The sequence below is a fragment of the Magallana gigas genome, chromosome 9 (genome assembly GCF_963853765.1).
Source record: "Magallana gigas chromosome 9, xbMagGiga1.1, whole genome shotgun sequence".
NCBI classification, from domain to species: domain Eukaryota; kingdom Metazoa; phylum Mollusca; class Bivalvia; order Ostreida; family Ostreidae; genus Magallana; species Magallana gigas.
Window position 1 is genome coordinate 6,051,841 of NC_088861.1, and position 265,838 is coordinate 6,317,678.

Sequence of the window (265,838 nt, forward strand, 5' to 3'; positions counted from 1 at the left end):
TCTAATCTATTCAAAAATCGGACGGAAGACCCACTCGTTGCTCGCAACGAGATCGAATCTAGTTATTATTCTTTTTTTTTCTTACCGATTTTGTGCAGACGATTTCTCAGAGATGGCCCAACCGATTTCATTCAAATTTTCAAGATTAACGCGATTTTATCTGAAGTTTATCGTTTTTTATCCATTTTTGAAAATACACTTCCGGTCGGAAGTTATCGTCCGTTTACGATTTTAAAAAGTCAATTTTGTCGGTCGTGTTTTTCAAAAACGAGTAAGGATAGAGAACTGAAATTTTTAGAGATGATAGAACTACCGTTTTTCTGGTGCACCTCGGTATAGAGAATGTCCGCCGTCACTTCCGGTCGTCACCGGGAGGAAATTTGAAAAATTGAATTTTTCGACTTTTTAATTTTTTAATATTTTTCTTTGAAATCTTTACACCTGATAGTGACCCTTTCACTGATTAAGAATATGTAATTAGTTTTAAAATCGATCAAGGCATTCTCGAGATATTAAGCGTCAAAGTTCTGAAGCGGAGTCCGAGTAGCTCAGTCGTTATAGTCGTGGACATGGCCCAGGCGACCCGGGTTCAAGCCTCGAGTGCCGCAATTTTTTTTTCTCTTTTTTTCGCTTAGATCTATGATTTTATCTTTGAATTAATAAGTTTAATCTAATCTATTCAAAAATTGGACGGAAGACCCACTCGTTGCTCGCAACGAGATCGAATCTAGTTATTATTATTATTCTTTTTTTTTCTTACCGATTTTGTGCAGACGATTTCTCGGAGATGGCTGGGTCGATTTCGCTCAAATTTTCAATATAAACGTGTTTTTATCTAAACCTGATATATAATTTTTATTTTTTGAAAAAACACTTCCGGTCGGAAGTTATCGTCCCTTTACGATTTTAAAAAGTCGATTTTGTCTGTCGGGTTTCTCAAAAACGAATAAAAATAAAAGGCTGAAATTTTCAGAAATGATAGATCTACCGTTTTTCTAATGTACCTCGGTATAGAGAATGCCCGCCGTTACTTCCGGTCGTCACCGGAAGGAAATTTGAAAAATTGAATTTTTCGACTTTTTTATTTTTCAATATTTTTCTTTGAAATTTTTACACCTTATAGTGACCCTTTTACTGATTAAGAATATGTAATTAGTTTTAAAATCGATCAAGGCATTCTCGAGAAATTAAGCGTCAAAGTTCTGAAGCGGAGTCCGAGTAGCTCAGTCGTTATAGTCGTGGACATGGCCCAGGCGACCCGGGTTCAAGCCTCGAGTGCCGCAAAATTTTTTTCTCTTTTTTTCGCTTAGATCTACGATTTTATCTTTGAATTGATAAGTTTAATCTTATCTTTTCAAAAATTGGACGGAAGACCCACTCGTTGCTCGCAACGAGATCGAATCTAGTTATTATTATTATTATTCTTTTTTTTTCTTACCGATTTTGTGCAGACGATTTCTCAGAGATGGCTCAACTGATTTCATTCAAATTTTCAAGATTAGCGCGACTTTATCTGAAGTTTATTGTTTTTTATCCATTTTTGAAAATACACTTCCGGTCGGAAGTTATCGTCCGTTTACGGTTTTAAAAAGTCAATTTTGTCTGTCGGGTTTCTCAAAAACGAGCAAAGATATTGAGCTGAAATTTTCAGAGATTATAGATCTACCGTTTTTCTAATGTACCTCGGTCAAGAGAAGGTCCGCCGTCACTTCCGGTCGTCACCGGAAGGAAATTTGAAAAATTGAATTTTTCGACTTTTTTATTTTTTATTATTTTTCTTTGAAATTTTTACACCTTATAGTGACCCTTTTACTGATTAGGAATATGTAATTAGTTTTAAAATCGATCAAGGCATTCTCGAGAAATTAAGCGTCAAAGTTCTGAAGCGGAGTCCGAGTAGCTCAGTCGTTATAGTCGTGGACATGGCCCAGGCGACCCGGGTTCAAGCCTCGAGTGCCGCAAATTTTTTTTCTCTTTTTTTCGCTTAGATCTATGATTTTATCTTTGAATTGATAAGTTTAATCTTATCTATTCAAAAATTGGACGGAAGACCCACTCGTTGCTCGCAACGAGATCGAATCTAGTTATTATTATTAGGGTCTTCCGTCTTCAGCGGAAGACCCTTCTATTATTGTAATGTTTCTTTTTCACTTTTCTTATTATTATTCTTTTTTTGTCTTACAAATTTTGTGCAGGCGATTTCTCGGAGATGACTCGTCCGATTTTCTTCAAATTTTCAGGACTGATGCCCAGTGATATGAATTTTATACCGCCGGAACAATTTTCATAAATTCACTTCCGGTCGGAAGTTATCGTCGTTTTACGATTTTTAAAAGTCAATTTTGTCGGCGATGTTTCTCAAAAACGAGTAAAGATAGAGAACTGAAATTTTCAGAGATGATAGATCTAGCAATATCCTCGTGTACCTCGGTCAAGAGAATGTTGGCCGTCACTTCCAGTCGTCACTGGAAGGAAATTTCAAAAATGAAAATTTTCAACTTTTTATTTTTATATATTTTTTCCAATTAGATGATAGTGACCCTTTCACTGATTCAGAATATGTAATTTGTTTTAAAATCGGTCAAGGCGTTCTCTAGAAATTAAGCGTCAAAGTTCTGAAGCGAGAGTCTGAGTAGCTCAGTCGATAGAGTCGTGGACATGGCCCAGGCGACCCGGGTTCAAGCACCGAGTGCCGCAAAAAATTTTTTCTCTATTTTTCGCTTAGATCTACGATTTTATCTTCAAATTGATAAGTTTATTCTAATCTATTCAAAAATTGGACGGAAGACCCACTCGTTGCTCGCAACGAGATCGAATCTAGTTATTCTTTTTTTTTCTTACCGATTTTGTGCAGACGATTTCTCGGAGATGGCTTGGTCGATTTCGCTCAAATTTTCAATATAAACGTGTTTTCATCTAAAGCTGATATATAATTTTTATTTTTTGGAAAAACACTTCCGGTCAGAAGTTATCGTCCGTTTACGATTTTTAAAAGTCAATTTTGTCTGTCGGGTTTCTCAAAAACGAGTGAAGATAAAAGGCTGAAATTTTCAGAGATGATAGATCTAGCGTTTTTCTGGTGAACCTCGGTCAAGAAAATGTCCGCGGTCACTTCCGGTCGTCACCGGAAGGAAATTTGAAAAATTGAATTTTTCGACTTTTTATTTTTTGATATTTTTCTTTGAGATTTTTACACCTTATAGTGACCCTCTTACTGATTCAGAATATGTAATTTGTTTAAAAATCGATCAACGCGTTCTCGAGATATTAGGCATCAAAGTCCTGAAGCGAGAGTCCGAGTAGCTCAGTCGTTAGAGTCGTGGTCAAGTGCCTAGGCGACCCGGGTTCGAGCCCCGAGTTCCGAATTTCTTTCCCCCTCTTTTTGTGCTTAGATCTGATTTGTTTATCTTTAAAATGATGGGTTCTGTTCTATTCTGTTTTGATTTAGTAAAAGAAGTTACAATAATATCGCTTTTCCTCGTATTTGAGTATTGAGATCCATAGCTATGTATTCATACTGAAATAAAGTTAACATGTTGAAAAACATCAAAAGTTACATCTTTAAAACAACGCCTATAAATTGTTCTAACATATGTATTTTGTTTAAAAATTGTGTAATATGTGATATTTAGAATTTAATATTCTCCGTTTAATATAGAAGTCACTGACCGACCCCCCCCCCCCCCATTCATAAAATCATTTAGTTTTTCTGACCCGATTTTACTTGATCTTTAATCTTGGACCTTTAATATCAACTTAGTACCATTTTAGATTACTGTACTAATTACCAGACCAATTCGTTCATTATTAACAGAGTTATGAACTTTTTGGCATTTGAGTTTCAATCGTCGTGTTTGACACGTACTGTACAAAAAAATTCTAACTCCCGAGCCCTTCACTCAATTCTAATGAAAATTCGTGAAAATAAACCTCGGACCCCATTCTTATTGTCTGTCAAATATGCAGCGGATTGAACAATTAAGAATAATCAAACGGCGTTTATAGCCTATACGCGGAAATAAAATTTACACACTACACGCACCGACCCCGACCCCCCCCCCCCCCCCCATTCACAAAATCATTAAGTTTTTCTGGACAGATTTGACTGAATCTTTCATCTTGAACCTTTATTTTCAACCTAGTACCATTCTAGATTACTGTACTAATTACCAGACCAATTCGTTCACTTTTAAGAGAGTTATGAATTTTTGGACATTTGAGTTTCGATTGGCGTGCTTGACATGTACTGTAGAAAAAAATTCTAACTCCCGAGCCCTTCACTCAATCCTAATGAAATTTTGTGTAAATGTAACTCGGACCCCATTCTTATTGTCTGCCAAATATGCAGCGGATTGAACAATTCAGAAGAAATTCCTGAGATCAAGCGGCGTTTATAGTCTGTACGGGGACTTCAAATTTACACAGTACAAGGGATGTAAGCAGCCGCGTAATATTTCTGTTGCATGTATATTTCTTGCTTTCCGTTTAGTCTGTATATACGATAGCGTGTGAACTACTTATGAATGTTAAAACTGTGGAAATTACTGTCATCAAATTTTTACCGAATAAATTTACGTGTTACTGATTTCGTTATTTCTACATTTATAATGATTTGATCAATCCTGTTGAAATAAAACAGTCAAACACAATAGTAAACGACACGAAAAAAAATCTCAACACTGAAATACATGTGTAAAATGCAATCCGAGATCCACACCTCAAAATTCTACTTTCGATTTATTTACGACGAAAATCAAGCTCGGGTCTTTTCACCCCCCTCCAGACAAAAACACGCATCAATATTTCAAATGACATCGCACTGTTACCAAACCTGTGTAGTCAGACATCTCACACATCGTTCCTCATCTCATACAAAAATTCAGCTCCTCTCCCGGGCGGAAACGCCCCAAATTCAAAGAGAAATTTGGGAATTATTTCGCGTCAGCCATGTTTTGACGTGAACCTTTGCTGAAATACTGTTATGACACCTGCAAAGGCCTCGCCGGAGCTAATATTTCTTCTTTCTCTCTATTTCTTTCTCTCCATTTTTTTTTTTTTTTTTGATTTTCTAACTAAAATATTCAACATAAAGGGGCTGTTGGACTGTAGTACAAGTTGAAAAACACTCTTCCTTTAAGATTTAGACAAAACAGCCTTTTATTATTAGGGTCTTCCGTCTTCAGCGGAAGACCCTTCTATTATTCTATTGTTTCTTTTTCACTTTTCTTATTAAGGTCTTCCGTTGGAAACGGAAGACCTTATTGTTATTGCTTTGTTTCTTTTTCCCTATTCTTATTATTATTATTTTTTTTCTTCCTATTTTTGTGCACGCGATTTCTCAGAAACGGCTCAGCCGATCTCAATGAAAGTTTTAGATATGATATATATTGGTCTGAACCTGATTAAAAAAAATTTGTGTTGATGACGTCACATCCGTTTTTGAGATATTGAGATTTTTCTAATTTTTATATGGGTATTTTGTCTTCTGTTGTTCTCCTAAACTATAAGAGATATTTAGCTCAAATTTCTACGGTAGGTAAAGGAAAGATTGAAGTTTTGCATGATTGTTGTTTTGTATGTTTAGCACTACTGGCGCCAAAGCTCGCTACGGCTCGAAAATTGACATTAAAAAAGCGTCGTGAATTTTTGTGCTTTTTCCTCTTTATCTCTTTTCTGAAAAATATTTTGTTAAAACATGTAATGTAAAAAAAGTTTATATTTACAAGACCTTTCAGCTGATATCAAGAAAATGGGGCTGGCCCCTCCAATAAGGGACCTAGAGGGCTCTAAAGTCTTTAAACCATAATTCTTTACCGAGGGATATTTTGTAATAACTTATAGAAGCAAATATGTTTATTATACAGTTATGAAGCCAAGCAGTATAAGGATTTTCTCATATGTTACGTAATTAGGGGTTTTTAGGGGCCAAAAGTCCAAAATTTCGATCACCCATGTCTCACAAAGGAAAAATATTTTGTAATGCAGTACAGAAGAAAAGTTGTTCAAAATTATGTTCCTAACAAAATGCAACCGTCAAAATTTCGTTAAACGGCCCCTAAAAGGAGAAAAGGGACCGGCCCCTAAAACCTTCTTTCTCATATATCTCCAAAACGGTAAGGAAATTCTAAACACTTGTTGAACAAAATTTGTGTAGAATTAAATGACCTTTTAATTGAAATCAAGAAAAAGGGGCTGGTCCCTCAAATTAGGGGACCAAAGGGCTCTAAAATCTTTAATCTGTAGCCCTTTACTGAGAGATATTTTGTGAAATATTATAGAAGCAAATGTATTTATCTTATAGTTCTGTATTCAAGCAATGTAATTATTTATCATGTGTTACGTAATTAAGGGTTTTTAGGGGCCAAAAGTCAAAAAATTTGATCACCCTTATCTCAGAAAGGAAAAATATTTTGTAATGCAGTATAAAAGAAAAGTTGTTCAAAATGATGTTCTCAACAAATTGCAACCGTCAAAATTTCGTTGAACGGCCCGAAAAGGAGATAAGGGACCGGCCCCTAAAACCTTCTTTCTCATCTATCTCCAAAACGGTAACGAATTACTAAACATGTGTTGAACAAAATTTGTTTAGAATTTAATGACCTTTCATTCCATGTCAAGAAAAAGGGGCTGGCCCCTAATAAAAGGGGACCAAAGGGCTCTAAAGTCTTTAATCTGTAGCCCTTTACTGAGAAATATTTTGTGAAATGTTATAGAAGCAAATGTGTTTATCTTATAGTTATATATTCAAGCAATGTAATGATTTTATCATGTGTTACGTAATTAAGGGTTTTTAGGGGCCAAAAATTTTCTAAACACTTGCTGACAAAATGTGTTCAGAATTAAATGTCCTTTCATTTGAATCCAAGAAAAAGGGACTTGCCCCTTAAATTAGGGGATCAAAGAGCTCTAAAATCTTTTATCTATAGCCCTATAATGAGAGCCTTTTTGTGAAAGGTTATTAAAGCTAGATTTGGTTAAAAAAGCAAGAGAACTTATACAAAAACAATACAATAAAGCATTAGTTCTTCACTCCTTTTCCATAACATGTTTGCTGTCGAAAATCAAACTCGATGTTGTCATATTTCATTCTAAAAATCGAACGGAAGACCTCCTCGTTGCTCGCAACGAGATCGTGTCTAGTTATTATTATTATTTTTTTCCCCTTTTTCTCTCGTGAATTTCTCAGAGATGTCTTGATGGATTTTTATAAAATTTTCAGGAATGACAGAAAATAAAAAGATCTAGAGGATTTTATTTAAAAATGTTCTAAATTGACTTCCGGTCGTCCGTTTCCTGTCCCGCGACAAAAAGCTTGTCACCTCGAGATCTAAGAAACGGTAAAGACTTAAACATTCAAACTTTGTGGGATGATAGACCTATAGCTGTAGATGTGTTTAAACACTTTTGTTTTGTTCGTCATAACTTCCGGTCGTCACCGGAAGCACTTAAAAAATATTTTTTTTACGCATCAATTTTTTTGTCAATAGAATAAATATATAAGAATAAATCTATTCATAGGAAATCTCTGCGATGTAATATCAACAAAAAATTTCTACTTCCGGTGAGATATCTCAATTATCTCAGGTAGCTTTTTTAAAACACATTTTGTACCCGCGAGATATTAGAAACTATAAGCGATCAAGACACGAAACTTTCATAGATGATAGACATTTGATTGAAGATGTGTTTAACCGGTTTCATTTTGTCTTCCGTCACTTCCGGTCCATACCGGAAGAGTTAAAAAAAAGAGAGCTGTCTATCAGTTTAACTGTTTTCCTTTGATATATTTTAGTTAGATAAATGAAAAATAATGTACAAAAGGCAAGTATACAAGAAATATTGAATACAATTTACATTGAACACTTCCGTTTGCCCGTTTCCTGTCCAGAGACCAAAAACCTGATTTCGACGAGATCTCAAAAACAGAAACGACTTAAACAACCAAACTTTGTGGGATGATAGACCTATGTATGTACATGTGTTAACACTATTTTGTTTTATCCGGCGTAACTTCCGGTCGTCACAGGAAGTACACCCAATTTTGATATTTTTATCATTCACAATAATTTTCGTATCCATTTTTTATTTATGTGAGAGAAGCAATGTCTTACAGTTAAATTGATACTTCTATATCAAAACGGAAGACCTTTTTGTTGCTTTTGCAACAAGAGTCTAGTTATTATTATTATTATTTTTTTTTTCCCCCCTTTTTCTCTCGTGAATTTCTCAGAGATGTCTTGATGGATTTTTATAAAATTTTCAGGAATGACAGAAAATAAAAAGATCTAGAGGATTTTAATTAAAAATGTTCTAAATTCACTTCCGGTCGTCCGTTTCCTGTCCCGCGACAAAAAGCTTGTCACCTCGAGATCTAAGAAACGGTAAAGACTTAAACATTCAAACTTTGTGGGATGATAGACCTATAGCTGTAGATGTGTTTAAACATTTTTGTTTTGTTCGGCGTAACTTCCGGTCGTCACCAGAAGCACTTCAAAAATTTTCGTTTTTACATATTTAATTTATCTCCCATAAAATAAAGATATTAGTATAGATCCTTTCATATGTCATCTATACAATGTTAAATAAACAAAAAAAATCTACTTCCGGTGAGATATCTCGATTATCTCAGGAAGCTTTTTTAAAACATATTTTGTACCCGCAAGTTCTCAGGTACTGTACGTGAATAAGACACAAAACTTTCACTAATTATAGACATTTGATTGAAGATGTGTTTAAACAGTTTCATTTTGTCTTCCGTCACTTCCGGTCCACAGCGGAAGAGTTCAAACAAATCAAACTGTTTATCCATAAAACTGTTTTTATTTGATAGTTTAAGCTACTTCGATGAATAATAATGTAAAATAGGAAAGTAACAAGCTATAAAAAATTTAAATTTCATTAAGCACTTCCGTTTGTCCGTTTCCTGTCCCGAGACAAAAAACCTTATATCGACGAGATCTCAAAAACGGTAACGACCTCAACAACCAAACTTTGTAGGATTATAGACCTGTGTATGGACACGTGTTAACACTATTTTGTTTCATCCGGCGTAACTTCCGGTCGTCACAGAAAGTACACCAAATTCTGATTTTTTAAAAATATGTTGGTTATTTGGCATGGAAGTAACCTTTTAGTTATAAAAATACAGGAGGTCATCCACAGATGGTGAAAAAAAAACAAAAAAGTTCTACTTCCGTTGAGACATCTCAAATATCTCAGGTAGCCTTCTTTTAAAAAAACAAACTACCCCCAAGATCTCAGAAACTTTGAGAGATCAAGACACAAAACTTTTATGGATAATGACATTTGAACGAACATGTGTTTAACGGGTTCCATTTGGTCGTACGTCACTTCCGGTTTTCACTCGAAGTGATAAAATAAAAGCAATAAAAGGTTGTTTTTTTTTAAATTAAATTTTTTTTTAGCATATTACTCAATGTGATGAACAATACACTTATCATAGGTAAATGTACTAAAATACGTATTTTCAATTTCTTAATCACTTCCGTTCGTTCCTTTCCGGTCCCGAGACAAAAACCATTTCTCAACGAGATATTATAACTAACAAAAACTTGAACATCCAAAATTTGAGGAAATACAAGGCAATGTATGAAGATATGTTTACTATGTTTTGTATGATCCGGCATAACTTCCGGTCGTCACAGAAAGTACTCAAAAATGAAGTTTTGTCTTTTTGTTTGTTTATTTCTTGGGAATTCCTTTTTAGTATAAATAATATCCATTTTCTGTTTACAAGAGAAATGGATCTTTTGTACAGATTTATACATGAGGAACGGAAGACCTTTTTGTTGCTATAGCAACAAGAGTCTAGTTATTATTATTTTTTTTTTCCTTTTTTTTGTCCACAAGATTTCTCAGAGATGGCTGGACAGATTTTTGTGAAATTTAGTGGAATGAAAGATAATGACAATATCTCTAGGCGTTTTTTTCATTTTGTCAAAAATCATTTCCTGTCTTCCGTTTCCTGTACCGCGTTGAAAAAGCTTGTAACCTCGAGATCTCAGAGTCGATAAAGACTTGAGCATTTAAACTTTGTGGGATGATAGACCTATAGCTGTAGATGTGTTTAAACTATTTTTTTTTGTTCGTCATAACTTCCGGTCGTCACCGGAAGCACTTCAAAAATAACAACTTTAACGCATTTAATTCCTTTTCCATAGAATAAATATATAAGTATAAATCTATACATTAGTTGTATATGCGATGTTATATTAACAAAAAAATTCTACTTCCGGTGAGATATCTCAAATATCTCAGGTAGCTTTTTGGAAACACATTTTGTACCCACGAGATCTCGGAAACTATTAATGATCAAGCCCAAAAACTTTCATGGATGGTAGACATTTGATTGAAGATGTGTTTTACCGGTTTCATTTTTTCTTTTGTCACTTCCGGTCCACACAGGAAGAGTTCAAACAAATCGAGCTCTTTATCAGTTTATCTGTTTGCCTTTGATATTTGTAGTGAAGTTGATGAATAAATAAGTAGAAAGGGCAAGTAAAAAAAAAATATTAAATACAATTTACATTGAGCACTTCCGTTTGTCTGTTTCCTGTCCCGAGACAAAAAACCTTGATTCCCAGAGATCTCAGAAATGGTGACGACTGGAACAATCAAACTTTGTGGGATGATAGACCTATGTATGTACATGTGTTTACGCTATTTTGTTTTGTTCGGCGTAACTTCCGGTCGTCACCGGAAGCACTTCAAAAATTTGTTTTTTTCATATTTTATTCATTTTACATAAAATGAAAATATCAGTATACAATCTTACATATGTCATCTATATAATGTTAAATTAGCAAAAAAAGTTTACTTCCGGTGAGATATCTCAAATGTCTCTATGTAGCTTTCCTTTTTACAAATTTGATATCCGCGAGATTTTTATCACTGTAAGCGAATTAGACACGAAACTTTCATGATTGATAGAAATTTGATTGGGGATGTGTTTAACGGGTTTAATTTTGTCAACTGTCACTTCCGGTTCTTACCAGAAGGTTTCAAACAAATCATGTTTTTAACAAGTTTAACTGACTTTCTTGGGTGTTTTATCTAGCCTGATAAACAGTGATGTACGCTTAGCAAATGTACGAGAAATACCAGCTTTTGTTTTTATTAATTACTTCCGTTCGTCCGTTTCCGGTCCCGAGACAAAAAATATTGTTTAAAAGAGATCTTAGATTTGGCAGAGACGTAAACAACCAAACTTTGAGGAAAGATTAACTTATGATTGTACAAATGGTTGACATTTCTGTTTTGTTCGGCGTTACTTCCGGTCTTCACAGAAAGTACTTCAAAAATTGATTTCTTTTTCATTCTCGTTGTTTTACATGTAAGTAACGTCCGTATATATCATTCACAATAATTATCATATCCACTTTTTTCTGTGTTAGAGAAGCAATGTCTTACAATTAAATTGAAACATGTATATCAAAACGGAAGACCTTTTTGTTGCTTTTGCAACAAGAGTCTAGTTATTAAGGTCTTCCGTTTCCAACGGAAGACCTTATAGTGATTGTAAGGTTTTTTATTATTATTATTTTTTTCCCAGTTTTTGTCCACAAGATTTCTCAGAGATGACTGGATAGATTTATGTGAAATTTTCTGGAATGGAATAAAATGACAATATCTCGAGGCGTTTTTTTCATTTTATCAAAAATCGTTTCCGGTCGTCCGTTTCCTGTCCCGCGTTGAAAAAGCTTGTACCAACGAGATCTCAGAAACGATAAAGACTTTAACATCCAAACTTTGTGGGATGATAGACCTATAGTTGTAGATGTGTTTAAACATTTTTGTTTTGTTCGGCGTAACTTCCGGTCGTCACCGGAAGCACTTCAAAAAATTTTGTTTTTACATATCTAATTTATTTCCCATAGAATAAAGATATTAGTATAGATCCTTACATATGTCATCTATACAATGTTAAATAAACAAAAAAAATCTACTTCCGGTGAGATATCTCGATTATCTCAGGAAGCTTTTTTAAAACATAATTTGTACCCGCAAGTTCTCAGGTACTGTACGTGATTAAGACACGAAACTTTCACTAATCATAGACATTTGATTGAAAATGTGTTTAATTAGTTTCATTTTGTCTTCCGTCACTTCCGGTCCACAGCGGAAGAGTTCAAACAAATCAAACTGTTTATCCATAAAACTGTTTTTATTTGATAGTTTTAGCTACTTCGATGAATAATAATGTAAAATAGGAAAGTAACAAAGTATAAAAAAATTAAATTTCATTAAGCACTTCCGTTTGTCCGTTTCCTGTCCCGAGACAAAAAACCTTATATCGACGAGATCTCAAAAACGGTAACGACTTCAACAACCAAACTTTGTAGGATAATAGACCTGTGTATGGACACGTGTTAACACTATTTTGTTTCATCCGGCGTAACTTCCGGTCGTCACAGGAAGTACACCAAGTTCGGATTTTTTAAAAATATGTTGGTTATTTAGCATGGAAGTAACTTTTTAGTTATAAAAATACAGGAAGTCATCCACAGATCGTAAAAAAAACCCAAAAAAGTTCTACTTCCGTTGAGACATCTCAAATATCTCAGGTAGCCTTCTTTTTAAAAACAAACTACCCCCTAGATCTCAGAAACTTTGAGAGATCAAGACACAAAACTTGTATGGATAATTGACATTTGAATGAACATGTGTTTAACGGGTTCCATTTGGTCGTACGTCACTTCCGGTTTTCACTCGAAGTGTTCAAGCAATAAAAGGTTGTTGTTTTTTTTTAATTAGAATTTTTTTTAGCATTTTGTCAATGTGACGAACAATAACTTATCATAGGTAAATGTACTAAAATACGTATTTTCAATTTCTTAATCACTTCCGTTCGTTCCTTTCCGGTCCCGAGACAAAAACCATTTCTCAACGAGATATTATAACTAACAAAAACTTGAACATCCAAAATTTGAGGAAATACAAGGCAATGTATGAAGATATGTTTACTATGTTTTGTATGATCCGGCGTAACTTCCGGTCGTCACAGAAAGTACTCAAAAATGACGTTTTGTCTTTTTGTTTTGTTCATTTCTTGGGAATTCCTTTTTAGTATAAATAATATCCATTTTCTGTTTACAAGAGAAATAGATCTTTTGTACAGATTTATACATGAGGAACGGAAGACCTTTTTGTTGCTATAGCAACAAGAGTCTAGTTATTATTATTATTATTATTTTTTTCCCCTTTTTCTCTCGTGAATTTCTCAGAGATGTCTTGATGGATTTTTATAAAATTTTCAGGAATGACACGAAATAAAAAGATCTAGAGGATTTTAATTAAAAATGTTCTAAATTCACTTCCGGTCGTCCGTTTCCTGTCCCGCGACAAAAAGCTTGTCACCTCGAGATCTAAGAAACGGTAAAGACTTAAACATTCATACTTTGTGGGATGATAGACCTATAGCTGTAGATGTGTTTAAACACTTTTGTTTTGTTCGTCATAACTTCCGGTCGTCACCGGAAGCACTTAAAAAATATTTTTTTTTACGCATCAATTTTTTTGTCAATAGAATAAATATATCAGAATAAATCTATTCATAGGAAATCTCTGCGATGTAATATCAACAAAAAATTTCTACTTCCGGTGAGATATCTCAATTATCTCAGGTAGCTTTTTTAAAACACATTTTGTACCCGCGAGATATCAGAAACTATAAGCGATCAAGACACGAAACTTTCATAGATGATAGACATTTGATTGAAGATGTGTTTAACCGGTTTCATTTTGTCTTCCGTCACTTCCGGTCCATACCGGAAGAGTTAAAAAAAAGAGCTGTCTATCAGTTTAACTGTTTTCCTTTGATATATTTTAGTTAGATAAATGAAAAATAATGTATAAAAGGCAAGTATACAAGAAATATTGAATACAATTTAAATTTAACACTTCTGTTTGCCCGTTTCCTGTCCAGAGACCAAAAACCTGATTTCGACGAAATCTCAAAAACAGTAACGTCTTGAACAACCAAACTTTGTGGGATGATAGACCTATGTATGTACATGTGTTAACACTATTTTGTTTTATCCGGCGTAACTTCCGGTCGTCACAGGAAGTACACCCAATTTTGATATTTTTATCATTCACAATAATTTTCGTATCCATTTTTTATTTATGTTAGAGAAGCAATGTCTTACAGTTAAATTGATACTTCTATATCAAAACGGAAGACCTTTTTGTTGCTTTTGCAACAAGAGTCTAGTTATTATTAAGGTCTTCCGTTTCCAACGGAAGACCTTATAGTGATTGTTAGGTTTTTTATTATTATTATTTTTTTCCCCTTTTTTTGTCCACAAGATTTCTCAGATATGGCTGGATAGATTTTCTTGAAATTTTCAGGACTAATAGAGAGTGTTAATATCTCGAGGCGTTTTTTTCATTTTCTCAAAAATCATTTCCGGTTGTCCGTTTCCTGTCCCGCGTTGAAAAAGCTTGTACATTCGAGATCTCAAAAACGGTAGAGACTTAAACATCCAAACTTTGTGGGATAATAGACCTATAGTTGTAGATGTGTTTAAACTATTTTGTTTTGTTCGTCGTAACTTCCGGTCGTCACCGGAAGTACTTCAAAATTAACAACTTTTACGCATTAAATTCCTTTTCAATAGAATAATTATTTAAGCATAAATCTACACAAAAGTAATCTTTGCGATGTTATATCAACAACAAAATTATACTTCCGGTGAGAGATCTCAAATATCTCAGGTACCTTTTTTGAAACACATTTTGTACAAACGAGATATCAGTGACTATAAGAGATCAAAACACAAGACTTTTATGGATGATAGACATTTGATTGAGCATGTGTTTAACCGGTTTCATTTTGTCTTCCGTCACTTCCGGTCCACACAGGAAGAGTTCAAACAATTCGAGCTGTTTATCAGTTTAACTTTTCGTCTTTGATATCTGTAGTGTGCTCGATAAACAATAAAATGCAAAGGGAAAGTATACAAAAAATAACTAAAAAAATTTACATTAAGCACTTCCGTTTGTCCGTTTCCTGTCCCGAGACAATAAACCTTATTTCGATGAGATCTCAAAAACGGTGACAACTTGAACAATAAAACTTTGTGGGATGATAGACCTATGTATGTTCATGTGTTTACACTATTCTGTTTTGTTCGGCGTAACTTCCGGTCGTGACCGGAAGCTCTTCAAAAATAACTATTTTTACGCATTAAATTCTTTTGCCATAGAATAGATATAGAAGTATAAATCTATACATACGTTATCAATGCAATTATATATCAACAAAAAATTCTACTTCCGGTGAGATATCTCAAATATCTCAGGTAGCTTTTTTGAAACACATTTTGTACAAACGAGATTTCAGAAACTATAAGTGATCAAAGCACAATACTTTTATGGATGATAGACATTTTATTGAAGATATGTTTAACCGGTTTCATTTTGTCTTCCGTCACTTCCGGTCCACACAAGAGGAGTTCAAACAAATCGAACGTTTTATCAGTTGAACTGTTTTTCTTTGATATTTGTAGTGAGCTCGATGAACAATAATGTACAAAAGACAAGTATACAAGAAATATTTAATACAATTTACATTGAACACTTCCGTTTGTCCGTTTCCTGTCCCGAGACAAAAAAACCTTATTTCGACGTGATCTCATAAACGATGTCGACTTGAACAATCAAACTTTGTGGGATGATAGACCTTTATATGTACATTTTTTAAAACTATTTTATTTTGTTCGGCGTAACTTCCGGTTGTCACCGGAAGCACTACAAATAATATGTTTTTTCTTTATTTATTTCTTTTACATGAAATGAATATATTAGTATACAATCTGAGATGTGTCATCTTTATTATGTTAAATTTTCAAATAACTGTTCCTTCCGGTGAGATATCTCAAATATCTCTATGTAGCCTTTCTTTTTACAAATTTGATGCCCGCAAGATTTTTGTCACTGTAAGTGAATGAGACTCAAAGCTTTCATGAATGATAGACATTTGATTGATGATATGTTTAGTGGGTTTTATTTTGTCAACTGCCACTTCCAATTTTCACCGGAAGGATTCAAATAAATCATATTATTAACAATCAAACTTTGTAACCTGTTTTGTTTGATTCGGCATTACTTCCGGTCGTCACAGAGAGTACTTCAAAAATTGATTTCTTTTTCAATCTCGTTGTTTTACATGGAAGTAACGTCTGGATATATCATTTACAATACTTATCATATTAACTATTTTCTCTGTGTAAGAGAAGCAATGTCTACGGTTAAATTGATTCATGTATATCAAAACGGAAGACCTTTTTGTTGCTTTTGCAACAAGAGTCTAGTTATTAGGGTCTTCCGTCTTCAGCGGAAGACCCTTCTATTATTCTATTGTTTCTTTTTCACTTTTCTTATTCTTATTATTATTAGGGTCTTCCGTCTTCAGCGGAAGACCCTTCTATTATTCTATTGTTTCTTTTTCAATTTTCGTATTATTATTATTATTCTTTTTTTCCTTACACATTTTGTGCAGGCGATTTCTCGAAAATGGCTGATTTGATTTCCTTCAAATTTTCACTGATGATGCCTCGCCATCTGAAGTTTGTACCCCCGTGATATTTTTTCAAAATTCACTTCCGGTCGGAAGTTATCGTCAATAAACGATTTTTTAAAGTCAATTTTGTCTGTCAGGTTTCTCAAAAACGAGTAAAGATATAGGGCTGAAATTTTCAGAGATGATAGAACTACCGTTTTTCTGGTGTACCTCGGTCAAGAGAATGTCTGCTGTTACTTCCGGTCGTCACCGGAAGGAAATTTCAAAAATTGAATTTTTCGACTTTTTTATTTTTGAATATTTTTTTTTGAAATTTTTACACCTTATAGTGACCCTCCTACTGATTTAGAATATGTAATTTGTTTTAAAATCGATCAAGGCATTCTGGAGAAATTAAGCGTCAAAGTCCTGAAGCGAAAGTCCGAGTAGCTCAGTCGATATAGTCGTGGACATGGCCCAGGCGACCCGGGTTCAAGCCTCGAGTGCCGCAATTTTTTTTTTTACTATTTTTTGCTTAGATCTACGTTTTTATCTTTGAATTGATAAGTTTAATCTTATCTATTCAAAAATTGGTCGGAAGACCCACTCGTTGCTCGCAACGAGATCGAATCTAGTTAGGGTCTTCCGTCTTCAGCGGAAGACCCTTCTATTATTCTATTGTTTCTTTTTCACTTTTCTTATTCTTATTAGGGTCTTCCGTCTTCAGCGGAAGACCCTTCTATTATTCTATTGTTTCTTTTTCACTTTTCTTATTGTTATTATTATTATTAGGGTCTTCCGTCTTCAGCGGAAGACCCTTCTATTATTCTATTGTTTCTTTTTCACTTTTCTTATTGTTATTATTATTATTATTATTATTATTCTTTTTTTTTCTTACCGATTTTGTGCAGACGATTTCTCGGAGATGGCAGGGTCGATTTCGCTCAAATTTTCAATATAAACGTGTTTTTATCTAAACCTGATATATAATTTTTATTTTTTGAAAAAACACTTCCGGTCGGAAGTTATCGTCCGTTTACGATTTTAAAAAGTCAATTTTGTCTGTCGGGTTTCTCAAAAACGAGCAAAGATATAGAGCTGAAATTTTCAGAGATGATAGATCTACCGTTTTTCTAATGTACTTCGGTCAAGAGAATGTCCGCCGTCACTTCCGGTCGTCACCGGAAGGAAATTTGAAAAATTGAATTTTTCGACTTTTTTATTTTTTAATATTTTTCTTTGAAATTTTTACACCTTATAGTGACCCTTTCACTGAGTAAGAATATGTAATTAGTTTTAAAATCGATCAAGGCATTCTCGAGAAATTAAGCGTCAAAGTTCTGAAGCGGAGTCCGAGTAGCTCAGTCGTTATAGTCGTGGACATGGCCCAGGCGACCCGGGTTCAAGCCTCGAGTGCCGCAAAATTTTTTTCTCTTTTTTTCGCTTAGATCTACGATTTTATCTTTGAATTGATAAGTTTAATCTTATTTATTCAAAAATCGGACGGAAGACCCACTCGTTGCTCGCAACGAGATCGAATCTAGTTAGGGTCTTCCGTCTTCAGCGGAAGACCCTTCTATTATTCTATTGTTTCTTTTTCACTTTTCTTATTGTTATTATTATTATTATTCTTTTTTTTTCTTACCGATTTTGTGCAGACGATTTCTCAGAGATGGCCCAACCGATTTCATTCAAATTTTCAAGATTAACGCGATTTTATCTGAAGTTTATCGTTTTTTATCCATTTTTGAAAATACACTTCCGGTCGGAAGTTATCGTCCGTTTACGATTTTAAAAAGTCAATTTTGTCGGTCGTGTTTTTCAAAAACGAGTAAGGATAGAGAACTGAAATTTTCAGAGATGATAGAACTACCGTTTTTCTGGTGCACCTCGGTATAGAGAATGTCCGCCGTCACTTCCGGTCGTCACCGGGAGGAAATTTGAAAAATTGAATTTTTCGACTTTTTAATTTTTTAATATTTTTCTTTGAAATCTTTACACCTGATAGTGACCCTTTCACTGATTAAGAATATGTAATTAGTTTTAAAATCGATCAAGGCATTCTCGAGATATTAAGCGTCAAAGTTCTGAAGCGGAGTCCGAGTAGCTCAGTCGTTATAGTCGTGGACATGGCCCAGGCGACCCGGGTTCAAGCCTCGAGTGCCGCAATTTTTTTTTCTCTTTTTTTCGCTTAGATCTATGATTTTATCTTTGAATTAATAAGTTTAATCTAATCTATTCAAAAATTGGACGGAAGACCCACTCGTTGCTCGCAACGAGATCGAATCTAGTTATTATTATTATTCTTTTTTTTTCTTACCGATTTTGTGCAGACGATTTCTCGGAGATGGCTGGGTCGATTTCGCTCAAATTTTCAATATAAACGTGTTTTTATCTAAACCTGATATATAATTTTTATTTTTTGAAAAAACACTTCCGGTCAGAAGTTATCGTCCCTTTACGATTTTAAAAAGTCGATTTTGTCTGTCGGGTTTCTCAAAAACGAATAAAAATAAAAGGCTGAAATTTTCAGAAATGATAGATCTACCGTTTTTCTAATGTACCTCGGTATAGAGAATGCCCGCCGTTACTTCCGGTCGTCACCGGAAGGAAATTTGAAAAATTGAATTTTTCGACTTTTTTATTTTTCAATATTTTTCTTTGAAATTTTTACACCTTATAGTGACCCTTTTACTGATTAAGAATATGTAATTAGTTTTAAAATCGATCAAGGCATTCTCGAGAAATTAAGCGTCAAAGTTCTGAAGCGGAGTCCGAGTAGCTCAGTCGTTATAGTCGTGGACATGGCCCAGGCGACCCGGGTTCAAGCCTCGAGTGCCGCAAAATTTTTTTCTCTTTTTTTCGCTTAGATCTACGATTTTATCTTTGAATTGATAAGTTTAATCTTATCTTTTCAAAAATTGGACGGAAGACCCACTCGTTGCTCGCAACGAGATCGAATCTAGTTATTAGGGTCTTCCGTCTTCAGCGGAAGACCCTTCTATTATTGTAATGTTTCTTTTTCACTTTTCTTATTATTATTCTTTTTTTGTCTTACAAATTTTGTGCAGGCGATTTCTCGGAGATGACTCGTCCGATTTCCTTCAAATTTTCAGGGCTGATGCCTAGTGATATGAATTTTATACCGCCGGAACAATTTTCAAAAATTCACTTCCGGTCGGAAGTTATCGTCGTTTTACGATTTTTAAAAGTCAATTTTGTCGGCGATGTTTCTCAAAAACGAGTAAAGATAGAGAACTGAAATTTTCAGAGATGATAGATCTAGCAATATCCTCGTGTACCTTGGTCAAGAGAATGTCCGCCGTCACTTCCGGTCGTCACCGGAAGCAAATTTAAAAAATGAAAAATTTCAACTTTTTTTTTTTATATATTTTTTCCAATAAGATGATAGTGACCCTTTTACTGATTCAGAATATGTAATTTGTTTTAAAATCGATCAAGGCGTTCTCGAGAAATTAAGCGTCAAAGTCCTGAAGCGAGAGTCCGAGTAGCTCAGTCGATAGAGTCGTGGACATGGCCCAGGCGACCCGGGTTCAAGCCTCGAGTGCCGCAAATTTTTTTTCTCTTTTTTTCGCCTAGATCTACGATTTTATCTTTGAATTGATAAGTTTAATCTTATCTATTCAAAAATTCGACGGAAGACCCACTCGTTGCTCGCAACGAGATCGAATCTAGTTATTATTATTATTCTTTTTTTTTCTTACCGATTTTGTGCAGACGATTTCTCGGAGATGGCAGGGTCGATTTCGCTCAAATTTTCAATATAAACGTGTTTTTATCTAAACCTGATATATAATTTTTATTTTTTGAAAATACACTTCCGGTCGGAAGTTATCGTCCGTTTACGATTTTAAAAAGTCAATTTTGTCTGTCGGGTTTCTCAAAAACGAGCAAAGATATAGAGCTGAAATTTTCAGAGATGATAGATCTACCGTTTTTCTAATGTACCTCGGTATAGAGAATGTCCGCCGTCACTTCCGGTCGTTACCGGAAGGAAATTTCAAAAATTGAATTTTTCGACTTTTTTATTTTTTGATATTTTTTTTTCAAAATTTTTACACCTTATAGTGACCCTTTTACTGATTAAGAATATGTAATTAGTTTTAAAATCGATCAAGGCATTCTCGAGAAATTAAGCGTCAAAGTTCTGAAGCGAGAGTCCGAGTAGCTCAGTCGTTATAGTCGTGGACATGGCCCAGGCGACCCGGGTTCAAGCCTCGAGTGCCGCAAAATTTTTTTTCTCTTTATTTCGCTTAAATCTATGATTTTATCTTTGAAATGATAAGTTTGATCTTATCTATTCAAAAATCGGACGGGAGACCCACTCGTTGCTCGCAACGAGATCGAATCTAGTTATTATTATTATTCTTTTTTTTTCTTACCGATTTTGTGCAGACGATTTCTCAGAGATGGCTCAACTGATTTCATTCAAATTTTCAAGATTAGCGCGACTTTATCTGAAGTTTATTGTTTTTTATCCATTTTTGAAAATACACTTCCGGTCGGAAGTTATCGTCCGTTTACGGTTTTAAAAAGTCAATTTTGTCTGTCGGGTTTCTCAAAAACGAGCAAAGATATTGAGCTGAAATTTTCAGAGATTATAGATCTACCGTTTTTCTAATGTACCTCGGTCAAGAGAAGGTCCGCCGTCACTTCCGGTCGTCACCGGAAGGAAATTTGAAAAATTGAATTTTTCGACTTTTTTATTTTTTATTATTTTTCTTTGAAATTTTTACACCTTATAGTGACCCTTTTACTGATTAGGAATATGTAATTAGTTTTAAAATCGATCAAGGCATTCTCGAGAAATTAAGCGTCAAAGTTCTGAAGCGGAGTCCGAGTAGCTCAGTCGTTATAGTCGTGGACATGGCCCAGGCGACCCGGGTTCAAGCCTCGAGTGCCGCAAATTTTTTTTCTCTTTTTTTCGCTTAGATCTATGATTTTATCTTTGAATTGATAAGTTTAATCTTATCTATTCAAAAATTGGACGGAAAACCCACTCGTTGCTCGCAACGAGATCGAATCTAGTTATTATTATTATTCTTTTTTTTTCTTACCGATTTTGTGCAGACGATTTCTCGGAGATGGCTTGGTCGATTTCGCTCAAATTTTCAATATAAACGTGTTTTCATCTAAAGCTGATATATAATTTTTATTTTTTGGAAAAACACTTCCGGTCAGAAGTTATCGTCCGTTTACGATTTTTAAAAGTCAATTTTGTCTGTCGGGTTTCTCAAAAACGAGTGAAGATAAAAGGCTGAAATTTTCAGAGATGATAGATCTAGCGTTTTTCTGGTGAACCTCGGTCAAGAAAATGTCCGCGGTCACTTCCGGTCGTCACCGGAAGGAAATTTGAAAAATTGAATTTTTCGACTTTTTATTTTTTGATATTTTTCTTTGAGATTTTTACACCTTATAGTGACCCTCTTACTGATTCAGAATATGTAATTTGTTTAAAAATCGATCAACGCGTTCTCGAGATATTAGGCATCAAAGTCCTGAAGCGAGAGTCCGAGTAGCTCAGTCGTTAGAGTCGTGGTCAAGTGCCTAGGCGACCCGGGTTCGAGCCCCGAGTTCCGAATTTCTTTCCCCCTCTTTTTGTGCTTAGATCTGATTTGTTTATCTTTAAAATGATGGGTTCTGTTCTATTCTGTTTTGATTTAGTAAAAGAAGTTACAATAATATCGCTTTTCCTCGTATTTGAGTATTGAGATCCATAGCTATGTATTCATACTGAAATAAAGTTAACATGTTGAAAAACATCAAAAGTTACATCTTTAAAACAACGCCTATAAATTGTTCTAACATATGTATTTTGTTTAAAAATTGTGTAATATGTGATATTTAGAATTTAATATTCTCCGTTTAATATAGAAGTCACTGACCGACCCCCCCCCCCCCCCATTCATAAAATCATTTAGTTTTTCTGACCCGATTTTACTTGATCTTTAATCTTGGACCTTTAATATCAACTTAGTACCATTTTAGATTACTGTACTAATTACCAGACCAATTCGTTCATTATTAACAGAGTTATGAACTTTTTGGCATTTGAGTTTCAATCGTCGTGTTTGACACGTACTGTACAAAAAAATTCTAACTCCCGAGCCCTTCACTCAATTCTAATGAAAATTCGTGAAAATAAACCTCGGACCCCATTCTTATTGTCTGTCAAATATGCAGCGGATTGAACAATTAAGAATAATCAAACGGCGTTTATAGCCTATACGCGGAAATAAAATTTACACACTACACGCACCGACCCCGACCCCCCCCCCCCCCATTCACAAAATCATTAAGTTTTTCTGGACAGATTTGACTGAATCTTTCATCTTGAACCTTTATTTTCAACCTAGTACCATTCTAGATTACTGTACTAATTACCAGACCAATTCGTTCACTTTTAAGAGAGTTATGAATTTTTGGACATTTGAGTTTCGATTGGCGTGCTTGACATGTACTGTAGAAAAAAATTCTAACTCCCGAGCCCTTCACTCAATCCTAATGAAATTTTGTGTAAATGTAACTCGGACCCCATTCTTATTGTCTGCCAAATATGCAGCGGATTGAACAATTCAGAAGAAATTCCTGAGATCAAGCGGCGTTTATAGTCTGTACGGGGACTTCAAATTTACACAGTACAAGGGATGTAAGCAGCCGCGTAATATTTCTGTTGCATGTATATTTCTTGCTTTCCGTTTAGTCTGTATATACGATAGCGTGTGAACTACTTATGAATGTTAAAACTGTGGAAATTACTGTCATCAAATTTTTACCGAATAAATTTACGTGTTACTGATTTCGTTATTTCTACATTTATAATGATTTGATCAATCCTGTTGAAATAAAACAGTCAAACACAATAGTAAACGACACGAAAAAAAATCTCAACACTGAAATACATGTGTAAAATGCAATCCGAGATCCACACCTCAAAATTCTACTTTCGATTTATTTACGACGAAAATCAAGCTCGGGTCTTTTCACCCCCCTCCAGACAAAAACACGCATCAATATTTCAAATGACATCGCACTGTTACCAAACCTGTGTAGTCAGACATCTCACACATCGTTCCTCATCTCATACAAAAATTCAGCTCCTCTCCCGGGCGGAAACGCCCCAAATTCAAAGAGAAATTTGGGAATTATTTCGCGTCAGCCATGTTTTGACGTGAACCTTTGCTGAAATACTGTTATGACACCTGCAAAGGCCTCGCCGGAGCTAATATTTCTTCTTTCTCTCTATTTCTTTCTCTCCATTTTTTTTTTTTTTTTTGATTTTCTAACTAAAATATTCAACATAAAGGGGCTGTTGGACTGTAGTACAAGTTGAAAAACACTCTTCCTTTAAGATTTAGACAAAACAGCCTTTTATTATTAGGGTCTTCCGTCTTCAGCGGAAGACCCTTCTATTATTCTATTGTTTCTTTTTCACTTTTCTTATTAAGGTCTTCCGTTGGAAACGGAAGACCTTATTGTTATTGCTTTGTTTCTTTTTCCCTATTCTTATTATTATTATTTTTTTTCTTCCTATTTTTGTGCACGCGATTTCTCAGAAACGGCTCAGCCGATCTCAATGAAAGTTTTAGATATGATATATATTGGTCTGAACCTGATTAAAAAAAATTTGTGTTGATGACGTCACATCCGTTTTTGAGATATTGAGATTTTTCTAATTTTTATATGGGTATTTTGTCTTCTGTTGTTCTCCTAAACTATAAGAGATATTTAGCTCAAATTTCTACGGTAGGTAAAGGAAAGATTGAAGTTTTGCATGATTGTTGTTTTGTATGTTTAGCACTACTGGCGCCAAAGCTCGCTACGGCTCGAAAATTGACATTAAAAAAGCGTCGTGAATTTTTGTGCTTTTTCCTCTTTATCTCTTTTCTGAAAAATATTTTGTTAAAACATGTAATGTAAAAAAAGTTTATATTTACAAGACCTTTCAGCTGATATCAAGAAAATGGGGCTGGCCCCTCCAATAAGGGACCTAGAGGGCTCTAAAGTCTTTAAACCATAATTCTTTACCGAGGGATATTTTGTAATAACTTATAGAAGCAAATATGTTTATTATACAGTTATGAAGCCAAGCAGTATAAGGATTTTCTCATATGTTACGTAATTAGGGGTTTTTAGGGGCCAAAAGTCCAAAATTTCGATCACCCATGTCTCACAAAGGAAAAATATTTTGTAATGCAGTACAGAAGAAAAGTTGTTCAAAATTATGTTCCTAACAAAATGCAACCGTCAAAATTTCGTTAAACGGCCCCTAAAAGGAGAAAAGGGACCGGCCCCTAAAACCTTCTTTCTCATATATCTCCAAAACGGTAAGGAAATTCTAAACACTTGTTGAACAAAATTTGTGTAGAATTAAATGACCTTTTAATTGAAATCAAGAAAAAGGGGCTGGTCCCTCAAATTAGGGGACCAAAGGGCTCTAAAATCTTTAATCTGTAGCCCTTTACTGAGAGATATTTTGTGAAATATTATAGAAGCAAATGTATTTATCTTATAGTTCTGTATTCAAGCAATGTAATTATTTATCATGTGTTACGTAATTAAGGGTTTTTAGGGGCCAAAAGTCAAAAAATTTGATCACCCTTATCTCAGAAAGGAAAAATATTTTGTAATGCAGTATAAAAGAAAAGTTGTTCAAAATGATGTTCTCAACAAATTGCAACCGTCAAAATTTCGTTGAACGGCCCGAAAAGGAGATAAGGGACCGGCCCCTAAAACCTTCTTTCTCATCTATCTCCAAAACGGTAACGAATTACTAAACATGTGTTGAACAAAATTTGTTTAGAATTTAATGACCTTTCATTCCATGTCAAGAAAAAGGGGCTGGCCCCTAATAAAAGGGGACCAAAGGGCTCTAAAGTCTTTAATCTGTAGCCCTTTACTGAGAAATATTTTGTGAAATGTTATAGAAGCAAATGTGTTTATCTTATAGTTATATATTCAAGCAATGTAATGATTTTATCATGTGTTACGTAATTAAGGGTTTTTAGGGGCCAAAAATTTTCTAAACACTTGCTGACAAAATGTGTTCAGAATTAAATGTCCTTTCATTTGAATCCAAGAAAAAGGGACTTGCCCCTTAAATTAGGGGATCAAAGAGCTCTAAAATCTTTTATCTATAGCCCTATAATGAGAGCCTTTTTGTGAAAGGTTATTAAAGCTAGATTTGGTTAAAAAAGCAAGAGAACTTATACAAAAACAATACAATAAAGCATTAGTTCTTCACTCCTTTTCCATAACATGTTTGCTGTCGAAAATCAAACTCGATGTTGTCATATTTCATTCTAAAAATCGAACGGAAGACCTCCTCGTTGCTCGCAACGAGATCGTGTCTAGTTATTATTATTATTTTTTTCCCCTTTTTCTCTCGTGAATTTCTCAGAGATGTCTTGATGGATTTTTATAAAATTTTCAGGAATGACAGAAAATAAAAAGATCTAGAGGATTTTATTTAAAAATGTTCTAAATTGACTTCCGGTCGTCCGTTTCCTGTCCCGCGACAAAAAGCTTGTCACCTCGAGATCTAAGAAACGGTAAAGACTTAAACATTCAAACTTTGTGGGATGATAGACCTATAGCTGTAGATGTGTTTAAACACTTTTGTTTTGTTCGTCATAACTTCCGGTCGTCACCGGAAGCACTTAAAAAATATTTTTTTTACGCATCAATTTTTTTGTCAATAGAATAAATATATAAGAATAAATCTATTCATAGGAAATCTCTGCGATGTAATATCAACAAAAAATTTCTACTTCCGGTGAGATATCTCAATTATCTCAGGTAGCTTTTTTAAAACACATTTTGTACCCGCGAGATATTAGAAACTATAAGCGATCAAGACACGAAACTTTCATAGATGATAGACATTTGATTGAAGATGTGTTTAACCGGTTTCATTTTGTCTTCCGTCACTTCCGGTCCATACCGGAAGAGTTAAAAAAAAGAGAGCTGTCTATCAGTTTAACTGTTTTCCTTTGATATATTTTAGTTAGATAAATGAAAAATAATGTACAAAAGGCAAGTATACAAGAAATATTGAATACAATTTACATTGAACACTTCCGTTTGCCCGTTTCCTGTCCAGAGACCAAAAACCTGATTTCGACGAGATCTCAAAAACAGAAACGACTTAAACAACCAAACTTTGTGGGATGATAGACCTATGTATGTACATGTGTTAACACTATTTTGTTTTATCCGGCGTAACTTCCGGTCGTCACAGGAAGTACACCCAATTTTGATATTTTTATCATTCACAATAATTTTCGTATCCATTTTTTATTTATGTGAGAGAAGCAATGTCTTACAGTTAAATTGATACTTCTATATCAAAACGGAAGACCTTTTTGTTGCTTTTGCAACAAGAGTCTAGTTATTATTATTATTATTATTTTTTTCCCCCCTTTTTCTCTCGTGAATTTCTCAGAGATGTCTTGATGGATTTTTATAAAATTTTCAGGAATGACAGAAAATAAAAAGATCTAGAGGATTTTAATTAAAAATGTTCTAAATTCACTTCCGGTCGTCCGTTTCCTGTCCCGCGACAAAAAGCTTGTCACCTCGAGATCTAAGAAACGGTAAAGACTTAAACATTCAAACTTTGTGGGATGATAGACCTATAGCTGTAGATGTGTTTAAACACTTTTGTTTTGTTCGTCATAACTTCCGGTCGTCACCGGAAGCACTTAAAAATATTTTTTTTTACGCATCAATTTTTTTGTCAATAGAATAAATATATAAGAATAAATCTATTCATAGGAAATCTCTGCGATGTAATATCAACAAAAAATTTCTACTTCCGGTGAGATATCTCAATTATCTCAGGTAGCTTTTTTAAAACACATTTTGTACCCGCGAGATATCAGAAACTATAAGCGATCAAGACACGAAACTTTCATAGATGATAGACATTTGATTGAAGATGTGTTTAACCGGTTTCATTTTGTCTTCCGTCACTTCCGGTCCATACCGGAAGAGTTAAAAAAAAAGAGCTGTCTATCAGTTTAACTGTTTTCCTTTGATATATATTAGTTAGATAAATGAAAAATAATGTACAAAAGGCAAGTATACAAGAAATATTGAATACAATTTACATTGAACACTTCCGTTTGCCCGTTTCCTGTCCAGAGACCAAAAACCTGATTTCGACGAGATCTCAAAAACAGTAACGACTTGAACAACCAAACTTTGTGGGATGATAGACCTATGTATGTACATGTGTTAACACTATTTTGTTTTATCCGGCGTAACTTCCGGTCGTCACAGGAAGTAAACCCAATTTTGATATTTTTATAATTCACAATAATTTTCGTATCCATTTTTTATTTATGTGAGAGAAGCAATGTCTTACAGTTAAATTGATACTTCTATATCAAAACGGAAGACCTTTTTGTTGCTTTTGCAACAAGAGTCTAGTTTTTTTAATGTTTACTTAAGCTTGTATGAACAAATAATCTAAATAACTTTATTTTAACAATTTCAAATTGAGAAAATTATTATTCGAAAATGCATAACCATACAGGTAATTGCATTTTATAAAATTTACATTTATATGAAAAAAAAAGAATGTATGTTCTTCTCTGAGTAGAGCAATTTAATTGTAGCTTTAAAAATTAAGTAATTTTCGGCAGTTGTTTTTCTTAGAAACTGCTTAATATGAAAACAATTGCCAATGTGCTTATATGAAATACATTTATCTTCCCAATAGGTCTGCCCTCGGTTACACAGACCTGAAGAAAACCATGAAAAAAGCTGTCACCTTACTGATTAAATGAATGGTGCAACTGGCAACCAATTAAAGATTGATGACGTAATTTGTTTAAGATTATGGAGAGGAACATAATTATACACAACAGTGCTGAATTCCAATGTGGATATTGTTGTGATATTCTGATAGGTGTTTTTTTTAATGTTATGTGTGAAATCAGAATCCCCACGAGACTGTCAAAAAGGACATTTGGAATGCCTAGGACGAATGCCTCGATCAATCGTAATATAGCAAGTGGTCGTGCAGGACTTGTGAACTATATGGTTTGAGCTTTGCTTACGGTGAACAGTGAACTTTTGTCCATATCTGTCCGTGCGCGTTGTGTCAATCAAACTGCAATACATTTTTATCTGCAGCAACAAATCGTCACTGATCGGCTGAGTACTTTTAGTCAAGTTTCATCGTGATGTGTTCATCATATTTGTTTTTATTGTATTTATAAAATATAAAATGTGTTAAATTTAAAGATTATTAATTTTAACTGGTGTCCTTTAAAAGCATGTTGAAATTCCAGTTTCAGATCTCTAATATTAAACATTATGTTTTTAATTCAATACTTATTTTGTGCATATTATATTGAATAAAATAAAAAATTTTATACTTCTTTAATATTGTGTAATAACAAACTGTCTTTTTAATTTTTGAAAAGTCCAAATTTAATGCAAAATGTTTGTTTTGTTGTAACCTTTTTGCATCTGTTGAAAAAAATGTTTAATTTTATGATTGCAAATCATCATTTCTGTATATCGGTGTCTGTCTGTCCATCCATTTATCTGTCTGAAGTCTGTTTTATTTTATAACCCTGATGGGGTTACTGATGTAGATCAAGTTGAGATCATCATAATTTTTTTTTATTTATTTCACATTACAAATCAGTCCATTAACAACTATCTCGGGCAAAGATAGTTAGTCATAGAGTAATATTACATGTATTATAACAATTACAGCATATCTGCAAATTTCACAATATTAATTCTAAACATTTGTATTTTTGACATATTTACAAGTACATCGATATTGTATCTGATATTGATTTTCAAATATAAAACTAATTCATTATATGTCTCTGTTTTCTTTTGAGATCTACAACACATTTTATATTTAAATATCTTGCATGCTATGAATGACACAATAGTAATAAAATAGCGTATTTTTGTATTTCTATCAAAATAAAAACCCAAAATAACATGTTTCCACTGTATATCAAATCCTATAGCTAAGCTTAAAGTTGACCATATCATCTTAACATGTTCACACTCAAAAATCAAATGTTTAACATTTTCAGTTTCGCTACACATATTACAAGAAGCAGAAGACCTATATTTGCATTTTAAAAGAAAGCTGTTACAACATACTGTATTGTTCAGTATTTTGTAGTTAAATTCACATATTCGTTTGTCATTATATATATATGTATATATCTTTTACTTTGATTTTGTATATGCCATTCCAATATTCTTTTCCCACTGAAAACAGTCTTTTAAACATTGCCTGGTGACAGGGAGGCTTGAATTTTTTGAACAACAAATTTTCGTAAAAGAATTTACATTTTTTGTCTTCAATACAATGTAAACCATTAATAAAAAGAAAATCACAATTGGATACTTTTAGTATATATTGACAACATTTCATATCAAATATTAGTGATTTTTTTTATATGTTGCATTTCTAACTATTCTTTATTCACACATCCAGTTAGCTTTTTGTATTAGAGTAGATGACAATTCTTGAAGCGTTTTGAATTGGCCATCAGCATTAAAAAGATCCTTTACATACAGTATGCCGCTTTGAATCCAACTTTTATGACAGATTGTTTTATTATCAAATTGAAATAAAATATTGTTCCAAATTGGTTGTTTAGCAACTAGGTAGAATGAAGAGCTTGGGCTCTTGATCATAGACATTTGTTTAGACCACAGGTCTATGACACCTAATTGAGAAGTTGAGACAGTGCTCGGTTTCATCCATAGCCTGGTCAAAGGAGACCAAGATCATGTACATACTATGTGTTAATCTGTTTTGTTTTCCGAGGTCTGATTCAACGCAAGCTCTTATCCCGTAGTAACGTCAGACAGATAGTATACACCCCTGCACGTTACACTTTGACGCGAGGGGCTATGTCAAAAATAATTCTGACTGTATGTATTTGATAACACATCACCCGTTTGATAAAGCAATGACTTACCACATGGGTAGTACATGGATTCACCACTCGCATAAGATAAAAGATAAAATAAATTGCATATGTCTGGTATTGCATCATATAAATGTCATAACATAGATCATAAATTGCTATTTCCATATGATATGATAAAAGTGGTCCAAATACTGAAGATTCCTAATTCTACCGAAGTAAATGCCTTTATTTAACCGATTTGCATCAAATCACGAGAATATAAAATCGGCGATACTGTGGTTTCAATAATATTCAAGGGTATCAATTTTCGTGGATAAAGTGAAAATCACAGTTTCAAGGATACATAAAATCGTGGCCAATAACCATATCAATGCAAAGTGTGAATAGAAATTGCACTTCAATGAACATTTAATTTCGTGGATCAACTGAACAACGTACGAAATCCACGAAAATTTGTATTCAACGAATATTGATGAAACTACAGTATGAGCTACTCCTAATTAATTGTAGATATTAATTCCTCGAGTTTAATTAGGAATCTACAGTATATATCTCGTCTTGGTTACATATTGTATTTTTTACCTATGATTATATCTACAAAATAAAAAGATAGGACCGACGATTTTTCACATTAAAATAATCATTCAGAATTAATTTCCCTTTGAATAATAAAGAGTGTTAACAATTAAAGTATTTTAACTAGTGAAGTTTGAATCCAGAGAACGTTGTAATGTGACCCCTACTGAAGATACCGTTACCGGAATACCGTTTGACCCACACTCTGTCACCGGTTTGAAGGTGGAAAATAGCCAGGTTTGTTCCGGTCTGGTAAATAGCAACGTTGATCCCACCATTGTTATAAGCGGCGATCCTAACTTTACGATCTCCATTCAATACTACGTCTAAATCAATAGACGTGTGACTACCAGACAGAAAAGCGGCATAGAATACAAATGTCCCTGTGGTCGGTGCTGTAAAGATACCAGTACTGGGGTTGTAGCCTGTTCCTTCACTGTAGATTACATCAGGGAACACTAGAATGTCTCCAGCCCAATCAGTGCTTTCTAATGATAAACTTACTGTAAACGCATGGTTGCTATTGTTACCTACAACAATTTTACAAATCACAACATTAATTACAAGTGTGGTTATTATAACTCCTAAATAATTATACTTAATACAGTAAGACACGTTTTTCTTACCATAAGGTTCTTAAAAGGGTATTTAAAGCTATTCATCAGCCCATGTATGCATGATTGTAAGTAGAAATACAGTACTTAAGAAATGAGACGGAATTTCACTAAGATATATTGGCGTATCTTTTTGTTTTGATTTATATGTGATTTAGATATTCGTACTAGATTTCTTCTATCATTTATTTATATTGAAGACATACTATCTAAACCAAGCATTGGCTAAGAATTCTTAATGTAAACAAATAAAAAGATTAAAGTATATCTACTGACAAGTTTGTATTTATTCATCAATTCTTATATTCTTCAGTACATCCAATACGTTCTAATATTTATAAGGGATGATAAAGCATCAACTTTTTTTTCCCATATGAATTGTAAAAACTTGTCCTATGCTTCTAATTATTTTCGTGGGAGCGAATTAAAAAAATCTTATACTGACTGGTGTTAATAATTTAGAGTTATTACAACTCAGTGTTATCGATGGGTTTTTAGGCCCAAGCAGCAATATTTGTCCTGTTTGTAATTTATATGTCCATGTATCATGAAATAAACTCTGAAGACATTTATTCTAGAGTTAATTTAAAAAAAAAATAGACTGATAAATAGATGTCGCTACCTATTAAATATTTGTCAAAAAAGTCATAACAAACACATTAGTTTATGCACCAAACATTAGATCTATTTAGTTAATGTTTGAAAAATCCTTCCCATTGATGAAAATTCATTTTCGCTCCTTATTAAACTACATATTATTCATCACGGCGCACGGTAATGCCCAAACCAAAACGTCAAGTTTACGCATTGCACAGTTTAATAAATACCCTTTATATATACATTTATAAAGCTTAGTTTCGAGAATCGTTAAAGTTAAGTCTTCGAAGTTTTTATTTTGCCACTTTTTTTTTATACCATGCATGAATATTTTCGTTCGCTGTAGGAAAAAATCTCAAACTTCAGCTGATGTTACTTATTCTTTCGAAGAAATAATTATTTCGATTCTTTTTCTTTTGGGCTGTTTTATGTCCAATACACAGTTTTCACTCCTTTTCTTCAAAACGCAAATAGGGAAATAACATTTGACATATCATCTATTAATGATTGCATCAGAGTGCATTTTCAGTTTGCTTCCTTGTTTTCCTCAACCGAATCTATACCCTCATCACTTCTCTTTGCTCCGTGCCGTAGTCCTTTATTTTAGTTTCTTCAAGTGAGGACTATCTGTACATGTCTTTGAACTTTGTTTAACAAAACAAAATTATTATATCCACTTATTTAAACAATAAAATGCATTCTTTTTTGGTGATTCATGCGGGATATGAAGGTGGCGACATAACAGAAACATGACAAGAAATCTGGTTAGCGTGTTACGTACATTTTTTCTGCAATGATCGCTACCTTCATAACCCGCATGAAACATCAAAGAAAGCATTTTATTGTTTATATTTGCATCTTTTTTTTAATAAATTGATTGTAAAAAGTAATTAAAATTTACTAATTTACTGTTACCGTATATTAGTACGTTAGCTTAAAGAAACAGCCAAATCGTCTGTCACGATTATTCGTGCAGTTCGTGATTTTTCATAGGTCGGTGTAGGTTTCGACCAATCGAAAAACGAGACGTGCATATTTCAGTCCTGTCAGACTCTGTCAGTTTCATTCGCTGTAGGTTTCGACCAATCGATAAACGGGGCGGGTAGATTCAGTCCTATCTGTTTTTATAGAGCAATTAACTTTCAGTTTACCGGGAATCATACTCGGTAGATGTAAATATACTTTGCTACATAGATATCATGACTCGGGATGTCAATTTCACTCAGAGAGACCAGTTGATTTATCAAGGGCTTTGGATGAGCGATGCTCTTGTACTCGTTGATTTATTTAAAATCGTGCGTTGTTTAGATACATGTAGATAGTCGAGTACTCGGTGATTTATTCAAAATTGCTGGTCTGTTTAAATGAAATTTACCACTGTCGCATTAACAGTATCCTTAACTAAATTGTTTTATAGATTTATCATTATATATAATTGTAAAATATATTAAAACTGTTTTAACTAAATATACGTACGCAAATATCCAGGTTTTTTTTCCTATTTCAATTCTTAATTTACAGCAACACATGATCAGCTAAATAATTCGTTTGCGTTATCTTTCATCACTCCTCTACAGACCGTCCGATGCGTCGGACGTGGTTTTATTTCTCGGGCGTTTTATTCGTAAAACAAGAGGTAGTTGCCACGGTTAAACCCAGTGTATTTATCATATGTAGATTTAAGTAAAGTGCTAGCTAGTTATGTAAATGTTATTTCCTCCCTATTTTGTTTATTTTAAATTTTGTCCCAAAGAAGACGCGGGTCGTCATCGAAAAACAAATTTTTTTCTTGCTTAAAATATCAGGTGGGTAGCGCATTGGCCTCGCACTGCTAGGAGGTTGGGTTCCAGAGATTGTTTTCATATAAAAAAAAAAATTTAAAATTCTTCAATTTTTATTTTAATTAATATGTAATATAAAAAGAAACGTTAAATTGGTCTTTTCAATTACATGTATACCTAATTATATGTTTCAATTTCATCTACAAAAAAAGAAATTGTTGACACTAATATACTACCCGCGTTAAAAAAACGATGAAATAGAATGTATCATAAGGCCACATAATGCCGAGAAGAAATCTGTTATTCTGATTCCTAACCCAAAGACTGTAGTATTAAAGGGACATGGTCACGATTTTTGTCATTATTAACATTATTATGCCGATTTTAATATTTACAATGCTTCAGAAAGGCATTTTAAACTAGAGACGACCTCGTTGCAAAGCAACGAAGAGGTCTTCCGTTGCAGCTTCCTGTCGGAAAAGGATTGTCAATCAGTCTGATTACAAGCACCCTCTTCTCCTTACAGGGTCTGACAGGTATTGATAGGGAGTCATCTTCACCCGACCTAAAATTCTGACCAATCAGGGCTTTAGAAAATGTATTGGAATTTGTTTAAATGGAGACAGGCAAATTATTTTAATCCTGCTTTCTATGTAACCCCCAGACTGAGTATTGAAGAGTTGCACCTCTCATTAACAAATAAAGTCATGAATTGGTAAATGAGATATATATTTAGGTTGTGTGCAAATATAGAGGTCATGTGAAGATGAATTGTTATCGATACCTATCAGACCCTGATGAGTGTAAGCAGAAGGGTGGTAATTTTAATCAGACAGGATTGTCAATATGATAAAGTAAGTTCAGAAAATCAAAAATAAACGATGACAGCTTCTCCAATCTGAGGGCTGTACGAGAAGTGCTCAGTGGGAGGGACAACTCTCTGTATAACGTTTTGCCATGCAAGCACTCAGGATCGTTTTTGCTTCGGGGAACAAATTTATCCGAAATGTATTAACAAGCCAATAAAAGAAAAAATAATCTTCAAAATCTAATCCGTGGTAGTGGTGGGGGAGGAGGGGGTGGGGGGAGGAGTTGTGAGGCAGCTATAACTTATTTTGTTGAATAAAATTTGTTTTCAATTTGCCATAAAAATTTATATTGCCTTCTACTAAAATGTGTGTTGGGGGAGGGGGGAACAATGCCCCAAATTAAAATTCAATTTCCTTTATTAACTTAATTTAAGGTGAATTTTGGTTGCCAGAATGAGAGAAAGTGCTCTCAGTGGACTAACTGGTGGTTCTGTGAGCAACCTCACAAATAATTCCTCCCCTCCCCACTAAGAAAAACAAAATCAAAACTAAAGTATTTATCTATTAGAAAGTAATGGATGCTTCTTTTCTTATAATGACACTGAACTTGCACAGATGATCAAAGTTCAAGTCGGGACATATTTAAGTACATGTCAGATGCAATCTCTGTGTCAAATTTTAGCTTCTAATCATTTCCATGTATATTACATGTAGATATGCCAGACAAGAAAGAAACATTTATTTTTCAAACGACCTTGAATTTGCACAACTGACCCTGGGTCAAGTTCATGACACATCCTTAAGTCATCAGCAATCTTTAAATGAAAAAGCAATATCCAATCCAATGTTTTTCCTTAAAAACAGTATAAACCAGACAAAACTAATGAAATTTCTTCCAATATCCTTGAACTTCACAAAATAGCCTTGAAACAAAATCAAAACACACACTTAGGTCATAGGCAATCTTTGTGTAAAGAAAGATCTTTCAATGTTTGGAGGGCGCCTCGTTTAGAACGCTACATTACAGAAATAACTTGTTCACTTAAGGTCTACTCCGCGCCCTGCCGCCGAAAATCGGTGTCACTAGTGCTTAATTTGGCGCCGGAATCCTCAAGGGATTACCCGTCCCCCGAGGAATCCGGGCTCACCTAATAAGCACAAGTCAACACTTAGGTCTTAAGCAATCTTTGTGTGAAGTACGAACTTTCAATGTTAGGAGAGCGTCTTGTTTAGAACGCTACATTACAGAAATAATTTGTTCACTTAAGGTCTACTCCGCGCCCTGGCGCCGGAAATCGTTGTCACTAGTGCCTAATTTGGCACCGAAATCCTCAAAGGATTGCCCGTCTCCCAAGGAATCCGGGTTCATCTAATGAGCACGTCCTAATTTGGGCGCAGGGCGCCTTGTTCAGAACGCTACATTACAGAAATAATTTGTTCACTTAAGGTCTACTCCGCGCCCTGGCGCCGGAAATCGGTGTCACTAGTGCCTAATTTGGCACAGGAATACTCAAGGGATTACCCGTCCCCCGAGAAATCCGGGCTCATCTAATGAGCTTAAGTCCTAGTTTGGGCGCAGGGCGCCTTGTTTAGAACGCTATATTACAGAAATAATTTGTTCACTTAAGGTGTACTCCGCGCCCTGGCGCCGGAAATAGTTGTCACTTGTGCCTAATTTGGCGCCAGAATCCTCGAGGGTACACCCGTCCCCGAGGAATCCGGGCTCACCTTATGAGCACAAGTCCTAGTTTGGGTGCAAGGTCAGTTGGTTAACATCGGGATCGGAAAACGCTTGAAAAATAGTCGATAATTTTAACAAAATTTTTGTTAGTGCGTTGGAGTTAGTGCTGGCTAGCTTGACTTTGGTAGTGAACTATCATGGTACATGTATTTCAAAACAAGAAATCTGTTGTCACTTGCAGTACTTTGATGATTTCTATGGCGACCGACTGCGTTGCATAATGTAGTCGTATTTCATAACTTCTTAATCCGAGAACAATTGTCCTTTGACCTAAAACTTTTAAGTATAATATATTATTCCGTTCATATCTGTAGAAGTTTAGCGTTAATCTCAGTGAGATTCGTCGAGACTGAAAATTTTTTGACGGACGTCTCTTCCGAATCTCAGACCAGTGCCACATAAAGTGATTCGGGAAAATTTGCCCCAACTTCGGCCGGTTGTTATGTTAGAAATACGCTGAATTAAATCTTCTACTCGCTTCAACTTTTTATTTTGAACATCCCTTTAACTCCCTATCAACATAAAATGTTTGGTTCCTACCGTTAAAAGATTTATATCCCACAAAATATGAACTTGTTTATTTTTCAATTCATTTCCACACTCATTCACATCTCCAATGCTGAAGAGTTCCAGTCCAGGTCATAAATAGACTGTTTCAAAATATGTCGTATTCGTAGTTTTACATAGAAAACTATAATGGGCAAACAGAAACTTTATAAATGCATTTAGATGTCAAGTTTTTTGCCAAAAAAATAAAATATGGAATTTGTAATAAATTAAAAGGAAATATCCGGTATTTATAACTAACCCTTTTAATTTTATAATGTAATATTCATAAAATGATAAGGTTGAAACCTTTGAGTACGACATATTCTGAAACAGGCTATTTGTGACCTTGACTGGAACTCTTCAGCATTGGAGATGTGAATGAGTGTGGAAATGAATTGAAAAATAAACAAGTTCATATTTTGTGGGATATAAATCTTTTAACGGTAGGAACCTAACATTTTATGTTGATAGGGAGTTAAAGAGATGTTCAAAGTAAAAAGCTGAAGCGAGCAGATGATTTAATTCAGCGTATTTCTAACATAACAACCGGCCGAAGTTGGGGCAAATTTTCCCGAATCACTTTGTGTGGCACTGGTCTGAGATTCGGAAGAGACGTCCGTCAAAAATTTTTCAGTCTCGACGAATCTCGCTGAGATTAGTTTAGCGTGTTCAACAGGTTGATTTATTAGCAACATTATCCGATTACGATTTCGCACCTACATGTATAATGTGAAGATGATTGACTTCGAATAATAGCCTTATTGTTTAACAATTGACCATTGTAGTGAAAGCACACTTGGATACTCAATAATATTCGATAACCTTCGATACATTGTTACTCAATTACATAACAATTGATGATCTGCAGCCATAAACATAACCCGGCTGGGGCTATAGATGTTCTCAGCTGTGTGCGCTGAAGCGACACAAGATTTTCGGTCGCACGCTGCGATTGAATTAACACAGACTGACCGAATAAACAAACGGGTGGGAAAGTGAAAATGTTACACATAAGAAGAAGTCGCCAAAAATGAGTTTCGTCAAATCTGATTATCTTTTTGCCAATAAAAAAAAATCCGAATGCCTCAATTCAGAACGTCCTTTTATCGTGCCAGCACCTACCGCAAACATGAAACAGGGAACTTTGATTATAATAAACTACCTTCTGCGCAACCGTAATAATCATTGCTAAATCAACTGTACATGTAAAATAAATTTATCTTTTCATCTTAAACCAATATCATAATAAAAGAAAATGGCTGTGTACGTACAAAAGTCTGAAACATGCACGCGTGATAAGGTACATTTAGAAGAACACAAACCTGTCCACTCGCGCGGGATCTCCTCGGCCATGTGCGAGGGATGATCATCATTTAAAAGTTTTAATATTTGTGGGTTGTTTGATAATTTAAAACAATATTTGTACAGATTTAAAAACATTTTAGACCTACAAACCAACCATTAATTTAGGTCTGACGGAGTTTCCGATTTGTAGTAATATCGCCTTTATAAATTTTCAGAACGTCTTCTTAATTTACACTCTAATGTTTAATTAAATAAAAACAAGATGGACAAACTCTTATAACATTATGAAATTAAAACAAATCTTGTTTTTAATTTACGGATATATAAACTAAAACAATTCTTGAGTTGGCGGCTAAATAAACTCATATATGAGAAACGCAACTCTCGTGTATTAGATAACCGCTGACCGCTAGTTAACCCCGTCGCGACCATGGTGACCGATTTTCTAGGCCGCGGGTGAGGGATAGCTTACGTAACGGTACACACACGGCTCTGATTTAAGGTAGATTTTATGAAAACTCAAATGTAATACATAGATTTATTTTAAATCTGTACTTTGTGTTTTACTACAAAGGAAGAAGAATGTTTTGTTTTCCAATTCTCGTTTTAGGGATTGTGCACTATAAGAACTTAACAAAACTGACATAAACTCCTAAAAAAATCTATTCTCAAAAAAAAAAATTCCTGTGTAAACCAGCATACCTTCTGTGGTAACTTTATGCCAGTTGCACACACATATACTTTTGTTAACTTGCCAAATTAAACGAGGTACATATTAACATGTACAGCTTTTTACACTCATACAACACAAATCACTAACAAAATAACATTGTAACGACCTTTATGAGATCCCAACAAACAACTTATCCAGCAACAGCCATATCGAAATCCTAACCGTTTTTGAGTTATTAAGCAAAAACGTTCAAGCACTATTGGCCCTTAATTTTAGGGGCCAGCCCTTTTTTATTGATGTCAAATGAAAGCCCTTACCATTCTGCACAACTTTTATTCTGCATGTCTTAACAAAATATTTTTTGTTTAAAAGCTACAAAGAAAAATATGTCTTAAAATTCGCACTTTTTTAAATCCTATTTTTTGACCCCCTACCTTTTTCTAAATAAAAAACGTAATCCAAAAACAAAAATCGATGTGCACAACTTCAAAGTCTCTGTTATTCAAATTCGATGGATTCCCATTCCCTGCTATCATATTCTCGGAGCCTTTGTCTGGAAACCAAAGGTCCTAAAAAAATTAAAAGGGGAATAACTCGTCAACGGAAAAGGAATTATGAAGTTTATGAAACGTTATAGTTAGTGTTTTGTAATGTCTATAAGCCCTGAAAATATGAGCAAAAACCGTTTAAAAATGAGCAAGATATAAAGCCTCAAAAGTTCGTGTCTAGGAAGAAATAAAATAATAAGAACTAGAGCAAAGCTCGTTGCAAAGCAACGAGTGGGTCTTCCGTTTGTGTCGAAAGTAAAGCTAGAAGTTCCTGAAAAAAGCTGAGTTCTGAAACCAACTTCAAGAGAAAATTAAAAAAATATATTTTTTCTTTAAAAACGAATAATTCTTGGTACGACTTAACAGTATCTGAATGAATTAACAGAAACCTTTACAATTACTAGAACGACTTGATAAAAAAAATCCCGAATGTGTTTAAGTACGAATTAACAATTTCCGATTGTTTTAGGTACGAGTTCATTTAACCTCGAACATAACACTATTTTCGGAACCAAAAAACGTGGAATCAAAATTTTCGGAAAACTCAATTTTTAATTCCCAATATCTCAACGGATTTCAGTTTTAAATAAAGCTTAATAAAAGCTCCTTTGTTGCTTTTTAATGAATATCAAATTATTGGTCAGAAAAGAGTCATCATAAAAAGACTTAGTAGCCCTTGTGGCCCCTAATTTGAGCGGCCAGCCCAATTTTCGAGATATCTGTATAAATGTATTTTAGGGGCCGACCCTTTAACCCCTTACCGGGGCCACTAACAACAAAATTGTTGGTATCATATCAATAAGAACATAATTTTGAACAACTTTTGAACTTCTGGCCCCTTGAAACCCCTAATCACGTTAATTATGACTTAAGTATGGTACTATAAAGATAAAAAGCTGTACAGTGAACATTTTTGCTTCTATAACTAATAACAAATTATTGTTCAGTAAAGAGTTATTGTGAGAAGACTTTAGAGCCCTCTTGGCCCCCGAATTTAACCGTTCTCGAGATATCTGTACAAATGTGTTTTAGGGGCTTGATATCAAATTAAAAGTCTTGCAAAATTAAACATATTTTACATTACATGTTTTAACAAAATATTTACACATCAAAAGGTTATACAGAAAATGTGCAAAAATTTTGTTGAAAAATTTGGTGCTAATTTTCAGGTTCAGGCGAGCTTCGCGGCCTTCAGCAATTTTCGCAATTAGAAGCATTTAGGGAAATCTACAGACATTCATCTACAATCCCTGCAAATTTCAAGCTTCTATCATGATTAGTTTCAGAGGAGATGCGTGAACAAAATGACCCTTAAAAATTTACAAAATCGTCCATATCTGAAACCGGAAGTGACGTAATCATTTGAAATTTTAATAATTTGTAGCAAAATTGATGCTTTATAATTCCTAAAACTTTGGTGAAAATCAGCTGAACAGTTTCTGAGAAATAACACTCCAAAAAAGTCAGAAAAAGGAAAAAAAAACTATAACTAGAGCAAAGCTCGTTGCAAAGCAACGAGTAAGTCTTCCTTTAATGTCGAGAGTAAAGCTAAAAGTACCCGTACGAAGCTGAGTTCTTAAACCAATAACAAGAGTAACTAAAACAATAAGAAAAAATTCAAATAATTCTTGGTACGACTTAACAAAATCCGATCGATTTTAAGTACGACTTAAAAAAAAAGCCTTACCGATTTTAAGAACGTCCTAACAAAAAAAATCCGAATGTGTTCAATAACAACTTAACAATAATTGTTGGTACGAGTTAATTTTACAGTTTACTTTACGCTATTTTTCAAACCAAGAACGCAGAATCAAAAATTTCCGGAAAATCAAATTTTAAACAAACCCCAATTTATCTGTAGTGCATCGTCCGATTTCAAAACAAATTTCACCGTAAGATTAAGCTTAAAAAGTTCTTTGGTTTTTTCTGAATGATTAATATCAAATTACCGCTTTGAAAAGAGTTTTTATAAAAAGACCTAGTAGCCCTTTTAGCCCCTAATTTGAGGGACCAGCATTTTTTTCTTTATATCAAATAAAAGGTCTCGCAAATATAAACATATTTTGTTCAACATTTATTCACTAATTGTTAAACGTTCTAAAGATATCTGAACAACTGTGTTTCAGGGCCGACCCTTTAACTCCTTATCGGGGCCACAAACAACAATTTTTTAGTTGTTTAGTTAGCCTATTGTTAAGTACATTCTTTTAAACATTTTTTGTTCTACATTGCTCTTCAAATTATTTCTTTTATTTCAGATGGTAATGATCAAAGTTTTGAACTTCTGTCCCCTTGAAACCCCTAATCACGTTAATTATGACTTAAGTATGGTACTATAAAGATAAACAACTGTACAGTGAACATTTTTGCTTCTATAACTAATAACAAATTATTGTTCAGTAAAGAGTTATTGTAAGAAGACTTTAGAGCCCTCTTGGCCCCTAATTTGAGGGGCCAGCCCCTTTTTCTCTGGATCAAATTAAAGGTCTTGCAAATATTAACATATTTTTTTCAACAAGTGTTCATCAAGTGTTAACCGTTCTCGAGATATCTGAACAAATGTGTTTTAGGGGCTGACCCTTAAACTCCTTAATGTGGCCATCAACATAAAATATAAGGTGGCATGTTGTACCGAACATTATTCTGAGCAACTTTTGTTCTACGTTACTTTTTGAAAATATTTCTCCTTTTTCAGTTATAAATGATCAAACTTTTAAATTTCTGGCCCCTTAAAACCCCTAATTACGTAAAATAAGACTTAGATATGGTACTGTATAGATAAACAGTTGTACAGTGAACATTTTTGCTCCTATAATTAATAACAAATTATTATTCAATAAAAATCTATTGTAAAAAGTTATTAGAGTCTTCTTAGCCCCTAATTTTAGGGGCCAGCCCCTTTTTCTTGATAGCAAATGAAAGCTCGTGGAAATTAAAACAACTCTTGCATTACATGTTTTAACAAAATATTTATACAGGTGAATCTCTATAACTCGAACTTCAGGGGACCATGATTAAACTTCGAGAGATCAAGAGTTCGAGAGATCGAAAGTTAAAAAAAATCCGGAAATTTTTGTTCCGGTCATTTTGGTTCTAAAATTATAGTAGCCGGAAATTTATATTTATAACATGGAAGGATAGTCTGACATGATTTCAATCGTATTTTCTGCTACATTACTTCCATTTAAACAATACAGAACTTACTTCTGTGGTTATAAAGTGTATTTTTACACGTTAAAAAACTTTTAAGCATATTATGTTTTCTTAATCATTACGTTTATTTTAAATAAAGAACATTTACCGTTTATTTTAAATAAAGAGCATTTACCGTAACATTCACAAGTTGTTAAAATTAATAGATCACTTACAAATTACCTATCTACCCTTTGAAAGAAGCAAGGGGTAGTGTCACTTACGTAATCAACCAATTAACGCTACCACGCTAGCCCCCATCCAGGTAAGGTCCACGCGGAGCTATAATTATACGCTTGATCGGCCGCGTGTGTACACAGCAACAACTTTGAGTTATCAAGAGTGAAAAACAATAAAATATGTAAAACGGGACCAATGTTTTAATTCGAGAGATCAAGAACTTCGAGAGATCGGAGTTCGAGAGATCAAGAGTAAATTTGCTTAGTTATATAGAGAAAAAAAATTGGGACCGTGAGTTCACTTCGAGAGATCGAGAACTTCGAGAGATCGAAGTTCGAGCCATCGAGTGTCACCTGTACATCAAAAGGTATAACAGAAAATGTGCAGAAATTTCGTGAACACATTTGATGCTAATTGTCAGGTTCAGGCGAGCTTTAAAGCCTTGAGCAATTTTCATAATTGAAAGCATGGGGGTACATCTACAGACATTTATCTACAATCCCTGAAAATTTCAAGCTTCTATCTTGATTAATTTCGGAGGAGATGCGTGGACAAAATGACCCTTAAACATTTATAAATTCGTCAATATCTGAAACCAGAAGTTTAACTAAAAACATTTATCCCCTCTGATGTCCTATAAGTCCGGAAAATTTCGTGCAAATCGGGCGAATAGTTTTCGAGAAATAAAGCTTTAAAGAAGGCAGAAAAAGAATATTAAGAATAATAATAGGAAGAAACAGTAGAAAAACTAGATCAAAGCTCGTTGCAAAGCAACGAGTGGGTCTTTCGTTAGTGTCGAGAGTAACGCTAGAAGTTCCTGTAAGAACCGGAGTTCTAAAACAAAGTACAGGAATAAATAAAAGAAAAGGATTAAACATATCGAATAATTCTTGGTACGACTTAACAAAATCCCGATGAATTCAAGAACGAATTAACAAAAACCTTTACAATTTCAAGAACGACTTAATTTATAAAAAATCCCGAATGTGTTCAAGTACGAATTAAAAATTTCCAAAATAGTTTAGGTACAAGTTAATTAAACTTTGAACATAACACTTTTCTCTTAACCAAGAACGCAGAATCAAAATTTCCGGAAAACTCAATTTTTAAATCCCAATATCTCTGTAATGCATCGTCTGATTTAAAAAAAGAATTCCAGTTTTAAATTAAGCTTTATAAAAACTCTTTTCGTTTGCTTTTATGAATAACATAAAGTTATTGCTCGGAAAAGAGTTATTATAAAAAGACTTAGTAGCCCTTCTGGTCCCTAATTTTAGGGACCAGTCCCTTATTCTTGATATCAAATAAAACGTCTTGCAAATATAAACATATTTTGTTCTACAAGTGTTCACGAATTAATATCCGTGCTCGAGATATCTTAACAGCTTTGTTTTAGGGGCCGACCCCGAAACTCCTCCCCAGGGCCACAGACAATAAAGTTTTAGGTATTATATTGTTAAGAACATTATTCTAAACATATTTTGTTTTATATTGCTTTTCAAAATATTTCTTCTTTTTTTAGATATTAATGATCAAAATTTTGAACTTCTGGCCCCTTGAAACCCATAATTACGTAATATATGACTTAGGTATTGTACTGTATAGATAAACAGCTGAACAATGAACATTTTTGCTTCTATAATTAATAACAAATAAGTGTTCAGTAAAGAGTTATTGTAAAAAAACATTAGAGCCCCTTTGGCCCCTAACTTGAGGGGCCAGCCCCTTATTCTGGATATCAAATTAAAGATCTTGCAAATATAAACCAACTTTGTTCTAAAAGTGTGCACGAATTGTTAACCGTTCTCGAGATATCTGTACAAATGTGTTTTAGGGGCTGACCCTTTAACTCCTTAATGGGGTCATTAATAAAAGCACTTAAGGTAGCATATTGTACAGAACATTATTTTGAGCAACTTTTGTTCTACATTGCTTTTCAAAATATATCTCCTTTTTGAGATATTCAAGATCAAAGTTTCTAACTTCTGGCCCCTTAAAACCCCCTACAATAAACACTTTTGCTTCTATAATTGATAACAAATTATTGTTCAGTAAAGAGTTATTGTAAAAAGACTTTAGAGCCGTCTTTGCCCCAAACTTGAGGGGCCAGCCCCTATTCTTTAATATAAGATGAAAGTTCAAGTAAATCTTAACAACTTTTACATTACATGTTTATACAAATTATTAACTGGTTAAAAGATATTTTACAAAACGTGTTAAAATTATGCCAAAAATTTTGTGCTAATATTAAAATTTGATAAGTTTAAAACATATTCTGATGGGAAAATAATTGTAGATTATTTCATTTAAAAAAAATTTAAAACACAATTTTCCAAAAATGCTGTTTGAGCGGCAAATTGTAGATTAGCGATTTTCAGAGGGTCGGCTTGTCCAGGGATCTCCTCCTAAACGGTAAAAGATATTGAGTTTAAAATTTCAGGGATTGTAAATTGTAGATGTGCTGTTTGGCATTCATGTTTGTCATGCTCAAACGGCGTTAAAGCTCGCCTGGTCCCGAAAATTGAGTCTATAAAAAGGTGGTAATTTTTCATGGTTTTCTTATTTTATCTCTTTTCTGAAAAATATTTTGTTAACACATGTAATGCCAAAAAAGTTTATATTTACAAGACCTTTCATTTGATATCAAGAAAACGGTGCTGGCCCTTTAATTTAGGGGACCAAAGGGCTCTAAAGTCTTTCATCTGTAGCCCTTTACTGAGGGATATTTTGTGAACAGTTATAGAAGCAAATATGTTTATCTTACAGTTATGTATCCAAGCAATGTAACGATTTGAAATGATTTTATCATTTGTTATGTAATTAGGGGTTTTTAGAGGGCAACAGTCCAGAATTTTGATCACAAATATCTCAGAAGGAAAAAATATTTTGAAATGCAGTATAGAAGAAAAGATTCTCGAATGATGTATTAAATAATATGCAATATTCAAAATTTCGTTAAACGGCCCCTATAAGGAGTTAAGGGATCGGCCCCTAAAATGTTCTTTCCCATATATTTCAAGAACGGTAACGAATTTCTAAACACTTGTTGAACAAAATGGGTTAAGATTTAAATTACCTTTTATTTGATATCAAGAAAAAGGGGCTGGCCCTTAAAATTAGGGGACCAAAGGGCTCTAAAGACTTTTATCTGTAGCCCTTTACTGAGGGATGTTTTGTGAACGGTTATAGAAGCAAAAATATTTATCTTACAGTTATGTATCTAAGCAATTTCATGATTTTATCATGTGTTACATAATAAGGGGTTTTTAGGGGCAAAAATAATAGAATTTTGATCACCAATATCTCAGAAAGGAAAAATATTTTGAAATGCAGGAAAGAAGAAAAGATACTCAGAATGATGTACTTAATAATATGCAATTTTCAAAATTTCGTTAAACGGTCCCTATAAGGAGTTAAGGGATCAGCCCCTTAAACGTTCTTTCCCATATATCTCAAGAACAGTAACGAATTTCTAAACAGTTGTTGAACAAAATGTGTTGAGATTTACATGTAAATGACCTTTTATATGATATAAAAAAAAGGGGGCTGGCCCCTTAAATTAGGGAACTAAAGGGCTTTAAAATTTTTCATCTGTAGCTCTTTACTGAGGGAAATTTAATGAAAGGTTATAGAAGCAAATATGTTTATCTTACAGTTGTGTATCCAAGTAATGTAATGATTTATTCAAGTGTTATGGAATAAGGATTTTTTAGGGGCCAAGAGTCCATAAACTATGACCAGCTATATCTCAAAAAGAAAAATATTTTGAAATGCAGTGTAGAAGAAAAGATGCTCAAAATGATGTACTTTACAAATTGCAACCTTCAAAATTTGGTTCAGCGGCTCCAATAAGGAGGTAAGGGACTGGCCCCTAAAACTTTTTTTTCTCAGATATCTCAAGAACGGTGACGAATTTCTAAACACTTGTTGAACAAAGAAAGCTCTTATCCCTGAAACAAAATAGTACCGGCCCTTAGAATGTAGACCCCCTTTTTTTATTCTAAATCATGTTTAGCTGTTAAATAGTAAAATCAAGATCGAACATATATCTCAAATTCTAAAATCAGACGGAAGGCCTCCTCGTGGCTCGCAACGAAATCGTGTCTAGTTTATTTTTTTTTTCTTACAAATTTTGTCCGCGCGAGTTCTCGAAAATAGCTCAGCCGATTTTCGTGAAACTTTCAGATCTGATAGATATTGATCTGAACCTTATAGGAAATTTTTTATATTGATGACGTCATTTTCGTTTCCGATATTTTAACGTAAAAGCGATTTTTGAAGGCTTAGTTTGTCCATGCAACTACTCCTAAACTATAATAGATATTGAATTCAAATTTTCAGGGATTGTAGACAAAAGATTGTAGATGTGTATGATGTCAATCAAATTTGTCTGATTAAAAAGGCGCCGGAGCTCGCCTAGACCTGCAAATTGAGTTTAAAAAAACATCGTAATTTTTCTAGGTTTTCTGTTTTTATCTCTTTTCTGAAAAATATCTTAATTCTTTAATCTGTATCCCTTTACTAAGGGATATTTCGTGAAATGTTATAGAAGCAAATATGTTTATCTCACAGTTATGTATCTAAGCAATGCAATGATTTTATCATGTGTTACGTAATTAAGGGTTTTTAGGGGCCAAAAGTCCAGAATTTTGATCACCTATATTCAGAAAGGAAAATATTTTGAAATGCAGTACAGAAGAAAAGTTGTTCGAAATGATGTTCTCAACAATATGCAACCTTCAAAATTTCGTTAAACTGCCCCTTGAAAGAGATAAGAGATCGGCCCCTAAAACCTTCTTTCTCATATATCTCAAAAATGGTAACGAATTTCTAAATACTTGTTGAACAAAATGTGTTTAAAATTAAATGACCTTTTATTTGATTTCAAGAAAAAGGGGCTGGCCCCTCAAATTAGGGGACCAAAGGGCTCTAAAGTCTTTTATCTCTAGCTCTTTACTGAGGGATATTTTGTGATACGTTATAGAAGCAAATATGTTAATCTTAAAGTTATGTATCAAAGAAATGTAATGAGTTTATCATGTGTTATGTAATTAGGGGGTTTTAGGGGCCAAAGGTCCAAAATTCTGATCACCCATATCTCCGAAAGGAAAAATATTTTAAAATGCAGTACATAAGAAAAGTTGTTCGAAATAATGTTCTCAACAATATGCAATCTTCAAAATTTCCTAAACAGCCCCTATGAAGAGATTCGGGATCGGCCCCTAAAATCTTCTTTATCATATATCTCAAAAACGGTAACTAATTTCCAAAAACTTGTTGAACAAAATGTGTTCAAAATTAAATGACCTTTTATTTGATATAAAAAAAAGGGGCTGGCCCCTCAAATGAGGGGACCAAAGGGCTCTTAAGTCTTTTATCTCTAGCCCTTTACTGATGGATATTTTGTGATACGTTTTAGAAGCAAATATGTAAATCTTAAAGTTATGTATCAAAGAAATGTAATGAGTTTATCATGTGTCATGTAATTAGGGATCGGCCCCTAAAACCTTCTTTTTCATATATCTCAAAACCGCCAAAAGTCCAAAATCCTGATCACCCATATCTCAGAAAGGAAAAATGAAATGAAATACTGAAGAAAAGTTATTCAAAATGATGTTTTCAACAATATGCAACCCTTAATATTTCTTAAACGGCCCCTATAAGGAGATTAGGGATCGGCCCCTAAAACGTTTTTCCTTTATATCTCAAAAACACTTGTTGGCAAAATTTGTTCAGAATTAAATGACTTCTGATTTGTTTTCAAGAAAAAGGGGCTGGGCCGTTATATAAGGGGATATAAGGACTTAAAGGTCTTTTATCTATAGCCGTTTACTGAGTGCTATTTTGTCAAAGGTTATTAAACCTGAATTAGGCATAATATGTTTTTATATCCTGTCAATGTAATAATTTTCTCTTGCGTTACCTTATTAGGGTGTTTTAGGGGCCAGAGGTAACTAAGTTTAATATTTTCTATCTTGTTTTTCATATTACATGTATGTTTTATTGTCAAAAATCAAAGTCGATGATGTCATATTTCTTATAAAAATCGGACGGAAGACCTCCTATTTGCTCGCAACGAGATCGTGTCTAGTTACTATTAGCATTGGAGGAGTTACGTGGACAAAATAGCCCTTAAAAATTCACAAAATCTTTAAAATCTCAAAACAGAAGTGACGTCATTAGCTGAACATTTTATAATAGCAAGCACATTTAATGCTCTATCAGCCCTGTAAATTTCGTTAAAATCGACTAAATAGTTTTTGAATTATAGCGCTCGAAAAATGACAGAGGAAAAATAATATAAAATAACTAGACACGATCTCGTTGCGAGCAACCAGGAGGTCTTCCGTTCGATTTTAGAAGGTGATAAGACGTCATTGACTTTGATTTTCGACAACAAAAATGACTTTGAAAACGGAGTAGAGTAATAATCCTTTTAAAATCGTTTTTATATGTTCTCTTACGTTTTTTTTTAATACTTGTATTTATTCCAATTAAGATAGAAAAGGTTAAACTTTTTTGCCTTAGGCCCCTATAGTTTACAAATTCTTTATTGTTCTTGGTATATCTGAGGAAGAAAGTTTTAGGAACCGACCCCTTATCTCCTTTTTGTTCTCGTTTAATTAACAAAACCGAAATTTGAAAGGTTTAATATTGTTTAGTAAATCATTTTGAGCATTTCTCTTCTATACTGCTTACAAATAAAAGACTTTAGACCCATCTGGGTCCCTAATTTCAGGGGCCAGCCCCTTTTTCTTTTGTTCAACAAGTGTTTACAAATTTGTTATCGTTCTTGAGATATCTGAGAAAGAAAGTTTTAGGGCCGATCCCTTATCTCTTTATCGGGACCGTTTAACGAAATTTTGAGAGTTGAATATTGTTGAGTGCGTCATTCTAAACATCTTTTCTTCTATACTGCTTATCAAAATATTTTTCATTAAGGAGATATTGATGATCAAAGTTTTGAACTTCTGACCCCTAAAAATCCCTAATTACGTAACATATGAGAAAGTCATTATATTGTATGGGTACATCGCAGTAAGATAAACATTTTTGCTTCTATGATTTATAACAAAATAACTCTCAGTAAAGAGCTACAAATCGAAGACTTTAGACCCATTTGGGTCCCTAATTTTAGGGGCCAGCCCCTTTTTCTTGGTATTAAACGAAAGCTCCTATAAATATAAACTTTTTTTGCGGTACAAGTTTTAACAAAATAGTTTTAAGAAAAGAGATAAGCAATGAAAACCACAAAAAATCATGACTTTTTTTAAATCCCTATTTTCGGGTCCAGGCGAGCTTTTAGGCTCTTTGAGCTAGACAATTTTGATTGCCTTTAGACATATCTTCAATCATTCGTCTATCATCCCTGAAAATTTGAACTCAATATCTTTTTCCGTTAAGATGGAGTTCAATGGACAAGCAGACCCTAAAAAATCACTAAATCATCATATCTCAGAAACGGATATGACGTCATCAAAATAAAACATTTCCAATAAGGCTCAGATCAACTTCTATCAGATCTGAAAGTTTCATAAAAATCGACCGAGCCGTTTCCGAGAACTCGCGTGCACAAAATTTGTAAGAAAAAAAAGAATAGTGAAAAAAGAAACCGAAGAAACGGAAGACCCTAATAATAAAGAAAAAGAAACCGAAGAAAAACAAAAGGGTCTTCCGTTGAAAACGGAATAATAACGGAAAAATAAATCTCAGTTTTAAACCTTAAACGAATGTGTTAAACTTCAGGAACTGTTTATCTATGCTTGAAATAAATAAAAAGATAGACAAATAAACTGGAAAAAGATTTTTATTACTAATATATTAAATCTAAGTAAACAAAACAGGACACGAGCCTTTTTTACACGACAAAGAATTGTGAGCCCTGTATCTTGCTAATAACTCTACGAGTGACTCAAATATTTTTTGATCAGTAGAAATGTATTTCTAAGGCAATGTAAATAATTAAAATATATATATATATATATATATATATATATATATATATATATATATATATATATATATATATATATATATATATAGCATTGAATAGAATCAACAACCCTAGGCATCTTTAAAGTGTCGGATCTAATATATAGATACTAAGCCAGTAAACTGAATATATAAAGCACTAAAAATGGCTAACGACACGAACAATAGAAATTGTCAAATTTTCGGGACAACCAGTCCCTTCTTCAGGACCAAAAAAAAAATTACATGAGTAAAAAAACAAAAACAAAACAAAATCTAAAGCTACTACTACTGTCTGTTAGCTGAAGCCAACAGACAACTGACAGACGATCGTTTCTACAAGAAACTGGACTCTGATCCCACTGATCCTACTATCGCTTTTTAAAGCTGACATGAATTCATGAATACGCATTATTTCCCTTTTATCTCCGACAACCGCCATATTAGTTGTCGTTTTTATTGTTCTGCTCATCGCCACACACCCCCTGCTTCATCGCATTTAGGTATTTCATTCACCCGAACACGTTACATGGGACGAAATTTGTAAAAACGCGTATTGAACAAAAATAATATGACAACCACTGCACTGGTAAGGAATATCCAATGAACGCCGAAACAAGACAGACTAAAATCCTGGCACACATATTTCATAAATCCTCGATAATTGTAATCAGAACGTTTTCCTGTGTATGTAATAACATCGCACTTGCGCAATTCCACTGTGGCAGATCGAGCAATGTCAATGACCGCATGGATTTTAGAAAGGAGTGTTTTTGTAGAAACCGATGGAAACAATGTTACGTTTTTACTTTCTTGGATTTATTATCGACATATATCTTATGTGTTGGATGAAGTGCCACCGGGTCTTTAGAAAAAATGCAGACGTTATGCTCTCTGAATGAACGACACACGTGTTCGATGTGCATGCGAAGTAAAGCAGTTATATCAGTACAAAAGACACGGATTCCATGGAAATTCTTTAGAAGAATAAATATATTTTGTGTTCTATTGAATGTATCTCCTTTCTTTTTTACAAACATTTTACTACAATTTGTAGTTTATACATTTAGAAGTCCGCGCATCCTGAATGCCTCGACCGGAAAGCAACCAACCGTTACTTTCTCAACCGGTTTATATACCACAGTGGCAGTATAGGACCGATCGAAACTGATATGGCGATCAAATGCTTTTATGAATTCATGTCACCTTTAATAAAAAATTCGAGTCTATATCATTAGTGCCGTACGAGTTAACAACGGGGGTTCTAACTTTCATTTATAAACTCGGACGTCAATTTTCATTAGCTAATTAACTTAATCAGGCGTGAAGTTGGCAGTCGATTGATTACTTTAGAGCGATCGGCGACAGTATCAACACCCTCTTTAAGAATGTGAACAAATAAAGTTTATAATGTAGCTGTTCTTTTTTATAGTTTCTTAAGTAGTTTAGTAGTAGCTTTAGATTTTGTTTTCTTTGTTTTTTTACTCATGTAATTTATTTTTTGAAGAAGGGACCGGTTGTCCCGAAAAGACAATTTCTATTGTTTGTATCGTTAGCCGTTTTTAGTGTGCTATCTCTCTCTCTCTCTCTCTCTCTCTCTCTCTCTCTCTCTCTCTCTCTCTCTCTATATATATATGCTTTTGGTTTCATGTTACAAATGGGCATGTCAGATTACTTTTAGTAACAGCTTTTTATATTTACTGTATTAAATTAAATATGCTGGAAAACATACTTGCGATTTGGTCATGGAAATCCCGTATTACATTTATCAACGATCCGTTCAGCTGCTGTATTGTTAATCCGTCTTTTTCTGATTTCTGTGTTATGTGTTCCAACTCCAAGCTGTGGTTAAGAAGTTGTTGTAATGTTGATCTTTCTTTTAGTTTAAGGTCATTCAACGCTGCAATGGCATCATCTAACCGCTGTGTTAAGTTACTCACAACCATCTCGTTTGCAACCCAAGTCTGTGTTAAATGTTTCATACCACTTATATACGTGGAAAAATCGTGGGAGGAGGGTAGTGTGGATAGTTCATTTAGTCCCGCTTCTAGAATGAAGACCCTGTTCTGTAACGTTTGTATGGTGGAACGGTCATTTTTAGACTGTTGGTTCAGATTTTCAATCTTTGCAGTCTGTTGTTTCAAATATTCTATCTCTACAGTCTGGTTTAAGAGCATTTGTGTCATGATCTGCATCGTTTGCATCATGTCAGCAGGGTCGACATTGTGTCCAGGGAAACCGTGAATGGCATCGGTAAAGTTTACAGCAATCCCTTTAGTAAAGGTAACCAGAATTGGCAAAATGATACCATAAAGTGTATATCGAAGAGTCATAGTGAAAAAAAGACCTTAAACACTCAAGCGCGATCTCGGGGCTTCACTTTTTACTATCTTCGTATAAACCAGGGTTTTTTGGTTTATATACTTGTTAGTTAATGTCATGGTACTCTCAATGACACATTATGTACACTAGAAAATGATAGATTAGTTTGATAATGAATTAAGTGCCACTAGAGGTATTGAAACAGACGATTATAAACTGAACCTTAAACCCATTTAAGTTCGTTGCATAGAAACATAAAAATTCCGTTTCTTTGTAAATTTTGTCTAACGACGATGTACATTAAACACTACAACCAATCCTCTATTTACATTTATTTCGAGCTGTGTAACTGAGGAATTGAGTAAAGAAACATTATAACTGCATGTATTAAAAATAATGTTTATTAAATATATTTCTTAAAACAAAATAATATTGTTAAATGCCTTAAAGTTTTTTTGCACAGTCAGTTAAAGGATTACAACTCTTCCATTTTTAAATATAAAGCAGGATCATTCATAGCCATCGCATTATCAGCCCAATTCCTAAAATTTCTGAAAATACACAATAATAATACTGCAAATCGTTCCTAGTCGAAAAAATCTTTCTCTTTTTACATGGAAGCCGATAGTAGGAATTAATTTATTTTTTAAATAATATACTTGTACCTGTACATGCCATAGCTTAACGACATACAAATCCCTAAATCACCCTACGTTATAGTATACGTAGGTCCTGGGGCCTTAAAAACTCATATTATTGCCAATTTTTTTCTTTGACCTTGTTTGTTGCTGTTTATATCTAATAAAACATTGAAGCGATAGATTCCTTTTTAACTTCATTATCTATTTTCATGGACATACAATATCTAAACGCAAGATTCAAAAGTATTTTAAGATTAAGAGTCGTAAAGGGGTCTGCACTAATTGAAAATCAGTTACTGATATTTTTTCACATTTCATCAAACAAGAACAGGGTTTATTGACTGTCCCAATAGTAGTTTTGACACAATAACGATACCAAATATATAACTCTTGATACTTTGTCAAAGCAGCACCTATAACAAATCAAAGAATTGAGAGGCATTAATTCTGTATTTTTTTAAGAATGCAACCTTTACAACATAAATTCACCTTTTGGTTTTTATTTCATAATAAAGTGATTGTTTTTATACATATGTAATGTGTAATCGAAGTAAGTTCGAAAAGGCCACCACGGAGATCCGAGTCTGTTCCCAGGAATCTACAGGCAGCCTTACACCGTCATGTTTCAGTTGGCTTCTATTCGGAAATACGATAAAAGAGCTGACAAATATTCTTCTAGTAGGCAAAACCACTCACGGTCTCTGCGTAGGTCTGCGAGGACCGACAAGCGCAAAAATGTAGGTTGCAAAAGCTCTGATATCTCCTCTTTTGGATATAAACCGCTGGGGAAGGACTGTGATAGTGGTTAGTGCGCGCTCATAAACACTGTAGATTGATGATCGACGTAGATATACCTATAAGGACTGCGAATTGTAAATTGAATATAGTTAAAACATGCTTCTTTTTGTGTTATTTTTTCCCCTCACCTGAGCTGAAAACTCAAGTGAGCTATTCTGATCACATTTTGTCTGTCGTCCGTCTGTCTGTAAACTTTTCACATTTTCAACATCTTCTCAATTACAACCCAACTTGGCACAAAGCATCCTTTGCCTAAAGGGATTCAAAGTTGTGTATATTAAGGACCACACCTTTTTGCAAAGGGAGATAATTAGGAATTTATGAAAAATTTCGAGATATTTTCAAAAATCTTCTTCTCAAAGATTTACTCTATATATTCCTATATTAAACTTCGACCCCCCCCCCATTGTGGCCTCATTCTACCCCCGGGGGTCATGATTTTCACAAATTTGAATCTACACTACCTGAGGATACTCCCACACAAGTGTCAGCTTTCCTGGCTGATTAGTTTCTGAGAAGATTTTTAAAGATTTACTCTACATATTCCTATGTAAAGTTTCGACCCCCCTCGACCCTTCCCTACCCCCGGGGATCATGATTTTCACGAATTTGAATCTACACTACCTGAGGATAATCCCACACAAGTTTCTGCTTTCCTTGCTGATTAGTTTCTGAGAAGAGGATTTTTAAAGATTTACTCTACATATTCCTATGTAAAGTTTCGACCTCCTCCCCATTGTGGCCCCACCCTACCCCCGGGGGTCATGAATTTCACAAAAGACCCTTTTAATAATATATGCAGACATGCGCAGAAGAACGTTCGAGTGGATAAAACACGAGTTGTTTTGTGAAGCGTCAAAGTTTTATATTTTTGCTTAATATGCTTAAAATAATCGAAAATATGCAAGTTTTACCCAACTTAATTAATAATAAAAATAAACTGAATAAAATCATTTTATGATACACTATGACAAGCATTTCCTGTTTACCGTAACCTTGTTTACATTAGCAACAAGTATGGCGACCCGCGAAAACTTGAAGAAAACAAACATAAGTGTATTACGTAACATAGCATCTGATCTGGGTATAAATTCAAAGAAAAAGGAGAAAGATGATTTAATTTGCGACATATTATCCAGTCAATCACCAGAAGTATCATTAACTCCAGTCGTTCAGTTGTTATCTGCCGTTGATGGTGCTGGAGCCGGAGCTGGAGTGCAGTTCAAGGAAAACATGCCCCCTTATAATGATGTTCATTATGAACCGATATCAAACAATATTCAACTTCCGAAGGTATCGTTCACTTCCGTCTATGAATTCATGATCACAAGAAAAAGACAAGGGGATTAAAGTATCCAAAATTTCAAGGGCCTAGATAAGTCCGTGAAACATTTTGACGCTGGCGATGTCCAGGATATGTTTAGCCCAAGTCAGTTTATATTTTCATACATCAAAAACAATCTCCCAAGCCCCAAAACTTCCATAAACTATATATACACGTATTCACCACATTGATTTGGCAAGCAACAAACATATTTTTTTAATATCAGACCAAGGTGGTAAAGAATTGCAAATATATATTTTACATATAAATATATAGTGATTACAGGTAAGTTTTAAAATGCCATCAAAATATAATCCAGTCTTCCGTCATTTTCTCCTCACCCACCCCCCCCCCCCAAAAAAAAATTGTATTTTTTATTTTTTACACTGACAGTTTTATCTGATTATTCTTAACATTTCAGATTGATGGTTCAACAGTGTACATAAGAGCATAGTGTTTGGCCTTCATGAAAAAATAGCGTTATCAAGTTGTTTGTGCATTACTCATGCTGATGGCAAAACAGAGTAGACTTCGCCTATTGCCAATGCCCCATAGGGTAATTTTTGTCCCCCGCCGCAACGTGGAGCGGGGACATAGATAGAAATGCCTGGCGCCCGTCCGTGTGTCCGTGAGTCCGTGTCTACGTGCGACAATGTTTCCGTCCGTCAAACTTTTTTGTAAGCGCTCTCATGCCTACAAATTTTGACGGATTTTCATTAAATTCATACCAAATGTTTATACCACTATTACCTTGGTCATGTTTGAAAATCAGCATTGGTCAATACCTTTTGTTGGAGTTATGGGACTTTGACCACAATAATGACTCCGTTTTATCCAAAAATTGACCTTGTAAGCGCTCTCATGCCTACAAATTTTGACGGATTTTCATTAAATTTATACCAAATGTTTATACCACTAATACTTTGGTCAGGTTCGAAAATCAGCATTGGTCAATACTTTTTGTTGGAGTTATGGGACTTTGACCACAATAATGACTCCGTTTTATCCAAAAATTGACCTTGTAAGCGCTGTCACGCCTACAAATTTTGACGGATTTACATGAAATTTATACCAAATGTTTATACCACTAATACCTTGGTCAATTGCCTAAATCAGCTTTGGTCGATACTAGTATACTGCTTGATACCGGCGGGAGACCCAGGAATTCTATTCTTTTTTTTAGTTTATATCTTAAAAATAGCTAACATTGTGAAACTTGATACTTCATACATACTTAAGGATTTACTATTTTTGTGAAGTGAATTTTGTTCTCTATATGCTGTTTAAAAAACATAGTTATTGTGGTTGAATGCATGTTAGATAATTAGCATATTTTATTTTAATAGCTATATAGCTCATCAAAATTGCTTGTCTCTGGCACTACACTTTAAGCCTGTTTTACTTTCTACTGATTAGCTCAAGCATGCAGTCATCCAGACATTTTCTTCCTCAACTACTTACTAGTTATTGGTATTTTTTAAATATAATACTTATATTGTATTTTATCCAAAAAAATTTCTACATGTATATATGTGAAGAAGAAAATTGCACCTCAATGCGCTCAATTTCTCAAATTAAAAATATTCAACAATTTAATTTGTCTTCTCCATTATAATTAAATGACTGTTGTTTACCTCGCGTAAACTTGTGACTTTTATAAATTTACTCACACTTGATTGATGAATACACTGGAGTGAAAAATGTTGTCACGTGACATGTTAAAGAGCTATAAAAATCAATGTTACCGTATTGACAGGCACATCACTCTAATTTACTATGGTCCACCCATTATTTTCATTTTTATTTAAAAATAACAAATGGCTACAAACCAGGATAATTTTCCGCTGTAATATTTTCTTGGAAATAGCGATAATTCTTTTATCCCCGCAACAGAAATGTGTCAGAACTATGGAAACTGTTTTAACGATGTCGTTTTCATTTACTCACATTTCACATTATTCATTGTATAAAGAGGGGGCCCCAGAGAGTAGTTATATACAGCATATCATTCTTTTATGTTTTGTGTACAAGTATTTAACATACTCTAATTCATATAGATTCTAATGATCAACCAAAATTTCAGCGTCAATCGTAGAATTAAGCAAGATACAGAGCTCAAAATTTTGCTAGGTTTGAGTCATATTTTGTTCACATAAGTTTCTTACATTCAGCTTAAGATTTTTAATTTGGTATTTCCTATTCGGCATTTAAAATGGAAAAAAAATGAATGCCCTCAGATCTGTGTACAAACATAGAATTGTGAGCAAATCTCTGTATCTTGCTTATAATTCGAAGCTTAACACTCAAATATGGTAAGTAAATAGAAACTGTAAACAATTAAACACAAGAAACATGCACTATAACAAATAAAGAACACAATTTATTTTTCAAAATGAATCATATACATGTATATACCTACATATTTCCGTCAGCGATATTAAACTGTATTTAAACTGAATAAACTCGAGAAAATGCCGAGCATCTCAACAAAACATATTGCATTATTCTACCATTACGCAAAAGATGATACCGAATTACCGATAGCCTGATTGAATTGCATTTTGGTTCTTTCTTGATACTTCAGATGTTGCTTAATTTGCGCAGGTAAACAGTAAACTGTTTGATTTACCGAAGTCTCTGTTTGATTTGATACGTTCAAATCAGAAAATACAAGCGACAGTTCCCAGGTTAACGCAAAGCAAAAATGAAAACGAAACGAAAATCACAACAAGCTAACACCACCGTCATATGGGAAAACTGTCAACGCATTGAAATATTTAGCCTCAATTTACTTCACAATATCGGCACCAATGTATTTTGCATGTTTCAAAGATTCCCTTTGTACACGAACTGTTGCACAACAAACAAATTCATCATTGTCAGATCGACCCGTTTATCATATAGTGTCATTGCTGCTTTAAACAAATAACCTCGTTTTAGAATTATGGAATACGAGTCTTGGTAAAATGGGTAAGCAAACCCGGGCCGGGGCAAAATAAAAGCCGGGGCAGATCGGCAATCGTCAATTCCAATTACGCATTATTTTGCAGCAATATTTAAAGCGAATACAAATATACTGGTCAGTAAATATCTTGAAATTTTAATGAGATTGGCAGATTAATAACTGTCAATCTTTTGTTTTGCCCTGGCCCGGTCATGCCTACCCATTTTACCAAGACTCATGGATGCTATAAATTGCTTGAAACACGCCTTTTCTCTCTTATTTTTTTCGTAATAACTCAGATTTGAAACAGAATTAGCCCATAATTTTTGCAATTTACATTTTCCTTTCCATAAGCATTACTTATGCTAAATTACATTGAATTTGACTCAGTCGGTCTTGAGCAGAAGATTTTTAAAAACGCAACCCCCTTTTTCTACAGTTTCGATGTTTTCTCCGCTTTGAATGAAGATCTGTCTCTCATTTTTGCAATTGATATTTGCCTTTCCATAAGAATGCTTTGTGCCAAATTTGGTTGAAATTGGCCAAGCAGTTTTAAAGAAGAAGTTTAAAATGAAAAAAGTTTACAGACGGACAGAGAGACTGACGGACAGACGGACTGACGGACGACGGACAAAATGGATCAGAATAGCTCACCTGAGCTTTCAGCTCAGGTGAGCTAAAAAACCATTCACGAAAACACTGAAGTACACCCATCAGGAATTACACTGTACCCAACACACTCATTTCTTGGAGCCTCAAGCGATGGCGCAAGTTACTGAAAATGAAAGCATAGGTTTTCTAGAAATTAAGTGCCCCTTTTCAATCAAAGGTCGCAATATCACACAATATGAATTTTCCAAAATTTTATAATTGAACGACAGGCATTTTTGTCTTGAGACCACATCATGTGGGCCAACTCTTAGAAAGTCGCATAAATTTTATGCACAAGTACAAGGAGAAATGGCAATCAAAGGAGTACCCTTGGGTTGACTTTGTTGTATGGACCGTTGCAAAAGCAGACAACACATTCATTGAGCGAATTCAATTTGATGAGCAGTTTGTTTTGTCTATGATGCCAAAGTTAGTTAAATTTTACATGGAACATATCTATCCTTTACTGTACAAATGCTGAAATGTGTTCAAAGTCAGACCCAAATTCCTGTTTTTATCACTTTTGGTTAATATTTCAAAATATGTTTATGAAAATTTATAGCTTTTCTGGTAACATTTTGTCTGGTGTCTGTCTTGTAACTTTCTGTCCATGCAACAATCTGTAATTTTTTTCTACATTTTTGAATTTTTCTCAATCAAGACTTACATTTTGTAAGACACTATGTCACAAGATGGCAATACATGTTTTGTTAAATGATCGTATCAATCAATTTATTTCGCTGAATATTACCATTGCTCAGCGGTTAAAGTATCAGACTTTTGAACTGTATGTCATGAGTTTAAATCTGCCAGCTAGGGGCTTTTGTTTACTAAATTAAATTTTTTAAAATCTTATTTTTTTTTAATCTAACACTGCATATTTGCCTAGTTGGTATATACACTTCTTATGTATCATGCTATCTATCATTACTTGGTGATTTGAGAAACTATTTCAAAGTGTAGTGAGCCACCTTAAATGATTTTTTAGATAATTTTAATGTTTGCATTAAATGTACAAATGCAATATTGTATTGTATTTAATAGTATACAGCTACAAATGTAGTATACTTCCCTCAAACAACACTGTTGCTCATATGTATGATGTGGCCCGTAAGCCCCTTGTTCATTATCCAATGTTTTAGGATCAGTGCCTGACTCTTTACAACATTTTTGAAAAAAAAGTGTCTGAAAATTGTTATCAATTTATTTTTCTATAGAAAACTACTTCATTTATTTGTGGAATTAACCTTACTTTTTTAAACTGCAAAAGGATAGCTCTGATTCAGTATTTGTGTAATCTGGAATAATTCTAGGAATAATCATGCAAAAGTAATTAATTTCCCATTTAAATAGTTTATCTTTCCCGAAGAATTATTTGATTCATCTGTAGAAAGTTTTTGTCCATCAACAAATGGATAATCCAAGGTGGTCAGCCAACAACATACTTGGAAAATCTTTGTGATGAAGTGGACCATAGTTAGAGGAATCGTTCCTTCCAAGATGTGATAATTCTTCACTCGCCCAATGCTCCTCTCAACATGAATAATGAGTTGGGCAATCTCTTGGGTCTTATAAACGTCATCTGTGGAAAACTGGCCCGAAGTGCCTAAAGAATGTTAAATTAAAAAAAAAACAGCTTAATTCAACAATTGTTATTTGCAATGTTAATTGCTTTGATCTATAAACATTTACTGTTGGACATTTATATAAACTCATCTCATATTTTGCTTTTTAAAGCCCCTCCAATCTAATGGATCGATCACACTTCTCAACCATTTAATCAACTAAGTAAAGCTTCTACTGCCCACTGATTAAGGTACCTCACTACACCTAGACATAAAATTTTCAAGACACTACGTCACAAGATGGGAATTTAAATGTTTTGTTAAACTATTTGCATGAATCAATTTGGTTTGAATAGCATCATAGCTCAGTGGTTAAAGTATTGGGCTTGTGAATCGCAGATCATGAGTTTGAATCCACCTTTTTCTGAATTAAATATTTATCCAAAATTACACATTGTTTTGCCTATTTGACTTACATACTTCTTAACCATCATGCTAGCTATCTATCATAATCAAGTAATTTTCAACTGATTTGAAATACTATTAGATTAAGTGAACCACCTTAAAGTTTTTTAACTTAATATACCTCTAAATGTTTAAGAAACATTGTCTTTTTCAAGTAAGTCAGCTATCGTGAAACATTTGTCGGCCATTACGCTGTCATCTGGCTCAAGTAATTCTAGAAGGCCATATTCCTCTGTTAACTGACGGTCTGACGTTTTCCACGTCATGCATCTGACACAAAAGTAATGACCCCAGAAGGACTGATGCCAACCAGAAATTTAACAGTGGTGTGATGTTTGTAGCAAGAAAAGGCCAGGCTTTGATTAATCAGGCTAATTGATGATTGTATGAAAAGTTCTGTAAAGTCTATGATCACTCTGGTTGATGGATATTTGGCTTTAAAGGATTCTGGCATGGTTCTCGTGATAATATCTTTGGTAGGAAATGGGTTTAAAAATAGAAGCTCTGCATGAATTAAACTTATCCAGGTAGAAAAATACATAGAAAATGAGGCACTGCTGATCTGAAATCTCTCTGATAAGTCTTGCACGCATAGTCTAACTTTCAGACGCATGAGGACAGCAAAGACTTGGTCGATCAGGCGTAAACATGATGGAGACATCCTAAGCCGGTCTGAACTCGATGCCTGCCCTTCCCCCTCCAATATGTCATCCTAGAGCACTTCCTGGAAAGGTAGCTGTAATCAATGGAAATATTTTAAAAGTGTTATTAAATTGATTTAATTTTGCACAATACTTTTAGATACTAAATCAAAGATAAAATTTCAAAAAAAGGTAAACAATTACTTGTACAGCCACAGGAAGATGGCAAAAGAGGGTAGGCCTGTATAAAAGCGTGTCATGGCGTCATCATCTCTAATGCGTTCAGCACCCCACTTATGTTTCAGCAGTTCCTCTTGAAGTCTTCTAATTTCTTCCTTGAGATGTCTGTTTTCAATAGAAAGGGGGTCGTCTTCACACTGCACACCTATAAAAAATTTATTATCAGTAACTGCCATTGTAATTTATCTATCATTTTTTTTACTGTATTTAAATTAAGATTTTTCTATCTCGGTCATTTAAAATCTCTAGATATATTTGTAATTCATGAATTGATTTGCAAATCAATTAATCTACAAATCTACAAATCTATTTAATATAATGATATCATTTGAAAATTTGCCAAGTCTGATGTAATAGTCAGCAAGAAGGAAATCCATTTTTCAATAATTTTTATTGTATTTTTCATGAAATCACATTCATGATTTACCTGAATCACAAGTCATTATGGGGACATCAACATCATCTGTTATTTCATGAAAAGCACAGGACACTGCCTCAGCTATATCTTGATTATGGTCCCCCGAATCATCCGTCTTGCAGTAGGAGCCATGGACAAGCACGGAAAATTCCAAATGGGCTTTCTCTCTCTCCTTATTAACCGTCCCTGAGCAAAGTCTTTCCTGGTATAAAAAATTCAAAGTGCTGATAAAATATCAATATATTACATATACAAGTCATCCAGATATGTTCATGATTTAATAACTTTATGTATTCTATTATTGTTCCGTCTCCGGAGTAATTTTTATTGTTTCCAAATTTGTCCGGTCTTGATATTTAGTCATGTCGTAAAGGAACGTTGTATGTACGTTGAACCATGTGCTCCCGAGCACACATACATCTCTCTCGTCCTATCTATATCTATTAGTACTGTTACAGTCATATATGTCCCGCACAGCGTAAGTGTTTTTCATAATGTTTTCTTCATTAGAATTTGTGTAAATTGATTATTCACTACTTTATACATGCAAAAAGATAGTATTATTGTTTACATAGTGTGTAGAGGAAACTCGAAACTATTTTAGTCTTGATACGTAACTGAACAAATTGCACTCTTATCTCATTCTAAGTATAATAACTTTATTCTCGAGACTTATTTCTACGTCTTACACGTGTAAACTTTTTGTAAACATATGCTAGATTAGGTGAGTATTTTTCATACATAGGTAAAAAATGTGTATTGCTAGATTGTGACATGATATTGTGTGTATTTTATTTAGTCTGCATAAGTTACTGTGTAGGAGATAACTGAGCTCTATAAATAGCTAAATTTGTGTATTTTGCTCACTTTACTAGATTTCTAAGAGAAACCTTGTTTGAATTTTAAAAGTATGGTCACCAGTACCTGTCACAATCCTGTATGATTCTATTGTCTGTTTTGTTATCAGAGATTGTATTGTAATGTTATGTTTTGTTATTTTTTCAGTTTCTTACCATTTATAAATACACATGCAACAATAAAGTGGATGTTCGGTGTATTTTGGGTTATACTGGCAGTTATTTGCGAACTGTTACAGTAAGAAAGCTACGGCGACTTCATGATGGCTTCAACAGATATGGATAAAGATCTGCGGACAGACAGACCCTTAACTGAGAAGGGACAAAGTATGTACGAGTCTTCGGTAGACAAATACCTAAACAGATTAAATGAACAATGGAAGAACATTGAACTGATTATCAGCACCATAGACAACAGTGCAAGATATTCTGTGTTGTGCCAGTTTGAAGATGAACTTGAGCAAGGTCACGCAAAACTAACTTTGATTAAGGATGACTTTGTTAGATATCTCAACAGAACAAAGACAACTGAAAGCCAAGAGTGTTTGGCAAAGTTAACAACAACTTTTGATGAAAAGACTAACACACTAGAAGAAGCATTTCAACAAATCAGCCATTTAAAAGGAGAGAAATTGGAAACCGCCTCAGTGTTTTCGCACAGACCCTGGTCAACTGGATCACGCATGGACACTGCCGTAGCCGCCCAACGAGCAAAAGCCCAAGCAGCAAAGATCAGGCTAAAGTATGCGGAAGAAGAGAACCTCGTGTTAAAGAAGATGGCTCAGCTCGAGGAGCAGGAGAAAAAAGAGAAAGCTAACATGGAGAGATCAAAGGCTGAATTTGAAGCAGATTTACAACTCCTATCTGTCAAGAAAGAAGCAGCTACAGCAGAGGCAGAGTTACATGTTTTCCAAGAAGAAGATCAAGGATCTTTGTTCGACGCCTTGTCCGACACTGAAAGACATCACGACTTTACAAGCAGAGGTCAGTTCTTGGAGACTCGGAGAGTATTGGACTTTAATACAGTACGGGAGGACAATCCTAACCGTACGGACTTTCATCAGTTACCTGAAACACTACCTCTTCATGCCAATGCTGTATCTGAAGTTGGACTACCTAAATCCGATAACCCTCCACTACAAGAATCTACCTCATCAAGAACACTTAATCCCCTCATATCAGAGTTCAAACCACAGTCCAGCCACCAGTCTGGAACAGTGTACACTCAGTTTTCAGAATTCTCAAAGTTTCTACTGAAAAAGGAACTACTGATGTCTCGCCTAAAAAACTATGACGACAAGCCAGAATCGTTTGCAGCGTGGAAGGCTACATTCCAAAGTGTCGTGCGGGAGTTAAGTGTTTCAACAGAAGAAGAAGTAGACTTGCTAATCAAGTATTTAGGCCCTGAGTCGTCTAAGCAGGCAAACAACATCAAGATAGCAAATTTCAGCAACCCTGGATCGGGATTATCAAGGATCTGGGAACGTTTAAATGACAGATATGGGTCTCCAGAGATGGTGGAGTTCGCCCTCAAGCAGAAACTCGCTAATGTACCGAAACTCACCAACAAAGATTACAGAAAGCTTTTTGAGCTGAGCGACATTTTGTCAGAAATAGAGGCAGTCAAGGACAACGTTGAATATTCCACTCTGCTCGCGTACTTCGACACATCTTCAGGAATCCTGCCAATCGTAAACAAACTTCCACATGCCCTTCAAGAGAAGTGGACAACTCATGCTGTGAACTTTAAGAAAAAACACAGCGTATCATTTCCACCGTTCTCAGTGTTTGTAGAATTTGTGAGAGACATTAGTCGTGTGAAAAATGATCCTAGTTTTCAGTACGAGACCAATTCTTATGCGGCAACTGAGAAAGTGATTCACCGCACCAAGAACATTTACATAGCTACAAAGAAGACATTTGGTGAAACTAACAAAGATACTGTTGAGTGTCCTATCCATCACGTTAAACATTCGCTAAACCAATGTCGCACCTTCCGAGCAAAACCCTTGGAGGAGAGAAGAGCGTTTGTGAAAGACAATAACATATGTTTCAAATGTTGTGAGACCACAAGCCACATTAGAAGGTTGTGTAAGAGGGACATTAAATGTACAGAGTGTGACAGTGCAACACATCCCACAGCCTTACACCCTCCATTGCCACCGTTGACTATAAAACCCTCATCGGCCTATGGCGGGGAGGTCACCCTTGGGAATTCAAAGCCTGACATTGAATCCAAGTGTACTCAAGTTTGCGGAGATGCACGATACTACGGCAAGTCCTGTTCAAAAACTGTTCTAGTCCGCGTGTATCGAGATGGTCAACCTGATGTTGCTGTTAAACTCTATGCCGTCATAGATGACCAAAGCAATCGATCCCTTGGGAAATCGCATTTACTGGACCTACTAGGAGTTCGTGGTCAGTTGGCAGAATACATTCTGACATCTTGCAGTGGATCGATACCTTCACAGGGACGACGTGCAACTGGTTTAGTGGTAGAATCCTTAGATGGAACCGTCAGACTGAAGCTTCCAACAGTCATGGAATGTGACGGGATACCTAATATAAGAACTGAGATTCCAACACCAGAAGTGGCCATGTCCTACCCTCACCTACGGGGTATAGCACAGCATATGCCCGCCCTTGATGAGGTAGCTGATATACTACTACTGATTGGTCGAGATCTGTTAGATGCCCACCATGTCCTCGAGCAACGACTCGGACCAAGAGCAACTCCATATGCCCAACGTCTTCGTCTGGGGTGGGTGATAGTAGGTGAGAGTTGCCTCAACAGAACTCACAAACCAGAAATAGTGAATGTGAACAAGATCCACACCCTTGGAAATGGCAGACCATCCATGTTTGAGCCATGTGAAAATGTCTTTGAAACCAAAGAGATATTCAGAGACAACGAAGTTCACAACAATCGTGACATCTTCGTGAAAACGAAAAATGACGATAAGATAGCATTATCCATTGAAGATACAGAATTCCTTAGTCTTATGGACAAAGAATTAGAAAAGGACTGCGAGGGAAGCTGGACAGCCCCTCTTCCTTTTAAGAAACAGAGACCACGATTGCCAAACAATCGACCACAAGCCTTGAAACGAGCGAAGATGTTGACGGACAGTCTTCGTAAGAACCCTACTAAGAAACAACATTTCACAGAGTTCATGGAAAAGATATTCAGCGAAGGACATGCGGAACCTGCTCCAGGTCTAGCAAAGGATCAGGAATGTTGGTATCTACCCTTATTTGGTGTGTACCACCCCCAAAAACCCGAGCAGATAAGAGGTGTATTTGACTCCTCTGCGAAATATGGAAACATCTCTCTGAATGATGTTCTAATGTCAGGACCTGATCTTGCCAATGGCCTATTGGGAGTTCTGCTACGCTTCAGACAGCAACCTATAGCAGTTATGGCGGACATCCAGAGGATGTTTTACTGTTTTAAAGTCAAGGAGCAGCATAGAGATTATTTGAGGTTTCTGTGGCATAGAGACAACGACGTTGAGAAAGAGATTATAGAGTTCAGAATGTGCGTCCATGTGTTTGGAAACAGTCCGAGTCCTGCTGTAGCAACGTACGGTTTGAGAAGAACAGCAGAAATTGCTGAAAACCAGTATGGGCATGACGTTCGCAAGTTTGTCGAGAAGAATTTTTATGTCGATGATGCCTTAACCTCTCTCTCCTCTCCGAAGGAAGCCATAAGTCTCCTGAAGCGAACACAAGAAGCACTAAGAACAGAAGGCAACTTGCGGCTGCACAAGATTTGCTCAAATTCGAGTGAAGTCCTGTCAGCTTTCGATAAGGAAGATTTAGCCAAGGACCTCCGGGATCTTGACTTCAGTCATGATGATCTTCCATTACAACGGAGCTTAGGAGTGTGCTGGGACCTTCGTATTGATAGCTTTACCTTCCGTGTCCATGTGGAAGAGAAACCCTATACCAGAAGGGGTGTTCTCTCTGTTGTGAATGGACTATATGACCCTTTGGGATTCGCGACGCCCGTGACTATTGGTGGTAAACTACTGCTACGTGAAGCAATGGTGGAGCCAGTGGAGTGGGATCAACCACTGCCAGATGATTTCCGGTCTAAATTCGATTCTTGGAAAGAAACCCTTAGTGCCTTGGGAGGCGTAAACATTCCACGCACTTACAACTCCCTTTCAGGGAAAGGCTGTCCTAAGGACTTATATGTGTTTACCGACGCGTCAGAGAAAGCCATTGCGGCAGTGGCGTACCTCAGGACCTTAGATGAAGACGGCAACTCACAATTAGGATTTGTGATGGGGAAAGCTAAAGTAGCTCCGAAACACGGCCACACTATTCCGAGATTGGAGCTGTGCGCTGCCGTTTTGGGTGTTGAAATCTACGAGACCATTCTTGATGAACTTGAATTTGAACTACGGAAAGTGACATTTTTTACAGACAGTAAAGTAGTGCTTGGCTACATAAATAATGAAACTAAGAGATTCTACGTTTATGTCAGGAATCGTGTCGACAGTATCAGACGTCTTACACACCCTAGTCAATGGAACTATATACCGACAAATCTTAACCCGGCAGATGATGCTACACGCTCTATACCTGCAGTGAACTTGCAAACCAGCCTGTGGTTAAATGGACCCCCAGAAAACTTCCTAGAGCACACAGATGAGAAAACTTCATTTCCACTTGTGTCACCAGGAGATGACAAGGAAGTTAGGTCATTGAAAACTGCTGTTGAATCAGAGGCGACACTCGGAAGTCACCATTTTGAGAGGTTTTCCACATGGAGAAGTTTGAAGAGAGCAGTACGTATTCTCAAGGAGCTTGCAAGATTCAGAACAACAGACTGCAAACCTACTCGAGTTTCCGAGAATGAGTCTGAAACCTTCATTATCAAGACTCTTCAAGAAGAAGCATTTCCCAAGGAAATGACGGCTTTGCGATCTGGATTGCCACTCCCAAAGCACAGCAACATACTTACGCTATCTCCATACCTAGATGATCTAGGACTACTACGTGTTGGAGGTCGTCTAAGAAATGCCAAGTTGGACTCAGCACAGATAAATCCAGTCATCATTCCTAAACACCACGTTACTACCCTAATTATACGACATTATCACGAAAAAGTCTATCACCAGGGTCGTCAGATTACTGAGGGTTCAATCCGAAATGCAGGCTTCTGGTTGATTGGTGCCAAACGGATAATTACCTCATTCATACATAACTGTGTTAAGTGTCGTAAGCTGCGTGGTCGTCAAGAAGAACAAAGGATGGCAGACTTACCTGCAGAAAGACTTGAAGTTGCACCGCCTTTCTCTTATATTGGCATTGATGTGTTCGGGCCCTGGACAATATCTACGAGGAAAACGCGTGGTGGAGAAGTTAACTCCAAGAGATGGGCACTGATGATCACTTGTCTTGTTATACGTGCCGTCCACATTGAGGTTCTAGAAGAAATGACATCCTCATGCTTCATAAATGCCTTGAGACGTTTCTGTGCTGTCAGAGGTGAGGTGAAGTTGATCAGATCGGACTGCGGAACTAATTTCGTCGGATCCGTCAAGGATTTGAATGCCACGGTGATACATGTAAGTACAGAAGACCGACCAATCAAGGAATACCTAACAGAGAATGGTATCAACTGGATATTCAATCCTCCCCACTCCTCCCACATGGGTGGAGTGTGGGAGAGGATGATCGGTGTAGCACGTCGAATTCTGGATTCTCTTCTCCTGGATGTTAAACGTTTGACCAACGAGGTGCTCACCACACTGATGGCGGAAGTAATGTCAGTCATGAATTCGAGACCCTTGGTACCAGTGTCACCCGATCCAGAGCTACCAATGCCACTGACACCAGCAACTCTGCTTACAATGAAAACCAATCAATTCGTACAGTGCTTCCAGTTAGACAGCTTCTGTCCTAAGGATCTGTACAAGAAACAGTGGAAGTGTATCCAGTACCATGCTGACCAATTCTGGGTACGCTGGAAAAATGAATACCTTCCTACTCTACAGTGTCGCAGAAAATGGCAACAGGACCGTGAAAATCTCAAGGAAGGCGATGTGGTTCTCCTGCGAGACAAAGCACTACACCGGAATGATTGGCCAGTCGAGTTCATTGTTAGAGCTTATGCAAGTGACGACGGCAAAATCCGCAAAGTAGACGTTCGCACAGGACAAGACAGAAAAGTGTTTACAAGATCTGTTAATGATGTTGTTTACCTTTTGTCTGAGTAGTGATTGTTTATTATGTACATGCATTGTTTGTACTGTGCTTGATGTCCGGTAACAGTTTATTGTAAGAGATGTTGTATAGATTTTTTTATTACCAAGTGTAATTCCTTTTTTACAGCTGTTCATTTGAAGATGATATCAAACTGATATCAAACGGAGATTGTTCCGTATCCGGAGTATTTTTTATTGTTTCCACATTTGTCCGGTCTTGATATTTTTTTCATGTCGTAAAGGAACGTTGTATGTACGTTGAACCATGTGCTCTCTTCTCCAATCTAGTATCTATTAGTACTGTTACAGTCATATGTGTCCCGCACAGCATAAGTGTTTTCATAATGTTTTCTTCATTTGAATTTGTGTAAATTGATTATTCACTACTTTATACATGCAAAAAGATAGTATTATTGTTTACATAGTGTGTAGGGGGAACTCGAAACGATTTTAGTCTTGATACGTAACTGAACAAATTGCACTTTTATCTCATTATATGTATAATAACTTTATTTTCGAGACTTATTTCTACGTCTTATACGTTTAAACTTTTTGTAAACATGTGCTAGATTAGTTGAGTATTTTCATACATAGGTAGAAAATGTGTATTGCTAGATTGTGACATGATAATGTGTGTATTTTATTTAGTCTGCATAAGTTACTGTGTAGGAGATAACTGAGCTGTATAAATAGCTAACTTTGTGTATTTTGCTCACATTGCTAGATTTCTAAGAGAAACCTTGTTTGAATTTTAAAAGTATGATCACCAGTACCTGTCACAATCCTGTATGTTTGTATTGTCTGTTTCGTTTATCAGAGATTGTATTGTAATATTATGTTTTGTTATTTTTTCAGTTTCTTACCATTTATAAATACACATGCAACAATAGAGTGGATGTTCAGTGTATTTTTCGGGTTATACTAGCAGTTATTTGCGAACTGTTACAGATGGGGATTCTAATTTTTAAAGTAATGGGTATAAGCCTTTTCAAAAGGGAAATAATTATAGGATAAGTGTCTTTAAAAAATCTCCTCTCAATAAAACACTGCACCAGAAATGCCAATATTTAACCATAGCTTGTACATACAGTAAAGAGGGGCCCGAAGAGGGGTTTAGAGTTAAAAATAAAAATATATTGTGAACATATTTTAAAATCTTCTTCTCAAGAACAAAACTCTTACAATTTCTGATATAACTATGAAAACATCTTCAAAAAATGTAGATTCTAAATTGGTAAAATTGTGATCCTATAGAAATATGTGGGGAAAATGTATAAGAGATAAGAGAATTTATAAAACGTACTCAAACCACAAAATTGGATTTTTGAAAAGGGAAACAAAAATTCCTCAAATGATTTTTTGAAGGGCAGTGTAGATTAAACACAATATATACATCTAGAGATCTTCTCGGGCCTATAATGATACAATTTGTGAGATTAATATTGATATGCTAGCATCTTCAAATAGTGTAGAATCTAAATTGTTCAAATCGTGATCCCCAGTACAATATTTAAGCCACAGGAGGGGTTCAAAATTTACATAGAGATATATAAAAAATTGTTTAAAAATATTCTCAAAGAATACAATGCTACGTTTAGTTACGGTATTTAACTATGTATTAGCATCCTGATATATTCATATTCTCGTATCAAGGTCACAATGCCCTTTCACTTTTAATGATTATGTATAGTTCAGTTTCCAATATTGTTATCTTTAAAACTGTACGTTGGGACAAACAAGAATAAGATTGGACTGTTAATACATCTTAGATCTTTAGATATGATGTCCAAATAAGTAGCCATCTTTTTATATATTTTTAATAAATTGTCAAATCTTGGAAAATAAGAGAGTTTAAATACTTAATAAAAAACAAGCTGTCGGCGGCCCCAATAATCACATTAAACTCTACTATATACTGTGGTTTCATCAATATTCGTTGAATACAAATTTTCGTGGATTTCGTTGTTAAGTTGATCCACGAAATTAAATGTTCATTGAAGTTCAATTTCAACTAACATTTTGTATTGATAGGATCATTGGCCACAAAATTACGTATTCTTGAAACTGGTTTCAGAAAATCCACGAAAATTGATACCCACGAAAATTAATGAAACCACAGTATCATATATATCTATATAGCACACACATATATACACTGTATGTGCGCTAAAAGGATATATGAGATATAAATATATATACAAGCGGCTGCAATGATGAACATGCGGGTGCATAAACAGTGATAATCTATAATAGAAGTTTGCTTGTTTTTATCCGTTATTTGTTTTCAGATTAGCATTATACTTTATAGCAAAGCATTCATACATCAAGTTTCAATTTAATAACATACTGTAAATACCTGCTCTGCTAAACCAAGTTAAATATCTAGCATCATATTTAATTGTGTATGTAACATACCTCAAAGGCGTAATCAGGGGAGGGGCCAGATGGAGCTTGATCCTTTTTAGCTCACCTGAGCTGAAAGCTCAAGTGAGTTTTTCTGATCACAATTTGTCCGTTGTCTGTCGTCGTTGGCATTGTCTTTGGCGCTGTCATTGGCGTTGGTGTAAACTTTTCATATTTTCATCTTCTTCTCATGAACCACTGGGCAGATTTCAACCATATTTGGCACAAAGCATCACTGGGTGACGGGAATTCAAGTTTATTCAAATGAAGGACCACACCTTTTTTAAAGGGGAGATAATTTAGAATTATTGAATTTTTTTGGTATTTTTCAAATATCTTCTCAAAAACAATAAAGCCAGAAAATCTGTAACTCGTATGAAAGTATCATCACTTTTGATTTTGATTTCAACATAAATTTCTATAAAAATAGGTAAAATGTGAGCATCGATACTAATAAAAACAAATTTAAAATTGACGATGACATCACGCTTTAGGGTGGAGATGTCACCAGAAATTTAATAAAATATAAAACCAAAACAAAACAAGATCTATATATGTTAACTAGGAACTATGGTTTTTTTGTCAATATCAATACAGTTCGTAAGTGAGGACCTTTTTTTAGACAGTCGTCAAAGTACGGGAAATTTGAATACCATGAAGTCTTATTTGTACCCCTATCACAAACACCATTTTAGTGAAAATTTTCGGCACATATGATAAATCGAAAGAGAAACCTTGTACTGGTATTGTCTACCTGCTACAGAAATGCGGAGAAACTTCCGATACTGAAGAGCGATTGTCAAATGGAAGTATGCATCGTTCAAGGTTAGATCTAGAGAAGCCGCAGATTTGTTGGGTCCTACTGCTTTTTATAGATTTTAAGGTCTCAAACTTGATTTTCATTTGCTGTAGAAATCTGTTTCACTTCTGCAAATTCATAATTGGACGCAAATTGCCGGAATTTTTGGGCGTCAGAAAAATTGTACTGTAAAAATCCAAGTGGTTTTTATGGGTCTGGAGCATGCTCTATGGCATTTGGTTTTTCAGAAACAAATCTATTTCTCTGAATAAAATTGGTTTAGCATGTCTTGTCATCGGAATAATAGTCTATATATTTCCTGTGTGGGGGGTTAACTTTTGAATTCTAAAAATTCTAAAAAAAAAAATAATCTATCTGAATTACATTGATTACTTAACTGTCCGTCGTAATCTTTGTCCACTTTTGCATCCTCCCCTTCTGGTTCCTCCAGATCTATGGGATGGAAATCTGAATCATTGGTCATGCTTTCCGTACGAAAGGTATTCTGATTGAATCCTTCTCTTTCTTGTTGAGGAAACCGATGACGAGGTTCTTTTAATTCTTTCCTGCTCTTGCAAGCAACTTCAAAGGAAGTGTTTCCGAACCTGTCTGAAAACGGTCTCTTAATTGCAAAGCTTGGTTTATGCTTGACAAAAACACCTGATGCTTTATTAAGTTGTCCTATCTCTCTTATCAATCTCAATCTCATTCAAAATATTTCCAATATAATCTAGAAATAACTCTGATCATAAAAAGCTTCAACACCCATTTTCAAATGTATGGCTTTTTGCTTCACCACGTCTTTAAGTCCTACTTCTTGTAAAATGAATGTTTTCCCTCCCAGTGGTGATATATATGACAGAAATTCTGCACAGCTAATGGAATAAAACAGCCTGTGATGTGAACAGCTCAGTAAATGTTTCTTTAGCCTTTTAAAAATCCATTTTGTCATTTAAAATCCATTTTGTCATTTAAAATCTGACTAAGATTGGTTGACAACCACTGGACATAAACTGTGTATCCTAAACCCATTTTTATGCCCCATCTAGGCAGTAAATATCTGATTTGAAAGTCCTGAGCACTAAGTTATTAATTTTGGTTCAAGGCTTTTCTCTAACTTTTTGGGCCAGATAAAACAGCAAAGAATCATTGAACTTATGTGTCGTTAAATACTTGACGTGTTTAGGGACAACTGGCAAAGAGGTCATTATCTTTAAAAGCACGCCCCTTCAATGGAGACCTTACCAAAGAATATAAGTACAAACTTTTTGTTGCGCGTGCAGACACAAGAGTTTAAGGCCTTTTTGTCCACCTGAATAAAGGTAGCGCTTGGTCGCTGCAAACTATTTGTCATATTGTCAATCTGGACTAGAGAATTACGTTCCTCAGCCACCTGTTTATTTCTAGCAGACTTTCTATCATCTTCTCCGCTGCAAAACCTATTTCTAATCATCAGTATCTTGAAATTTTTCCTCTTCAATTTAAACTACATTTTGATCAACAGATCTTCCCTTAAAAAAAGTTTCGTTGAGAAATATGGGAAGAAATTAGTTGCTTGCTTGTAGATTTAGATGAAGTTCGGGCTGAATCGTTTCTCAGTTTTTTAGCCATGCTGAAAAGTATAAGACTCTTTTTGATGTTTTTCTAGATCTGCTAGACGTTTATCTTGTCGATTATGGAGGGTAATCGTGTTCAAAAATCCAGACATGTAAACTTGTACATCCGAATATGCAATCGTGTTGATGTGTGAGCCTGAGTATGAATATGTGTAATTCTGATCGTGTAACCTATAAAACTCGGGCATAAACACGTGTAAGATTTGACTCAGTTCCTTCGCATGATGCACATTTTGCAACTTTATTGTTTACATTAGTTAATTAAACCTTCAACTTTGCACATTTTCAATCCGTAGTTTCTGCATTTGTAACTTCAGGCTCGGCAATAGCACATCTGACATGATACAAATTGACAAATGTAAAGTCTACAAGTTTGTCGAATTTTGACATGACCTTATATGGCAACTGCCTTGCTGCGGGAAAAGGCATGCCGTAACCGCCGGAATGGACGAAAAATAAACATAATATTCAGCTAAACTGCTGCAATAAGCTTTTAATGAACGAAAACTTTTCTATCGAAACACCGGTATTATTTTTAGAAAAAAATTGAGGTATGATTGAAGCTAGACCAAACAGGAAGAGGTTCATGTAGAAAAAAAATCGTTGCCGATGTGACGAATGCGCTAATTTCCGTATAAATATAAATCTCATCGTATTATAAAAGGAAATGCCTAATATCTTATTTCTCATAAAACAAAATGGACATGTAATTTAAACTGGAATATAAGTAAATGCGTACTCTTTTCTAGAAATGAGACGGATCAAGAAATTTCCTAAGGGGGTAAATATATTTTGAGTGGCATGGTGTTCGAAGACCGCCGTGAGGTCCCATGTTACTCCATTGCTTCTGAATTCTAAGAATTTTGAGAGAGAATTTTTAACCGGGTTTCCGATTATTTAAATAGTAAAAATTGCAGGCGGGCGAGTGGCTGTCAAAAAGGTACCCTTATTGTACCGATAACTCCTCGAACAGTTTTCAAGATAGGAAGTTGTTCTTCTGCAGATCATTTATACATATATATCAGAGGTATGCAAATTGCTAGGATTTTGATTTCTGATAATTTATGAAAAAATATCAGCTGTTGAACTTAGTCATTTTGGGGCAAAAACATTGCATATAGAGTACCCCATTTTTACTCTTGTTATTTTTCTGAATTAGTTAGAATAAACGACCTGCAAGGATTTGGTAATTTTTCGCGGAAAAATTTATGTTACTTTACATGTATTTATATTTTTTGTTGTTGTGTAAGTGAAAGATAAATAATAACACAATCTTCAATAAAAATATAAAACTAGCGCGTATTTTTTGTGCGCCGTAAATTGAAGTTTTACTATGGGAGGCACTGTAGCTCCCAGATCGTCCATCTGTATTTTTAGACCGGGAGCTACAGACCTGCAGCTAGTTCACAAGTGGCTGTAAAGCTGTATTATAATAGCTCTCCAGAAAAGTTTTATCAACCAACTTCACAAAGTGAGTCTGTATTGAACCGACATTCAGGACGTCATACTCATATCCCGTAATAATTGCTTGAAATAATTTTTAAAAATGTCAATTTTCACCTGCATGATATGCTTTTTTCCCTATATATTGCCGACAATGCAAAGAAACATTTCTTAGAATAATATATATACATATTTTAATTTCACGACAGTTAACCTTATCTTTAGAATTTTTATTCATTTTTTTAAAGAGGGTGTCGCTTCTTATGTCTCATACTAATCACAATCTCAAAACCAATGTCTTTAAATAGTTTGTTTTTCTTATCGATAACTTTGCAACTCAGCTGGTCGACCCCGTGTAATTTTTCGCGGGGGTGTGGGGGAGGGAGGTCTTGTCACAACTTTGTGGTAGCGATAAGGATGCATTTGGAGATATTTTCTTAATTCAGCCGAGGCCTTTACTTTAACAATTTGTTGCATGTACTCTAATAACAGTGGCGTCGGAAGCAAATTGAAAGGGGAGGGGGGGGGGGGAGCTAAACTAATCATAAAAAATATTGACAAGAATTCCCATATGCATGAAAGTTCTAATCCGTGGGGGAGGGTATATCAATAACTCCAATCTTACCTGCCCAATTTTTCCCCAAATCATGAAATTCCTTATCCGTGGTGGTGGTGGTGGGGGGGGGGGGGTGTGCTAGTATACCTACTATGACTCTAATTTTCAATATCACTATTAATATTTCATTCTCTTTAAGGTGTTTTAAGGAACAATTTTGTTTGTTGCGAGGAAAAAGTAGGGGGTGGGGGGTGAATCCTCCCTGTTACTATGCTCCTAATGGTTAGGTCTTACTTGACAAAAAAAGTGGGGGGGGGGGGGGCTAAGTCCCCCCTAGCCCCCCCCCCCCCCCCACCCCTCCCGGTTCCGACGCCTATGTATAAAAATGCGTATATATCTTTCTACACGTGTATTCAAACAACGTCATTAAATGTAATTTTTTTCAGTTGTAAGAGGATATCTGAAGCCGATCGAATTCTTTACTCGCATCTTTTATACATTCTCTTGATAAAATGTACACTAATCTCATAATTTAATTTTCCGAAAAATAATACTCTATGAAATGTTGTTATCCAGAGATAATATGATTATAGGCCTATTTAATATATATTTTTTTATTTATTCCGTCCCTATTCCAGCGTTTACGGCATGCCTTTACCTGCAGCTAGCCTTTTTCTATCAGTGACGTCACTGTTTCCTTATAAGGTCATGTCAAAATTCGACAAACTTGTAGACTTCACATTTGTCAATTTGTATCATGTCAGATGTGCTATTGCCGAGCCTGAAGTTACAATTGCAGAAACTACGGATTGAAAGTGTGCAAAGTTGAAGGTTAAATTAACTAATGTAAACAATAAGGTTGCAAAATGTGCATCATGCGAAGGAACTGAGTCAAATCTTACACGTGTTTATGCCCGAGTTTTATAGGTTACACGATCAGAATTACACATATTCATACTCAGGTTCACACATCAACACGATTGCATATTCGGATGTACAAGTTTACATGTCTGGATTTTTGAACACAATTACCCTCCATAGTCGATAATGCAGAAGTACAAGAGTGTCTGAAGTCACCCATTTTTACGTCAAAGTGCATCACAAGGACCGCAATAAAACACTTTTTAAATAAGGAACTTTTTTTCTTAATAACCCCAGCAGGGTTTTTAATTACATCAGGAATTTACGGATTTATCCCTATTGCTTATTCAGGCCTTGTTGAGATGGTGTAGGGCTCTCTCTCTTCAGTTATCTCAAGACTGAAGCTCGTTACTGCATAGATATTGTGACATTTGTTTTCCCTTGCACTGAAAGCAAGTCTACGTCTGCAGTCCTACAAGTTAAACTTGTATCTAACTCTTCTAAAATAATATGCTCGGGAAGTGACTCAAATATGTTCTTTGACACTAAACTCAGAGATGAACCAGTATCAACCAAAAAACTAACCTTTCTCGAATAAAGTTAATTTTCCATAAACCAACAACTCTTTGAAATAGAATTCAATCGAACTGGAACATTTTTAGTTGGTCTATTTTCTACCTTGTTTATTGACTCTTGTGGGGCTGGGCTTGTGGCCGAGGGCGCAGCCCGATCTCGTTTAAATGACTAATTTCATTTCCGTTTCCTAATCTATTTTGGCTTTCATTGCCCTGATTTTGAGGACAATTTTTGCTTATGTGGCCACTCTGTTTACATGTTTACCATTTAACATTTCTTGATTCCACAAATCGCCTGGATTGATTTTCTGGTTTCTTATCTACATACATAGAAAGTGTCTTTTGAACTATTCGTTCAATTGATTTCTCTAGATCTTCATTGTTTGCATGATTACCAGAATCATTTCTTTTCAGCGAGATCAAAGCGCTGCACTGCCGCTGTGGCAGTTTTTCAGTGTCCATCGGTTTTCTTAACGCATCCTGCGATCCTTCAAATGATTCAAATCCCAGGGCTAAAGAAATCGCGCGATCTAATGATTTTGGGTGCGAAAATTGCACATATCTCCGAAAGCCGAGAAGGATCATTCGAGATTCAAAATACGAGATTCGATATACGAGATTCAAGATTCGAAATTCGAGATTCAATATCTAAATTAACCAATCAAATCATGGATCTGAAACCTGTATATTAGCAACATCAAACTGTTCTAAATAAAGATCATTCTTACATGCTCTTTCTTACAAATAAATGTCTTAATAGCTCTTATATAGTGGTTATAAAATGGTTAAATTAACATTGATGAATTAACCCCTCACAGTATCAACAATTAAACTAGTAATAACACTGTTGGCTTAGCGAATCTGAGTGGTTTTGTTTGCCCTGTATGTTTTTCCCCCCGAACAATTTTAACCCGAAGTGTATTCGCCCCAACTGTGTAAAAATCGGCTCGCGAAGAAAGATCTGTTTAATCTAAATGATTAAAACTGAGTGTGGTTTTAGCTATGAAACGAAATTCAATGTTAAACCATAGAAGATATAATGATTTACAACCTCAACGACAACAATCCAGATAGGAATAGTGTATTGTAGGGTATGGCAATGCCATTGTCGATATGAGAGAGACAGAGAGAAAGAAAGAGAGAGAGAGAGAGAGAGAGAGAGAGAGAGAGAGAGAGAGAGATTTTGTAGTGTCAAATTCAATTTTGATTTAGAATTTGAAATTGATTTGATTTGATACAAGCATATATAGACATTAATTAGGCCTCTAAAAGGAGAAAAGAGATGAGGTAGCTAGGGTAGGGCAGATCAACTAGCAAGTTTTATTTTTATGGTGTTAGCGCACTGTGATTTACATCGACTCTCTCTCTCTCTCTCTCTCTCTCTCTCTCTCTCTCTCTCTCTCTCATCACCTAGCATTTCTTTTCCGTGAGGGGGTTTTGGGGTATTTGTGATGTCTTACATTAGCTAGCGAAAATGATAAAAAAAAACATGAAATTTTCTTTAAATTGTGTGCGGATGTTGTACTCAATAATCTGTTTTCAGTATATACATTTCAAGAGGGGGGGGGGGGGGCTATATCCTTAATTAATTTGTCAGTTATTCCGTCCCCACTTTGTTTTCTCTTCGTTTTCCATGCTTTTTTTTTGGCTCGGCAAATTAATATAAAACTTTCTGTGTAGCTCCATAACGATGCACTGTAGATAAATTATGAGGAGTTTTACTTTTCATAAACAGGTACATATCCGTACTTGAATTTTAATTTGACTCGTATAATCGGATTTAATATTCCAATAAATATAGGGTAGGAAAGAATAGGCGGGACTATTTTGCGCATATCCTACTGTACCATTCATTCATTACAGATATTAGCGCTCATCGAGTTCGACTTCCTTTCCTTTTTTATCCACTGGATTTAAAGCTATTAATTTTTGAAAATTTTTGAATTTATGGCCTGATTATATATAAATTAGAGCTGCGCTGGTGCATCTATTTACCCAAATGGACCAAAATATAACCAAATAAATATAAAAACTTTGACAAAATTAGTTTTAAACGTACGACTCATTTTTCGATTCTAATCGGGTATGTCCGTTAGAAAAATCTTGAACAACACACATTTTAGCAAATAAAACGACAATTGTTTCATTTTTATGGGGAGGGAGGTGGTGCCGGTAAAGGACATGTATTGCTTGTGGCAGTTGTGCTATACTCTCATTGCGTGGACCCTGAGGTCCACGCAGAAAATATATTTTAAGCGAGGTTAAACCGGATGCTATGGGGACAATTTAGTCTGCGCATGAGCTAGCCTGGTTCCTGTGCGTAATGGGTAGCTCAGGGAACCAGGATAGCACACGTTTATCTGAATCAGGATCGGGATTCCGTGCCTTATTCACACATAAGTTCAAAGGCACGTTACTGTAATTGTAAAGTTGTTGGTAAACAGTACAGAAACAAAGTATTCCTTTTCAAGAAATGATTGGCATGTGATATGAACTATCAGTATTATGAAATAAGTTTATGTTATGCCGAAACTACAACATGCATCAAATAGCATAATTTGCAATGTTTTGTTGTTTTCCGAAAACACATGTAACTTAACTTTACTTTTATAGTAGGCAAGGCTAGAGAACTTCCCCATTAAATTTTTTAAGCATTTAAGTATGATTGAATAATTATGTCACTGTATAAAAGTTTAAATCTCAAGAAAAATGCATCAAAATATGAAATTTTTAATTTACACAAAGCTGTCACTGCATAACGTTATTTAACAAAGTAGTGCGAATCGTAATGTGTGCGCAGATAGTAGAATTCACCAAATGCCTGATACTTTACATGCAAACTTCATTCATAGATAGATCATAATTATTTTAGAAGTATGAACCCTTTAAATTATGAGATAAAAAGTCAGGGCTATACATACATGTATACGTAATACAACGTACAAATTTAGTGGTTAAAAGCAGAGGGATAGAGTCGGTGGAATCTCTGATAATCTTAAGGTATCCCACTCCTCAATGTTGTTGTATCAAGATTTTCTTGAGAAGTATATCATTGAAATCTGTAGACAAAACAAACTTTAAAAATACAAAGGTAATGGGGGATCAGTATCCATCCCTCTGAGTTATGGCCCATTTAATTTGACCTTTTTGCATCTAAAATGCAATTTCATCCTGATTAGGATTTGTTGTCAGTATTTTTGATTAAGCAAACTTATTTCTTCAAATATTGTTTTTAATTATGCACAATGGTCACACTGAATAGAAGGATTACGAAAAAAAATCGTACAAAGCAGCATAAATTTTTTTGTGACCTTTTTGCACTTAAAATAGACAATTTCTTTAATAGTTACAATTGGATTTGAAATAAAAACTTTTTGAATATCAAGAATTTTATAAGATTAATCCAGTTTGCCTAAATATGTATTAAGTATCATTATGACATAATATAACATGGGGGTCAGTGATGTCAAATTTTAGATATATGGCTTCAAAGGTAAAATTCTCGCAAAATTTGGCGCAAAAAAATTCAGACATGTTCTATATATATGCATGATTTTATGCTAAACGGCTATCACATTCTCAAGATTTGATTTTGTACATGTCACACAGAACCTATAAAATATGTTACAAACCTATCAAATGTTAAAAATGTGAATAATGATTAAAGTATAATAAAAAGAAAAGTATATTGAAAATTTATAAAATTGCTTGTTTTTGTCATTTTCGTCTAAAAAACCTTCCGCACGAAAAAATAGTTCCCCAAAAAACTTGTTTGTTTCTTGAATTCAAATGGATTTTCTTTATGAATGTTGTGTAATTATGAAATAATAATCTATCTGTGATGATTGAATAAATAAAATCATATTCATTTTAAATATAATGATCATCTGCGCAATAAAATTAAAATATGAGGAGTGAGATACCTTAAGGCTTTCACGTTTTCGTTGAAAACACATGCAAATGGCCCACGTATTGTAGTCCTTTTTTAAAGGACAGCAACTTGTTTGTTATAATAGGTAATACTACATATTGATATAAAATGAAAGTTTCCAATTACACTGTACATAGCTTCTATCATTTATTTTGACCCGTGCGATAGTTTAAAACAATTTTCAAAGCATTTACTGTAATTCAACCGATCATTTTTGAAATTTATTTTTTCTGGATCCCCGCCTGATACGTCCGCCTCCATGTATATTAGACTTACATGTACGTTGACCATATGTAAACATTAACTTAATCGGCTATATTATGTGACGATAACATTTTTTATCGATGTTTTTGCAGGATAGGTAATAAATAACAGCCTATTTGATGTTTTTTTCACTGATTTTTTTAGATAATTTGCCGCCATCTTTTATGCATTCCACACACCACTCACAGTTTCTTTATTTGATGTTCTGTGTGTATGGCGACAAATTGGTAAATTTGCACCACTCGCCCCTTGTAGCTTCACCCTGATTACATTTTATCTGGCTAAATGTAATGTAGTAGTATATTAAATACACACATCTTTGTTTGCAGTGCTTATTTACATCTTTAGAGATTTACATACATACAAAGTAAACATTTGTATGATTTATATGTAATTATTGTCAATTTTGGTGCGGGGGGGGGGGGGGGGGTAGGAAACTACAGAGAAACTTAACTTGGCTGTGATACATATGCTTGTCTATACCTTTTATTCTTTCTTGTTGATATATCAATGAATGGATTATAACAAAATACAACAATTAATTTTGAAATATTCATGCACAATCAAATTTTTAATTTTACTGTTCTCTGCACAAGAAATCGGCAATGTGAACAAATTGGCACCCTATCATTCCTACCTTTAATTGTAGAGAGTATTGAAAACAATTCCAAAAGTAAGACTCATAATAAGTTGTTTACTGAGGAATAGGAAAAAGAAATTGTAATAATTAATAACTCCGTATGATGTGATAATATCTCAATGATTTGTTTATAATCATAGTACTAGTGTATGACTGTATGCATACATAAAACGATAAGTAATGCTTATCTATACTACTATATTAAAATAATAGACTCGAATTTTTAAGCTTCAATACCGATAAATCGGAAGAGTATTGCCTTTTGTTTTATATATTTTAAACAACATTGGTACTTGAAGTTTACCAATTTGTTTTTATTTTTTCTCAATCAAGCTTAGCTAATTAATAATCAGTGACAATTCCTCAAAAAATTCCGGAAATCATCTGGAGTTTTTGGATTTTACAATCTAGCGCGTGCGCAATACATTCACGCTGACGAGATCTTTAGTTTATGATTCCACAAAATCATATTTGCATTAATAAAATCAGAAATGATAGTACAAATACGTGTAAATTTTCATTGGAAATTTAATTGCTATATATTCTGTTCATATATATTAATTTTATGATTCCTTATGAGAGAAATTATAGAATAACAAATATACATATTTACTTAGTACTTAGCCTACTTTTGTTTTCGTGTATCTCTTAGGAGAGTGAATATATAATGTATAGATTGTTTTATCGTTAAAATGAAAAAAAATATATTTATGTCCTACGGGCCCGGTTTTACGATAGAGTGCGTTCCGTGTATTGTCTCTGTAGCAAAGAAAATACGTGTACGTTGTTGAAAAAGTGTAGAATTTTTACATTATATGGATTAAATTTTTAGATGAAAGGCTCCAAATGGTTTATTATAATTAATTTGACTGTTATTTTCAATGCTTATTCATTAATTTTCTCCAAAATCGTTACGGGGCGATTTTGCAATTTTGTGTTACATTACGGGTACTATGTGAGGCATTAATAATAAATGGTTACATTGAAATTAATGTTAAAACGGGCTTGGCCCCTGTGGATGTATCTATTTCGTAAATGTACATGTCCGATATGCAATGTCAACCCGTGCACGCACGGGTCAAAGTCTAGTATTTATTGGTGAAACCGGACTGATTATTTATATTTAGATTATTTAGATACATGTACTAATTTTCATGCGCGGATCTAGAAAGGAGGGGGTCAGGGGATGATTTGGACCCCCTCCTCGGAAAATTGGAGCTTATTAAATTTACATAGTAAAATTATTTAAAATTGGCCTAGGACCCCCCTACAGAAAAAATTAGCAACGCTTATGAAGTTCTCTACCATAACCGCAATCTTACACAAAAGGGGTGAATAAACCCGGGGTTTAAACGAAATACCCCAGGGTTCAAACGCATCAGGTGGAAATGCACCAGGACAAACAAAGTCACTTAGATCCGCGAAGCACACTGCATTATTTCTAGTCTACTTAGATATTCTATGTAAAAGTAAATACAAATAATTATTTAGTTAGGTAGGGAGAAGTGAACATAGCATTTATTTGTATATAAGCGATTGCAACTTCTCGGGCCTTTCCGGCAAGCTCGGAAAAACACCTCGAATGTATTAACATCACCGGATGTTAGAATTTTATACAAAATGGAGTCGCTTCCAATTAAAATAAGTATCGGCTAGACAGTTTTGTATGTCGCTTCTGTGTTATATTTTAGTGTATATCGTTTACTTTAATGAAGTATAGCTCACATCTCAACAGATCGTAAAATGTGTTGTATTTATATCAAGTTTTATAAAAAGGGGGGTTGTCATGGACGCTTAGGTAATACATTCGAGGTGTTTTTCCGAGCTTGCCGGAAAGGCCCGAGAAGTTGCGATTGGTATATAAGAGCATGTACGGATGACCTTTATTTAGAACAGTTTGATGTCGCTAGGATACATATTTTCAGATCCTTGATTTGATTGGTTAATTTGGATATTGAATCTCGAATTTCGAATCTTGAATCTCGTATTTCGAATCTCGTATTTTGAATCTCGAATCTCGAATGATCCTTCTCGGCTTTCGTACATATCGCATTAACTCTTGAGAACCTAACCCAGAAACAAATTGCACAACTGTCAACCTTCCCGCATCTCGAGTGGAAAGGATGGAAACGCACGACTAGAGAGTCGTCTTAGCGTGTACCCGTAATCCGCTACTGATTCACCAAACTTTCTACGTCGGTTTCTTAAATCGCACCTGTATGCGGTTTCACGCTCGACTGGACAGAATCTTTGTGTAAGCGCGCTTTTAAGCTCAACGTAGTTTTTAAGTTTGCGATTTGTGAGTTCACTTAGAACTCTTTGAGCTCGTCCACGAAGACACATGGCCAGCAGAGTAGCCTTTTCACAATCTGTCCATTCGTTCCAAAACGACACTTGCTCAAAATGACATAATCGAGCCATTCTTCGTTTTCCCTGTTATAAACATCAGGTTCTTTGTGCTTTTGAAACCAGGTCTCATAATTTCATTTTCCTATGAATGCACAGCAAAATCTCGCTGTTTAAATTCCCGCGAATCGCGAGAATTCGTACCCAAACTGTCTTCCATAGTTTCATATTGGTGGGTCACGTGGTCCGGCGATCTGGTTATACGTTTTATATTTGTTGTGGTAAAATACACATTTTTCTCGTAACATGGACTGTTACTCGACAATTTACCCTCATAATCGGGTTTATTAACAAATTTCGGAACTGATCTCTCCGATTGATCTCCACGATTAATCGATGGATTTTGAGAAAACGAGGTTTGAAGCGTGTCGTATGCTGAGTCGCTAGCAAGTACGTTATGAGGCGCTGACACAGAATTTACTGTGTTTTCTAAAACTTGAACAGTTTCTTTGATTTCCATTTCACGTTTATCTTCAAATGTAGATGATTTCAATTTTGTCATCGTAACTACCTTTATAAAACTTGGGGAAAAAACCGTAGCAATGCTAAACTCCCTTCCCACATTGACATTGTAAAACACTGAAAAATAGCTCAATTATTCTCGGAGCGAGCCCCCAAATATTTATGTAACGGAACCGTCTAGGGGTTAAGTCCCGTACATATGTATGTGATCCGAGTTAAAAAAAAAAAAAAGGATAACGAGTATATATTCAGTGTTTAGAAATTATATTCTGTAATAAATAGCAGACAGAAACAAATATAAACGTAACAGGTATGAAACAGTATCATTTAAAAATCCAAGGGAGTGTGATATTTACCATTATTAAAAGATGAATATGAAATTTAGCCCCAATCCACGAAAATGCGCCTGTATCTGATATAATAAAATTAGAGACTGACTAAAAACACCTCGACCGGTCGGGCCATACAGTCCCGGCACGCGCATACCACGCCCTGTCGGATTAAAGGGAAATAACTCTAAAATAAAATTAGTAGACGAGAACAATTAGAGGTCTTTCCACCTTATTGTGTTTTTTGTTTTTAAGATTGCTTCAATAGAATTAATTTTTTTTAAAATCTGCGTTACTAACATAAAAAAAAGTGTCAGAAGATTAAGTATGCAATTTTTTATTGCTTGACCTTGACCTTTGACCTTTCTGTCATTTTGATCTGACAAGGTACACGCTTCAATACCAAGTGGTCCGATGTATCTATGATTATTGATTCAAAAGTTATTTGTGTTTTTATTGAATGTTCGAAACTTTCAGGGACAATAACTGAAAAAGGGGGTCTTGGACCCTGCCGGTATGAATAGATTGAAGAAGCGTCTAAGTGTACTGAATACATAAGTAAAAGTTTCAAGTCTCTATCTCTCACGTTTAATGAGGAGTAGCAATAACAAGCATTTTGTACAATAGGGGCACTAACTCTATAATTGTTACATGGTAAGGGTCAAAAGACTATATTTTGAAATGTCTTAAGATGTCTTACTACATCCATGAAAACGTTTTTCTCTACCATCCTAAACAAAAGAGATCTTTAAACTCATTAATTAAGAGATTTCCAAATGTCCTTGACCTTCGACCTTTATGTCATTTTGTTCGGCCAAGGTAGACGCTTCCATCCCAAGTGGTCCGAAGTCTCTATGACAAATAATAAAAAAGTTGGAAGTGATTTTATAGAAATGTTAATACTTTCAGGGGCAATAACTACTAGAAGGTGGCCTCAGATCCTTTCGGTGTGAATGGATTGAAGAACTCTCCAAGTGTACTTAAAACATTGGTAAAAATTTCAAGTCTATCTCTTACGGTTAATGAGGAGTAGCGATAACAAGCATTTTGTACAATAGGGGCAATAACTCTGTTATTATTTTAAAAAAAAGAGTCAAGGGCTTATATTTTAAAATGTTTTAAGATGTCCTATTTCATCCATGAAATTTTTTTTCTCTACCACACTAAACAAAAGCGATCTAGTAACTCATTAATCAACGGATTTCCAAATGACCTTGACTTTTGACCTTTATGTCATTTTGATCGGCCTAAGTAGACGCTTCCATTCCAAGTGGTCCGAAGTCTCTGTGACAAATAATAAAAAAGTTGGAAGTGATTTTATAGAAATTCAAATACTTTCAGGGGCAATAACTACTAGAAGGGGGCCTCAGATCCTTTCGGTATGATAGATTAAAGTACCCTCTAAGTGTACTGAAGACATTGGTAAAAGTTCCAAGTTTCTATCTCTAATGGTTTCAGAGGAGTAGCGATAACAAGCTTTTCTAACACAAGGGCAATAACTTTGTAAGTTCTGGGGGTTATCAGGAATAGGGTCATTTTGTATCATAACTTTAAATGATCAATTACATGCAGGAAAAATTGTTTCAATATGTCTTATAATAAAAAAGCTGTCCCTTGGAAAATAGAGAAAAAAAATAAGAATAAACTAGTAGACTAATTGTTCACGGAACAATTAGAGGCCTTTCCACCTTCCATAATGATTCAAAAAAATTCCTGAAAATGTTGATAATTATTGAGAAATTAGAGAAAAATCAATTTACGAAAAAAAAAAGGAAAATAAAAATCGGTTCCGCACAGTGGTAACGATCCGAGTACCCTTAGATTCCTAGGCGAGAGTGTTGCCACTACGCTATTTCGCTTGTTATTTGTTGGAAGGTAAAATTTGTTGAGTTGTGTAGTCAATTTGGATGATGATAGAAAGAAGATATGAAGCGTTCTTCTTTCCATCTAAAATTGATACCCAACGCTGAGGAACCTTTAGAATAGATAGGGGCTTAGCGATTGGTTGGGAGGGCAGTAATTGTTCATCAGTTTATTCATAAAAATCAGTGCTGCTTGTAAACAATGTGGCCGGATAGCGTTAACTTAGAAATCAACAGGTCAGGTCAAACTCTGGTCGCCGGCGGGTATTTGAAGGTGTGGGAACGTCACGTCGGCTCAGCTGATGCGAATTCTCCCTGTGATTTGAAATGCACGTGCTTAGAAATCTATTAACTGTCATGCATTCTTGGATTACATGTACGGAATATCGGAACTGAATTAAGGTCAGTCATGTATTTCAGCCAAGTCGGGAAATGAACAAACTGAAAGAAAATGTAAATTAAATTCATCTAAAATCGGGGTCTGGGAAGGAAGAGTTATCTTTCGTTGCACTTCAACACAAGTCGTCACAGGTTGCTGATAGAAATGTAATCAAAGATTTTCAGTGAAATTTGAGCATGAATTTATCACAGGTGCTTGTGGACTGGACCGTGCACTACCCCCCCCCCCCCCTTTTTTCTATATTTTTTTTCAATTTTTTTTTTTTATTTCTTTTATTAATTATCATTAACAACCCCTTATATATGTCTCCAGCCGAAAAATAAAAGAAATATCACGACTTGGTAGCATTTTATAATCACACTCGTTTCCCCTATATATATAAAGAGAGAAGGTAAGCAACTCCCGTTTGTTTACATTGAGGTACCACATGGGAAATTCAAACGATTACTATATCAAAAATCGCTATACCTTTGGTGTCATCTATTTTTCTCACTTCCACACATATCCTTCTATCTGAAAACTTATATAAATTAGCACGCTGAACCGTAATCTATCCAATTAATAAACATTTGTCACTCGCGACCACGATATTTTGAAACGTTCCAAGTAGAAGCTACGGAAGTTAGCTGCGCAGCGACATCTATGCTAAGAACGATAACTCTACACGTGTTCCGAATGTCATTGACTTAATCGTTTGAATTTCCCAGGTGGTACCTCAATGTAAACAAACGGGAGTTGCTTACCTTCTCTATATATATAGGGGAAACGAGTGTGATTATAAAATGCTACCAAGTCGTGATATTTCTTTTATTTTTCGACTGGAGACATATATAAGGGGTTGTAAATGATAATTAATAAAAGAAATAAAAAAAAATTGAAAAAAAAATATTTAAAAAGGAGGGGGGGGGGGGTAGTGCACGGTCCAGTCCACAAGCACCTGTGGAATTTATTAGATACAAATATCGAAGCGTTGAAAGTTCGTTTCTCGGGACGATGGTTCGATGCCGCTGAGGTGGATAACTTTCTTAAATAGGGTTCATTTCGTTTGAAATTTGGCAGGCAATTAGATTCAGGTGTGAGGAACAGTCCCATGAATTTTCGCCGAGTTCTACAGAGTTTTACTGGAGCTGGAATTTTTATTTGGAGGCGTAGTCTAAAACGCGGTCTGGGGTCAAATGGCAGACAGTGTTTCACCTTTTCAAAAAATTCTGACAAACGGTTGTAACACTTTTTTAGGTTTTATTTTAAAAAGGAATATTGAATTTCAAGTTCAAATATCGAGGGTCATGTTCATATAAGAATTCAATCCTTGTATAAAAGAAGGGGGGGGGGGGCAAATTGTTCATATAACTGAATCTGATATATATGTTGCATACACTTATTACTCATTAGTTCTAAGAGGTCAAGGTCAAACCTAAAAATAAGGGGGGGGGGTTAAAGAGCTAATTCCACATATAAATGAATCTGAAATGTATATGTTAAATATACTTGTAACGCATCAGGTCCTAAAAGGTCAAGGTCAAAGGTCAAGGTCAGATCAAAGGTCAAGGTCAAACCTAAAAAAAAAATATAAAGAGGGGGGGGGGGGTTGTGTTGGTGAATTCGTGTTTGAAAGAGCTATTCGTACATATAAATGAATCTGATTTTATAGATGTTACAGATACTTATAGCACACCCGTTCTAAGAGGTCAAAGGTCAAGGTCAAAGGTCAAGGTCAAACCTAAAAATAAGGAGGGGGGTGTTTTGGTTGTTTTAAAGAGCTTATTGCACATATAAATGAATCTGAAAAGTATATGTTAAATATACTTGTAACGCATCAGTCCTTTAAGGTCAAGGTCAAAAGGTCAAGGTCAGGTCAAACCTAAAAAAAATGGGTGGGTTGGGTTGAATTTGTGTTTGAAAGAGCTATTTGTACATATAAATGAATCTGATATTATAGATGTTGCAGATACTTATAATACACCGGTTTTAAGAGGTCAAGGTCAAAGGTCAAGGTCAAGGTCACCCATTAAAAAAAGGGGGGGTTGTGTTTATTTCTAAAGTGAATTCAATGAAATTGAAAGGGGAATTACTGCCAGAAGGGAACGTTCGACCCTTTTGGAATCAATAGATTGAAGAAACTTCTAAGTGTACTGAAGACATTGGTCAAAATTTCAAGTCTCTACCCGTTATGGTTTCAGAGGAGTAGCGATAACAAGCATTTCGTACAAAAGGGGCAATAACTCACTAACTATCACAAAGTGGGACCTGAAGGGCTACATTTTGAAATGTCTTAAGACGTCCTACAACATCCTTGATCAGATTTCTCTATATCACCCTAAACAAAAGAGATACGAAAACTCATGAATACACAGATTTTCAGATGACCTTGACCTTTGACCTTTACGTCATTTTGATCGGCCAAGGAAGACGCTTCCATCCCAAGTGGTCCGAAGTCTCTATGACAAATAGTAAAAAAGTTGGAAGTGATTTTATGGAAATTGAAATACTTTCAGGGGCAATAACTGATAGAAGGGGGTCTCGGAACCTTTCGGTATGAATAGATTGAAAGAGCATCTACGTAAACTACAGACGTTAGTAAAAGTTTCAAGTCTCTATCTCTTATGGTTTCAGAGGAGTAGCGATAACAATCACTTCGTACACAAAGGGCAATCACTTTGTAAGTTGTGGGAGTGATCAAGCAAAGGGTCATTTGGTACCATAACTTTTAATGGTCAATCACATAAAGAAAACATTGCTTCAATATCTCTAGAAATAAAAAAGCTGTCCCTGGAAAAAAAGAGAAGAAAAAAAATAAAAAACATAAGAAAAACAAAAGGTCTTTCACCTGAAAGGTAGAAAGACCTAAAAACATAAAGAAAACAAAAGGTCTATCACCTGAAAGGTGGAAAGACCTAAAAATACTAGTAGACTAATTGTTCTCGAACAATTAGAGGTCTTTCCACCTCATTGTTTTTTATGTTTGAAATAAGATTGCTTTCATAGAATAAAGTATTTTTTTCTGCGTTAATTCATAAAAAAGTGTCAAACAATTAAGTTTGCAATTTTTTATTGCTTGACCTTGACCTTTGACCTTTATGTCATTTTAATCTGACAAGGTAGACGCCTCAATACCAAGTGGTCCGATGTATCTATGATTATTGATTCAAAAATTGTTTGTGTTTTTATTAAATGTTCGAAATTTTCAGGGGAAATAACTGCTAGAAAGGGACTTTGGACCTTTTCGGTATTAATAAATTGAAGGAGTGTCTTGGTGTACTGAATATATTAGTAAACGTTTCAAGTCTCTATCTCTAACGGTTAATGAGGAGTAGCAATAACAAGCATTTTGTACAATAGGGGCAATAACTCTATAATTGTTACGTGGTAAGGGTCAATGGGTTATATTTTGAAATGTCTTATGATGTCCTACTACATCCATGAACAAGTTTTTCTCTACCACTCTAAACAAAAGAGATCTAAAAACTCATTAATTTAGAGATTTCCAAATGACCTTGACCTTTGACCTTTATGTCATTTTGTTTGGCCGAGGTGGACGCTTCCATCCCAAGTGGTCCGAAGTCTCTATGATAGGTAATTAAAAAGTTGTAAGTGATTTTATAGAAATGTTAATACTTTCAGGGGCAATAACTACTAGAAGGTTGCCTCAGATCCTTTCGGTGTGAATGGATTGAAGAACTCTCCAAGTGTACTTAAAACATTGGTAAAAATTTCAAGTCTATCTCTTACGGTTAATGAGGAGTAGCGATAACAAGCATTTTGTACAATAGGGGCAATAACTCTTTAAAACTTTTTTAAAAAGGGAGGAGCCAATGGGCTATATTTTAAAATGTCTTAAGATGTCCTATTACATCCATGAAAAAGTTTTTCTCTACCACACTAAACAAAAGAGATCTAAAAACTCATTACTTAACGGATTTCCAAATGACCTTGACCTTTGACCTTTATGTCGTTTTGTTCGGCCAAGGTAGACGCTTCCATCCCAAGTGGTCCAAAGTCTCTATGACAAATAATAAAAAAAAAATTGGAAGCGAATTTATAGAAAAGTAAATACTTTCAGGGGCAATAATTACTAGAAGGGGGCCTCAGATCCTTTCGGTATGAATAGATTGAAGAACTCTCCAAGTGTAATGAAGGCATTGGTAAAAGTTCTTAGTCTCTATCTCTTATGGTTTCACAGGAGTAGCGATAACTATCACTTTGTACACGGGCAATAACTTTGTAAGTTCTGGAAAATAATCACGCAAAGGGCCATTTGGTACTATAACCAATATCTCTCAAAACAAAAAAGCTGTCCCTGGAAAAAAAGAAAAGAAAAAAAATAAGAATAATAATAAAAAAACATAAGAAATACAAAAGGTCTTTCACCTGAAAGGTGGAAAGACCTAAAAAGAAATACAAAAGGTCTTTCACCTGAAAGGTGGAAAGACCTATATAAGGAAAAACCATCACAAACACATTAAGCATTAAATCCCAATAATGTGTTAAGTGTTAATTTCCGCGCTTGCGCAGGGTATCATGTAGTAATGATAATTTTTAGGCATCACGTGTTGTCATCTTAACCAATACACATATGAATCACATAAGAAAACATATAATTACTGTTTATATCTAAATCCACCTGCAACAACTGAGTTAAAGTATGTAAATGATTTATATTATTATACTTTCATGTTAAATACTGAAACCTGATTGGTTTAGACGCAGTTGATAATCCGTTCTATTACCCTCAATGGTTTTCGAGGGGTGTCAATTTCAACTGTTATCCTCCCAAACAGGCACTATTTATTTTGTTATACTGAATGTCTTAATTTTTAAGAATATTTTACTGCTTTTATATAGGAATAACGTGAATTCTACAGCGAACCGTACGCGCATAATTTTCGCGCATGTAACTTTTTTAATGTTACCCGTTGCTAAGTGCGTTGCTAACGCTGAGGGTAATAGAAAGAATTATGAACTGCGTCTTAACCAATCAGATTTCAGTATTTAACATGAAAGTATAACAAAACGAATTGTTACATGCGGGTAAATTATGCGTGTACGGTTCGCCGTAAAATTCACGTCAGTTCTATATAAAAGCAGTAAAAGATTCTCTAAAACTCAGACATTCAGTATAATTATATTAATAGTGCCTGTTTGGGAGGATAACAGTTGAAATTGATACCCCTCGAAAACCATTGTCAACCTCCGCTTCGCGTCGGTTGACAATGGTTTCCTCGGGCTGTCAATTTCAACTGTTGCCCTCCCAAACAGGCACTATTTATATAATTTTGATCAGAACTTTACAAAAGAGAAAGTCAATTGAACATAAATACACGTATATATTTTTTTAAAAGGCCCGTGCTCATCTTAATCAACCTCAGCACCGAGGTAAACGATGTTAAAACTTTACAATTATAATGACTGTTTGGATTTAAAAAATCCATTTTAAAGCAGTTTTTATAAAATTACGAAATGCGTATGATTATGATCATTCCATAAAGATCATTTCACTGCATCGCGTAGATTTCAGTCTAATTAGTTGAAAGCTATAGGAATTACAATCGATTCTTTTTAGAAAAAGGATAAAAATCTATGGTGGATGTAAAAATACTGTATACAGGGTTATTTTCGCCCCGTGTTTTTTTTTTCGCCCTTTAACAATTGCAAACGGTTTCGCCCCGTCTTGAATTCGCCAATATGCAGTTGTTTGAACAAAGATATTATTTGCAATATAGAATTCGCCCAGTCTTAAAATCTCTCCCTGACAACGAGGGCGAAAGGGGCGAAAATAAAACGGTGACGGATATTTCCCTGTATGCAGTATATATTCGTCATTTGAAACAATAAAATAATTATTTATTCTAAAGCTTTATTTTTTCAAACGATATTTAAATTTGACATAATACCAAGCAAAACAATTTAGCTAGTAAAGTTTGAATCCAGAAAACGTTGTTACGTGACCATAATCACTGTAGTAACCGGTACCCCCGCTATATTTGACCCAAACTCTGTCACCGGTCTGAAGATGTAAGATAACCAGGTTGGTCCCGGTCTGGTAAATGGAAATACTGCTCCCACTGTTGTAAGAAGCCATAACCCTGACCTTGGTTGATCCATTTAAAACTATAAACAAATAGATAGATTTTTGGATGGCAGACTGAATAGAGACATAGAACACATATGTCCCCGCTGTGGGCGCTGTAAAGATACCAGTACTGGGTTTGTAGCCTGTTCCTTCACTGTAGATTACTGTGGGGAACACTAGGGTGTCTCCTTTCCAACCAGAGTTACTTGATGATATACCCGCTGTAAACGCATGGTGGCTACTCTTATCTACAATTAACAAATTACATATATTTAGCTTTCTTTAATGAGCTGTTTGATAATTCAGCTTATTAGATATGCAGTTTAAATCATAGAGTTTTAGAGAAGATTTTATTTCAATCATGAGTAATAAGTTGAAGTGCATAATTGTATATGTTTAAAATTAGAAATTAAAATGACACAAAGACAATGTATCGCAAAATTAAAGCGATTTTAAAAGTGTAAAGATCAAACCGTTGGTAGAGCGGTGCAATAAAATCAACATCGCTGCCAGAGAATAATATTTAACATTCAGATAATCAACAATGGCTCTTGTTCATTTTATTTAAAAAATATCGTAATTCTTGTATTGATAACATACCATCTAAGTCGACCCAAACAAAGCCAAAATAATAAAAGTAAACTGGTAAATTGATTACATGGATATACATACATGTATCAAAGGATCGATTTCATGCACCGATCAATGATAATCGAGACGCAATGTCCCGGTAACTTCTTTTAGCTCACTGAAACGAAGTCGGGGAAGCTTATGCTATACCCTCTGTGTCGGGGTCGGCGTCCGAACCTGGTTAAAGTTTTAGGAACAGGCCCTGTATCTAAGTTATTACGTGGCCTACCTTTACAAACTTGCAGGGATTATGAATTGTTTCAAATTAGCATGTTTGGGAAAATATTTTTGAGAAGGAATGAGAGAAAAGTTATTGTCGACATTTTTCAATCTTTTTGAAAACCAAACGCTGAATGGAAATCTTCAATTATCTTAAGAGCTATATGAATGAAAGCTGATTTTAAAATGAAGTAAATTCTGCTTATGCGAGGGTTGATCCAAAAGTAATGTCACAGATGCGATAAAATAGTTAAAAATCAGTGCAAAGCGACAAACATTCGTGCTTTTAGATATCTACCTATTTTAATTCAAATTTGAAAATGTTAATGCATTGTGATAATTATTTCTGAAGATAATATTACTAAGACCGATTTGGTTGGAATTTTCCGATCGCGTCGCGTTTAATTCTATCAACTACGTCATACATGAACAATACCCTCACCTTAACAACAATTTTTTATTGGTGGATTCTATGGTGTCCGGATAGGGCCATTTGCGTTAGCGCGACATCGCGTTCAGATAAACGAGACATCGCGCTAACACACAACACACCGTCGCGCTAACGCAACTTTGCACAACACGCCGTCGCGCTAACACACAACACGCCGTCGCGCTAACACAACTTTGCACAAACATGCCATCGCGCTAACACACAACACGCAGTCGCGCTAACACAACTTTGCACAAACATGCCATCGCGCTAACACACAATACACTATCGCGCTAACACACAACACGCCGTCGCGCTAACGCAACTTTGCATAACACGCCGTCGCGCTAACACAACATTGCACAACACGCCGTCGCGCTAACACAACTTTGCACAACACGCCGTCGCGCTAACACAACTTTGCACAACACGCCGTCGCGCTAACACAACTTTACACAACACGCCGTCGCGCCAACGCAACTTTGCAAGTTTCACAGTCTAGTAGGAAGTCGTGTCCGGAAATATTAGACAGCGCATGCTGAAATTTGTAGGCCTGCATGCAAGCATGGATGAAAAATAAATAAAATATACTTTGAAATACATATATTATTTTCAAATATTATCAATATGAATAAAAAAATAGTTACTAGTATGTAACTGTATAAGGATATGCTAGAATGCATATAAATTATTAATGAATCTACCAATTGATAAATTTACCTTAAATATTTGATGTAATTAATTAATTCAGCAATGATATATTTATAACATGTACATGTCACAAATTCATATTAGGTGCTCTGTATATTACCAAAGCAAAGAAATTTTAAAATGTAAAATTACAGGTATATAACATGTCACACTGGCGTCGGAAGCAAATTGAAAGTGGGGGGGGGGGGCTAGACTGATCCTCAGAAATATTGAGAGAAAAAAACCTAATTCCCAAAATCATGAAAATCCTAATCCGTGGGGGGAGGGGGGGGGGTTATACCTTTTACTCAAACTTCTTAATCTTTCAAACGTACATTACGGAACAATTATGTTTCCTGCGAAAAAAAGTGGGGGGGGGGGGCTGAACCCTCTATTCTGCTATGTTCCTATAATGGTTACGTATAGCTAAGCCCCCCCCCCCCCCCCCGGTTGCGACGCCTATGTGTCATGAATATATTATTGCTGATTTTATGAATTTTATTTAATATTTATGGTAAATGTATCAATTGGTAGATTTTATAATAATTCATATCCTTATACAGTGACACACTAGTAACTATATTTTTATTCATATGCATTGATGATAAATGAAACTCATTTATATATTTCAAAGTACATTTTATTTATTTTTCAGCCATGCTTGCATGCATGCATACATATTTAAGCATGCACAGTCTGATATTTCCGGACACGACTTCCTACTAGACTGTGAAACTTGCAATGTTGCGTTAGCGCGACGGCGTGTTGTGCAAAGTTGTGTTAGCGCGACGGCGTGTTGTGTGTAAGCGCGACGGCGTGTTGTGCAAAGTGGCGTTAGCGCGACGGCGTGTTGTGTGTTAGCGCGACGGCGTGTTGTGCAAAGTTGCGTTAGCGCGACGGCGTGTTGTGTGTTAGCGCGATGTCTCGTTTATCTGAACGCGATGTCGCGCTAACGCAAATGGCCCTATCCGGACACCATAGGATTCAGCTTACCGGTCATTGGTTGCTGGTTAACTCAGACTAAATTATGCACAGACAGAACAATAACATATCAGAGAATGAAAAATTCACATGGGTACTCGTGACTGTCGAAATTGGGCTATTTTTCGAAAGTGTACACTTGTGATAAAACATAAATACGGTACATACATATATATCTGTAGCTCTATTTAGAAAGTTTGGGTTAGTAAATATAAGGCTACAGTGCACACAATACTAACATGTACAAAAAAACTTTACGGCAATTTATCGAGCATAAAAATAACGCTATTTTTGAAAAGATTTACATCATACCATACCATATTTTGTGAAAATAATCCATTTAAATAATTCTTTATTTAGTTTACTATTGTTAATAATTGTAGCTTTACTCGCCCCAAACTTTCTACTATTAAACAACCTTTAACCGCACTTTGAAAGCGGATCAAGAGCTGTATTTTTTATGTATGTAAACAAACCAGTGTACATGTATGGAGCTGGTGATCGGTGGTTCAGAGGCAGGTAAAATAAAGAAATCTGCAGTAAATTGTTTGGGGATATTTTAGTATATATATTTATACCGAAAGTGATAGGGCAACAGAAGAGAAACGAATCGGACACTTGCCTAATGAAGACGCACATGGACAAACCCCTTTGCACTCTCCACTTCCGTCTCGTTCTTTCACCATCGTTCAATTCTTTTATTGACTGTCGATTGCCGATCGAAAGGTGTAGAAATCAAGGAATTCATATCTATCACTTCGACTGGCAAGTTAGTAGGTAATACATGTGCATTATACATTTACGGTATTTACATGAAATGAACGCTTAGCACATGCACCTTTTAAATATTATATTTTTTATAACGCCGTACTCTGGACCGTAGCTTGAGGCTATGGTTTAACGCCCGTTTACAGAGAGAGAGAGAGAGAGAGAGAGAGAGAGAGAGAGAGAGAGAGAGAGAGTTTTGCACAGAATTTAAACATAGGGGATAGTCGATAATGACTCCATATTTGGGGAAATGAACTGTTCTGAGAAATCCTTCAGCTCTGGCATTGCATATAATAAGCGTGTACTGATAACCGCCTAAGAAAAGGAGTTGACCAATCATAAAGTTTTCACAACGGCGGCGTGTATGATTTATGCATGACGTAGATGACAGAAATGATCGTGACACTATAGGAAAAATCCAACCAAAGCTGTTTTGATAATATATTTTGTGGAGCGTGAGGTAACGATAGTTCCCGCACGCCAGCGACGTCAATTCTAGATCATTTGTCTTTTGGTAAAATTTCATAATTTAGTACTCATACAAATTGGCCACAATGCTCTTTTTACATTTTTTATCATTTTTTTTTTCACATTGTAGCTGATTATTCTTTCTGTAATCGACGGAATAGTATATTGGGTTATTTAAAGTGCGATCAGTTTGTCGAGGTGTCTTTAAGAAGTCATGAACGTAGCTTTATAATATAGATCATAATGCAAGAACCTAGCTTTTCCTGCGGAGCGTATGTCTTCTTTCTATCTAACTTATGTATAAATATGACATATGTTTTTGTTAGATATTGGAACCACGATAAGGGTTCCCTGTTCAAAAGCTCGCAATTTTAGGCTGATATATCAATTCCAGTTCATTTTCTTGTGATTTCTATCCATCGAAGCAAAAAATGCATCATTTCTCTATTCGCATGTCCAGCCTCGTTATTTCTTGATCTGGAGACAAAAACCGTTGCGTAAATATCTGAAATGCACGGTAGCATTTCCTAATTTTTAAAAACAGTTAGAAGAAGTCTATGTTATCTCTGCGTCAAAGCATTTTGTAGAATGGAGCTTTTTTTTAAATTTTGAAACTTGTTATTTATCAAAAAAAAATACAAACCTTTAAAACGACGTAAATTCATGACGCGACGATGTCACGGATATATCATGCAAAAAACATCAATATCTTGTTAGTTTTTTAACGAAATTTAATCAAAATGTTAAATCAAATTAGAATTATGAAAAGGCAAATTTTGATGTGTCATTCTATACAATACAGCGCCAGTAAGAAGCGCACTGCATAGTTTGACACTACTTTTGGATCAACCCTTGTACCTACTCATACTTAAACAGTTAATATAACTATGTATGTTTCAATAAAGAGAGCTTTAGATACTTGATCTTGATTATTTTGATGCCGGTGTAATGAAGAATTATGAACTCCGTAGAATAATGACCGGGGTCGTTTTTCGACGTAGAATAATGACCCCCCGGTCATTATTCTACGCAAAAAATTATTCTACGTAGAAAAATGGCCCCTTTGCCTGAATGATAAGTGTCATTTTCATAAAAAATGAGCACACTCCACATGAAGAAAAGTGACCCCTGTAGAATAACGACCCCCTTGTAGATTAAAATTTTTCAGTATATTTTTTTATTATTTGTGAAATAGTCTTTACACTATTGTAATTTTTACTGCTGCAGTTTACAGAAAGTAACAGAAATTATAATTCATATTCAAATAAACTTAAAGTGGAGGAAGGGTTATCTTAGAAAACTAAAAATCCTTCCGTTATAACAAAATATTGACGTATTGCATCGGGATATGGTTGTTATCTTAAAGGGGCATGGTCACGATTTTAGTCAAAAATTATTTTTCCGATTTCAATGTTCACAATGCTGCAGTAAGGCATTTTTCATAGGCAACCAAAATTTGAGTGTCATTCGTTGAGTTATTAGCAAGTTACAGAGCTTGCAATTCTTTGCTATGTAAACAAAGCTTTTGTTTACATTTTGAATGTTGAAGTGAAAATTCCAATTTTAGACCTAATGAATGTGTTAAACGTAAAAAAAATGTTTATTTATGTTTCAACGACAAATCAACTTGGAAAAGATTGTTACTGGTATATTGAACCTATGTAAACAACAACAGGGCACGAGCCTTGTTTACATGACAAAGAATCCTGCTTATAACATTACAACTAACCCTCAAATTTCATTTGATCAGTAGAAATGCTTTCCAAAAGCATTGTAAATAATGACAACAGAAAAATAGAATTTGACCAAAATCGTGACCATTCCCCTTTAACAATTACATTTACATATACTGTATCCATGGTGTTTCGATAGGCCACTTCGACCTTAGGGCTTAGATGCAAAGTTTCAAAGGCAATGGAGCAAAAGATGCGACGACTAAGCGCAAAGATGTGATGCCTAAAGTGCAAAGGTGCGAAGCCGAAGGTGCGATACTACTATCGCTCCTTCCCAACTTCGCACTGTGGCCTTCGCATCTTCGCACTTTCGCCTTCGCCTTTTTTGATTGCATTCAGCAAGTCTCGGTCGATTACATAGAATTTAATGCAAGAACCGTACTCGCCACGGTTTTCCGATTAATCAATGCTAATATTGGTGCACATGCGCTAGGCCATCGTGCTTACTATGAATGTTTATGAATATTTTAATTATGTGTACATGTGACATATATGTTTACCAGTGCTGGCTATGCCTAATCATTATATACTCCACATAAAATGCAATGTCCGCCATAATGTTTACAAATGCACTTCCAGACTCCTGTCGCTTACCAGTCGTCTGTTTACCGTGGACCAAACACAGTAACATTCTAATTTCATTATGCGACACCCCCCCCCCCCCCCCGGAAAATTCAATATTAATCATTTCACGCAGTAAAAGGGAAGAGGCGGTCCGGACCCTATCTCCCTGGATAATTTAATTTGATTAACGTTATAAAAATAAAATTTCCAAAATATGCCTCGGAACCCTTTAAACGATAGAGAGCTCCGCAATTATAAAACATAGGTATTCACAGATTACAAAGCTCACCGAGACGAGGCATCACCTTTATGAGGCAACACCTTTATGAGACCACCTTTATCATATTATATGAAAATCATCCTTTATGATCTTGGTTATTCATGGATTCTGTTTTGACACAATATCGTATATCATCTTTTAAAAAATTGTATGATAATCATATGTTCATATGTTTATCAATACAATAATATAAAATCAAAATTGCATCCTATCATACTTACAATATATATTATATAATACCATAAAATACTGTAAAAAAAATTGTGAGATATGATATTGTAACGTATGATATGACATTGTATTGTGTTATACATTATTGTATTTGATCAAATAATACAATATCATAAAACATAAAATTGTATTAAATGAAACAATAACATAATGCAATAAGACATCATAGCATTGAAAAAATGTTATTATATTGTATAATATAGTATGAGATTGTATTGTATGATACTGTATCATATTTGAAACATAATATGATATCATATCATATGATACAATATAATTTGATACATATTGTATCATATGATACAATTATATATATTACAATATCATAAAATACAATTTCATGTCATATGATGATATATATTATATAAACCAATATCATATTATACAAAATCGTATGAAACCATATTTTATGATATTATAATATCATATATACAATTTCATGTAATATAATTCTATATTAAAGGAACCAATATCATATTATACAATTCTGTATGATACAATATCATAGAATATTATTACTTATTAGGTTAGTTACTGACTCACTACGGAAATATATTGGGTTGATCAATCTTATAGATGGCGAGGCGAAGCCGAGCCTTCTATGAGATTGATCAACCCAATATATTTCCGTAGTGAGTCAGTAACTAACCTAATAAGTGTTTTGTTTTCTCTAGGACTATCAAGCGACATATTTATTCACAAATAGCGATGATCTACGCAAAGCCATGTACAAGATGCCTTACATCTCGTCCAATTTAACTCATTTAAACTCTTCAAAATTTTCATCTCACCTTTCAAATACTCTTTCAAAATCTTTGCTTTACCCATGTTTACCTACAATGTTTTGTTGCTATTTAATTTCAAATGTTTTCTCCCTTTCCTCTGCAGAGATTTGAGCAAATTTCGTCGCTGCCATTTTGTGCTGCTCCAGACAAAACAATGTGACGTAAATATTCTAAGGGCAACTACTCTAATTTTAAAGAATTTCAAAGGACAACAACTCCAAATACTTTAAGAACTTACAGCATGCAGTTTATGTATAAAATACTATGAAATGTCGAAATGAGTAAGCGAAGCGTCGACCAATGACGGCCATATTGCCTAATATTGTTTATCACAGAACAAATATAGAGATATATGAGGCAATCACGTGCTTTGTTTAAACCAATGAAAATGTGACATTTCAGTCCAATGGAAAACAAATAATATTATATCATAGGATACTATATTAAATATTGCAATATCATATGTTATAGTATCATGTGATTAGATAATTAATTAATAATACAACATAATATTATACAATATTGTATCGTAATATACAATACTATACATAACATTATCATGATACAATATCATATCATAAAATATCCAAAAAATTGATACAATATCAAATGGTATCATATAACTTTTTACAATATAACATATGGTAATATATTGTATCATATTAAACAATCGTGTTTCATATCATACAATACTATATTATAGGAATCATGTTATATCATTTAACAACAACCACAGCTCTCTATCAAGCAGGTTTGAGTGAGGTAGGAGATTTCTTTAGCATCCTTGATTATGGAGATCAGGCTCTGCATCTGAAGCAAACTCTGCGTTTCATTTATAACATAGTTAAATCAACTATGCAAGCTATCATCTATAAAACATGTGACCTGTTCCAAAAACCTAAACCTCATAAAGAATCATAAAGCTATGGCTCAGATTCAGCATTCAAGCATGTCGGGTACATCAGTATCATAAGACGCACAATCCATGCAAGTTTGGTGAAGTTAGGACTAGTAATAACTAAGATATCATCATCAGAGGACACCAGCAATTAAAACCTTTACCCCCTCCAGCTTCCGCAACCTATGGATCAGATTCAGAATCCATTCCTGTCAGGTGCATATGTATCATAAGACACTCCATCCATTCAAAGTTAGGTGAACTTAGGACCTGCAAAAACTAAGATATATTTTTTAAGCATCCTTGATAATGGAGACCAAGCTCTGCATCGAAAGCTACCTCTGCGATTCATTCATATTACAGTTTAATAAACTATGCAAGTTTGAAATAGTACTAGTATCTATTAAACATGTTACCTGTTCCAAAACAATTCACCTTATCCAGCATCCGAAACCTATGGCTCAGACTCAGCATTCAAACCTGGCAGGTGCATCAATATCAAGACCCACCATCCATGGAAGTCTGGTGAAGTTAGGACAAGTAATAACTAAGATATCATCATCAGAGGGCCGAGTTTCAAAATATTTAACCAGCTCTTAAAACCTTAACCTCCTCCAGCATCCGGCCCTGTGGCTCAGATTCAGCATTCAAGCCTGTCTTGTGCATCAGTATCATAAGACGCACCATCCATACAAGTTTAATAAAGTTAGGACCAGTAGTAACTAATATATAATCATCAGAGGGCAACTGCAACAAAAAAAAAAACTTTAACCAGCTCTAAAAACCTTAACCTCCTCAAGCATCCGAAACCTATAGCTCAGATTCAGCAATCAAGGCTTTTTGGTGCATCAGTATCATTAGACACACCATCCATGCACGTTTGGTGAAGTACGGACCAGCAGTAAATTAGATATTGCTATCAAAGGGCACCTGCAACAAAAACTTTAACCTGCTCCGAAAACCTTAACCTCCTCCAGCATCTGAAAGTTAGGAACTAGATTCAGTAGGTCCAGATGCATCATCCATGCAAGTATGGTATGGTGAAGATATGACAAGTAATAGCTTAGATACAGGACCTGCAACAAAACCTTTACCAGCTCCGGACGCCGACACCGGGAGTATAGCATAAGCTCCCCTTGACTTCGTGTCGGTGAGCTAAAAAGGCAAAAGCGCGAAGATTTGAAGGCGAGAGTGCGAAGTTCCGAAGGCGAAGGAGCGATAGTAGTATCAATTCTTCGCCTTCGCAACTTAGCACTTTCGTCTTCGCATCTTCGCGCTTCGCAGTCAGATCCTCCATATTCTTCATATCTTTCATGAATGATACTTGCATTGAGGATTTCCACTATTACAAACTGCTGGGTATGCAAGTGCATCAACCAGAATTAATGATGAAACCAAAATTATGAAAAGTTTACTCCACTGTTATGCATTATAACCAAGCTGAAGTTAGTAGGGACTGACAGCAGCCATTACGCCAGTAGAGGTGAACGGCCAATAAGGAAAATCGTCAAAGTACTGAGAGTACTCGAACAGAAAATATATTTTACTTTATCATCGGCATACTTTAGTGAGTTTAGTTAATAGCGAGCGCAGCTCGCCGGCGCGCAGCGCCGGCGCGAAGCGAGCTCTACCGGCAAGGCGTGTGTGAATAGAAAATTCGGACTAGTTGCACATTCATTCAACGGATTTTTTTGGCGTCAGTAAATCGGACCAGTAATGCCTTGTTTTAATCGTCCCAGTAATTCCCTGTAAATATGGTTTCCCATTTCACACTCTCACGAGAACAAGATAAAAGACTACGTACATCATGGATTGTAAATAGAATAATTCCATTACATAAGACTAACAGAGTTGTCGTTCCTTCGAGTGACGTCACAATAGATTTCTTGCACATTGATCCCACAGAATTTTTCGGAGTCAGTAAATTTCGACCCACAATGCAATTTATCAATGTCGGACGATCTCACTAGACTTGATTCCTTCTCGCGAGAATCAAAGTAAAACTTTTGAGAAACAGATAAATTGTGTAATTTCATGAATATCATGCTATTTAGTAAACAAAACAGTATATTTCACTTAGGGTTTTTTTCAGGGTTTTTTCAAAGAGACAGACGGCACTTGACCGACGTCAACTTTGACGTCACAATAAGGGGAAATTACTCTAAGTAGTTATTGTAAATCTGCTGGAATATAAATACCAAAATCTTCTCAAAATCTTGCAAAGCTAAAGAATGGGGACATCTTTTTTTTTTTAAATAGGAAACAGTTGTAACTTGCTCTCATTTGGATAAATGCTCACATTTATTTTATTCACTATATATTTACAGTAATTAATTTCCAGGAACGTTTTTTAAAAGGGGGCGCGGCAGCATCATTCAAAAAATATTTACAAGTAAAATGAAAAATAAGTTATCAAAATCAGGGAAATTCTAATCCGGGTGAGGAATGGTGAGTGCGTAGTATGCATTTAGCTCTTTAACTGCTCAATGGTATCTTTATTTTCACATTTATTACATCCTCCCGGGGGGGGGGGGGGGTCCAAAACCGATTTTCTTATATGATCAGCAATTTTTTTTATACGTAAATTATATTTTTTTTAAACGGGGGGGGGGGGGACTTTATGATAAGTCAATTTTATATATGTAAGTTTAAGAAAAATGTCTGCTGCAAGAAAAGAGGAAATAAACTGCAATAAACATTATGTTAAACTCGTTATTATTCAACACCATTGTAAAAACTGAGATAAATTCTATTTAAATAAATAAACAATCTTATAAATTATGAATTATGAAAATTTACAAGAAAAAATAGGCATGTTTATATTTTATTTTGCATTCAAATTCATTTACGTTACTTTGATACTTTTATTTTTATTGATTTATCATAATTCATTGTTTGATCAAATGCTGCGCTCGCCCCAACGGTCGCACCGTAAAACATATTATCAAGATGAATAAAGCATCAATAGATTGTATGAGCATTGGTAACTTTGGATACAATGAAGATCATGTGATCAAAATCAAGTGGGATATAAACCCATAACATGGGCCCTAACCTCTTATCAACGCTTTTAGAAACAATCATTTCTTATTATAATCGATCAGTGTTTTTAATCTATTAAGATTTACTATAGTCAGGTACTCTTAACACATTTGCTCTAAAAGAATAAAGTCTATTCATGATCACAAATACAACATTACAACAAATGTTTAGAATTATGATGTTCATGTATTACGCAAAAGAAAACAAAATTAACGCAAAGTGATTTTTCAAAAATCACATTCCCCAAGAAATGTAAATAAGAAGTATTCATATTCCTACGTTACCTGCCCCCTTAGTCTTTTTCCATAAAGATATATATATGTATTATTCTTCGATTGACAATTCATTCACCAATGAATACTGCTTATTATATTATTACAACAATTATTCTTTCATGATTATTGTTCGTTAATTATCAAACAATATCCTCATTGTGTATGAGTTTTTCTTTATTTGCGTCTTTTCCCGCCGTATGTCGACGAGAGAAGTGACGTAACTGTTAACAATCAATTTGTGGCAATGTAGGAGTGTTTTGTGTGTGCTTGCTACGGATATGAAAAACTATATACAGCGATTTATTTACAAGTTCGGTGTTTATAACTTCAAAATCAGTTGAACAGAGAGAAAAATTAAGTAATTTCAAAGTCATATCTTGGATACGGAGAAACCAATTTCTATTCATGTTTACGGGGGGGGGGGGGTCATTTTTCTATGGTGGTCATTTTTTTCACGTTTAACATGAAGAAAAATAACCCCTGTGTCTTTTTTCTTCAGAAAAATCCAATTATTCTTCAGCTAGGGGGGGTCATTATTCTATGGGGGTCATTATTCTTCATTACACCACTCTACATGAGGAAAAGTGACCCCTTGAGAATAATTACCCCCTTACAAATTAACTTTTTCAGTATAATTTTTTATTATTTGTGAAATAGTCTTTACAATATTGAATTTTTACTACAGTTTACAGAAAGTAACAAAAATTATAATTCATATTCAAATAAACTTAAAGAGAAAGAAGGGGTATGTCTTAGAAAAAAAAATTCTAACGTTATAACAAGATCTGAAGTATTGTATAGGGGTATGGTTGTCATCTCACCCCTGCGAATGTGTTCGGTATGTTTTCTTTATCGTTGCTAAGTATGTAATAAATCCAGAGGTGCTCGAATGAAAGTTCACGAGACTTCACCGAGATTTGTTCAGTTCCCGTGAAATTTCGAGCGGAAGTATAAGTGTTCGGATAAAATTCTCAAAATACGTAAGTACTGGTCGTTTTTATATCATATCCTACTTGGAATTATGTTAAAACATGAAAACCTTTTAAGATGGGTGTCTTATTTCACCATCTAGCGGTTATTTACATTAAACGATAATATTCAGATCAGAGTTATCGTTCGTATTCAACCACGTGTAGAGTGGTTGAAAATATAAACATTGGGTTGCTTATAAAATCATAGCCAGTGGTGTGCAATACAATGTTTTTAGAAAAATGATGGGTGTCTGTTTTGCATAAAAAACTTAGTATATCGAGCCATTTTCAAGGAGCATTCTGCATAAAATAGTATAGTCTGTTTCACTATTGACGCTATTACTAGGTCAGGCGCGGATCGAAAATTAATCCTCAGGAAGGATCTCTACAAGCATTTTAATTATTGCAACAACAGTCAAAAACGATATTTTGTACTGTTGCATTTATTTCAAGAACACCTTTTTATCCACCAATTAATGAAAATAAAGTTTAAAATCAATAAACCTCTAGATTTTATATTTGACTACAAGTACCTAGATTCTATGAATAAAACTATAAATTTTTACTGCGAAACTGAAAGGGTCAAATAAAATCACGTGGTCTAAAATTTAAATGACAATAACATTCGCAGGAGTGATCTTACATGTAACGAGTTATATTTACATGTAAATATTTCTCTTTATAACGAGTGACAACATATTAAACTTATTTTGAGATACAAGGCATTATAAACAAAATTATGTTTATTGGCGATAAAAGAGTAGTTCGATATTGTTCATGAATTATACTTATATCGACGATTTTCCCCTACGACAAACTACTGGGTATGCAAGTGCATCACCCAGAATTAATAATGAAACCAAAATTATGAAAAGTTTACTCCATTGTTGGGCATTATAGCCATGCTGAAGTAAGCAGCCACTTACAGCAACCATTTAATAAGGAAAAAACTACTGAGAGTACTCGAACAGAAAAGATATTTTACTTTATCATCGGTATACTTTAATTAATAGCAAGATGATTATTACATCAGTAGTTTGTGGGAACATTAACAACTTCGGAGACAGTAAAGATCGTGTGATAAAGATCAAGGGAGATATAAACCCATCGGAATTACCTAATGGTACCCGTACAGCTCAGGACCAGGCAATAATAGCCCTATAAGTCTCCTGCACTGCCCTGTCATTTGTTTGATGTACATTATAAAGAGAAGGGAGATAAATGCCCACCATTCACCACAATATCGTTGTGAAGAGTTAAAAAAAGACAACGGTCTAGTGAGCTAAATGGATACATTTAGATATGATAAAAGCCCCTAGACCTTTGCTATAAATATTAAGAAACTTCCTTTACTTAACGCGTGTGTTTCTAAGTTCGTGTGATCAAAAGGGGATATAAAACTTCAAAATGAGCACTTAACTCCTTATCAACGCTTTTAGAAATAATCATTTATTATAATCATAATAATAATCATTTATTATATTCGATCAGTGTTTATTAACTATTTAAGATTTACTGTAGTCAAGTACTCTTCACACATTTGCACTAAAAAAGTATATTCATGATCACAAATACAACATTACAACAAATGTTTAGAATATCGATGTATATTTATTACATGTACATGTTTGTAGAAGAAAACAAAAGTAACGTAGAATGTTTTTAAGGTGCAATATCCCTCCGATATTAATTTTACCGTATATTTTTTTTTAATAATTTTGTTTTGATTTTCATCAAAGTCAATACCAAGAGATTCCAATAAAACAAAGTTAAAGAGATTAAGCGCTGCTAGATTTCTTCAAAATTGGCAATGTGTGTAATCATGATATGAAAAAAAATTAGACAAAGTGATTAAAAAACCAAAACTTTATTATTGCAGCATAAAATTAAAAATATTAAATGCATATGAAAATAATATTATTTAAATACAATGTCAAATCATCTTAAAAAACATAGTAAAGCGCTGCTTTTTAGTTGAGAAGAGCACTTTGTTGTTTAGGTTTGTAACAAAAACTGCTCCAAACAGCAAGAGTTATCTTTCTTTATCATGAACTATTGAAGGTTTTACATACAGGTTTTACATACAGTATATGATAAATTACAATAGTTACATAGAAGGTTTTCTGTTTTTAAATTTGGATAAGATAATAGTAAATGGATCCATATGTTTAGAATGAAAAAAATCAAACTAGAGCTTTTTGTTATATATATAACACATTAGGGGAACAAATGAATGATCTTCTAGTAATTGGTATATTCTCAATGTAGTGATATATATTATCTTAAATAAAATTGGATATTGTTCAATTCTTTTCTTTTTTTTTATTTTGTTTCCCAAATCTGATCTTTTAGAAAACAAAAACCTGAATCAGTTTTAAACATTTGAAATGTTATAAGTTTCAAATAATGATGACTAAGTCTAGAGTTTGCAATTGTCTTAGTGTGTTTTTCCCAATTCTAATTCATTTCCTTTGTGAACGAGCGATTAAGAGAGAAACAAAATTTTCCATCAAAGATTCTCTGGCCTAAACCACCAAACACGTATTGTTGATGCACTGTACTAGTACCTATAATTAAGGTATATTTGGAGCAAAAAAAACAACAATGCATTGGTGGATGGGAAAGGGGGAGGGGTTTTAGGTATTACCTCATAAAATTTGATCAATATGATTAGTTTAAATATCTTGTACTTTTTGGTCAAACAATTCTAACTTTTTTGCCCCCCCCCCCCCCCCCTGAAAAGTTGGGGTTCAGTTCGTTCCGTTCAAATTTCATCTTTTAATATTTGAATTAAAATGAATGTCGCCTTCCAGCATAAAATGGGGCCGAATACGTACCGCCTCCCTTGTTGCATGTTGTCCTTGTTGCCTTAATAATTATGAGTTATCAGATCAGAAACAAAGTGAGAATATTTTCTACAGAAGTTATCTCTCTTATCAGAGGGACATTCAACCTTTAAAAATCCCTTTCCCCCAGCAAGAAAATATATAGATCTGTCTTTGTTTTACAATTCATACATCAATGAATATTGCATATATGTATTATGACAACAATTATTCTTTCATTTTATACTGGGTAATCAATTTTTATTCTTGTTTACAGCGGGGGTCATTTTTCTTAACGTTTAACATAAAGAAAAATGACCCCTGGGTCTTTTTTCTGCAGAAAAATCAAATTATTCTACAGCAAAGGGGTTATAACTCTACGTCGAAAAATGACCCCTCCCCCGGTCATTATTCTACGGGGGTCATTATTCTTCATTACACCAGCAACCCCCGCAGAGCGGGGGCATAATTTGATTTTGTTTGTAATAATTATATACACCATTATACTTTCTACGACATGAAATGTTAAGATTTTTGACTAACTTAAAATTCACATGCAAACAATTCAACCCCAATTTGCACCTAAAGTGCTGTTCAGGTGTACATGTATTATCATATGGGAAGGGATCTCATCCTTCAGTTATGAAAATTATAATTTTTAAATTTATTACCGGAACTTGTATGTGGCCTTCATTTTGAATTAAACTAGTACATGTACAAAACAGTGTTATTTAGGGGCAAACGCTTAGTGCGGGTATTACTGTCTAATGACAGCATCTAGTTTATTTTTAAAAAATGTTGTTTTTATATCCGTAAGAATTTCGTTCGGAAGTACACTTCGCCCGATAAACGTCAGGTAATTCATTTCTTGCTAGTTCGGAAAGCAACGAAACAGCGCCATTTACCCTATTTAATGCATGTTGTACTTTCTGCATTGTACAAAATTTTTTTTTGATGAAAATTGATATCACATGCTGATCGTGCCTTTAAATTAAGATTTATTTCTTAAAGATAAATCAGGTTATTTACTTTAATGACTCATTGTGTTTTAAGTTGGTTTTTGTTTTCAAGGAAAGGGCAGTAATTGCAATTAATCTGTCAAATAAAAGGTAGCCCCTATCGTATTCCCTATTACTGTATTTTTTTTTTCAGAACATACTAAAACACCATGTTTAATTGGTAAACATGCACTATCAACTCTTTCTTCTACTTCATCTTCCCCTTTAAAAACATCACAGATTCCTTCCCCAACTTAATTAAATAGCAAAAATTCTAAATATTATTAATAGTTAAACAAGAGGGCCAATGGGCCACATCGCTCACCTGAGCAACACTGGCTTTATAAGGCGTTCAAAGGATATTGTGCCATGTGGCCCCTCGGTAGATTAACCAAAAATGAATATCCGAATTGTCACTTATTTTTGCATATACTTAATCTTTGACATATTTACCTTCATGGAATACCATTTTTACCGAAAATAAGATCATATGCAATATAAATAACTAAATTGTCAGTTGGTGTTCACGGTTAACTTCCAGTTCCCTTTATTTTATCCCCCCATTCACTTTATAAAACGATTAAAATACATGAGGGCATAAAGGTACATTTTCTCCCTCCACTACTTGCTACTTATTGTATTTTAAAAAATTCTATATGTGAAAGAAGAAAAGTGTACCTCAATGCACCAGAATGAATTAATAAAAACATTGAAAAATTTAATTGGCCTTCTCCATTATAGACAATTGTCATTTACCAGGCATGAATTCATTTCGCATGACCTTTCATATCCTTACTCACTTGATTGAAGAAAATAAACTCAACTGAAAATGTTGTCACATATGTTAAAGAGCTATAATTCAAATTAATGTATTGGCAGGCATGTCGCTCTAGTCGCTCTATTGTACCAAGGCCCTTCCATTATTTTCATCTTTATTAAAAACAACAAATGTGTATAAACAAAGATGATTTTCCATTGCAATAATTTTTTAAGAACACCGATAATGCTTTTATCCTCAAAATAATAATGTGTCAGGCCTATGGAAACTGTTTAAAATGCATTGTTTTCATTTACTTGTGTTCAAAAAACTATCAAAAATTTGTGTATATTTTATGAATTCATCGTTGAAGAAGGGGCATCAAAAAGTAATTACAGCATATCATCCTTTTAGCAAGACATTTCTATTGATCAACCAAAATTTCAGTGTCAATCGTAGAATCATAAGCAAGATTCATAGCTTGGTTTGAGTCATGTTTTTGTCACATGAGTTTATCACATTCAACTTAAGAATTTTAAACTTGGTATTTCCTATTCAGCATAGCTGCATTTAAAATATAAACAAACTAAAGGATGACCTCCGCTTTGTGTACAAACATATAGTAGCATTGTGCGCAAAGCTCTGTATTTTGCTTATAACTCGAAGCTTGACTCTCAGGTTAGTAAAATTATAGGAACAACTAGATTCGATCTCGTTGCGAGCAACGAGTGGGTCTTCCGTCCGATTTTTGAAAAGATAAGATTAAACTTATCAATTCAAAGATAAAATCGTAGATCTAAGCGAAAAAAATAAAAAAAAATTTTGCAGCACTCGAGGCTTGAACCCGGGTCGCCTGGGCCATGTCCACGACTATAACGACTGAGCTACTCGGACTCCGCTTCAGAACTTTGAAGCTCAATTTCTCGAGAATGCCTTGATCGATTTTAAAACTAATTACATATTCTTAATCAGTAAAAGGGTCACTATAAGGTGTAAAAATTTATAAAAAAAAATATTAAAAAATAAAAAAGTCGAAAAAATCAATTTTTGAATTTTTTTTCCAAAAACGACCGGAAGTGACGGCGGACATTTTGGTGAGTGTGTTGCACCAGAAAAACGGTAGATCTATCTTCTCTGAAAATTTCAGACCTCTATCTTTTCTCGTTTCTGAGAAACGTCGGCGACAAAATTGACTTTTTAAAATCGTAAACGGACGATAACTTCCGACCGGAAGTGTATTTTCAGAAATGGATAAAAAACGATAAACTTCAGATAAAAACACGTTAATCTTAAAAATTTGAATGAAATCTATCAAGCCATCTCTGAGAAATCGTCTGCACAAAATCGGTAAGAAAAAAAAAGAATAATAATAAGAACTAGAGCAAAGCTCGTTGCATAGCAACGAGTGGGTCTTCCGTTAATGTCGAAAGTAAAGCTGAATGTTCCTGTAAGAAGCAGAGCTTTTAAACCAATAACAAGAGTAACTAAAATAAAAAAAATAAAAAAATCGAATTATTCCTGGTACGACTTAACAAAATCCGAATGATTTTAAGTACGAATTAACAAAAACCTTTCCGATTTCAAGAACGACTTAACAAAAAAAAATCCGAATGTGTTTAAGTACGACTTAACAATTATTTTTGGTACGAGTTAACTTTACTATGAACATTATGCTATTTTTTAAACCAAGGACGCGGAATCAAAATTTCCGGAAAAATCAATTTTTAAACCCCGATATCTCTGTAATGCATCGTCCGATTTTAAAAGGGCTTTTAGTGTTATATTCAGCTTAATAAGCTCTACAAAACACATATTCGTTTTTGATTTGATCAGAAAATTCATTTTTTCGAAAAATTTGTTTCACTTCCGGTTTCGACCGGAAGTGACAGATTTTCATTTCGAGCCTTATTACAGAGGTAAATCGACCAAATCATAACCATTGAAAATTTCAAGTCTCTATCTTAAAGCGTTTTTGAGAAACGCCGCGGACAAAATGACTTTTTGAAAATTTTAAAAATGACGTAACGTAAAAACGGAAGTGACGTTGTCAAGAAAACTTTAATTTCTTTGAGGGATAATAGTTTCACATTATCTCTGAAAGTTTCATCAAAATCGGTTGGAAACTTTTTGAGTTATAAAGCCGAGAAGGAGTCAGAAAAAAAAAGAAAAAGTATAATAATAAAAAGAAACCGAAGAATAACAAGAGGGTCTTCCGTTGAAAACGGAAGACCCTAACTAGACACGATCTCGTTGCGAGCAACGAGGAGGTCTTCCGTTCGATTTTTAGAATGAAATATGACAACATCGAGTTTGATTTTCGACAGCAAACATGTTATGGAAAAGGAGTGAAGAACTAATGCTTTATTGTATTGTTTTTGTATAAGTTCTCTTGCTTTTTTAACCAAATCTAGCTTTAATAACCTTTCACAAAAAGGCTCTCATTATAGGGCTATAGATAAAAGATTTTAGAGCTCTTTGATCCCCTAATTTAAGGGGCAAGTCCCTTTTTCTTGGATTCAAATGAAAGGACATTTAATTCTGAACACATTTTGTCAGCAAGTGTTTAGAAAATTTTTGGCCCCTAAAAACCCTTAATTACGTAACACATGATAAAATCATTACATTGCTTGAATATATAACTATAAGATAAACACATTTGCTTCTATAACATTTCACAAAATATTTCTCAGTAAAGGGCTACAGATTAAAGACTTTAGAGCCCTTTGGTCCCCTTTTATTAGGGGCCAGCCCCTTTTTCTTGACATGGAATGAAAGGTCATTAAATTCTAAACAAATTTTGTTCAACACATGTTTAGTAATTCGTTACCGTTTTGGAGATAGATGAGAAAGAAGGTTTTAGGGGCCGGTCCCTTATCTCCTTTTCGGGCCGTTCAACGAAATTTTGACGGTTGCAATTTGTTGAGAACATCATTTTGAACAACTTTTCTTTTATACTGCATTACAAAATATTTTTCCTTTCTGAGATAAGGGTGATCAAATTTTTTGACTTTTGGCCCCTAAAAACCCTTAATTACGTAACACATGATAAATAATTACATTGCTTGAATACAGAACTATAAGATAAATACATTTGCTTCTATAATATTTCACAAAATATCTCTCAGTAAAGGGCTACAGATTAAAGATTTTAGAGCCCTTTGGTCCCCTAATTTGAGGGACCAGCCCCTTTTTCTTGATTTCAATTAAAAGGTCATTTAATTCTACACAAATTTTGTTCAACAAGTGTTTAGAATTTCGTTACCGTTTTGGAGATATATGAGAAAGAAGGTTTTAGGGGCCGGTCCCTTTTCTCCTTTTAGGGGCCGTTTAACGAAATTTTGACGGTTGCATTTTGTTAGGAACATAATTTTGAACAACTTTTCTTCTGTACTGCATTACAAAATATTTTTCCTTTGTGAGACATGGGTGATCGAAATTTTGGACTTTTGGCCCCTAAAAACCCCTAATTACGTAACATATGAGAAAATCCTTATACTGCTTGGCTTCATAACTGTATAATAAACATATTTGCTTCTATAAGTTATTACAAAATATCCCTCGGTAAAGAATTATGGTTTAAAGACTTTAGAGCCCTCTAGGTCCCTTATTGGAGGGGCCAGCCCCATTTTCTTGATATCAGCTGAAAGGTCTTGTAAATATAAACTTTTTTTACATTACATGTTTTAACAAAATATTTTTCAGAAAAGAGATAAAGAGGAAAAAGCACAAAAATTCACGACGCTTTTTTAATGTCAATTTTCGAGCCGTAGCGAGCTTTGGCGCCAGTAGTGCTAAACATACAAAACAACAATCATGCAAAACTTCAATCTTTCCTTTACCTACCGTAGAAATTTGAGCTAAATATCTCTTATAGTTTAGGAGAACAACAGAAGACAAAATACCCATATAAAAATTAGAAAAATCTCAATATCTCAAAAACGGATGTGACGTCATCAACACAAATTTTTTTTAATCAGGTTCAGACCAATATATATCATATCTAAAACTTTCATTGAGATCGGCTGAGCCGTTTCTGAGAAATCGCGTGCACAAAAATAGGAAGAAAAAAAATAATAATAATAAGAATAGGGAAAAAGAAACAAAGCAATAACAATAAGGTCTTCCGTTTCCAACGGAAGACCTTAACTAGACACGATCTCGTTGCGAGCAACGAGGAGGTCTTCCGTCCGATTTTTAGAATATGGAATAACCTTACTCTTGACCTTCATCAACGAAACGTATCCGGAAAAGGAGGCGGGATCTATGAGTAATGGGTGAAAGACTATTTATCACTTTGGTGTCCCTTACTTGAGGGATCAGCTCCTTTTCATTCATTTTAGTCAAAAGGTATTTTTGTGTACCACTAATAAGTATTTAGAAATTGGTTACCGTTTTTGAGATATCTGGGAAAAATCGTTTTGATATCCGGTCCTTAAACTCCTTTTAGGGTCCAGATAAAAACAATATATGGTTGTACATTGTTATGCTCAATATTTTGAGCATCTTTTGTTAAATATTGCTTTCCAAAGTTTTCCTCCATTTTGAGATATTGAGCATGAAAGCTTTAGACTTCTGGCCCCTTAAACTCCCTAATTAGGTAACATTGGAGTAAATGATTGCCATGTACATGTACATAACATTAGAATGAACATAATTGCTTCTATAACGTATCAAAAAATATTTAACAGTAAAAAGTTATCATTTAAAGACTTTAGAGCCCCCTCAGCCCCTTATTAGAAGGGCCAGCCCCTTTTTCATGATTTCAAATGAAAGCTCTTTTCAATTTAAACACTTTTTGTTCAACAAGTAATTACAAATTTTGTACGTTCTCGAGATATCTTGAGAGGGTCATGTTAGGGGCCAACCCTGTAACTCCTTTTAGGGACCGCATAACAAAGAAATTATAGTTGATTATTGTTTAGCTCAATATTTTGAGCATCTTTTGTTCAATATTGCTTGTCCAAATGTTTCTTCATTTTGAGATATTGAGCATCAAAGTTTTGGACTTCTGGCCCCTTAAAATCCCTAATTACGTAACACAGGAGTAAATGATTGCCATGATTACGTTAATGACCTAAGAATAAACATAATTGCTTCTATAACACATCACAAAATATTTCACGGTAAAAAGTTATCATTTAAAGACTTTTGAGCCCCCTCAGCCCCTATTTTGAAGGGCCAGCCCCTTTTTCATGATTTCAAATGAAAGCTCTTGTCAATTCAAACACATTTTGTTCAAAAAGTGTTTACAAATTTTGTACCGTTCTCGAGTTATCTGGAGAGGGTCGTTTTAGGGGCCAACCCTGTAACTCCTTTTAGGGACCGCATAACAAGGAAATTATGGTTTCAGATTGTTAAGCTCAATATTTTGAGCATCTTTTGTTCAATATTGCTTATCCAAATGTTTCTTCATTTCGAGATATTGAGCATCAAAGTTTTGGACTTCTGGCCCCTTTAAATCCCTAATTACGTAACATAGGAGTAAATGATTGCCATGATTAGGTTAATGACCTAAAAATAAACATAATTGCTTCTATAACGCATCATAAAATATTTCACGGTAAAAAGTTATCATTAAAAGACTTTAGAGCCCCCTCAGCCCCTAATTTGAAGGGTCAGCCCCTTTTTCTTGATCTCAAATGAAAGCTCTTGATTTAATTAAGTTTTTTTGTTCTACTTGTTTTAAGAAATTCTTTCGAGAAAAGAGATATTCAAAGAAAACCAAGAAAAATCACGACGCCTTTTAAATCTTAATTTTCAAGCTCGGGCGAGCTTCGGCGCTCTTTGACATAAAGATGATTAATTACCATTAGACACTATTTCAATCTTTCGTCTATCAGCCCTGAAAAGTTCAACATCATATCTTAAATGGTAAAAGAAGAGTTCTCTGTACAAAATACCCCTATAAAAACAGTTAAATCCACGATATCTCAAGACAGGAAGTGACGTCATGAACAAAAAAAATTTCCAACAAGGTTCAGATCAATACCTATCAGAACTGAAAATTTGACGTAAATCAGTTGAGTCGTTTCCGAGATATCGCGTGCACAAAATCGGTAAGAAAAAAAAAAATAACTAGACACGATCTCGTTGCGAGCAACGAGGAGGTCTTCCGTCTGATTTTAGAAATTGAGATTTATGTTCGATCTTGATTTTGCTATTTAACAACTATACATGATTTAAAACAGGAAAAGAGGAATAAACATTTTAAGTGCCTGATACTATTTTGTTTCAAGTTTAAAAGTTTTGTTCAACAAGTGTTTAGAAATTCGTCACCGTTCTTGAGATATCTGAGAAAAAATATTTTAGGGGCCGGTCCCTTATCTCCTTATTGGGGCCGCTGAACAAAAATTGTAAGGTTGCATGTTATTAGGTACATTATTTTGAGCATCTTTATTTTATACTGCATTTCAAAATATTTTTTCTTTTTGAGATATAGGTTATCACATTTTTGGACTTTTGACCCCTAAAAATCGTTAATTACGTAACACATGAGAAAAATCATTATAATGTTAAGCTACATAACTGTTAGATAAACATATTTGCTTCTATAATCTATTACGAAATACCCCTCGGTAAAGAACTATAGGAAAAAGACTTTAGAGCCCTCTAGGTCCCTAATATTAGGGGCTAGCCCCTTTTTCATGGTATCAAATGAAAGGTCATTTGATTATAAAGACATTTTGTTCAACAAGTGTTCAGAAATCCGTTACCATTCTTGACATATCTCAGAAAGAATATTTTAGGGGCCGGTCCCTTATCTCCTTATTGGGGCCGCTGAACCATTTTTTTTAGGCTTCATGTTGTTAAGGACATCATTATGAGCATCTTTTCTTTTATACTGCATTTCAAAATATTTTTCCGTTTTGAGATATAGGTGGTCAAAGTTTTGGACTTCTGACCCCTAAAAATCCCTAATTACGTAACATATGAGAAAATCGTTATACTGCTTGGCTTCATAACTGTAAGATAAACATATTTGCTTTATATAATTTATTACAAAATATCCCTCAGGAAAGAACTATAGTAAAAAGACTTTAGAGCCCTCTAGGTCCCTAATATTAGGGGCCAACCCCTTTCTCTTGGTATCAAATGAAAAGTCATTTAATTATAAAGACATTTTGTTCAACAAGTGTTCAGAAATTCGTTACTATTCTTGAGATATCTGAGAAAGAATGTTTTAGGGGCCGGTCCCTTATCTCCTAATTGGGGCCGCTGAACCAAATTTTTTAGGTTGCATGGTGTTAAGGACATCATTTTGAGCATCTTTTCTTTTATACTGCATTTCAAAATATTTTTCCGTTTTGAGATATAGGTGGTCAAAGTTTTGGACTTCTGACCCCTAAAAATCCCTAATTACGTAACATATGAGAAAATCGTTATACTGCTTGGCTTCATAACTGTAAGATAAACATATTTGCTTCTATAATTTATTACAAAATATCCCTCGGTAAAGAGTTATAGGTAAAAGACTTTAGAGCCCTCTAGGTCCCTAATTTGAGGGGCCAGCCCCTTTTTCTTGATATCAGCAGAAAGGTCTTGTAAATATCAACTTTTTTTACATTACATGTTTTAACAAAATATTTTCCAGAAAAGAGATAAAGAGAGAAAAGCACAAAAATTCACGACGCTTTTTTAATGTCAATTTTCGAGCCATAGCGAGCTTTGGCGCCAGTAGTGCTAAACATACAAAACAACAATCATGCAAAACTTCAATCTTTCCTTTACCTTCCGTAAAATTTTGAGCTTAATATCTCTTATACTTTAGGAGAACAACAGAAGACAAAATACCCATATAAAAATTAGAAAAATCTCAATATCTCAAAAAACGGATGTGACGTCATCAATACACAAAATTTCCAATCAAGTTCAGACCACTATCTATCACATCCTAAAATTTGATTGAAATCGGCCGAGCCGTTTCTGAGAAATCGCGTGCACAAAAAAAGGAAGAAAAAAAATAATAATAACTAGACACGATCTCGTTGCGAGCAACGAGGAGGTCTTCCGTCTGATTTTAGAAATTGAGATTTATGTTCGATCTTGATTTTGCTATTTAACAGCTATACATAATTTAAAACAGGAAAAGAGGATCTTCATTTTAAGTGCCTGATACTATTTTGTTTCAGGTGTAAGAGTTTTGTTCATCAAGTGTTTAGAAATTCGTCACCGTTCTTGAGATATCTCAGAAAGAATATTTTAGGGGCCGGACCTTATCTCCTTATTGGGGCCGCTGAACAAAAATTGTAGGATTGCATGTTATTAGGTACATTATTTTGAGCATCTTTTCTTTTATACTGCATTTCAAAATATTTTTTCTTTTTGAGATATAGGTTATCAAATTTTTGGATTTTTGACCCCTAAAAATCCTTAATTACGTAACACATGAGAAAAATCATTATAATGTTAGGCTACATAACTGTTAGATAAACATATTTGCTTCTATAATCTATTACGAAATACCCCTCGGTAAAGAACTATAGGAAAAAGACTTTAGAGCCCTCTTGGTCCTTAATATTAGGGGCCAGCCCCTTTTTCATGGTATCAAATGAAAGGTCATTTGATTATAAAGACATTTTGTTCAACAAGTGTTCAGAAATCCGTTACCATTCTTGAGATATCTCAGAAAGAATATTTTAGGGGCCGGTCCCTTATCTCCTTATTGGGGCCGCTGAACCAAATTTTTTAGGCTGCATGTTGTTAAGGACATCATTTTGAGCATCTTTTCTTTTATACTGCATTTCAAAATAGTTTTCCTTTTTGAGATATAGGTGAGCAAAGTTTTGGACTTTTGACCCCTAAAAACCCCTAATTACGGAACATATGAGAAAATCCTTATACTGCTTGGCTTCATAACTGTAAGATAAACATATTTGCTTCTATAATTTATTACAAAATATCCCTCTGTGAAGAACTATATTAAAAAGACTTTAGAGCCCTCTAGGTCCCTAATATTAGGGGCCAGCCCCTTTTTCTTGGTATCAAATCAAAGGTCATTTGATTATAAAGACATTTTGTTCAACAAGTGTTCAGAAATTCGTTACCATTCTTGAGATATCTGAGAAAGAATGTTTTAGGGGCCGGTCCCTTATCTCCTTATTGGGGCCGCTGAACCAAATTTTTTAGGTTGCATGGTGTTTAGTACATCATTTTGAGCATCTTTTATTTTATACTGCATTTCAAAATATTTTTCCGTTTTGAGATATAGGTGGTCAAAGTTTTGGACTTCTGACCCCTAAAAACCCTTAATTACGTAACATATGAGAAAATCGTTATACTGCTTGGCTTCATATTTGTAAGATAAACATATTTGCTTCTATAATTTATTACAAAATATCCCTCGGTAAAGAGTTATGGGTAAAAGACTTTAGAGCCCTCTAGGTCCCTTATTTGAGGGGCCAGCCCCTTTTTCTTGATATCAGCAGAAAGGTCTTGTAAATATAAACTTTTTTTACATTACATGTTTTAACAAAATATTTTCCAGAAAAGAGATAAAGAGAGAAAAGCACAAAAATTCACGACGCTTTTTTAATGTCAATTTTCGAGCCATAGCGAGCTTTGGCGCCAGTAGTGCTAAACATTCAAAACAACAATCATGCAAAACTTCAATCTTTCGTTTACCAACCGTAGAAATTTGAGCTTAATATCTCTTATAGTTTAGGAGAACAACAGAAGACAAAATACCCATATAAAAATTAGAAAAATCTCAATATCTCAAAAAGGGATGTGACGTCATCAATACAAAAAATTTCCAATCAAGTTCAGACCACTATCTATCACATCCTAAAATTTGATTGAAATCGGCCGAGCCGTTTCTGAGAAATCGCGTGCACAAAAAAAGGAAGAAAAAAAATAATAATAACTAGATACGATCTCGTTACGAGTAACGAGTAGGTCTTCCGTTCAATTTTTAAACGATACGATTAAAATATCAATGAAATTTGAAATAACCACTCCATTCCAGATATTATATACCATCGTCAATATCCTTCAAAATGCTTATCAAAGAGTTTTGCCTTTTCACATACAGCACATTAAAGATTTAAGATTTTATTCCCCTAAAATCCGTAATTACGTCATCAATGGGTTTTGAAATGAGTTTTACAAACTGATAATGTTACGATCAACAACTTTGTTTCTATAATGCATTACAAAATTTTGATCGTTTTTAAGGTATGTGTAATAGAGTTTACGAGTGTCTTAGCCCCTAATTTAAGGGGCCAGCCCTTTTTTCTTGGGTTCATTCGTAGGGTCTCACGAATACTAACATTTTTTGTTCGAACACTTATCTAGAATTGTTATTCATGTTTTAGATACAAATGATTGGATATTTTAGGGGCCAGCCTTCTAGATCCCTAATGGGGACATACATTGGTGTTTTTATTAATGGAATCGATTAGAATCATCAATGCAAACATTTTCTCTTCTACAATGCTTAACAAAATATGTCTCCTTTTCTAAATATATTGCGTCAAAGTTTAAGTACTTTGGCCCCTAAAAATCCCTAATTACGTAATAAATGGGCGTGGCAATGATTTTACCTGATAGATATTGTAACGATCAACAACTTTGCTTCTATAATGCATTACAAAATCTTTATCGTATTTGAGTTATCTGTAATAGAGTTTACGAGTGTCTTGGCCCCTTATTAAAGGGGCCAGCCCCTATTTCTTGATTTCTTTGAAAATGTCTTAAGAATTCTAACATTTTTTGTTCTTACACCCATCTAAAATTGTTGATCATTTTTGAGATACAAATGATTGAATATTTTAGGGGCCAGCCTTCTAGATCCTTAATGGGGACATATATTGTTTTTTTGATTAATGGAATGGATTAGAATCATCAATGCAAACATTTTCTCTTCTACAATGCTTAACAAAATATGTCTACTTCTCTAGGTATATTGCGTCAAAGTTTAAGTACTTTGGCCCCTAAAAATCCCTAATTACGTAATAAATGGGCGTGGCAATGATTTTACCAATTAGATATTGTTACGATTAACAACTTTGCTTCTATAATGCATAACAAAATCGTTATCGTTTTTATGTTATTTGTAATAGAGTTTACGAGTGTCTTGGCCCCTTATTTAAGGGGCCAGCCCCATTTTTTGATTTTGTTGGAAAGAACTTTTGATTATCTACTACTTTTATAATATATGTTTTAGCAAAATATCAACTCATAAAAAGATACAGATCAAAACGTATGAAAATTTTGATTCGAAATTCGTACCCAATTTTCGAGCCTAGGCGAGCTCATAGAAATGGCGCTACTGGCGTAAAAAAATTGCATTGTGCACAACTTCAAACTATGGTCTACCTATCCTGAAAATTTTATATTCACATCTCTGACAGTCTCTGAGTTTATGTCTGCACAAAGTTGGTCGTAAAAACTTACAAAATCGGCCGTAAATCGGAACCGGAAGTGACAATTTCAAAATTTCAAAAAACTTCTAGAATTATGACCACTGGCAATCGCGTGCACAGTTGGAAACGGAAGACCTTAATAAGGTCTTCCGTTGGAAACGGAAGACCTTAATAAGGTAAAATATTGAAATCACGCGTTCTTCGTTTTCTCGCACAGTTTAAAAGTGAAGCTTTCCATATTTCATCTATATAATGATTAACGTTATGCGCAGACCTAGAAAGGGTCTTGGGAATAAAACTGCCAAAAATTAAGGGTTTTAGAGGGGGCTAACCCCCCCCCCCCCCAAAAAAAAAAAAAAAAAAATTAAAATAATTTTAAAAAAAATTGTAACTTTTATACTATTCATCTGATTTTTAAAATCTTTTCGGTTTATTGTACAGAGGAGAGAATACAATTGAAAAAAATGTGGTCCGGGGGTTACTTTTTGACACCTTTTAGGAGTTAAAGGCGACTAAAAATGACTATTGAATCTTCAGCTGCCGTGTATGGCTTGATCTGTAGGGGAAAAATTTGAAACTCCCGATCCTTTCACTCAATTTTAAATAAAAACTCATGTAAATGTACATCGGACCTCATTCTCATTGTCGGCCAAATCTTAAGCAGAATGAACAATTGATAATTAAAATCCTGAAATCAAACAGCACGTATTGATTGTACGGGGAATCAAAATGTACACAGTGCACGGGATGTAAGCAAACGTATAACTATTCAGATGCATGTATATTTTTGTATTTTGTTAAATCAGAAAAGATATGCATTATTTCTGAATGTTGAAACTGTGAAAATTACAGTCATCGATTTTATACTGAATAAATTTACATGTTACGTGTTTCGTCATTTCTTCATTTATCAAGCATAATTATATCAATCCCATTTAATTCAAACAGTAGATTATCCTTGTAAACGACGTGAAAAAAAACTTTTAAAGCAGAAATACATGTGCAGAATGCATAACTAATTGTTTATCGACATCCTTGCGTTGGTGTAAACTGAACCCGCGATTTCTACTTTCGGTTTGCTTTCCGATCGCAGCTTTTGAAACTGACATGTTCCCCACTGTTCAATCAATTACTAACATTATTTAGACCTGACCTTTCTATTTATGTCCTTACCGTGGCATTAACACACTCTCACGTCCATGAATTAAGTGGTTTTGATTGCACTCTCTGCATGAACCCAAAGGTGCGTTCCAATCCCACCTCAGACAACATTATTCAACTTATTGTCTACCACTCTTAAACGCCATGCACATAGCGATTTTTGTAGAAGATTGTGCAGGATTTGGTATCACTAGATACGACCTCGTTACGAGTAACGAGTAGGTCTTCCGTCCGATTTTTTTTTTTTTTTTACATAAAATGATACCATGAGATATCGATACAATTTCAAAATTACCCCCCCCCCCCCCCCAAAAAAAAAAAAAACATTTGAAGATAAAGAATAAAAACCCTAATTACGTCATACATGGGCCTAACGATGACTCTTTCAAACCGATAATGTAGAGATCAACAACTTAGATTTTTATAATGCATAACAAAATATTTATCGTTTTCAAGTTATTCGTAATAGAATTTACGAGTCTCTTGGTCCCTAATTAAAGGGGCCAGCCCCTTTTTCTTGATTTTATTGGATAGAACTTTTGATTCTCTACTACTTTTGTTCTATATGTCTTGTCAAAATATCAACTGATAAAAAGATACTGATCAAAACATATGGAAATTTTGATTCGAAATCTGTACCCCATTTTTGTGCCTAAGCGAGCTCCAAGGAATAGCGCCACTGGTGCAAAACAACTAAATAGTGCACAACTTCAAACCATGCTCTACCTATCCTGAAAATTTCAAAGTCATATCTCTTATAGTTTCTGAGATCAACTCTGCACAAAATTGGTCGTAAAAAATTACAAAATCGACCGTAAATCCGGACCGGAAGTGACGACGACAAAAAATTCAAAAACATATAAAATTCAGATAATTTCCCATCATCTGTGAAAAAATTGTTCAGATCGGTTGAGTAGTTTTCGAGAAATCGCGTGCACAAAATTTGGAAAAAAAAAATAATAATAAACAGTACGAAAACAATAAGGTCTTCCGTTGGAAACGGAAGACCTTAATAATAGGGAAAAAGAAACCGAAGAATAACAAGAAGGTCTTCCGTTGGAAACGGAAGACCTTAATAATAGGGAAAAAGAAACCGAAGAATAACAAGAAGGTCTTCCGTTGGAAACGGAAGACCTTAATAAGAAAAGTGAAAAAGAAACAATAGAATAATAGAAGGGTCTTCCGCTGAAGACGGAAGACCCTAATTAAACCAAGAGAAAACTGCACTAAAACAAAGAGAAAACTCACTTTATTTTTCATCATATATATACTTAAGTTTTATATTTCTAGCAGCGAGAATAATCTCCGTTTAGATTGAAATTGCTGAACATCTTAATAGAACATATTGCATTAATAAACTATTACGTAGAGATAATACCGAATTACACGCACCACCATAATTTGACCCCCCCCCCCCCATGGTGGCCCCACCCTATCCCCTGAAATCATGGTTTGAAAAAACTAGAATGAATCAACACTACCTGAGGATGCTTCCACAGAATATACAGCTTTTCTGGCCAATTGGTTTTTGAAAAGAATTTTTTAAAAGATTTTTCGCTATGTATTCCTATGTAAAATTCGACACACCCATTGTGGCCGCACCCTACCCCCGGAATCATGGTTTGAACAAATTTGAATCTACACTACCCGAGGATGCTTCCAAACAAGTTACAGCTTTTCTGGCCTACTTGTTTTTGTTGAGAAGATTTTTCTCTATGTATTCCTATGTAAAGATTTAGACCCCCATTGTGGCCCCACCTTACCCCCGGGGATCGTGATTTGAAAATAAAAATGGAATCTACACTACCTGAAGATGCTTCCACACAAGTTACAGCTTTTCTGGCTAACTGGTTTCTGAAAAGAAGATTTTAATGATTTTTCTCTATACATTTGTATCTAAAAATTTGATCTCCCATTTGGGGCCCCACCGTAACCCCGGGGATTATGGTTTTGAAAATCAAAACAAGCTAAAACCATTGTCAAAGGTGAAAATGTCAACGCATTGGAATATTTAATATCAATTAACTTCACAAAATCGGCATTCATGTATCTACCACGTTTCAAATATTCCTTTCGCACGCAAACTGTTCCACAACAATCAAATTCATCTGTGTCAGATTGACCCATTTCTTATACGTTCAAAATGGCCGCTTCTTTGTTTCAAAGAGGGTTTTGAGATATGGAATACCGAACCCGAAGTTAAACTGATTGACCCTCATTCTCTCTGTCTTATTATCATTTCCGTAAATTACTCAAATTTGAAACAGAATTACTGTAAAATCATTAGATTTCGTGGTGGCTCAATTTTCGTGGAATTCGTGGGTACCTCTCACCCACGAATTAACATCCTCAACGAATAAATAAATTAGGACTGTAAAGTCATTTTTTTCTTTTGTAAGTATCAGAAAATACACGAAATTACGTCCCCATGAACCCGTAAAGTTAAAGCAATCCTCGAAAATTGGCCCCAACGAATTTTAATGATTTCACAGTAGCCCTTAATTTTTGCATTTTATATTTTCCTTCCCATAAGGATGATTTATGCTAAACTACGCTGAATTTGAGTCAGTAGTTCTTCAGAAGAAGATTTTTAAAAATGCATCCCTCTTTTTCTACAGTTTTGAAGTTTTCTCAGCTTTGATTAAAGATAGTTTTTTTTCTGCAATTTTCTATTTGCCTTACCATAAGGATGCTTTGTGCCAAATTTGGTTGAAATTGGATAAGCGGTTTTAGAGAAGTTCAAAATGTAAAAAGTTTACAGACGGACAGACGGACGGACAGACAGACAGACAGACGGACGACGGACAAAATGTGATCAGAATAATTCACTTGAGCTTTCAGCTCAGGTGAGCTAAAAACAATGGTGTCTTATAATTTTTCAAATTAAAATTTTAGCGTCATGACCAGGAGTTATTCCAAAGGGATAGATCAGTAGCAGCATTCCAAAAGCACAAGTACTGTGTAGAAACGCATTTTACCCTAGTCCAAGATGGCGATAGGGAAGCACGCTTCGAATTTTTTACACAAAATGTTCGCATTTGTTGAGGTAGTATGACGAAATAAATACACTATTTATCACGATTTAAAGTGTATAAACGTAACAATTGCAAAACATTAAAATTTTGCAGAATGTTTCCTTACTATAGCGAAAAAACAGGGAACATTTTCGGCTAAGATTAGGGTAAAGTAATTTCATGACTAGGGTAAAGATTTTTAAAACTTGAAACGCGATTAGGGTAACGCTTTACGAAATTTCTTATAGAGAGCATAAATGTCTTCTGATATACTTTTCTATGTCTATCTTAAGGAGCTAATTTTGTAGATTAGAAACGCACTCTTCCAGCAAATCTATAACCCATTGCGTAAATTAATAAAACACCAAAACACTGAAAATACACGATTTAATTACACGCATTGCTATTTGACTTCTGACATACGTATACATGATTAATATCTAATAAATAAAGATTGCCAACATATTTCAATTCATTAATAATAACGCTATGAACAGAATTTGTGACTGTTCTACAATGACCATGTCGACATCACGTGATTTCAACCCCCTTCTTCGCAATCACGTACTATAACGTATATCCCGTTACCCTGTGATTTTGATTTTTGTCTTTTACTTAACGACTGAAAACTTGTAATTTGAGAGTTAAAAATTTTAATTTTAAGCTTTTTTATTCAGCAAAATGTCTGTACGAAGAAGTATTTTTTACCATTGCAGCGATTCGAAGTCGTGAATAGCGGGTCACATCAGGCACGTAAAGTGTGAGAAAACCGTGTAAAATGTTTCATCAGGTTAATGAGAATTAATTAGGAACATTTAACTCATATTAAACAATAAGCAATATACTAATCTTTAATCAAACTAGTATTCTTTTTCAACAAACAAAAGAATAAGACAGTTTTGAAACGGAGGCTGCCTATAAAGAATGTCAATAACGTTTCCGTATCGGTGCAATATTCAAATACGCAATCCGTCAACATGTTTCATACGGTCAACAAATTATGACTTCCATAGGCAATCCGAATCAACTCTGTGACACTGTGATGTTGTAAACGCATGATTGAGTACAGTTATCAAACATAACCTCGGACATCGGCTAACAAACAGAACCTGTTTATCAAATTTTGGGTATATGATTTCATCGGATTTAATTGATTTTAAAGCTTTAAGTCCTATTAAAACTGTTAAGCGCTTGTTTGAACCGCCGTTTAGCAAGCGTGTGGTGAAGTAGTACATTTTAGGGTCTGTAGTTTAAAAATAATAATTTTATATGAAATCATATGTTATATTCTCAAATACGAAAGCACGATGTGATGTGTCTCCTCCATGCTAGGAAATTTACCAAACGTTCGAATAACAATTCATTTGTTAATATAATAAATGTAGATGAAAAATAAAGATGCACAATGTAACATTATGTATGTTTAATTTTTTGAATGCACATTGATAAAACTAGATATAAAAAATGAACTCATTAAATAGGGTCATGCAATCGCTCGAATATCTAAACTTCAAATTATGCACAACCAAAAAAAATCTTCGAAATCAATGACGACTTATATTACGTTTCAATACGTTACACACGCACCGCAAACTTTACTCTATAAAGTGGGGTTGTTTTTCTTCATCGTTCAACAAATGTGCCGTGGGAAAAAGAATAACGCCATACAACGGCAAATGACGTTCTCGCGTTACTTTATGCATAAATTGTTTATTTCGTATTGTTTATTATGTTAAATAAAAATATTTCGATATGCATTTTGAAAATTCATTCCAATCTCCGTAATCTACCGAGGTCATAATGGAAAATCCCAAGACCTCAGTCTCAATTGTGCATCCGATACCTTATAAAATATACGTTAAATCGATGTGATTCCTTAAACGACAGTAGCAGTGATGGATATCGAAAAAAGACTATTTTAACATTACAAATTGTTTAAAGCAGTTACAAAGTCAAGCTATGTAAATATTTAATGTTAAACAAATAACTTTACCCTAATCACAAAAATAAGTTACCCTAATCGCAAAATATTGCTTCATCAACTTTACCCTAGTTTTGAGGAAATCTTCGGCTCGCGTTATCTCTATAAATACGAGCAATTCATGACAGATTTACGAGTGGATATTGAAAACCAACACCGCCCAACATATACTGCGCAATAGTTTTTAGAAACAACCATGGAAAAGGTGAAAACTTGTGCGAAAAAAAATTGAAGTGTTCTTCTCTTTCGCCATATTGGACTAGGGTAAAGTGCGTTACCCTAGTCCGTTTCCACAGTGAAAGGAGTATGAGAAGCAGCGCCGATCGGTGTCCATGTGACTGTATCTAGTGATTTCGGACAGAATAATTTTGCATGTAATGGTGTCTCCGGGAATTACTGTTCTTTCAAGGCTCCTCGGATCAAGAGGATTTCCAATGCTATCTATCATATTTTTATTCTGCCATTTCATGTGATCAGCGCATACATTTGTCAATTGCATATTACACAATAAATGCAAGAAAAGGTCATGACAAGCACGCCAAATGTGCATGGTACATGTTCTGAACATATCATATAAAAACTCTTCAAGGTAATTTGGTTTTAGAGTTAAAGGGGTATTTTCATTATGAATTATATGAAAATTTGAGACTTCATATTTCAATCTTCATAAAATAACATTTTATTATTTCTACTGCTTATTCAAATGTCAAATTATAAGCATTTATATAAAGCTCTGTCATGTAAACAACTTTTTTCCCTTGAGGTGAACGAGTTTAGATGAAATCTTGACCTTGCACCTTTATTCATCATAATTATTCTATTTTTTTTGGTAATATCTCGAGAATTGGAATTTGATTGAAATTTTAAAATTTTTAAAAATATCATCGGAAATATGCAAAAAAATTTTAGGCTGCCTTGCTTCGTGATTTGAATGACTTGTGTTTGGAGCTTGTAATTTGTTTGATTTTTAGACGGGGTCACGTGACCCTGTCTATTGGTTTACTGTCAGCCGAAGTCTCAAACCGGAAGGCACGCGTAGAACACATGAATTGAGTCTACGCGTAAGAAAATAGTGCAGAAAATTTTCATGCATTTTAGTAAATATGTATTATAAAAACACGCATTAAATCTTTTTAAGTCCTCTGTGTATCAACAAAATTCTATTTAGAAAATAATCAAATAGATTTATTGATCAAAATAGTCTTGCTCGGGTTCAAATGTGGAATGAGTTACGTAACTGAATGCACAGCGCCGTTGCCGATTCAGTTGGTGCACGAACTTATTACTCAATAGAAGAGGTTGATGGTGGAATCGAAATTTAAGTTCCCAAACGCAATGTGCCATTTTTGAAAAGTTTAATTTTACAATCTTAAAATCGGGACGGGTTATACACAGATGTTTTACAAATTAAATAGGTGTTTTTTTTGCTTCCAGTCTACTTGCGGTATGACTGCTGTTCGTCACGAAAGGAATTTTGTACAAAGAAAATAAAAACAAATCTGAATTTGCCTTCTCGTTCGTTGGCTCTTTAGTTGATTAAACTGAATTTGAATTTTAAACAATGCATTGTAAGCAAAATCTATAATAGATAATACATTTTGGAAGACTTATACATCATATAATATATACAATCTTATCAATTGAAGAACCAAGTTAAATGTCAATGTTCATGTTGTCCAGTGTAATGAAGAATAATGACCCCCGTAGAATAATGACCGGGGGTCATTTTCCGACGTAAAATAATGACCCCCCTTGCTGTAGAATAATTGGATTTTTCTGAAGAAAAAAGACCCAGGGGTTATTTATATTCATGTTAAACGTGAAGAAAATTGACCCCCGTAAAAAATGACCCCCACTGTAAACAAGAATAAAATTGGTTATCCAATATCCCGACAAGGTATTTGACTTTGAAATTACTGGAATGTTCACTCTGTTCAGTTATAAACACCAAACTTGTAAAGAAATCTGTATATAGTTTTTCATATCCGTAGCAAACACAAACACACACAAACAAACTTACATTGCCACAAAATTGTTACGTCTCTTCTCTCGTCGACATATATCGGAAATAACGCTGCACTTGTGTAGAAATCTGCTGAATTATACTTGATTCTTTACCATGAATAATTCTTAAGAACATATTATATAGTTTTATTCTTTAAAGACGATATTTCATTTACAAAATGTATACACAGCTTGCTTAACTTTAGATATCGCGATTTTACAATTGCATCGGCAACAAATTGCCAGGTCTGCACGTGTGTGTTTAGAAATATGTGAACATGGTGTTACTGTTGCAAAGCCATTCCGTAATTAAAAAACAAAACAAATGAAAAACTAGTTCATATACATTTAGGAATTAAATTGTGTGATAATTAACGAACAACAATCAAGAAAGAATAATTGTTGTAATAATATATGCAATATTCATTGGTGAATGAATTGTCAATCAAAGAATGATATACATGTATATATTTTCATGCTGGGGGAAAGGATTTTTAAGGTGGGAAGTCCACCTGATAAGAGAGATAACATCTGTAGAAAATATTCTCACTTTGTTTCTGATAACTCTTAATTATTAAGGCAACAAGGACAACAAGCAACACGGTAGGTGGTACGTACTGGACCCCAGATTATGCTGGAAGGCGACATTTATTTTAATCCAAATTTTAAAAGATGAAATTTGAACGGAACGAACTGAACCCCAAATTTTTAGGGGAGGGGCGCAAAAAAGTTAGAATTGTTTTACCAAAAAGTACAAGAAATGTAAACTAATCATATTGATCAAATTTAAAGAGGTAATATCCCTACCCCCCCCCCCCTTTTCCCATCCTCCAATGCATTGTTGTTGTTTTGTGGGTTTTTTTTTCAAATATACCTTAATTACATATACTTGTACATCCCATCAACAATACGTGTTTGATGATTTAGGCCAGAGAATCATTAGATGAAAAGTTTTATTTCTCTCTTAATCCCTCGTTCACAAAGGTAAATGAATTAGAATTGGGAAAAACATACTAAGACAATTGCAAACTAAAGAGTTAGTTCATTATTTGAAACTTATAACATTTCAAATGTTTAAAACTGAGTCAGGTTTTTCTATCTTAAAAGATCAGATATGGGGAAACAAAATTAAAAAAAAAAAGAAAAGAACAAAATCACATTTTATTGAAGACAATATATATATATCCCTATATTGAGATTATACCAATTACTAGAAGATCATTCATTTGATCCCCTTTATATATATATATATATATATATATATATATATATATATATATATATATATATATATATATATATATATATATATATATAAACGAATAAGTCCTTGGTATAGGTAACGATATAGAAAAATGTTTTCAGTAGACGATAACACAATAATCCATTTCTTTCAAATTTAATCCAGAGCGCTTTCGCCTGATCGGCTCTTCAGTGGATTTCAAATTATAACAGAAATAACAAACGTTGACGTCGTTATTATGACGTCATAAAGTAGACAACGTCACGAACAGTGTAAACAATATTTGGAGATGGCGGCAAATATTTTTTACAAACACATGTAAACGTAATAAAATATGTACAAATGATATTGTTTTAAAATAAGAGGTTATTGAAATGAAAGCTAAATAAAGTCAATGCAGAATAAATAATGCAATTATCGATTAAGTTTAGGTTTAAATTTTTTTATGAAATATTGTTCTTTTGCAAGTCGCAGCTGATCACTTTCCTCGCGGACTTTGTAAAATGGAAAAATTTCAAACCGGCCTCTCCCGCACATATCAAAATGTTCACTACACGGAGTGTTACGAACAGAAGGATCCCTTATCTGCTGCTTATGTACCCTCACACGGTCGGCTAGTTTGGTCCCTGTTTGGCCAATGTAATTTTCTCCGCATCCATTACAGGTCATGCAATAAATGTATATATATATATAACAAAAAGCTCTGGTTTGAAATTTTTCATTCTAAAACATATGAATCCATTTACTATTATCTTATCCTAAATCAAAAACATAAAACCTTTTATGAAAATATAAAAACAATTTGTAATTTAAAACCTGTACGTAAAACCTTCAATAGAGATAAACATGATAAATAAAGATAACTCTTGCTGTTTGAAGCAGTTTTTGTTACAAACCTAAGGTAGCTAAACACAGTTTCGTATAAAATCCAGGGGGTTTTTCTCTGGGGAAAAGCCTGATGGGTAGGGATTTTCCTGCTATTTTTATGCGGTATACATGAAAATAACATTTTTAAACTCTCAGTTGCATAATATAGTGAATTATCTTTCGAATACATGAAAAAAGTATGTAGAAACATTTTAAAAATTAATTTTGTGAGACTCTAAAATAAAGGGCGGTAACTCCAAAAACATCCCGATTTTACACATGCAGAATTTCATGAATTTTTTAGCGGGTAACATAGCTCTTTAAAAAGCTGGCGAATGTACCCTGAAAATACTATGAAATGATGCCTAAGGACTTGTTCTTGAAAATGTACAGAAATAAAAATGGCTGATTTGGTTGCATTCTGCTTTTAGGGGGAGCCTAAAATGCATGGGTGTACTGCATTTAGAGGGACCCTTTTGTCTATTTTCCGCATGTTTTGAGTGCCAAATAAATTCTAGCATTAAGTTACATGTGCATTATTTTTAAATATTTACAAAATTCACGATTTTATCTTTCTATTGATATATAAATATATATGTAACATATTTTAACAATTTATTTTTATAGGGGTCAGTTTTGCTTGCCCCTCATCTGAAAACGTCCTTATAACGTTACATTTAAAACTGTGTTTTGCACCCTTAAGGGAACACATAATATAACGTTTGTCTGTCTTTATCTTACAAAATTGCTGCGTTAGCATTTTTGTTCAGTCAGTAGAGTTTTAGTTTGACCCTCAAGCATTAAGTAAATGTATAACATGCTTTGTGCATGTTTCATTTCTCACTTTATGACGTTGGGTATATGATTGTGTATTGTGACGTGTTGTTTTACATTGTGATGCATTAGCATTGTGACATTTTTAAGTGTGACGTCATGTCAACAAAGCCGCTCCGATCATGAGTTCATAACTAATAGAATAGAGAGAATATGATACACTTATTTTATGTGTATGTGTATTTAATTATGTGTTAAAATGAGTATCCGGTTATGGAGTTTTGAGCCGCTCTATTGATTCAACAAAATTTCATATGAAATGATTACACATGTGTGCATAATTTAAATAGACAATTGTGTTAAGTATCCGAAATTGTATTAGACCGGGGGGGGGGGGGGGGGTGGGGTGTAATTATTTTTTAAAAATGTGTTTGTCATCAGTATCAAATGCGCAGTACCATTGGTTATGTTCAATTCATTAAATAAAGTAGAATTAGTAAGTGGAAAGTCAGTTTTGAATTTTGAACTGCACAGTCGTGTTCGAAAGGTCTATCTATGTATTTGACACATCCTACCTAAATGACAATATCTTGGCCATTTTTTCACTAAATTCAACTTTGTGTACAGCAAAATGTTTGTAATATTCTCCTCTTTGCATCAAAGCACTAAAAAGTGGCATACATAAATATTTTATTTCCTTTAAGGGAACACATAATATAACGTTTGTCTGTCTTTATCTTACAAAATTGCTGCGTTAGCATTTTTGTTCAGTCAGTAGAGTTTTAGTTTGACCCTCAAGCATTAAGTAAATGTATAACATGCTTTGTGCATGTTTCATTTCTCACTTTATGACGTTGGGTATATGATTGTGTATTGTGACGTGTTGTTTTACATTGTGATGCATTAGCATTGTGACATTTTTAAGTGTGACGTCATGTCAACAAAGCCGCTCCGATCATGAGTTCATAACTAATAGAATAGAGAGAATATGATACACTTATTTTATGTGTATGTGTATTTAATTATGTGTTAAAATGAGTATCCGGTTATGGAGTTTTGAGCCGCTCTATTGATTCAACAAAATTTCATATGAAATGATTACACATGTGTGCATAATTTAAATAGACAATTGTGTTAAGTATCCGAAATTGTATTAGACCGGGGGGGGGGGGGGGGTGGGGTGTAATTATTTTTTAAAAATGTGTTTGTCATCAGTATCAAATGCGCAGTACCATTGGTTATGTTGAATTCATTAAATAAAGTAGAATTAGTAAGTGGAAAGTCAGTTTTGAATTTTGAACTGCACAGTCGTGTTCGAAAGGTCTATCTATGTATTTGACACATCCTACCTAAATGACAATATCTTGGCCATTTTTTCACTAAATTCAACTTTGTGTACACCAAAATGTTTGTAATATTCTCCTCTTTGCATCAAAGCACTAAAAAGTGGCATACAAAAATATTTTATTTCCTTTAAGGGAACACATTATATAACGTTTGTCTGTCTTTATCTTACAAAATTGCTGCGTTAGCATTTTTGTTCAGTCAGTAGAGTTTTAGTTTGACCCTCAAGCATTAAGTAAATGTATAACATGCTTTGTGCATGTTTCATTTCTCACTTTATGACGTTGGGTATATGATTGTGTATTGTGACGTGTTGTTTTACATTGTGATGCATTAGCATTGTGACATTTTTAAGTGTGACGTCATGTCAACAAAGCCGCTCCGATCATGAGTTCATAACTAATAGAATAGAGAGAATATGATACACTTATTTTATGTGTATGTGTATTTAATTATGTGTTAAAATGAGTATCCGGTTATGGAGTTTTGAGCCGCTCTATTGATTCAACAAAATTTCATATGAAATGATTACACATGTGTGCATAATTTAAATAGACAATTGTGTTAAGTATCCGAAATTGTATTAGACCGGGGGGGGGGGGGGGGGGGTGGGGTGTAATTATTTTTTAAAAATGTGTTTGTCATCAGTATCAAATGCGCAGTACCATTGGTTATGTTCAATTCATTAAATAAAGTAGAATTAGTAAGTGGAAAGTCAGTTTTGAATTTTGAACTGCACAGTCGTGTTCGAAAGGTCTATCTATGTATTTGACACATCCTACCTAAATGACAATATCTTGGCCATTTTTTCACTAAATTCAACTTTGTGTACACCAAAATGTTTGTAATATTCTCCTCTTTGCATCAAAGCACTAAAAAGTGGCATACAAAAATATTTTATTTCCTTTAAGGTAGCTAAACACAGTTTCGTATAAAATCCAGGGGGTTTTTCTCTGGGGAAAAGCCTGATGGGTAGGGATTTTCCTGCTATTTTTATGCGGTATACATGAAAATAACATTTTTAAACTCTCAGTTGCATAATATAGTGAATTATCTTTCGAATACATGAAAAAAGTATGTAGAAACATTTTAAAAATTAATTTTGTGAGACTCTAAAATAAAGGGCGGTAACTCCAAAAACATCCCGATTTTACACATGCAGAATTTCATGAATTTTTTAGCGGGTAACATAGCTCTTTAAAAAGCTGGCGAATGTACCCTGAAAATACTATGAAATGATGCCTAAGGACTTGTTCTTGAAAATGTACAGAAATAAAAATGGCTGATTTGGTTGCATTCTGCTTTTAGGGGGAGCCTAAAATGCATGGATGTACTGCATTTAGAGGCACCCTTTTGTCTATTTTCCGCATGTTTTGAGTGCCAAATAAATTCTAGCATTAAGTTACATGTGCATTATTTTTAAATATTTACAAAATTCACGATTTTATCTTTCTATTGATATATAAATATATATGTAACATATTTTAACAATTTATTTTTATAGGGGTCAGTTTTGCTTGCCCCTCATCTGAAAACGTCCTTATAACGTTACATTTAAAACTGTGTTTTGCACCCTAAACAAAAAGTGCTCTTCTGTATGGTGGCATGGATCTGCCACCACTTGTCAGATATGTCGACTTGTCAGATATTTATGTCAACTTGTCAGATCTTTATGTTAACTTGTCAGAAAATTATCATATTGACTAGAAACTGAATATTTTGTTGTCAAAGCGTGTTTGTGCCACTTACTGTCATTAACTTGTCATTATAATATCTAACAAGTCGACTTAATCATCTGACAAGTCAACATAATTATTTGACAAGTCGACATAATGATCTGTCGAGTTAACATAATTATTTGACAGAAAAAAATAAAATGAAGAAAATTGTCATTCATATTATAAGTCGATTTGTCAGATAATGATGTTGACTTGTCAGATATTATGTCGTCTTGTCAAATAATGATGTTGACTTGTCAGATAATTATGTCGAGTTGTCAAAAAATGATGTCGACTTGTCAGATAATAATGTCGACTTGTCAGATCCTTTTTTCTTTTTTTTTTCAAATTTTTATAGTATATAGACAGACAGAACACCCCTTTCTCACAGACTCTCACACACAGCAAGTTGGTACAGTGAATTTGTATTCACCTATATATATTTAAAGATACATACAGTACAAATTATCTAAAGAAAAAGAAGAAGATAAATATCTACATCATCATTGATGTGTTAATTAAATATTTATACTGGAAAGAGACAACTCCATGGTGACCATCTCTTAGTAGAGTCTACAGTAGTAAATAGTTTCCTTTCAGTATTGTAATAGGTTTGTAAATAGGACATTAACATTTCAAAACATATCTTTATATCTTTTCTCGACCTTTGAAAAATAAATTTTTTTACCAATATAATAATCAAATTAACTACATGATCCATATCTGGATCACCTGATAGTACACTCTGAATATCAAATGTTATTCTTGTCAGATCCTAATGTCGACTAGTCAGAAAAATTACATGTGTGTCGACTTGATGGCACAAATTGGGCGTGGAAACGTTTGAGTGTTGAATATTTTTAACATGTGAATAAGTGACAATTCGACATAAAGATCTGACAAGTCAATATAATTATCTGACAAGTAGACATCAAGACAAGACAAGACTATGCCACCATATTTCTGAACTAATAAAGCAGCGCTTCACTTTGTTTTGTAAGGTGATTTGACATTGTATATAAATAAATATTATTTTCATATACATTTCATGTTTTCTTCTACGAACATGTACGTGTAATAAATATACATCGATATTCTAAACATTTGTTGTAATGTTGTATTTGTGATCATGAATATACCTTTTTTTTAGAGCAAATGTGTGAAGAGTACCTGACTATAGTAAATATTAAATAGATAATAAACACTAACTGAATATAATAAATGATTATTTCTAAAACCGTTGTTAAGGGGTTCAGGGCTAATTTTGAAAATTTATATCCCCCTTGATTTTGATCACACGAACTTAAAAACACACGCGTTAAGTAGAGGAATTTTCTTAATATTAATAACAAGGGTCTGAGGGCTTCTATCATTGTGATACCTAAATGTGTCCATTTAGCTCAATAGAACTTTTTTTTAACTCTTCACAACGATATTGTGGTGGATGGTGGGCCGTTATCTCTTTTTTTTCTTTATAGTGTACAACAAACAAATTACAGGGCAGTGCAGTAGACCTATAGGGCTATTATTTCCTGGTCCCAAATTTGGGCTGTACGGGTACCACAGGGTAATTCCGAGAGGTTTATATTTCCCTTGATCTTGATAACACGATCTTTACTGCCTCCAAAATTGTCAATGCTTCCACAAAGTATTAATGTATTAATCATCTTGATGTTAATTAAAGTATGCCGATGATAAAGTAAAATATATTTTCTGTTCGAGTACTCTCAGTACTATTACGATTTCCCATATTGAATGGTTGTTAACTTCAGCATGATTATAATGCCTAACAATGGAGTAAACTTTTCATAATTTTGGTTTCATCAATAATTCAGGGCGATGCACGTGCATTACCAGTAGTTTGTAGAAGGGGAAAAAGTATAATTTATAAACAATATCGCGTCTACTCATTTATTGCCAATAAACAGTATTATTTTGTAGTATCTTGTATCTCAAGATAATTTAAATGTGTTGTCACGCGTTATAATGCAATATATACATGTAAATGTAACTCGTCAAGATGACAACCATACCACTATACAATACGTCAGTATCTTGTTACGACCGAAGGAATTTTATTTTCTAAGATATACCCCTTCTTTCACATTAAGTTTATTTGAATATGAATTATATTTATTTTTTTTTACTTTCTGTAAACTACAGTAAAAATTACAATATTGTAAAGACACAAATAATAAAAAAAATTACTGAAAAACTTTAATTTATAAGGGGGTCATTATTCTACAAGGGTCACTTTTCTTCATGTAGAGTGTGCTCATTTTTGTAAAATGACACTTATTCTTCATGCAAAAGGGTCAATTTTCTACGTAGAATAATGACCGGGGGGGGGGTCATTATTCTACGTCGAAAAATGACCCCTGGTCATTATTCTACGGGGGTCATTATTCTTCATTACACTGGCTTAGTTGGAATCAGGCTTGGGGTAAATTACATTGTAAAATAATGCATTGCATTACCATTACTTCATGCATTAGGGCATTAAATTACCATTACCATTACTTATTTTTCTTGAAGTAATGCATTACATTACCATTAAATGAGTAAAGTAATGCATTACCATTACTTTGTGAAAAGTCAATAAGTTTTAAAAAAGTAATTTAAACACTAAATAAAGAGGTTTTGTAAATATTTCATAAATAAAACATGCTTAAAATATTTACAGGTTCTTGTTCATGTTCACTATCAGGTTCAAATTTAATGACTTATACAAGATTGCTGTTGCACATCTGGTTCTCAATGTAAGGTTGGTCCCGTAACATTTACACGCTAATGGAGGAGTTGACAATCTCTGTTATCTATGTCTCTGATTTTCGGAGTATGATTTTTAATGAAAGGAACGGCTGTATCGTAATCCGTGTGGGTGATGCACGAGTTTACACAAAAAAGTAGTAAGTGGCGAACGGATTTATTCTTACCTATTAATTTTGTTTGAATCGCAAATGAAGAAAATCGTGTCAGATAAGTCAGTCTTAAAAATCAAAAATGGCGACCGTGACAAATCGTTTCATTGTCAAAGTTCTTGGAATCTTATTGTAAAAAATATTTCTAACGTCAGGTGCCTGTGTTTGTTATCGGTATACAAATGTTCACTTTGTTTGTTAATTCAGCAGTTTTAGAGTTTTCGGGGTCTTCATAAAACTTTTATTACGGATACCGTCCGACTTGTGGATTTTCCCTTGGATCACAAAATTGAATAAATCTAATGATTAAAATTATCTTCTTTGATATAGTTGCTTGATTTTCCCGGTTAGTAGCAATTTTTAAAAAAAATTTGGGGGTCTTATTTTACATAATATACAGTTATGTCAATTTTCTACAATTATGAAGGCCGGGATTGAGTAAAATTTAGACAAAGTATCAGACAATTGCAAAAAAGCCGAATTAACATAGATTGTTACAACTAATTCAAACTCATAAATTTTGGAAGCATATTCGAGGAAATCCAGGAAATTTCAAGACCCCGTCTTTCAGTACTCTCAGTACTTTGATTAAAATTGTTGGGGCTATTTTAATTGTGATCTAAACATGATTAGGGTGGCCACATCTCATTGACTGCTTTGTGGATTCCTTACCTGACAAGAACAAACTCACTTAGTGACACTTACACACCTTTTTGTTCTTTCTCTGGCAAAATAGACACAAAATATAACCCTCTCTCTCTCTCTCTCTCTCTCTCTCTCTCTCTCTCTCTCTCTCTCTCTCTCTCTCTCTGCAAAGAAGTGTGAAACACAGAGTAAAATGATTATCTGATTATATACTCAATGACATGTGAACCAATATTTATATTTTAAGTGAAGGAGGAAAATTAATACTTCTATATTAGAATAATAGACTCGAATTTTTGGGCTTTAATACTGAGAAATCGGAAGAGAACTGTCTTTTGTTTTATATATTTTAAACATCATTGGTACTTGAAGCTTACCAATCTGTTTTTTATTTATTCTCAATTAAGCTTCGCTAATTAACCATTAACGAAAATTTCTTTAAAAAATCCGGAAATTATCTGGATTTTTATTTTATTTTACAATCTTGCACATGCGCATTACATTCACGCTAAATCACGGGAGGCTCTTTAGTTTATATTTCTACAATATCATATTTGCATGGATAAACTCAGAAACAATATTACAAGTACATGTAAATTTTCATTAAAAATTTGTCTAATATTCTGTTCATCAAAGGAATACAGGAGATAACTCTAACTCAGTGCATTTAATATGAAAAGTCCCGAGAGTTCCGAATGTCAGCGAAGCCAGTAAAAAATCGTTTCGGAGCGATTCTGCATTTTTTTGGCTACATTACGGGTATATGGGAGGCATATTTACTGTGGTGAAAACCTGTTCCGAGACACAGATTATTCTAGCTAAGCAGAGTGTAGTGAAATTAATAGCATTATTGTAGTCTTTAAGCTTGGTTATGTAAATGTCAAAAATACGGTGTGTCGATGTATCTATTTCGTAAATGTCCGATACCATATGCAATGTCAACCCGTGCTCGCATGGGTCAAAGTCTAGTCATAAAAATGAATATAAACAATTTTATTTATGAATTGTATTATAAGCAACACTTGAAGAGTATTTTTTCATGCAATATGAGCATCACAATATGTTTATGTAAAGAGTTATCGAAAGTAATCGAAAAAGTAATTATAATTACACTGAACTTTTTAGCTGTAATCAATTTAATTACGATTACAAGTAATCGAAAATCTCTTCGATTACAGATTATTGTCGATTACTTGATTACGATTATTCGATTACGATTACCCCATGCCTGATATTATACAGATATTGACTGAGGTTAATGGTAACATTGATTATATTAGCACCCGAGGGACGAAATATTGCCCGACACGAAGTGGAGGGCAATATATTCGTCCCAAGTGGGCTAATATAATCATTGTTGCCCGAAAACGTAGTCAATATTAGTTTTGTTATATGAAGAAACAAACCAAAAATCAAGAAAGGATTTGAAAACAGATAGCCGTAATTTTCTTGGCTCAACATAGAATTCAATTTTGCGCAAAGTTCATTTCCAAAATATCGTCGGCATCAAAAGATCACTGGTGATATTCCACCGTCCGTAGGAACTAAGCTAAAGATGTTTTACCTGATTTTACTTCACAATAATTCGCAAATCCATATACCCGTTATGATAGCAAACCGTCGCATTGCATGTTCGTGGTTTACTTACCTTGACTGATTGCTTATTATGACGTCACCTTGTTTTGGAGTCGCAAAGAGTTATTTACGTCATCGTTTACCAATCAACAAATCAGAGGCGATTAATTGAGATAGAGGGAATATTCTCTAGATATTATTCCTAGCCGTCAATATTAAAGAAAAATATTTAAGAAATGAACATAATATTTTTTTTTCTATTGATCGACGTATTATTTGATATTTATTCGTTTAATGAGATATTGGCGCTTCTGATTGGTTGAAAAAATTCCTCGATACCTACATCAATAAAATTTTGCCGGATATACTTTTTTCAACTTTTCTGTTCTAACACTACTTAGAGAACGGGATTTCCAAAATAAACACTGTCAACAAAATGGAAAGTTGTGTCTGTTTTATTGTCAGCAAACAAAATACAACTTTATAAACATAAGAACTTGAAAGTTTAACCTTCAAAAATAAACAAAACACATTATTTGATTCACAAAATAGAAAATTAAGCCTCTTCTCACGATTTCGTCTGCTTGAGATAAAACTGCAAGGCTGGCTATTCATTTTCCAGAATAATTATAACGAACATATAGGCTTATACACGTTAACGGTAACACTGCTGTTCAAATTTGGTAACTATGATTTTTAAATTTACATACGTACATGATCGGTCATCATAATAAGCATCGTAATACAAAGCTTTGAGTAATACATCAACTCCTTCGGCGCATTCCAAGCGGCAGATATACCATTTAAGTACATCACTGGCTACCTAGTTTCCACAACGTTTACAAAAGTCGCTTATACATACTATTCTTTGTCGACATTCTGTATCAACTATTTTCGTCCACGGTCGCCTCTCCGGTCCGTGGACGGTTATGTCCAGTTGCATATTCCAGCGATCTCACATGAATTTTTTTTTATTACGAATCTTTCTGCACAGCGAATAATATCACAAGCTATCGCATGTATTTTTCTTTCGTTTTCAATTCAGCCGGTTTAGATTTTAACTAACTAATTGTGTTTTCCGGTCAATTCTTTCTTTGATACGTCGATCAATAGAAAAATTATTATCTTCATTTCTTAGCATTTAATAAAACGTTTTCAAATCATAAAATGTGAAGTGTCATTGATCAAAAATGTAAATAATTTAAATGAAGCGGCGCGTATGGATACAAAACAACAACAGCGACAATATTCAAAATGGATGCACCTTCAGCTAACGCAGAGCTATTGAGCTGAATTTAATGGATTAAACACAAATAGTGAGTCAAAATCTGAGCCGGGTGAAGTGAAACCGAAAGGAAAATACATGCGATAGCTTGTGATGTTATTCAATTAGCAGAACGATTCGTTAAGGTGCCTCTCTACACCTTGAAATAGCTTCTCAAATCGACAGAAAATTACTTGATTATGATAGAGAGGATGATGGATAAGAAGTGTATATATAAAATAGTAAACATAAACAAAGGCCCTAGGTGGATTCGCACTCATGACTTGCGGTTCACAAGCACTGAGCTTATGATGACGATATACATTGTACATCTGAACCGATTGATACAAACAGTTTAACAAAAGTTTAATTCGCCATCTTGTGACGTAGTGTATTAAAACGTATAGGTATCGGTGTAGTGAAGTACTTTAAAACTGGTTTCATGTGAGATCGCTGGAATATGCAACTGGGCATAACTATGCAAGGAGAGGCGATCTTGGACGAAAATAGTTGATATGTCGACAAAGAATAGTATGTACAAGCGACTTTTGTAAATGTTATGGTAACTAGATAGCCAGTGATGTACTTAAATGGATATCTGCGTCTTGGAATGCGCCGAATGAGTTAATGCACTACTCATACAGTAGCTTTGCTTTATGATGCTTATTCTGATGACCGAACATGTACGTGTGTAAATTTAAAACTCATCGTTACCAAATTTGAACAGTAGTGTTACCATGAAAATGTATAGGCCTATATGTTCCTTATAATTATCTCTGGAAAAGGAACAGCCAGCCTCGCAGTAAATGTTGATTGATCTCAAGCAGACGAAATTAAGCAATTTGAAGAGAAGCATTTAATCTGCATGATTAAAAAGCATCCGCAGTGAACTCTTTAAGTGCTGCTTTATAAGGCCATTTTTTACTCTAACGAATTTTTCGGTTCTGTGCTTTTTGACATCAACATATTACGCAATTTTATGTTAATATAACGCCTTTTATTACAGATGTTAGAAGCATAAATGATATCCTTTTTAGCTTACGGATTTCTTTGTTTCTTTATTGAAGTTGGTTTCACAGTGTATTTCATTTATCATTTTACACATACTCTTATGCCTACTAGTACTTGATAAACAAAATAAAGTAACTGTTACATTTGTTTATGATATGTACAGATTCCCTTACCGCAGTTCGATCTGGACATGTTCATGTTGGCCACTTCCAACGATGCCACAACAGACGATAGTTTAAGCTGCTCATACTCCGACGTTTTTAACTGTGTTTCAAACTTGACGACTGTTCTGTTGAGTTTTTCTGAAATATATGTTTCATACAAATGATTATTGTGTTATGTTTTTACTTGTTTAGTTTTTGGACTCCTTATAAATGACCTCTATGGACTTGTAAACGCTCTCTTATGAGAAATGATACTTGCTCAAATTTGGTGATTTTTTAAAATGAGATGTGCTATGTACTCAATACTCAACATTTACCATTTTCATTGACACAAGAACTTTTCAAAAGGACAGCACGCATAAATTCTAAATATCACGATTGCAATGAATTCTACAATTCCATAAGACATTTAAGTTTGTTGCGAACCGTTGTTTTGATTTGAAGCGCTAAGGATAAAATTTGGAATTAATTTTGAACTTTTCAGGATTTAAAAAAAATTAGCACTTCTTAAAGTAAAATTTTAATGAAGCTTTAAGTTTAATCTGGGTCTAACCAAAACTTTCATTTATAGTAGAATACTGATTCCAAATAAAATATGTCAAAATTCTTTACAATTGTGCAAAATTTGTATGTGGTTTGGATGACAAAGTAGTAACAAAAATGAAGGAAACTATTTTGAAAAATGATAATATATATTTTAATTGTATCGATCAAACATCAGTTCAAATGGGTTTTTTTGTTAACATTCCTAGCTAATATTAGTACCATATTTAGAGAAGCTATGATTATGTTTCCTTTAGATAAGTATTCAAGCATATATATGTAGATGTGAAGACACGTACCTGTAAAATTTCTTCTCATTTCTGTTTGAGAATCCTCTAAATATTGAATGAGCATTTTGTGGTTAGAAGAGTCGTATTTGTTTTGAGACAATTCAACTCTAAAATCTTCATATGAGGAGTTGAAATAACGTTCCAGTTCTTCGTATTTCTTGTCTCTTGATTCATTTTCAATTTCTGTGTGTTCCTTGAAATCTAACAGCGTGACTGAAAGGTATCGCACTTCTATTTTGATATCATCCAGAACACTGTGCGTTTTGTTAAACATTTCTTGTCTTTTGTCGTCTGAATCCTTCTGGATGACGTTTAATTCGTCGTGCATAGTATTAAAGTTCTCGTTAACTGATTGTAATTTAGTTTCGAGCTCCGTGATCCTGGCCTCACTTATCCTGCTACTGTTCTTTAGTTCGTTATTTTCCTGTTGAAGAGAGTTCACCTGAATCTTTAATGCATCAATCGTCTGCTGTTGTTCGGTAACCCTTGCTTCACTTGCTGCTAGACTTTTTTTCATAAGAGTGACGTCATTTACCAGTGCATGGACGTTCTTGACCAAAGCGAGACGAATAACAGTCTCTTGGTTAATCATCTGTCGAAGGATGCTCAAATCGTTCCATTCCTGGTCTTTGGTCTCCAATGATGTTGAAGTATTGTTTTCTCCATCAGTAAGGGACGAAGAAATAGACTCTGCATTAGAAAAACTTAAAAATACCACTAAAATACAAACCACCCTCATAGTTTCAATCTGTGCCTATAACTATAACTAAACTATTTCACAACATGAAGTTATTCAGATGCCCAATTTTCATCGGAAGAGTCTCTTATAAATACAAGCCAAAAAGTGTGTGAAGAGGTACATGTATAATTGTGAAGAGTTTCATGAAAACCCTTGGTTTTCAAAAAGCTGGTTTTTTTGCGTCTAAAAATAATTATATATCTTTAATACCACTTGTTACATTTTTGTTATAATTGTAAATAAAGTAGAAGCACTTCAACATCTAGACAAATAATTCCAAAAATGCTTTGTTTTGAGTTTTTTAAGAACCTTGTTTTCAAAAAGCAGTTCTTATGCTCCTTATCTTTCATACAACAAGTATTCAGAAACATTATTTGCGTGCTTGTTTTCCCGTGAAAATAATATTTCTCACAACGTTTTCTTTCTGGTGCAGAGTCTCGGCCTTCAATACATATAGATGAAAAGAATAAAACAAGAACACAATCATGTTAATAGTTAAAAGGAAAGCAAAAAATACCTACACATGCTAATATATATATATAGAGAGAGAGAGAGAGAGAGAGAGAGAGAGAGAGAGAGAGAGAGAGAGAGAGAGAGAGAGAGATAATTTATGATTAAAAATAAAAACTGTATTTTCTTGTTTAAAGGGGTATGGTCAAGAATAATTATGGCAATTTTAGTGTCAATCAAAATTTGAATATCTGTGGACGAGTTCTATGCGAGATAAAGAGCTCAGAGTTATGTTACATGTATATGCAAACAAAACCCATGTGTTATTGTTTACGTTTTAAAAGAAAATACGAGGTTTTAATAGAAAAACAGAACGTTGAGCAGTATTTTAAAGTATTGTTAACAAAACTATCATGGCATAACAAAAAATTATAACGTAACCCATGAAATTCACATTTTGGTGGATCATTAGAAAGTCCATAGTACTAAAACATCGTAAAACATATGAAATATCATTATTGATTGTCGAATATTGTAAAACATCTGAGTAAAACATTGAAATACATCTAAATTGGAAAAAAAAGGTTCTTTGCCATGCCCTTATAAATAACTACGGAAAAGTATTAGTGCCACGTTACCCGTGTAACAAGTGCATTTTTGTCTTTAAAATTCAAACTTTAAAGCTCGAAATTCTAACTTTAAAGTTGGAAATTTCAAGATTAAAATTGGAAATTACAAAAATAAATTTGAAAATTCCAAATGAAAAATTGAGATTAAAATTGGATATTTCAAGATTAGAGCTGAAAATTGAAAAATTAAATTAAATTTAAATTTGGAAATTCCAAGATTAAAGCTGGAATTCTAAAGAAAAGAATTACAACATGGCACTAATACATGTTCGCTTCCGTAAGTAACAGTGCATGTGTCTCAAGTCCTAAGTGGCAGGGGAAAGCTTGTGTTTTTTATACAATTCACTGTAGCTAGGGTATGAGTGTCTTCGGAACTCAGTAACTAGAATTTCTTTAGTTCCCATTCAGCGCAAATACTTTGAATTCACACCTTATTAGGCGAATCACCAATTTCTGAGGAAAATTACTAGTCAAAACGAGTAAATTGTTCTACATACATGTATATTGTAATTGTTCATTAAGTTCATTATTTCATCTCTATCTACATCATAGAAAATATTCTTGTTCGTCATTCAACTCATAATACTCAAAATCACTTGGTCTTTATTGGATCACGCTCCGACCATGAAAATCACATCATAGTACTTAAAAAATGTTTCCTTATCACTTGAAATACATGTAATTAAAAATTTTACGTTATTTCCATTTCGTATAATTAAGCATCACCCCAACCCAGTTCTTCATTTGCGTTATTGATTAAATCCTTTATGAGACGCTGGCCACGAATTTACGGACTTCTAATATTTTTCTAAATATGGAGCTCAGACCCACTATAAAAATGACACTATTTGGAGGTTTTGACACGCATACGCAAGCTTAAATCAACTTATTTGAAGTATTTAAAATGTTTAAGGGTTACAAACCGATGTTACGTTAAATATACATTGTTATTAATTATTTTCAAAACAATGTATATTTAATGATTTTTTAATTTTGCAATACCTAATTATTCCTCATATGGGCATTTTACACGCCTTATTCACCCATCTTCTTTCTCATAATTACGCTTTTGATCAAATGCAAAAGAAAACATGGATTATCAACATGTAGCAGTGTAATTTTTTCATGAATCTCTGACAAAGCTATATTTAGCATCATTATCGATCACAAGATATACTTGGAGTTAAAAATAGAGTAGACCCTGTATGCGAGTGTATAGGCTTTTTATAAACATTGCAGTGTATTTAAAGATTTTAAAGTCTGCTATGAATAGAAGCTAAAAATTTAATATAAATATATATCTTACAAATCTTCATTATACATGTATTTGAATAACATGACAATAAACCTATCGTATTTAATAACATGTACTTAAGTATTTATATAGGTATTCAAATTAAGATAAAATTCAATGTTAATTTTCAAATTTTTAAAGGTTGAATTCATCGGAAATCACGAAAACGATCGTCGTTTATTTTAAGAGATTCTCGATGCGTGTTACTGAATATGTACAGTTTTGTTATTACTTGTTTGAAAATTATTCACTAGCCGGGGACGTATAAAAAGTGCTAAGCATGTGCATACTTCTGAAAAATGAGAGCAGCATTAAAGAATGAATTTTACACATTCTTTCGAAATGAAACAAAACTAACCTCCTCTCATTCACTGACATTAATAAGTTAACTTTATTGAAAATACTTTTATTTTTATTCTTTTATGTATAATATTACATAATTGATTATTTTAAATGCTTCAATACCAATAAATTCCTAATTATTGTTAAAATTGAGATAAAGGTAGGTAAACTTATATCTTACGTATTGCACAAAATACATTTTCTAAAAATAGATAAGGGAAATTTGTTGTTTTTAAATAGAGGCCGCATTAACCATATAAACAGCAATCGGCGGATAACAGCAAAGTTTTCCTACAATATTCCCCAATGATCGTCGCAAGGCGAAATGCGAACCTCACATCGCCGCTAGATGGGTACCGAGAGAACAGCAGATTTTTAACCAAAAGCAGAACAACGTCGGCTAAGTACCCAGGGTATAGCAGGCAATCGGCCAGAGCTCAAACATTTGCTTCATGGCCGCTGAAAGAACAAGCCCGAAAATTGTCTGAAGCAGGCTTCTTTTCTGCACGTAAGCCGATTAGTTACAAAGAATAAAATACAACTTTCACAATATGGAATTTGTTGTTGGTTGTTTTTGATTTTTTTTTTTTCGTTTATTACAGAGCTTGATGATTTAGTTCGCTGTTTTCAATGTGGGGTAGGGTTGCGGAATTGGGACCCCGAGGACGAGCCGTGGGTGGAGCATGCTCGCTGGATGCCCCTATGTCCGTTTGTCGTGGCCAATAACTCTGTGGAGTTTATTGAACGTGTCCAGGAAGCTGTCCGTCAAAATGAGGTATGCTACAATAAATTAATAAAATGTTCATAGAAAATGTAATAGAAAATTCGTAACAATTCAATTGTTTTATTGTCATTGTACAAAGATACTCTTTTTCTTGAAAAAAAAATATCAAAGGAATAAAATAATTATAATTATTATAGCGCAAAATTCAATTGCCGGTACCATAAATTGATTAGAAATAAAAAACATAGTTATTGAATAATGTTGCTCATGAAATACATTTTCGATATAAATTGTATGCAAGGATTTAATTTTTTCTGTGACTAAGTTGTATTGATTTTTGGGAGTTGATTTTAATCAACTTAGTAAGTCACGTAAGTCTTACTGTCGGAGATAAACGAAGATAGCCGAGCATCTGATTGAACGAGGCTAGAGATCATTATTGGTTGGATCCATACAATTTTTGAAATATTTCGAATACCGATACATAATTTGACGAAATCAATTCTATTTTTAAATATTACACAGCATGATTCATTAGAGGTTTTCTCGAAATTATTGTCGGAAAAGTCCAAGAATTCATATTATAAAAATGTGTGTAATTCAAATACAGATTATGAACTACTTGCCAAGCAAATTAACATATCGATGATTTTAAGATAAAAAAATAATCGATAAAATCAACTCCCGTCAGTACTTCAGTACTTTGATATTAATATTAGCATGCATTGTTCTTTTCCTTCAGAGCAATGCTGTAAATGCCACCATTGACCTGTCGGCAAAAGATAACAGTGAGCAGGATTGTCCTCCAACAAACGCAAAGAAAGGTACATATATTTACAAAATTGAAGTTTTCATATAATTAATCGTTAATAACTTTGATTTTTGCTTGTTTGTTCAAGTTTTACTTAAAACGATAACATCTGGGTTTTTTTTTCAAATAAAGCACATGAAGAATACGAATACCCAGAATCCACTTATGAGAAAAATCCCCTGTTGACCAATGCGGCCCAAAGCGTGTTGGAGTTCGGGTATCTCCCTAAAACCATCAAAGAGGCCATAAACAATATCATTGGAAATATTGGAGGTAAGAAATACTTCTTAAAATCATTCATAATCATTTTGAAAGATATCAATCGTATAATATTAATTAATTAACTATTGTAAGACAGTGTTGGCAGGGATGTACAGGGGGGCGGGGGCGGGGGGAGGGGGGGGGGGGGTAATGTTAGCTGAATATTGACCATATGATTCCTTGACTGTTTATGGACGAAAAAAGAAAGATAATAGAGGATTTTCTTTTTTAATTTTAGGTTGGAAAAATTTAACAGGAGCCTTAATTATGGAGGAGATATTTCGACTGGAAGACAATGGATATTTGTTGTCTCAGAAACCTATTACCGGGAAACATCTGTCCAATGGTAGAATATTAATTTATGTGATTCAAATACCATGCAGAAAATGTTTCGAGGGGTTGCTCCCCCTCCCAACCCTCTGTAGATTCCCGCATGAATGTATAATAATTAATTAATGTACAATATCATTTGTAAGTACATGCGTCCCAGTTTTGATGTAATTGCTGATGTTTTGATCCAGTAAAATTCATTGCAATTCATTCGTATATATAAGGGGCATGTTTTATTTTATTGTTTGAATATTATACGTCCTGATGTTGATGTCATTGTTGCTATTCGTTTATTATAAAAATTGTGATTTTTTTTTATTCCAGATGAAGTGAAGAAAGAAAACGAATTAATGAAGGAAGCACAGATGTGTAAAATCTGTTGTGAGGAAAAGGTCTCTATCGTTTTCTTACCATGTGGTCACTTAGTGAGCTGTGCACAGTGTGCGCCTGCGCTGAAGAAATGCCCAATGTGTCGGAAACCCATCAAGGGCTCTACAAAAGTCACTTTCGGATCGTAAACTGACATGTTGTTAAATTTTGTTACAAAGGGCCATGTGCCACTAGTTTTCTTTTTTTTTCATGAGAATTAATGCAATGACATTGATACAGTGTATACGTAATTCAGCAGCTAAACCCAAGATGTGCCAAATCAAAAGATAATTGCGATGTAGTTACATGTTTGTGTTTATGATGAGAATGCACATTAAATTTGATAAGTGATAAAATGTAAAAGCATTGAATATATATGTAACTCAAGTGTTTTAGTCAATTGCAAGTGATCTTTTAGTTACCTTTAAAATGATAATATTATATAATACCAATATTTGTATCAGTTGATGTTAAAAATATTTTGTAACACTAACAAACTAGTAACGATCGTGTACTCAGTGCTTGTGTAATGAAAATAGTATAGAATGTTGAAATAAAAATATAAATTCTTGTTAGAATCTCCTTAATTTGCAAACTTTGTAAAATGATTTAATAGTTTTCAATAGCATCCCATTGACATATCGCGGTATACATGTATATAAGAGTTTGTTCATATTAGACGGAATAAAACAAAGAGTGCGTATACAAATATATTGTAAAACTGTACAAAAAGATTGTAACGTGCTTGTAAATGTGTATATATGGTCATACTGTATGCGTGAAGTTATGTATTTAATTTTAAGACACTGACTTTTGCATTTTCTAAAAAGGTTGTAACAATAGGTTGTATGGAAAATGTCGCGATGAAATATTCTTTTACATAATTGATGATAATAAAACTAAGCATTATTAAATAAATTGAAGTTTTTGTTTGTTTCTTGATCATGAATTGATGCAATGGACACCTAAGAGAAATACCGCTAACGCGGGTGATGTATTTTTTTCCTGCAATGTTGGCATCTTCATATTCCACATAAATCACCAAAGCCGAAAGCATTTTATTTTAAATGAACTCAGTATATTGGCATCGATGAAATATACATGTACCCATAAAGTGTTACACCCTGCTATAGCTCTGTAGACACGACGTGGACGGTAAATTATTTAATTACCGGTATGAAAATCGCGCTGATCTAGTTAAACAGAAATGGTAATAGATACATTATTTTGTTTTAAAAAAATATCCTTTTGATATGATATTTAAAAAGAAAACTTGAAAAAACACATTCCAAAGCTTCTTTTAATTTGAAAGAATGCTAATTTGCGTGTTCTAGCAGCTACAACCGAATAATGGCATCGTATATCAAGCATTAATTTTGTCCTCTTCAAAATAAAAATATACAAAACACATTTTTCTTTATGTGCCACATGGATTTTTGAAAGATTTGGGTCGATACAGAGGTGTTGCTATAAATACTTCCGCATTCCTAGAACTTGTTTATAAACACAAATGAATCATACCCTTATTTATTGGAAATTTCGACAGTTAATTTTAGAATTTCAGTGAACAAAATTGATGAAACAAGCGTTTTGAAATCATTTAGAGATCGTGGCCAAGCGTGTTGACTTTTTACATTGTTGTGGATTGAAATAATTTCACTTTATCCGAAGACGTTCTCATTTGATTGTCTCATAGTTTACTCTTTAAATTTGTGGAGATTTCTTGTTTATTTCGGATTGACAACAGTTTATTTCAGATCAGGTAATTTTTAAAACCTTAAGTTTTCAACTTACTGACATCGTACATGAAAATTTTTCCAGAAGTTGATATTTTGCTGAAGGTAGTACTTATACAACTATGCTTTAATAATGCGCCATATTACTAATAAACCTTAGTCAACTGGTATACTTTTTCAGACGAATGGTATTTATTTATAAGAAAACATAACCGTGGAAAACCCCAAATCTAAAATTAAACTCCTGAAATCCTTGTTTCTAAATATATACATTACACGTTAATTGTAAATGGTTTGTTTAGGTAAATGTCTGGAGCTTATCGGAAGAATATCGATCATTCATTCCATCATCCATATTATCAGTCATTTAAGAGGCGGATCCAGAGATTTAAAAATTGGACCGGGAGTGTTGATCCACGTCTGTTAGCCCGTGCAGGCTTCTTTTACACAGGTATGCACAAGATACATGTATGTTTCAATAGCTCTCTATAATATGTATTTCAGAGCTGCTGTGTCATTCTACATTTAGTCATTAACAGGCTATTTTAAAAACACACAGAATAATGAGAATATATTTTTAAAAATCACAAAAAGACAAATGTATTTTTGTGTGTTTGGCATTTAAAGATAGAGAGGATTATGTGATATGCTTCGCGTGTGGAATTGGGGTTAAAAATTGGGACAGTTCCTGTGATCCTTGGAGCGAGCACCAGAAGTACAAGCCAAAGTGTCCGTTCCTGCAGACGGGCTTAAAAGACTACAGGAGAGAGATAGAGGTGAAAACAAAACTACTACAGTATATAAGTTATAGCAATTGAACCTTGAAAACAATAACGCAACATTCTTTGGTGATTCATGCGGGATATGAAGGTAGCGACGTACATTGCCAAATAAGAGAAAAAAAAATTATGACACGCGTTAGCGTTAGATGGGCAGTCCGTGATTTTTCTTTTTAAAAAAAGTCTGTCCCAAGATATTTTTGCCGCATATTTTCATAAATTATTCGATATTTATAGACACCTCTTCATTCAGACGATGTTCATTCAATAGTATGGACAAATCCCAAGATTTCCCTTTTGAAACGCCCCCTCTTTCTATATACGTCTAAAAATAGAAAGTCTACGGGGATATTGCATGCCATCATTATATCATCTATATGAGATACCACAACATCTTTAAGAAATCTTACTTTACCATTTTCAAACTTGCTTATTTACTATATGCAGTCCAATCATTGTTATTCAAAACTAAACAATTATTATCAAAACCGATTTGGTTTGACTTTTCCTATAGCGTCACGATCATTTCTGTCAGCTACGTCATGCATAAATTATACACGCCGCCGGTGTGAAAACTATATGATTGGTTAACTCCTATTTTTAGGCCGAGTTATCAGTATACGCTTATGCAATGCCAGAGCTGAAGGATTTCTCAGAACAGTTTATTTCCCCCCAATATTATTCATTCAAAATCGACTATCCCGTATGTTTAAATTCTGTGCTAAACTCTCTCTCTCTCTCTCTCTCTCTCTCTCTCTCTCTGTGTAAACGGGCGTTAAACCATAGTCTCAAGCTACGGTCCAAAGTACGGCGTTATAAAAAATATAATATTTAAAAGTTGCATGTGCTAAGCGTTCATTTCATGTAAATACCGTAAATGTATAATGCACATGTATTACCTACTAACTTGCCAGTCAAAGTGATAGGTATGAATTCCTCGATTTCTACACCTTTCGATCGGCAATCGACAGTCAATAAAAGTATTGAACGATATGGTGTGAAAGAACGAGACGGAAGTGGAGAGTGCAAGGAGGTTTGTACATAAGGCAAGTGTCCGATTCGTTTCTCTTCTGTTGCCCTATCACTTTCGGTGTAAATATATATACTAAAATATCCACGAACCATTTACTGCAGATTTCTTTATTTTACCTGTCTCTGAACCCCCGATCACCCGCTCCATACATGAACACTGGTTTGTTTACATACATAAAAAATACAGTTCTTGATCCGCTTTCCGAGTACGGTTAAAGGTTGTTTAATAGGAGAAAGTTTGGGGCGGGTAAAGCTAAAATTATTAACAGTAGTAAACTAAATGAAGAATTATTTAAATGGATTATTTGCACAAAATGTGGTATGGTATGATGTAAATATTTTTAAAAAATAGTGTTATTTTTATACGCGGCAAATTGCCGTAACGTTTTTTTTGTACATGTAAGTATTGTATGCACTGTACCTTTATATTTTCTAACCCAAAATTTATACACAGAGCTACAGCTATATATGTTATGTACCGTATGTATTGTTTTATCACAAGTGTACACTTTCGAAAAATAGCCCAATTTCGACAGTCACGAGTACCCATGTGAATTGTTCATTCTCTGATATGTTGTTGTTCTGTCCGTGCATAATTTAGTCTTAGTTAACCAGCAGCCAATCAGCGGTAAGCTGAATCCACCAATAAAAAAACTGTGGTTAAGGTGCGGGTATTGTTTATGTATGACGTAGCTGAAAAAGTTGAACGCGACGCGATCGGAAAAGTCAAACCAAATCGGTTTTAGTAATATTCAAATTTCTTTCAAATTGGTCTATTACTTTCAATTTTTGTGCACAAATTTTTATATTTTGTGTTCTCTTGTTATCTGGAGATATTGAAACTAATCCAGGTCCCTCTGCTGAAAACTCTCTTGATATTATGCATATCAATATAAGAAGCATAAGAAATAAGATAGACTCCTTATTGTATTTAGTTCAAGATTTTGATGTATTATGTTTTACTGAGACCCATTTGGATGTAAATATTAGCAATGACAGTCTAAATATAGAGGGATATAAAACTAGCTTTAGGAAGGATCGCAACTCCTATGGGGGAGGTGTAATGATATATATTTCTGACTCTATAGTTGCATCTCGGAGGTATGATTTAGAACCCAACGGTACAGAAATCTTATGGATTGAAATACCACATGCTATTGAGAATCTTCTTTTATGCTGTGCATACCGCCCACCAAATTCTAGTAGTACTTTTTGGCAAAAATGTTCATGGTCGATTGAAAGAGCTAATGATATCTCTTCTAACATCATAGTTCTAGGTGATCTGAATGTCAATTTTCTCAACCTTATTTCCACACATGAGATCCACACAATTATGAACTCGAACAACTTAACAAATACAATACATACACCTACAAGGATCACTGAGCATACATGCACTTTAATAGATCCTATTCTTGTAAGCAAAAACATCAAAATCCACGATTCAGGTACTTTTAGTCATACACTCAGTGACCACAAAGCAACTTACATTTACATACAACAAAATTCAAATGAAAATATTTCATACAAAAGAAAAATTTGGGACTACAAAAATGCAAACCTTATACTACTTAACAATCTTATTAAAGAATGTGACTGGAGCAATATCATTAATAATACAAATGACATAAATACTGCTGCAAACAATTTTACACATCAATATATGTCTATCATACACAAATGTTTACCAGAAAAAACTGTTACTATTAGGCCAAATGATAAACCCTGGATGGATTCACTTTTACGCAAAACTATACGTATCAGAAATAGGTTGAGAAAAAAAGCTCAGAAATCCTGCAAAGATTCAGATTGGTATTTGTTTCGGAAATTTAGAAATAAGGTCAACAACATGAAAAAATATGCCATTTCAAATTATTATGATAATATTGATTCCTATTTGAGTGATGCAAGTAAAAACAATCAAAAGCTCTATTGGAAGTTGATGAAAGATGTTTTTCACACTAAATCTACAACTGAAATACCACCTATGCATTACACAGACAATAATGGCACTGATAAGTTTGCATTCTCAGATAATGATAAGATTGAACTTTTAAATACATACTTTAGTTCAATTTCTAATTTAGATAATAACAATAAGGACTTACCTATTTTGCAACACAAGTGTACAGACAATTTTTCAAACCTTGTCATTCAAGAACACGAAGTTTTTGACATTTTGTCAGTAATACCTGTTAATAAAGCAGTAGGCCCAGACAGTATAAGTCACAAAATGCTCAAATCCTGCAAAGAAACTATTTCAAAACCTTTGTGTCTTCTATTCAACAAATCACTAACATCTAAGACTTTTCCTGACTGCTGGAAATTTGCACATGTAATTCCTTTATTTAAGAAAGATGATCCATCTATCACATCAAACTACAGACCTGTGTCATTGCTGAGTTGTATTAGTAAAATTTTTGAGAGAATCTTGTTTAAACATCTATATAATTTTTTACACGCCAACAACTTATTTTATAAATACCAGGCTGGTTTTTTGCCTGGACATTCAACTGTTTACCAACTTTTAGAAACATATCATTCTATTGTGAAAAGTATTGACGATGGTAATTACTGTTGTATGATCTTTTGTGATCTTTCAAAAGCTTTCGATAGGGTCTGGCATAAGGGTCTAATTCATAAACTTAAATCGTATGGAGTCTCTGGGCCAATTCTTGAATGGTTTATTAGCTATTTAAGTAATAGAACACAGAAGGTTAATATGTATAAAAACAAACTCTCTTCCAGCCAATTCATAAATGCAGGTGTTCCCCAGGGCTCTGTTCTTGGCCCATTATTGTTTTTACTCTATGTAAATGATGTGGCTGAAAACATGAGATCAATATGTAGACTTTATGCTGATGATAGTTCATTACAACAGTGTTCAAACAATATTTCTGTCATAGAAGATAATCTTAATTATGATCTTCATGTACTGAAGGAATGGTCAAAGCAATGGCTTCTAGAATTTAATCCACAAAAAACAAAAGTTGTATTCTTTAGTTTTAAAAATGTTGAAAAATTTCCTAATTTGTTGTTTGATGATTGTACCTTGGAATATGTTTCACAACACAAGCATCTAGGAGTATTGTTATCTTCAAATTTAAGTTGGTCTAATCACATAGACATCATTGTTAAAAAAGCTTACAAAAAACTTGGTCTACTTAAAAAACTTAAATTTATACTGTATCTAGAGATATTTTAGCACAAATGTATGTATCATTTATAAGACCACAACTAGAGTATGCTGTTGAAGTTTGGTCTGGATGTACCCAATTTGATATGGATAAGCTTGAAAAGGTTCAACTTTATGCAGCAAGAATAGTTTCAGGTCTTTCAGTCATAGCCTCAAGAAATTCTCTATATTTGGAAACAGGATGGGAACCATTAATAACGAGACGAGACCGCCTTAAATTATCTACTATGTTCAAAATTCATAACAATCTTGTTCCTTCTTATCTAAAAGACATAACTCCTGGAATTAGAAATGTCACTTCCAACTATAATACTAGAAACTCCTCAAACTATTCTTTGCCTAGATGTAGATTAGAAGCTTTTAATAAGTCATTTTTTCCTGACACTATTTGTAAGTGGAATAGTCTGAATAATAATACCAAGGAAGCTACTTCGTTAAATATTTTTAAGAAATCACTACAGAGCAATTATACAAAACCTCCTAAGTATTTTTCTTTTGGTAAAAGATTCTTGAATATCATTCATACAAAATTAAGGCATAATTGTGTTCTCAATTGTGATCTTTATCGGTGTAACATAATAGCCAACCCAATGTGTTCATGTGGAAGTTTAGAAGATGCACATCACTTGTTCTTCGTTTGTAAAAAATATTCATCATTAAGACAATCATTTATGTATAATCTTTTATCACTGAACTTTTTGAATATAATTGATGTACATTTGTTACTTTGGGGTGACAACACTTTATCTTATGATGAAAACATAAAAATATTTAAAGAAGTTCATACATATATACAAAAGTGTGGTAGATTTATCTAAGTTTTTAAATTATTTGCATAACTTTCTTATCCAACCTAATTCTAATTCTAGATTTAAAACTAATGATTTATTTGTATTTCATTACATGTTTTATAACTGTTATCAATGTTAACTGGCATTGTATGGCACTGTAATATATTATGTACAAGGAGAGGACATTCTAAGTTTTTGGAACTTGTGTCCAATCCTTTTGGCATTAGTCAATAAAATATGTTCAACACATCATTAAGCCCGGATGATAACGTTGAAAAATTGTGCGAGGTATTCCGAGTGCCATTCGAATGGAGAAAAGATATCAACATTAATTCCCCATTATAAATCTCCGTAGGAAATCGGTTTCCGTTCCTGTTAATAATTAAGGGGGGGGGGTGATAATGTGTGAATGAAGTTATCGTGTATGAAGTATGTGTACTTTCATTAAAAATCGTCCAAATGTGCAGCATAAATATCTTGGGACAGACTATAGATCGCTGCAGGTTTCGACAAGTTGATAAACGGGGCGTTTAGATTTCAGTCCTGTCAGTTTCCTGTTAGTTTTAGTCGCTGTACAGGTGTCGACCAGTCAATAAACGGGGCGCGTTGATTTCTAAAGAGCTATGAATTACATGTAACTATAGATCTAAGTTTCATTTAGAAATAGAGGGAATCATACTCGGTAGTTGTATAAAATGTATATTAAATTATGGTCAATTATATCATAATCCATGAATTTAAATCATTTATCATGCAAGCTCAGTCATTTTCTCACTCGTTATTCTGATGGTAAAAACTTTTTTTTTAACAATGTTGTTTTCTCTGGAATACATGTAAATACTAAGAATTGGTCACATTATTAATATGAGTGACCATGCAGTGACCAATTAAATGGACACCTCTGGATACGTTATATTACCGTAGTTCAAGTTGATAGAATGTGTTTTCATGTATTTCCCGTGCATACCAAAAATTAAAAGTTGGGACTATTTCCATTTGTTAATTTTCTTACTGGAAATCATTTTATGAAAAAAAGTCATTTGGAATATTACAACCACGTCTAAGTTAATCGCTTTACTTGTATCGGGCAATCGATTTTTGGAAGTTGATTTTAATCAACTCTCCTATGCAGTTACTCCGAAAACCGAAAGTGAAACTGTTACAGTGTTTGGACCTAAGCACAAATTATCACCGCTGAGAAGACTTAGCTCTCAGAAATAATCGATAAATTCGCTGTAATGAATTCTGAAGCATTGTTATTTATTGAAAATAGTCAGATTTTAAATGGTAGGAAACAATTTAGACATTTTTGTAGTGGTACATGTATGTATTCCTACGCTAGAGTTTACTAACTATAGTATCGTTCAACCAATCGCAACCTCTCGGGCCTTTCCAACAGGCTCGGAAAAACACATCGAATTTATTACCTAGGCGTCCATGACAACCCCCCCTTTTTTTTTAAAAACTTGATATAAATACAACACATTTTGCGATCTGTTGAGATGTAAGCTAGACTTCATTAAAGTAAATGATTTACCCTAAAATATAACACAGAATCGACTTATAAGGTTGTCTAGCAGATAACTTATTTTAATGGGAAGCGACTCCATTTTGTATAAAATTCTAACATCCGGTAATGTTAATACATTCGAGGTGTTTTTCCGAGCCTTCCGGAAAGGCCCGAGAAGTTGCGATTGATTGTTCAACCAGACGATCGGTGGTTTCCGAAAATCTTCGACAAGCAGAGAATTTCTCTTGCTTGTAGGATATTAACGGAGACAGCCGAGCGTCTGGTTGAACGAAGCTAGAGTTCAATATATTGCTTGGATCCATACAATTTTTCAGAAATATTTCGATTTCTGATACGTACGTTGATGGAATTTGTAGTATCTTTAAATATTACACGACATGATTCATATGGGGTTTTCTGGAAATTCTTTTCGGAAGAGTCCGAGTATTCATATTATAAAAAATGTGCGGAAATCAAATACATAAAAGAAACCACTTGCCATGCAAAATAACATTATCGTTGATTCTAAAATAAATTTTATAATAATCGATAAAATCAACTCCCGTCAGTACTTCAGTACTTTGATTTCAAACTAAAGCAACTGCTATATCGAATTTTCCCGTTGGGCTACTGTTCTGAATCTACCATAACTGATGCAAGTGTGTCTGTATATCCCAGGGTGAGGAATATATGTTCAACATATCCTTATCATTTTAATTCTAGGCACTAAAGTATGCAACGTTTGAAGAAAGGTTGAAGTCTTTTACTGATCTATGGCCCGGGACGGAGTTTCAGGATCCAGTTCAAATGGCAAACGCTGGGTTTTATTATCTCGGTATGTGGTCATTTATAATTACCACGTGGTTTAATTATAGAGCATGAATGATCAAATGATTTACATCTGGCGTTTTATTTTTTTCAAACCCACAATTTAAATAATTTAATTTTTATATGATAGAACATTTCAATATGATAATACTTTATATTCCTATTAATATTTTCACTACCATATACATATGTAATCAGTTCCTATAACACCACAGTTTTCTTAGATATAATTGCAAGCTAGCTTTGGTACTGAGCCAATATATATATCTCCCCAAATCAATGCGATAGGTTCAAGAAATCAACGATCAATTTACGCGCCAGACTTTTTGATTGCAATAAGATTTGGAAACGATTATTTATCTATAGATTATATAACATGTACATGAGTGACTGACACCATCTATTATAATTATATAAGGTTGTCCGACCCTCATCCTCAAAATATTTTTTTCATCATAAAAATCTAATTTTTCCTTGAAATTTTATAAAAGAAATGAAATGAAAAGAAATTGTACAGTTCTTGATATTAATATAAATGTTCATGTTTTTCTCTATATCCTAATCATCAGGTGTTTGTGATCATGTCAAAAGCTTCTGTTGCAACATTCATCTTCGTTCGTGGTGTCCCGAGGACATTCCAATAAGGGAACATTCCCGATGGAGTCCGGATTGTGATTACGTCAAAGAACGCCTGACGACGGAAAACTTGGGAAAACAGGTAAGTTTCACTTTTAATAAACTGTATGAAAGAAAACAATAACTTCATAAATATTATGAAATATCGTGGATTTATTTTTATAATTTTTTTTTTGGGGGTGGGGGGGGTAATTTAAAGAGACTTCATAAACTACATTTACATTGCATATCGACATATGGATTATAACGTTTTTGTTTTCTATTGCAATATTGCAGAAATGTCTTTTTGAAAAAGACAAAACAACAACGAAAATTGGGAAAGAAACGATCGTGAAAAAGAAAGCCAAGGCAGGAGATCTAGAAGGTTGGCATCTTAATATATATACTATTATTCATATTAAAATGAAGTAGTTTTCTGCTGAATCTAGAAACTATCTAAGGTGTATAGGAAGCATTTCTTTGAATTTTAATTCAAGGGCATTTAGCGTCGTTTTGTGTGTGTGTGTGGGGGGGGGGGGGCAGATCTACCCCAAACTCTTTAAACTCTTCTTGTCCGAAACGGGGGGGGGGGGGGGGGGGGGAGTTGCAGTTCGTTGTCCGTAAATAACATTTCTTAATATTATAATGAGATAGATAATACGTAAGGTTTTCATTGAAAAGAGACCCCACCCCGCCTCTGCTACGTGCCCGCAACGCTGCATGACTAAATTTCTATCATACTGTAAATTTTGATTTTATTGGGTGGGTGTCGTTGTCATATATAAAATTATGTAATATGACATTGCCATTCAGATTTGGGTTTTACAATGAAATTTTGTTTGATTTTTATTAAGAGGACTTCTGTGAAGCAGAAATACATTCTATCAACGAACTGGGCCAGGGGCTGTCCATCCGAACTGAAGATTATGGAAACCATTTTGAAATGGAGACCATTTGCACCACGTCTATCAACGAACTTAGAAAACCTCTGCTGAAAAAAGTTTAAGCAGAAAATCTTTTTAATGGCATTTTTTGACTTTTTTTTCTTTTATTTAAAACAAGTTCATTCACATATTCATTATTACATCATCATCATCATCATACATCGCACATTTAGTGTCTACAAATAATCACCTATTTCGTGATAAATATCATTTCTTATACAACCAGTCATTTTTAGAACAGTATTTTGCATACACAGATTACTTTTTAAACTAAATAAGAGGTTTTTCTCTGACATTTTCTCATCCTTTAATCTGCATTTCATCTTATATTCATACATACTAAAGGTAATAAAAGGCATTTTTTGACTTAAATAAGAATACGTGTATATATACATATGCAGGATGGCCAACGAATTACCCATCATATGTACATGTACAAGACCAAATACTTTTGCTAGGAGACCATAAATTCTATTGTTACTCGAATAATTCCTATAGTTTTACACAGATCTCTTAATTCTTTAGTTACACTGTCCATGTACATGTAAAATATTTTCTTGATAAAAAAAATCATAATGGTATATATATAATATATTATCGACCCCCCCCCCCCCCGAAATCGGGCTAATAAAATACATGTACGATATCGATGCTATGTCATAATGTGTGATGTAAATCTACAGTTTAATTAACTAGCAATTTAAATATTATTAGAATTGTTAAAAAGGTTACTATTCAATGTCCATAATTGAATGTGTAATGTTTATACATTTACGTCTTGTGATATTAAAAAAAACTCAGGTGAAAATCAAACTTTTTACATGTATTTCCCTTTCCGATATCATAATGTTGTACTGATTGATAATCAAATTTATTTATATAATTTATTTTGCTTTTATGTGTATTTTGTTTTTGAAAAATAAACAATATTTTTGATAATGTTTTCATATATTTTTTTAACTTTTTGTAAAACGGTTCCTTTTTTTTTTTACCAAAAAGAAGACCAACCCGTTGATATATTATAAGTACTGTTCGATAGAAGTGGTCAGGAAAGCGGTACAAAATAAAAGAGAATTGACAACAATTTTCCATCCCCGTGTAGAACTATCATATATAATAAGTACATGCATTAAAATGACCTGGTTTTGTGTGACAACGACATGAAATGAACATAACATGCTGCGTTTGTATGTATTTATTTGGATCTTTTTACGTCGATTAATTATTATCTAAATATCCATCAAAACGCCGTGTCTATGGAAAGGATACACATATATAACAGCTTTGGCGAAAAAAATACAATTATTTACAGTTGTAACAGTCAATTATTCAACGTGTTTAGTTCATTAATTACTCTTTTTTTCGTGTATAAATGTGTTTTAAAATGATGAAAAAATTAAGATGTTGAGGCTGATGGGTATAGGAAACTATTTCTTAGTGTAGGATAGCCGAGAATGCACATGTTTACAAATACTGTTTGTTGATACAAATAAAAAAAAAAAGTACAATAGAGACAAACGAAAAATTAATTAACAAATTCGACACAACTGGAAGTCAATATTTTTTAAAACGAACTTAGACACGATTTAGGCTCAAAATTTTTATTTTTATTTTCCTGTCTTCCCGCTTTTCAATGTTTCGAATGGTTCATATGGGTATTTTTAATGTCTCGTCAAAATTTGAAATTCACATATTGAGTTACAAGCAAGATATAGAATTTGACATTCTTTGTAAACAAAACTCGAGTCTTGTATTGTGTACCTATGTGTGCTTTATTGGTATAAGTTTCAATCAAATGTCGCTTTTTCTGTCGAAAATATTATTCATGAATATATTGAATCAGTTTATTTACTTTACCACGCGTCATTTTGTCCAAAAAAATGGTATTTTTATGCAATACATAATTATTTGTAAACAAATATACGACTCGAGCTATGTCCACACAATAATCATTTCTTCCCCCGGTATCTCTCTCATTACTTGACTTTTAACATTTAAATTTTAGTCAACTATTTAAAATGCACTAGTTAACCATTTTATACATAAGAATTAAAAAAAAAAAATTTGATTTCAAATCGTGCCTAGGTCCCTTGAAAAGAAAGTTCTTTGATATGTGAAACCTTAAAGGGAATGTTTTTTCCCTTCATTTCCTGGCATTTATCCCGAACAAGAAAAGAAGATGGCGTTTTACTGAATGAAATGTAGTCAGTCGTATATGGAAATGATTTTCCGTCGAGGTTTTCGTCGTTTCGGTTTTCTGGGATGTCTTTTCTGTTGGCCCTTCGGTTGGAATTGATCCTTCAGGGTTTCTGGCTCGGGTACGCTTTCTATGGGAGTTTTGATTATTGTGAGTTCTGTCATAAATGGCGCCACCTGAGAATTTTCGTACCACATTATCATTCCATTCTCATCAAATGGATTTGTTTTGATGCCACTGTGTTCCTCCGGGTCGTATTCAAAATCTTCTATCTAAAGAAATTGAAGAAAAATTAAACGTTTCAGATTCGTATCAACAAATTGAATAAAGGAATCGCTCCTTAGAAGTGCGGTGGGTTAAATATTAATTAAATTTACATATATTTATCAACAAATTTACCCTATTTTGAGACAAAGCTACAACTTAAATGTGCAATAAAAATTTGTTTTTGTTGTTTGGTTTTTATGTTTGTTATTTTTTTTTTTTTTTTTTTTAGATTTTTGAATTTAAATCTGCAGCTGCGCAGTTCTAAAATAAAATCACTGCAGAATAAGGGACTTCTTCTGTACTGGTGTGAGCAATTTGCATACAAAACAACATGCAAAACCTCATATTTATTTGTTTTTTATATTTTGACAACAAATTGAGTCGAATTTTTTTGGCATTAACAAATTATTCAAGGAATGTTTAGATTTTAGAAAGGTGACCGGATGGATCCCTTAACTCTCAGTTGACAGAATGACAGAGTACTATCAACTATCAAACTTCGTCGAATTGCTGTTGACACAAACTAGCCCACAATCATGTTTAAATGGCTTTAATTATTTTCAAGAAATTTACCTTTGGTTTCATGGCTGACTTGTATACCAAAGCCGTTACCCCAACAATCGCTGACATACAAATTACAACAGCAATGGCAATAACAAGAACATTGGCTTCGCCTAAAAACGACCAGAAATTTAGATGAATATATCACATATATGTTTTAATGTGTGTTATACAAATCTTCCTTTATATGCATCCTATATACTTTTGCTATTTATCAAACATTATGTTACTTACTTAATATAGTGCGTTACATTAATTCATAAAATAGTTCTTACTTTTTTCGCTGTCCGATTTATTTGGATTCAGTTGTAAGTCGCTAGTGGTCTCAGCTGTTGTTTCCATGACCGTGGTGACCTCAACAGTGCTGCTTTCTATGGTAGAAGTGACGTCATCAGTGCTCTCTGATGTATCATCGTCCTCTGTTGATGATATAGACGATTCCGTTGTAGGATTTTCCTCTGATGAGTTTTCGGCACTTCCTGTTGTGTCGTCATCTGTCGTAATGTCGTCACTTGTCGTCGTGTCGTTGTTTGAAGAAGAAATCGTTGTCTCTTCAGATGCTGTATTAACATTTGTGACATCAGAGCTTTCGGCAGTTGTCTCGACATCTGTGGTTGTTTCATCCTCAGTTGTTGTAGTAACAATTGTTGTTGTTGTTGGTGTCGTCGTCGTCGTAATGGATTCCTCTATTGTTGTCTCTTCGTTAGGGTCCTCTGTTGTAACATTTATTGCTACACATGTCTCTGTCAAAGAATACTTATACAGCTTGCGTTATAGTATACTTATACCTGTAGTTTAAAATATAAAGAGTTTATCGTTTCACTTCGACATACTTTTGATAAATGAATCAAATCTAACGCCTGTTGATATCTACATATGGAAGAATTTGCTCAGATATATCTAAATAAACGGATACTTACTGGCTTATTTTTAATCACTGGAATATCAAAAAATAAATTTAGAAAAAAATATTTCGTATAAATCAATTGAAAAAGGGCAATATCTAACGATTTACTTCTTCCTTAACAATGATCACAATCAAACACATATCGTTATAAATACATACCTACAAATAATGAGAAAAACACAAACAAAAGCAGCAATATTTTCAATTCACAAGAACCCCGATATCCCATCATACAAAGAGTAACAAATTAAACTTATCTATCATTATTAATTACTTGACACTAATTAAAGGGACTGTGCTTATGATTCGTGGCAGCTAGACCGAGCCACTGATTCTGAAAGAAGGTACATGCTCGGGGGTACAATGCATGGGTTCTGTATGCGTGTGGTTTTGTTTTGTTTTTATTTTTAAATATTTTATTGGGGCGGGGGGGGGGGGGGGGGTATGCGTGACATTTCAGTGATGTTTTGTGATAAAACATTCATTTGATGGATAAACTAGCTACACGTGCATATACTAATCAATCATGATGAAGGAAAATTGATTTAATGTCAAAACTCATGCTTTTTAAACATTCACTTTTAATATACTAAAAATTAACTGCTAGTAAGCTGTCCAAAGATATAGAAATATTCCCAGCTCTAATTCAATCTTTTAAAATAATCATATAAAAGCGAGCGCAGTAAGCTGGGGTCCAATAGCTAATTGGCGGGAAAAGGAACCAGCAAAAGCTACCCATTTGTCAAGAAAGATTTGGCTGCATCCCAGAATTCCTTCGCTTCCAGTAGTCCAATGGTAAAATGGCTGATATTACACCCAGATTTTACGATGCCTTGGAAATTATTAGCTTAATTTGAACAAGTTTTTTGTAAAACCAAAAAGAGATCATGTACATGCTTCCTTTCCTTTGCAACTAAATGTTTGTCGAGAAAAGTGAACATATATATATATATTTATATATTAGGCACGTACCATTTTTTCCCGCAGCAACTAATTTTTTAAATTTACATATAAAAAATTGAATAAACATGGAGTTGCCCCCCCCCCCCACTTTTTTGGGAGTATGTAAAATATTGATATGAAAATAAGAAAATTAGGAGTGAAATTGAAGTTAATGCTACGCCAGCCCCCCCCCCCCCCCCAACCCCCCCCCCCCCCCCCCCCCCGGATGAGGTTTTTTGATTTTGGGAAATTCTAAATTCCCCTTTTTTTTTCTTGTCAAGATTTTTTGGATGAGTCTGCCCCCCCACTTTCAAAAACGATGCTACGTGCCTGAATATATATATATATATATATATATATATATATATATATATATATATATATATATATATATATATATATATATATATATATATATATATATATCTGCTCACGTTTTCTCGACTCGTCGCAGCGGGTTTAACCGTAAAATATTTTTTGAAAGTTTTGGTGTTCCAAGTGAGAAGTTGCGAAGGCGAAGGAGGGAAAGTGCGAAGATGCGACGGTGATCGCGAAGCGCGAAGATCAATGCGAAGGCGAAAGTGATTGAGCGATACATGTTCTACTATCGCTCCTTCGCAATCGCAACTAGTTCGCACTCTCGCCTTCGATCGCATTTTTGCACGGTCTGCTTCGCAATTCTCTCTCTCTCTCTCTCTCTCTCTCTCTTGGTCGATAAAACATAATTGATGCGGGTATCCACAGGGGCCAAGCCCGTTTTAACATTAATTTCAATGTAACCATAAAGATATGGTTACATTGAAATTAATGTTAAAACGGGCTTGGCCCCTGTGCACATGTGCATGTATGCACAAATATTTCATGCATATATATATATACACGTATAATTATATATTTTCCAAAATTCATATCAAATGGATTTAAAACGTAAAATATTTTCTTATCATTTCTATCGTGTTGATTGGCATATTTAAATATTGCTCGGCAGGGCATTTGGTGTATATAATCTGTACTCGAGAATTTGTTTAATTTAAAAACGGCATTCACTCGCCACGTTTTAAATTCAAAGCGCACATTGTCATAATTTTTTAAAACTAGTAATTTCAGCACTAAGAATTCAAAATGAGAAAGATCATTTGCGTCCAACTAAAAGTCATCTACATGTATTGGGACCAACATTGAATTCATGAAATCATTATTTATTAATTCATCGGGATCGTTATTCTGTTTTGTTGACGATTTTTCTCTTTCAGTTTCCCGACCTAGTTAGAACCAGTTCTGTGCTTTTTGTTACACAATAGATGCGCAGGATTTAAACCGGTCCTAGTCGGTTACTTGATTTCCGTTTGATCTCGAACTAGCCGAAACCACTTGGCACTTGGTGTGCTCAAAAATACGTCATCTACTGTATAATCAATTCATTCACTGCATGGTGTGGTGCTCGGATTTACAACACAGACACCATGAACAGCTTCAGAAACTTATGGCGTTTGGCATCTTTAGCGATGGCCAACACTATTAACTCGGCAAGAACTGTTGTACCGGTAAGTCATTGAACTTTTTATTTTTTTTATTTTCTGTTATTAAGGGAGACATTTTCACTTGGGGGTACCTGTTTAGTAACGTTATAATTATTGATTCGTGTTTGAAGTACAGATAATGTGATAATGATATACGTATTATTTTTATTTTTTTTAAAGTGATGTCATGATTTTATAAATTTTATGAAACAAGAATTTATTTCATAAAAAATAAATATTAGAGGTATTTAACATAGCATTTTTTTTTGTTTTAAAGAGTTAGACTTACATGTAAACCTGAATATATATAAACAATTAAGCTTTGGCTATGTCAAATTAAATTAATGGCATGGTTGTATCTAAAAGTGGATAAAACTGCATGCATCTGCAGTATGAATTTCAGGCTGTCAAATATATTTATGTAGCGTGATTGGATGTGTGCCATACGTACACTGCTGTGTGATAAAAAAAGGAGGTCGTATGGTGTACTATGTTGTTTGTTCATTCAACATGTTCTTATGTTATTCTCTTTTGAGAAGTGGACAGGCATAGCCTACATTGTCAACACTAGCATGATGTAGGCTATGCCTGTCCACTTCTCAAAAGAGAATAGTTCTTATGTGTTGGGTACATTTTTACAATAGGGTCATGCATGCCCCATCTTGTGGAAAGGGGGGGGGGTGTCATTCAAACTAAATTACATGTGGTACTCTAACTGATGCCTCACCCCCTCTCCCCTTGGGAAGCAAAATTATCCCTTGGATCTAAATGGAAAGAATGTTTGGATACCCCTCGGACCCCACCCTAGTGTCAGTGATAGTCATTAACAACTGTGTTGAAAAATTAGAGTTATTAACCTATTACCACATGAACTAAACACAGGGGCTCGTCATGAAGTTTTTCAACCTTCTATATCTACCACCTCTATACTATAAAACACATATTTTATAGTATAAACTTTTAAGGTGGTAGATATAAAAGGTTGAAAAACTTTGTGACGAGCCCCTGTGAACTATACAGTAATAATCATGATAATTGTAAAAAATGGTTTTGCACTTACATTATTTAACATTTGTAACTTGTGACAAAATGAAAGTATCTTATCACTAGATATATACAACCAATAGGATACTGAAAATGATGTTAGCTAGAGAAACGAAAATAATACAAGCATAAATCCCAGTTTTAAGTCATTTATTACCTTTTTTCAATTTAATGAAAAAGTGAACATGTTGAAAATGGACTTTGCTTTTTAAGAATCTAGAATATTCTAGTAATTAGTCACACATGTACCTGTGTCATAGTTTTTTAGGTCATTGATACAAGGTCAAGGTTGTCAATAATAGCATGGTTGATAGATCTACAATGGCAGTATATTCTACCTTGCTTTCACAATAATTAAGGGGTTAAATCAAGCATGAAAGGGGTCAAAGGCAATTGTTGATCTGTTCAATGATCAGTATCAGAAGCCTTAGATTTCAAAATGGGCAAAATATTTAAATTACAGGTAGGGGGTAGGTAGGGGGGTTGTATTAATTTGCCTCCAATTTTAGAATATGTATATGATTAATATATTTGTAACGGGATTTCCCGACAATAATGAAGACAACATAAAAAACACATCTACTACATATTCAATGTAAGTTTTCATTTGAATTCATTAAAATACAGTTAGTAGCTAAAGAACACTTGGAAGAAGACAATAAAGTGGAGAAACTGTGTGATGAATTCTGGGAATGGAGGATGAAAGAGAGTCCAGAGTTTGCCTCCTACTGTGGGGATCAGCGGTACTGTGATTTATTGGACGACATCGATACAGAGGCATTCAAAGGCTTTGAGGTATGCCAATGGAAAATTCTTTTATTGAAACATTTTTGTGTTTTGATGCCTTGTCTAAATTTTGAAACATTCTATGCTACAAAGGTATTGGTTTTGATTTGCACTAAGTACTAGACGGTTTACATTTCAATCATTTTTCAATGGATCCTTGTTTTTATTACTGATAGATACACAATCATTTACAACTCTGCACTATCATCATGATCATCTGACACCAGTTGTGTTAATTACTCAATGTTTGCTAATGCAATTAGGTACATATTTAAGTTTTTAAACAAAATCATTATGTCATAATTCTGATACATCTATTATCAAGTACCGGTATATGTAGTAAACAGTTTTCAGTGAACATAGTGTGCATTACACATATATGAAGTGAAATAATGGCTTAATTCCAAATCTTGCTTGAAAGTATACACTATAAAGATTTGCAATAAATTTGGAAAATTGTTATAGACTGATATTTCTTTTAGATGTATATAGCACTCATCAAATGGTGGAGTTTTTGCCTTGATTCTTTTTCCTCATTTTTCTAATTTTCTCATTTTTAGGAGGATGTCAAAGAAATGGCAAAGAAAGCTGAGGAAATAGAATGGAATAAATTATCCAAGTCTGGCAAAGCTAATCTATATTTGCTTAAGGACCAGTTTGATACATTCATTGATGGAATGGAACACAAGGGGTAGGAATTTTAGATATGCTTGTAACACATACATTTTATTTGATAAAATACTCATGAATTTTGAAGCGGTTTCCGGACAACTTGAAATCTTTTCTTTTTTTTGTGGCAGACTTCCAAAATCTACTTAGGAAAGCATTGTCTACCTCTCATTGACAAGTTTTATAGCTTTTAAATTTCAATACTCAGATCTATATATCTGGATTTGAATTTCATGCTTTCAGCATGGTCATGACATAGTTTTAAGATTTTCCTTCAAAAAAAAAAAGAAAAAGAAGACTAAATTATGAACAAGAAAAAAAAAATCAATACAGACCTGACATTAAGGTGGAAACCCAGTAACAAATCTTGCTGAACTAATTTATGATACTTCAGGTGGGAACAGATTTGTTAGGATCCCACTCTGCATGTGTTCAACTTGTCGTGAACCTCACATAAAAAATGCCTTTCTGGTATTGGGGTGTCTGGCTGTTTGTCTGAAATCACTTTTTTGGTGCCTATTTTATCTCCCATAAGTCTGACTTGTCTTCTACAGGTACCGCATATAAAGTGCCTTTCTTGTAACAGAATGCAATAACCTTGTAAAAAGTCAACAGGTTCGAATAGATCTTTTAATTACTGTAGAAGCACATATTTTTGTTGGGTCAAAATTTCGTTGTTTTTAAACCAAATAAAGTTTTGTTAGCATTTAATTTCGTCATATTGTAATCTCTTTGTATTCACTACTACTTGGGTTAAAATTTCGTCATGGGTTTAATTTCGTTGATTTACACTGCCAATGAAAATAGAAAAATTAAATCTGCAACAAATATTTTTGCTTCTACAGTAAATAGATATCTTGTTCCAAAAATATATTTTCTCTCTTTCTAAAAGCAGCTTTTACCGGTACTTAAACCACAGAGTTCCTTTAAGTAAAGGCTGTTCAATGACCTTGAACCATCTAGGTGTCTGCATGGTCTACATGTATGGTCAAGGTTATATCATTTAAGCTTTGAATTAAATTCTCTCTCCTCTTGGCTCTACCTGGCTCATGCTTCCCACAAAGTGCATATGCTAGGAAAGTGTGTGCAATCATCTTGATCATTGGCTCCATGCCCAGGGTTTTGTACATGTTGTAAAACTCGATATTATTAGAATTCCATTTCACTGCAATCTTTAGAGGATAAAGTACTGAATAGCTTTGTTTGTTAAGGGTTTTTGACATTTTATCTTTACCATACAAAAATACAAAAAAGGAAGTACATGCATGCACGTGCTACTTATCAAGTCCATTTTTTTCATGAATCACTTTAATACACTGTCAACCGTGAAGCATTGCAGTCAATCAAGTAGAGTATACATTAGAATTTAAAAATATTTTCCTGTATAGCTGACATAATTTTGCAGTTTCGTTACAGCAGGACAAAACATGTAGATGTTGATTAATTTTGATACACTTGAATTTGCAGCAAATGCACTCGTGATTATTTTCAAACTTGTTTCAGCTGGTACTTTCCAATAAATTTTATGGATGGTCTGCATGCAGATATTCCAAAAGTCATTAGTACGTGTCCGAGGCAGTCGGAAGAGGACTTTGTAAAATTCAATAAAAGATTGGAATGTTACGCCAAAAAAGTGGGTGAAATATGTGAAAAAAAGTCTTTTTTTTTTCTGTTAAACAAATTTTTACATCATTGAAATGCTTCTCTCTTTGCAAGAAAAAAAATTTATAAGAAGCATTGAATGTTTGCTGTTTATAATCAATAGTTTTGTTGATATCTTGTTGCTTATATCAAATTAATTAAGTCATTTTATAATTAAGACATTCATGATTGTAGAAAAACACTTTTTCCATACTAGAATTTCACTTGATTTTTTTGTATATATTTTTTTCATCAATCTATTTTTTATTTAAAAATTCATTTTAGGCTCAACAAGTGATACAGATTCTGCGGGAAGCGTTAGAAAGTGGATATGCCTTTCATATGTACTCTGTGGTAAGTGTCTCTAGGTGTACCACTATTTACTTGGATGTGTGAAGTTCTGTCTCACTCAACTTCTATTCTCGATAGATGTGCACAACTCACAATTGATGTCATTGAAGATCAGACTGAATATTAATATACGTATATCAGAATTTATGGGAGAGAATTAAAATTGTAATTAAGACTAAGTAAACAGTTGTACGAATATCGGATACAACTTTTTGAAGACAGCATGTTTGTATCAAGGGAAATACATGTTTGTTTAAACATGTTAAAGGGAAATGAATTATACTGGTTGTTTATTATGATCAGGCAAAGTACAAGTAAAATTTTCAGCACAAGTAATCTCTTGTGTCCCAAATAAGGAAGATTTAGTCAGTGTATATGTGTGTTAACAACAGGAACTGTTGAAAATAGGGCACAAGTGTTTCAATAATAATGTCAAACATAGCTTTCTTTTCATTTGCTCTTGTTTTAATGTTAATATGATTGTAAAAATTAGATTTTCTGATTTAATTATTTGAATTAAGTTCAAATTTTGCTCTACAGTCATGTAGGACTTCACCACTCACAAAGCAAATTCACATTTACACATATGCAATGACTGTTTATAGATGTGTTACTTTTACACTGTTTGTTAAGGTTTTGAAGTCACAGATATCGACCTTAACATACAGTGATATAATGGGGTGAAAATACAAGTCAAAACCAGGATCTTGAATCATGCCTGTATTCTGTAGTCCAACTTTTATTCGGGTGTTAGAATGTTTTGCGAGGTTCGTGAGAGCCTCATTAATTATCACAAAGATTTCTAGCCGCAGATCAGTATTTGTCATTTAATTTTAATGAAAAAAAAAAAACCAGGCGTTGAACAGGCTTGGATACAAAAATTGGTTGCCGCGAACCAGTGCAGGTAAATTGCAGAATAAAGTCGTCGTTGCGAATAGTTGTTGTTTTACAGTAAGCAATGAGCAACTGCAACCTGGTAAATTGACTAGTAGTCACATAACTTTTAACAATTTCAATTTTCATCTTCGCTAGCCCAGGTTGACGATCCATGGTATTTCTCGACTATTCAGAGAAACACAGTGGATAGTCACCCTTGGTTAAGTGAAGATTTACAATTTTATATCAAACTGAAGTTTAATGCCATGAGAAAAAAAAATAATTTTTTTTTTAATCATAATGATTCCAGAGTATACACAGACTATATTTTTCATTTATTTTGGCATAGGAAATGGTTCCAGAACAGATCCAGGAAATGATCACGGAGGAACTGACTCCAGACAAAGATGTATTCTTGACTCCTTACCTGGATGCCACTCCAGATATCGTTGATCCAGAAACCAGGTTTGCATGATCAGTTAAAGACCTACACCACAGTTAGATATACTTTACAATAACTTCCCCCATGGTTTTAAAACTTAAACCATAACTTTTACAATATTTTATTAGCCATTGCAGAAATGTTGTCAAAAATATTAATGATTTTGATGAAAAAAATGATTGAGTGATAAAATATTGAGTCCTGCAGTTGCAATTTTTCTTAAGAGAAAACGGGTACATTACTGGCGTGCGACCAGTTCTCGCCAGGTACCATTTCTCGCCAGTACATTGTGATGTCATTTTATCAATGCATAAAAATTATAGACGAAAAATGACGTCACAATGTACTGGCGAGAAATGGTACTCGGCGAGAACTGGTGGCACGCCAGTACAGTATTTACCTGTCTAAAAAATCAGAAAAATGAAAAAAAAAGTCTCTGTCTTTTTTAATACATGTCTAATTGAACTGTTGAAGCTATCATACTGATAAAGGTAATATAATTAATCAAAACCAGCATTTCTTGAACATCTTTGTTCTTGCAATTAGAAGCTCTCTTTTAATCACATTTTCCCCTAAGACTTGCAGTAACTGTTGTGTCTATAAATTTTTTTGATAGCATAGAAAAAGTACAATTAATGGTACTAAGATAAAAAAAAATAAATAAATGATATTTGAAATATTTTCAGTGAAAAACTACTAGAAGAGGCAAAGGAGATTATTTTGACAAAAGTCCGACCAGCCTTCAAGGAACTAGCCGAGTACATTGAAAAAGTAATGTTGATCTTTAGTATAACTTACTTTAACAACACACATAAATGAATAGTAATACACATGTACATGTATAATGCATTTAGCATGTATAGGGTACATTGACAAATAAAAAGTATAATGTTAATCTTTGGCATAATTCAACTATTACAGCACAGAGAAATGGATATGAATCATCTACATGTAGCATTTTTAGAGTACATTGAATTGACAAAGAAAAAGTAATGTTGGTCTTTGGCAATATTCAACAATTACAGCACAAAAAAATGAGAATGATTTCTTATAATAGAAAAAATGGACAAAGAGTTATGTTGACTTTGGGCACTGGGTCGCTTTTTCATCAACCCATATATAAATGCAATTTTCGCTCATTAAGGTCTTCCGTTTCCAACGGAAGACCTTATTGTTATTGCTTTGTTTCTTTTTCCCTTTTTTTTTTTTTTTTTTTTCTTACGCTTTTTTGTACAAGCGATTTTTTGAAAACGACTTGACCGATTTTCGAGAAAATTTCAGATCTTGTAGATATTGATAAAAACCTTATATATAATTTTTTATTTTAATGACGTCATTTCCGTTCGGGAGATATTGACGTTTTAGTGATTTTTAGAGGGTCATTTTGTCCTGCTATCTCCTCCTAAACGAGAAAAGATATTGAATTTAAATTTTCAGGGATTGTAGACAAAAGATTGTAAATGTGTTTAAAGGCATTTGTGGTTGTCTGGCTTCAAAGGCGTCGAAGCTCGCCTGGACCAGAAAATTGAGTTTAAAAAAACGACGTAATTTTTAATGGTTTTCGTTCTTTATCTCCTTTCCTGAAAATATTTTACCATAACATATAGAGCAAATAAAATTTATATTTACAGGATCTTCCGTTTGATAACAAGAAAAAGGGGCTGATCCCTTAAATAAGGGGCCAAAAGGGCTCTAAAGTCTTTCTCCCATAGCACTTTACTGAGAAATATTTTGTCATATGTTTAAGAAGCAAAAATGTTTATCTTTTACTAATAAAACTATACATTATAAATTTTTTATTATGCGTTACGTAATTAGGGGTTTTAAGGGGCCAAAAATCCAAAACTTTGATCGAATATATCTCAAAAAGGACAAATATTTTGAAAAGTAATATAGAATAAAAGATGCTTAGAATGATGTTTTAAACAATATTCAATCATAAAATTTTCGTTATCTGGCCCCAATAAGGAGATTAGGGGTCGGCCCCTAAAATGTCCTTTCCCAGATAGCTCTTAAACGGCAAAGAATTTCTAAACACTTGTTGAACAAAATATGTTTAATATCAAAAGAACTTTCGTATGATGCCAAGAAAAAGGGGCTGGCCCTTCAATTTAGGGGCCAAAAGGGCTCTAAAGTCTTTCTTCTATTGCACTTTACTGAGAAATGTTTTGTAATATGTTTAAGAAGCAAAAATGTTTATCTTTCACTAATAAAACTATACATTATAAAAAATTTATTATGCGTTACGTAATTAGGGGTTTTAAGGGGCCAAAAGTCCAAAATGTTGATCGAATATATCTCAAAAAGGACAAATATTTTAAAAAGCAATATAGAATAAAAGATGCTTAGAATGATGTTTTAAACAATATTCAATCATAAAAGTTTCGTTATCTGGCCCCAATAAGGAGATTAGGGGTCGGCCCCTTTAATATCATATCCCAGATAGCTCAAAAACGGCAAAGAATTTCTAAACACTTGTTGTACAAAATATGTTTAATATCAAAAGAACTTTCGTATGATGCCAAGAAAAAGGGGCTGGCCCTTCAATTTAGGGGCCAAAAGGGCTCTAAAGTCTGTCTATCATAGCACTTTACTGAGAAATATTTTGTCATATGTTTAAGAAGCAAAAATGTTCATCTTTTACTAATTAAACTATACATTATAAATTTTTTATTATGCGTTACGTAAATAAGGGTTTTAAGGGGCCAAAAGTCCAAAACTTCGATCGAATATATCTCAAAAAGGACAAATATTTTGAATAGCAATATAGATTAAAAGATGTTTAGAATGATGTTTTAAACAATATTCAATCATAAAATTTTCGTTATCTGGCCCCAATAAGAAGATTAGGGGTCGGCCCCTAAAACGTCATATCCCAGATAGCTCAAAAACGGCAAAGAATTTCTAAACACTTGTTGAACAAAATATGTTTAATATCAAAAAAACTTTCGTATGATGCCAAGAAAAAGGGGCTGGCCCTTCAATTTAGGGACCAAAAGGACTCTAAAGTCTTTCTTCCATAGCACTTTACTGAAAAATGTTTTGTTATATGTTTAGGAAGCAAAAATGTTCATCTCACATTTATTTAACAACATATTATAATTATTTTATCATGTGTTCCGTATTAAGGGGTTTTAATGGGTTTTAAGGGGCCAGAAGTACCAAACTTTGATAACATACCTCAAACAGAACAAATATTTTAAAAAACATTATTTTGAAAATCAATATAGAATAAAATGCTGAGAATGATGTTCCTAATAAAATTCAACCATCAATTTTTTTTTTGCCCCAATAAGGAGATAAAGGGTCAAATATCAAAGTCAAGGTCATATAACCTTCAAAAAATCGCACGGAAGACCTCCTCGTTGCTCGCAACGAGATCGTGTCTAGTTATTATTATTTTTTTTCTTCCTATTTTTGTGCACGCGATTTCTCAGAAACGGCTCGGCCGATCTCAATGAAAGTTTCAGATACGATAGATATTGGTCTGAACCTGATTAAATTTTTTTTGTGTTGATGACGTCACATCCGTTTTTGAGATATTGAGATTTTTCTAATTTTTATATGGGTATTTTGTCTTCTGTCGTTCTCCTAAAGTATAAGAGATATTAAGCTCAAATTTCTACGGTTGGTAAAGGAAAGATTGAAGTTTTGCATGGTTGTTGTTTTGTAAGTTTAGCACTTCTGGCGCCAAAGCTCGCTAGGGCTCGAAAATTGACATTAAAAAAACGTTGTAAATTTTTGTGCTTTTCTCTCTTTATCTTTTTTCTGGAAAATATTTTAATAAAACATGTAATGTAAAAAAGGCTCATATTTACAAGACCTTTGGGCTGATATCAGGAAAAAGGGGCTGGCCCCTAAAATTAGGGACCTAGAAGGCTCTAAAGTCTTTTACCCATAGCTCTTCACCAAGGGATATTTTGTAATAGATTATAGAAGCAAATATGTTTATCTTACAGTTATGTATTCAAGCAATGTAATGATTTTATGATGTGTTACGTAATTAAGGGTTTTTAGGGGCAAAAAGTCAAAAAATTCGATCACCCATATCTCACAAAGGAAAAATATTTTGTAATGCAGTACATAGGAAAAGTTGTTTAAAATGATGTACTTTACAACATGCAATAGTCAAAATGTCGTTAAACGGCCCCTAAAAGGAGAAAAGGGACCGGCCCCTAAAACCTTCTTTCTCATATATCTCCAAAACGGTAACGAATTTCTAAACACTTGTTGAACAAAATTTGTGTAGAATTAAATGACCTTTTATTTGAAATCAAGAAAAAGGGGCTGGCCCCTCAAATTAGGGGACCAAAGGGCTCTAAAATCTTTAATCTGTAGCCCTTTACTGAGAGATATTTTGTGAAATATTATAGAAGCAAATGTGTTTATCTTATAGTTCTGTATTCAAGCAATATAATGATTTAATCATGTGTTACGTAATTAAGGGTTTTTTGGGGCCAAAAGTCAAAAAATTTGATCACCCATATCTCACAAAGGAAAAATATTTTGTAATGCAGTATAAAAGAAAAGTTGTTCAAAATGATGTTCTCAACAAATTGCAACCGTCAAAATTTCGTTGAACGGCCCCTAAAAGAAGATAAGGGACCGGCCCCTAAAACCTTCTTTCTCATATATCTCCAAAACGGTAACGAATTTCTAAACACTTGTTGAACAAAATTTGTGTAGAATTAAATGACCTTTTATTTGAAATCAAGAAAAAGGGGCTGGCCCCTCAAATTAGGGGACCAAAGGGCTCTAAAGTCTTTAATCTGTAGCCCTTTACTGAGATATATTTTGTGATAGATTATAGAAGCAAATGTGTTTATCTTTTAGTTCTGTATTCAAGCAATGTAATGATTTTATCATGTGTTACGTAATTAAGGGTTTTTAGGGGCCAAAAGTCCAAAATTTTGATCACCCTTATCTCAGAAAAGAAAAATATTTTGTAATGCAGTATAAAAGAAAAGTTCTTCAAAAATGATGTTCTCAACAAATTGCAACCGTCAAAATTTCGTTGAACGGCCCCTAAAAGGAGATAAGGGACCGGCCCCTAAAACCTTCTTTCTCATCTATCTCCAAAACGGTAACGAATTACTAAACATGTGTTGAACAACATTTGTTTAGAATTTAATGACATTTCATTCCATATCAAGAAAAACGGGCTGGCCCCTAATAAAAGGGGACCAAAGGGCTCTATAGTCTTTAATCTGTAGCCCTTTACTGAGAAATATTTTGTGAAATATTATAGAAGCAAATGTGTTTATCTTATAGTTATATATTCAAGCAATGTAATGATTTTATCATGTGTTACGTAATTAAGGGTTTTTAGGGGCCAAAAATTTTCTAAACACTTGCTGACAAAATGTGTTCAGAATTAAATGTCCTTTCATTTGAATCCAAGAAAAAGGGACTTGCCCCTTAAATTAGGGGATCAAAGAGCTCTAAAATCTTTTATCTATAGCCCTATAATGAGAGCCATTTTGTGAAAGGTTATTAAAGCCAGATTAGGTTAAAAAGCAAGAGAACTTATACAAAAACAATACAATAAAGCATTAGTACTCTACTCCTTTTCCATAACATGTCGAAAATCAAAGTCGATGATGTCATATTTCATTCTAAAAATCGAACGGAAGACCTCCTCGTTGCTCGCAACGAGATCGTGTCTAGTTTCTATTATTTTTCAACCTTCACCAACATGTTAATTAAAATGATTTAAAAGAAAAAAAAAATCTCTGTTCTTTCTCCCCACCCCTCAGAAGAATAAAAATTCCAATAGGTCTTTATCTTGAGTGTATAATTTGCAATAAGTAGTTCAGTGTGACTTACTGGTTTGTAGGAGTACCTCCCTAACACACGGGAGGATGTTGCCCACACCTCCCTTCCCGATGGGGAAGCCCTCTACCAGTCGTGTCTGGACTTCCACCTCTCCACCAGCATGACCGCCAAGGAAGTCTTTGAACTTGGTCTGGAGGAAGTGGACAGGATTGAGAAAGCCATGAAGAGAGTCACCAAGGAAGAGGGGTACGGGGACGACATCCAAAAATTCAAAGAAGACATATCCAAGAAAGAAGAGTTCCATTTTAAAACAGGGGTAGGTGTCTTTCATGTTTTTAGTCTATAATTATGTCTTTTTACCCTGTTTTGCTTTCTCAGACTGGTTTTTCTTATAATATCTCCACACTTGACTTTTTTAATCTTAATAATAATAATAATATAATAATTGTTTTAGTGGGTGTGAAAATCTCCACTTTGTTGAATGGAAAAGGTATTGTGTGTTACACTTTCAGAAAAATTGTTTCAGGTTTGATAACTCTAAATAGTTCTATTTTCATAGATTCTATTGAGAAAAAAAAATAATTAAGGATAGACCATAGAGTACAAATTTAATTGACACATAAAATGAAAAAACTTAAAGCTATACACGCTATAATTTGCGTCAATTTTGAATAAAGGGGAAAATGTATGTGTTTGATTACTAATAAAAGTTACCTTTATTCTGTTAATTATAATGCTCAATTCGATCACGTAACAAATATATCAAATATTAAACAATAAAAAATATTTATTTTCCTGCCAGGAAAGTAATGCCTCCTCGTGAATATCAATCTATCACGTGATATCGACAGCTAAATTTAGCCTATCATACCAAAACTGGTGAAGGGTCAACATCTTCATAATTGTGATAGTTTCACAAAGGAAAGGATATTTTCAGTAAAGCATAAATTTGTCCGATATACGAGTACAAACAAAAGAAATAAATACAAGCCTGTGAGTAGATATGAATACTTCCTTTAAAAAAATGACGTAGACCTGTGTTTTTCCCATATGTGCTATTTATAGATCCTATAAGTGTTAATGCAGAAGTAAGGGTATCGTGAATGGCAAGCGTATTTTACTCATTATACATGTATGTATTTCAAATTAACAACTGTTAAGCATATTAAAAATCAAGTTGGATATTTAATTAGGCAAACAATAACGACCACCTAGTTCTCCGCGGACATGCGCAATGAGGTCGGTTTGCTCTTCCTTCATCAATATTCATGAAAAGGTATATTTTCCTGGCAGGAAAATAAACAATTAAAAATCGATATCTTTGTAACGAGATGGAATTCACCCTTGTAATTTACAGATTAAGGATAACTTTTATAAATAGACAAACACATGCGTTTTCACTGTCATTCAAAATTGACGCAAATTATAGCGTGTATAGCTTTAATGAAATAGATCTGTGAAAATGACTATTTGTAGTCACTAAGATAAGAACAAAAAACGAGAATAATTTCAAAAGAAATTCTCTAACTTTGATATTTAAGAGGTCAACTTTTTGTAATTTCTCTCTACGTCTTAAAAGTGATTAAAAAGGCATTGTCCTGTTCTTGTATGCTTTCTTTTCAAACAAAATGACATGTAGGACTTAATACTTATTGCTTTTATATCTTTTGGCAAAGAGGTCAACTTTTTGTAACTTAAATTCTCTCTTGGTCCTAACTATTTTTCAATTTGTACTTCAAAACTTTAAGTGCCTTATTCGTTTGTTTTCTCCTCATTCCAAATGTTTATGAGGCCAATGAATCCACGATCTGAATGTCACCACTTTCAATCCTAGAAAGCCTAGCTAGTAAGCACCCATCTTCTTTTCCAAAAGTAACCATTAATAGATAAAAATTATTTAACAAACCTTTTATTAAACACCAAGTAATTTAGATAATTTTGGTCATGAATCTGTGTTATTGATTTGACTCACTGCAAATTCCTATATGTTGGGTGTAAAGAGAATTTCATATTCATTAACTAGGAAACTTTTCCAACAATTACAAGCAGTACTTATATTGAGGATATTTTTGACAGGTTCTTAATACACAATTAAAGTACAGCAATAAGATGTGCTTTTAAGCTGAATAGAGAACAAGGTATATTTACACTGCACAGGTTCAAGGTTTATAAAATTCATGATATATTCATGTGCACTAGTAAGCGAGCATTGCAGAAACATGAGAAAGATATATATATATATATATATATATATATATATATATATATATATATCTATATCTTGCTTCTTTCATATCTAATATAAACCATCAATGAAAGCATTTTGCTGTTTATATTTACATCTCTCTCTGAATCCCCTTCATATAATACCAGGTTGTTAGAAAAGTTTGCTGACAAAGTGATTAACGGTAAAATTACTGCGTACTTTGTAGGATGCTTATGTTTTATTAAATGACTGTCAAATGAAAATAAGTATGCAAAAAATAACATGAATTGTAGTTGTATTACTGTTTAAATATTGGTTTGATGGTATGTATGAACAATTCAAAGAATGGTTTTTTTTTTTACACTTTCATTGGTTGGAGAAATACAATTGATTTAGTATTATCAATAGCTATATGAACTCAATCAGGTTAAATAGGGAAAAAAGGAAGAGACAATTCAGTACAGATGTATAAAATAAGGGTATATAAGTATGTTAATTAAGTACAATGATAAAGCACAACATTATAAACAAAGGTGGTAAGTGCATACAAGCAGAAAGCACTTGATACATGTACATTGCATCTCCATGCATACATGATTTTAGGATAAAAAATAATTTGCAAATCAAATATATTGATTATAGTTTCATATATAAATTAGTACATGTAGCTGGTTTTTTAGCAGTTTAAAAAAAGTTTGAAATTTTACAGGTATATATAGGGTTGAAAATTAATTTACCTTAATATGATGGTTTTAAACATGTAATAGGAAATATATTTTCAATTGTTCAATTTTTGAAGTTTTGTTATTTCAACGAGCAAAGTTATACATGTTATACAAGTAATATTTTTTTTTGAAATAAAATTTTTGATAGAGTTAAAAATTTAAGTGAAATAATAGAAAAGAAGAATTGTTGAGAAGATAAAACAATCTAGTGTTGAAAAAAATAAAGGGCAACAATCACTTGGTTTTGAGAAAGTTAAGACAACCATGAGAATCAATAAAATATGACAACATCCTCTCATACGAAAGATTCATGTTTGTTTAAATAAAGGCCCTGGATCAGGCCATCACCAGGTACAAAACAGCAACAATTTCTCCAGAAGATCGGAACCTTGTGTAAACATCAGGTATATTAAAAACATCTTAAAGAAAGCTATCAAAGGGAAGTAATTCTCTGGCTTCAAAGAGCTGACCCAGCAACGGAGGGTATAGGCTATACCATGCCCCTTTTTCTTGGCCTAGCTCACCAATTTTTTTTTTCTTATTTCCATTTTTTATCACTCTTAATTAGATAAAAATGTATTTTTAAAAATTGAAATATTGATCAACTTTGTGGAAATTAACGAATTAGGAACTTGAACATCTGACTTAATTTTGTATGTGTCTTTTTCAGGAGGAGCTATTGGAATATGTGAATGACATTTGCTTCAAGAAGATTCAGCCCAAACTGAAACAGATCTTCAAATTCTTTCCTGAATCTCCCCTGATGTAAGTAGATTAACAAGTTTGAGCCATGTTTGCATTTGTGAAAACTGTCAATTTTAAAAAAATAAAAAAAGATCGTAAGTGACCATTATTCAAAGCAGGCCCCACAGCCATAAAATGAAAGCAAGCTAACTTTTAAGAAGTCTCACTGTATAGCAAAATAGTCATGCAGACTGGAGTCAAAAGCGGAGTCCAACTTAGACATTTAAGTAAACCCAGAGCTAGACATTTAAGTAAACCCAGAGTTAGAGTGAAATTAAAAAAATATATAAATTTTTTGATTTTTAAAAAATTAAGTAACAAGTTTGAAAAGCCTTACTCTTTGATTATAATTATTTTTTAGAATTGAGGAAGTTCCTCCAATAATGGATACTGGAGATACAGCATTCTACTTCAATGGATCTCCGGATGGATCCAGACCTGGAGTGTACTACATTGGAACATCACATCTGGATGCAATGTAACTACCTTATCATGTTTATAGTTTATATCCATGAATCTAAAATTGCAGTGAAATATAAAACCAAACTTTTTTTTTATTAATTTAATTTCATCAATTGCCTTTAAGAACTTGAAGTAGTTCAAACAAATTTGATCCAAAAAAAGAATTATGCATGTATTGTAAATTGAGGAGGATGGCGGAATTAATAAATACTGAGGAATCATTAGATTTCGTGGTGGTTGAATTTTCGTGGAATTCGTGGGTACCTCTCATCCACGAATTAACATCCTCCACAAATTAATAAATTAGGGTAATAAAGTCGTATTTCCTTTGTACGTTGAATACGTGAAATTACGTCCCCACAAACCTGTAAAATCTAAGCAATCCACGAAAATTGGTCCCCACGAAATTTAATGATCCCACAGAAATCAAGAACAAAATATTCATATGAATAATCACCTAATTTCTGGTTTTCATACAGAGTTGTGGAAAATTGAGATTTGTCAATGTACTTTTCTTTTGAAAGGCAAATTGGTTGAGCAATGCTATGAAATTGAATTGTATGTACCGTAATGTTTTTCCTTTACACAAATATGCTTATATACATGCAAGTTGTTCTCTTACTTTCTTTAAAGTCCTAAATATGAAATAATGGCCCTGAGTTTGCATGAAGGAGAGCCAGGCCATCATTTTCAGGTAATCAATAAATAAGTTTTTGAGTTTTTAATCAACTTGAATTTCACAAGGGTTATATAATTGCTTTTTTACTACCATTTTATTCCACGAATGGCATAGTGAGTTAAGCATGCACATATGTATCTTAAAAACAAATTTAATTCTCTAAAAAAAACCACCCAGCACATTAAATTGCATAATTTTTGTAAAGTTGATACATACTACATGAATAGATAAAAATTGAATGTAAATGAAGTAATGGTTTAAAAATAAAAGGGACTTGAACACTGTTTTAGATCAAATTTTTTTTCTTTTTTATGTATAAATGGTTTATTTGCTCATTTTAAATGATTGACCAAAATTTGAATGTTAAAAATCAAGTTTTAAGAGAGTTACAGAGGTAAGAAATCATTGTTATGTAAACGAAGCTCGAGTCTTATATTTGTTAACAAATAATGTAAAGTATGGATTTGCCATTTCTTAGACCAAATGACTCATGGAAAACAAGGTAAACTGATTTAATGTGTTCATAGATAATATGATGATCAGAAAAGAGCAACATTTAATTGAGACTTATACCATTAAAACACATAGTTATGTAAATCATAACAAAGTTCGAGCTTCATTTACACAACAAAGATTTTCAAACTCTCTATCTTGTTTATAACTCAATATTTGACTTTCAAATTTTAATTAAAGAATTAAAAGTACCCATATTAACCATTCTAAACATCAAAATTGGAAAAATAAAATTTTAAATTTTGAGCTCAAATCGTGTCGAAGTCCCTTAAATGTTGATATTAGTCCATCAATGCAGCTTGGAATTAAAATGTACAGCAATTTGAAATTTAGAAATCATTATATTTCTTTATTGTAGGGAATGTATGCTATGGAGTCTGAAGATATCCATCCATTCAGACGATGTCTATGTGACATCAACTACTCAAGGTCTCCAAGTAGATTTCCAATGAACACAGCATTTCTAGAGGTAATTAGAAGCTCTAATTTGGATACTACAGATTCTTATTTTTCACGAGTACTTAATTTCAAAATCGCAAGAATATGAAATCGCTAACACCAGATTTTTATCATAGTTTACACCTGTCAGAAAAAAATAGAAGAAAAATTTTAAAATTTCACGTGATATGCATATGCCTCTCATGATTTTGCGCTGATATTAATTCCTCGTGTTTAATTAGGAATTTATAGTACTTCTTCATTCCTTGGAGGATTTTAAAAATACATATTAAATTGATGGGTGTTGCACGCTCATGCAAATTACTAGGTTTTTAATAGTGCAACAGGATTTCTTTTTCATTTGGCTTATCATAAGCATAGATACTATGATGAGCTATTTGGGATGTCATTGATTACGTGGGAATCAAAAAAATATTTCAGGACTATATATTTTGTATCTGTAGCTTCTTTTACTTGCCACACATCCAGTGTATTGAACGTCTCACAATGCATAAATTTGCATACCATATCAGGGTTGTAGCAATAAATAATTAATACATTCATGTTCTACAAGTACCCATAGTGTTTATAGAATTTCTGTTTTTTGATACAGGGTTGGGGTTTATACTCGGAGTTTCTAGGCGAGGAGCTAGACCTCTATGAAGACAACTATTCCCTGTATGTATGATTATATAAAACTGCATGTTTCATCCATTAAATTGATAAACACTGTCTCTCCCCATTTGTTAGTCTTTTACAAATTTTATTTCGTAATTTTGTGCAAATTGCACTGATAAAGTAAAACTGTGGCTAAAATTTTAAGGATACTTGAATTTTTGTTGTTGCAAAAATGGATAATCGTTTTAAAAATCTGACATAATTATGTAATTTTGTAAATTAAAGTTCAGTTAAAATATACGTAAGAATTAAACATATAAAATAGCACAGACTGTTTCTTGTCAAAAGACTGGGCAAATTGATTATTTTAACTGGTATGTTATATTATTTTTGTTTTTTGGAATTTTTTTCAATAGAATTGTCTTGTAATTTTCCAGGTTTGGAAGATACTGCATGGAGATGCTGAGAGCGGTCAGGCTTGTCGTTGATCCAGGGATTCATGCATTTGGGCAAGTCTTAATTGCTGGGTTTTATTTTCTATTATCATTAATTGGGCAAATTTAACTTTTTTTTTAAATTTCTCGTTAAATAAATATTAATAATTGTCTGTCTATCATTATTGTTTAGTGTGAATTTCAATTTTTCGCTTTTCTTGATTTTAAGTAGCATTTTCCACAAATTTTAGTCTGTGCTAAAACACTTTCAAACAATATATATATTTTGTCAAATTCTTTAAGTAGATTTTTAGGTTATGTACTAAACGTATGAATGGATTTCTTTTATATTCAGTGTAATGTTTGTAAAATTGATTTGCAATAACATTTAATATTTATCATTTTTTTCCAGATGGTCTTTCGATCAAGCTTTGGATTTTATGATTGAAAAAACCTTCATGGACCCCAAGATGCTAGAAGTGGAATGCAAGCGATATGTAACCTTTCCGGGACAAGCTTGTGCATACAAAGTGGGAGAGTTGAAATTAAAACAACTTAGAAAGAAAGCTAAAAGTGCACTAGGTATGAAAACTTTATGAAAAGAACTAAAATTTTGTTTTCATTTTTTTTCTTCAAAATTTACAAGATTACCCCTTAAGTTAAAAAATCTTCCAAGTAATGGATACAACTTATAACTTGCAAGTCTATTAAACAAAAGTAAAAATATAGAGGGGTTGATTGAAACAAAAAATTCTGCTACTTCATTGTTTTTAAAGTTGATCAATATTTTGTTTGCAGGTGATAAGTTTGATATTAAAGACTTCCATGACGTAGTACTACAGTGTGGAGCGGTGCCCCTCAAGTTTTTAGAATATGAAGTCAATGAATACATCAAAGAAGAACTAGAAACATTGATGACTCTAGAATCACTGGAAGATTGAACATTCTATCTCTCTCTCTTTAGGCCCCACCCCCAAACAAAAGCAAATAAAAAACTCCACCTAGCCCACCCACTTTGGGCAGTGAAGAACCACAATGCTTCAGTTGCATAGAAAAGGCTGCCTTTGGGATATCACATCCTTAATTTATTTCATTACATCATCATAGAGTTTTAATATGGAAAAACAGTTTTTTGAACAAATCATGATACCACTTGCAGTGGGTGTTAGGTGGATATATGTATTATGATTAATGATGACTGTCCCTTACTGCATGTGGTGTGAAACTTGACCAATAAGCCTGGTTTGTTGAATGCCCACTCATTTTGACCAAGGCATAAGTACATTTTGGCAATAAGATATATTTTGAATTCTAAAATTTTATGGGGAGAAATGATATTTCCCTCTCCCCAAATATTAAAATATGCCATTGGGTAAATAAAATTTCATGCATCACCTACAAATATATTGAACGTGGTTTTTGTTTACAAGGCTCTAATCCCATACTTGGTTTTATTTTCCCCAGCAAATTTATCATATTGATAAGTAAATACGATTGATCAACAATTTTTTTAGACATTGAATCTCAAAGGAAAATGCAACTTTAATTTCCTCTGAGTTTTACTGTAGATTATTTGAGGGACAGGCAGTCTAAATTATTATGTTCATGAGCACATTCTGTGATGTTTTTTGTTTTATTTTTTGTTTTCTTGTTTTAAATACTAAAACACCGTCAAACGAAAATTAGTGCTAAAAGTATTGCGTGTATTCTGCTTTGCAAGAGGTTTTATACATGACTATCATAGTATTTGTCTCTTATTGTGAATAACCTGGTTAAATTATCATTGAAAATAAATTATTGAAAAATAAATGACCGAAAAAAATCTTTGCGGTCTTTAAGTTTGGTTTTTCATAAATTATAGTTGAACGAGGAAGTTGTTTTGAAACATTATAAGTTGAATAAACTCTAAAGGATGTTATTGTTGGTGATTTGATATATTTCTCTCCTCTGGCACAATAAAGTGAATGATATGCTAATGCTTGGTAATGTAGAGACTTTTAAATGATGTCTTCGGGCCAAAAATAACCAAAGGAAAATGACGTAAACAATCTTTATAATTTCTGTGTTGCAACGCTGAAGCGTTGTTTCTTGATAGAAAACTTTCTCGTTGACCGATTTATATGTTAGAATAATATAGTACACGATAACAGATTATCGTGATAATTTATGGATGATTTAATACGACAAAACATTTTCTAAACCATCCTTTTTAAAAGTTTATATTCTAGACGTTTAAGTACACTTTTGCAAGAAGCGACACAAAGTGCTTATCAATTGCGAAGAAATTTGTATAATAAAACAGGTTTGTGATGATGTTTACAATCAGTTTATTTGTGCTTTCTTAATGCTACATCACCCGAACATGTTATAGGTCTTTATAAGCAGTGCAATCTTCTTGGTACAACCTTGTGTGCTGCATGTAACAGTTCATGAAAACAAACCCTTCTGAAAGTCGCCTTCTCCTTGAACAACTAAAACAGAAAATGTGTACTTATTCATTAATTATGATTTGGATATCATATTAGGAAGAGTTATTGTGACCAACTAGTAATGCTAATGTTCGACGATGTTTCAGTCATTCCGATGCCATATTGTTTTGTCGAAATCAGCAAGACAGAAAATTAGAAAAAAAATAATGTAAGTAATTTTTTCACTTTCAATTTGATTATTTTATTATTTTTGGCTTTTCTAATTGAAAAGATCGTTTTTTGGATATTAAAAAGTATACTGTTAAAGACATAGTTATTGTAATAATATTACCTCAGTTTTGTACTCCAAAGCAACACTGAATACACTTTTTAATATTTAAGGAAAAATACAAGATAGTGCAAGTACGGCTTTATCTATTTCTTAACACTGTACTGGATAATTATGCCAGTGCCAAGGTGTCATTTTTACACCCGTCTAATGTGTATGTTTCGAAAAATTCAAATATGTTATATAGTAGAACATTGCTGGAAAAATTTATTAAACGATTTTGTTTATGACGTTTATCATCCGTCAGGTGAATCTTATTTATTGACAGTATTAAAACAGAAGAGAGATTATACCATTTAGGCAATGCACAGGGACATCTTATCCGCTCTGCTCATATGATATATACATGTAAAAAATAAATGTATTATATATATAACTTAGGGACATTCATTTAATATTTCTGGTATGCATGTGTTTATCCACAGTATACCAGTTTCAGAAGTTACACGTCCAGGCAAATGTATAGATTCAGAAGAAAAAATCCGTTAAAATAAATTTTTAAAATACCATAGTTTTTAGTTATATAATGACAAACGGGATTTTTCAAACTGTTACAATTAGATTGCACTAATAGATAAATTTAAAAATGGCAAAAAATTATTTCCAGAAAAAATACCAAATGAATATATTACTTACTGATACATGTAGGTGAAAATCTGTAGCTACCAGTCTGCTAAAATGTTGCAACTTAAAAAAATACCTGCGCTTGCCAATATACCATTCGTTCAAAGACATATGTCAAATGTTTTTCAAAAAGAATAAACAGTTATACATGTAAAGTGAGGATTGTTAAACAAATACTTACTTGTTAAGGTACTTGTTCCGAATTATCTGCCCCTGAAAGAAAAAAAAATAAAGATTGTATCAAAGACGATTTCTTTTAATGCCCAGTCTCTGTTAATTTGGCATATTATGGCAAATACTGGTTATACAGTAAGATAAAATAGTTTTAAAAGAAATAAAACCATTTAAACCACTTTTTTGATGCCATAAATGTACCGTTGATAAATTCTCAAAAAAATAAAAAATAAAAATCGAATATTCACTTAAAGCGATTAATACTTTTTCCTTCGGCTTTATGAATAGTTTGCAATACTGGAACATGATGCTGTCGTAAGCACCATTTTAGTAACTCATCCGATTAAGGCCAGAAAATAATTCCTCGACACTTAAATGGTTCGGATACAATGTTAATTGTAAATAAACTGTACTTGGCCTCGCTAAATCGACAGAGTACGCAACAACCTGAGTCTAACATTTAGTGTATCATATCCTCTAACCATAATCTAATAAGATGTTGATTAACCAGAGAAAACCAGTATCTAATAAGATGACGTTTTTGATTAACTAGAGAAAACATTATTGGTGATTTATCACACGTATATTGTTTAATCATAAATTTATAGATGTTTATGTCTGTGCGAAAAAATCCAAACATTTGAATACTAATTATGTTTGTATCTGTATACAAGATTCTTCTAAACGAGATTAATATAATCTAACAACTGTCTTGCATAACTATCCGATCTATCTACCAACGGAGTGCGTTTTCTCCTCAGCCCCCCCCCCCCCCCCGCTAAATATGATGTAGCGTTTACCTTTGGCATAGTATCAAATACACATTTAAACATGTGACAACACTTTGGCAAAAACAGAGCTTATACTTAAAACAGATACTCATTGCAATTTTCTTCATAAAAGAATTCCTTAGGGGTTGTAAAAGATTTTTGTTAAAGCACGTAACTACAAAACAGAGTGGTCAGAAATACATCTTGCTCTTACATTGATGATATATTCAGTCCATGTCCTATCTGTCGCTGAAGCTGCATACGTCGTGCAAACATATTCATGAACTCCAACTCTCCAAGAATGCCTCTTTTTCTTCCCCCTTTTAAAGCAGCCGTCCGAATTGCATTGCTCTGATGAAATAAGCTGAACGAAAAAGAAAATGATGAACCAAGAATAAAGAAAAAGATATGAAATATCACGCATTTTAAGATTTTTGATCATTTTCATACATGTATATCTATACATATACATGCATACCTTTCCTTCTGTTCTCTCTTTAGAATTTTCAAATCCAGTTTTCCATCAAATCCTAGGCATACAAGCGGTATTAGACACAGAAAAGTAGCCAAAAATATGAAGGTTTTCTTCATGATGAACCGTATATATTAAACCAGTGTTATAAGAAATAATCTATTTGTCTCAAGATATGGGAGATTCTAACTAACGCGCTCATTTATACCTACAGATTACCACGATAACTATTCGTTCATGTCTCACCATCATTTTTATATTCCACCCCCTTTACAATTATCCTAGTTTTAATTTGTAAATAATCTAATTTTTGCCATGAACCTGCTCAAGGCAAAGCTCACCAGTTAAAGAAGACCGAGGAAACAAGATGGAGAAGCTGTTCATTGGTTGAATTATAAAACATCCTTAAATAAACCCAAAGCGTGATCAATTATATTGAAAAAGAAAAATTCTGTCCGTGCTATAAGGATGCGGAAACATTACATGACAGATGGCTGGGAAATATAAATAATCATTTACAATAATATTGTTGTTCGGTAAAACCATAAAAAACCCACTCACAAAAATAACCAAACAAACAAACAAACAAGCGAACTAAAAAACTACGATTTCTACCTATCACGAAAATATTTGAATAATGTCCATTCAATGAATTACTAAACCGGTCCCCTTAACAAAACTCTGCCTGATACAAAAAATAACCGTTTTAAAATTTGCTGAAAGACTACAATATGAATTTTGTTTATTTTGTGTATTGTTGCATGGGTTAATTTTATTACATTTTTGTCAAAAGTATAATGTTCACATCATATTTATAATATAATAATCTATCAATTGATATTTTTATTTGTTTTTTTTTTTAAAGTTAAAATTGGTTCTATAATCCATTCATTTGAATTAGAGTTAAATAAGATCGATATGCAACTTAAGTGTATGTGTAAAAGGTAAGATAAAAAAAATCAAAATAAACAAAATTTAAACTTATCTGAACATAATTTTGAAAACAAAGACTCCCCCCTCCCCTTAAAAAAACAAAAACAAAAACAAAACAAAAAAAACATAAACAAAAATACCCCCTCCCCCCCCCAAAAAAACAAACAAAAAAACCCCCAAAGCTTGTTTGTCTGTACGAGGAATTGTTATCCTTTACTTTAAATCCCTTGAGAACAATCACAAGATTTGAGCTTTGTTTGACAATAGTATCTAAAGAATTGATTTAATTTAAAGTGTTCAAGTTAACTAAATTAAATTCATATATAAAAAATAAAAATATACAAATTTTGATAATTTTGATATCAAATCGTGTCCAGGTCCTTTTTAAAAGTTTTTATTTTTTATCCAACGAATGCGTAGAAAGTTTGCGATATGATAAACAATAATGTGGTCAATTGTAAAGTTAAGTATTTTTATTTAAAAAAAAACGTCAATTCAAATCATTACTTTAATTTTAGTCCTTAAGGATAAAAAAATTAATATAGCTACTATGGAATCGACACTGACGAAGATCTACTCGTTTAACGATGCTGTAGAATTTGAAATACTAGATACTTCATGCAATTTGTTTGAAAATAATTGCCAAATTGCAATCCCAAAGCCTTTACCATGTGTTGAAATATACTTATAATCAGCATATTGCTAAACATACATTTTAAGATATTAAGGTTGTTTAAATACAGCAAAGAACTTTTCAAGTTTTTGAAGGTTGACATTTGTGTGTCACTTTATAGGTACATAGTGCTCATAGAAAAAAACTAATAATTCAGTAAAATCACTGCAGCTGCTGTCAATGTTATATTAGAAAAAAGTATCACTTTTTACTAGCTTTTTCAGGTCTTCCAAAGAAAATGTCAGAAAATTATCATTTAATGTGTTTTTACATCAGAGTTATTCTTTTTACACAGGTTTATCAATTAAGCTGTAAAACTGAAAAAATCTAACTATTTAAAAAAATATTTTATATATATATATATATATATATATATATATATATATATAATATATAATATATATATATATATATATATATATATATATATATATATATATATATATATATATATATATATATAAAACATAATCGTGTTATCACGCCGTATCGTTTAGTTATGAAGGCGCTGTCATGTGAACTCTTAGCTGGGAAAAATGCCTCTTTTCAACTATTATTTCTGTTAAATATTCCCTTGAATATAAAATGAATATGCCTTTGGGATTGGTATTAATCCTTGTGGTTGTAAGCGCACATTAATTTTTTGTTTGAATTATCATCGAATAAAACGACCATTAAATAGTCTAATGATTTCTTTAATGTTTTACGTGGTGGAATAAATGTGTTTTTATGAGAGAATCATGATCACCACATCAACTTACTATTTGATTAAAATATTTTTCAGAAATGTTAATAGACATGCAAATTTATTCCCCCCTCAAAGAACTTATATTATCAAATATGAATAGAAACGTCGTTTGCCACCCTTAAAACTATTCCTTCTAAAACTTAAACATAAAGACTGTACAAATTGTAAATAAAGACTTGGTAGTTGAACAGTAGAAGAATCAAAGTTTTTTGTGTGATTCAGTTTGTTGTAATTTTGTTTCTGATAATGACAAATTACTTCATTTTTCTTTTTCCAATAACAGCACGTTCACTAAAAAAAATACACAACGTTAATTTAATTAAGGTTTGCGACATGCATGTTCTTGCTACATCGAGAGGAGACAGTTTTGTACGACATTGATTTTTTTACAACCTTTTTTTATTTCATATTTCTTTTAATGAAAAGTAAAGCTTGGTTATAGCGAAGGCGCTTATAAAGTAATGACGCTTACAGATAAGTGGTCTTCAATCCCCGTGGCTATAAACAAATTACGTTTATAACGAGCAAAATCGCCCGTACCTAGCACAGGCATGTTTTACTGTTATTACCATTTCTATTTCTTAAACATACTAGTGTACTACTTATTCAAAACTATTATACTTTTATATGTATATGCAAAATTAAACGCGAAAGTGTTTTTATGAATTTTAAATTTACAATCTAAATATCTTTAACAGAATAATGTTACTCTAGAAACATTGTATAATGTCCTGACTACATAGAGAAACAAAATCAATATCATATGTTGAATTATATATCTATTTTTGGGGATTTTTTTTGCCAGATAAGCAAAAAGTGAAGATAATTTAAAGCTTAAAGCTTAATTCAAAGTTTCTTTTACAAGATTTAATAAAATATACTTTGTTTATTTCTTGTTCATTATATTATTCTATCATTCATTCATAATGAGTAAAATTAATTGTGATTTAATATTACATATTCGTGATCCCTTGTTTTATCATTAACCCGGATGATAAGATTGACATACAGTGTATTCAGGATGTCGTTGGATTAAGAAGATAAAAGATAGACACTCAGGATACTCTATATATGATAACAATGGAGGATAGCGTACCCGATAACCCAGTAAAGAGATGGTCTTATCCCCTGTATTATAATAAGATAAACAACTACATGACAGGTAAGTTGTTATTTATGTAATCACTTTTAGATACATCATGGAAGAGAACAAGTACATTCTCAGCTGCATAAATATATAAATATTAAGTATAACATAATTCAAGAACATCAGTAGTGTAAGGATACAAAACTGAACAAATACTTGATGTTATCAGAGTAATCTAATGTACATATGGGCTATTGGCATAAGATAAAATAGCTATACTTATAGCTGATGGTTTATGGTACTGTAATTACATTGCAGCCGTTTCACAGGACAACAGCCGTTTTAATCTGCTGGTTGTGAGGACAGTAGCGATGGTAAGCGTAGTGATACTTGTTTTAGCGTATGTCGGGATTACCGTGTCACAGGAAACTAACAAGCCGGATGTAGCCGACATGATAGCGGACTGTCGGACAATCTGTGGTGATACCTTCTACAATTGCCTTATAATCGATTGTCAAAGTGATAGCGTGCTCTGTGATAAACGATGCACTATGTCATTTCACGAGTGTTACTCTAGCTGTGAAACATTCCGGGTGGACACAGAACCAAGTACCCCTTTTATTGAAAACGAAGAACCATATAAAAGTAATGATATGTGAAATTAAAGTAATTATAAGTTGCTGAATAGTAGAAAACAAGTATATAAACCAATCGTTGTAGATGGAATTGATGTTTTTAATTATTGTCTATCAATTAAAGGGGGCACATGGTCCCAATTTTGGCTAACCATACTTTAAATGTTTAAAATGGTTTTAGCATGGCGTTTTAAATACTCAATCAAGATTTGAGAGTCATTCTTTGAGCTATAAGAGAGATACAAAGCTCGCCTTCATTTCATGTCCGCAAAGCTCATATAATGTTTTGGTTTACATTTTAAAATTCCAAGGTTAAGACCATAAATGAACGCGACAAACGCTAAACACTGTTTTTTGTATCTTCAGAACAACTTAGCAGATAGAAAATAATGCTTCAAAAATTACTTTTACTTGTATTTTGAGCCATAACAAAGATTTGTGAGCTCTGCATCTTTCTTATAACTCTACGTATGACACTTAATTTTAGTTAATCATTAGAATAACATTGTCAAGGCATTGTCAACAATAAAACGGAAATAAAAAAAAAATTGACATCCATTGTGACCATACCTCTGTAAATTAAAGCTGACATGAATTGATAAAAGCATTTGGTCGCCATATTATTTTCGATCGCTCCTCTACTGCCACTGGGGTATATATATCGGTTGAGAAAGTTACGGTCGGTTGCTTTCCGATCGAGGCATTCACGTTGCACGGACTTCTAAATGCATGAACTACACATTGTAGTAAAATGTAGTATTAAAGAATAAAGAAAACAACAATCAATGAAATACAAAATATATTTATTCTTTGAAAGGATGTCCAAGGTATCCGTATTATTTTGCTCAGACTGTGCTGACTTACTTCGCATGCACATCGAACACGTGTGTCGTTCATCCGTTCCTACAAAAAACTCCCCGTTTATAAAATCTATGCGATAATTGACATTGCTCGATCTGCCACAGTGTGTGGTTTGCGCATGTGCGATGTTATAACATACACAGGAAAACGGTCTACAATTATCGAGGAAATTTTGAAGTATCTGCGTCTGGATTTCAGCCTGTCTTGTTTTGTCGTATTGGACATAATTTGCCAGTGCAGTGGTTGTCTTATTATTTTTCTACAAAACGCTTTTCTATGCGTCTTTTCGTCCAAGGTAACGTATGAAGTTCCTGAATGCGGTGAAGCATGAATAGTATTCCCGGCCTTATATAGGGGGTGTGTAGCGATGAACAGAACAATAGAAATCGACAACTTATATGGCGGTAGTCGGAGATAAAAGGGAAATAATGCGTATTTATGAATTCATGTCAGCTTTAAAGCTATACACGCTATAATTTGCGTCAATTTTGAATAAAGGGGAAAATGTATGTGTTTGATTACTAATAAAAGTTACCTTTATTCTGTTAATTATAATGCTCAATTCGATCACGTAACAAATATATCAAATATTAAACAATAAAAAATATTTATTTTCCTGCCAGGAAAGTAATGCCTCCTCGTGAATATCAATCTATCACGTGATATCGACAGCTAAATTTAGCCTATCATACCAAAACTGGTGAAGGGTCAACATCTTCATAATTGTGATAGTTTCACAAAGGAAAGGATATTTTCAGTAAAACATAAATTTGTCAGATATACGAGTACAAACAAAAGAAAAAAATACAAGCCTGTGAGTAGATATGAATACTTCCTTTAAAAAAATGACGTACGTAGACCTGTGTTTTTCCCCTATGTGCTATTTATAGATCCTGTAAGTGTTAATGCAGAAGTAAGGGTATCGTAAATGGCAAGCGTATTTTACTCATTATACATGTATGTATTTCAAATTAACAACTGTTAAGCATATCAAAAATCAAGTTGGATATTTAATTAGGCAAACAATAACGACCACCTAGTTCTCCGCGGACATGCGCAATGAGGTCGGTTTGCTCTTCCTTCATCAATATTCATGAAAAGGTATATTTTCCTGGCAGGAAAATAAACAATTAAAACTCTATATCTTTGTAACGAGATGGAATTCACCCTTGTAATTTACAGAGTAAGGATAACTTTCATAAGTAGACAAACACATGCGTTTTCACTGTCATTCAAAATTGACGCAAATTATAGCGTGTATAGCTTTAAGTTGTTTGTATTTGATTTCGCTATCACTAACCCTAACAAAGGGATGGTGTAGTATACAGGTATTTTATTCATTGCAGCTATCCAAAATCAGTTGTAAGAACGAGATATAATTTTTGCTGGTATATATTGTGTCTTCCATTATATCTTATCGTTATCTTTTATTACACATTTTGTTAGTTGATATTAAATGGTGTCATGAATGAACTGAACCCGTTAAGTTGGTAATATGATCTTAGCTTCGATAAAAAAGTCATCTTTTGTTAGCTTAAAAGTGAAAAAAGCATTTAGATTATAAAACAATTGTTTTCATAAGAATAGAAATGACATATGTCAAAGTCATATTAACATTATCTCACGATAAAGGAGAAGCAAAGTTTAAACTACATCAAGTCAAGTTAAATGGTTTTGAAACGTCACATTGAAAAATATACAGATGTCCATATTTTTTCTATTAGTATTTAAATGTTTCTTAGCAACAATTCTAAATAGAATGGCGATATCCTCATTACATTGTTATAAAGAGGTTTGATGGTCAACAAACTTACAATCATAATCAGATATACATTAGATGTTTAGAGGTATTTTTCTAGTTATAAAATATGATTAAGTAAGGATAAGTGTATAAAGCTTGCTTACAATGGTTATATATATTTAACCATTGTAAGCATGTGGCTTGAACTTTAATTTAGTGTTTACATAACTAAGAAATGCAAGCTTTGTATTTTGCTTATAACTCTACGACTGACACTCAAATTTTGATTGATCATCAGAAGGACATACGTAGCTAAAGCATTGTAAAAATTACAAAAAATAACATTTGACAAAAAATCTTCCTTAAAGAGAACTAGATAATCTTCGCTATGACTGTTTTGAACTCCTCTGGAAAAATAGTTTTGTGCAAAACTCTAGGAAATTATATATATATATATATATATATATATATATATATATATATATATATATATATATATATATATATATATATATAAATTTTCTAAAGCTAAGCTAGTCGGTGTAAATGTCGCTTTTATACTTGTCTTCTGACATTGAAAACTAAATTTTTCTCCTATTCAGATGTTTAAATTTAAAGTACAGCTAAGCATATCTCTTCGTTTCTTCCCCTCTTTCGCGACTGTTGTCGGTTGATGTTCTAGTACGCCATGAACTTCTACAGGGTTTCCTAACTTTACATTTTTGTCGTGCCTTCTTATTATTAATTTTAGATCTCAATCATGATTTCAGCTACGGTCTGAAAAAGAAGCTGCCTTGAATTACAATAAAGAAGGTTTTATTTGCACATTGGAGTTTTGACACCGTGTACTTTTGTCCAAAAAGCAACATCTGATCTTGTATATTCTTAGAATTAGTGTAAAAAAAATCGAAACTGAAACTAGACTGCCCTGCTTTTAAAGTGAAATTCACGTTTTCCTCGAATTAACCAGCTCAGGGAATTTCATCCTTAATTAAGATTTCAACAACATTTAAATGTTAGATTGAAGAATGCCATTCATTCATTACAGAACACCAAACATTGGTAACATACAAAAAGGAACGTATAACGATAAGGTATACTAGTGTATAACACCGGTCTAGAGGTTTAGACTTCTTTCATAAAAACTAGGTCACAAACAATTTTGAGAAGGAATTTGGTCCAACACAAACGTTAAACAATCTAAAATTATGAAGGTGCTTCCATAGTAATCTCACTAATTGTCCTACTTTAGATCTTGAAAAGAAGATTTTTAAACCTTTCCCCTACATATTTCATTTCTTTTATAACTTTTAACTCATCTTATGGTCCCAGTAAATTGAGAATCCACACTATCTGACGATGCTTGCATAATAATTGCATCATCGATAGTAACATTGTAGTTAATGAGATGATACTTATTTATCAGTTTTCCATTTAATTTTATATGTAATATCTAACCCATGTTGGAGCCCTAGGATTGGTACAGGGCCACTGTTTTAACATTGATTTTTTAGAATCTATAATATCTGAGGATGATTGCATAGTAGTCGCACCATTATTTTTATTGAGAAGAAGGCGTTTAAAGCAATATGAGATGTATTTTTTAGAATTTTATTTTGCTACAAAAACCTGCTATTGTGATAAGTCTGCATATAACTTAAACTTGTATGTTAAATAAGATTTGAAAAAATCATTAATTTTTGTCAAAGGAAATATTTCTCTTTTAAGGAAATAATTTTTTGTACAGGACGACAATAATTTGTTGGTTTTATTCGAAAATGACCCGAAAATAAATGTGTTCGTTGTTGCAGGAGTAAACGATGCCTTGGGAGGGGATTTTATAGATAACAGTATTATTATGTTAAATACAGCTTCAATCTATTCAATTTCACTCGTTAATCACATTTGCTATTAAGGGTCTAGTATTGCTTTTTCCATGTTATATTGTGGTCTAATTAAACAGAATGCACCGCAATTTAACAGAAGCACGTATGAAAATTGAAAACTTTTATTTAAGATCTCTGGTGTCTATAATTAAGGGGCTACCAAATATTTTGGGCTAAGTTTATCAGATAACACAAACATGTTATCTAAATTATATTTAAAAAGTTACTTTTTAAAACATTTTTATAATTAAGGCATGATTTAAATATCCCTTTTCATCAAAATATTAGTATAATACGATACAACGAAAGTCACCGTTGTCTTTTACTGAGGATCTGGGGATCATGATTTCTCGCAAATCTAACCAGTTATGAAAATAAAGAAAAGCAATGTGTGTTGGCATTCATATCCCCCATGACATTTCTTTTAAAAAAATCGTCATTTTGTATCGCACGCTCAAAATAGAATGGAATAAACCTATACAATCAATAACCCTGACACATTTTCATGGGTACACCACGTGATATATCCAAAGAATAAAAGGCACAATCCCTCTGCTCTTTCACATAAACGGAAAGTAATGTTAACAGCTGTACAGACATTAAAAGCAAACTCTCTTTTTTAAAATTGAATGACATAGCAGTGAACTTCATTGTATAAAAATATTTGAAAATGTGTTGTAGTGATTATGACGATTGTGATTTTGATATACTTATGATGGTCCTACGATGCTTTGCGGAACCAAAGAAGAATTTCGTCCCACGAGTCATTATTGGAATTCTTTTTGATGGAATTGAAGGTCTTTCTATTGAGTTCAAAGAGATTGCTGATAACATTAACATTTATCTGATAGGTTTAACGGCAGTCTTGTATGTAATCTTGTGCATCTGTATTGTAGTCAAGTATCGACATAAAAAAGAGGTGTACAAGTTCAATTACGTTATTTCTTTCAAGGTTATATCGTTGGTGGTAGCCTTCATTATTTTCTATACAACTTCAAATTTTGATTGGAACACTATTGAACAACTTTACAATCATTTGGCGGATTCAAACTTTACAGATATATTTCTGACTGCAATAAACATTGTATCATTTCTGGACATAGTTTTAAACTCATTTTCTCTGATTTTCTTGATTTGGAAAATTCACAAAGCTGTTAAAGAAGGAAAGGGCACGTACTGCAACGTCCTTTTCAAGAAATTCGATTTTAGCAGTGCATCTGACGACAGGAGTGCGACAGGTCAAAATAACAAAGCGTATTCTCTAGAAACACCGAATAGCTCGAATGAGGCAAAGTAGAGCATGCTTTGCAAGAACCGGACATTTAATACGCTATATGACTAGAAAAGCCGAATCATCAATCTTGATTGGCTGTAAAGGCTGGCGAGTGAAACGTGTTTCATTGCTAGGGGGGCTGGATGGTGGTGGCCGCTTTCATTATGTATTGAAGGTCCAAATAAACAAGGAGTATTCTCTGTGAACGCTGAATACTCTAATACGGCGAATTAAAGCATGCGTTGCTTGATATGCACATTCAATACGCTTTTTGTGGAGAAAAGCCAATTCATCAAATCTGAGTGACTGTAGTGGCTGTAGAAAAAGAAGACTGGATAGTTGTGTCAATTTTAAAAATGTATTCATCTCCCTTAAAGAAGTGCTCTGTTTAAAGCTTATAAGGGGACAACTCCTTTATCACAGTTTAAGCGTTATACATGTAAAACCAAAATAACATTTAATTGAAAATGTTGCTTGAGCATATAAATCTTTAATCTATTCATATTTTGTGTTCGTGTAAATATATAAATGCAATTTTATTTCAATATTTGTTTTATCTGCCAGTGTGTAAGTAAACACTTTTGAAAAAAATTATATGTATAACAAAGGAACTTGCCTGTTTGACATTTCGTTTAACATGTACAAAAAATAAATCATGTACGTATCAAGCTAATAATTTTGTTAACAAATTATAATCTTTTTATATCATCATACATGTATATTTGTAATATGATTGAATTATATTAATAAGGTCAATGGTAAAACAGGGCATTTTGAACATTTTCCTTGTTTATGAAGTCTTTCACGTTTGACTTGAGTGAAAATATAGATTACAAATTACATGCGCTTGTGTAAAATATTACTTTTGAAAATCAAAATATTAAAATAAAAAGCTAGATAATCGATACTGTAAGTTTTAAAGTGGCAACGGCTACAATTGCAACATATTTAAAATTCTGATCCTAAAAATTGAAGTATTTAATGAATCTGGAATTTTGATAATTTAGTTTTGTATTTTCCAATATATTTATTTATCATAGTTTTATCTCAATAAACGATGGATATCACTCTTGGGATATTTTTGATATTACACTGTTTGTTCTTACGCCACGTGACGTCATAATTAAAAATTAGATAGGTTTAGACGGTTGATTGACGTGGAATGAAAAGTAAAATGTTAATTCAGTGGTAAATTGTTTTGTTGTAAATGTGAAGAATTTAATCCTGTCTCATTTATTTTTCATTAACTCATAAAAAAATAATTTGAAAATGAAATGTTAACATTTTTACAAAAATAAATGAGATTTATAAAATTCGTGGTTAAACGTGTGATAAAAACAATCTCTCATTATTTGCGATGGTATATGATTTTTATCAAACTCGCCGATGCTCGGGGTTTGAAACACAACCAGTCGAATAAAAATCATCGGAGATCGATATTGTTTAAAATTGGCTATGACCACTGTGTCTCCTTAACACGATAACAAAAGTTTGTTTAGATTTATTTGTCAATACATTCTTAAAAACATTTCATTTTAACAGACATTTGATAACTGTACATGTGAACTTGGCCGTTAGATTCAGAAATATTGCTACACATTTGTTTTACTATAACAACAAAAGGCATGATAAATCTATTGTCATCTTAAAAATTGAATTGTATTTGTAATGCATATGATCATTAATTAACTCTTTAAAGGCAAATTATATGGATTTATCTTTAGTTACCGATATATGTTTTTTTCTCATGTGACCCTAGTGTTATCACCCAGTGTTTTTGAATGACAGATCATTGATTAACAAAAAAAATAACTTGTTTTTTCTTCATAATTTCTTTGAAGGGGTATGGTCACGATTTTAGTCAAAAATTATTTTTCCGATTTTAATGCACACGTTTCTACAGAAGGATATTTTTAATAGTCAACTAATATTTGACTGTCCTTCGTTGGGTTATAAGCGAGTTACAGAGCTTACAATTCTCTGTCATGTAAACAAAGCATTCGTTTGCAATGTGAATGTTATAGTAAAATTTAAATTCCAACTTTAGACCTTAAATGAATTTGTGAGACGTAAGGAAGTGCTTACTAATGCTTGAAATGAATAAGAAAATAGACAAATCAGCTTCAAAAAGGTTTTTTTACTAGCATATTTAACCTGGCTATGTAAACATGAAAGGACACGAGTCTCGTTTACGTGACAAAAATCGTTAGCTCTGTATCTTGCTTATAACTTAACGCCTAACTCTCGAATTTTATTTGATCGTTTGAAATATATTACTAAATCCTTGCCAATAATAAAACAGAAATAGAATTTGACGACAATCGTGACCAAGCTCCTTTAACTCATATACTCAAAACACTATTCATAGTTATTGAAAATCTTTTTTGTCAAGTTTAGGTTTTTTTGTCAACACTTCATGTTTCAAGTTCAGGAATGGAAATGTATAATTAAATGTCTGCATTCGAATTTACTTTTCCTAAATTGATTATATGTCACCTCATTATGTTTCATTTATAGATATGTATATAATAGACTTTTCATCTTTTACCTCAACATTAGCCATTTGTACATTGTACCCATGTTAAAACCTTTAATCATTAAAATAATCTGCACTATTGAAAGCTTTTTTGTTCTTTTCTGCGTCATGTTTTTTTTTTAAATATTTGATATTTTTTCTCACTAAAAAGTAACAAAGATCTAGGCATAGTGCAAACTATACCTGAATGTGCAAAGGTATTTCGTCAGCTAATTTTATTAAAATTGAATGCAATCAAACGTATACGGACGAGAGATCCTTTTATAGAGATAGACGCTATTAAATGTAAATACTTAAAATATGTTGAGCTGCAGTTTGGAATGCTACAATTCAAAGATTGCATTGGAGTTAACAATCATGCTATATGTACATAAATGCATCAGTGTCAACTATTTTCAGCTTGTTTGACCAGTGTATTCAAATATTTCAGGCATGTAAATTGAACAAAATATATATTAACTGTAACATGCAAAGTCTGGAATCTATTTTTAGACATTTTTCCTGGTAACGTAGATGACTAAAGCATACCTGTTGACTAAATAAAGGACCGACATATCCGCCTTGAATTAGTAAGCATTCTGTTGATTTTAATGAAACCAGTTTGAAATTAATATGGTGTCTGGATTTCTTCATATAGAATACAAAACGTCGAGGCAATACTATCATAGTTTTGCGTTTTATTGAACTTTAATTAAATGCAAGTTTGAATTTTGGTGTATATGATTTGATATTTTTACGTTATAGCAATGCCTACACACAAATACAGTGCAAACATAAAAGTTAAACAAGTAATAGCTTTTCAAAACGCTTACCTGACTAAACAAAAATACTCTAATTCAATGGAAGCACGCATGTATCAATTAGGCTATCTTAATATAAGAAATGAATTTTGATTTTCGCTGCTGATAATAAATTCATAAACGGCACGTGCAGGTTTGAGAAGAATCTTCAGTCAATCTTTTTCTATTGCATATACATATATATGTCACTTGGAGTTAAATTATTTCATTATTTCAATCTATTTAGTAATGTTAATGTATCAAATAATTGCATGCAAACTTCACAGCAGAAGCCGGAGGAATTCTCAAAATATTAAAAGAAAATCCTAATCCATGTTAGGGGGGTGGGGAAGTTTTCAATGTAACTTCATTTCAATTCAATTATAATTCTTTTTTTCATATATTACAAGGCTCCAACAAAAGTGGAGGGAATCAAATCCATGACTCCATTTTCTACATGTATAGTTAAATTAAAGTGTCTTCTGCGAAAAGGGGGGGGGGGCACGACACTCCCTTCCCCGATTCTACGGTACCGATCAGATCCAACCTAACACAAATTAAACTCCAAATTAACCTTGGGTTTACTCTGAGTTTACTCCGGGTTTACTAGAGCAGACACAAAGTAAACCCAGTGTGGACAAAGAGAAGACACTCAGTCATAAGTATATCCCCGAAAGCAGACGCTAACTGTAGATTTGTAATATACAAGGGGCAGGAGTTACAGACTGTAGGATGGTAAGATAAAAGAGGGTCTGCTTCACACTTCAGTGCGTACAGTTAACATCAAAAGCAATTTCCCATTAAACCAAAAGTAAACTCAATGTAAAATGTAAATGAGTGGACCCATTTAAAAAAAAAGAAAACCCAGAGTAAATCCCAAGTACATCCAAAAGGAAACCGGGGTTGTAATTATGCACACGGTATGCTCTGGCGTATTCTCATTATCCCAATTTGGACTCGTCCACTAATCGGCACACACAACTAATAATAAGACACATTATGGCGCGAAATCCTGCATTACCATTCACGCAACGACTTAGATGGTTAGAATGAACTCATCCACTGGCATAAATCCATGGGGAGGGGGTCAAATGATTGTTTGTCATTTGTTTTGTAACAAGTATATATATTATACTTTGGATCAAATATTTAAGAAGAAAACCATCGAAATAACATACATACTTGACTATCAATTGTTTAATGTAAATTAAGTAAGACACAAGAGTTATACTATTTTTAAGTTGAATGAAATCGCCTATTTAGTCAAAATTGGAACACCCCCGCTTCGGCGATTAAGTTCCTCCAGAAAATATTCCAGATATATCAATATATATTTGTTTTAATCCAAACTGATTATTCCTTGTTAAAAATGATAATCCAACCCCAATTGTTACCTACATTGTACTGTAATCTACAATATGTAACAACTTCTTTCAATGACCCCCCCCACCGTTCAAATATGGCTAATCTACTTTTAAATAAGGATTACACATGTGCATGATGAACAGCCTCTTTACTTGAAAACTCTCGCTCACTGTTGCTTATTACAACCAATATTACTTTCATCAATTGTGAATGTAATTAAACATGCATCATTTTATCTTTTTATGAAAAATCTTGATACTGCTTGCTCCATTGCCTGCACTGTTTCGGATAAAGCTATTTTCAAACCTTTTTCAAGCACAAATTATATTAGTCGGTTTTATATCTTTTCTACAATAGGTTAAAGCTATACACGCTATATTTTGCGTCAATTTTGAATGACAGTGAAAACGCATGTGTTTGTCTACTTATAAAAGTTATCCTTAATCTGTAAATTACAAGGTCGAATTCCATCTCGTTACAAAGATATAGATTTTTAATTGTTTATTTTCCTGCCAGGAAATAATACCTTTTCATGAATATTGATGAAGGAAGAGCAAACCGACCTCATTGCGCATGTCCGCGGAGAACTAGGTGGTCGTTATTGTTTGCCTAATTAAATATCCAACTTGATTTTTAATATGCTTAACAGTTGTTAATTTGAAATACATACATGTATAATGAGTAAAATACGCTTGCCATTCACGATACCCTTACTTCTGCATTAACACTTATAGGATCTATAAATAGCACATAGGGGAAAAACACAGGTCTACGTCATTTTTTTAAAGGAAGTATTCATATCTACTCACAGGCTTGTATTTTTTCCTTTTGTTTGTACTCGTATATCGGACAAATTTATGCTTTACTGAAAATATCCTTTCCTTTGTGAAACTATCACAATTATGAAGATGTTGACCCTTCACCAGTTTTGGTATGATAGGCTAAATTTAGCTGTCGATATCACGTGATAGATTGATATTCACGAGGATGCATTACTTTCCTGGCAGGAAAATAAATATTTTTCATTGTTTAATATTTGATATATTTGTTACGTGATCGAATTGAGCATTATAATTAACAGAATAAAGGTAACTTTTATTAGTAATCAAACACATACATTTTCCCCTTTATTCAAAATTGACGCAAATTATAGCGTGTATAGCTTTAATAAGGCAAAAAGCTCACATGTTATGTAAACATTGACCACACTTCCAAATGAATAAACAAATACAAAAAGTATATATAAACCTAAAAATGAAAAAAAAAAAACTTACAAAGTTTGGTGAAGCAAATAGCGGATTGATATATATTGGCAAAACCAGTTCTATAATGCAGGGGACACTTGTTTTTATTTCCTAACTTTGTTAAATTTTTACAAAAAATATCCTTTATTTCTTTTTTTAAGAAGATTGTATTACTTATTTCCCATTTGATAAATGAGAAATACTGGAAGTAATGCATCTGAAGCTGTTGTGAACTAGATTGCTCTGTTGTTAAATCTTCGAGTAGTATTCTCCATTTTCCTCATTTTCCTCATGCATGGTATTCATCTGCCACAAAGAACTGAGATCTTATTTTGCGTGTAATCCACAGAATTTTAGATAATGACCTATACATGGTACAGGGTAGATATTTATACATGTAAGATAGAATCTTATTTTCAAAACTACAACAAAACAAAACTTCAGTCATTTTGGTAAAAAGATTGTAGATTATATGTAAAAAGGATTTGAGAACGTTTACATTTTTTTCATGATCATTGAAATGAAGTTTAAAATAGCTGTTTAGAAATGTTATGTGGCCATCAAAGAAAGCGATGGTATACTACTGCTCTTTAGGTAACAATGTTTTGTTGACATACCTCTAAACAATTATAAAGAATCACCTGACTGATTAGTTTCTTAGACGATGATTTCTATTTATTCCTATGTAAAACTTTCAACCCCATTGTGCCCCCACCCCTACCCCCCGGGGTCATGATTTTTACAACTTTAAATTTACACCACCTGAGGATGCTTCCACACAAGTTTCAGCTTTACTGGCTGATTAGTTTCTTAGACGAAGATTTTTAGAGATTTACTCTAGATAATCCTATGTAAAACTTCGACCCCCTATGTGGCCCCAATCGACCCCCAGGGGTCATGATTTTCACAACTTTGAATCTGCACTACCTAAGGATGCTTCCACACAAGTTTCAACTTTCCTGGCTGATTATTTTCTGAGAAAAAGACTTTAAAAGATTTACTCTATGTTTCATTTAAAATTTTGAATCCTCATTCTGACCCCTCTCTACCCCTAGGAATCATGATTTTCACAAGTTTGAATCCACACAACTTGAGGATGCTCCTTCACAAGTTAGTTTTAGCTTTTCTGGCCAAATGGTTCTTGAAAAGAATATTTTTGAAAATTCCTCAACGATTTTCAATGATTCCTGATTATCTCCCCTTGAAGAAGGGTGTGGTCGTAAAATTTCACAACTTTGAATTGTTTTTGTTTAAGGGTGCTTTGTGCTAAGTTTTGGTTGAAATTGGCCAAGCAGTTCTTGAGAAGATATTGAAAATGTGAAAAGTTTACGGACAGACGGACACGGACGACAGACAAAATGTGAACAGAAAAACTCACTTGAGCTTTTAGCTCAGGGAGCTAAAACTGCCAGGACTCAAGTCAAGTTTAGAAGTTAGGGCTATGATGAAAAATAACACATTGTACGGAGATGCACATTAACAACCTAATAAGAAAGTCTTTGAAAAGTCTTAAACGCTAATTAAGAGATATAACATAATACTCAGTGGATCTGCGACCGAAAAGCAAGCTTCGTAAACAATGAAGAGTTAGCTTTCTTAATCTTTTTTCATGTCGCTATGACAAATTGGATTACCTTGTCAAAAATGAAGCAATTAAAATTAAATATTAAAGACAAGGACATTTTAAAGTAAAAATAGAAAGTTGTCATTAGGTGCCAAATTACTTGTTAATCTAATCTACGACTACTGAATACTTCTAAATGCAATATAAGCACTTATTTCATCTTTCATCTATGAAGACTTACTATATATATGTATCGATTTTGTACTATACAGTCCAATAAATTGAAATGCCGTATAATTGGGGCGCAAGTGGAATTTGCTTATTTAAATTTAAATATTAATCATGCTAATGCTGAAAAATTTATGAATATAAGTAATAAGGAATTATTTTTCAAATATTTTGTGGTGATCATTTCGATCGGGGCGTGATCAAATCTATCAACAAACCCTTAGGGCTTTTTTTGATTTGATTACGTCCCGACCAAAAGTATTACCTTATAATACTCAAAGAATGATTCATTATTCCTTAAATAATTCCTTTTACTTGGAAAAAAAAAAACCCACGAAGATCTGTGCGTAATGCAACCTATAACTGAATGTACATGTACAAAGATATTCTAATTAAATGCAAATTTAACGACAATCTATACAGTGTATGTACTTATAAGACATGATCTTATACTGATGAAAGTTTAAAAATGTAAACTTAAGAAATATGTTAAGCTGCAATTTTGGAAAGTTACAGTTCAAAGTTTGCATAAGAGTTGACAATCATCCTACATACATGCATCTTTGTTACCTATTTTCAGATTGTTTGAACGTTATTTTTGAATATTTTTAACATTCACATTTAAATGAAATACAATAACTGTACCAATGTTCGGTATCTATTTTTATACATTATTCCTGGTAACATGGATGACTAAAGCCTGTCTATTGACTACATCAAGGACGAAATCCCTGTCTTGAAAGTAATCTTTAGCATTGTTGACCTAAATAAAACCTGTTTGAAAGTATTGTGGTGTCTGAAGTTCCTCAAGGGGATTACAGACTAGTTTTGCGTTTTAATGAGCATTAGTTACATACATGTTTGAATTGAGATGTGCATGATTTAATATCGTTAAGTTATGACAGTGCACACATATACAATGTAAATAAAAAATGTAAACAATTGTATTAGCTTATTTAACATCTTTATTGAAATACATGTACGGTAATTAAGCAAAATAATAGTAACATGTCGTGTAACTATTGATCACACCAAATTTATAAACAAATGGAAAACGTTAACATAAAAATGGTAGCAAATCTTACCTCTTTAAAGAAAGATGCAAAAAATTTGAGAGAGCAAACATTGGATAAATAGATATTGGTAACACCAATCCTATAATACTTGGGACACTTGTTTTCATTACTAAACGCGAAAACTGTTTCTTGCTTGATTTGTCTTTTTTGAAGTGCAACCAGCTTCTTTGTTAGAATTTCACAAATTATATCTTAATTTTTTTTAAAAAGTTTTGATTACTTATTTTCCTTTAAATACATGAGGAGTAATGGTATTCCTGCATTTGAATCAGTTTACTGTATTGTTAAATCTACAAGTAGTGTTCTCCATTTTCCTCAGCGTATTCATCTGCTACCAACTGAAATAAATCAAACGTTGCGTGTAATCAACACCATTTCAAAAATTGATTGATACAGACTACGGTGTTGACATTTAAGATACAATCTTATTTACAAAGCTATATTAACTTACGTCATTCAGGTGCAAAGATATATAGAGAATATTACATACCCTTTTCCATATCACAGCCTATATCAGCCCGAGACTCCAATATCAGCCGAAGGCCCGAGGGATGATATTGGTCGAGGGCTGATACAGGCTGTGATATGGAAAAAAGGTATCGATAATTCAATGTAATATGTATTGAATACTTGGTAATAAAATTAAATAAAATTAAATACAATTTAAAAGAAAAACATCAACTTGAACAAATAAATTTCAAATATTATGTGAAAGTAGTCTCTACATATAGATGTATAAAAATATATGAGATCTAATAAGTTTAACTGACATATAGCTACTGAACTGGAATTTCCTCAGATTTTAAAAGTTATTCGCTCCAAAACATTTTCGAGCATTTAAAGTTTTGAACTGCACTTAAAAATGTCGACTGAAAGAACTCTTTTATTTATTGTCTGTAAGCATGCACAAATGCCAATGCAAAAAAGGCAGACAAGTTCTGAAAGGGGTGTGATACGGATCCTTATCAGCCCTAGGAGGCTGATAACCTATATCAGCCCCGGAGGCCAGTACGAGTTGAATGATGTCATCTGTATCATATATGACAAAAACCTGTATTTATTACTAAGTATGTAATAAAAGTTTTTTATGTACAAATGACAAGATTAAATTTAAATACGATTAAATTTTGAATCACGATAATTGAAACGAAGGCCAAAATAGCTGTTTAGAAATGTTATGTAGTCAAAGGAAACGTTTGTATACTACTACTTTTCTAGGTAACAAAGTATTGTTGACATGTATTATTTCACTTAACAATCCTTTGTCAAAAGATGTGGTTGAAAAACTGATTGCAAAGACTCGAAATGATAAAACTGTTAAGGTAAAAACATAAAAATTTAAAAAGAACTGCCAGGACTTAGGTAAAGGTTAAACAGATGTAAAGGATCTAAGCAAAAAACATCACATTGTATGGACGTGAACAACATGGTACGCGTATTAGAGAATTCATTGACTAAGAGAGACAACTGAAATGCAAATTCACAAACACAGGTTATTCTTCCTAACCTTTATCTAATCTGGTGAAGACAGATTGGCTTACCTGAATAAAATTCAAGCAATCAAATTACAAAAATCAATGAGAATGGAAATTATAAGGTTGTCATTGGATGTCAATTTGCGTGTTAATCAAGGACTACTAAATAATTCCATAACCGATTACAAATTTAGAGGGAAAAATGAATGGGAAGTGGGAAATATACACGACTGGTCTTTGAAATGCTTAACAAATAGCATACAAGAAACACTGTCATATTATGATCAGAATTATTCTGTTGACATTGGTGGACTTTAAAAACTAACCTTTTCCAAGAAAAGAAAAATAGTTGTTAATGCATGAAGAAATGACAATAACAAACCGTGAACCATCTCAAATATCCATTAAACGAAATACAAATTCAAAGCAGAGTAACACGGACCTCCAAATAGATAGAGGTAGGATCAGGTGCCTAGGAGGAGTGAGCATCCTCTGCTGACCGTTCACACCCGCCGTGTGCTCTTTGTCGTTATCAGGAAAAATCGGAAAAATCCGTAGACAATTAAGTGATTAATTATAGTCTACCAATAAGTATGAAAAACGTCAGTCAGCATGCGACCCAGTGGAAGATTATATTTGCTGACAAGGTCGTTGTATTGACCATAGAAATGTAAAATATGCATGTAAAATATTCACAAAGAAAGAACAGGGTTATTCTCAAACGGAAACAACAGCCATTGTACAGAGTTCTAAACCATTTAACATGTCCATACACTTAAGTTAATAATCATAATCAAGTCAATATAACATTATAAAGGTTTCAAAGATATGTGTTGCGTTTAGGATACGTTTTTTAAATGGAATACAGTATAATGAGGAACTGAGATGACTATATGTCCAGACATCCGAAAAAACAAACCGCTCACATGGATTTAAAGAAGAGTAAAAAAGTGTAGTTTGTTTTTTAACAAGCTTTGATTTGTCTTCAAGCGGAGCAAAATAATTAAAGTACATGTGATACACTTATAAAACATGTATATATTTCAAAGTAACAACTGGTAAACATAAACAAAATCGAAACTGATATATATTTAGGCAAACAATAATGGCTACCTGATCTCCCGCGGACATGCGCAATTAGGTCGGTTTTGCTTTTTCTGAATCAATATTTATGAAAAGTTGACCTTCTATGTTGTTTACATTTTTCTTTCTTTTTGAGTTTTTCATACATCAAATTTAATTTCTTAAAACCGTATTTAGCATACCTTTCGTTAATATCGTTATTTAGCAAAAAGTATTTTTATTTAAAATGCTTTAAAATAATTAATCATACAATGTAATTCAGAAAAAAAGTTAGGTAAAGTACAATATCACGAAGGTCCATATGGTGACGTGTTAACGAATAATTCAATCAACTTCAATTCGACTAAAGCATTGATTGCACACCTTGCACAATTGGCGTGTCTTTAAAATTGAACTCACTAAGAAATGACATATGTATTGCTGTGTTTGGGGGTAGCATAAATATGTAATTATGCGATGACGTAAAAATTATAATCATGATTTGTAAAATCAATCAATATGTCGACTTATGATCATTGAATTATTGAATCTAATGTCTGGCTACTGGTCACTGTTTTTAAAAATCTCAGAAAAAGCTGAAATTTCTTTTATCTCATTTAATAAATCCCATTGAGTTTTGTTTGAATAAAAAAAATGCTAAGGTTTAATTTCATTAGTAATCACCAATTACTAATAGCCAATGTAAAGCGCTATGACAAAACTTTTTGTGATTTTTTAGCAAAGGTGTAGTTTTTGCTCTGCGATTTGCTCGGGGAATGAGGAATAATTTTTCATTTAGTTTTCATCGTCTGGAATCTCATTTAATCAAATTTGGATTACGATTGGTAGGAAACGGGTAAAAATATCAGACAATGCCCCCCCCTCCTCCAAACAAAATAGGAAATTAGAGGTGCAAAACACATTACATCACGTCGTAACTTACGTCCGCCATTTTGAACACGCTGTCCATGCATACTATTGTTATTGGACAGGTATCAGTGGATGTTACTCCGCTAATACAGTTGCCTTTACAATTTTATAAAGTGGTTAATGCATGAAAGCCAAGAGAGGTTGTACTGGTCTGTTCAACACCAAAACCATTTGACTTATAAAATTTGTGCAAATAAATAATGCTTTGAACTAAAACAAATCGACGATCAGTCGGCACTTTCACCATTGTTACTGCTGCTGCTATTTCTTGACTATAATTACAAATAAATGTTTGATAAATCAACAATGCGTGTATCTGCCTATACATGAAGTTCGTGTATTCGTGTACATCGATAAATTGAGATTATTTATTTATAACCATTTCTAAAGAAAAATAAGACTCTGTTGTTTTTAGATTCGATATAAAGTAGTTTATCTGTTTACATGCCAATTCTAGATTTAGAATAGAAATCTACAATGTTACTACAGAAATCAAACAGACTAACAAATCAGCATCCTTGTTTGTTATAATTGTATCGCCAAACTGTTGTGGGTTTGCCGGAAGGAATTGCTTTTTCATCGACTGTTTTATCTCCAGCGCTGATGTACTGATTACCATAAGAAACAATGCCAACATGGCCCAGTCCACCAGGGTTTGGGAACGATATAACATCTCCTCTCTGTTTGGAGCTAACATTCGAGATATGTGTGTAGCATTTTGTCCGAAGAACATATTCTGAATTGGAATTACCCCATTCATTGGCACCAATGGGCGATGCTTTCCAAAACATTAATGGATGCCTGAAATTTTAGGTTGAAAAATACATATTAAATGTATCAATGAAATAAATGAAAGAGAAACCAAAATAAAATCAGTTTTTACAGTAATAATTATTCAATATCTTTCATGGTGTTGTACATTACATATTAAACACACTAATATAGCTCTAAAAACATTTGTACAGTTCGACAAATGCACGATGAAATACTAAAATAAAGTTAATGAGGTAAAAAATGAAGTAAGAACATGTCTCTGTCGACAAACTACGTTTAGAATTCCGATTTATAGATGCGACATGTGTACATTTGGTTATATTCTTTTATAAAAAAAAAAATGCACTGCGAGGTACAAAATAGTAGGAGTAAGCCATACGAATGGATATACAAACCTAATTTATTACATAATTTATATGAATTAGGAATATATAAATAAAAAACGTGTTTCTTTCATATATTTTTTTGGATTTTAAGATAATTACAAATACGATTCAGAATACCATCTCACTCACCTTTGAGGACGTTTTGCTCCAACATCTGCAAACACATCATCGACAAAAATATTGCATTTGTATGTGTTTCCTACCAGTTTCCATTTTGTACTTCCTACGTGCTTTTTGGCCTCGTTGTAAATGTCATCTTTCGTTACAGCAAATGATTGCTGAAAATTATGTCTTTTGAATTATCAATTGATTTATTTTCCGACACTCAACATGATTTGAGTGATAGGACTTGGATATTGTTCAAAAGTTATCTTGGCACCATGTATAAATGAAATACCATACTCGATGGGTTCTATAAACACTTATCTTTTCATTTTTAGACTATCTTTAAAATATTAATTATTTTTTTAGGTAGATCCGAGTATTAATATATTGACTATCCACCTCCTTATTTAACTAAATGCATCAATTTACATGACACTTTTTGTATCTAGCAAATGATCCATAGATAATTCTACATTATACATCGCCCACGGTTACATTAGATCTATAAAGAAAGTTGATGTCTTTAAAAATATAATATAATAATCAAAATGAAAAGCGGATGTTAAACGTTATGCTGTAGGATTTGTTTTCCTCAAATACATTTCTTGATTACTGAATGAGAGTTATTATTTCCATCAAGTGAAACCCATATACTATGAAAATTTTAATTCAAAGAGAGTTGACGCTAGAAACATATTTTTACGCTGAAAAGTGTTTAAAAATTTCGTGGCAAAATTTACCGCGATAAAACACAGTCCCACCGCTAACGCTGTAATTGTCGAATAAACCATTCTGCAATAAAAAAAAAAGAAAGAAAGAGTTCTTATTAGGATGATTTATTTATCAATTTTGTTAAACATAAATGTCTATAAAGATTGACGTTAAGTTATTTGAATTGACTGTTGTTTAATTGATTGTGTGTTGTTTAATGATAAACAATATTATGATTTTGACATTGTTTTACATCTGATTTTGGTTTTTTATAGTATCATAGCTTTATAACAAGTATTACATTATTGTAAAATGCCTGCTAATACAATAACGATTTGAAAATTTGAGACTTTAGTGAAACCAATATTTCCGATTAAACGTATCATTACGATTAAAAATAGGAAAACAGTAAATCTGCATCTTTAACAAAATAAGATATTTGTAACAGCCTAAACACGTTGTACACGTCTTTCTTACAAGAAAAAAGTGAAACAATATTCAAATTATATTAACATACTGTTATATAGTTCTGTGACTCTGTTAACCGATGCATTTCCCCCATAAAGTACCACACAGTTTAAATTTGATTTCACGCTTTAAAAAATCTTCATTTATTAGACACAAGACTTGTGTCAATGAAAAATAATAACTAGCAGCAAAAATTTACATGAGTGCTATGACGCTAAAATGATAGATTTTAAAGTTTAAACTATTCGTAAATAACTTAAAAGCCCATTCAGAATGAAACCAATGTCAGAGCAGGGACAGCTGTGATTGAACAAAAACAAACTAAAATCATTATTCAAACGTTATTCTCATTCGCATTTTAATTGATTAGAGCATTAATTTAGTTTACCTTTTGTTGATTCTTTTCCTACCCACTTGAGTCGTAAAATAAAGCAATTTGTAGCTTATATATCATCCAAGAAACCAGTTCTTAAAATTTAAACGGATTTTCCAGATGTTAAACACGTAGTAACATATAATTATTCTTGTGCAATTGCAATTTGCAGGTAAACAGTGAATCAAAAATAGAATTAAACCTGTTCTGCAGTAAGATTTTTCAAAAACGCCGCATGACAGTGATTATGAATTAGATTTTTTTGTCAATAAATTAAATCTATTTTGTACGAAAGCTCAGAAGGCTGATTTGAATTCGAGATTCGAAATACAAGTGTTGAGATTCAAAATTCGAGATTCAATATTTAAATTAACCAATTAAATGATGGATCTGAAAACATATATCCTAACAACATTAAAATTAATTTTTGGAATTAAGATCTTCCATACAATGCACTTTCCTACAAAATTGTCATGCGATGTCATAGAAATTAGTGGTTATGCCGTGTGCTTCGAGAATCTAAATGATTTTGCTAGCTCTGTGCGTATTTTCTCACGCTTCAATTTAATCCGAAGTATATTCACGTCGATTTGGGTTAAAATCGGTTTGCGAGAAAATAAAATTGTTAAAAAATCTATTTTTATCTGAATTATAAATATTATCGGTGTTGTTTAGCTATGGAACGAAATGCAATGATACGATCATCTTATTACTGTAAGGTTTATAATGCAAATCAGACAACATGTTCTAAAACAATGAAAATTTACAACCATTACGTCAAGAACCCAAATACTGTGGAATCATTTAATTTTGTGGGGGCCACTTTTCGTGGATTGTGGGTTTTTTGCATATTTGTTGGGATGTAATTTCGTGGATGCGTCAGCTTTTAGTTTCAGGTGGTAAACTTTTTAAACTTTCATAATTAGGTTTCGTTGAGGATGTTAATTCGTGGGCGTGGGCTACCCACGAATACCGCGAACATTGAGCCACCACGAACTCTAATGATTCCACAGTTTGCAACGCTGTTGTGGTGACTGTTTCGATGCCAAATCATTATTTGGAGATTCTATATGTTAATATGGCAACAAAGTGGTAATTTTATACCAACCACTCCCTTGATTGAACGACGCTCTGCCATTCAGTCAACCGAAAATTAGCTAAATTTTAATTAAAAGATGACTGAATGGCATAGGTGTGCCATTCAGTCACTTTTCCAGACCATTCAATTTACTTTCAGTCGACTGAATGGCAGAGTTTCATCCTGTGAATTTGTCTACCTATATATTTAGTAGTATAACTACACGTGTCTCTGCAGGACATATTTACATGTAGAGTTACTAACATACTACGAACATGCATAATTTAAATGTAATTTTATCAATTGTAACAGGGGTTCTGGGGCAACCAACTTAAACGTTTTCTTCTTGCTAGCGTTTCTATAGCATTCTTCTATCATTCAAAAACCTGATTTAAACTTCAAATGATGAAATAAAAAGGACCGTAACTATCAAATAAATCTCAGATAGTTTGTTAGTAATTGCGCACTTTACCTGGATCTTCACACGTGAAACAATGCTTTTTTGAAATCCAGCATTTATATGCCAGTCAGCCCAACATGAACTTAATATGTATGACACTAAGAAAATAATGAATGCCGGAGCACTCAATATGAAAAGAAAATCATAACTTTGTATTTACATTTCCAACACAACTACAACAAATATTTGACTTAAAAAAAAAGGTAAATGAAAACCCCATTTCAGCTTGTATAAAAAGCACAGAATTAAAAAGTGTAGCATAATTTTAAATGGACATATCTAACTATAACAATCAGAAACAGAAACATGCTACTATTATCGTATTCATGATAATTATAATTATGCAAGCTGAAAGAGGAAGTAAAATTAAACTATTAAAGGGGAATCCTATTTTCAAGGGCTTGGTTGCAGATGATCTAATTGTAGTAGGTTTTCCTTTATTATCTCGTTTTTCTGGGGGTAAAATCTTGATAATAATGACTTCACTTAAGAATAACTATTGTTTATTTAAAACCTCCCTGATGTATATAAATCATTTCAGTGTTTTAAATTTTGCTTTGAATATATAACTTATTGGTTTAAAGTGAAGGTAACATACTTAACAGTCGTTTACGCTCTTGTTATGTTTCAAGATCTTAATTCTAGCACTTTGATAAGTAATTATACCACGGAATAAAACACGCATTTGTCACGGGCATTTGACAGATTTGTACGCAATAACTATTCCATTATATTTAGATAACTTATAAGTGATTAAAAACAATCATTCAAACTAAAAGCTGTCTCAATCATTTGGCTTTTATCCATGAAAATCAATTAATGATTATTTTGATTTATTTTCACACAAATGTTAAAGTTTTTTTCCTTTTCATTTGTCAAACTATAACGTGAACATCGAGAGTTATTTCTCTTTTATCATACTAGTAGTAAGTGCAGTTTATTACACATCGCAACAATAGCTCTACGATATAATTGCTTATTGTGCAGTTTTTCTACTGTGGCATTGCAGATATGCTATCTATTTTTGTTGCGAAATTAAAACATCCTACTTGAAAACGACGATATATTGTATAAGTGGTGGCTGACATATGTCACTTCTTCTCTCTCTCTCTCTCTCTCTCTCTCTCTCTCTCTCTCTCTCTCTCTCTGTTGGCACACAATATTGGCTTTTATCAGAGATATTTTTTTTGAAATTCTGCGCAAAAAAAAAAAAAAATCAATTAACACATGCATACATTGTTATAAGTTAAAATGATTTATTTATCGGGAGACTCTTAATTGATTTATCAATACTTTTCTGTATTTATCTGTCTGACAAACAGCTTAAGTGTTATTATTTTCATTTTAAATGTTTAAACAAAATCAGCCTTTGAAATCTTTATAAACAGATATTTGTGTAGAATATATTTTTTTTAGTTGTTATAGTTCACTGGTTTTTCAAATTCACTTCTAATAAAAAGTGACATTTTTTTCTATTGTATAAGGTTCCGGGATACAATGCTAGTGAAAATTTAAAAACTTGATTATATAACAGCCTTGATGCATGTGAAGATGAGTTGTCCAAAGAACGAATCGATGTGGAAAAAAAGAGCTGAGAGGTACAAATGCCAAAATAAGGATATTTATCACTGCTTGCTTCTTAAAGATAAGACAAGATTGAAAGAAGTTTGCATCGAGCAGGCTAGAATTGGTAAAGGTGAGTAAAGCAATGTATTACACCTATTCATTTGGGTTTAAAAGATGCAATATCGTGCAACATTTTAAACTACAGGAAAAATATAATGAAAATACTTACTTTTGAACATAATCCTTTGCGTCAAAATTTAAATAAATGTTTACCGAAGGATGACATCATACAATAGTAATATAAGTCGAGGTATAGCTTTCATACGGGTGATTAGGCTTACACTATGAAAATACCTACGTTGCATTCTAAGGAATCTGGAGGAATAAGCCGAGTCATGTGCCCACAAATGCCATAACCCTTTCACTAGTATGTTACAAATGACAATCATGCGTTTAGTATAATATGTGTATTAACTTCAAATAATTTTTATTTTCATTTCTGTGCTTACGTATCTCAAGAGAAGTTATTGTGCTTGTAGATTAAATTAAAGAATTCAAATCTTTTGTCTTAAGTTCAAAGTTTGTACATCTAACAAAGTAACATGTTTATTTTTAAAATTAATACTAAGGATAACTCATTTAGCAAGTAACAAAAAATCTAAAAAATGATTAGGAGCATGTGTTTAATTTATGATAACGCGTTTTTTCCTTCATTACATCAAATGAGTTTCTACAATTTAAGCAAAGTAAACAAAGATATAAAAAAATTTACAACACGATTCATTATAATCGAACACCTACATGTACTTCAACAGATTTATGTTTCAAGAACTCCTCGCTAAGCGCTACACCACGGAACGTTTGATTCCATTTTAAGGGGCATGGTAACGATTTTGGTCATAAATTATTTTTGTTCGATTTTAATGTTTATAATGCTTCAGTAAGGCATTTTTAATAGGCAACAAATATTTGATTGTCATTTGTTGAGTTATAAGCGGTTACAGAGCTTCCATTTCCTCGCTATGTAAACAAAGCTTTTGTTAACATTTTGAATGTTGAAGTGAAAATTCCAGTTTTAAACCTCAAATGAATGTGTTTATCGTAAGTAACTATTTATTTATGCTTAAAACGAATAAAAAGATAGACAAATCAGCTTAAAACAGATTTTTTACAGGTATATTGAACCCATGTAAACAAAAACAGGACACGAGCCTTGTTTACATGACGAAGAATTGTGAGCCCTGTATCTTGCTAAATACTCATCGACTGGCACCCAAATTTCATTTGATCATTAGAAATGCATTCCTAAAGCATTGTAAATAATAGAAACTAAAAAATGAAATTTGTCCAAAATCGTGACCATGCCCCTTAAAGTAACACACTTAATTTAGTTTTGCGCAAATATGATTCGGTCTTGGCCATTTGACGATCATCTTGAAAAGTGAAGGAAGAACACTTGCTTTTTACCATAGATTAGGTCGTTGTACCATTAAAAAAATTAGATATGAAAAAGACATTTACATGTTATATCAGAATACTTTCTTAAAAATGGTATGATGACCAACTCTATCAAAAAAACTTTAGTATGAACATCCGATTGCATTAGCATTTTGTTGCTCCATTAGCATATATATATTTTGATGTCTTAATATCAATCAAATATGAAGTCAATTTTTGAAGGTTTTAGCATCACTGAATGCAAATGATTACATTTGCTAAATAAATGTAACAAACCTGATATTTGTGAGAAAAAATGTGGGTTTTTGCAAATAGACTTAAGTGGTTTAATGCCTTGGCTTATTCCCCCACTGTCGTTCGTTGGAAAACATTTTAACACGCAAATGTACAATCTAGCATGCTAGTAAACTATTACTCAATTTATATTCTTATAATCATTATTTATTTTTCTTCGTTAAGGTTACTGTCCTATCATAACACGTCATAATTATCTCAACTGGGCACTTTGCAACACCACTGGATGTCCAAATGACACCTCGACAGCGACGAAGTTTACAAATGTAAGTCCATATTCCTGCTAAACATATCAAGACTAAAGTACATTCGAAAGGTGTTCGTATTATTTAAACTGTTATACAATCAATCTAAATTGATGATTGCTACATGTACTAAATAAACTAATATTTGTGAAGGGGCATGCAGTCGTTTTACAGCAAAATATTTGAAATATTTTAATTCTATTGAAAATGGTTTGTGTTATTATATCGGCGTATTGACATGTTTCATAATATTTTTTTTGATTTGTTTTGTTTTTTGTTTTATTAACCTTCATGATTTATTCAACTTCTTGTAATTACTAGTTGTCTTTCTTGAAACATACTAAGAAAGTCGATGGTAATTTTGCAATTTGTTAATATACGCGACCTGAAACAATAAAATTGAATATATAGCTGACCATATTTGGACTCAAAAGCAAAATATTTATTCTTAAACAAATCTTATATTGAAAACAAAATCAAATCGCATTTACCTAACTATCATATTACACTGTCATATGAACAGACTTATGCGTATAATAGTTTGCTGTAGTGCTGTCTTTCAATTAACAATTAATGCAAATGATGACAACCACTGTTGGGCAATTTGTACACTGAATTAGTAATGTAAAAACGATTGTCACGGGCGCATATAATAAGTAATTAGTACTTACATCATCAATAGTCAACAATTACTAGTCAATCCAAAAAATACAACACTGAATTTTAACTTTCACCATATGTATATACATGTAAAATATGATAGAATTTCAATGATCTGGACAACATCTGTCCAATATTAGAGTACTGAATTGAGTATAAACAAAGGTTGGACTCCTCTACGGGGAAATGTTCCTTGAATAACCCTTTGTATCGTATCTTGAACTGTTTGATATCTAAACTTCAAGAAATACCCGTCAAACTCGTCTTTTAAAATTTTATCCGGCGTTAATAGATGTTCAAAATGTTGTGTCACAGCAAAAATAGGCATACATTTTTTTTTAATTATGATACGCGTAGCTTTCATGAATGGTTTCATTCAATTTAAACTGACATTTAAAAGTGTTTTTCATTCAATATATTGGGAGAGTCAAGTTTGTTGGCTTTATTTTACAAGTTTATTCAAAATACCATTTTATACAGAAGAGCTTTAATGTTACGACTTAAATTTACAAAACCATTACACTGTATGTAGGCTATTGATGTTCATAAATCATTTTATGCCCATTTCTGGTTTAATGTTCGGTGCAAGCGAGTTAACTCTTAGTTTAATAAATGACCTGAGTATCAATTGTGGAGTTAATTAGAATTAATTACGCGGCAATTTGAATTGTAAAAGAACATTGGAAAAGTTTGCGGGTCAAACAACCCTCTCACGTCTCTCTATTTCTATGTATACTTTGTGTGTTAAAAGAGTGAATGTTTTATTTTGTTGGCGAACGTAGAACAGCCTTAGGACTGCTGATTTTAAAGCATTAAAACATTAAAACATTACATTATGCATTACATTATAAACTATGTGTTACATTATACATTACATCATGAATGTCAACCATTGATAACCATTACATCATTCATTCATTTTATGCATTATGAACATTTAGTCAACATCATACATTGAAGCATTATGCTCATTATACATTATACATTACATTATTATTTTTAAAGATGAAAAAAAAACAATATTGGTACTGAGAACAAATACTCAGTATCATTTTGCTATCAAATTAAAAACAAAAGCATCGCAAAACATCACAATGGAATTAGACTACAATGTCCAAGGAACACAAGTATTTCTTGTAAGGCTTAACGGTGACAGGATCTCAGGATTCAAGTATCCTTTTGTCTTTTGAAAACACAAAGTGACTAATGATAAATATAGATAAAACTACCGCAGAAAGCGTTAAAAATAATAAACAAACGTTATAGTTATCATATGGACTATGAATTTAAAATTGAAACGTGGATTGGGTAGGTGGAATTTTCCTTCACTCTTTTTACCCAGCTGGTTAGTTTACAACCGTTGTAGAATAAGACACAATGAGAAAAAGTATGACGTCACAATGTATACTGGGAATGAAATATCTCAGAGTTATTCATAGTGCAGTTAGGTGTGTTCTTTGCTGTAATAATCTGATTTATTTAAAAAAAAAATAGATATTTTTAAGATGGGCGATTATAATTTAGTATTATGAAATCCAGGTTAAACTGTGTATCTGTTGGAAGTATTTTAAAGCATTTTTACTTAACCTCACCTTTGATGATTTATTTTTAGTTTTGTTTGCATTTTAAATTTTCAAATGAATGGAACTTATCGTTTGATGTTTTAGAACTTGAAAAAAATTGATGAATTGTCATTAATATTTAAATTTGATAACCTCCATTAGATAGTAATGACCTTAAAGGACATATTCCATGTTTTTCAATTATCAGACTTTATTAAATAAAATCATTCTCTACTCATTTAAAATGAAGTTTATGGTCGTTTATTCAAAATAATCTCGCGAATTCGTTAGTTTGAAGGCGATGAATTTCAAATGTCGCGATATACATATTTTCTCTCTCGATCTACCCGCCATCATGTGTGAAGTCATATCCGACCTCAATCGAGAAGGTTCTGTTAGCCATCTTTGTATTTGGACGACAATTAAACTAATGATCACCTATCAAATTGTCGATAACGGGACATGATGGTGTTTTGGGTTTCATGTGGATGTTCTAGCCGCCAATAACTGGGATTTCGTCTGTTGTTTTTTCTGTTGTCTGTAAGTTTCCCTACGAAAATGTGCGGAAATCTTGGGACAAATAACTGTCAACGAGAGGATTAATAAATAAAATACCAACACATGCATTATATGATATATTTTTGTAATGTTAGTTTCATGAAAAAATCGTATTTATTTTTCAAAGATAAAAATAGAAGTTTATGCACTGGGGCCTGTGTTCAAAAAACAAATTCATCGGAGGCAAATAACGAGAGGACGCCATTTGGATACCGCCTCGCTTCATTAGCTGTTTTCTTATTTATATTGTGAATTATACATACATGTATGCGTCGATTTTGTATAAATGATCTCTTCATTCATAGTTCACCTCTGCAGAAAACATATGTACGGTAAATGAGATTTCTGTTAGTTTTATTGTTGCGGGAAAGTCAAGGAGTTGTCGATATTGAATGTTTACCAAATAAGGCATGTTTACTTGAGAAATATCATAAGTTTGTAATATATGTATAAATAGATAAAAACGGATATGTGATAGAAGAAACAACAATTCATGAAAAAGATTTTTCAGCTTTATATATAAAAACAGTGTAATATGAAGTAAAGAACCTTCGAAAGTTGTGTCCACTCTTGACCGAAGAGACAAATATCTTGTGCACCACAGTTTTACAACAATGCACATAATGAGTCATTTACAGAACGCCAAAGAACAAAATCATTGTAGATTTTTATAAAATAAACACCTGTTACCGATTTTTATTGAGCTAAAATCCATACTTATTAAGTGGTGTTAAACATGTTTACACGTCGATCAGTCTGATTATATTTGCTAACTTCATCGTCACTTCTTCGCTATAACATCGTTTTTTATCCGTACTGGTGGCTTCCACGCGTACGAAGGAATGGTAAAATTATTTTAATTTAGTTAACATAAAAAACCAACATTAATGGTGAATAATTGTCAAAACTATAAAGAAGAGCATTCTAATCCTACCATTTGTTAACAATCAGATGTTCGAAGAATGTCGCATGTGACGTTACCGTACCACGTGATACTTTATCTAATTAACGAGTTGTTATACGATCGGGGCTATGATTTAAATTGATTTTATGGCTAATTAAATCATTTTTAAGCAAAACAAAGTTTGGGAAATAATTAATAGATACACAAAAAAATTGTAAAATGTCCCATACTTTAGGAACATGCGATATGTCCTTTGAGTTTTCAACTTCAACTCATTGATTTTAATATTTTCATGGTATAATGTCAATCAGAGCAACTCCTCGTGGGGGTTATGCGAGAAGATGGGGATAAAAAAAACAATTTTGTGCTATACAATCTATTGTTAGGTACTATCTTCTTTTTTTCATATCAAGACCCGATTTGCTTTATGACAACACATACGGGACCAATAAGGTAAGCAAAAATCAAATGTAGTAGATAAGGTAAATGTCTTTCAAATACAATAAATAATTTTGTGAGATTTTGACACATAATAAAATATAATATGTAATCACAAAACAAATATATAATGATTTACAAACTTGCTGTACATTTAGTTGACTCAAACATCTAATCAAAAATCGCTCTTTTTGTCACTGATGTTTTGTAGAACTTTCCTAATAAGTAAAACCTTTGTTTTATAAAACCGATTTCTAAGATTTGTGTTTTTCAAAGGACTACTAGCAATGACATGGGAACCAACGTTCAAAGCTTAATTGGAGTAGGAATTGCAATTTTCATACTGCCAATACTCGCATTTTGTGTGTATGTAAGACGATCACAGTTCAGGGGGTGTAAAGGAGGCATATGTAGATCACTGGGTATCTTTTTTCTTATTTTTCCATTAATATTAATCACGTTCATGCCATGGATTTTAATGAAGATTGCAAAAGCATGTTCAATGCGTTATTTTTATCTCTTTTTTCGTTTAAGCATCGGATGCGGAAAATGGAACAAACAACAGCGAACCTTTACTTTTCAAAGACAATGAAAACAATGAAACCGTGGAAGGTGTGCTACAGGAATTGCACAACAGTAACGTTATTCTGATTCATGGAACACTGGGAAATGGCGTATCAAAAACTGGGAAAGAGGCAACTAAAGATTTTATACAAAAACATTCAGATTGGGAGTATCAAAGGATAAATTATGACGATTGTTCTGATACACCTCTTGCAGAAAAGACAATTATCTTTGTTGATGGGTGGTTTGGAATATGGAATGAAAACCCTTGTAAAGTAAATGATGTTGAAAAGGCTTTGAAAAAAATACGGAATAGCATAGACAATGTTCAACTATGCAAGGTAATTTTAGGTATTCGAGAAGACATTTATGAGAAATACAAAAAACTTTTTAACTCCAATCTCCCTTCAAACTTTCGTCATCTTTATCTTGATAGCATTCGGGCGAGACAAAATAAAGAATTAGAACAACAACTAAAGCGTACTTTAAATAAAGTTAATTGTAAAAAGAGAAAATGTAGTTGCGCAACTCTTAATATCCAAGGAATAAAAGATAAATATCATGAATTAGGTAATCATCTCAAAGTTGAAATCCTGGCCAGTCATCATTGCCTAATAACAAAGTTTATGGAATGTGGAGATTTGTTAGAAACACTTGTGTGTCATTTTATGGAACTGCAAAAGAAAAAAAAGAGGCTATACGAATGCCTCATGTATATTGTTATCAAAGGCAAGTACAAAATAGGTGATGATGTCGATAGTGATGTTAAAAAGGAGTTTCATTTTGGGATCACGTCAGAGAGCTACAAAGATTGCAAATCTCTAGATAAATACACTAAAAAAATGCCTGGAAAGGACCTTGTAAACATTAAGAATGCGGCAACACCACCAAATCAAGAATACATTGTGTTCGAATATGTGTTCCTTTATTTATGCGCTTTTCACTCTTTATTTAAAATGCAACCGAAGATGGTGATGAAACATTGTAACATGGACGCTGTTCTACAAATAGTACGCCCAGATGAAGCTGATCAAGATGGAGATGGAATTAAGTTCTGTGCGAAAGCTGAAAATGAGTATGTCACTTATTTCTATAAAGAGGTCGTGAAAAGAACACCAGGTCTAGAAGATACTTTTTGTGGTCATCCGCTAGTGAAACATGCAATTGGTACGGAAGTTTAACTTTGATGTTGCGGTTTTTATACTTAAACTTAAATCTCATCTGATAGAGATCTAAAAATATAAAACTGAGCATGTATACATGTAAATGTGTTCCTGTCAACAAATCTGTAAAGTAGCTATTTAATCAATATTTATCATTGAACATAAATTCTTCGTGAAAAAATGCCCAAGGCTTGAAATGTATGAATCGACGTTAACATCAATTAGTTCAATTATTTTCATTTCAATACATATTTAATGAATTATAATGAATAAGAGGAAGGTATTGAGGGTTAAGCTAAATAATCCCTGTATACAATTTTCCTACATCTTACAATTGTTGAAATCGGATTAAAATAAGCTACACCAATATGCTGCATAAATATAACTAGCATTATTTCAAAACGCATTGGGTTTATGTTAAATCATAAAAACGATTTTTAAAAATTTCAATCACCAAAAAACTCATCATAATTTGATTTTATGGAAAAAGAAATCATGCTTCGAATCCAGTCTTGTGATCTGAAGCGTGAATCATTCCCACATGAACTCATATACTTTTCAAAATGCAGCCATTAAAAAAAATTATCGTCCTCTCATACCTCAGCTTGTATAATTATAAAACAATCTACTATGGATCATGTAATGAAAAATAATAAAAATAAAATATATAATTTAAAATGAGCGGTTAAAAAAAATATCATTACAAGTGCCTTTTAGTCACTGCAATCTTGGCCCAGAAGTTTACTTATTAAAATGAATAATATGTTTTACGGTGCGACCGTTGGGGCGAGCACAGCATGTGATCAAACAATGAATTATAATAAATTAATAAAATAAAATTAACAACGTGAAATTTGAATGCCAAAAAATAAAACATACCTATTTTCAGTAAATTTTCATTATTCATAGTTTATAAGATTTGTTATAATTTATTTATTAATATGTAGAACAATAGTTTAATCTCAGATACAATGTTGTTAAATAATAAAGATTTTAATATATAAATATTCATTGCACTGCATCTCCTCTTTTAAAGTGATTGTGATTATGATTGATTGATTGATTTCCCCCTTTTTTTTGCAGTAGACATTTTTTCTTAAACTTACATATAAAACTTGACTCATCATAGAGCTCCCCCCATGCTAAATTTGTTTTCATTTTTGTCAATTTATACATAGAAAATCGACTTACCATGGATTTGCCCCTCCACTTAAAAAAAAAATAATTAATGTTTACTTTTATTTTTAGTTTACGCTTTAAAATATTTGCTTATCATGTTAAAAGAACATGGTGTTGTCCCCCCCCCCACCCCCCGCATGTAATAAATGGAAGTGAAAATAAAGAAACCATTAAACTGCTAAAGAGCTGAAGGATTAGAATTTTCATGATTTATTTTTCTTTTTGCTTGCAAAGATTTTTTGGATGAGGCTGCCATCCACCCACCCACCCCTTTAAAAAAAGGCGCTGCTACGTATAACGTTACGTTTCAGGAAATTACCGTAATTATAGTGAATAAAATATTTGTGAGCATTCATCCAAATAAGTGCAATTTACAACTGTTTCCTGTATCTGAAGAAATGTCCTTATTCGTCAGCTGTTCTTTATCTTAGCCTTTGCAAGTTATTGAGAGGATTTTGGTCATTTCAGCAGATTTACAATAACTTCAATTAGAGTAATAACCCCTTATCAGTGCTTATTGTGACGTCAAAGCTGACGTTGGTTAAGTGTCGTCTTACTCTTTAAAATTCCCTTGAGAAATAAAAGTATGCGAAGTATACTGTTTTATTTACTTAAAAAGCATGATGTTCTTAAAATTACACATCTTATAAGCTTTTCAAAGGTTTTACTTTGATTCTCGGGAGAACGTGATGTTGGAACGTGAGGTTGGAAACCATTTGTACTATGAATTGTGGGTCAAAATTTACTGACTCCGAAAAAATATATCGGATCAATGTGTAAACGTTTGTGACGTCACACGATTATTTTTGATTGAAAGTGTACTGAGGTGAACTTTAGAGGTAACATTGACTGTATGTCGCTTACATCGTTATTGTTTTTACTGTCTAAATTTGTCTTGCTGATTCTCGTGAGAGTGTGAAGTGATAAAAATTGCCATGATTACAGGGAACTACTGGGACGATTAAAACGATGCATTACTGGTCCGATTTACTGACGCCAAAAAAATCCGTTGAATGAATGTGCAAATAGTCCGAATTTTCTATTCACACACGCCTTGCCGGTAGAGCTCGCTATCAACAAATGTAATTTCAATTCGATGAAAACAAGTAGTTTATAATGATTACTATATTAATCTGTAGAGTATATTTTTTCTGGATGATAAATCTCTAAAACAATGATTACCATGTCCTTTCAGAGAAATCTTACTTACATGTATATCCTAGTATGATATAACAACTATTATTAATCGTTTGAAATATATTTATTTTATTTGCTTTAACAATCGAAAAATCGAAAACTAGCCTTAAATGCTAAATATGCATGTTAATTGTAGTTATCAAACAATCTATTGAAATAGTATGAACCGAGACAAGGGCGACAAAGATGTTTGATGGCTTCTGATACCGTATATTTTCACTTTTTAGGGATATCATGTGGTTTTTGTTATTTCTGGGAAGTTATCTTTATGTTTTAACAAAAGTTTTTAACGTTAGAACGTCAATAATAGAAATACATTAAGAATGTATTACAGGCTTTAAAAATGTATATTTAAAATTTAAATGAGAATTAAAGATATGTACCCTTATTGCACGGTCTATTATTCATAATAACTAATCATGCAAAATTATACCAAGTTTGAATAAAGAACTTTATCTTTTTTAACCTTGAAGTCGTTACAAATACAATTATAGTCCTAAAATTATGACGGGGCATTTATCTTTAAAAGGTGCCACATTGAGATTATTCATTCGTGTTCATATTGGAGTTTTTAGCGAATGAAACTTGTTTTTATTTATTTTAGTTAATATGCAAGTGTTTTTATTTGCTTGATAACATTGTCATTGTAAGATCCTTATCATGAATACTAGTACATTTTGTGTTTAATTTGGGTTGCTTTTTTTTTACTGAGAAAGCTGTTGTACGCTTGGTGTTCAAAATACGGCTTGTGCAATTAACTATTTAATACTAAACTCTAATGTATTATTGGATTATTACTAATAAAAACTTTACTCTGATGTTGTTTATTTGAAATACTAAAATACGTCATTTAGCGGCCATAAAATGGTTTCCTAGGATTAAAGTACTGAATATCCTGGAAAGCTGTTAACAAGCTTGTATGGAATGTATTTGCATGTAATTCATATATCTTTTAAATATTGAAAAGTTTCTCGATATGACTTTCGAATACCGACCATTCCCTTCTTGTGATGCCGGTGTATGTGTTTTCCAAAAGCACTTTAAATATTCCAAAAGTACTTTTTAAGTTTTCACTACCATTGTACACGGTATATTTTTTTCAATTCTGAAAAAGGTTAACACAAAAAAGGGGGATCTAACACTCTAGTTATAAATGATTGAATAAAATAAAACGTTATGATCCCTCGATGTTTAATTAAAACTAGGTCAAGTGTAAAGTATTCACAAAGCTATAACCGTCCATTTTTTCATGTTATGAAACTTTAAGAGATAGCTATTATTGTGTTGGTTGAAACTAGGCTAAAAACTTTCCTTTTATAAGGTAGCTTCATCGCGAATCTTACTTTTATGCATGAGGAACCGGAATTTGATGTTTTTGGAAGACTAAATGGCGCATTAACAGATAGTAATGACTTTAAAACCAGTGATCAATTCCTTTATTGTAATGATAGACTGTCTGGTTTTATTTTGGCTTGGACAGAAATTCAGTAAATCCTTGCATCATAAGAAAAACCAACAACAACAAAACCAACGTTATTACGGTACTTAAATGAAATTGTAAATATTTCGTTTTTCTAAAAAAAAAAGTGTACAATTATATTGAATGAAAATCAATTCATCATATGTGGTGCTCTGACAAGGCTTCTGAGTTGCGTTGGAAATACAAAAGAGGAAGAAACACACGACCCCATCCTGACAAAAACCACATTTTAAAAGGTTAACTATCACCAATGATCAACATTAACTCGTACATCTGTTCTGTAAACTCAAGTTCTGATCTACAAAACCATAAATTTAATCTCGAAAGAATGATTACTCGAGAATATCATAACAGTTGTCTAAATAAATACTTCTTTTCCACGCCTCTCTTTAGAATTTTGTCAAAAGATAGAAATTAAATGCTAATTTGTAAAATATAACATAATGTTGTTGTTGAACTGGTATGTACGTGCTCAACTACCCATATGCTAAATGATCATATACTTTTTTTATTCTAATGCAGATTGTATTTAGTATGTAGATGCAAGCATTTATGTCGTCATTAGGAAAAGGGAAATGTACAATATCATTGTAGTGTTTACATATGGAAAGAAAAAAACATTAAAAAGCAAGGGGCCTATTTGTGTATGATAAGTTAATGATTAAATAAGAGAACAAGGCAGATACTCTTCCATAGCAAGAATGTTCGATATCATAGCTTGTTTCTGTACATGCATCTTGATTAGCCTATTTTTGTCGTTGTCTTCAACTGAAAAGCAATCAGAAAATGACTTTTTTGTATGTTTTTTTAATATTTAAGAGATAGGCGAACAATTATCTTCTTGTAACCAACAGCAAGTACATGTATCCCTCGTTGATAGTTTGCGCCCACAGTGCGCTTCTTGTCAAAATTAAGAAGATTATGATCAAGGTAGATGTCAAAATTGGGAAAATGTCATACATGTAATAAAGAAACACGAAACGTTGATGAATTGATTTTGCAGTGAAGATAAGTAAAAAACCCTCAGCAAACGTGGACCTCAAATACATTAGAGATAGGATCAGGTGCCTAGGAGGAGTAAGCATTCTCTGCTGTCGGTTGCACCCGCCGTGTGCTCATTGACAAGATCATGAAAAACGGAATAAATAGTAGTCAGTCCGGTGTATGCATATAAAACCATCTTGTGACGTATAGTGTCTTAAAAAGTATAAGTCAAAATGTCTTTCGGTACCTTAAAACAGTTTTTAGAGTTTAATTGCCTTTTCAACGCAAATCATCGTTTTATTGACATTTAGTTTTAGGTGATTCACAGGTGTTAATACTGTTAGATAAAGACTTAAAGCAAAATAAACTTTCTAAAGCAGCTTAGTTATTTGAATGCATTTTAGCGTAATGGATAATCAATTCCAAGATTTTTTGAAAAATTCTGAAAGGTATAATGAGAAAGGTAGAAGATATAATGCATCCGGTAAAGGTGAAGGATTTTCTTTTTTTTCCAAACAATGTCATGGTTTATCAAAAACAGTTCTGTCATTGCAAGAAATTTGTACCGTGTCAATTGATACATAACATTCAATTATATCGGTTCCTTATCTAATTGTTAACATAAATGTGATCGTAAAAGAATATGTTAAATGAGAGACCTAGAACCTTCCTATCTCAATTTTTGGTTAGCTGACATGTCTTCTTGCTAAAAAAAATGAAGTTCAGCGAGTTAAACAGAAAAATGTAGTGCATAAACAATTCTTAATTGTGATGACATGAAAATCAGCAAATGACTTAATGCATACATTCAAAGCAAATACTTGCCATATGAAGAGGATTTTTTTTTCAATTATAACGAAAATGAAAACTGTACATCTTTATTAGAATGAAAGTAATGGATTTTTTTTATAATTTTTTTTGTTGTTGATATTTTCTGTGGGAGTCGTTGACCTAAAAACACTTGTCTGAAAAGTGTGTCAATGCCAAATATCAAAACCTTATTGTAATAATATAAAATGCATTCTTTATAGCCTAGTTTAATTTAAATGTATCCAATTGACTTGCATTAACTGTTTGACATTTGCCTGGCGTATTTATTTACATGATTTAATACAATTCAAATGTGGCCAACAGTCACAAAGTCGTACTAATCGAAGAGCAGTCATGATTTTAAGTATGTGTTCCTGTTACAAAAAGCCCTCTTTTTGAAGTGAACGCAAAGGAAAGTCAAGGTAAGCTTATTTTACGCAGTTTGCAAATTAATCCACTGTTTCTGTTTCTATTATTTCTTTTGTATATCGAAAAGTGCTTGTTCATAGTGATTAATGTAAATGATAAAAAATGAGGGTGCTTAAATATTTACCAAATGCTCTCTTAAACAGACTTTTTTGTAAATTCCTCTTTGTTACTGAAATTCATCAAATAAATGAATATGCTTTAAAATTTATAGAAAAAAGTGTAATTTAAATTAAAATGCGGTATTAAACAATTGTCACGATTGTGTTAATTTTGATATACAATATTTAGGTAGTGTCAAACTGGGCAATGGTATTTTCAAATCAAAACTTCTTATTTCAAACGTATTAATTATACAATTTCAATTTTAAATGCAAAACCTTAACTTATGACCCACTTACATAGGCATAAAAAATCTACGCAAGAAACGAAGGAACAATACTTGTATTGCGTTGTAAGAAAATTTAAATAAAGCATTTGACACACAGATATCTTACAATTTGCTTTCCTGAACTTGTCATTAAACTCTGCAAAAATGTATGTTTTTGTAAACACCAGAGACCCTCCGATAGGGAACACAACATACAAGTGAAATAGCTGAGAACGAAACAAGAAAAAGAAACAGTTCACCAATATATATGTGCGCGTTTATAAAACAATTGATAATAAGAAACAATTCTAATGTTAGAAAAAAGGTTTTAGATATCATTGCTTAAGACAAATGATATACCATATACCACCTTTCAGGTTCAAAAGGCAATTAAATGTGAAAAAACCATTTTAAACAGCATTAAAGCTTGAAAAATAAACCTGGAAAAATAAAAAAATTAAAACATATTCATTATTTGACAAACTTTTTATCTAGTACATGTAGATTTTTTTTAATCAACGCATATATTTCAATACCTAAATAAAACATCTTTCTTGACGAAACTAAATTGTAGGCACAATTGACTAAGAAGAAAAAAACTTGGAAGTTTAAATTCTAGAAGATTGACATTTAACATTTATCCAAAAATTTATTTATTTATTCGGTCAAATGTATGCATACGTATTAAATGAGCAAAACTATTCGCTTACCATGCAAACCGCCTAGGATATATAAACCCATAAAATAGTCTTAACATATTATTTGTAGACGTATTCAATTACCATGGCCACCAAACTTCTTGTGTTTCCTTTGGTTTTCTTAGCGGTTTCGACATTTGTTGAAGGTAACGGTTTCTAATATTAATATTGATACATTTCATTATATTTTAACAAGGCTTGGTGGTCAACAAATTAATATCCTTTTTATCTGAAAACCGATGCTTTGTTTTATTTAGCAATGAATAATTATGAAGTATAGTAAAAAAATCAAATTATTCTAGCTTTACATTAAACTTCTTTTCAAAGAAAAATAATAAAGTTTAGAGACGAAAACGATCATCTTGTCTTCCTTAAGGTAACTCACTCTTTAATGTATCTAGAATTTCTGAGGAAGTAAATAATTGAAATCTGTCGACTAACATAAAAAAGAGTTTTCAGTATTCTTAATCAGTCCTTGTTACATAGAATCTATATATTGTGTTCTTAATTTATCAAATGTTAAAGATGTGCTCTAAAAATAAGAATAATGAAACGAAAAGCATATTGAAATTTCATAATATTGCTTGATTTTGCAGCACTTTTTAGGCTCGTTCGTGTAATCTGCTTACTCGTTCGTATATCGTGCGTGATCGTTCATGTATCAGACTCGTGCAAGTTGTTGGTAAAAAAAAAATAACGTGTTTACTACTGTATTACATGTACATGTAGTTATTGAGGTTCAATCAAGGGTTAGGGGATTTACCCTGGGTTGTATTCCGAACACCATGACGCCACATGACCAGACAACGAATATATTTCCTATGTAAACCAGATAAATCGATTTCCCATGTCCAATGAACGGCACATACACTTTCAAGATTTATCATTTACGCATTAATGCGTGACGTCACTTTTTACGCATTTCATGCATTACTGTAAATATTTACCTTCGGCTCAAATAGGAAAACATCCTCCTTATTAGCCAATCAAATCTTGTGTTACAAGCTACATAGGAAGGAATTGTCTTAGTGTGCTGACAATTGTTTAAAGCAAAATTATAATCATATTAAAGATAAATGTAATGTGCGCATTGAAATCAAAACGTGACAATGGAGATACCTAAACATCCAGCCTGTTAAACATAAATCTATAATGAATGGAACATATAAAGATGTTTAACGTCTAAAAAGATTTCTGTGAATTATGAAACATTGTAAAACATTTTCAAGCCTTTTGACACTGTTTCAATATTATTGATAAAAAAAAAAGTAAACATGCATTTGCTTATCTGTTTTATATACATTTTTGCTATTTTAAGCTGGAGGCAAACGAAAAGTAGAAAATAAGTAAACCTAAGTAGTTAATAAAAATTGTACGAAACAAAAATAAATCTAACGTTAATGTCTTTAAGAGTTGGATTGACTACATTTTAGCTTATCTTTTTTACAGGGGGATATCGAAAAGATACAGGTATGATTTGAGACTGAATTTTAGTCGCTTAAAGGGAATTTACGTACAAAAATAAAAGCTAAAAACATCGCGGCTCAAAACAAAAAAAACTATATTGTGTAATGTAAAATATATTCCAAAGCTTTGTTTAACAAAAGAACCTACGACTTTTAAGAAAATGTGTATTATTCACAAACCAATCAATATTTTAAAAATATAATGATGGTAAAATCAAATTTTAAAAAGGAATCAAAATAAGGGTAAACTAAAGGTTTTATTTCACTTTTTTTATCGAAACGCTTTCCACGGGACTGAAAAAATATTTACTACTTTGCCTTATATATATATATATATATATATATATATATATATATATATATATATATATATATATATATATATATTCACATATGTAGGTGACTGCATTTGCACATTGGAATTTAATCCAGTCTGTGGTAAAGACGGCAAAACTTATTCAAACAGTTGCTTCCTGGGATGCGCGTAAGACAAAGATACAGCATTTTCTATTTCTTATTATATAAAAAAACGAATAATTGTTTTGCTTGTTTTGAATTTTCAAACACCAAAGTTATTTAATTTTTTCAATGTTATATAATGCAGGAATGTCCGTAAAGCATGTGACGGAAAATGTCCTTGCAAACCAAAGAAATACAGAACACCATGGAAGCCAGGAAACCCAGGAAAGTCTAGCAATATTTAAAACATTCTTATCAAATTTAAGTACACTATTTATGAAATAGAAATACATGTAATGTCTAGATTGGCTTCTATAATTGAAATTCATAGTGTACCTTAACACATGTAGGTGGCTGCATTTGCACATTGGAATTTGATCCAGTGTGTGGTAAAGACGGCAAAACCTATTCCAACAGTTGCTTCCTAGGATGCGCGTAAGAAAAAGATAAAAGCATTTTTTTATCACATTAGATAACATATTATGTTTTTAGTTGTTTTAAATTACCAGTAAAACCAAACTGATTCGATTTTGTTAATGATATATAATGCAGAAATGTCCACAGGCATCACCTATTCCAACAGTTGTTACTTAAGTTGCGCGTATATTATTATAAAACTATTATTATTATTATATTATAATGTGAAATTATAAATCATTTTTTTTTTCTTAGACATTATTAACGAATCATAGTTAACATCTTTTGAATTCCAAACACAACGAAACTAATTCGAGTTTGTCACTGATATATATTGCAGGAATGTTGGTAAGGCGTGTGACGGAGAATGTCCTTGCAAACCAAAGAAATACAGAACACCACGGAAACCCGGAAAGCCAGATTGTTCTTATGGGAAGTGTGGTGGACCCAAAGGCTACAAACCTAGACGACACTAACAGCACAACGCGAACAAAATATAATATTATGAATTAGCTGTTCAGTGTAGAATATATAACTTTTTTTAGGACAGAGCTGTATGTATACATTTTAAGATTTATTTGATGTTAAAAGCAAGAGAAAATATTCTAATACGGAAAACAAATCACTATTCATTGAAGTAGAATGCACTTCAGTTGTTTTATTAAACCACAACACCATATTTGTAATACAATCAATTTGCTTAAGGAAATAAAAATGTGATGATATTGTTCTGTACGTTTTATAGATAGAATCAAGTTAATTGTGAACATCAATAAAGGGAATATTACGCTTCAGCAAATATCATTTATACAAGTATCATATCGTGTATTAATTAAATTTAATCATGCGTCTATCGTATTTAATCATAAATTAACCATGACATGAGTGAATGATACCCTATGGTTATTTTTGTAAAACAAAAATGCGGATACTGTATAATATCATATATGTTGCTAATTTGATCCTCTAATTTCATAAACTATCAGTTGATTCTTTTTAAAATACATTAACATCTATGAAGTCAAACTTCATAAAACCTGAGGAAGGTTTGGCTTATTCAAAATGGAGTGTTCGTGTATGACAACCATTTTGATATATAGTTGATTTAAAATTATTTTATTTTGCTTATTTTGGATAAATGATTGCTAAATACAGAAAGGTAAATGTACTGATGTACCATATGACATTTAAAAAAAAAAATACATGTACCACCATCGATTCCACAAAACAGCTGTTACGGTTTTATTTAATATATTAAAAAAAGCAATGTGTTACAAATAGAGAATCCCTGGGTTTTTCCTACCTGAAAATATTGCGAAAATTACCAATACTTAAGCTTTGTCATGATTAATGAAAGTCACCTAACTTTATTTATGGATCAATAGCATTGAATTAATTCTATTCCAAAAGTTCTGGTATAAAAAAAACCTTATTTGCATGAAGAAAATGTAAATTCACCTAAGAGTCCACTTTTCGTGCTTCTCGAATTAAAAACACTTGATAACGAAGCCATTATGAGAATTTGATGGGTTTTCTGTTTTATATAAGGTAAGGGAAATTTGCAGAAGAAATTTAATTTGTTATGCATTGATTGTGAATAAAATGTTTTTACAAAAACGTATTTTACTGGCATCGTTAAAATATTTTTTTTTTATGTATTAAATATATTGACTATTTTGCAATGTTTTTCTATACATAGCTTAATGTATTTCCTTTACAATTCATCTTTGATGAAAAAACAACAAAAACTTGTTCGGCCATTGTGAACATTATTCATGTACGGCAATGTTTTATATGCATCTTCAAAACAACCTAGCCTACATAAAACGGGTTTCCGATCATGTGTATGATGATGTTCTAGCTTGAATTAGGAACGATTACGAAATACCTATGCATCTATTTTATTTAGTACTTAGAGTAAGTACCGAACAAAAGTATGTCTACCGACACGAATACAGACATTGTAATTATTTTGCACACTGTATCACCCCTCCGCCTGCTTCATCTGCAGGGGGATCGGTACATGTATTATTATCAGAATCATTGTTCACTTTGTCAAAGTTACATAGAAAAGGGCATTTTACCTAAAACAGAATTCTGAAATGATTCCAATGTTAACTTCGTAAATTAATGTCATCAAGTTTGATATATCCTAATTACAAATGTATGTATTTTTCATCCTTCAAGATTGAATAACATTGTCTTGCATTACCTGTCTGTCACTTGCCTGAAAGTTTTTTTAAATGATTTGATAATGTTAATGCATGTATTATGGAAGAAGTGACAGTCTTAGAGGTCGAACACAAAATGCATACAACAGTGTGTTCCTTTTACAAAATAGCCCTGTTTGATTAAGTATACTTAAAGCAGGTCATGGTATTATGGTTTTACGCAGTTTTTAAATTAATTGTTTTGTTTTTGTGTTTTGTGTTTTTATTTTGTAGATTGGAAATTCCTTGTTCATAGTGAATAATTTGACTTTAGTAGAATATAAACTCACAGAATATTAGAAACAAATTATTCAGTGACAAGCGCATTTTGGAATACCATGAACACCAAACATTTCGTGATTGTTTTTGTTTTCTTAGCGATATTTATTGAAGGTAAGGATTTTGAATATTGTAGAATCATTAAACTTCGTGGTGGCTCAATTTTTGTGGTATTAATAGGAAACCCCCTCCCTTCCCACAAATATACATCACTTACATTCTCAACGAACGAAAATTATAAAGAGTTTGTTTTCGTACTATAGTCTGTCCCAAGATATTTATGCTGCATATTTGAACGATTTTTAAAAAAAATAACATACATGTGACTGAAGTGCAATTAAAATCGATGAAAGGGAAAATTCCCAAAATAACTTCATTCACACATTATCATTTTTCCCTCGCAAAAATTCACAGGAACGAAAACAGATTTCCTACGGAGATTTACGAGGGTCAATCAAAAAATACGAAGACTTTTGTCATAGCTATGTTACTTAACGTCATATCATTACTAAATTTGGTAGACATAATTTAGCAATAGTTTCAAACAATTTGCAAGAAAAAAAGTTAATAAATTCCTTTATTTCTAAGAGTTATTTAGAATCTAATCCTGCAAAAATGAGGTCACGGCGCACGGTCAAAATTTGTGTTATGTCAACAATAAACCATATAATGTCGAAAGTAATACATGTATCTCTAAAAATTCGGCTTAAAACCAAATAATATTGAAACCTTAAATTAAGTTTTGTCGTGGTATTCTATGTTCCAAATAATGACGGGATATTTTGTTTTGTCGAGCAGATATTAGTAACTAAAGACAGATAGTCCTCTTTAGAATTTACTAAAAACATCGACGTCGCCGGACGTCACAGCGCAACGAGAGGTACAAACAAATGGATTTGACCCAGGAAAAAGCCGACACAAGCTGTAAAAATGCTCAGTGGTGCAAAATATAAGTCAACAATTATTTGCAAGTTTGTGTTTAACTGTATTAAATTTTGTGGGGGTGGTGGTTTTTGTATTTTGAATATAAAACAGTCCGAAAGAGAGTAGAATATCTGTAAATATTTAGTCAAAAAATAAGTAACGTCAACCGCCGTTAATTGTTATCCTTACTGTAAACTAAGAGATACAGGGTAGAATAGAAATTGAAAACTATGAAGAACTAACTTATGATTCTCGAACAAATGTGTGCAAATAAGATGTTAAGTGGTTCAGTGTAATTTTAAATTGTAAGGAGAAAGGTACAAGAGACTAAGCGTGATATAAAGATGGGGTTTATCTATAAACTGTGCGTCTTTAATCTTGACGTCATTTTTTGAACGTTACCATGCGCCGTGGCGACAAAACATGTTGTTTTTAAAAAGGGGTAACAAAAATACCGTTTCATCAAATGGACTAAAACTTCGCATATCAATAACATAAGTGTTGGTGCACAGATTAATCTGTTAAGTTTGGCTATCATGAAAAATATATGATAGACAGCCACACTGTCTTCGTATTTTTTGATTGACCCTCGTATAATGGGGAATGTTGACATCTTTTCTCCATTCGGAAGTACTCGGGACCCCTCGCGCAATTTTTCAACGTTATCATTCGGGCGTCTTCATCTCCTTGGCAATGGAAAAACCTCGTAGACTTTTTATTTTTAGCCGTGTACTGATACCCGACAAGCTAGAGGGGGCGTTTCAAAGGGAAAATCTTGGGATTTTTTCATACTATTGAATGAACATCGTCTGAACCAAGAGGTATTTATAAATATTGAATAATTTAAGAAAATATGCGGCAAAAATATCTTGGGACAGACTATAAACTAAAATCCGATGTATCCACGAAATAAAATTCCTAGTAATAATATGCAAAATATCAACAATCTACGAAAATGGGTTCCCACGAATTTGAATGATTAGTCAGTTTTAGCAATGATTCTTTTCATCCTTATACTTTCAAATTAGATATCGATTAACGTTATAGAGGTGAAATTGTCAACAAGTTTCTCATTATATTCATTTGAATTTAGTTTAGAAAATTCCGATCATGTTCTCCTTAAAAATTAATTTGTTTTTCTTTTATCTTTCTAAACAGAAGATATGTCTAAAATTTAAAAAAAAAAAAAAAAAAACCCACCCAGTCTCTCTTTACATTTTTAAATGTCGCTTGTTTAGTTGAAACCTTGAGCGGATGAAATTTAAAAAATGCAATTTTTACCATCAACAATTACATACTATCATTATGATTGGAAATAAATAAACGGAAATATCTATTAGAGTTCAATCAACTATATTTAAGTATTGCAGGTGGAGTTTGAAGATATACGCGGGCATGTTAAGGCTTCCCGATTGATTTTACAGCGATGTGTAGAAAGTGAATTTGTCTGTACATGTACTTCATACGATATGACGTCATAATTAACTTTGACGTCACGATCTGCATTCATGTTGATAGTTCTCAGGGAATGTCTCTGTAGTATTCCGGATTGTTATTTTGGGAGGGGGGCTCAAAGTTTAGTTTAGTAGAGCTCTTCAGTGCGGGAAGTTTACCATATTCCCGCCAATTATGATCTGGAAAGTATTGTACAGTGTCACCTCCATATTTTTCAGGTAAATATGCATAATGTTCTTGTTTGCATAATAATAACCGTTGTCAAGAATAGGTATTATGTTTCATATTAATAGGTACAATAAGCTGTTGCTGTATTTTTGAACGCACCAAGGTATTTTATTAGATTTCTCGGCAAGCAAAGTTCAAACTGCATGGTTGTGACGTCACACGTCACAGTATTGTGTACTGAAGTCCTAGTCCGTTTATAGCCTTACATATACTGATATCTAGTCATTCATAGATAAATGTTTATAACTTTATTCATTAGCATTATATCTGAATGCTGTGTTTAACTTTCTGTCAGTATTAATTATTATAACATTGTTTGTTCGGTAAGTAAATAACATCGGGCTCGAGTGCCTGTCGGCTTAAGATGTAGGTCATGCGTTGTCAATGAAGCTATAAATGAGTTATCTTATTGTTTAATTTGTTTCATATTTTAATACAACTGTGTATAAAGATCTCAAGGTTTATTATAGGAGACCTAGGGCTCATGCACATGAATATTAGTGCATAAGCACTCTGAATAACTTAATTGTTATTATGTGGACTGTATATTGTCAGTTAACCATGTACCATTTTCCCGCCAATAACGATCTGGAAAGTATTGTACAGTGTCTCCTTCATATTTTTCAGACCCGGCAACATATCTTAACGTTTTTAGTGTATTATATCAAATCAGTGTAAACCCGCATGTTTCCTTTACATAGATGCTGCCATTAATACTAGACGAACAGATTTCATTCATATTAAAAACCAGTATCAAATAATCGGCAGTTTTAAAGCTTCGTGTTAAGAAAAAGACTATTTATAAACTAGTGGTATGGACACTCTCCCTGCTACGTGTAAACAACTGAAAGAAGAAATTTTAATGCATGTAAAAACCAGCTTGGGGCAGGTGGAAGATCAACACAATTTTAGAATATTTTACGTAAAATTTGTTGAGAATGTAAGTGCCAATGTGAATCGTGCTTGGAAAACCTACGGACTTACCCCATTTTTTCGTAAATCGCTTTTGTGGAATAAAAATGTGCATTATTTTGATGATTTTGTGGAATGTTTCAATAATCTTTTCCATAAATGAAATATCTATTTCAAGCCCAAGTAATTAAGAACTTCAAAGTATATGACATAACAAAGAGGTTTTCTTAAAAACATTTATGATTTAATGTCAAAAATCACAAGCGCCGATGCGATTTAAATAGATCATTTGCAATATTAGGATTCGCCCGTCAGCTAGGTGATTACAAAGTACATATGACGTCACAAAAATGCATCAACTATAATAATGTTTAACATCGTTGTCAATAAATGTAACGAAGATTTTAAGAAATACACCCGGTCAAAGTATTTTTGCAGTGATTCAAATAATATCGTTTTTATCCTGTATTTTAGCACCGGGACGCCTTAACATTGCTGCGTACACGTATGATTTATCATACTTTTTATCACTTATGTAGACAAAAATGTATTGCATACAAATAAATGTAGACAAAAATGTATTGCATAGAAATAAATTTTAAAAAATACAGTTTCATGGATCTTTTTGCCTCAAGGGCTTCATGTTATTTGCAAACCGGGTTTAAAATATATATGGTGGTTCTTATTTATTTTATTTATTAGGTTAAAGTAACTCGATAAGAACATGACTGGGGTTGTTTTTATACAATGTACTTGATTTTATCAGTCTGCTTTCGCATATGTAGGCAGATATTTTTGCCCCACGATATATGATCCAGTGTGCGGTACAGACGGCAAAACCTATTCCAACCGTTGTTTCCTAGGAAGTGGGTAAGAGAAGATAAACACATTTTCCCTCTCTTTTTGATTTATTTAAAAAAGAGGAGTATGCTTGTTTAAAATACTTCACACAATCAAATTTTGTCAATCATATAATACAGAAATGTCGGTAAAGCTTGTGATGGGGAATGCCCTTGCAAACCAAAGAGATACAGAAAACTATAGGAAGGATAACAGGAAAGTAAAGTAAACCAGGCAAGCCTAGCAAGACCAGCAAACCAGAAGATCACTATATAACATTGTTATCACCACATGTCATTGTTATAACTGATGTATCAATGTAATAAAATAAACATGCAAGATTAATATAAGTTTGAGTATCTGTTGTCGAAAGCAAGAAAAAGAAAGAAAAAATATTTAAATTTGTAAGCGAAAATGATTTATCTCAAATCGCACAAAATGAACTTACATTCTTTTATTAGAATACAACATTAGCTTCATTATGTAAGACATTTGTACGGACTTTTCTTATGTAAAATTCTTTTTTTCTAAAAGTGTGTGACAATAAAAACGACAGATTATTCAACGAATTTCAATTGTTTTTGTTTTTGAAACATCAATCATGTATGCTAACTGCATTCAGAAATTTAAAAAATCATGAGAAAAAAACGATTGGCTCTTTTTTGTTTCAAAGATGAGCATTTGATTATTTTTCAAACCAATTTACATTCTTGAGGTCATATTTACATTACCAAGGAGAAATGGCTAATTTTAAGGGACGTGGTCATTCATGAATTTGGTCAAATTTAATTTTTCTTTTTTCTTTTGTTTACAATGCTTTAGTAATGCATTTCTAAATAATAATCAGCCAAACTTTTAATGTCAGTCTTAGAAGCAAGACATTAGCTCACAATTCTTCGTTTTGTAAACAAGGCGTGTGCCATGTTTAAGTTTACATTAGTTCAATATGAAAGTAAAAATTCTTTTTAAAGCTGATTGTTCTATTTTCTAATAAGTTCTTAACACAAATGAATATTTCCTTGAGCTTGTCACATTCAATTTAGGTCTAAACCTGGAGTTTCTTGTCAACATTCTAAATGTAAACAATAGCAAGACTTGAGCTTTGTTTACATAACAAAGTATTGAAAGCTCTGTATCTCGATTATAACTCGACGACTAATTCTCAAATTGTGGTTGACTATGAGAAATGCTTTATTGAAGTATTGTAAAAATAAAAAACGGGAAAAATCTGAACAAAATCGTGACCATGTCTCTTCAATAAGATACATGTAAATTCGGGTTTGCTAGTCATTTTGATACACTGTAAATTTGATATTGATTGATTTTTTTTTTGGGGGGGGGAGAGGTGTTGAACACAGAAGGACCAGCAAAAGTTGAATTTCTCACTGATGTATATTTACAATATTACATGTACTATTAGGCTAAATTTTGAACAAAAACTATTTAACGATTCAGATAAGAATGTAAGCGATTCATTTTATATTTGAAATCTAAGCGTGACAGATGCAAACTCTGAACGTTTTACCAAGTCGGAAAATTTGCGACTGTTTCCAATCATAATGATATGTTATGATAAATGAGAGTTGTTTAACGTTATTTAAGAATTTATTTGTTTTATTTAGAATTTAAAAAATATCATTCTTTAGTTTGCATTCATTAAATTATTAATTAATCTTAAAGTTCACTATTTAGGCTTCATGGGTGACAGTCTATCATGCAGTAACCTTAAAAGTGACTAACTGCTTTCTTCAGTAAATCGCTTGTTTTTATTTCCGTCACGTTTTGCTGATTTTTAACAAAAATATATAGACATATTAAGAAGGTACACTTATAATTGATAAAATGAAAAACGTCATGCTTCTTCAATAATACGCCATGTTTTTGTCTGGAGAAATTCACGTAAACAAAGACTAATTTTTCACGGATATCTTAATATAGAACACTCACAGCTTAATATTCATTTAAGAGTGTGTTTAAACATTTTACACACCTTATTTAAAATGCAATTCTCCGAATTCACTCATTTTAATTTTAATAAAAATTTCCGTAGACTATTAAATTCTAGCTGTGTCCTTCCACCTGACAAAAGAGAGGGACCGTTTCAAAGGCATCATTGTTTTTTTTTTCCTTTGTGTGAAATTATATCGTTTTAACACTGATGTACTCATAAAAATGGAATAATTTAAGAAAAGGTGTTGGTAAATATTTAGGTACACAATGTAAAAGGATACTATTGCTTAGCCACATTTAGTCACTTTGCAGTTGCTGTCAAATCAACTAAATATGTTTAAATGTTTAAAACTTTTTTTCAAATCTAAGGAATGTTTGGGACTCTATCCACTTTCCTAAAAATGTATTTCATTTCAACTTTTTGTCACAACTAGTTAGAGTGAACAGGTAAGCTAAACTGAATCCATTGATGTGAAATTGTACTACGACATCATTTTTGTATGTGCGGGTGACTGTTCGTGGGTAGTTAAAATTTCCCTGGCTGTTGGGGACATAATTTTGTTGGTAATGTAATTGGGATAATTTTGAATTAATAAGTATTAAACAAAATGCCTGTATATACGTTCGTGAGTATGGAAATTTGTAGGCGATGGCGAGGGATAATAACAAAAGCCAAAAACATAAGTCCCCTACGAACAATAATGGTTTCACAGTATGTAGCTTATGTAATAAAGTTACGATACATTCATAAGTTTATATTTTCTACGTACACAAACTTTATTATGCTTCGTTCCAAGGCATCCATGTATCCCATTTTAATTAATGTGTCGTTGTTAAACGATCAATAGTATGAGTAATTAAAAAAGATCTACTTTTAAACGCCCATCTACCTTGTCGTATTGAAAAAATAAGCTTAAAAAATAGTATGGGGGTTTCTTTTGCAAATGTGCGTAAACTACTAAACTAGGTATCCCAAGAACTTCCGAATGGCAAAAAGGTCAATCTTTTGCTTGTGTCGTTCTTTTCAATTTATCCGGATCTAACAATATAATATCTGCATTACAAAAGCTTATAATTATGTTTCTCCTTTTGTCTGTCTTTGAAAAGTATGTGTATTTTAAATAATTGATCAGTCACCTCGGAGCAATTTTACGAGCATTCCTCTTCCTCGTTTTTGACTTGGTTTCTGTGAGAGAGAAAAAATTAAACTGGCATTGTAATTATAAATTGAGAATTTTCTGATAATATTTTGTGTTTTATTTAATTTTTGCTTTTCAATAGCATTAAAGTTCATCCTTATATTTGAAAACCTCTATATGCCTCAAATATCCTTTTTTAAAGACAGATTACATGTATAATTTTAGAAATGCGCAATGCTTGAGAGAGGAAAGGGCACGTGAAATTTTAATTAGAGCTTAATCAATTTTTCTAATTCCAACTCCGACCACAACTCTGTTGCTTTGGATATGTCTCTATTCCAAGTTGGTAGTGAAGCGATAGAGATTCTTAAAAAATTCAGTATTTTATCAGGCACTAATTACAATGTGATTAATCAAACTAATAACAATTCTACTCACAATACCTTATTCAATTATTAAAGCGAAATATTTCTTTTCCTTACATAGATGTTATAGATAACAAAAGTTGCTTATATTAATAACACCCCTTACCAGGTACTCGTAATACACAATAAGTTATGTTTTAATACACAAAACTACAAATAGTTTTCAATCGTTTTTTAATCGGATTCAATTGTTTAAAATAAACATTGGGTTGGTAATAACTTTTAAACTCATAATATCGTTTAATTTAGTAGTCAACATGTCCGTATCCTTTTGGTCTGTATCCCCCTGGTTTATATGGTTTACACCTGCCGTGCTTACATCTTGGCCGATCTGGATAATCTGGTTTATCGGGTTTTTCGGGATATTCTGGCCTGTCAGGTTTTTCGGGTCTTTCTGGCTTTTCCGGTTTCTCTGGCTTTTCAGGTTTTTCTGGCTTTTCAGGTTTGTCTGGTTTTTCGGGTTTATATTTGCAAGGACATGGACCTTCGCAAGCTTCTGGTACTCTCCTGTTGCAATTTCAATTAATTTAACCAATCAAATGTTATAACAGTTGTATATGTGATACATTTACCGATAATTAAATGTCTGTATCAATTCGGAAAATAGATCATTAAAGTTTTTATACAAAAATCTATTAGATTTTATATTCTCCATCCTTCTCTTTTATAATTTCAATTATATTTATCATGTGTATAATATAGCAGATTTTATTATTGAAATTTGGTTTTAAAATGAAAATATTAAAGTACATTTGCCGAAAATGCACTTAATGAATTGAAATATGTTTGTTTTCAAAATAAATAAAAGTTATACTTACGCGCACTTTCTGAAACATTCGTTTGAGTAAGTCACTCCATTTTTCCCACACACCGGGTCATAAAACCTTGGACAGAAGCTAGTGCAGCTGACTAAAATATGTACATTAACATTATTGACTTCAAGTAAATTATGTTTGGAGAAAGATAACAAGGTATATGATATTTATTCCTCATTGAAGCCAAAACTAAATGCAAATAGAGTACAATTGTAATTCGTAAATGAGATCTAACAAAAGTATTACCCTTCTTGTGATTCTTGTATCCACCTGAAATATACGATCGTACTATTCAATTTCAGAAAGATTGTAACTAAGAGCAGAAGAGTAACATTAAATTATTGAATATTTCTTGTAATACAAACACATAGAAAATGAGGTAAAAAAATAATTTTTCAAAAAATCAGTGCTTTTTGCTGTGAAAAATTATTTGAAAATGACTATATATTAAACATTTACATAAAACAACATGGAAACAATCGGTAGGTTATATTCATATGAAACATAGAGAACATGTCCATTGTCCTTTATTTTTAATTTATATCACTTAATGCGTTGTCATTTAATGTTAGCCTTTCTTAAGATTCACTCATATTTGAAATTAACAATTGCCCACCTCATGTACATTATACAATGAAGCTAAATGTACATTGATCAATTATAGTAAATCTCGTGTAGTCTTACCTTCAACTAATGTTGAAACAGATATGCACAAGAAAATCAAAGCAAAGGACTTGAACGCCATGTTTTCTTTGGACTTGTATTAAAACGCAAATTACTGCGTTATATATACCCTTAAACTCTACACAGAATGTGCATTTTTACTGCGCTCTTTTATTAAATTATAATAAAAATTCCCTTTTACTTGATTACGAAAAGGTTGCGCTTCATCAAAATACGCTATTGACAGACAACAAACATGCTTTGTCATCAATGTTTCGGGAAAAAACAAAATTATGATCTTTAAAATGGCATTCGCTGTCTATCGTTTACTCAGTATTGACAATTTCAATTTACATTGATGTAACTTTTTTTGTTTGAGCAATTGCATGTCATTAAATACTTTAACCTTTTTTAATAATTCAAGTGAACAAACTCTAGTCAGCTGTCGGATTTCTGAAAAGTAGATGACCTTAGTTTTCTCTTTTAGTGTGAACGATATGTTGAACTCTTCGTAAAATTCTTACTATCTATTAAAGTAAAACCTTAAGTTGGTTTTCAAAAGAAGGTGAATTTGGGACAGAAGTATCGGTTTTCTTTTTAGTGAGCTTAACAATATGAATTTAAAAACGTGAATCACTCCAATGTAGAACGTTTCAGGTATGCTTTTCTTAAAACATCGATATGTTTAATGAAATTTCAATTGTACTTGTTCGGATAAGACATATTGAATTAAATATACTTTTATAACTGTCATTTATATTTTTAACATAAATTTTAAACTACTAAATTTTTATTGCTTCTGTAGAAAAATTTGACAATTATCTATTTTGAAAAAAAAATATTCTACTACATGTATATATCTCATGAAAATAACCACAACATTGCATTATTTTAAATTGAAAATTACATATCCATTTATCTAGGTATTCGTGTGGAATTTTCTCAAAGGAACGGTAGATACATGTTGTAACAAGAGAAAAGCTGTCAATGTGACAGCAAACCGGGTTTTCTTTTATGTGAACTGTATCCATAATCCATGTCAACACGTATCCAGTGAAATGGAGTACCCTATATGCAACATTTTGAAAAAAAATGACCAAGTTCAAAAGCTAGTATTTTTTTCATAAATTATCAGAAATCAAAATCCTAGCAATATGCACACCTCTGATATATGTACAATTGATCTGCACAAGAACAACTTCCTATCTTCAAAACTGTAGGAGGAGTTATCCGTACAATGAGGGTACCCTATATGCAATATTTTCCCAAAAAATGACTAAGTTCAAAACCTGGTATTTTTTTCATAAATTATCAGAAATCAAAATCCTAGCAATATGCACACCTCTGATATATGTACAATTGATCTGCACAAGAACAACTTCCTATCTTCAAAACTGTAGGAGGAGTTATCCGTACAATGAGGGTACCCTATATGCAATATTTTCCCAAAAAATGACTAAGTTCAAAACCTGGTATTTTTTCGATAAATTATCAGAAATCAAAATCCTAGCAATATGCACACCTCTGATATATGTACAATTGATCTGCACAAGAACAACTTCCTATCTTGAAAACTGTAGGAGGAGTTATCCGTACAATGAGGGTACCCTATATGCAATATTTTCCCAAAAAATGACTAAGTTCAAAACCTGGTATTTTTTTCATAAATTATCAGAAATCAAAATCCTAGCAATATGCACACCTCTGATATATGTACAATTGATCTGCACAAGAACAACTTCCTATCTTCAAAACTGTAGGAGGAGTTATCCGTACAATGAGGGTACCCTATATGCAATATTTTCCCAAAAAATGACTAAGTTTAAAACCTGGTATTTTTTTCATAAATTATCAGAAATCAAAATCCTAGCAATATGCACACCTCTGATATATGTACAATTGATCTGCAAAAGAACAACTTCCTATCTTCAAAACTGTAGGAGGAGTTATCCGTACAATGAGGGTACCCTATATGCAATATTTTCCCCAAAAATGACTAAGTTCAAAACCTGGTATTTTTTTCATAAATTATCAGAAATCAAAATCCTAGCACTATGCACATCTCTGATATATGTACAATTGATCTGCAAAAGAACAACTTCCTATCTTGAAAACTGTAGGAGGAGTTATCCGTACAATGAGGGTACCCTATATGCAATATTTTCCCAAAAAATGACTAAGTTCAAAACCTGGTATTTTTTTCATAAATTATCAGAAATCAAAATCCTAGCAATATGCACACCTCTGATATATGTACAATTGATCTGCAAAAGAACAACTTCCTATCTTCAAAACTGTAGGAGGAGTTATCCGTACAATGAGGGTACCCTATATGCAAAATTTTGCCAAAAAATGACTAAGTTCAAAACCTGGTATTTTTTCGATAAATTATCAGAAATCACAATCCTTGCAATATGCACGCCTCTGATATATGTACAATTGATCTGCAAAAGAACAACTTCCTATCTTGAAAACTGTAGGAGGAGTTATCCGTACAATGAGGGTACCCTATATGCAAAATTTTGCCAAAAAATGACTAAGTTCAAAACCTGGTATTTTTTCGATAAATTATCAGAAATCACAATCCTTGCAATATGCACGCCTCTGATATATGTACAATTGATCTGCAAAAGAACAACTTCCTATCTTGAAAACTGTAGGAGGAGTTATCCGTACAATGAGGGTACCCTATATGCAATATTTTCCCAAAAAATGACTAAGTTCAAAACCTGGTATTTTTTTCATAAATTATCAGAAATCAAAATCCTAGCAATATGCACACCTCTGATATATGTACAATTGATCTGCAAAAGAACAACTTCCTATCTTCAAAACTGTAGGAGGAGTTATCCGTACAATGAGGGTACCCTATATGCAAAATTTTGCCAAAAAATGACTAAGTTCAAAACCTGGTATTTTTTCGATAAATTATCAGAAATCACAATCCTTGCAATATGCACGCCTCTGATATATGTACAATTGATCTGCAAAAGAACAACTTCCTATCTTGAAAACTGTAGGAGAAGTTATCCGTACAATGAGGGTACCCTTTTGGCAGCCGCCCGCCCGCCCGCCATTTTCACCATTTTAATAACCGGATTTTTCCGTTGGAAAACCCGGTTAAAAATCAGAGAATTACCAACAAAAAGTCTGTTTTGAAGTAAAATAGAATACAATTGATATTTGGCAACAACTTTATGAGTTTAAAACTGAATGCCAAAGTTTTTTTCGACGCATATTACAATGTTTTTTTCTTTTAACTCTTTATCCAATATTGATGACTTAGCAATTTGTTGTGTGCTAAAATAATACGTTGTGCTTATGCACAACCTTCTAAAAGTGATTATAAGGAAAATTAACCAATGCATATTATTTAATTAGCATTGTTTGTTTTTGTCCAATTCAGAAATGGTTGAATAAAACGGGTATGGACTACATCCTTGATTTCATATTTATTGCTCTGGTTTTTCTGTTATGAGGTTTTATATTTTGATTTGCATTCATAATGGGGTATTTGTTATAAGAAAAAGCTAAAACCAAAAAATGTACCTGAAAAACCAGTATATTTTATACCCTTCCTCGATTGTTATACAATTTCTAAAATTTGAAGAAAAGTAGAAACCAGTTTATTTTCACTTTCAATGAAATACTGTCATTCATTTGTCAAGGTTAACTATACGTAGTTCTACGGGAAATTCGGATTAACAAACAGCACGGTTTTAGACTTATAAAAAAATATTCGGAAAATATTTTGTACATATTGCCATACCAAAAAAACTTGTATAAAATAGTTTATTACCGATTAATCCCTTTACTTGCCTAAAACGTTTTCCTAAACACTGTAACCGATCTCCAAAGGTGAAGTAAACTTCACCTCAGGATCAAGAGTTGCCATTTTACCATACCGTTTAATTCACAGGACTGGTAAGTGTTAAACAGATATTAAGGTGCAAGTAAAGTAATGACATCTGAAGTAAAATGTTTCTGAAATGTGTTGGTAGATAAATTTTCAAAAGTTTATTCTTCAATTAACAGCAAGTCCAAACCTTGCGCAAATTCGTGTGCGCAATAAATTGACAGTTTTTGTATGTATGGAACTGTAGCCCCATGGTCCGTCAAACCGGATTTTCCGCTGAGCTGCAGTCCTGCATCAAGGCCTACCTGGCTTTTCTAATTGACAAATGTCACTGCATTAATCAGACAGCAGTTGAAACTGGATCTCGACAGCAGTCAGAGGCCAGATAACAATGTGATTAATGAGATATAGGTGAAATTTAAGGACTAAACATTACAAAGGTACAAATCTATTGCCTACATGTGTATATATTACATATTACATACACATTATAAGAATAAAGGGTTGAACAAAACGACCGTTCTATGAATAGGCTGACAGAGACTGTATGATCGTTTAAAATATTTTTTTTACTTAATATGACAAAAAGGGTACTTTTCTAATTTGTCTTTGCTAAGTATCATAGACTTATGTGTAATTTATAACAAAACTTAATTTGGATCTATATGCCAATAAAATTGCCATATCAAATAACTCAATACAATCAGTCAAATTGAATACTTGAGTTATTTAATTTATTTCAGCGAAACGAGTGTATTACTCAAAAACAAGAAAATATCACCGAATAAATCATCACATGCCAAAATGAACATGTTTTTAGCTTCGACATGCAAGCAGAAAACGGTAATTTGTCCGACTATGGATACGGAAAGGCATGATATTGACCGGTGCGCTTTGCAATATTAGATCAAGAGGCCCACAGGCATTGGTGGTCACATGAGTAACATAGCCCGTAGACGTCCACGGACCTATTAGAGAGTCCTATTTTAAGCTTCTTTTTGGAGATTAGCCCCTTAATCAAGACTCTATAAATTATACCAACTCTTTCATAATTTAACTTTTACGAACATCAATTTATAAAAAGAGGGGTATTAGTCGGAAAAAACTTATAATCTAGACCTTCAGGGTCTAAAACTGGAAGCTTTTAAAAAAATGAGATCTTCAAGCCTACAATTTTCAATGAGTAGTATGGCCACTTTTACCTGAAAATGCTGGAGATTTAATAGTCTTTGCGCAATTTTGTGGTTAAAGTACCTTAAGTTTACATCCTCTTCAGCTATCAAAGTTTAAAGAGGCAAAGGAACCTTATAGTTTTCTTGTACTTTTCAAGTATGAAAATATAAAATTGTTAAGGAGTGACCCACAACCAACGGCAATAGATTACCCGTGTGACCATAATGCATCTATGAACCTAAAACAATTACTGAATGGCCATGCTTGTCATCCCCGAAAAAAACGCATGAATCCCTGGCCCATTTGCAGTAAGTTGATGTTTTACAATGAGATCATTATGAACATAATAGCAATGCTTTCAAATAAACGACAACACTGTGAAAGTTAAAAAACTTATTTAAACTTCGACATAGTTGGACTATGTGGCCATATTGGTCTACGCAAAAGCCGAAACCCTGACAAAGGGTAAGGAATTTCACAATTTATTTAGAGCGCTTCATTGATATCTTTTAAAATATGCATTCAGTTTATCGTTGACCCCTTTGAAAGTGCAAAAGAATTAAAAAAGATTAAATATATTTTCACTATATTGCAATATAGCTCTGTCCTAGGACAGGGACCTTAAATTTTACAATTTTGATAGAGAACACCAGTGACATCATAATCTTGCATTTTTTTTTCAGAAAACTATATGGGCAGAGAATACAATTTAACTAATTGGCCACATTAACCCACATTGATTAACCGTATGTTTTTTAATCCTCTATAACTATCAAAGTATTATGAAGCAAAGGAACCTAATGTTTATCTTGTTATTCTCAAGAAGAAACAAAAAAAATATATAGAATTGGGAATGACCCACAACCAACTACAATAGTTTACCCGTGTGACTCTAGTGAATTTAGTGAACTAAAGATTTACTGAAAGGCCATATTTGTCATCCCCAATAGCAGTTAATTTTATTTATAAAAAAGTACATTATTAACGTAATAGTAATGCTTTAAATTATCGTCAACAACTGTGAAAGTAAAAAATATAACATCGACATATAAGAATATTGAATGTCTTAACCTCATAAAAAAACCTTACAAAGATTTAAAGCGGGTTCTAATAAATTGTCTACGAAGCCTCCTACTTTACCCCTTACCAAAATATCAACAGCATTAAAGGAGAAGCTTCAAAAGTACTATGCAACAGTATACTCAAGAAGCAGTGTTATTCAGATGTGAATTCTCAAGATTTCAAGGAACTTTTAGATATAAATTTGAAATCCCAAACTTTCTCCAAAATCAAAAGCATTTAGAATTATGACTTTTTTGTGATCGGCTGCGGCCGATCACTGTTGTGTCCATATGAGGCATCCGGCAAATGCTTCCACGTGCGCACACATTCCGCTTGCATAAGTAGTTCTTATAAAAAATTGAAGTTTGGTTTAGTATTTATATAACATTTTACTCAGTTTTATTTCAATTCATTCACCTTAAGAGATGCAAGCATACATAAAATACAGTTAGATCTGTTAATTGAAGAATGCACATTTTGTCTCACGCGTAAGAATTTCGATCGAAAGATTCATTCAGTAATGCAGTTGACCTCGATGAACTGACCTCAATCATAAGAAAATGTTCCATGAATTGACCTCGAACTATTGATGTTGCATAATAGTAGCTAGGAAGACGGCTTGATTTATAAACAAGGTTACGTTAAAATGCGACCTTAATAGCAAGTTATGATGGAATTCAATGTTTTTCGGTCGCATTAAATTATTTTAATACAACTCTTTCTTTGTATACGTGTTAATGCTCTTTGAAGAGCACTACTCAGTATTCCGAAGAAGAAGATACATTAACATCTAATAATTACGTTAAAAAAATAAAACTAGACAAGGAGATTACGAACGGCTTACCCAAAATTTATTTCAAAATTAAATTTGTTGACGGTTTATAATGATGAAATTATGGTGTACAGATTCAAAATATTCTATATTTTGTAAAAGTACGGTACTTTTTAAATTATTTTACATCAAACTGATCATGTTGATTGCTTCTAGCTATCAATATATCATTATTGCCGATCATTCCTTTAAAATGAATACGTGTTACACTCTATAAAACCACCCCACTTTCTTACGATATACATGTATTAAAAATCAGGCTTTTGACACTTTTGATAGTTGTTTTTCAATTTTTTAAAAATTGAACTGTATCAGATTACTAGTAATTTACATGTACTTACTAATCATCGGTTATTTACAAAACTATTTTGTTTAAAACCACTCGGATTATGCACACCAGTACTCTAAAGTGGATATTAAAATGATACTTTAGTTTCTGAAAGATAAGAAAGAGTAGTTTTTAGAATTCAGGTCTTCCAACAATCTGTTGGAATTTCCATAGAAATCTCAACGCACCAAATACGCCCCGTTGTTAGCATACCTATTCTTGTATTCATATGAAGCAGAATTTATTCAAAAACTCAGTATATCGCCGACGCATTATCAATTTTCAATTGTTACTTCCATACTAACATTGTGTCAATATTCCCCAGTGAACTTGAAATAAGGATACCACAAAGTCTGAGACAACTGTTTTATGTTAGGATATTTTACTCTTGTTAACAACTGAACTTTATAATAAACGTGATGATTTTTCTAGAGTTAACTTCCCTTACTTATGTGGCAATATAATTTCGTTGCCTGCATATAGAATTTTTGCCTCTCAGTTAATTCGATACGTAAGGACATGCTCTACGTATGTACAAATTCTAAGGGGATGTAAGATTCTGACAAACAAGTTGATAAAACATGACTAACAACAATCTGGATTGAAGTCATCTTTTTCGTCGATACAGCGACCTTGTCAGCAGATACAATCTTCACCTGGGTCGCATGTTGATTGAAACCTTTCATACTAAATGTTAGACCATTATAACTCTCCTAAATTACTACGGATTTTTCCATTTTCTCGATTACGACGAAGAGCACGTGGCGAGGGTGACCTGTCAGCAGAGGATGTCCTTTGGACTTTTGATTTTGATCACTGTTCGTTATCATCACGTGTCATCATGAATAGTTTCATGAACGTCGTTACCATACATTTATTTTTTTCCATATGTTTGCAATAAAAACATACTATTTTCAAAAATTTAGCCTTTTTAATTTTTTTTCAGTTTTTGGTCCACTCAAAAAGATTTTTTCTCTTATTCTTTCGACATTTTCTGCCAAATGCAATACTTTCAATTCAGTGATTGCCGAATGTAATCTAAAGTTGGATAATGTGTGAGGCATAGATGTGTAAAGAGATAGAGACACGATTTGAGATAAAAATCATATATTTTTAATCTATAAAATGGTTTACTTTCTCATTTTTAGATACATGTAAATAGTGTACAAATTCATTGTCTTCTGTTTTACATTGCTTCCTTTAATTTCATAAATCTTTTAAGAAATTCTCATTGAAATTTAAAACTTTTCAATAAATTAAAAAATTAAAGCACACAAATAATGTTTATAGATATCTAGATTGAAGGCTTACAACTTTCCTCAAAACCTTTAAAAATGTAGGGCGTAGTTCGAAAAATGCATAATTGCAAACGGAAATCCTTGTTAAATATTTTTTATGTGTAGGTTGGCTGAAAATTTAATTCAAAATCAATACCATGCAGAGAAAAACACGGATCCTATAAGTATTTTATATTACCACCATATGTTGCAGTCTATTGAAAGTTTTCATTGCTTTTTGCATCATAAAACGCAGTTTATTAAAAAAAAAAGATCGATTTATTATAATATCAATTTCAACAGCGATTTCAGTTCGAGAAGAGCCAGAGGTGACAAGAAATAATGAAGTTTCTGTACGTTTGTATTTTGTTGGGACTACTTTCCGTTAGTGGTCTTGTTACGTCTGCAGCACCCTGGAAGAGAGGTATTTTTTTTTAAATATTGGTACATATATTTCAAGAATCAAATTTTAGGAAACACTAGAAATTTCTGTGATACCATGTTTTTAGCTACCATTCAGGTTTTTAAATTGTAGCATCTTAATATCAATTTAAAAAAAGCCAGTTCAACTGAAATGAAAACAAAGTGATATAGTAAAATACATGATACAGCTAAATCTCTCTCTCTCTCTTTCTCTCTCTCTCTCTCTCTCTGTTTCTACAAATGATTGAGTGCCTTTTAAAATCAACTGAAAGCCGGCCTTTTTTGGTGTGTCTTTATGCATATTGTGTAGTAAAGACTGAAAATATCTCTCTCTCTCTCTCTCTCTCTCTCTCTCTCTCTCTCTCTCTCTCTCTCTCTCTCATTCTCATGCTTTTAATGTCGGCAAAGCATCAGATAGGGACCAAATTTTGTAAGCGGCTATAAACAAAAAATATGTCTGTCTAGTAGAAGTTAAAAGGTTCAACAGCTGGGACTTGAATTTTGCAACAAGCATTATATATTCAATCCCCATTTCTTCATCGCGCATCAAAGTAGTTCATGGCAATCCATGCGCATTGTACACGTATGTGTCCAAAATGCATAGTAATGTTTTAAAAACACGTTATTAATAAGAAAACTAAAAAAGATAGACAATTCATTCGAAATTTTAAAAAAAGAAACAAAATACCAACACTTTTGACAAAACGTGGCTCTTTGTGTAACTATTTAGAATAGCGGAAGCTTATACTTTGACGCTGTTTGGCTTTTTGTTTACTTTTGAAGTTGTGCTATTTATAGTAACATTGGCAATTTGCCTGCCTATAGCCAGAACTCTGCTTTCAGCAGAGCCCGGCTAAAAACATACGAATTTAAATGTTTTTTTTTTTATTATCAGGTCTTTTAATAATTAATATATTTTGGTGAATTGAATAGAACATATTTTTCAATCTTATGTTGACGAGTACTTTCACTGTAAGCCAAATTTAATTGTTATGTACCTTCATAGATTATCGATACCATTTTAGTTAGTACAGTACATATATTTATGAGTCGTCTCATTTATAAACAATCTGATAATACACATTTAAAATGTTCTATTTACAAGGTTTTTAATAAGAATTTATATAAAGAAAACAGTTAAAGTCACATGCACACCTGTTTCTAACTTGAAGGCCTCCAGTGCCCCTGCACGATGCAATGGGACCCAGTATGCGGAAGTGATGGGAAAACATATTCAAACTTGTCATGTTTGAATTGCAAGTACGTTGCTTAAAGTAAACAAGTTCTTTCTTTTTTAAAAACCCTCGTGTCATTATATATATATATATATATATATATATATATATATATATATATATATATATATATATATATATATATATATATATATGCTTTGAACAACAGTTGTTCAATCATGATCAATGAAGTAACATTAAAAAAATGCTCTTATTTGTAAATCTTTCAGATGAAAATGTGGAAATATATTTCATTTGAATTCTTTTTTTAAGATCAAAAGTTGATATTTGATCATTTTAATGGTGAATTTTAAAAAATGGTTTAATGGAACCTAATATTAGTATCGTTAAGTCTCGTGTGAAGCATACACCTGTGTATAATACGGAAGCTTTGAAAAAAGAAAAACAATTTTGTTTCTATTCCACTTATGATGAAGTAATTGCTAAAAAGATTGCGTGCTATTCACGAGACATTACGGTAATTGTCTCCAATCTAGACATTGTTTTGTTTAAATTTTAGAAAAGGGGTCAGAAAGGCATGTGACGGGATTTGTCCTTGTCAGGTAGGTAAAAAACGATTATACATGTACATAATTAACGTTGGTAACTATATGAATAGTTTATATGGTCTTAAACGTTAGTCTGATTAAAATTATGAAATATTGTGTTCGCTCTGACATTTGTCTCCTTTTTATATCAAATTATGTCTAAAGAAAGTTATGCTTTATATTTCAGAACTCATAAAGCTGTTAATACAGTTTAATGAAAAAATGCAAATAAAATGCATCATCACGTTTGGTAGTCTGCAGTGTGTTCATCAGTATAAAATTATCACAAAAATAATATGAAATATGTATTTTCAATCGTAACAGTAACTTGATCCAAAGAGTCTTATTATCTTATTGCCAGGCGCGGATCATCAGATCAACCAATTTTAAAAACCGTTCTTCATTTAAAAGTGAAAATTACAAAAATCTTAACTGAGTCAATTGTATATCATCTGTTAATTTACAAACACAGTACGATGCTCTGCCATTTAGTCACCTTTACCCTCAGTTGACTGAATGGCAGACATTCATTCTATAATTTAACAAACTCTTTTAAATCTGTCTAAGAAAATCATCAGTTTTAGAGAGGGGTTATATTGATCCGGAATACCACTGTGTGGTAATTTGATAAAAAATGGTTTAAATTCTATCAGATTAACAGATGACAATCCAAATTTATCATACCCTATGTATCTTGCATCTTGACCTTCAAATAAGCTTAAACTTTTCATTTGAGTCATGCATATGTAACACATTTTTTGAGGAGTAATATGTTTAGAACAAGAGACGAAAACGTAAGGTTTTTAAACAGTCAATGACATACTTAAAATGCCTGGAAAATATCTTGGACCAACAACCTTTAGAACAAAGTAACACTTTTATCTGTAAACCGGCAGTGTTAATCAGTTGTCTTCCTTAACATTGATGTCATATAAAAATGAATTGAATTAAAAGAAGCATAATGACTTAGGAAGACTCAATGGCCATTGCCATTTTTAGACTGTATTGATCTCCTTTAGAAAAAGAGTTCTTTATAATAAATATAGGTAAAAAAAAACTAATTTAAAATTTATGGATTTTTCCTTCGTTAATAACAGTTTTTAGGTAGGCAAATCGTATCTTGAAATTTTTGTTAGATCTGATGTGTAATATATGTATGTAGTCCATCGAGCCTTCTTAGAACAGTTTTAGATTGCACATTGATAACGAACAAATTAACACGACCAAATCTGGGGAAACATTTCCATTGGTTTATTGGACGTTTGATCTGCTTAACTTCACGCCAAAAATTTGTAAAGATCATGACTTTTTTAACCTACAATAAATGGCGGCATTTAACTCTTCATTATTTTTTACATTAGATTTATGTATCTTTTTCTAGGTTTCTTTTAATACCCGATTAATTTTTTCTTCATTCTGATGAAAGTAAATTTAATGTCTTGGTTTCCATTAATATCTACCAATAACAGTTTCGTTAATTTGTTATACTCTTTTCAAACAAATCTAGATCGATACTGCAATCAATTTATCATAGCAATCAGTTATAATCGGCACTGAGTTTTTTTATCATCTGCTACAGTTATCTTATTATTTAACACGCAATAACTGTTTCATTCTTTTTTAGTAGAACAAAAAAAACTGTACATGTATGTTTCTATAAGACATAAATTATATATCTAAACATATAAGAAGAAAAGACCATTTAAATTTCATTAAGTTAACTGAACTGTTGGGAATATAACTATAAAAGAAGTCAATTTATAGTTATATAAAAATGTATTAAAGTGTTTATAATACACGAAACCAAGCCAAGACTAGAACAATTCACATAAATATATGGACCTGAAAATAAAACTCCAATAATATTGCTGTTGCTCCTTTATCTATTGGTTCCTACTAGGCAACTGGATATACATGGATAATGAAATAAAATAAGGTCAATCAAATGTATTACATGTATGTGCGCATGTACCAAAGTAATATTTCACCATTTTTAATCCTTGGTTATTAACACGGATTCTTAAACAATTAGTATTCTGACTGAAAAGCAAGTTGCTTTGGTCTAATAACTAGGAGGCGCATGATCAGGGTAGCGAAACAATTCTTTTTTTATTGTTCTTAATGTCTTTTATTGTGCAAAGGTATTTATTAGTTACAACAGTTTTATATGAGATTTTTTTACAGACAACAGTGTTAAGCATACATATGCTTGTCATTATTGATTAGTACAGGGAGATTAGTATCTTCACTTACTAGGGTCTATATTAATATAGTTTTTTTTAATCCATTTTTGATATATCAAGACACGCGTACAGCTAATACTAAGTAGTTTTGGACACCTTTTACCGAATTGAGGTGTACTAGCCAATGACGAAAAATTTTTGAAAGAGAAAAACTGTCGTATGTTTCCTTATTGACGTGTATTAGGTCAAACTATTTATGTTGATGTTAAATGGTTTTCTTATACAAACCATTTGTAAATAGGAAATGCATTATTACAATTAAATTAAACATGCTGATAACAACAGACATACAGTAATACACAAATGTTGAAAGATAACGATAAAAGGAAAGTAATGTGGAATCATTTATTTTCGTGGGGACCAATTTTCGTGGATTGTGGGGTTTTTGCTTATTCGTGGGAATCTTATTCGTGGGAATCTTATTTCGTGGATGCGTCGGTTATGGTTATCAGTTTCAGTAGGAAAACTAAATCTTTCAAAATTAGTTTTCGTGGGGGATGTAAATTCGTGGGTGAGGGCTACCCACGAATACATGTACCACAAAAATTGAGCCACCTCGAATTCTAATGATTCCACAGTATTACGATGATAGCATTATTGCCTTTTGAAGTAATAAATATACATGTATGTGCCTATCAATAAATTGCAAAGTTAACAAAAAACAATGATATTGCCTTTGAGACGTTGTTTACAATTTCGATTCGAAGAAAGGTCAAGAGCGCTCAATAAAATTTGCTTAAGATCATTATACAATGTAGAACTTAACTCATAGACATCAAACGAAAAACATAATGATAACTATGTATTTTTGTTTCTGCATTACAAGAAATCAACAGAGAGTTACATGAGTATAACCTATAGCGATATCATTTAATCAAGCACATATATTTTCTCGAAAACAGCTTTTCGATAAAAAAAAAAGTTGCTAGCATATGCTGATTTTTTTATAATCTAAAGACGTAATATTCAGAATAGAAAATGATTCTTTCGTTTACAGACATAAAATTACAAGTTTCAAATGCACAACTTTTAATTTAGTGACTGTCAACAGGATTTGAAAATTAGATATTGTTCTTCAAACAGTTATTAGAGAAATCATTAAGAAATTTTTATTGAAATTGATTCGCTCATAAATCAAACTAAAATCTCACAAATAATTTAAATATATATGTAGAGGTTTTGAATGAACGCTGCGACTTTATAAAACTTAATAAAAATGAAGGGTGTAGTTCGAAAGACCTATGACTGCAAAAGGATATTCTTTTAAAACAACTTTTATGCATACGTTGGCTGGTTGCTGAACATTCAAACATAAAAGTAAAGACACAAATCTTGTTAATAGCGTTGATCACGATCATCTGATGCAGTCTAGTGACTGGAAAAGATATCTTTTATCCAGAACAAATCGTTACGGTTTTGCTTCATGAAACACGGTTTCATAAAGAAAGATCGATTCACTGAAATATCAACCTCAAAAACGCTTTCGAATTGAAAAGGATCCAAAGGTAACAAGGATAATGAAACTCCTTTACGTCTGTATTCTGTTCGGACTAATTTTTGTCAGTGGTTTTGTGTTGTCTGCACCTGAGAACAGAGGTATTTATTTTTTTAAAGCTGGTAATATGTTTCCGGAATCAAATTTAGATTATGCTAGGATAATTATCAACAAGCTTATTTAATTCAGTCACCTGTGTTCTATCGCATCTTTATTTCAGTTTGACTTTAAAGAAAAAAAACTTCATTGAAATCAATACTTTAATTTAGGTTTCGATATTCAATCTCTCTCTCTCTCTCTCTCTCTCTCTCTCTCTCTGTGGAGAATTTCAATGCTGTTAAAGTAATAAAAATACGAATGTATATATATTTTTTTCTGCTTCCTTACGTGCAGCGTTCTGTTCAAATATATTTAAATGTATTGGAGAATATATTATCGTTATACTATATTATCGTTAATATATTTGTTTAAAAGCTGCAAGTTTAAAACTTGTATGTATCTAATAAGAGGTACCTTCACGTACATGCGACTACGTTTGCTTTACGCTATGTAAAGTATCATCGGAACACGGTACATGTATAAAATTGTTACAGGTTTTTTAGATTGATGCACTAACTATTTGTAACAAAGTATGTATAAATTTTTTTTTTTCTTTCAATAATTCAACTAGCTTTTTTTTCTTTAAAAAGAAAGCATTAGAGTGATTTTCAAATCTTCTCCTTTCTTCCAGGCCCTTCCATGCTTTTGTCCAGCGCAATGGAACCCGGTATGCGGAAATGATGGAAAAACATATTCAAACTTATCATGTTTAAAATGCAAGTAAGTTATTAAAAGTATCTAACCTAGAACATATTTTTAAAACAGCGCCGAAAGGTAGTTTGAAGGTACGAAATCATAGACCAAAACGAATTCCCATGCACCACCGCTTTAGGTTGAATGTCAAAATTATTGTGACGTTTAAAAGAAAAATAACTCTTTTTTTCAAATGTACGTTTAAAGAGAGATACACTTATTTCCCTTTACTGATCACGCTTAATTTTAAAAAGGAAACACAATGCCAGCTCTCCCACAGGA

General features: G+C 33.1%; 8 protein-coding genes, 4 long non-coding RNA genes, 1 other non-coding gene and 1 pseudogene across 13 annotated transcripts; 8 read left to right on the forward strand and 6 right to left on the reverse strand.

The window, feature by feature from the left end:
* Window positions 1-61,000: 61,000 nt before the first annotated feature.
* On the reverse strand, window positions 61,001-63,035 carry LOC105332793 (uncharacterized; annotated as a pseudogene).
* Window positions 63,036-63,318: 283 nt separating this feature from the next.
* LOC105342610 (uncharacterized) lies at window positions 63,319-70,097 on the forward strand. The gene is made up of 2 exons (XM_066071455.1): window positions 63,319-63,488; window positions 64,016-70,097. Exon 2 carries the CDS (start codon window positions 64,128-64,130, stop codon window positions 70,095-70,097), a length of 5,970 nt encoding a protein of 1,989 aa, XP_065927527.1. The 5' UTR covers window positions 63,319-63,488; window positions 64,016-64,127.
* Window positions 70,098-94,540: 24,443 nt separating this feature from the next.
* On the reverse strand, window positions 94,541-146,918 carry LOC105328060 (paramyosin). Its single transcript, XM_066071456.1, has 3 exons — window positions 146,139-146,918; window positions 145,306-145,434; window positions 94,541-94,950 (listed from the first exon to the last, which is right to left on the reverse strand). The coding sequence occupies exons 1-3, from the start codon at window positions 146,866-146,868 to the stop codon at window positions 94,541-94,543; spliced, it is 1,269 nt and encodes a 422-aa protein (XP_065927528.1). The 5' UTR covers window positions 146,869-146,918.
* A 2,928-nt stretch (window positions 146,919-149,846) lies between these two features.
* LOC105328062 (baculoviral IAP repeat-containing protein 8) lies at window positions 149,847-152,449 on the forward strand. The gene is made up of 6 exons (XM_011428813.4): window positions 149,847-150,091; window positions 150,186-150,358; window positions 151,050-151,131; window positions 151,251-151,391; window positions 151,618-151,725; window positions 152,034-152,449. Exons 1-6 carry the CDS (start codon window positions 149,890-149,892, stop codon window positions 152,225-152,227), a joined length of 900 nt encoding a protein of 299 aa, XP_011427115.3. The 5' UTR covers window positions 149,847-149,889; the 3' UTR covers window positions 152,228-152,449.
* Window positions 152,450-153,644: 1,195 nt separating this feature from the next.
* LOC105328063 (putative inhibitor of apoptosis) lies at window positions 153,645-164,440 on the forward strand. The gene is made up of 7 exons (XM_011428814.4): window positions 153,645-153,840; window positions 154,117-154,265; window positions 154,442-154,590; window positions 161,846-161,957; window positions 162,520-162,668; window positions 162,863-162,950; window positions 163,420-164,440. Exons 2-7 carry the CDS (start codon window positions 154,121-154,123, stop codon window positions 163,569-163,571), a joined length of 795 nt encoding a protein of 264 aa, XP_011427116.3. The 5' UTR covers window positions 153,645-153,840; window positions 154,117-154,120; the 3' UTR covers window positions 163,572-164,440.
* On the reverse strand, window positions 163,968-167,776 carry LOC105328064 (uncharacterized). Its single transcript, XM_011428815.4, has 4 exons — window positions 167,601-167,776; window positions 166,810-167,277; window positions 166,547-166,647; window positions 163,968-165,978 (listed from the first exon to the last, which is right to left on the reverse strand). The coding sequence occupies exons 1-4, from the start codon at window positions 167,671-167,673 to the stop codon at window positions 165,715-165,717; spliced, it is 906 nt and encodes a 301-aa protein (XP_011427117.3). The 5' UTR covers window positions 167,674-167,776; the 3' UTR covers window positions 163,968-165,714.
* Window positions 167,777-169,632: 1,856 nt separating this feature from the next.
* LOC105326400 (uncharacterized) lies at window positions 169,633-190,132 on the forward strand. Its single transcript, XM_066070874.1, has 16 exons — window positions 169,633-169,927; window positions 171,575-171,742; window positions 172,294-172,424; window positions 173,906-174,035; window positions 174,329-174,397; window positions 175,620-175,735; window positions 176,399-176,483; window positions 181,549-181,803; window positions 185,089-185,183; window positions 185,524-185,640; window positions 186,258-186,318; window positions 187,175-187,285; window positions 187,868-187,932; window positions 188,310-188,381; window positions 188,719-188,888; window positions 189,105-190,132. The coding sequence occupies exons 1-16, from the start codon at window positions 169,847-169,849 to the stop codon at window positions 189,245-189,247; spliced, it is 1,869 nt and encodes a 622-aa protein (XP_065926946.1). The 5' UTR covers window positions 169,633-169,846; the 3' UTR covers window positions 189,248-190,132.
* A 20-nt stretch (window positions 190,133-190,152) lies between these two features.
* Window positions 190,153-193,356, reverse strand: LOC109618519 (uncharacterized). Its single transcript, XR_004603466.2, has 4 exons — window positions 193,110-193,356; window positions 192,846-192,995; window positions 191,869-191,900; window positions 190,153-190,777 (listed from the first exon to the last, which is right to left on the reverse strand). It is a non-coding gene; the product is annotated as an uncharacterized lncRNA (long non-coding RNA).
* A 22,248-nt stretch (window positions 193,357-215,604) lies between these two features.
* Window positions 215,605-218,171, reverse strand: LOC105343024 (uncharacterized). Its single transcript, XR_010709783.1, has 4 exons — window positions 218,032-218,171; window positions 217,205-217,256; window positions 216,489-216,637; window positions 215,605-216,000 (listed from the first exon to the last, which is right to left on the reverse strand). It is a non-coding gene; the product is annotated as an uncharacterized lncRNA (long non-coding RNA).
* A 2,873-nt stretch (window positions 218,172-221,044) lies between these two features.
* LOC105343025 (uncharacterized) lies at window positions 221,045-232,161 on the forward strand. The gene is made up of 5 exons (XM_034478662.2): window positions 221,045-221,250; window positions 223,038-223,138; window positions 227,215-227,254; window positions 227,516-227,661; window positions 227,774-232,161. Exons 3-5 carry the CDS (start codon window positions 227,229-227,231, stop codon window positions 228,982-228,984), a joined length of 1,383 nt encoding a protein of 460 aa, XP_034334553.2. The 5' UTR covers window positions 221,045-221,250; window positions 223,038-223,138; window positions 227,215-227,228; the 3' UTR covers window positions 228,985-232,161.
* A 3,955-nt stretch (window positions 232,162-236,116) lies between these two features.
* Window positions 236,117-238,261, forward strand: LOC105343026 (uncharacterized). Its single transcript, XR_010709253.1, has 4 exons — window positions 236,117-236,256; window positions 237,560-237,580; window positions 237,976-238,060; window positions 238,181-238,261. It is a non-coding gene; the product is annotated as an uncharacterized protein (transcript).
* Window positions 238,262-239,895: 1,634 nt separating this feature from the next.
* LOC105343027 (uncharacterized) lies at window positions 239,896-245,848 on the forward strand. Its single transcript, XR_902646.4, has 4 exons — window positions 239,896-240,000; window positions 240,897-241,055; window positions 245,246-245,330; window positions 245,441-245,848. It is a non-coding gene; the product is annotated as an uncharacterized lncRNA (long non-coding RNA).
* A 3,149-nt stretch (window positions 245,849-248,997) lies between these two features.
* LOC105343028 (uncharacterized) lies at window positions 248,998-250,410 on the reverse strand. The gene is made up of 4 exons (XM_020073244.3): window positions 250,314-250,410; window positions 249,876-249,899; window positions 249,633-249,723; window positions 248,998-249,321 (listed from the first exon to the last, which is right to left on the reverse strand). The coding sequence occupies exons 1-4, from the start codon at window positions 250,372-250,374 to the stop codon at window positions 249,060-249,062; spliced, it is 438 nt and encodes a 145-aa protein (XP_019928803.3). The 5' UTR covers window positions 250,375-250,410; the 3' UTR covers window positions 248,998-249,059.
* Window positions 250,411-259,030: 8,620 nt separating this feature from the next.
* LOC136271783 (uncharacterized) lies at window positions 259,031-261,275 on the forward strand. The gene is made up of 4 exons (XR_010709779.1): window positions 259,031-259,244; window positions 260,416-260,503; window positions 260,999-261,041; window positions 261,214-261,275. It is a non-coding gene; the product is annotated as an uncharacterized lncRNA (long non-coding RNA).
* The last annotated feature ends 4,563 nt before the right edge of the window (window positions 261,276-265,838 follow it).

Bases quoted from the DNA above. Each gene is read 5' to 3' on its own strand.
- LOC105342610 (XM_066071455.1), top strand. From the start codon at position 64,128: ATGATGGCTTCAACAGATATGGATAAAGATCTGCGGACAGACAGACCC.
- LOC105328060 (XM_066071456.1), bottom strand. From the start codon at position 146,868: ATGAGGGTGGTTTGTATTTTAGTGGTATTTTTAAGTTTTTCTAATGCA. The intron at 145,435-146,138 runs GTACGTGTCTTC...CATATATTTCAG, and splicing joins AATGAGAAGAAATTTTACAG to AAAAACTCAACAGAACAGTC. The intron at 94,951-145,305 runs GTAAGGGAATCT...TGTTAATTGTAG, and splicing joins CATGTCCAGATCGAACTGCG to ATAAGAGTAGCCACCATGCG.
- LOC105328062 (XM_011428813.4), top strand. From the start codon at position 149,890: ATGATCGTCGCAAGGCGAAATGCGAACCTCACATCGCCGCTAGATGGG. The intron at 151,392-151,617 runs GTAAGAAATACT...TTTTAATTTTAG, and splicing joins TATCATTGGAAATATTGGAG to GTTGGAAAAATTTAACAGGA. The intron at 151,726-152,033 runs GTAGAATATTAA...TTTTTATTCCAG, and splicing joins CGGGAAACATCTGTCCAATG to ATGAAGTGAAGAAAGAAAAC.
- LOC105328063 (XM_011428814.4), top strand. From the start codon at position 154,121: ATGTCTGGAGCTTATCGGAAGAATATCGATCATTCATTCCATCATCCA. The intron at 154,266-154,441 runs GTATGCACAAGA...TGGCATTTAAAG, and splicing joins TGCAGGCTTCTTTTACACAG to ATAGAGAGGATTATGTGATA. The intron at 162,951-163,419 runs GTTGGCATCTTA...ATTTTTATTAAG, and splicing joins CAAGGCAGGAGATCTAGAAG to AGGACTTCTGTGAAGCAGAA.
- LOC105328064 (XM_011428815.4), bottom strand. From the start codon at position 167,673: ATGATGGGATATCGGGGTTCTTGTGAATTGAAAATATTGCTGCTTTTG. The intron at 167,278-167,600 runs GTATGTATTTAT...ATTCTTTGACAG, and splicing joins GTTTTTCTCATTATTTGTAG to AGACATGTGTAGCAATAAAT. The intron at 166,648-166,809 runs GTAAGAACTATT...GGTCGTTTTTAG, and splicing joins TAAATCGGACAGCGAAAAAA to GCGAAGCCAATGTTCTTGTT.
- LOC105326400 (XM_066070874.1), top strand. From the start codon at position 169,847: ATGAACAGCTTCAGAAACTTATGGCGTTTGGCATCTTTAGCGATGGCC. The intron at 185,641-186,257 runs GTAACTACCTTA...CTTTCTTTAAAG, and splicing joins ACATCACATCTGGATGCAAT to TCCTAAATATGAAATAATGG. The intron at 188,382-188,718 runs GCAAGTCTTAAT...ATTTTTTTCCAG, and splicing joins CCAGGGATTCATGCATTTGG to ATGGTCTTTCGATCAAGCTT.
- LOC105343025 (XM_034478662.2), top strand. From the start codon at position 227,229: ATGACAACACATACGGGACCAATAAG. The intron at 227,255-227,515 runs GTAAGCAAAAAT...TGTTTTTCAAAG, and splicing joins ACACATACGGGACCAATAAG to GACTACTAGCAATGACATGG. The intron at 227,662-227,773 runs GTATCTTTTTTC...TTTTCGTTTAAG, and splicing joins AGGCATATGTAGATCACTGG to CATCGGATGCGGAAAATGGA.
- LOC105343028 (XM_020073244.3), bottom strand. From the start codon at position 250,374: ATGGCGTTCAAGTCCTTTGCTTTGATTTTCTTGTGCATATCTGTTTCA. The intron at 249,900-250,313 runs GTAAGACTACAC...CGTATATTTCAG, and splicing joins TGTTTCAACATTAGTTGAAG to GTGGATACAAGAATCACAAG. The intron at 249,322-249,632 runs GTAAGTATAACT...AAATTGCAACAG, and splicing joins GAATGTTTCAGAAAGTGCGC to GAGAGTACCAGAAGCTTGCG.